General features: G+C 34.9%; 4 protein-coding genes, 1 long non-coding RNA gene and 2 pseudogenes across 7 annotated transcripts; 4 read left to right on the top strand and 3 right to left on the bottom strand.

Moving 5' to 3' along the window:
- The first annotated feature begins 9,298 nt into the window (after nt 1-9,298).
- LOC136990064 (uncharacterized) lies at nt 9,299-10,045 on the top strand. The gene has a single exon (XM_067288414.1). The coding sequence runs from the start codon at nt 9,299-9,301 to the stop codon at nt 10,043-10,045; it is 747 nt and encodes a 248-aa protein (XP_067144515.1).
- A 2,122-nt stretch (nt 10,046-12,167) lies between these two features.
- On the bottom strand, nt 12,168-12,887 carry LOC136990179 (protein FAM200A-like; annotated as a pseudogene).
- A 171-nt stretch (nt 12,888-13,058) lies between these two features.
- On the bottom strand, nt 13,059-13,891 carry LOC136990170 (protein FAM200C-like; annotated as a pseudogene).
- A 6,154-nt stretch (nt 13,892-20,045) lies between these two features.
- LOC136990000 (uncharacterized) lies at nt 20,046-27,886 on the top strand. Its single transcript, XR_010882992.1, has 3 exons — nt 20,046-20,160; nt 20,553-20,607; nt 27,062-27,886. It is a non-coding gene; the product is annotated as an uncharacterized lncRNA (long non-coding RNA).
- Nucleotides 27,887-51,006: 23,120 nt separating this feature from the next.
- Nucleotides 51,007-200,537, top strand: LOC136989914 (solute carrier family 12 member 6-like). Of its 3 annotated transcripts, none has more exons than XM_067288228.1 (25): nt 51,007-51,197; nt 54,342-54,424; nt 60,293-60,397; nt 60,479-60,625; nt 95,077-95,131; nt 109,356-109,486; nt 115,526-115,761; nt 116,746-116,972; nt 120,698-120,856; nt 127,404-127,502; nt 131,353-131,410; nt 137,037-137,155; nt 143,028-143,202; nt 146,432-146,530; nt 152,894-153,013; nt 157,958-158,151; nt 170,653-170,732; nt 183,110-183,198; nt 191,854-191,960; nt 196,476-196,682; nt 197,378-197,469; nt 197,949-198,056; nt 198,504-198,805; nt 198,880-199,013; nt 199,308-200,537. In XM_067288228.1, the coding sequence occupies exons 1-25, from the start codon at nt 51,107-51,109 to the stop codon at nt 199,397-199,399; spliced, it is 3,309 nt and encodes a 1,102-aa protein (XP_067144329.1). In that variant the 5' UTR covers nt 51,007-51,106; the 3' UTR covers nt 199,400-200,537. The 3 variants fall into 3 exon arrangements, with proteins under 3 accessions (XP_067144329.1, XP_067144321.1, XP_067144337.1); XM_067288220.1 differs by lacking the exon at nt 51,007-51,197 and adding an exon at nt 52,659-52,837; XM_067288236.1 differs by lacking the exons at nt 51,007-51,197; nt 54,342-54,424; nt 60,293-60,397; nt 60,479-60,625 and adding exons at nt 60,856-60,913; nt 94,618-94,782.
- Nucleotides 200,538-208,932: 8,395 nt separating this feature from the next.
- On the top strand, nt 208,933-213,264 carry LOC136989903 (G-protein coupled receptor dmsr-1-like). The gene is made up of 2 exons (XM_067288210.1): nt 208,933-209,070; nt 211,388-213,264. The coding sequence occupies exon 2, from the start codon at nt 211,537-211,539 to the stop codon at nt 212,692-212,694; it is 1,158 nt and encodes a 385-aa protein (XP_067144311.1). The 5' UTR covers nt 208,933-209,070; nt 211,388-211,536; the 3' UTR covers nt 212,695-213,264.
- Nucleotides 213,265-242,629: 29,365 nt separating this feature from the next.
- LOC136990056 (uncharacterized) lies at nt 242,630-243,451 on the bottom strand. The gene has a single exon (XM_067288402.1). It carries the CDS (start codon nt 243,449-243,451, stop codon nt 242,630-242,632), a length of 822 nt encoding a protein of 273 aa, XP_067144503.1.
- Nucleotides 243,452-265,864: the final 22,413 nt, after the last annotated feature.

Raw genomic sequence — 265,864 nt, 5'->3', positions numbered from 1 at the left:
GTACCAAATTTCAACTTTCAATTCCTAACCGTTTAGGCTCTTTGCTTATTATTATTATTATTATTATTATTATTATTATTATTATGTTGGGTTAAGTGAGAGATACTCGGTTAACACCGGTGGCTGTGTACTATGCCGGACCAAAGTCAAGGCATAGTAACCAAAACAGAAATTAAAGAAGTGTATCAGTGTGTGTGTCTGTATTCAGAAATTTTCTCACAATATGACATGTATTCAATATAGTGGCCTTCTGTAGTGTGATGTATATGTTTCTATTCAATTGTAATGTGCCCAGGCTTTTGTGTAGTGTGTGTGGTATGACACCTGTAGAGGAGAGAACAACAGATACAATAAGCACCCTATCCATCCTCCACAGATGCCTTATTTCCTGGGCAAGTTCTGTGTACTTGCTAATTTTTTCAGCACATGCGTTTTGTATATTGTGAGTGTTTGGAATGGATATGTCTATAATGTATGTGATTTTATTGTGTTTGTCAATGAATGTGATGTCTGGTCTGTTGTGGTGAATTGTTTTATCTGTGATTATGGCTCTGTCGTAGTACATTTTGTGCGTGTTGTTTTCCAATACTATCTGTGGAATGTATTTGTAGTATGGTTCGTGGATGTCTACTAATTTGTGTTTCTTTGCAAGCTCTTGGTGTATTATATTTGCTACTTGATTATGTCTGTGTAGATAATCTGTCTGTGCCAAGAGCTTGCAACCAGAGGTGATGTGTTGTATAGTTTCTGGCATGACATGACATTTTCTGCATGTGTCATTTGTGAATGTTGCATCTTTGAGTATGTGTTTTCTGTAGTTTTTAGTATTTATGACCTGATCCTGTATGGCGATCATGAATCCTTCCGTCTCCCCAAAGAGGCATCCCCGAGCTAACCAGCTGTTTGACGCAGTTTTGTCAACAAAATCCTGGGCCAGATCATAAGGATGCCTGCCATGGAGTGCCTTTCGAGCCCACGATTGCTTAATGGTGTCTGTGCTTTTTATATGTTGCGTTGTGTCCATATGATGTGAGTGTAAGTTTAATGGTGTGTTATTTGAGTCTGCTAGAGTTACTGCTTTATGTAATTGTGATGTTTCTTGTTTCTTGTAGAAAAACTCTCGCAGTGACTGTATTTGTTTGTAGTGAAGGTTAACTATGTCAATCAGGCCACGTCTGCCATCTTTACGTGGAACGGTTAATCTTTCTGTGGCGGATTTAGGATGATGTTGTTTATGCTTAGTAAGTGTAGTTCTTGTTTTCCTTTGGAGTTGCTCGAGATCTGTGTGAGTCCAATGTATAACTCCAAAAGAATATGTGAGTACTGAAATGACATATGTGTTTATTGCTTTAACTGTGTGTTTTGCATTTAACTGTGTTCTGAGAATAGCATTTAACCTACTTTGGTATTCTTTAATTAATCTTTGCTTTATTTGTGTATGTTCTGTTAGTTTGGCCTGTTGGAATCCTAAATACTTGTAGAACTTGCCCTCTTCCATGGATTCAATAACGTCTCCATTTCCGAGCGCAAAATCTTCTTTCTTCAGGATTCCTTTTTCTATGTGAACTGTTTTGCATTTATCTAGGCCAAATTCCATTTGTATGTCCTTGGTGTATGAATGTGTGATTTGTAGGAGTTAATGAAGATGTTTTTGTGTGGATGCATAAAGTTTTATGTCATCCATGTACATGAGATGTGACAGTGTAAACTGTGTTGTTTTTTCATGTCTGATATTGTAACCATATTGCGTGTTGTTTAACATGTTGGATAATGGGTTCAGGGCTAAGCAGAACCAGAGAAGACTCAAGGAATCTCCTTGAAAAATTCCTCGCCTAATAAAAATTTGCTTTGTTTGTATGGAAGTGTTACTAACCCTGAGATGTAGTGTTGTTCTCCAGTGCTGCATAGTGTTTCGAAAGAATGCAATGAGTGATGGATGTATTTTGTACATGTGTAGAATATGTAGCAGCCAACTGTGTGGAACGCTGTCGAATGCTTTTCTGTAGTCTATATATGCCATGTGTATGTTTCTGTGATGTTTGTGTGCTTGCCGTAGAATGACTGAATCTATGAGTAACTGTTCTTTGCATCCCTGTGATTTCTACGCAACCTTTTTGCTGTTCCGTTAGAATGTCGTGTTCTTCAATATGTTTGTATATTTTGTTTGCGATACAGGATGTCAATAATTTGTACAGTGTTGGAAGACATGTAATTGGTCTGTGTTGTGTGGGGTCTGTGGTATTGTTGTTTTTAGGTTTCATGTAGGTGATGCCCTGAGTAAGAAAATTTGGCATGACTTGTGGATTGATGATGGTGTGTGTTAGATGTTTAGCTAGTTCCTGGTGCAGTGATGTAAACTTTTTGTACCAGAAATTGTGAATGTTGTCTACACCAGGTGTCTTCCAGTTGTGTGTTCTGTTAACAGTGTATTGGAAATCATGTATGTTTATTTCAGCACAGGGCATAGTTGGTATGTTGTGCAAGTTTCTGTTCTCCTCCTCGATCCAGCCTGCATCAGCATTGTGCGTGACAGCACTGGACCAAAGAGAAGACCAATATGTTGTGAGTTCTTCTTCTGTTGGTGTGCCACTGTGCTGTGTATCAGTGTTTGCTTTGTTATTAATTTGTCTGTAAAAGAGTTTTTCATTGTTTGTAAATAATTTATTTTGTTGTTTTCGTAGTGTACATGTTTTGTATCGTTTGAGTCTACGTGCTTTGGCAGCAAGTTTTTGTTTTAGTGTATCAATGTATTCTGTAATGCGTGTGTTGTGATGTTCGTGTTTTGTGTGTGTTTTTATTTTCTTGAAAATGTTTTTGAGCTGTTTCCTTAATTTGGGTGTTATGTTGTTTTTAGTGTATTGTGTCAGCCTGCCTAATTGCTGTCTAATGTCATTTATTTGTATTTCTATTCTTCTCTGCCAGGCAGGCTTGTGATAGAATTGTGTTTTCTGTGTGTTTGTCTGTGATTGTATTTTCAGTCCATGGTGTGTCACTACTGTGACTGCCCCAGCGTAAACTAATGTATGAATGTCTGCGAGTGTAGAAATTGAATGAATGTAGTGTGGTAGTAAGTGAGTGTTTACGTAATTTAGTGTTTTTCCTACTTTTGAAAGTGTTGATTTTTGGAATTCGTGGTCGTTGTGTGGGATCTGTGCCTGTATATTTAGTGAGTGTTTCCTGAAATATAAGTGAGAGCGTATTAACTAAATCCATGTCTATGTTATCAGTGATGGATGAGGAAGTGTCTGTCGTATCATTAGTGGTACTTGTTGTATGTGTGTTATTATCAATGCTTGTTGCTGGATTATCCTGACAGGTTACATGATCTTCATTAATGTTAGATGTTTCTGTCTGTTGATGTATTTGATCAGCAACCTGTTGTTTGATAAGTTCAAGTGTTGTTTGTTGAATAAGGTTGTTGTGTATAATTGTTCTTTTTTGATCAACAATTCTTTGTTCAGTGACAGTGAGGTGAGGATATTGTTCTGTGAATCTATGGTGTAGTTGTTGTCTGTATGCTGTCATGTTTGTTTCGAGTTTTGTGATTGTGTAGTAAGTACGAATGATAAACTCGTTCATTTCTACTGTCCATTACATCCGTTGGCGTGGTTTTCCAGCCTTTGTGGTCTGTGGATGCATTGCCACAGAAACACCAAGGCTGGGTTGGTTCCTCACATCTGTTGAGGGCATTGCAGTAGCCATGCTTGGGCCGGTGCTGCTTTCGCCACCGGTAACCAAGGGAGACTGTGGACTATTTTTCGAACGTGAGCCTCTGCCTAACCCACGAACGCGGACCTTGTTAACCCGGGCGACGTCCGAGCCGGTATCACACTTTGATCTAGTTATCACCATAATAAATATCACCACAGAATGTGGGTGTGGTCACTCTTAGCTTCATTTCTCCCCATAGACCTTACTGGCATGGGTGTCCCTACCAAGAGCTTGTGCTCCAGCCTGCATTGCCTTACGGATCAGTAAAATTACTGGGCTCTCCCACCACGACCAGGTAGTGACCACGGGAGAGTTATCATCATCATCATCATCATCATCATCATCAACTCGTCTCGATTATATATAAAGATATGCCAAACAAATGATGTATTAAATCAGGCTACTTTGCAATTATTTTTAATTAATTTATAAATAATTTGTCACTAGAGGCAAGTATTAGGTACTATCTCTTATAATGATTAAATTTAATAAGAGAAGGTGCCTAATGCCTGCCTCTTGTGACAAATTATTTAGGTATTAAATTTAAAATAATTGTGGAGAAGTAACTTAACTTTATATGGCAGTTGTTTGGCCTATTACTTATGTTTTGCTTATTATAACAATATAAGAATTTAGTGTTGTTTTGCATAATTACTTATTTTTGAATTACAGTAGAGTCTCAATTATCTAAAGTATGGTGAATGAAGGGTACCCAAGTAAACAAAATCTTGGTAATACAGAATGATAAATTATTCAATAAACTGAATTTGGATGTTCATGTAAACAAAGACACACATTTGAAACCAGCAAAGATTAACTAAAAATAGTACTTTTACTAATGTTTTTGTCTGTTTGTAACAGATGTCTTCTGGTACAATACATACCAGGTGTATAAGCTTAAATCCGCTGTTTGCTAATAGATGGCGTTAGTAAGCGTATTAAGCTACCGTGGAGATGCCATATTTTTTTTTCGATGATTTTGACATTTGTCAACATTAACCAGTGCTCATCATCAGCGATTTCATACGACATCATACATTTTTCCTTTGGTAATCATGCCTAGTTTTGTGCCAGAAAAACAGCATATGTGGGAAGCTCTGCTTTTCTGCTTCAATTTGAAGAAATCGGCTGCTGAAGCTCATCGAATGTTTGTGGCGGCCTATGGCGACAGTGCTTTATTGGAAACCACGTGCAGAGATTGGTTTCGTCAGTTCAAAGACGACAATTTTGACCTGAGCGACAAGAAGCATGAAAATCGGCCCAGGAAGGTTGAAGACCATCAATTGCAGGCTCTTTTGGACGAGGACGATACCCAATCACAAAAAATGCTTGCCGAGCAACTGGGTGTTACTCAACCAGCCATTTCCATGCGTCTACGTGTCATGGGAAAGATTCAAAAGATCGGAAAATGAGTGCCGCACGAATTGAACGATAGGCAGATGGAGCGACGACGAAACACATGCGAAATCTTACTCGCCAGACAAAAAAGAAAGTCGTTTCTTCATCGGATTCTAACTGGCGACGAAAAATGGATATATTTCGAGAATCCAAAACGCAAGAAATCGTGGGTTGATCCAGGCAAACCATCAACATCTTCCCCAAGACCAAATCGCTTTGGACGGAAGACGATGCTGTGCATTTGGTGGGATCAGCAGGGTATCGTCTACTATGAGCTGTTGAAACCTGGTGAAACTGTCAATGCCCACCGCTACTACCAACAACCGATCAAATTGCACCATGCTCTGCGTGAAAAAAGGCCAGATAATCAGCAAAGACATAACAAGCTGATTTTCCTCCACGACAATGCACCATCGCACTCGTCAACATTGATCCGAAACTACTTGGAGACACTCGACTGGGAGGTGCTACCCCATCCCGCTTATTCACCAGACCTGGCCCCTTCTGACTATTACTTATTTTCGTCGATGGGCCACGCGCTCACTGAGCGCCACTTCAATTCTTACGAAAATGTCCAGAAATGGCTTGATGAGTGGTTTGCCTCGAAAGAAAAAGAATTTTTTTGGCATGGTATCTACACATTGCCCGAGAGATGGAAAAAATGTGTCGCTAGTCAGGGAAAGTACTTTGAATAAATTTGTTTTTGCTTGCTATGAATAAAACGTGTTTTTTTCTGACTAAAAAACAGCGGATTTAAGCTTATACACCTGGTATAATGCAGAACTAAACGAAATAAAAATATATAATGTATTGTATCTGAAAACATTAGTAAAAATACTATTTTTAGCTAATTTGTGCTGGTTTCAGGTGTGTGCTTTTGTTTACCTTAATTTGGATGTATTAATGTGTACATGTATTCTGTTTTTAGTTGGGTTAAACCTACTTTTTACAATAAAACAATTTTATTGACAAATATATAAATTAAAGCGAATATAAATCTATGAAATTACAATTAAAAGTTTTTTAATCTTCTAGAGCACTGTTTTGAGTACAGTGCATCACATGGCCAAGATTTGTAAAGCAAACTGTATTGTATTACATTCTCTTGTCTTTGCTGACAAGGTACTCTTCTGCAATTCTCCACAGATAATATGAACCTTGGGTGATTGGAACTCTACTATAATTGAATATGTTTAATTATTTTTTTGAAATTGAATGTATAATTTTTGTATTTATTTCTTTAACAGTTTAACACGTTGAATAATGCTCTTGCCCGATGCCCTCATTGCCAGAAAATTGTAAGCAAATATTTTTATTGTAATAATTAATCAAATCAATGCTATTAAGATTTCATATAATTACAAGTTACTCAAAATGGAAATTTAAAGAACTTTTTCTTTTTTACACTTTGTTGATGCTGAAGGTCTTTATTCTGTGCCTGTTGTGAGTATGGCCAGGCCCATGATAGGATGGTCATAATATATTTAAAAGAGAGACCACTTATAAAAAACATTACTGGGATCCTCCACCCACATTAAGTCCCTCTGGAGTGGCTGGCCAACTCCTTTGACACATCAGTTATCCAATTCAATTCAATTTTTTATTCACAGAAAGTAAAGTACATTCCTGGTACTGAATACCATAATTGGGGGATCTCAGTAACATTATATATGTTACTGGCCAAACCCAATTTCAGGCCAAACTAGTTTGTCCTACACGTGTCAGGATATACTACAGGGTGTGGCGCCAAAATATGGACAAAATTCAATTTCAAATTCCTGCCATTCTATACCATCGGTAGATGTCGTGTTTGGTGTTCAAATAGCTTGACATGTGTACTAAACCATTTTAATTGCGAAACAGTCACTATGTTGAAACAAAGTGCTGAGTATAACCGAAGAGCTGCGATTATCGAGTGTTCGCGCTGGGTGCTCGGCAACAGAAATTATTCGGTTCTTCGGATACCCGAGATCAACTGTTTATGATGTCATTGCAAAATACAATCAGTCAGAGAAGTCCAATGAAAGTTTTGCAACACCGGCAAGGAAAATTCACTTGAAGGAGCACATTGTCAGAACCCCTGAAATCATTCAACGGGCTCAGGAGCTGATTTTTGAGGATCCAGGTCAGTCGATCCAAAAATTGTTGTAGAATCATTGAGGAGGACCTCCGCTACAAGTCTTACACAATTAAAGTGAGACAGATGCTTTCTGAAGCTGCCAGGACAAAGCGAGTTGAACACTGTAACCTGCTTTTGTGTTCCTTAAAAAACAATGCTGCCAGACGACTCAGATTTTTTTCTGACTAGAAAATTTTTACTGTTGATGCGAAAATCAATCAAAGGAATGACCAATGGCTTGCTTGCCCACGACCCAGAAGATGTCCCCGTTATTGCAAAAACGAAATTTCCAGCGAATGTTCATGTGCTAGGTGTTGTCCAGTGAGGGTGATGTTATGCCACCGTATTTCTTTAACAAAGGGAAAATGTCACAAAAGAAGTTTATTTGCATGCTCTGTCAAATGTAGTGAAGCCATGGATGGAAAACTGTGTCATCTGGGAAGCCGTATGTTTTCCAGCAGGATGGTGCGCCCGCCCACACAAGTCATTTGGTGCAAAATTGGTTGTCGGACAACGTCAAAATGTTTCGGTCAAAAGAATTCTGGCCTCCCAACAGCCCAGATTTAAATCCTCTGGATTTCTACGTATGGAGTGTAGTTGAAAGGGTCGCAAACAAGACTAGACATGCAAACATCACATCGTTGAGAGCCGCTATTGATGTAGCATTCACCAATATCGACCGTGAGACATTAAAGCGCGCATGCGCACGATTCAGACCGAGAATAGAGGTGGTCATTCAATCAGGAGGGGGCTATATTGAATAAATGTATTCTGTATGATGTTGCAAACAATGTGATTAAAAAAATTTGTAAACCTTTTCGTTTTTTCAATGAAAAATATGTTTGAAAAAATGTGTAATTTGTCTGGATTTTGGCGCCGCACCCTGCGGTTTAGCCTAGGACAATCTAGTTTGGCCTGAATACTTTAGGCTTAACTAGTTTGACCTAGGCCGAACTGATTTATGTACTACAAATAGGTGCCAGTGTAAAAAAAAAATGATTTTGTGTAATTCAAAATGCCACCACAGTAAACCCTGTGGTTAAAGCGTACCTAGGTAAAACTTGTTGAAAAAGATTGACATGGGAAAAACTTTTTCCCATGTCAATCTTTAGACTCTTCGTCCCAAAAGAGTGCCACTCGCTAAAGTTCAGATTTTGTCTGGTGTGTCTAAGAAGGTCTATTAAATTAGTAAGAAATAAAAATTACGGGCTCCTGCATCGCCTCATTGACCTCGAAGATAAGATTTTTGAAGAAAATCCCGAAAAGTTATTAGATATTAACGAAGGTGTTGTTGGTCTTACGGATAATATCCATAAGAGTTTAAAAAAGAGCTATTTTAAGAAAATGAAATGGATTCTTAGTAAACAAAGCACGAGAAAGATTGGAAAGAACATTACTACATATGTTGTATGGAACCAGGTTCAAGTTCCGGAAAGAGTCAAGGAAGTACTGCGCAACGGCCCTGAACTTCGTTTCCGAGAACGCAGCGAGTTGGGAAACCTCCATCCAAGAGATCGAAAGAGGATTAGTTGGCTTAGATCCGATAGAGAAAGATTATCTACGTTGGAAAACGATTATTAAAAATCTGGAAAAGTGGAGAAGAGGAGGGAGTGAAGACAATGACATCCGTTACACTAAACGTTGGCTGAAAGTAAACAACTTGGTGGCTACAAGAGCGGATAAGAGTAAACAAATAGTTATCATGAAAAGGCAGACTTATAATAAAGCATTGGAAGAGTACCTCGAAGAGACGGAGTGTGTTAGGACCAACGATAAAGTAGTTGAGAATATAGATAGGAGGCTCAAGAAACTCTAAGGAAGTAAGCTCTCGACGATTTTACCGTTTATCAAGAAGTGCCGTAACCCCAGACCTGGGGTCCCAAACTATTTGTGTTTGCTAAAACGCATAAGGAAGGCAAGAGAATAAGGCCAATTGTGGAAAAATTTAAAGCCCCTACTTTTTTCTTAGAAAAAAGGTTGCACGGTTATCTTTCCTCCCTACTAGAAGGCAGTATATTGGTTGCAAAGGATCTTGCGGTAGTAGTTAAAGAGCTGCAAGACATAACTCTGATGGATGAGGAAGTGGGTACTATATTAGATTACGAGAGTATGTACCCATCCGTGAAAATTGAATCCTGTTTGGAAGCGCTAATGGAATCCTTATTTAAAGTAAATCCAGAGTTGTTACACCACAGGAACGATGTTTTGGAGATGGCTAACCTGGTATGCTGTGAATCCTTCTTTGGCTTCGAAGGCCATACTTACAAACAGAAGAGGGCAGTTCCTATGGGAAGCCCTATGTCGGGGTTTCTATGCGAATTAGTGGTTAAGAAAATTGAAGAAAAAGTTCTACACAGCTTCAGGAACAATATAGTTTACTACAAGAGATATGTTGACGATATCCTTATAATATGGAGAAGTAATCGAGGAATCAGTACCTTTATAGAAAGAATTAACGATAACGAAGACGGCCTACGTCTGAAACTGGAGCAGAAAAGTTCAGTAGAGATACACTTCTTGGACATCAATATCACTTTTAAGAGAGGGCATCTATCCACTAAAGTGTATACTAAACCGACGCACAGCCCACTCTACATCCCGCCACAGTCAAATGATCCATTTCATTATAAATTGGCAGCCTTTCATACCTTAGTCAGGAGGGCTTTTACTTATTGCGATAACGTTATGGACAGGGTTAACGAAATCGACAGGATCATGCGAATAGCTGAGAACTTGGGCTACAGAAGAAACGTAATTAATGGTATCGTGAGGAAGTTTGAAAAGAGCGACGCAAGAACCTCTAAACAAAAGAACTAGTGGATATACTAAGTTTACATTCAACAAAAATGTACGGGGCATTATGAAGGAGATAGCGGACATTAAAAAATCAACATTGATCTTAAAACGAGCCCCGAACCTCTACAAAATTCTGAGAACTGATAAAGAGGAGATTAAGAAAGAGGATAAAGCTGGGGTCTATAGGATCCCTTATGAAAACCAGCAATTAGGTCTAAAACAGGAGTATATAGGGGTTACAACGAGAAACCTAGGTGTAAGAATCAAAGAGCATAAATATGATGTAAGGAAAAGTTCTAACGCAACTGTTCTGGCCCAGATGGCCCAGGCGGAAGGATCCGTCGTTGGATGGGAAGAAGCGGAAATCGTCAAGCAAATATATTCTCCAACTTTAGCAAGGATGGCGGAAAAAATAGAAATATATAAGAGTAGACTCGACAACAGATGCATTAACGCCAGGGACGCTGAGGGATTACCGTCGGCTTGGAAGTTTGCAATTAAGAGACTTACAAATGGCTCATGATTTGCGATGTGTTTCGTATTTGGAGAACTTTAATATTTTATTATCTGTTAAATGATGTTAGCGTGTACTAATAACCTTGGTATTGTTTTATGTTTGTTAGTTTACATTTATGTATTTTTTGCGCTTTAATTCTAATTTTAATTAGTTGCTCCGTTGTCGGTTTTTTGAATTTAAATATTTTGTGTTCCATTCTTTGGAATTATTTTTGTTTTTGTTCGTCAGTTCGAACCTGAGGATGATCTATGGAATAGATCAAAAATGTTAGTTTTCTTAATTAAAATTCCCTCAGCAACTTATAAGGTGGTGGTTATTGGTGTATATATATTTTTGCTGAGTACGTTTATGTTCAATGTTATTTTTATTATTTCGTTTGAATTTTTGAAAATATTTTCAAAAGTTAATTACCTTTTAAAAGTGCATGGCTTAATAAAAAAATACAAACTGATAAGTACTGATTAGCTTATTTTTATTTTATAGTTTAGTACAAGTGTTGTGTCACTTCTAATCAATACTGTTTTTTATAATTAAGTAGACTATGTTTGAATAAATATTGTTTGTCTACTTGATTGCCTTTTAATTTTATTTTAACCATTAATAGATTTGAATAATAATTCTAAATCAATTCAGCCTAGGTCCAACTAGTTAAGCCTAAAGTATTTAGGCCAAACTAGATTGTCCTAGGCTAAACTAGTATATCCTGACATGCGTAGGACAAACTAGTTTGGCCTGAAATCGGGTTTGGCCGGTAACATATATATGGCTATAAGCTATGTAGATGGTTTCAAAACAGAGAAAATTCAAGATATGCACACAACAAAAATGTTTGCATAACAGGAATGCAATTAATAGTGACAATGGACGATACATTGAGGCAATGTGTTACACAATACTTAAATACATTATACGCGGATGCATGATACTGCACAGTACAGGATATACATAATGTGTAGAATATCCTGCACTGTGCAATATGATCATTTGCAGCACAAATGAATGGTAATAGGCCATTCTAGTCATCAGATAGCTTAAGATATACCACAGTTAACATTACAATGGTACAGTACATTATATACAAATCCAAAATGTCTATCAAATACATAGACAGAGCAACTTAACCTATATTGATATATATCAGTATTAATTATATATAAACATCTCAAAAACCCATTGTATTAATAATGATCCAACCATCAGCCAAATTAATCAGGCAGAAATTATGCTTTAAATATTAATTAGAAATTACAGGATTAGGATAACTAGGGGTAGATATTAGGCACCATCTCTTAATGAAAATAGTAACTGTAATTTAATTTAAATATAGAATATTCTGGAAGAAAAGAATCGGCCCAGAGTTTGAGTCAAACTTGCAACCTCTGCTTACTGTGCAGTGCACTGACAAGTTATGCCACCTGGATCTCCAAGCGATTCCTTCCTTCTAGACCAGGGGTCGCCAAACTTTTTTGATCGTCGACCCCCAACAACTTTCCGAAACCTCGCATTGACCCCCTTCGAAAAGTTTTATTACAAGTGCCAGTGTATGAGCAAAAAAAAAAGTGAGAAACGATCTTACCATGCATTTCCTTTAATTTTACATACTTTACATTTATTTGTAACTCACAATCAGTGAGACGGGTGAGCTTGATGTTCCTTTGCAAGATTAGCAATATTTGGGTCAAAATTTGTTAGCTTTAGTCTTAAATCGCCTCAAAGTTCCACATTTAACTTATTTCTCTGTTTGGTTAAGATGGAATTAACATGGCTAAAACCAGCTTCGACCATATATGAACTTGGAAATGCCAACATAAGAGGATTTACAATATCACAAAGTTTGGTGTATTTTTTTGTTATGTTTACATTCGTCCAGAAATTGCTTAAAGTTAAATTTTTATAAAGTGTTCTTGCTTCAAGGTCTGCTAATAATTCTATAAGTTCATCTTGCAGGTTGATGTCGACGTTTTCGATTTGAGCGGAAAATGGCACCATAATCCATTCTGGAATATCAATATTTTTTAAATCTGCAAAACGCACTTTAAAATCATTGCTCAATTTTTGAAGATGATTTGTATATATTTCCAAGTCTTCATCTATTATTTGCAATTGTCTTAGATTTGGAAAGTACTGAAAATCTTTACGTAACAATGAAGATTTAAACAAGTTTAATTTAACTTGAAAACCTAAAAGAATTGTCCGAGCTTGAATAATTGTCACATCTTTACCGTGGAGCCTTGTTTGAACATTATTAAATTTTACAAATAAGTCCGCTAAGTAAAAAATGTGGTTCTTATGTTTTTGCAGTTCATCACTTAGAACAGAATTTATTTTGTTAAGAAATTCTATCATAGAATCAAATAACTCAATGAGCCTTTGTAAACATGCACCTCTAGATAACCATCTGACTTTGGTGTGTAAAAGTAACTGGTTTGTTAATTCGTCATTTTTCTCACAAAGTTTGGAAAACAATTTTGATTTAAGAGGGTGGGCTCTAATTTGATTAATAGATTTAATACAAATCTATAAAGCGTTATGCAAATCTGGACTGAGATATTTTGCTCCAAGGTGGTTTCTATGCAACACACAGTGAACAGTATGTATTCCAGGGACTTTTTCTTTAAGAAAAGTTGCAAAACCTCAGTAACAGCCTACCATAGCAGGTGCGCCATCTGTGGCTACTGCTTAAATATTCTTCTAAATTCCGATATATTGTCAGACCTTTTCCATCACATTCAAGATATTTAGCAAATAAAAATTCATCATTGATTTGACATTTACTTTTACTAAAATATCTGACGTAAGCCATAAGAAGAGAAGAAACACCAAAAACAGACTCATCAAGTTGAATAGAAAATTTGCAATTTTTGAGCTCTGAAACTACTATATTTTCGACATTTTCGGCCATTTCGTCAATACGCTGTTTTACTGAATTCGCACTTAATGGTAAGCACTTTAAAACATCAACAGAGTCTTTTTTCATTACATTTTCAATGACATCTTTAATTGCAGGTACAACTATATCTTCTGCAGTTGTGTATGGTTTTCCCTTTTTTGCTATATTGAGCGAAATCTTGTATGAAGCGATTAAGCCTCCTTCAATATCATTTATAGAAGAAGCAGACGGCTTCATAAAACTTTTTATATTTGGTCGTGTTGCAAATTTTCTTTTAAGTGTTTTTAAAAAAATCAAGATCTTTATCCTTTTTATCAGAATGAACTCTCTCAAGATGGTCTTTCATTTTAGCTGGTTTCATTGCATCATTTATAAAAGTTTTCTCACAAAGAAGACACATAGGCATCGTTTCATTTGTTGGAGAAGGAATAAATCCAAACTTTAAATAATTCAATGAATATTGTCGACATTTTTTTTAAAAAAAACTGAGCTGCCATTGCAGAATTGGGGTTCTATAAATAATAAAAGAAATGAAGTTACATCGTATCAAGGTGAACAGAAGTAACTACAATTTTCTAACAGAGTTTAGCTTGCCACCGCTTCATCAATCCTAGCTTTTTTGGATATTAAATCTAATAAACGAGGCATTGCTGCTTTTAGATGTATACTTATTTTTTTCTTTTAACAAATAGATACACAACCAAAAACTGCAGCACGTAGTTTATTGGATCTAAAAAAAAAAAGGCTAGCCCGTTACCACCCTCGACCGAGGTGGGACTCAAAGCCCGTGCTGAAGTCTGACTCCAGAGAACAAAATTCGTTTTGAAAAGAAAAACGATTACTTAGCTTTCTATGCTAGTATTTTTATCAAATAAATTTAGCTTACCTTCTATAAACCTTTGTCTGTGACCTCTGCAAGTTTCGTAGTTATATTTGGTGTTCATACAAGTGATTCAGTACGGTCCAAATACCGTCCAAGTATGGTCCAGATACTCCAAACTATCTCGGTCCCTCGCTGGACTCTCTCGAACTTCTCTCCTCTATACAAACTTCGTTCGGAGCTCCTTTTGACACCCTTCATGTCTAGTCAAAAAGTATCTTATCTCTTGGCCGCTCTTCCCCAGGCCACACTACCTTCTATTGTCTTCCCCGATTCTTAGAACAGCTAATCCTACTCAAAGGCGATAACGGTCGTTAGAAAGTTTTACGAAAAGAGAGAACAAAGGGCTAATCCTACCCAAAGGTGATAACGGTCGTTGGAAAGTTTTACGAAAAGAGAGAACAAAGAAACAAAGAAAAGGCTAAGACTAACTAAAATTAATTTAGTTTCAATTTTTCCACCTACCCCAATCGACTTCTAGCTGCATCGACCCCCCCAATCGTCCCCTAGCCGCATCGACCCCCAATAATGTTACATCGACCCCTGGGGGTTGATATCGACCACTTTGGCGACCCCTGTTCTAGACACACAATTTAAACTTTAGATATTAGATATAACCATCCAAAAGTTACCCACGGCATCATCTAAGGATGTGTTCAATGCTCACTGGCCTACTTCAATATAGTGCTTAATATTTGTAGCATAATTTCTGCCTGATTAATTTGCGTGATGGATGATTAAGTATTAATTTTTATACTGTGTATATAAATACATATACACAGTATAAAAATATATATATATATATATATACACAGTAAAAGAAAACAGAAAAATTAATACTTAATTATCCAACTATCAGCCAAATTAATTAGATATTATTGGCCATTTTCTGTAAAGAATTGTGTAATGTGACTAGGAGGAGTGAACCATGTAAGGGTATAAAGATTCTTGATGTTTGGAAAAAAAAGTATGTCATTGTGGCTCTAGTTCAGGCTGCATGCCAGTTGCATCCCAAACGGCTTTACCAATAAAAGAGAAAGGTTTCTTGCTGTAACTGATGGGAATACTGCTACTGAGAGCTTTTTCCTTAGCCAGCACAAGTTCATTCCAAAGTTGCCTTGGTGGGCTCTGGTCCAGGAAAGGTAGAACCAGTTGCTGGTGTGCTGGAGAGTTCTATTTATTTTGACCATGGGGTGTGTGTTGCTGCTGTTGATCACATGAATTACATGAATTACAATTGTGCTGTCAATAATAATATGGATGTGGCTGTCCTTATAGTTGTTAGAGCTCCATGTGACTGCTTTAGTGATGGCCAGTAGCTCAGCTTATAGAATACTGCAGTCATTTCCCAGTTTTATATTGTGTTGAGTGCACCTTGTTGTTTGCAAAGGCTACAAAGCTGCATCCCATCTTTTCATTCACTTTAGTTTGATCAGTATAAGTACTGATAGCTGTCTCAGGAGGTGTGTTAGAGAGAAAAATCTTCTTGCCAGGGTTCTCAGTGTTAGCAAATGGAATACACAGCTCAATGTCAGTGGGATCAATATTGCCATCATTAATTGTGATAGGTCTGTTTTGTTTTATACACCATTTCTTGGCATAGATGATGATGTGAAAGATCACCTGTGGCTTCTGGGCAATTATCTGTATACTGCTGTATCTGTTTACTGGGCTTTGTGTTATAGGCCTTGGTAATGTACAGCAGGGTTTTATGTTGAGCTTTCAAGATTTTATACTTGTTATGCAAATTATTGACAACACGATTCCAATTACCAAAAACATTTGTAATTATTGGGATAAAAATCATATTAGATTGTGCTCATAGCACTGGATGATAATCCCTGACTGTTTTTTGCTATTTTGGCAAAAGATTGGAAGATAAGACTGGTGTGTTTAGTATATGGCTAATGTATGGTGTCCAGGAATGTTTATGCTCAAAATGACACCTAAGTGTTTTCACAACCAACTACAACAACAGGCCTAACCACAAATGCTGCTGTTTTGCAAGATGACTGACATTGGTGGCCTATGATTTGTGCTTAAGTAAACAATATTTACAAATATTATTAAATTTCCAGCTATTTTTTTATACACAATTTATTTTATTAAATTTAATTTTAACAAAAATAGAATTAAAATGAACTGATTATTAATCATTAAACATTAATAATTCATATTATCCTTAATAAACCATAAATAAATACCTTATAACAATCTTGAACATGCATAATACGAATAATAATGGGAATTCAGACATTCACTAATTTGTCTTGTAAAAACAAAGTAGCTATAAGCAATGATTTGTAATAATCCATATATATAACCCATTGAACACGTGTCTGTCCGTCCATGTAACGGTATGCCAAAAACGGGCACTAGAGGCGCCCCTATTGTGTGTCATATTTCAAACATTTAAATTAACAATATAAATTATTATTATTCATTTGGCCAATAATGATATAAATAATTTAGTATATTTGTAATAGGAATTTATTATTGTCACAGAATGCCTGTAATGTGCACTAGGGGGCGAATAACGAAAAAACGAATAAACAAATAGTTTTGAAAATTATATAGTGGACTTCTGGAAGGTAATATTTTAATAATAGAAATTCTCGGAAGATAATATTTTAGTAATAGAAACTTTTCATGACACCACCAAAGAAATACACCTCTAGGGAGGAACCTTTCATATATTAAGTGCATAAAATGTGCCTCATAGGAATTTGTAATGCTACTAGAATGCCCACTAGAGGGCATCCTGGGCTACTAGTAATAAAATAATACATTGAGCTAAAGCAAAAAGTATTTAGTATCATTATTTTATTTTATTATTCTAAATCTTTTTCTATTTAGAACACTAGGACCGAAACGAAAGATTAGTTAAACCATAAATTTTAATTATTACCATTAAACATATTGTGGAGATCGGGCCGTAAAAGGTTTATTACGTACTTTTCTAGGTAGAGTCCTGCCACCAGGTGTGTTTTGTCGGACACACCACCGTTTGAGATAAAAAAGATGATTAAGGCGCGAGGGTAAGAGTCACTCTGAAGTCCAGGAATGAGTCTCTCAGGAGGAAGAATGCAGAGTCAGATTTAACCAATTTAAGGACATTTATTAACATAAACGAAAGTTTAGAACAGAGTTATAAAAACCGATTTTTTTTGGAAATTTGCCTATTCTTTTCTATTCAACGAGGGGGGTACCTAATAGGGGGGTATTCCGCGACTCACAACATACCAGATAACAAGATGTCTTCTCTTGTGACGTTGACTTGACGGCCAAGACTGCGGAGGTTTCCGGTGTTCACTGCACTTCGTCTGGTTCTTGCTCGTTTTGAGTTGTCTTCTCTTAAGTCACTCTTTCTCGGGTTGGAACTGTATCCACAATTGCTGACTATTTCGCTGTTTCCTGCTAGCTGTCCTTCTAACGGGACCGTGTCCTCACTCTGACTGCCTTCTTTCTCGACTCTCGTTCTTCTGGCTGGTTTCTCTGCTGACTTCTCTGGCTGGTTTCTCTGACTGACTTTCTCTGGCTGGAGCTCTGCTTTTTAAACCTTTTCAGCCTAAGAAAGTTCATCATCAGGTGATGATTCATTGGCAGTGTTTTTCTTATGACGTTGAGCTTTCATAGAGTCATCTCTGAGTCTTCTTATTCTGTGATGATATCAAGCTTTCATAGTCATCTTTGAGTTGTCATGACTCATCTTTGCTCTTAGTCATTGTTTGTTGATTGTTCTGACTATCATAGAGTCATCTTTGAGTTGGTGTCTTCTTATCCTGTGATGACATCAGGCTTTCATAGTCATCTTTGAGTTGTCATGATTCATCTTTTCTCTGGCATGTTGTGATATTTTGAATGATAAACCGTTTTATTCTACTTACTTGATATAAAAAAGGGGGGGTCCCTAGATTGGTAGAATAGGAAGATTTCCTCTTACCATCTTCGGTTGTTATCCATGATACAATTAAGGTTCATGTGAATACATAATAAAAAGGATATAAAGTAAATAAACAAAAGTTACAAATAAGTTTACAATATATATATATATAGATGTTTTTGGAGGGCGGTGGTGGTCCTCACAATATTATATATAACTTACATAATTGAGAAATTTTTCCATATTTTATTTTATATCAGAACTTACTTCATAGAATATCAATTTTCAGCATAAAGTCCAAGTGACTTATTTTAATGTAGTGTATCCGATTTCTGCTTATTGAAACTCTTGGTTCTCAGCCTTGTTGCAAATTTGCACATAATTATTAATGAAAATATTGGAACATTAAGAAGATTAATCTCGAGAACAGAGTTAAGTAGATGAAATCTGAGACCAGATATGAAAATCTTAGGGGCAGGAGGGTCTGATTGACTATATATGAACTGGTGCAAACTGGAAGTCACATTATTTTCAATTTAAAAGTTTTCCAGTTAATAGATGATTGGCATGACTCTGTTGTTAAAGGAAAAGTATGATGTACAGTACAGGGGCAAGATACTACTGATTTGAGGTGGACAGCGCACATTTTAAAGGAAATAAATTAAAAATATGATTGTCACAATTCCAGGCTGCAATTTTTAATCTCAATAAATACTTTCTTGTTCTGTTTACTTCTTTCTTTAAATGAAACACACATTTATTCATTTAGGAAAGATCATATATTTTGTCTAATGACACATGTAATGGACCTTTCCTAGCTCCCATCTTTGGATTGTCTTTCTTGAGACGATTGAAGCATAAATGCATACATCCAGCATAAAGCTGGTTGCTCGAACGGTCATTTATTAGTATGATTTTCTCATCCCAATAATTGAAAATAGGTTCGACTATATTTAGTGTATGGTTATCGTTTTGTGTTCTTTCCACTAATTTATAACTTTTGTATTCAGAGTACCAGTTAAACTTTTACATTTTTATATTACAAGATGTTTTGCAGTAGATTCAAAATTTCAGTGTTCATAATTTAAGTTACATGAGATCGTGACTCCACTAGCATAAAAACCCTCATCGTAATTATTTTTAATCATGTGACCACAATATTTTATGCTGGAGGAGGCATAAAACAAATGCAAAGCCAGTTGAGCAGTGTTCGACTTTTGACGCAAATACATCCATAGAATGGTATCGTCAACCAATTAGAAGTCAGTGGTTATAATCAAACAAGCTGTGATGCTTTGTTTCCTTGTGTTCATTAGCCTGAAAATGAGGATAATGTTGAAAGTTCTTGCATGATTTTTGAGGAAATAAAGTGTAGTTTTTTTAACACCGAAAGACAGATTTTGTACTTTTATTTTATTACATTTGGCATAAAGTGTAATCTTATCTGTTTTTTATTCTATGGAAACTGCAAGATAATATTTTTTGCATTGATTAAAATTAGAACACATTGGCTTAGAGAAAGTCTACAGTTGAATTTTCTATTGTGTGCTTGTCTTAAATGAGTGAATCAATTAGTAAATGTTTGTATACAAAACACCACATTTTTTGAATTATATGTTTTTCATTAATAAATATTTTAAAATTTAATTTATAAAATACTTAGTTATTTTATCTTAAACCAACAACAATAATTACAGAAGTAAAATAATGTGTTTGTTTTAGATGAATGAACAGCAATGTAAATTTTTTTCAACATTTTATTTCATTTCAATATAAATGAATTAGTAGTAATTATTTAATAAATTTTACTATTGCATATTCTCATTTTATTCTTATGAATGTACAAAATTAAAAATAAAATGTTTTAAATTTTAGGTCCACAGTTGGTGTTAATTTTGCACGTTGCAGAGTTTTAATATTTGTTGCATTATCTTTAATATTTCTTGTTGTAGCAATTGTCGTTACGGTAAGTAAATTTTTATTACCTTATATCTATGTTATGGCAGTAATATTGTATAGTTTAATTTAGGAATCAAAACTGTTAAGATATTACACACTATTTGTTTTTCTAAATGCTAATTCTAAGGGAAATAAATACACCGACTATAACAATTAAGCATTAATTGTAATTGTTTTTTCGGATTGGTTTTCTGAATATTTACAAAGTTCCGACAAAGGTTGGTACATAAACTCTCGATAGAAAATTTACAGATAAAAAGAACAATTTTTTCTATAAATTATGGATTTTGTATTGGTAATTTCAAAAATTAAAAAGTTTTGAGTTAAATGTAAAATATTCTTAATTTAATTAGGACTTGTTGTGTTTAAAATTACAAAACAAAATAATTCTGTCTTTAGGTTACAACAAAATACGATGGAAAATACGCAGGAGCTTGGATCGCACTTTATGCAGGTAAATTTTATAAGCTATAGCTTTATTTTTTCATTTAAACTTGGTACAAAAACATGAATATTTAAATACTGCATAACGAATTAGGTATAATCGTGAAAATAGACCAAAATTCTATATATTGTCTATGTAAATAATAACTTGATGTGTCAGTACTGGCAAGTGTTGTGCAGTGTGCTACAATGGGAAAACTAACCCTGGAATGATGTGCTTTTTTTTTAAACTTTTTTTGCCCTATAGGCACTAAGAGGGCCTTTTTAAGCAAGCCCACATCGGGGTGGCCAGGTGGTGAGAGATGGAGGAGACTATCCGGTTAGACTACCCCCAATCCACCTGGCCCACAACAGAAGTGCAATGCTCACAAAACTTAAAGGATTTGACAGAACATGGTTAAGAGGTCTGAAGATCTATAGCTTTGCTATATGCCCCTTTGGGAAGGGGGCCCTGCAGTCCAAAAACTTAAGCATCACTCAGTTCTTGGTTGAGTGTGTACAAACTGTATGTAAGCATTAGAGGGTTGAACTTGAGAGCGAGGAAGGCAAGGAAGGATGGTCCCCATTGGGCTGTATCACTAGAGCTAGAGCCCGAGCACTTATTTTGGTTTGACTTTTATTGTCCAAGTCACTTCAGTGATTTCTGGGTTCCCCGATTTTCGTATGATTATAATACAGTCTCTTTGTACTCTGTAGTGCCATTTGGCAGGGCAGGGACAATTTACTCAGAGTTGTGATATGAGGAGACTACTCCCAAAAAATTCCTGGGGATTTTTTCAACCCATCCGGATTCAATCCTGGGTCCCCAGAGTGGTAGGCTGCCACCTTAACCACTCAGCCATCTGGCTGTCAAAGGAATGATGTGCATATATTTGGTTACCATAGAAAACAATGAGGACTTCCCTCTTGCAGAAACATCACATACCAGTATATGAAAAAGCTTCTTGCCTGTATTATTTAATTACATAGGGGAAACTTGCCTAATTCGTACCCCTTAAGGAAAAACCATTATATTATCGAAATTAATAAACACAAATATTTTTTATTGTAAGTAACTTTTATTTGAGAAATATTTTATTACTACCATAATCAAATTTAGCATAAATTTTATAAACTTCTGAGAAATAAACAATTTAAAAAAACACCAAAAAAGTACGATTTAGAACCATTCATCTTAAATCGTACTGATATATTCTTAAATCGTACTTTGAGATTCTATCATTGGTTTGCATCTTAAGAATCAAAATCTTAATCAATAATGTATTAATACGTGTGTAGATTCGGCTGATGGTCTTTGCCAATTCTTGGCAGTCATCGCAGTTGTAATCCGTTGCTTTTTATTGGTTCCTGCGCAAAGTTCATATACCTATATCTTACATCGTGTGCATTCGATCATACTTTCTTTTGCGTCGTCTTTGCATAATTTACAGAACCAACTGTTATTTTCATTTTTTTTCTTATTTCTTTTTTTATTCTCCTTTTGTGATAGTTTATTAATTTTACTTTTCTTTGCACCAAGATTCTTTGATACGTTTTTGTTCTTGAATTCTTCTATTTTATTCTCGAGCTCTTTTTTATAAGGACTTTCTATAAGAACAAGAACGCACTTATGTGTCGTATGTGCTGGCAGAAAGAGCGTGATTATTTCATAGTCCCTTGCAAGATAAATGGCATCAATGTTCTTCGTGTGCGTCGAATGACCGTCTAAGATGAGAAGAACTTGACTGTCTTGCGATGTTTGCAGTCTCAGACACTTTATAAAATGTTCAAGCCATTCGACAAATAATGTACTTAGAATCCATCCGATTTCTGAACAACTGTACAACGTATTCGGTGGCCCTCCACGCTTTAAGTCATCGGCCATTCTTTTACGTTTACATATGAGCATGGGTGGCACGAATTCTCCAGCAGCGTTCATACAGCAGATGCGTGTGGTGTTGATACCACATTCGCTACTAGTGACAGCTCAAACCTGGTGTTTCCCTTTTTGAGCCAAAATTTTAGAAAGCTTATAAACCGTCATTATATTTTTTAATTGCTGCTTCCATATTTTTTTTACTTCAAGAATTATATTTTCTTTGACATGTTGTTCTAAAATTAAAGACAATTTAGTTTTAATTTGTTTTGAACTTTTACGGTTATTTTTGAAATCAGTAACTTAGTAAAAAAAATAACAGTTTACGAATCGGTAATTATTGTGACATTCATCTAAAATGGTTTTCCTAAATCGTACCAGTACGTTTTAAGAACTTGCCTGGAGTACAAAATAGGCACAAGAGTCGAACAAGTTTTGCATTTGCCTCCAAAAAATTTGACAACAAATACTCATATATCGTCATATCAGGTGAAATCACAAAAATACACATTAATACATCACAGATAGTTAAAAAACTTATACACGATCCAATTTGAAGAACGTTCTTACGAAATGTGCAAAAATATTACAGAAAAAGTTGAAAAAACTTACCTTTTCAATATTTTTGTCGGAAGCAGCGTAACAGCATGTTGTCTGTCAGATGGTAATATGGCCGATTTGTTATTTACTTTTTTTGTCACTAAAGGCACTAATAGCTATTACCGGAGTCGAGATATAAGCGAAGTACGAATTAGGAGCAAGTATGAATTAAGCAAGTTTTCCCTAGTTCAGGGGTAGCCAACAGTTTTTACCCCCGGGCCGAATTGGCAAAAAAAATTTTTCACGGGTTGAATGAAATATTAAAATTAAATCATGTTAAATACAAATACGCTGACCTGTGCGGCAGGTCAGGTTTGTTTGAAGAGAAGTTCCTGACACGTGCAATGTCATTTTACAATGCAAAGAAACCTACAAGCAAAAACAAAAGAAGGGTCGACAGGCAGGCAGCGCTGTGTGTCACACATCAGCATAAACAGAGTGATGTGGTGGAATGGCAGATGAGTTTCAGTGAGTGTGAGGTCTTTCGTTCTTCAAATAATGTAAATTTATAACAGATGAATACAAAAGTTGTAAATCTCTACAATGGAATTTTTTTAAAATGAAGAAGTATTGCAAATCATTCATTCGACCAATTATTGGAAGTTAAGTAGCTAATATTGAAAAAATTAATCATGGGCCGCATAAACCCAATCATGCGATTCACACAAACCATATGGTCCCATAAACCATATGGTATGGTATGGTCCCATAAACCATATGGTTTGTGCGAGTCGCATGATTGGGTTTATGCAGCCCCTGCGGGTCGTATGTTGGCCACCCCTGACATAGTTACTTAGGACTATTGGAGTATTTATAAGTAGGAATTGGATTTTTATATTTTTGATGGTCAATGGTCAATCATTTTTTCACGTATTTTTTTACTTGATGGCCTTGCATTGAAAGTTCCAAATCTGCAATTACCATATTTACTCAAATATAAGATGATCTTGCATATAGGACGAGGTATGACTTTAAAGATTAAAATAAAGAAAATTAGATTTATTAATACAATTCTAATTTCATTTCATTTAATCACAAATAAAATATCAAATGCACATAAATGCACACATTGTCCCGCAAAAATTACTGGCATTTTAAACTTCAAGGAAAAATCTTGTAAAATCAATAACATAATTTGTTCATGTAAAGCTGGACAATCGGGAACCTTTTTGCCAATTCTTAACAGTCGAATTCACTCTTCCTTGATTACACTTATGAGTTTCTTCAAATTCTGATCCAAATAATCATCCATTTTCATGTCAGAATGAATTAAAACTTATTTCAGGCTCCCGTGTAATTTTGGAATTTCAATTTGGAATTCAATTCAAAAGCTTTGTTTTTCCTATTGCCATTCATCTTTACTCCTGACAATACACAAGAACGATTGACACAAACCAGGTAAAATACTTTTGTTTTTAAACACCAGAAGGTGAGAATCCAGTAAATAATGCAATTATCCCAGTTTAAAAAAATTATACAAAAATGAAAATAATCTTTCACTCGTGTGTATAGGACGATCTAGGTTTTGAAGCAGTGAAAAATGGATTAAAACCTCATTTTATATGTGAGTAAATATGGTATTTTGTTGATATGGTTATCTGGGGCAGAGTTATAAAAACCTAAAAATGCATATTTTGGTAATAAAGCCTAAAATGCATATTTGAGAATATTTTGGTATAAAAAAAAAAAAACCCTAAATTTGGCATACTTGCCAATTTCCTAAAAACTTCGCTAGCCAATCTCCTCTCTTCACTCCCCAGGAATTGTGCCCCCCTTTTTTAAACTGGTTCTCATTAGTTTGTTTCATGATTGAATGATTAACATCCTGTTGCTACCCATTGGACAGTTTAACAGAAAAATACCAGAAGATATTTAATCTTGGACTTTGTTGTCCAGGCCACACCTCTTCTTCCTAAAAATTATTTATACAGTGGGGCAGTGGGGTCACTTTCATTTTGTTAGTTTGCAAAAAGCAGCTATAGACCTGAGTCAGGTCTACATTATTGGATACAGATTGAAAATGCCGAAAGTATCATCATTGAAATTGTCTGTTTTGCAGCCTATTTTGCTGAATCTGGAGGGCCTGAAATATTTAGCATCGATGGGAAGGTTCTGCATTGTGATGCCTGCGATGCACATATTATTCTCAACAGAAAATCTCAAATTCAATAGCACATGCAAACGGCTAAACACAAGAACTACATGAAACTGCTGGAAAATGCCGAACGTAAGCGTAAATAATTATTTATATCACAATCGCAGAAAAACGTGATTGATTCTGTGTCAAATAATAACTTTTATTTTGAATTATGTGAGGCGATGTGTGAAGCAGGAATTCCATTTTCAAAACTATCATGCTCAACACTTAAATCATTCCTGGAGAAATACATGTGTAGGACAATTCCCGATGAAACAACGTTGACAAAGTCCTAAAGGGAAGACGTGTTTCCGACAAAGCTGAGAAAGTTACGAAATGAGCTTGAAAATGAACAAATCTACTTGGTGGTGGATGAGACCACAGATGAGCAACAAAATATGGTTACTGCCGTTCTAGTTGGAGCTCTTCGCGAAGACGAATATAAGGCCCTAAATTCTTGTATATGGAAATACTTGAAAAAGTAAACAATGATGAATTAATGATGTGATGAAGAATATGTAGTAAAAAAAGGAAATGCATATTTTGAGGTTTTTAGAGCATATGCACCTAAAATGCACTTTTTAGCACCGGTTCTTAATTATAAGTCTGTTCATTAGTCCTAAGTAACTATGTTTTTGTAATGGCATACTAAGTTTGCTCGGCTTGCTGGAGGGTTTTTGGGTCCTGTGATGACGTTTTCATATCGTTTTCATATGTGATGACGTTTTAATGTGGGAACGGGACCGGAACCGTTTGTGTTTAGAGAGAACCTACTTTAATCTCCCGATTTTTTGGAGAATTTTGCATTTCTCATGGAAGTTAACGTAACTGAATTTTTACAGAAAGTTTCGTGCGAAGGTGTTTTTCGTTTATACTGTACTTGTGAGCACTATGTTGGCTTCTTTACTCCTAGACTTATTACACCATCCCTGACGGTGTAATAAGTCTAGGAGTAAAGAAGCCAACATAGTGCTCACAAGTATATACCAAGGCTTGACAAGAAGCCTATTGTTGCGTTTTTCGTTTCAAAGAATGGTACGGGTCTATAGAAAACTTACACGAACGTCATCTGACGTGACCAAATCGTTTTCACTCCACCTTCTGGGCCATATTTGTGCCATATTTGTGCCGTGCTGTTCGTAGAGGTGTATATAGTTTGGCTTACGTCTGAACGTTTATGACGTGAAGATGGAAAAACATGCATTTTACTGTCCCGGCTAACAGAGGGAAACTATGCAACGTCGGACGGTTAGTTTTCTCATGGTAACTTTAGCATATGTTAGTGTGTTGCCCGACATCCAAACCCAATATAAAAATTCAGTAGTTCACATAATTCTTCGCTTTAAGTAGTTCGTTTACCTTCGTCTGGGTCCGACTATCGAAGCGGGTTTATGCCCATTGCCATTGTTATAATACGTGGTGTCGACGATCTCGTTGCCAATTGGGGTTTCCCTCTGTATAAATTTTATCGTTTCGCTTTCGCCGCGGCCACAATCGAAAATTTTCCGTCGGATCGTAGGGCAAGAGAGACATCGTTTTGTCATTCCGTTGTCCGTTTGACCGGCCTTACCGTTAGCACAGGACCTTACGTCACACAGTTTCGTCTTAGCCACGGTACGCGGGTCGTAGACCGTCCGTAATTTAGGGGCGGCCACAAATTAGAATTTGGTGGGTGAACTTAAGCGCCGCCGCGTAATTACAGTAGTCGTAAAAGAAGTATACAGTATTTACGCACTTCTTTCCGCCGGCTTTACCTTCCGTTGCGTCTTTAGTTCCTCCCCGATGTTTCGGCCCGAAACGTTACTGACGGCGCGGGCGCGGAAATAAAGAAATAGCATTCCGAGTGTAACTGAGGTCTTTTTGTCTCCTCAGCGTGCTACGTGGCTTTCGCCGTGTTCCTGGGACGAGCCGTCTACTACTACACCATCAGAGTCAGCACCGTCCTCAGCTACGGATAGAAGGAGAACCGCGGCGGGGGAGGAGAATCCCGCCGCATCCCCGCCTGGTATTTCCGGATCCGGCCCCCTCCCGTCTTTCCGCCGCCCGCGGGTCGGGCCGGGCGGTCTCCGGTTTCGGGTCCGTCCGGGCGGAGCGAGCGAGAGGCGGAAGGAAGGAGGACGTCAGCCGCTTCTCTGGTCGCCGACGGAAATCGTCGTCACCGCAGGAAAACAATAAATCGTTGGGCACTCCGTTAGTCCGGCGTCTGTGTCTTTTGGGCGGAGGGAGCCGGAAACCGAGATTTTCCGCGCAGGGCGACGGAAGAGTCGGGCAATTGTAACGGAGCGGCGGTGAGATCAGTCGTTCATAGGGGCGGTGCGCCGGAGCCTGTCGAAAGGCCCTTTTAAGAGTTCGGCCAAGTTAAGAAATGGTTTCTCCTACAGAGGCCTATTTGGCGCCTCCGGGTCGAAGGCACGGGACCCACCCTCTGCCATGGTTAAGACGGGTCTTTCCCGGTCTTGTTCCCGCCGAGGAGCGCGCCCGAGCGTCCAGAAGGCTTCCGCCCCTTTCTTAATATTCCACGGCCTGGGGGCGGAGTGGCGACCATCGGACGGTAAATCGGGCGCGCGCCCGCGGGAGTTCTGCGGCCTGGACGAACCGGAAGTTAGCGGGCGGCGGCCGGGTAAACTTTTCTTACCATTGTAACGAGGAAAATTGTTAATAAAGTAGAGTAATTAATAAAAGACGTTCCGGCCCGGCCGACGGCCTACTTTGATTTTCCGGGCGCCGTCGGTTGTCCGACCATCTTTCCGAAGAAAGATTATCTCTCCGCTTTATATCGACTACCGTTTAAAAAACTGCGCTTTCGGGTTTAAATTAAAGTCTTTTCTGAAGACGCGTCGTTGCCGGGGTCGTTCCGAAATTTCAGCGCCGATACGTCGAGGATAAATTTTCCGTCCAGAGCTCCTACCGAAGAAGGCCCGTGTCGGGCCTTCCGGAGTGGCGTGGCCACAGGTTACCGCGATTTTCTATCCACGTGACTGCAGTTTTTCTTTCGTACTGGCTTGTTCGTACCTTTCCGGGTAAAACTCGCTGTATTTCCGTACCCCGTCTCTGCGACTTAATTTGTCGGCGGCCCGGACCAAACTATTTCATATAGATAGTGATTTGTCCGTTGCCACAACGTCTAGAACCCGAGCCAGCATTAGTTGTAGATTATACCGCTGCGGCAAGCAGCGCTAATCGCTGCTCGATATTCTAGCGCTACTTGATGTGGTATTATCTGCTCGTAATTACAGATTACGCACGCTTTATTCGTAATTACTATTGGTTAAAAACGAAAATAAGTTAAATTTTTAGACACACCTTACTTATAGATGGACACTAAATAACGGACGCCGTCTGTAAACCTACCTTACGAAAACGAAAAGTCCTGCCTTCAATATCCCGAAAGAATTAATTACGTAATTATTCGTAATGTTATTAAAATTCTGTCTTTATTGTTGGAATTAAGCTTAAGGTACCGAGAAACCATAAACTTTTCTCTACTTATTCGTTCGACAAGAATCGTAGTACAGTGGTAACGAAAAAGAAACTTAAAACTGTTACCACAACGGCGTTCGTGTGGTGAAAATTCAAAGTTGGTGGTACGAAGGCGATTTGCCAGCCACTTTAAAGTGTAGGAAAATATTCGATATTCTAGCATTTACGATCTTTGTGGTGGCTTAGGTTAACAGCTTTTATTAATCATTCATTGTAAAATCAAGTGTTAAAAAAATTACACATACTCGATAAATACAAAGCAGACAAATACCTATATCGATTTTTATTAGTCGCTTAGATCACAAATGACGTTATAAATGTAAGAATATCGAACACATTTCTTACTCGGAAGTGGCTAGCAAATCGCCTTCGCAACTAAACCATCTTCGTCCACCCTTCCATTCGTAACAGTTTCAGTTTTCTTTTTCTTTACACCTGCCCACGTCGTTTTGGATGAATTAATAATGAATCTATGTACTGTACGAGTATTTACGTCACAATGCCGGGCCGCAATTTTTAATCATATTTTTAATTTATTTCATTTAAAACAGGCCTGGCCAACCCAAATTGTTTTGCGGGCCACTTTGATCACGCGTAACATTACAGTGGGCCACAATTTAGGCAAACATGCTTTTAAAAAAGTAAAACAAATACGAAATAAATAAGATTTTATTGTTATACCAAGAGTTCGTACTCATACTTGCGCATTATAATAATGACACGTTCAAATTTTCATTTATTTAATTGTTTTGGTATACACATAACGGGAAACAAAAGCTCTAATAGATATATAATATCGCTTAGAGGACCACACAATTTAACGTAACGGGCCGCGGGTTGGCCATGCCCGATTTAAAATATATGCCTTCAACCTCAAATTAGTACCGTAGTAAAATTACCCCTATACATCATACTTTTCCTTTTGACAAGAGAGTCGTGCCGGTCATGTATTTACCATGAAATCGGCATTAATGTTTGCTCGGGGTCTAGGTGTTTATTCTGTAGCCTTAGACCGGTCTAATAAGGCAGCAATGACCGCCACCGGCCATTTGTTTGGATTTCGCTGCCAGCACAATATTGGAGACTGCCGAGGATACCCATTCCTGCGTTTACCCATTTCGTTTTATACGGCCGGCTTTATTTAGCAGGAAGACATGGACGAAGATTTTGAATTAGATTTTCTCACGCCGAGGAGAGATTTTTCAGACGCCGAGAAAGAGCCGGTCTTTAAAATACACTTATTCCTTGTTAAAATCGTTCGATAAAAAAATACTATTTCCGAGTACGACTGATTTGTTTTGTCTTTTCCGTTAACTTGCGTAAGATTATTTATGTAGAATGTGTGTTATATCTGTTTTCCGCCGTTAAGACGACGGGCGATTCTACGTCGTCTCCCGACTGTCAAATCGTCCCTTACTGGCCGTCTAATTTGTTAAGCGGATTGTTTTGTTTGTATTTGGTCAAATGGAAGTACTTAGTTTTCCGCTACTCAATTTCGTTTAGTTCCTTACTTAATACGTTGTTTAGATTATCCCCAAGAATTCTGGTTTGCACTCGAGAACGAATCGTTACCGGTACACGATAACTGGGCAATAGTTACGTGGGAAACAGAAACTTAAAAAGTAAAGCGGTTCTTCGGAGGACTTTTATACCCTTTTGTTTTAATTTATATTGTATTTAATTTGATGTATTCAATATAATATTGCATTTAATTTGATGTATTTTAATTATGTGTGATTGCCGTCTTTTTATGTATATTTGTTAGTTTTGGGGTAGATATCGACTGCCCTTCGAGATTTTTCAATTTACTTGTAAGGGGCTGTGCATAAATTACGTCCGCATTTTTCTTCAAAGTTTTATTCCCTTCCCCATTGTCCGAGTTTCTATAATCCTCTCCCCTCTTCGGACATCCGACAAAACTCGAACCCCCTTAAAACCTTTATCACTTTACGAATGACACATACCATAAGAAGAAACGAAACATGCGAGAAATTTTGAAATCAATGTAATAAAAGGCATAAACTGTATAAAATTTAATGAAATAAACCGGACGTCCGCTGAATATCAACCCCTCCATCCTCTCCCCCTGTAATCCCCTCCCATCCTCTTCCCCCGTAATCCCCTCCCCTCTAGTGTGGACGGAATTTTCTTGAATCCCGGTTGCCTCTTTGTAGGGGCAATAATTAGGCTCTTGTTGGTAAAAATCAAGGAAATTCCATTCCTTCCACGCCGTAGATACGTCGAATTGTGTTTCTTACAATATTTTACCCTCCATTTTGTTTCCTTGATTTTAATCTTTCCTGAGGTGGATCGAGCATGAGGTTTGTCGGAATGTCGTTCATTTTGTGATTTTATTGTATTATAATGCAGAGGCTTTTCTTCTAAGAGAAGGGGGAGGATGTTTGATCATACTGGAAGTTATTGAGTAGGAGTCGAACGGAGTGTTCCGGAAGATGCCCCTACTGTTTTTGTTTTGTCGAGTTCCACATCACCCAACTACGTGCGTGCGCTTGTGTTTTAAATTGCAGCGCAGTATTCAGAGACTGGATACACTAAGGAGGGAGACGTTCTTAGTGTTTGCACTTTATAGCTCCATGTCCCTGTAAGGCGAGATATGGTATCTTGCGAGTTACCATCTTGTTCTTTCTGTGTGTGTGTTGCAGGCTTTTTTTTTATCTATAAATTTATAGCATTTGAAGCAGATCCCAAGTACTTTGGCATATATAAGTTTATATATATCAAAAAGCGGGGACCCAAAATGAAGTTTGGGAAGGTCCTTATTTTTGGTTTAAAAAATCTGGCAATAGAATTATCGATCGAACATGTAATATCGATTTAATAATTAAGACTAGCCATTTCGGAAGATGTTTTGCCGGTAGGAGTCGGTGGACCAAAGCGTCCAGTGCTTTGGAGATGGACAGAAACCAAGCTCATTTGTCTGGTTGCGTAATATTCGACCGTTTAAAGTGCATTAAAGCGTTCTGCCGTAGAGAATGCTGGTCTATAAGATTACGGACGATGGTGACTGACTTCGTTAATACGACCGGAGACGTTTTCGAAAGCGTTTGCCAGAACAGGAGAGAGACGTTACGGGACTACGGCGATATTCGTCATATTTAGATCCCTGGTCTTTACGTATCGGTAATAATAAATTACCATGGAGTCCGTCTGCAAAAATGTCACTTTGGAAAGACCTACTTGTCCGGTGCGACGAATATCTATAGTTAATTGTATATCCGGGCGGTGTTCCGTTGTAAAAGAGCGGGATGGTATTGCGAATTACTTGCCGGTGGCGACTTAGCTTCTTTCCCGTGTTTATTACGCGACTAGGTAACCGTTGAATTTTTTCCGGAATTTCAGTGGAGAATTTAGCCTATTTTCGAAAACAATTGGCTACGGTAATTTTTTCTCCGCTCGAATGCTCCTCCTTCATTTGGATAAAGTTTCGGTTACCGGGCCGTCGCCGACGTCATTCTTTCTGCTTTTACTAAGCGAAAGGTTTTTCTCTTTTATTAGGGAAAAAGTATATGTTTTCACAGAATTTTCCCCGAAAATGCTTTTCTGCCGGGTGTATTATTTTTGACGTATTCTATCTTTGGAAAACGTCTGTTGATAAATAACGGCAAAATTGTACGCGGGTAATCTTCGGGTCGTTCGACCGTCACCATTCGAGTATATAAATAGTTGCACGAGTAGACGAGATATTAGGTAAGAGGTGAATAGAAAAACTCTGTTTTACGCCTTGTTTCTATTATACCCGTAGACCAGACTTTTCCGGTCAGAGACCCACATCTACCAAAAAGCCAGGACAGTCGGGCTTTTCGCCACCCACCCTATTCCCTCTGGTTGTGGCGTGGTTCTCGTCGTTTTCGAGACAGTTACGGAAACTTTCTGGTGCAATAGAGCTGTTTTAATTGGCGATTTTTAAGTATACCTCTCGCCGGCATCGTTTTCTTTCGGACATACATTTTTTCTCGATAAATAAACAAACGTGGTTAACCGCGGAGTATCTGAAGCGGCAATTTTGTTTTTAGACACGACGTTTTATCTGACTGGCAAGCGATTGGCTGATTAAAGTTCTCCATGGCTTTTGGCTTTTGGTTGGGCGGATCAATTTCGCTAGGCGAATAAAAATCGCTTTTCTCGTTAGCTTTCGCTATTCGTTGGTTGTGAACTAACCTTTAGTCGGAAGCGGAGGAGAGAGAGAGAGAATCTTCGATATTTTCGATTGTAACGTTTTTGTATTGATTTTTTCCCCGGGTGTTTTTTAATTAAAGCGCTAATTCATCCGTCCCGACAAACTCTCCAGTAAAAATTCTAATGATTTTCATACGTTTGTATTTTGTAATTGCTGTTACATTAATTTGATTTCGTCGGGAAGTGGGAGACGGAAGGAGAAAAGGGCTCGACCGACGAAATACGTTGGCGTTGCTATCGTTTACTAAAGATAAACTTGGCCTTTTGTTTTGCCGGCCATTACGTATACCTGACCGGTGTCCGATTCCGCTTTCCGGGTGTTTATCAAACGACGTTTCCACGCCTCTCAAATCCGAAAAGTAAAACTTGGCCGGTGACGCCATTTTATATTTCACTATACACTCAGATTCTTTGAATACTTTGACACACACACCTTACGCTTCTGACAACCAATATTTATTGTCTTACAAAGGTTTTCAACCTGATCTACAGGCCATCGTCAGGTACTTTGAATTTTTCTGGAACGTTTTTGTATTGGTTCCAGGTTCGAACGATTGTGTGAAAAGAAATTCAAAATTTTCATATCCTTCGAGCCTGCGCAGTTAAATCTAAAGTTAAAATTTATAACGTTCCAGAACAGAGTCAGTTAAAGAATCATTTCGATTTGTATTCCTGAAGAAGGCCTTTTAAAAAGACCGAAAACGTTTGGAATTAGAATTAAAAGGCTGCATTTTAAAGGTTTTTTTTTTAACTCTTTCCGCCCTGTGGGCACTAAGAGGGCCTCTTTTAGAAGGCCCATTATGGGTTCGGCCAGGCCCACAATGGGGCGACCGGGTGGTGAGGGACGGGGCCAGACATATCCGAACGGACCACCACCCGAAAAATTCCTGGGGATTATTCGACCCGTTCGGATTCGATCCCGGGTCCCCCAGAGCGGTAGGCTGCCACCTTGACCGCTCGGCCATCCGGCCGTCGCATTTTAAAGGTTGATAGGTGTCGAGACAGAAATATTAATTAGTGCAGTTAAAGAAGAATGTATTTTCATATCCGTTCGAACAATTCGTTTAAATAACAAATCTATATATATATAATCGAGACGAGTTAATAATAATAATCAGTGCAGAGCCCAAACGGTTAGGAGTTGAAAGTTGAAATTTGGTACACAGGACGCACTCTAAGAAGGGATTTTTCGAAATTCCTTTTCACGGGGGAGAGGAACAGGATTAAGGCTTAACACTTCCATCAACAATGGAAGTGTTACGTAACAATGGAATTGTTAAGAGAAAGCGACATGCAAGATGCAGATGCAGTTTTTCGTTTTTTGTGGGAAATCGAACATATTTTTAGACCCATCTAAAAATTCTGTAGTTAGTCTGGAAACGGGGGACCCAATTCTTGCATTCTGTGAAAACGGGTAAGGTTGACTGTAACGTAACAGTCTTAATTTTCGCTAAAACGGTTAGGAGTTGAAAGTTGAAATTTGGTACACAGTTAGGGTACCAAATTTAAGTACCAAAGTGTTAAGTAACAATGTTAGTGTGAAGTAACAATGGAGTGTTAAGCAACAATGGAGAACAAGAGAAAGCGACGTGCAAGATTTACGGGCTCTGGAAAAAAAAGGAAAAAGAAAGAGTAATATGTTAGAACACATTCGATTTTCAAATTTAAACAGATTAGTTCGGTTTTTCTCGACTTTTCTTCTTTAGAACATTCGATGAAAATCGAACGATAAATCAGAACACGTCGTGAAAATCGAACAATATTAGAACATTCGATTTTCAAATTTGACCTTTCTTTAGAAATACTTAGTTCGTTGATGAAATTACTCTTTTTCTTGTGGGACTATAACGCAATAATCTCAATCTTCGCTATCGTTACTTTTGCCCGAGCAACGCCGGGCCTACCTGCTAGTATATATATAAAAATGTTAAATTGAACTAATTAAAATACACGTATTCAAGTAAAGTAAAATAAAATAAATAAAATACAAATATATCAACACAACATACTTAATTATATCGACCGAGTGCATATTATATATTATACTGAGTTGTTATTAATCATATATTTCGATGGTAAACTTGTGGCATCTTTGTGGTTCAAACATTTTTCAGTAAGACTGAATCTATATATTTCAAATTTTTCTATAGTCATTGCTAAAGATGGTGAGCGTACTGTATCTGTACAGTCCTAGCCTCATTCCATTCAACAACCGAGCCTTCTGTTTGTGGTAGGTACTCTGGATGGTGCCGTATTATAGTGTCCTTTATTTTTAACGTATACATGCTCTTTAAGGCTTTTGCTCAAATTCCTGGTGGTGATACCCATATATTCTTTGTTCATGTCTAATTGATCATTTTTATATGGTATCCTGTACACACCAGATTTTACCATCGGCATGGAAATATATGATCAGTAATAACCCAGTATAATATATAATACGCACTCGGTCGATATAATTAAATATATTGTGTTGATATATTTGTATTTTATTTATTTTATTTTACTTGAATACGTGTATTTTAATTAGTTCAATTTAACATCTGTACATATAATCGAGACGAGTTGATGATGATGATGACCGTTTGGGCTCTGCGCTGATTATTAAGAGTTGAAAGTTGAAATTTGATACACAGTTAGGGTACGTCACGAGAACGCACACTAAGAAGGGATTTTTCGAAATTCCTCCCCACGGGGAGAGGGACTGGATTAAGGCTTAACACTTCCATCAACAATGGAATTGTTAAGAGAAAGCGACGTGCAAGACGCAGGTGCAGTTTTTTTTCGTTTTTGTGGGAAATCGAACATTTTTAGACCCACCTAAAAATTCTCTAATTAGTCTGGAAACAAAGAGACCCAATTCTTGCATTTTGTGAAAACGGGTAAGGTAAATATTTTTAATCTTTGGTATCGTTACTTTTGCCCGAGCAACGCCGGGCCCACCCGCTAGTTTATATATATATTTGTTATTTAAACGAATTGTTCGAACGGATATGAAAATTTTGAATTTCTTTTCACGTAATCGTTCGAACCTGTAACCAATACAAAAACGTTCCAGAAAAATTCAAAGTACCTGACGATGGCCTGTAGATCAGGTTGAAAACCTTTGTAAGACAATAAATATTGGTTGTCAGAAGCGTAAGTCTGTCAAAGTAAAGTAAAAGCCAAGAAATTCCTATTTTGTCGGGGGGATTCGTTCGATATCTCGGGAGGGAATAACACGGAGACACTAAATTCGTCACGAAGGCCATTTAATTCCGTCGGTTAATCGTCTGGGAGTGGGAAAGTAAAGGGAGGTCACGCGTCGCTCCACATACGTCGGACTTAAAAACCGGTAGAATCGTCTTTAGCGTTTAGGACTTGAGTCAAAAGTCGTTTCTACACCGGAAATTAAACTTCTTGCCACTTTATAACGATAATAACTTTTTATAAGAAAACGTAACGGAGGGCGCCAGGCAATTTCCTTTATTACCATTAATATAAAAGTTACTTCTTACGTAAAATCTCTTAACGGCCGCCAAAGTAGGACAGGCGGTGGTCGGATTTTTGTTACATCCAAATGTCGTTAAGGAGCTGGATTTTCCGCACAAATCTATTAAAGATAAAATTTTTTCTGTTAAAATCCGAGTAATTCTTACGGAAACCACTACTATTTGGCGGTATTAAGGCCTTTAAAGCCTCGCACTGTTTTACGTCACCGTCCTTTCCCGTTAAACGAAAGGGAAAGCGAAGACGAAGAATTACGGTTGCGGAGGTTTGTTGTGGATTACGTTGGATGCGGAAGACAACGGTCGCTGGAGGGACGACGCCCGTCCGACGGGATTCCCACCTGAAAAAGAAAGGACGCCGTTGAAACCCAGTCCGAAGTCTGGCCCGGAGGAGCCCCACGACGCGGGTACTCACCTGGGCGCCCTGGTTGCTCTGGTGGGTGCGCTGGCGGCGGTCGGACAGGTACTTCCACAGGCGACTGTCGCCTCCGCCCGACACGTCGGGTTGGGCCGCGGCCCCGAAGGAGAAGGGCCGCGGTACGCCGCTCCGCGTCACCGCCTCCAGGTCCACTCGCGCCTCCCGGTAGTGCTGCTCCCTCCGGTTGCCCTCCGGCACCCTCTCGCCCGGACGGCGTTCAGGTACACGTCGCGGGCTCGACGGGCGTCGAACTGGACGTCGCCCGCTTCCAACTTGCGCAGGTGTTCCTCGGCCGCGGCCGCCACTCGTCGTCCCGCCCGCAGCATGGCTTCTGAGTTCCTCCGCCCGTCTCCCTCGTCCTTCGGCCGCGCCGGCGCGTGCGCTCGCAACCGAGGAAACTTCCACTCCTCCCCGGGGGTCGTTCCTGGAGAACGGACGGACGGTCACCCACCGGAGACCGGTTTGGCAACGTTCTTCCGGTAGGTCGGACCTCCCCGCCTCAAAGTGGAACGGTTCGAGACGATGAATTACGTAGACCGCCCGACGCCCGGCGATGGAACGGCCGAGTGCGCAGTTAGAGAAAGGTCGTTCCTCTTTCCCGCGTGACTCGAAGGCTGCCCGGATTGTACTGTACAATCTGGGAAAAACACCCGAGATTACTGCTAAATGTGCTTTATTCGGAACTCGTCTTTTCCTTATACCTCGACGTGGGGTGTTCGACGCATCTTCCTCGTTCACGGAGCTATTATACCGAAGCGGCAGCCCCCTCCACAATGAGTCGAGGCGGTGTATGCGCGCGCAGGACGGAAGTGGCCGTCTCCAGCGTGGAGGAAACGTGATAAAACCGGTTGCTTAATTAATGAAAGTTGTAATTCCACCGAGCATTTCTGCTGTTTATTTACGTGAAGTTCCCGATTAACTGGAAAGCTCAGCATAAGTATTACGCCCCTCCGCCTGCGTTAGAAAAGCTTTAAAATTAACAACGGGAAATAAATTTTGTACGGTAGTTAAAAAACGGAAACGGAAAAGTAATTCACCGGCCAGAAAATTAAATACTGCAAAAATTTAAAAAAAAAAGTGTTCGAAAAATATCCTGGATAAGGATAAAGGATATTTTTCTACGTGATATAGTTTGGCCCAACCACATCGGATCAAAAAATTTTTAATAGGCGGATATCGAGTTAACCTTAGCGTAAAAACTTCCGGGTTGGAAATCGGATAGAGCAACGACTTTCGTAACTTAATCGGCTGTTATGAGATTTTATTTAAATAAAAATAACTATTTATTAATCGTTATTAGATTGCGTGTGGCGCCATCTGTTACGAGACTTTATCACAAAATTCTTTTATTAACACAAAATGGCAAAACGCTTAATTTTGAGTATAGTGATGAGTTTATATATGTATACTAGCTGTTACCCGCGGCTTCGCTCGCGCGGAGTTTGCAAGCAAACCCTATTTACATTCAATATTTCAACAACCATATTAATTGTTGTTTAACACTTACCGCTGAGAATGATGAAAATTGCTGAGAAACAAACGAACTGTTTTTAATTTGACTTTTTGCTGCAAGTACCCACTTCGTTCTATAATCGAACCAATATGCAAAAAGAAATTCGAATTTAAAACGGTTCGAACATTTGGTTAAAAAATCGAAATATATAATAAAAATTTATAACAATGTCTGAAATGTTATCAATTTAATACCCGTAAGTACTCAATAAGACTAAAAGTAATTAAAAACAAAAAATCGCATCTAAAATAGTACAGTAGAAGCCGTTCTTCAGGTTGACTTAGGGTGCGACTATGCAGACGCGAATTTAGAGCGAGCGATTTAGCTTTCGCAAAGGAAAACCATGCACAAGCGAGAAATAACGCTGACGAGAGCGAATTTCTGGTTCTCGCACATCTGACAGGTTTTGATATTTATCGCGCCTCGCCTCTTCTCGTCACATATTCTCGCTCGCTCGCGTCTGCATAGTCGCACCCTTAATGCTCTCCCTCTCCCCCGCGGGCAATGTTCCCTCTAATTTTTATTATACCGATCGGAACATATACTTCTCTGAGCAAAAAATTTTTGCTGAACTTATATATATAAAATCTTATTTTTTTCCTATAAAACTTAAAATAATTAATTATAGAGATTAAAATTCATTTTAAAACATACTTCCATACAAAATAATATCTTTTGTCAATGATTGAATGTATTTAACCGAAATATACGTAGCAATAATCATGTTGCAGACAGAGTGAGAAATAACTAAACAACAATTCAAATCAGTGTGCATGCTCGCCTGCGGCGCAACAATTTGAGCGGTGCGCGGCCGCGCAGCTTAGAGGAAACATTGCCCGCGGGGGAATTTCGAAAAATCCCTTCTTAGTGTTTATTCTCATTGCGTATCCTACTAAGACGTAGTTAAATACAAAAATTCGCATCTAAAATAGTACAGTAGAAGCCCTTTTTCAGGTTAATGCTCTCCCTCTCCCCCCGCGGGGGGAATTTCGAAAAATCCCTTCTTAGTGTGCGTTTTCATGATGTACCCTAACTGTGTACCAAATTTCACCTCTAGGTTCTGGAACTTTTTAGAAAAAACTGGAACATTCTCATTGAAGCGTCACATTTTCGAAGTCAACCACTTTCAATCCCCATATCTCCCACAACCTTATAGCTATCGAGACGCAACCACCATAGTGCACGGTGGGAGACTTGCGGCTACTACCACACACAAACACCATTCATGTGGGATGTGTAGTTTTGGCTGCAGAGTGAAATATAGGCACAAACATGTCCATTTATATATATACAGTATATAACTATAAATAATAATGAGTAAAATTGTCATTAAATCCCATCGCTCTTGAGATATGACCCTTGACCTCTATTTCCCCATCTTGGCCTTTAACCACCAAATTTAATAGCGTCGATATTAAACGAAATAGACGCCGATACATACAAAATTTTTTTGCCGTTTTACTTTCCCGGCTGCTGTATTTACCTTTTTATAAAACTCCTCTCGACCTCGTGTTTTGCCATTTTTTTATAACAATTAAAAACAATTAATATAAGTTTTATATGATAAAATGTGGTAACAGATGGCGCCCCACGTTTTATTAATAGTACAGTAGAGCGTCGTTATCCTAAAACCGGTTATCCGAAAGAGTTCAGTCGGACTATATCATGCTGAATCGAACGTTTTTGATACTAGATTAACTTCTAAAGTATAATTTTTTTGTTTTTATATTTTTCAATATATTTATTTTGTTTGTACAAAATAAAGAAATAATTTTTAACGATACAATAGCCTCGATTATTATAAAAATTTTCGTCAGGCTTAAAATCGACGAAAATTCAGCACGAAGTGACATGCAACGGAGAAAAATTTCAACATTGGATAGGTTAATATATTTTTTCGTACATAATCGGTTATCCGAACAACCCCAGTCTCCAATTGATTCGGATAAACGACGCTCTACAGTATTAATGATGTATGAGAATTTATTTTAAAAAAACTTTTTACAACCGGGAAAGTTATACAACTCGTTACTGGTTTTTCTTTTATTTTTTTGGATTCAGATTGTTTCAAAACGTAGGATTTTTTTTGTTTTGTTGTAGTTACGTTCCGCGCATAATAATTTTCGTCCAGGTTGGCTAAGCAGAAATTGGAAAAGGTAAGATGGAAAGTTTTTCCAGATACCAGATATTCGGACAAAATACAGGAAATGCGACTGCGCGATATTTTAACCCGAATGTCTTTTTTAAAATCATTTACGTCGTTCTTTATCTTTGCTTTCTCTCTTTCAACGTCGCATTTAAAAGAAACACAAACTTTGTCTTCCCCTCACACTATGGCGGCACCATGTGGAGGAACTATGGTGGAGATTAAAGAATTCCCCACGGCGCGCCGCAGGAGAATTCTTTAATTTCGACGCCTCGATTATATGTATTTATTAACTTATAATACAAAATTATAAGAAGGTTTTTAGTTTTGCTGAAAAGACAATTTATGGCATAACCGACCTAAATGAAAAATGCATACGAGGCTTGTCGTAAGACGTAAGAATAAATAATTAAATTCCAGTCTCCGGTATAACCGTTTGGCGGAAAAATTCTAATTGCCGTCGACGAAAGGAAACTGTAAGGATAATCATCAGTTATTTAATGGCACAAAAGTGTCTTCGGGTTCCGCAGAGCAATACCCGGAATAGGGGCGTATATAGCTGCAATATAAATAATTCTTATCGAAAGCTCCCAAGTTTCTGGCACCGGTGGACAATCGACGGAAAGTGAAGAGTCCAGATTGTCCGTCATAACGAAGATTTAACTTAAATACTCGCCCAAAAAGAGTCTACACCTACAGTCACGACCTCATTTATTGCAAAAATATAAACAAGTACGGTATATTATAATGCATTTTAAAATTTCAAAACATATCTTTATAAAGCCTACAAGACTGAGTTTAAGTACTGTTTTACACGTATCGAATAATTTAAAGAACAATAAAAATTTCAGCCCGGCATTATGGCCGTGTCACAAGAAATAATTGCTCGTTGTGACTAGTTTTTTTCACTTTAGAGAAACATCTATAATGTCTTTTGCTATTTTTTTTTTAGTTTATTTTTTACAACAGACGCAAAATCTTCATATCGGTCAACATTCTGATGTTGACCGATAGGAAGATTTTGCGTCTGGTGCGTTTGGTGGATTCGTGTCGTTCCAGCCGGACAAAATTTCACGCATTTAAAAAAAAAACTTATTATCGAGTCTTTATAAAATAAACTGTGACGAAACCGTAGATCGCGCGCTACTTTCTTATCGGAAGCTATTTAAGTAAAATTACCACTAATGTATTGTAAAACCACTTATTTCTCCGGTGGGAGGCGGCGATTTTTCCAGCCCGCTAATTACCGATTCGTGGTCATTACGTCGATTTCTGCAAAAATATTTGGAATGTTTTTAGGAGGTGCCATGGCGGGTATAGGTATAAGTAAATCCACAGGAAAAACCTATTAATTAATTAACTACGCCGTATACTTGACAATTGCCAATGCCGCTCGCCTTTTTAGATATAAAAGAATTTGAAATAGTTTTCTTCGTCTGGTATTACAGACCTTGAAGGCTCTTAACCGCAGTCACAATCCTCTTAACTCGCAGTCACAGTCCTTCTCCTCATAGTGGAGATCTCGTGATGATGATGCCATTGTAGGTAACCTTATGACATGGTCTAGCCATCGATTCCCGTTAAAGGATGTATGGTTGTTTTCTTGTGGCTGTTTCGTAACCGTCCTGTTTTTTTATATAGTGGGGTTGTTACAACCCCCAACCCGGAGGACCAGGGTATCTCTCCGTCTGTTCTCTCTCCTTTCACATTTCCGGCATGGGAGGCCTTACCAGTAGCTACGCTACCGCCGGCATATCTCTCAGGGTCTTCGAGAAACGCAAGCCCCACCACCACGACAAGGTGGATACCAGTGTTGGAGGAAATAGAGTTGTTTACCTTTATCAAATCGTAAATATTATGTAAACAGGATAATAGAGAGCACGGCGGCCTTCCTCTCGGTCCTACATTCTTTAATTTATTTTCGAGGATTAATAGGTAGCTTTACAGAGATCAACCCATGCTAGTATGTCCCATGCGATCCGTCCAGTTCCTTAGTAACTAATCGCTGGAAGTATAACAATGCGTCGGTAGTGCAGAAATTCTTTGAAAAACTTGAAAAGATTATAAATTAAAATTTATGAGTGATATTCATTATTATTGATTACTTTATTATGGTTAACGTAATTGCCGAACCCGGTAAAAACTTTTGTCGGTAATCTTTGATAAACCTGGAAAGAATCCAAATCGGATGTGGGGAATTACGTACCGAGTGGTTCGTAATTTTCCACATCCGATTTGGATCCTTTATTCTGGTCGAGTGGTAAGACCAGATTACGGTTAATTCGTCTGGAAAGTTTCTAGTGTCCGTCCGCCATCCTCATAATTACGTCGTCGATATTTATATGTACGGCCGAAGGGGTCGATGCCCCGAAAAAAACGCGCTCTGGATCACTCTATATTAAAAAAATTAAGTAACATGCGGTTCTCTAATTGCGTATCTAATTGAACGTCCCTGAAATGTACGAAAGTAGAGCAATATAAAAAAAACATCAAAAAAGGGTTTTTTAAATGTATGGGTTTTATTGATTAGTGTCTGGTGTTTTCTTTATAAATTTGTCAAGAGACAATTGAATTGTACTCTTCTTTTTCTTTTCTTGATAAAGAGTTCTGTAACATGCCGTGTCTTTTTCTATTGCCCTTCCTCTACGAGATATACGCTCTCGATCGTATGGAGGTTATGAGACCTCGATTTCTTTTTGTCCTTATCAACACTGCTGTTTTTTTTGTTTTGTTTTTACTCATGTTTATGAATTAATAAGGATGAATATTTTTTACCAAACCAGAAAGGTACAGTACATAAAATGATAGCACACGTCCTAACATAAACTGATAGGCCGGATGGCCGAGCGGTCAAGGTGGCAGACTACCGCTCTGGGGGACCCGGGATCGAATCCGAACGGGTCGAGAAATCCCCAGGAATTTTTCGGGGGGTGGTCCGTTCGGATACGTCGGGCCCCGTCCCTCACCACCCGGTCGCCCCATTGTGGGCCTGGCCGAACCCATAATGGGCCTACTAAAAGAGGCCCTCTTATGAATTAATAAGGATGAATATTTTTTACCAAACCAGAAAGGTACAGTACATAAAATGATAGCACACGTCCTAACATAAACTGATAAGACTCGATTTATCCACACAAGCGCTAACTCAAGGCTGAACCTGTGACGCCGAACATAGACACGATTAATGTCGGAGAGGTAGGGAAACATTTTTTTAAAACTCCGCCCTGTGGGCACTAAGAGGGCCTCTTTAAGCGAGCCCGTTATGGGTACGTCCAGGCCCACAATGGGGCGGCCGGATGGTGAGAGACGGAAACCGACGTATCTGAACGGATCACCCCGGAAAATTGTTCTATATTAAAAAGCGCGAAACGTGGACCGGATGCCCTACTTTAATTTCCGTCGGAGATCGTAACTGGTGACGGATTAAGAATATTTTCCGGAGATGCGGAATTTACAAGGGTGAAGTACAGGCGAGAATCGTGGGTCAAATATTTAATTTCGATAATTAAAAAGCAAGAAAAAATGTTGGGCGGTTTAACTTTCTTTAGCTTTTGAATCTTTCTCGGAAAATAATCCGGCTACCGGTTGCCTTATTATTCCGGAAAAAAAATTTAAAATTGCGGTGGCGTTATCTGTTGTCATTTTTATTCTTAAAAACTTTTTATATTTTTAATCATCATAAAATGGCAAAAAACTTAATTTTGAGGGTTCGGACGTTAACATTGACGCTTTTGATCACGTGCGGGCCATCACAACCTATCAATACAGTATCCCCTAGTTATACTGCGCTTGTCGGGAGACAAAGAAAAAGCGCGATATATAACCGAGTACTGAAAATTCTGGGCTTTTACTAAACAGATTATACACACTATGGAATGCCTATTTGCTATTCTTTCATCAGCAAGTGTTTCTGATATAAAATAAACTTAGTTTTTCAATACTGAATTTTATTCGTGCTTATATCGTATTATTTGACCTTTATGTAAATATCGATTTCACCAACGCCCATTTAGCATGATTGTTTTTTAAATAATGACATTTAAATACAAATACTGTCGATATAAAAACAAAATATCATTTGCACAGTACTATATTTCATAATAAATCGTGTAATTTATATTGAAAAATATAAATTACACGAATTTTTAATATTCGTGTAATTTATATTTTTCAATAAAAGTTAGAAATATAGTAATTGATAGTTTAACCACCAAAATTTAATCACCTTAATACTCAAACCTACCCGCAAAATATCAGAAATTTTCGAAAAAAGACAGCTTCGAAGTGGGTGAATAAAATCGTGCCCTCATACACAAACATAAACTCGAGCATGCTAACATCCACATACATTGAAAAAAAATCCCCGAATTTCTTTGCATTTTTCAGCGTTTCGTGGAGCGGGTCCAGAGTTGTATCCCGGAACGTAGGCCGCGCGGATAGAAGCCATTTCATTTTACTCCGGTTCCACGCTGGTTCCCGAATAATGTATTACACGTAATTACCTGGAGTCTACCCTGCAAGCTTTTTGACGTCGTTTCCCAGAAAATAATATCGGTTACAGTTTTTCTGCTTTTTCTCTGTACGAGATTATTAATTAATAACTGCAAAACCGACGAACGAGAGCACAAACTTTATAGAACAATCATTCCGGCTAAAACGAAATACGTTAGAGAAATTCGGGTCCTAGTCTATATTTTAAATAGTTTGGAGGTGACGTTAAACATCATATAAAAATAGAGGGGTTTACATCGGGTTAGAAAGGACGTCGGTTTATATTACCGAAGGGTTAATTATCCGCTGGCCAAAACTATATTTTTAGGTGTGTAGACCTACGGAATCTCTTACCTACGGAATTTGCACGAAATATATGATAATCTTACTTTTATAAAGAAAATACAGTCGATATTATTTATTGCCACGAATTTTAAATCGTCAATTTAAAACAATACCAGACTTCCGGTCCGGTGCGGAAATCGGTATATAATAAATCGGGGTATCCGGCTCGTAAGCTCTCCTTATCCGATGTCGTTTGGGTAGCGTCCTGCCCCCGTACAGTACATGGTACTTCTCCCGATAACGACCGAGTGGTGCCGGTCGTCTGTCTAACTTCGTCCGGAGTAAGTAAAATTTCGAATTGAAATGACGTGACTTCCGGTTTAGACCAGAAGTTCGTATATAATTAACAGGGACTGCGGCCCGTAAGATTTACGTATTCGCTCTCCATTTTCATCTATCCAACTGAGATTAACGAAGGACAGAGAGACAGAGAAGAGAGACGTCCGCAAGTGGAAAATTGCAGCCCACTAAATATAAGTGGACCACCGCTAAACGATTCGTAAGTTTGTACGGTACGTAGAATAAGGATCGGTAATGTAGCGAAAACGTTTGTGCAGAGAATCGCCAGATTGTTATTAGAGGTAGCAGTTAGGACTTGTACCACCATCGGCGGAAAGAACCGCGGTACAAATAATATTAGAAGAATCGAAAGAAAAAAGTGCCTTTTCTGATAGAAACTTGGTGGCCGAAGATATTTCCCCGTAAGCATTAAGGACCGATCACCAGCGCTGCGGTAGAAGCAGTCCCGGATCCGGGAATCCAATCGATCCGTCGCATTCGCATCCGGCGACATTCCGGGCCTTTCTTCGGGGAGGAAAAAGGGAAAACGATCGGCATTAGGGCCGAGCGGAACCGAGCTCGTTCCTTTTTTGGCGGACGACGGCTTCCTTTTCTCAGGTGGAGCGTCCAACCGGGAGAGGAGGACGAGTAATAAGTGGGCGCGCGTAGCATAGCGACAGACGCGGTGCGCCCCCGTGCCGACATCCGACTGCAGCCAGACGGCGTAGGCCGGTGATTATCTATTGCTAAAGAAACACGTACAGTACCAAGCGATTGGAAGCGCTTCGAAAGGTACTGTACAGTACCTTTCGGCTTAAATATTATAAGAGACAAAACGCAGTGCGTATTAACAAGAGGAAAAATAATAGAACAGGGAGGAAAGGGGCTGCCGGCGCTCCTCTTAGCCTAGCGGCCATATAAAATTTAAACAATTTTTTTACGGACAAATTCTAAACGAAATAAAACGGGAGAAGATTAGCTGAAGCTTTTAACACACGGAAGAGATCGATTTAACGCCGACTCCGTTTAAAAATATAAAATAATCGATGGCGCGAGCACGGCCCGGGTCCCATCCGACAGTTACTGCAAGAAAAGGGAAAAAAGACGGGCGCTTAAAATACGCCCTTCTTTTCTCCCTTTCTGGAAAAAGCCCGCTCCCCGAATATTTTTCCTGGAAAAAGGGATCTTCTTTTTCGCGTAAAAAGAGTCCGGACGATTTTTCGAGGCCGAAGATTATCTTTTTCCTTTTCCTTCATTTTGACTTCTTCGTTTTATTCCCAAGAAAGGTTCTCGGTCCTCCCCGTCAAAATTTTACCCCCGCCTTTCTAATAATATCGTAAAACGAAGAGAAACGACGAAAGAAAGGCTGGAAGATTTCTTCTATTCCCTCTAATTATTGATCCTAAGTTTAAATCCGAATAAAAGGGTGACCGCTCCGGATTCGGGTCCGGCATAATTACTTGCCGCTATTAATCATCGGAAGGTAGAGCTAGGTACCGATAAGTGGATATCCACCCTCTACCGGTCGACGGACGTCTGGCACCGTCCCAATTTCTTCTTTCCGACCCGGACACCGCCGACTTCCTATCTATAATTCCTATCGATTACGTATAAAAATAAAAAGAGAGGAATAAAAAAACGAAACGAGGAAATTGCCATTTTCGAACGAAACGGAAACTTTTAATTAAATGAAATATTTTCGAAATACCGTCCGAGATTTCTGCTTCCATTTCCGATCTCGTTTTATTTTCTTACTAGGAATTTTTCTTTTCCCGGTCCCGGTTCTTCGGTTTTCCGTAGTTTAAATTTACGCATTGCTTATGAAAACTGTCTTTCCACCTGTGTTCTAACTCGCCACCCTACAACTCGGAACCTACTAAAAAAAAAACCTCCCGTTACTAAGAATACCTGTCTTAATTATCGAAAATCCCTTTCGATTCCAGCCCTGGCCAGCCACGTACAGTTTTCCGGGTTTTCTTGGGTCGGTAGTGCCTAAATTGAAACCAGTTTCCCCAAAAAAGACTACCCGGGAAGCATCTCTCTCGGTAGATCGCCCGTTTACGAATAAACTAAACCCTTTCCACTCGATATTCCAGAAAAACGGAATTGGCTTAACCTTGGCTATTCGCGTTACCGTTTGGTCGCGGGATGACGGATGCTACCCGTTTTGCCCGCTCGATAAATTTGCCTCTGTTCGTTTTTTAGATTCTCAACACTTACTACTTCATCTGAGGTACTCTTCCTAACAGAGCTACTTAGCTTCTACAATTATTAGAAAGATGGCCGAAACAAGGAAACGTAAAAAAGGTTAACTCTCCAAAATTAAAGAAAACAAATATTATCGATAGTGCCAGATCCCATTGGCTAAAAGAGATTAAAACACCAACCCAGATGATAAGAATCAATATTCGATTAGACGAGAAAAAATGTTATGAAAAACGGTAAAATTATTCCATTTACTTGTTAGCATTGTGAAGCAATAAAGAATAAAAAAATCGAGTTAGCATTGGAGAAGTTCTATACAGAAGCTATTGACATAGCCTATGTAATGCATTTGCGCGCAATTCTAGTAAACTCCGAGGTATTACAGAATCTTCTTTAGTTTATTAGACCCACTCGTGTGGGATCACTGCAACAGATCGATTTCTTCCACTTTTCCCTGTTCTTTGTCAAATTCTGATCAATTTCAAGATCCTCCGCGTTCTCAAGAGCACAATCAAACCATCGTCTTCTCGTTCTACCACTTTTCTCTCTTCCGGGGTTCCATCTTCATCACAAATTTTCCAACATAACCCGAAGGTTTCCTTTCCATATGTCCGAACCACCGTAAACTCGACTCTGATTTTCTCCACTTCCGATGTCCTCTCAGCATGCTATTCTTGATCCTGTGCCTTCTTATCACTCGGCATGTCTATCTCAACGTCTTCATCTCAACAACTTCAAACCTATTTACATTTTTCGTAGTCAAAGGCTTTCCATACCTTAAGGCAGATCTTACCACCGACTTGTAACAGTGGCGGATCCAGTTGTCGGCCCCAAGCGCAACCTGGTTTTGAGGGCTCCTTGTTTTAAGTACTAAGAAATGCTACAAAATCAATTTATAACTTAAAAAAACAATCCAGCAACGAGTTGTGTAACTTTCCCGGCAAAAAAGTTAAAATTGTGTTAACGCCATCTATTATGAGATTCTATTAAAATAAAAAATTATATTTATTATAAAATGGCAAAAAAGCTTCACTTTTAGAGTAGAGATGAGTTTTATTTTTAAAAAATATTATAAGTGCAAATAACAAGTAAATTCTTCACTAAGTCCGACCCCACTCACCGATGATACATCCTCTTCTATTTCCCATGCCTATGACTTTTAACCACCAAAATTTAATAGCACCAATGACCCTAATATACAAATCTTTTACTGCAAATTGACTTGATGAAAATGGTATCTATGCCTGAAGTTCGCAGAATGTACTTCTTTTTGAAGCTGGTTCGGAGACCCTAAGCGCGCGCTTCTTGCGCCTGTGTGATCCGCCACTGACTTGTAAACTTGTTCTTTCAATCTAATTGGAATAAATCCACTTAGATTGAATTACATAGAATACCTACCAGCCAGCCAGCTTGTACTTTATGTCTGACCTCCATCTCACTGTTCACGCTCTTGTCTATGAACTTGTCGAAATACTTGAATCCTTCTGTCTTAAACAATTTCTGATCTCTCGTCTTATCATGTTCATTATTATTTCCCTCCAAATATCATAAATTCGATTTTGATTGCGCCGAATCAGACCTCCATCTTCAAGTATTATCCTCTAACCTCTCTTCGGCTTCCTTCTTGGATTCGTCTGCTAGACCATGGCTTCGTCAATCGTACTCCTGTCAGTATATCACGTATCTATCATATCGGAAAAAGGTAGCGGGCTCAGTGCACAGCCTGAAGTTATCCTACAATAATGCGAAAGGCCACTATGCTTCTTGCTGTACTGTACAGTACATCCAACATTAGTTTTACAATTTTCATACATGTTCTCAAGTACTGTACCTCCACATATTTCTCGTGCACCAATTTCCTTCTAATATATCTTCAAAGTTCTCTAGGTCGAAAACCTCCAAATCAGTAAAAACAATTTATAGATCCTTCTTACCTTTGTTATATTTTTCCAATTTATAGATCCTTCTTACCTTTGTTATATAATTTATAGATCCTTTTTACCTTTGTTATATTTTTCCATTATATATTTTTCCATTATATATTTTTCCATTACACCCACTGTTCATTCACCCGGCCTAAAACAGAACTGATTAAAGTGCCCTCACGGATCCTTTTATCAATAATCTTTTCCCAGATTTTCATAGAATAGCGCATCAACTTAATGCCCCTGTAATTTAAGCGATCACGAATGTCATCTATCGTTTCATAAATTCGACCAAAGTGTTTTCTTTCCATTCATGTGGCATCTTCCCTCTCTCTAGAATGCTGCTAAGCAGGCCAGTAAGAAAATCTATTCCCACATCCCCAAGACTTCCGTACTTTGACAGATATATTATCTGACCCTCAACCCGGTTACCTGACTTCATCATCAGTATTGCTCTCGTCACTTCAACTCTACCGTTCAGGATTGGGCCCGATATTGGTGATTTATCTTATCTCGATTTTCTGAGGTTTTCCTCATTCATTAGCCGCTCAAAATACTGTCTCCACCTGTCCAAGATATCGCAATCCTTTCAGTGCGTAAACTACCATCTTCTGCCTTAATAGTTTTAACTTGGTATATATCTTTACTGTTTCTATCTCTGGTACAGTACCCATTCTGGTATCCTCAGACCATTTTCATCCCATCTTCTCTTAGCCTCCTTTGCTGCGAGCTACTATATCCCATCGTCCTACCATGACTCCTTGCCAGATTTAATCATTCCATTTATTGTACAAAGGATCTCATCTGCAGCATTCCTTATTTATTTTGCCATCCCGTATCACAATTGAAATCATCTTCACAGTTGATTCGGGAGTTGTCTTTATTTACTTTTCAATTGTGTAAAAGACCGCCTCAATTACGCGACGAAGGAAGTAGCCATGGCCACCGCCTTTCAATGGGTGCGGCGGTTGCGCGATGCAACAATTAACGGATTTTTATAATAACATTATTAACGTCTGTCGGACGGCGCCCACACTTAAGAAACGATTCAAATATTTTATCGATGGCAACGAGTTTTAACCAGTTTGGCCTACGTCTTCTTGAAAATTCTTCTACATCTGCCAAAATTTACGAAAATGTCCGTTTCCCTTTCGGCCACGGAAATTTCCTACAAGTAGGGACAAATCCCTAAACAGGCCAGGCCGCGTGGGGCTTTGGAAAATAGCCAAACGGCGGGATTTAGGAAAGAAATGGAGCCGAGAAGGAAGAGGAAAGCCACCATCTCTCCCGCGTAAAAGGAGGCGGAAATTTACCCGAACGGGAAAGGAAAGCGAAAGTGGAAGCGACTCGGCGTGGCCGTTTCTGGAAGTAGAGAGACGCGCGCGCCGGCGGGATCGATATCCGCCGAGACGGCGGCATCGACCGGCGACATGTCCAACAGATTTGCGGTGACCGAGAGCCAAGGCCCGGGGGCCGAATCGGAGGAGGGGTCCCGGCCCGCCTCCCCCAGACGGACATCAGGTGAGTGCCCGTCCGGCCCCGGCGGCCCGGTTTCCTCCGCCGTCTACCGCCTTCCCGACGGGGTAGCGGCGCCCGACTCGTGTTTCCGGACGGGGAGGCGAACGACCCCGGGATTTTTTCCTGGCGGAAGTCCGAGAGGGTTACCGAAAGTGACGCCGCGCCGACGGCGGAGACGAGGGAGTTTCGGTTTCGGGGAAACGCGCGCGCCGCCACGAGCTTCCGATTCCGGGAGGCCCGGGGACGCTTCCGGTTTCCCTCGCGGGCCGCAGTCCATCGGCGGGGTAAAGGAAGGCACGGAAGTGGCGGAAGAGTGGCTGGGTTGTCTTTCTGGAAGGCGACGAAGACGAAACGGAGCTCGGGATCGATCGGTCTCCGCCCGTCTATTTATAGCCGGGTGAAGATTTCGTCCGGAACCGACTTACGGCCCAACGCGTCTTTCCGTTCGATATTCGAATCGAATCGGAACGCCTATCGATCGGACGCGACGCGCATCGACGGGTTCTCCGCTTTCCGCCCTCCCCCCTCCCCGTCGGCGGTTCTTATCCGGAACGCCTCGAATCGAGTGCGAACGAATCCCCGAAGCCACGCCACGCGCCGACATCCCCCTTTCTCTGTTCTTCCAACGGCGCGGTTATTGATCGGTAGCTTTTTCCCGACTTTTTTATATCCTCGTCTTCCCCATCTCGCGCCGATCCTTACTTTTGGCACCCTCTTTCTGGTCCTTTACGAGATAACGCAGAAACTGCGGGCCGAGTAACGGACCGGTCCCCTGTTTGGATGGATTTTTCGGAGCGAGAGAAAGAGAAAAGGGGTTATGGGTAAGGAGAGAAAGGGTGCGGAGACGGTGTAAATGGACGGAAACCTTTATCCCCGAGACAGAAGGATTAAACGGAGACCTCAACTGGATATCTTTCAAATATATCAAATATCTTTCCGGCCTCTTCCTCCCCAATTCATCCTTCACTCGGGAAAAATAGAATTGGTAACAAGAGGCAGCGGCCGACAAATCGGTGGGTCGTATCGATTAAAGACCGATGGAGTGTTTACTACCAAGGACCGGACGACACCGGCAGACATTAAATGTGAAAGGGGCAACATCAGACCGGATTCTGACTCGCCTTTTCTCGGTCGCTTACTTTTAATCTCTCGTCCCACTCCACCGCTTGTTTTCCTCTCCTCTTCCTCCTCTCGTCTGCCGGAGGAAATTCCTCTCTTCCAGGTTCGTCCGCCGGGTGGCGCCTTTTCTTCCTTTCCCTCTCTCGGGGCCAGGCGGATCGTTATTTTCCGCTTCCGGTGGAAAGCCGGGAGGATGGGGATTCGGCGTCCTGAATCTGTAGGGAGCCCGACTCTCTCCACCCCCTCTTTTCGTCTCCCGACGCCGGCCGGCGCGGCGCGGCGAGGCGCCGCGGCCCGCCGCTAGGGGAGCCACCGGAGCGGCGCGGCCGCCGATCGATGGCGGAGCGGCCGCAGTCGACCGGGCCCAGGCGGAGCGAGCGGCCGCGTCATGGAGGGCTCCACCAAGTTCGAGGTGACCCAGACCACCACTCCCGACGGAGTCGAAGTGATTCTGCCTCCCACGCCCGTTTCACCCAAGTCGCCCTCCCCCGACAACGACCTGACCACTGACAGACTCATTCCAGGTGAGCGTCTCTCCCTCCTCCTCTTCCTCCTCCTCCTCCTCCTCCTCTTCTTTCTCCCGCTTCCTCCCGGACATCGGGCGGAACCTTCTTCTTCGGAATGCGTTCGGACGGGGCGTCCGGGATCGGGACGGCCGAACGGCCGATTCGACCGGGTCCTCCGCCTCCGACCGATCGATCAGCGGGATGCGCTCCCGCGGTCCCACTCCGCTCCGTGGACGCCGCGGCGGGAAGAGGGAGAGAGCGCGTAGTTTCCCTCTCTGATGGGGATTTCGTTCTTCTTCCCACCTTTCCGACGCTGGGCGCGCGGGTTCTCGGACCTCTATAGCGTTTTTCGGCGCAGGATGCGGGAGAATTCCTTCCCGGCGTTCCCGGATCTCGCCGAACGGCGAGTGGAGGAGGAGGAGGAGGAGGAGAGTCGGGTTGCCGGAAACCGCCGCTCTCTTTTTCTCTTCTCGGTTGCGCCGAAGGAAGATCGATCGACCACCTTCGATTTTCCGGGTGGCCGGAAGTGGCGCGCATCCGACGGACGCTTCCGCCCGTTTCGGCATCGACCGGAAACGGCTTCCTCCGCCCGCCCTTTCCGGACCCTTTCGGCAGGCCACCGGCCCGGGCGAAAACAACGCGTCCGTTCTCGCGATTTCTTCTCTGTCTTCTCGTATTTCCGGCGGAAGACATCCGACGGGAAGCCACCCGGCGGTGCCCATCTGCAACACGGACATTTTCCAAAATCGGGAAGAGCGGGAGGCAGGCTTTGAACGGGTTGGGAAAATTTCCGTTTTCGACCGAGCCCGGCGGATCGGCGGAGCGACGAGAGGCGGAAACTCCCCCGACGGGAGCCGGCTTAACGGTCATACCCGCCGAATTTTCGGAAGATCCCCGCGACGTTAGCAATTAAGGAAAGGGATGGAAAGTTGGAAATTCGTTTTCGGACAAGAAATTTGCGCCCTCCGGTCTCGGGCGTAGCTCAGCCTTAGGGAGAGTGACCCCATTTCCGTCGACCCGCTCTTCGAAAAGATAATTTTGCCTTTGATTTTCTGGAGTCGTTTTCGTTCGTCGACGGAAAAGCCACGCATGTTTTTTCCGTCCCTCCGAGACCGGGGGAGAAAGGAGAGGCGCGAAGTTACCGACGCGTCGTTCCTCAGAATCCACGCGCCGTCCTTTACCTCGCCCCGAGATCGGTCCCGCATTCGGGGACCGGAGAGAGAGACCCCGCAGCGTCGGTCGTCGACCGCCGCCGGCCCGTTACTTGCCTCCTCGGCCGTGGATTCCGAGAAATCGCTTCGGCCCGGACGACCGCGCCCGACCCGCCCGGTAATACTCTATCGATTGGCGGGAGGAGGCGCGCGGTGGGTGACGACGCCAGTTTTTAACCACTGTTTAGGAGGTGGAGCCACTCGCAAAAACCCGGTTAAGACGGAGGAAGGTCGGAATGTCACCTCTTTCTCGGGGCGCGAAGAAATCCGGGAAGCAGAAACTGACCAGGATTTTTCTTGTGGTTTTTCAGCGGCCGGACGTCAGTCGGACGAGCGCCCCATCATCGAGGACAAGGAGTTGTCGGCCTACGAGAAGAACCTCTACCTGTATCATGTGAGTGTCTCTCTTTTTCGTTTCCCCCGGCTCCCGTAAAGGAGCGCCGACCGTCCGTCTCCGGGAGCCGAAGGAGAAGCCGCCTTTTCCGGGTCGTTTTCCTAGCCGTATTTAAATTAGTTAGTTCGGACGTAACGTTTTGTCTTTCTCCAGCTTCGTTTGTCCGACTTTCGGTGCGCGCGTACTTTTTCTCACCCCGGGCGGGGGAAACAGCCCGTCGAATGGCTTTTCCGGCGGGGTCTGCCAGTCCGGGGAGGGGTGTTCTTCGTCTCCTCTTCCGGCGCCGCCCGAGAAAGGCGGGTGACGGCGAAAGGATTCCAAAGTCTCGGGGATTTACCGGATGGGGAGGAAGGGACCCAGAGGCCGGCGGAAGGAGGAGGCGAGGATGGAAAAAGATTTTAATGGGGGAAGGGAAAGAGATTAAATAGAGGAGCGCCATCCCCGTAACTCGTTCCCGTTAATTTCATTTTCCACTCGGAAAAAGTAGGCCGGGCGGAAATCCGACGGGTAATTATTTTCGTCTCGGATTCCCCTCGGAGAAGCCTGTCGCGCACCGGCCATCGATCGTTTTCGGTGGACGGAAGAACGGAATTTTTACCTCGGGATATTAAAATACAGTATTTTCGGGGCGCTTCCGAATTCGTTTCGCACCCTCCTCCCCTGCCTCTTCCTCGATGGCCAGGCTACAGCTTCCGGTGGGGGGAGGGCGGAGCCTATAGCGGCGTATTTTCGGGGAAGTATTGGCGGGAGTAGTGTAAGAGTTTGATATAAAAAAAAAGTAAATAATGGCACATAGTGTAATATAAGTATACACATTTAGGAATCAAACTGCGTACGTAAATAGAGACGAGGATTTAAATAAGATAACCGGGAGGGACGGAGGGCTTCTGCCACCCGGGTGGGACCGGTCGGTTAGGCGAGGCGTTATTTTATCGGATAAAGGGAACATTCGCTTTAGAGGAAGAGATCTTCGGTTTAAACACGGCAGTTAGAGATTTTCAGTGTAAATACTGTAAATTGTAAATACCCAGGTATTTTTGTCCGCGGGTAAAGGAAACGGCGAAAGGACGATAAAGAAACGGCAGCGCAATTCCCCCGAGTGTCCAAATGTTAAAAGTCGAGAGGCCGCCGTTTCTATGGTTTCCACCGGTGGATGATATCCGGGCAGAATCGACGGCTTCCCGCGTTCCGTCTGTCCTCCGCATCCTCTTCTCTTACCGTCGGACCCGTTCGTCTTCTCTCTCTTTTTATAATCTTCCGAAACCGTTTTTCTGCCATTTTAATCGTTTGGACTCCGTCCCTTTATTTCATTTTCCGTTCTTTGGCTTCTTTAATCTCTTTCGCCCGAATTAATCGACGGATAGGAGTCGGGTCCGGCCGGGAACTGCTTCGGACGGTGGGATGCCCCATCGGGAGAAGGCGGTGGCCCGACGGTCTTTACAAACGTTACGGTCCGGAGGACAAATATCCGGCCAGCCCCAGGATATTTTAAGCCGAAAACCCGTTCCCGGGCACCTTTATAATGCGTGCGCAGTTCCCAGTTCGAGGTACCACCGTACTACTTTACTGTATTTCCATGGGACGGACGGCGGCGCCACCTTCCTGGGTCTTGCGTAGATATTGCCGTCTCCGCACCACCTCCACCCATTTCTGTCTTTCGTGGCGCCGGCGCCAGCGGCTGGGCGGGAATTATAAAATTCCCACCCACAAATTTTATTACCGAGACGTCATTATTACAAAAATCACGATTTGTCCGTGCCGTTACTCTCCACCCCCCTTATGTTAGACTCGGGGAAATCTGTTATTACACGACAATTGTTATATCTGCATCCGTGCATTTCTCTCCTCTTTTCGTCGGGTGTCTCACTTGGTCTTTCTGGTCTTCGGTTTCTGTTTGCCGTCCGGTAAAGCCTTGGATTCTGCACTCATTTTCGGAATTAGACTTATGTCTTTGCTTTTTTGTCTCATCGGAGTTCTTCGGTGATAGACAGAACCTGTTTTGTCGCTCTCCATTAAACATAAATGCCGTTTTACTTTACGACAATCGATAAAGTGACGTGTTTAAAGACCTGTGACGAATAAGTAAAATAAGCCACATTTTTACCGTAAACGTTTAGCCTACTACGGTCCAAATTTCAAAATCAATTTAAACATTGGATATAAAAAACTTGTAGCGTTGTTTGTAGGTGGATAAGGAAATCGTAACAAAAATGTAGGCAAAAATCGACAAAATTTACTTATAACGTCGGGCTGCAATTTTTTAATCTTACTTTTTAAACTAAGCTTTCCGTCTTGCCCCCGTACATCATACTTCTCCCGATAGTAATCGAGCCGTGCCGGTCGTGTATCTATCTCCGTTCTGCAAATTAACGACGGCGAGAACGTACTGTACAGGTCAGCAATTTGAAAATTGCAGCTCTAAATATCGGCTGTTCGGTAGCTACGGGAGAATCCGAAAAGCCCGAAAATTATACGGAAAGTACGGGCCTGGCAAGTATGGTTTTCTGTATTTTTAATTTTCTTTGTGCTTAAGTTACGTTGATTAGGAAGAGGAGTGACGGTATCGACGGCACTAAGTCTAAAGTAATTTCAAATATCTCGTTGAAAAGACAATTGTTTTCTTAGGTAATGTGCAAAATTTCAATATTTTCTACGAGCATATAATCTTTTGTTTTATATGTTTTATTATGACAATGCAACACTCAGGCGATCTGCCTAAAGGGGATGCTTTCTGTGAGGTCTTTTTAAGGGTAATTGGCCCCTATTCGTGCGTTACAGACGTGGAGAAAACCCGGAAAACTACGTGGCCAACCCGTCCTGGTCAGGGCATATCCTTAGTTTCCTGCCGCCGTTTTAAACGGCGGCAGGAAACTAAGGAAAATTTACACTTTATCCGGGTGTCCGCCGTATAAAACGGCGGACACCCGGATAAAGTGTAAATTGTTGCGCATCTCTGACGGAATTGTCGTTTTACGGAATTAGTCGGTCGAAAAATTCCGTCTTTATTGGAAATAAAGTTAACTAATTCTTTCCAGCAAATGATTTTCCATTCGTCTTAACGTAGATTGCTCCATTTTTTACTTAATTACATCGAATTTTTACCTATGTTTTAGATTTGCCTTCTTTTATAATTTAGCCGTGTAAAACGGAGAGAACTACGGGCCGACTTTCATTAACTTTAAATTGATCCATTAATTTAATAAAGCCAATCACGAAATTTAAAAAAAAAAAAAAAAAAAAAAATTGAGAGTACAGGTAAGAGAAAAGAAAATTGGCCAATTAACCGATAACAAGCATTTTCAACGACGGGCGAAGAGGGGGCTTGAATTAACCCAGCCTTCGTCTTCTGCCGGAAATCGGCTAGGGAAATCTGGCCTCTGTCAGGTCCTAAAATGTTTGAATTTTGGGGCATTTTTTACAATACGAGAAACGATGCTTTCAGCCTCAAACACTTCGATCGTCCATTACAAAATCGATACATAAGTAATAATTTAAGCATTTCTAAGTCAATTGTTTTAAATAATCTTTCCATGTCGATTTTTTCCTTAAATCGGTACCGTAAATTTTCAATCGACGGGGGATAATAAATTCCGATAATTGGTCGGCTGCTCCCGGATTAATCCCGTGCCAATTATATTGTGCCTATTTCGGTCCTATTTAAATGCCAATAAACTTTACTTACCCGCCTAGTGTCTGTTACGGAGGGGTGTCGACCGCCTTCACGTCCACTCGTTCATATATAATTTTTTTTTTTCGTTCGATAATCGGTATGCACGTATCGTAGAAAAATCTACGCACAGTCGGATACCAGAATTAAACAATTTAAATTTAATAAAGTTCGCTTCCGTCCTTGGTTTTTCTGGCGGAGAATCCGGACGATAAAGGACTACCACTTTGTTTACCATAGAAGACGAAAAGGGCAGAGAAATGACGCGTAGTAACGCGCATTTGAATTCTCTCCGTCGTTGGCCTGTTTTGTTGTTGGACGTTTACGTGCAACGTATCCGGAGGAAGGTGCGGAGAGTCCGTGACAGACACGGATAACAATTAACTTTGAATGAACGAATACTTTAAGGATAATTGTCCGAGGCCGATAAATTTTATAAGACGTATGAGAAACCGGAGGCCACTCTCCTTTTCCCTAATTCGTAGTTAATTTTTAAATTTCGGCGCTTTAAATCTTACTGTCGTCACGCCCTTCTTTCCCGTTCCTTCCGTTCTTACGGAAGAAATGACCGATACGGCAGCTCTGTTCCCAGTCTTTCCATTTTCCTGGACACTTCCGAATGTTATTAGACTAATTAATGGTTTTACGGACCGGGTTTAAGGAAATCGTTAGGCCTGGACCTGGTTTACTAGGCTCCAGCTTAACCGGAACCTTAGGTTACCCTGCAGTAGAGTAGTGTAAATTACCGGCGCTTCTTTCCTTACGGATCGGCCGTTGTTAAAGACGGTGCCGCGAACATCGGCTGGAAAATCACCAATTAATTAATTAATTAATCTTCCGCTTATGTATTTTTTTTTAATTAATCATTTTAAGACGGCTCCGCGATGTTGGAGTTAATAAAGTGGCGATTCCCGGTAGGGTAAACATTGGTAAATTCGTGATAAAATTAATTATTCTTTAATTATCCGATATATATTTCGTAAATGGACATGTTAACTACACTATTAAAAGGACCGTACTCTCGAGATAACAGCCTGGCTTTTTGTCATTACGAATATATTAGTTTTCTAGTAGCCTACAGGTGGTTATTTCGTGATATAATGGGTAATTTCGTGATAATACATTGCTAATTTCGTGGCGGTTCTTTAACCTATATTTAACTGCAATTTGAAACAATTGTAGACCTATAAATTCTCATTGTCTTCATCTATCTATCCTTCCTTAATCTCGAGAACAGAATTTGATAGATGAAAGACAAGATCAGATATGGAAAGCTTCGAGGCAGAAAGCCCGGATTAACTGTATAATAATTTTCTGCCAAACCGGAAGATCACATTATTTGAATTCGAAATTTTTCATCTGAAAGGAGTTGAATAAACGACTCAATTGCTAACAGGAAAAGTATGATGTACAAGAGCAAGCCACTATTAATTTGAGGTGGAGAATATATATTTTAAATTAAATAAATTACAAATATGATTAAAAATTGCAACCTGGCATTGTGACTGTCACAATAAATAATTGCTCGTATATTGAACACTTTCCATCCTCGCGAGTCCCACCAGTGGCCAAGCGGTTTCAGTTTCCTGAACACTGGGAGTTCGGCCCTGGTTTCGCGTCTTGCCAGAACAGGCTGCAAGATGGAGTTTTCCGGATTTCCTCTACGTCTGTAACGTCTGAATACGGGTCAGTTACTATTAAAAGACCTTCCATTATTTCCCGTGTAACGACCATTATAAACGCATACAACGACAATTACGTCACACTTTAGCCTAGAAGCTCATGCCTACATGCCTAACTAGCCGATACTCAAACGAACAAAATTTTCAAATTTAATATATTCTACGCTATCTGCGAGCAAAATTTCAAATCTCATCTTACATTACTTATTTGATAATGTATCACGAAATTACCAATGTTTACCTTAAGCGCGGTCTTGCTCGCTCAACGTTATTTGTCCCTTCCCTCCTGGCTAACCGACCCCCGTCCTAGGCCTCACTCACCGGATAAAAAAGGCCTTCTTAGTGCCCGCCGGACGGAAAAGAAGAAGGCCCCAAAAGGTTACCTTAAGCGGATTTTGTATTGTGTAACTCCGGTTGTATTTTGTTTTTCGCCACGTTTTATTCGTTTACCGTGTAATAAACTATTTCGATAATTACTTACGAATTAGGTGATTAATTATTTCTAAATATTTCTTTTAGGAAGAAATGCCAGAGAGGCCCCGAGTGGCCTCGCTTTTGGGTTCTCTGGCCAACTACAACGTCGCCATTCCCAGCGTCACGGAAGAATCCAAACCGCCGCCGAAAGTATATTAATCGATTTACCATTAATCCCGTAGACATTAATCGATTGCTTTTTATGTATTAATACGGTTTTTCTAATTGTAGAAAGCAAATCTCGGTACCGTTGCTGGCGTTTATCTTCCTTGCATACAAAACATTTTCGGAGTTATATTCTTTATTCGATTGGTATGGATCGTTGGTACGGCAGGTACACCGGTGGCATTTGTCATTGTTTTATTATGCTGTTGTGTGGTAAGAAAAGAATTTTTATTATTATTTTTTAAAATTTTTGAATTAGAGAATTCACATTATTAAATAAGTGTTGCCTAAACCCCGATCTTAAAACGAAAGACGAACCTTAAATAAGTTATCGGTTAATTAAAGATTATTCCGATTGACAAAGTGTGAATTTTCTGATTGCTGTAATATTAATTATTTTGCAGATAAAACAGAAATACGGATGATATGATAATAATAAAAATATATGTATTAAAACAGAAACAAAATTACAAAGTAACCGTTTTGGATTGACGTCTTCAGGTAAGAACATACATAGCATGCGGAATGTACCAAATTAAAGAGAAATAAGTTGTAAACGAAACATATTTCTATATATAGTCGACACCAAATACGTTTTATACAAATATATATACACTCGATATTTTTTAAATCAAATTACAAGTTTAAAAATAGCACAGTTATTAGGTCGATATTATTGATCTCGGACGTGGCTTTTTCACATATGGAATTTATATTTATTAATAAAAAATTAAATTATTTATAAAGAATCACCTATAAAAATAGACATTAATATAGATGCCATCTTAATTAATGGTATGAACGATAAAAACATTTTATAAGTATTTAATTCGGATTTTTAAAATATACATTACAAGATATGCAATTTATCTATATCGCATGTTTTTAGTACTGGAATGTAGAAGTTTTGGAAATTGTTATCTGTTTGAATAAGATATGTAAGTTTACTGAACACGAAGTATGTCTAACCTCAAATATTGCGGATACAAATTAAATATATATGTTTGGAATCACAAAATTTACTGGCATGACTGTATCATGATTTGCAAATTATTGCATGTTGGCATGCTGGCACGACAATAATTTGGTCAAACTATCTGATAAATTTTTAAAACCTCAAAGTTTGTTCGTAATCAACAGATTCTTGTACCGGGTGATTGTAATCAAAGTACAGTTCGACGCTTTCTATGCAGATATTTAGCGGTTCAAACGCAACCGGATCTACTGAGATGACACTTTGGGTCGTGCGGAAGACATTTCCGTAAAAAAGAACAAATAAAAGTAGTAAAATACTGGCCACTACGCTACTGCAATCGACAAGCACTTTATTTGTACGAGGCATTTGTGCTATACAGAAACTTAGTGAAGCGGGAATACTGATAGACGCAATATTTATTCTGAAGATAGAATATAAAACCCGAGAGCGACAGAGGAGTTCAATGGGCAACGTTACAGTAATTGATTCTCTGCCGTACTTCTTACCTGTAGTGCCAAATTTGCAACGTGTCCTCGACAACAACATTTTTTAAAGTGTCTTCGTAACCGAAGACGACACGGATTAAGATTCGGATAACGAAGTGGCTGTGCGGAAAGAAACGCACGACTAATCGCTCTGTTTATGGGTGAAATGTTGCAGAAACTGCCGTACTCCGAGTGCGATACGTGAAGGATAAACATAACAGAATTCGCTCTAGACTAGGCGAGTGCAACGTCATATGCCGGAAAACACGGAGGTTTTTCCTGGCCAAAATACGACGGTTAAGGATATTCGTCGCTCATCGCGAACTTAAATGACCACCACGCATTCGCTTTCATTGTGGTAAGGAATGCCAATGCACGGATCGGTAGGGTTTGGCCGTCGGTGACAAGCGACTATCGGTTATGCCCAGTGGTGATATTCGAAATATTTAACAAGGGGTTCGCTAGCAGAAAATTTTTCCCTGACAATCATCGACAAACGAAATGGAAGTTTTAGCTAGAAATAAATACAATACCTTTTCTTGCGATATATCTAACAATCAGTGGCGTATTTGGAACGTAACGAGCCCTGGGTGAAGACCAGGTAACAATAGTATTTTAGTGCTGTCGTTTTTTTTTTTTTTTTTTTTTTTTTTTTAAGGCAGAGAAATTCTTTACCGCGAAATGGCACTCCTCGTTACAGACAGATGTCATCATCTCTCGAGATACATTATCCTTTTTTCCTCGCTGTCCATAGCCCGACACGTGTTCCACAGCCATCTTGTATTATCTCGCGCGCGTGGCATTCTGGGATCTCTCTTATGACTGGATCTAGTTTCAAGAACTCTCTTGAATCGATCGCGATTAAACCTCGTTTCGGTCGAGATTGAAACGGTCGAGAGAGATCGCACCAAGACATAGTCCCCGACCTCGCTCACAATCTAGATTGAAATGCTCGGTGAAAACGGGGTATAAGGCCCTAGTTTAGTAGTATTACAGAGTATAATACGTATATTTTAATATATTTAAAAAAAAAAAAACAAACCCACTGAGAAATGTTCCGTGTGTTTAACAAGGTTCGGGAAACTGAAAATTTTAACAACGGGTTCGGCCGAACCTGTGCGAACCCGCTGAATATCACCACTGGTTATGCCCAATATTGTACGGATAACAATGCGCCGACTTTCTGGGCACCTTGGTAAGATGCACCCAACTACCGTGACACTACTGATACCGTGCACGTGTCCTACTTTATTCTGCAACATTATTCATCGACTAGTCAACGACAACTGCGATAACGCAAAGGCCCGTGAAGCGATCAGTTTGCGCTTTCGATGGTGTCGAGGTTCTGGAGGATGGCTTTCCTCAAATCGAGTGATCGCTCTCCCAAGAGCTGGCGCAAACAAATGTCCTCGGCATTAATTCTTATAACTGCAAAATCTCCAAGTGAGGCCGCAGCGTTGCTGTTGTTTTCGTAACACAGTTTTACAAGAAATATGCGTTTCGGCAAGGCGATGGCCGTCGTAGCCGATAATGACGTTCGACAGTGGCGGTCACTTTATACTTAGAATTGGTCTCAGCACGTGTGATTAAACAAAGGAAAATGTTTTCTTTGCTTACAATGCCCACATTATCGTAGTAGTGAGTTTTGGTACGTAAACGTCTTCGGCATATCCCAAGTTATCACCGTACTAGATTTGATTTGGACCGCTACTATCTCTCTATGCAGTGTTACGTAGGGGTACTTTAATTTCAATTACCCGGAATATGTGACTTGGAAAAAAGTTAAAATAAAAATTGATACCAGAAATATATAAAACGATTTTTCAAAAATTAAAAATAGTTATTAGAAATAATGTATTGCTTCTATTTCTACAGTATGCGATACTGTTAGTTAGTTAGATCACACATATTCGAGTCTTGCATACTTGGGTTATTCGATTTGAAAGGAAAATTAATATATGGTACAATACCCCTATTTCGGGTGGCGGTACAATTGCTTACTTTCTCGTTAACAGTCGTACTTATTCTTTTCAGATATTTTAATTCTTGGCTTTCTGCCCCGTGGGTACCGAGAGGACCTTTTATCGTACCCATCGCGGATTCGGCCAGGTCCACACCTGGAAGACCGAGTAGTGAGTGACCAGCGCCGGATCCAATGGGTGCGAGGCCCGATTGAATTTTTTTTTTTTTTGCGGGGCCCCTCAAGCTTTAAATAACAAAATTAATTAACTGTTAATTTACATATTGAAATATGTTGTTTTATTTTTAATAATAATATACCTAGATATTTATTTTTGTAACATGTACTATTTTTAAATGTATAAATTTTGACGTGATGCGGGGCCCCTTCAAGCGCGGGGCCCGATTGGCACCAATCGCTCCAATCGCCTAAAATCCGGCCCTGTGAGGGACGGAGCCCGACATATTTGGAACAGACCACCAAGAAAAATTCCTGGGGTCAGTCTCACGGATTCGATTCCAGGCCCCCAGAGCGGTAGGACAAATTCTTATCCGACCCTGTCTGATAGTCTCATTACAGTTATTCTGTATTAAAACAAACGTAACATACGTTTTACGCAAGTAGTCATTATTTCGTCAGCAAGGGGTATGCAAATTATGCACAAAGCTATTTCGGTCGTCCGAAATTTAATGAATATTTTAATTCATAGTTAACGAAACCTTCGACTCGGCATCGCCGGTCCCCCGCACGAAAAACGATTATTTTAAATAATGAATTCAAGTATCGATGAATTAAAATTTAAATAATAAGGACAAGAAATATTTATATAGTTGAAGCGGAATCGATATTGGATACAACGACAAACTGATTTGGCAACGCGCCGATTATGCATGCTTCTGTTCTGGCTTATCTGTACAGTACCATACATAGCATAATTTACGCACTTATTTCAAACTGTCCGGTGTACTTCGACCTTACAATACTGAAATATGTTCTTTTTATCGTTAACAATGCATCTGAATTAATTCTATAGTAGTGAAACTATTTCTTAAATGGAGATACCGTTAGACCCACATTGGGTCTATTTTCTTAAATCCGTTTGGGGTGAGGATTTTTATTCGAGCACACGAGGATATTCGAATCTGTGGAGCTTCTTTTTCAAAGTTAGTTACCATACGTGTCTGTGCCAGTGACCCGAGGGGTCGTTCAACGTAAACCAAAAAAAATAATCCTAAAAAATGAGGCAGACGACAAGAAATGATTTATACAATTACAATTTAGAATAAGTCGTAGCTTAGAAAATGTTGTTATATTAAATACGGGCGTGGGTTTATTCAATACTACGAGTTTATTATTTTAAATGCGATTGGAATGCGGGATTATTCGAACTCGTGGGTCAAACTAATTGAGTGCGCACGGCATGTTTTGTCATCGATAAATCAAATACGTTGATTCTATAGATAAAAATTTCTTGATAAAATATTTATATATTTAATTACCCCTTATTTGTATTTGATTTGAAAATTATCAATACAAAAGAAATTCAGTTATTTTATTTATTTATTTATTTGCCAAATCGACTTACCGGAATCTCTAATTACAGGTCTGTTTAATATACAAAGAATATAAAACAATAATATATAAAAATTTAACATAATAAAACATAACAATTGAATACATACCTACAAATTGTTTGAATTCGATACATACAAAACATAAAAATTGATAAATGCAAGAACGTATTGAACTTGTAATAACAATTTTAACGTTAAATGTTAAATAACTTGACGTTTACAGCTAAACAAATCTAGTTGCCATCCAAAGTGATTATAGAGTGCTGCCAGTTTCCGAACAGATATATTATGAGCAATATTAATTAGATTTATACAAAGGAATTTTAAATCTAAAATAGTTCCTAGTAAACACAGCTTGCAAATGTAATTGTTCTAACAAAGCAGGACCTTCAATTTCAGATTGTAACAGAGACCTTATAAACCCCGCATACATTGGATATTACACAGTGTCATTAAGGGTGTAAATTACATTTCAGCCTGTTCTTGATATAATATAAATTTCCATCCACAATATCTCTCAATACGGTTATTAATAACACCGTTACGTATTTAATAATACGTTTTTATATGTTTTTATAACAATGTAGGTGATTTAAAATTTACGCAAGCTTTGTATACAATGCAACAGTATTACTACTAAAGATATTTGTTTTGAAAATTTTTAGATTATTTATTTTCTTTAGAAACTAGTTGGTAATGATTTTGAAATATTTCCTTCACTTGGATAAAGAAATTAAATGCCTCCTCGTTACAGAAAAACCGAGTATTCCTCGAAACATTTTATTTTCGTTCATCTTTTGTAAGGCAATTCGTTAAACGAAACTGTTTAAAGGTTCTTTTTCTCTAAAGGATCAATTTGATGATTATTAAAAAAATGTTCAATATGTTTTTGTTACGATCGTGCTTAAATTATATTCACAATTATTATTAGTTTTTCCATATCAATGTACAACACTACAAGGCAATTTTGCATCAGCATTTTCTGCCTTTCCCATATCAGCAGGGGGATGCAATCTTCTAACATCTTGTAAAACAACATGCTGCACACTCTACCATTTCTTAACTTCAGCAAAAATTATATTCAGATCTTGAAGTGAGTCACAAATTCACTTGATCTTTATCCATTTTTACCGGTAAAAATTCCAGAAAGAAAAATGGGTAGTTTTTCCATCTTCGAGACGTTTTTTACTAACTTAGAAAAAGTTAATATTGATGGTGATGGCTGACAAATGTTGTATGTTAATCATCTAATAGAATATGTGGAGTACAGGTTTTACTTCATAAACAATGTTCTGTTCTGTTTCTACGGTAGCTGAAAATATTTTCCTTGTTAAGTCTTTTCATCAAACAATCTTCGGTTTTCATTAAATTTAATTAAAGTTATCATCGATTTTCTGATCTATTTATATAACCAAATGCGCAGCAACCTATCGTTTTCTAGAAAAAAGATCGATAACTAGAAAATTTATAAATGATAAGAATAGATATTAGTATTTAGCAGTGTCAATGTTTCCAGCAGTGGGCGCGTTGCCTACTACGGCGCTTTTAATACGAACGAATAATCGAACAAATGACAATAATCCGTTTCTAATGAAACAAGCTATCATTGGCTTGCTTCTCTAATTGAAGGCTACTTTACTAGGCGATGCGCCTGTTGATAAAAAAGTTGTTACACTTGTAATTAATTTTAAAAATTACACTTTAAAAATTACTTTTTAAGAGAAATTACTATTTTATCTGTCTCTTTTTGCTCCGATTTCTATACATATTATTTATAATAATCGAAACTGCTAAATAAAAAATACATTTCTCAAAGTAGATTATGCACCATACCACTTTCTACAATAACTATCCGTTATTAATGTGTAAAATGAGCAAAAACGTAATGATTTCAACATACAAAAGTTCCAAAACAATCCGAATCTAGAAGGTATGTTGCGAAACTAACCAGAAACAATCTGTGGTGACCACAACATATATATAATAAATGCTAAGAGAACATTTTAATCAATTGGTATTCGGGTTCTGTGCCATAAAATTTTATAGCAACGAATTGAAATTCTGTTTCAATTCGTTGTGCGATACGTCCATATTAATCGAATAATTAGAGATATAGGCTATTAGACCCGGATCATAAAATTTCAGGAAGTTTTCGATGGTGATCTGTCTGTGATATTTCGGGTCGCTCCCTCGCCACCGAACTGCCCTCCGTTGTGGGCCTATTGGAACTGACGATGCGTGTGATTAAAAAGTCTATCTTAGTGCCCACAGGGCGGAAAGGGTTAAAAAACGAATTGGTTGACATTGAGAAATCTTTTTATTATATAAGAACATTGTAATTGAAAAACGTAATAACTTAGTACTGAAAGAATGCAGGTTGTGTTCTGCGTAGTTCCGCGACTCAATTGTGGAGTTCTCTAAAAGTATGATACTACGCTACTTCTCCGTATAAATGATAAGATTTTTTTGATGCATCCTGTATAAAACTATTTATTATGCAAAAATACAACAAATAGTAAATTAAAACAGTAAAGGATTGGTAGAATTTATGAGAAAATTGTCCTATTTAGGCCTCTATCGGTTCGATGGTTTTGTCCACTTGGTCACTGGTGGCAGCGCCGGATTAAGCCTCTAGCGGGCCCTAGACAAAATTTAAAATGGGGCCCCATATAAATAAGTTGCTTGTAAACAAATCTTAAATAATGTCACTTAAAATTTTTATTAATAATAGAGAGTACAAACACTAATACAATAATAATTGTACAACAAAAGAGTTTCTGGTACAATGAGAAATGTACAGTAAGACCCCGCTTAACGCGGGGGTATGCGTTCCTAGACGACAAAGCGCTAAGCGAAACAGCGTTAAACGAAACCATTTTATTATAGAGTAAATAGAAATAGGGTAACACGCGACAAAAAATAAGCAATTTTACTATAATTTTAAGTTATTTTTATATAAATTTTTCCATAAGTCCTGTAGTTTCATTGGTCGCTTTCTTTTTCTTTCCTTAAGCAAATGTCGGTAGCAGAAGATCGCATCAAGAATGCCTCGTTTTGCTTTGGCACTCCTATCAAAATCTGGATTATTTGCTACAATTTGATCAACGATTTCGGTTATCGTTACCAAACTTTTCCTAAGGAAATCTGTAGCAAGTTCTTTGGTTCTTCGTCTTCACAATCTCTATTTTCCAGTTCCACACGAATTCCTTGTTCTACCAGTTCTTGAAGATGTCGTTGGTAAGGCTCTTACCAGAAACCTGTAGTAACTCCCCAATATCCTGCTCGTCTACATATGTATCGATTAAGTTGACAATTTTGCCAACCTAATGATACAGCGATAGACTCTTCTCGATGAAAATTCTTGAATACCTCCAACTATAATTTCTCCCTCACTCCGATCATGCATTTATCAGTTAATTCTTGCCAAGAGAAGTCGGTATTTCCTATGGCATCTATGGTGTTTTTTTTTTTTTTTTTTTTTTAACTTTTTCCGTCCTGTGGGCACCAAGAGGGCCTCTTTTAGTAGGCCCATTATGGGTTCGGCCAGGCCCACAATGGGGCGACCGGGTGGTGAGGGACGGGGCCCGACATATCCGAACGGACCACCCCCCGAAAAATTCCTGGGGATTATTCGACTCGTTCGGATTCGATCCCGGGTCCCCCAGAGCGGTAGGCTGCCACCTTTACCGCTCGGCCATCCGGCCGTCGGCATCTATGATGTTATATTTTTTCCAAAATTGAACAAAACAAACATAGGTTTAAGGAAAGTACAGCGCTAAGACGAATTGCCACCTTTTGCTGATTGATTCGTGTTTCGGAATCGTATTATATATGAATCAATGAAATACCGCGTTAATTTGAATCAGCATAAATTTTGAGTGTTTTTTAGGCGTCAAGCAGACCGCGTTATATTGAATCAGCGATAAGCGGGGTCTTACTGTATATGATTTTAGCCGACAATCAGCTTTTCAAATATTTAAATTTTTCGTTTTTGGATTTTCATTTCAGAAAATTGATCAATCTAGCCGGTTGAGAGTGCCTGTTTCTTTAGTAAGCATTGTTAAATACTTTTTCCTGTCCTATTGAATTTCTTAAATAATTTTTAACTCGTTTTAAAACAGAGAAAGATTCTGCACTGAAGCCGGGCCCCTCCGAATTACGGGCCCTAGACATTTGTCTAATTTGTCTATTGGATAATCCGGCCCTGACTGGTGGATCCAAACTGGGGGATTGTGGAGGTTCATTTAATTGTTCATTCTCTTCTAGTGCTCCGTAATAGGTGTTCCTTTTCATTTTTGACTCCGTTTCGCGATACTAAGATCTTTTACACACCCATGGTGGGTTCGGTCAGGCTCCCAACGGAAGCGACCGAGTGGTGAGAGACCGGCTCGACGTATTTGGGAGGGACCACTTGTAAAAACTTTTAGGATTCGATCAGAGTGAGCCAGAACGGTGGGCCTGAATAGCCTCGGCCATCCTTAATATATGTTAACAATAAAAATTTATTTTTTAATTTGCTGTTTTTGAATTTGTGCTGCGTTTTTTGACTACAAAATCCGATTTATAATAAGGATATAATCAAATTATTTTGACATATTTTACGAATATGACATTTCATTAAAATAGACACGTAAATTTATACATTTCTGCAATTTATTAATTCTAAATAGATTTTATTGTACACTTAACGCGAAATATTTTAAATATGTTTGATAATCATTGACTACAGAATACATTCTTTATTTAAACTGTTAGGATTTTTCATATTTTGGTCTGAAGGAAAATAGATTGAAAATATTAAAGTTAAAAACTTTTAACTTCCTGACGTTAGTATTTTTCCCCGTGTTCTTCTCTCACCAGTGGCGGGCAATGGAATTGTAATGTCGATACTATCAAATGATATTGGTGTAGTCGACACGATCTACGAATTTTATGATGATGGAAAAATGTAATTTCAATTGGATTAGTTTCTATCTTTTTATTTCGTTTCAAGTTGCCAGTGCGCTATTTGTAGCGAGATTAATAGCAGCTTCTTTTCCTAGAGATGGTGCTGGCAACTCCACGTTACCAATGTACGAGCAAACCCTCGATTTTGGATATTTTTAACTACTGAGGATAATTTCGAAAATTTTAACATTAAATTTTAATATCTCAATACTCTGGCACTGTACGATAGTTGAATCTATTGATATTTCTTTTAGTCTTCGATCATTCGCACTCTCAACAAGCATGTTGGAATAATACATGCGCTTAGAAGTAGGAATGAATTATTACAGTAATTAGCTGCAACTGTCACGCGATTTTGACGTCACTGCTTGTTTTTCCCTCTAGATTCTAGAAGAAGCAAGTGATTGCATTATATAGTAGAGGTGGGAGGTCTAGTTCTGCTGCTGGAACTGGAACTGTTGGAACAGATCCGAGTGCGGAACTGTTCGGAAGGAACGGTTCCGATGGAACAGTTGGACTAGACCAGGGGTGGGGAATCTTTTTGTTCATGAAGGCCACATTAAAATTCATCGTCCCTTATAGAGGTCGCATTGAAATTTTTTTTGTCATTTTATCTCTAGGCTTAAGCCGCTAAGTAATTTGAAAGTTATGTAATAAAAGAAAGACAGTCTATATATGCGTGTGTGTATTATAAATTTATGTGTAATAACTATAGAAAAAAAAATAAAGATCTTAAAAAGTATATATAAACGTTTACATCACAGGCCGCAGAAGGCCGCAGGCTCCCCATCCCTGGACTAGACGGTTCCTCGGAATTATTACGTAAAGCCGGTATTGCTTAGTCTGTTGGACTAGACTGGTCCTGGTCGGTTTTATATAGGATATAAAATGTGTCTCTCTATTCTTTGTTTTTTGGTCGATCTGCTCCAAATTATTCTTGTTTAACTCGGAATCTGAGGAAAATATAGACTACCACGAAACCTGGATACTTTACCCCTCTCCTGATTTCATCCCCTCTTATTATCTCCTAAACCTTTTGTTCGATCCTTACCAAATTTTTCATATTTATTCTCTTGGACTCTGGGGAAAATATAGCATATCACGAAATCCGGACACCCCATTCTTTCTCTGATTTGATCTCTTACGATACTTAGCGATAAACATAACAATAGTAAGCTAAAATAACCAAATTTGTAATATGATTTTTATTTTAACGGGTTTAACCATTTTCTTGTTTGGACGGGCAATGCCGCACATATCTGTTGGTTACTAATAAAACAAATAATTACGAACTGTAATAAAAATATACATTTTAAAATTATTTTTGTAAATTTAAAATACAGTACTAATAAACGAATTTGATTATTTCTAAAAATCCGTGGAACATTATCATTAATTCAGTTCAAATCCTGATGAAGAATTCACTGTTCTGTGGAAAACCTCTATACAGAGTCGACAAAAATGGGCCGGCGAAATTAGTAGGAATTTTTTTTTGGGACTAAATCATAATATGATAATTAACAATCTTAATGATACATTGATCCTGGCTAAAAATAGTATAGAAAATGATTATGAACAAATTTACAAAGTACAGTACATAATAATTTTCATAGTTACAATATTCTAATTTCATAGATAAGTAACTTATATTTGGATTACATTAAATACATGTAATACGGTTTTTACGTTGGATGTCCATTATATATGAGTAATGCAATTATTGAGCGACTGGGTTGTCCCTTGGGTTGGTTCATTTTTGCGTCTTTAAGGGATGACAGAATTGTTTATGAATGCACATATAGTCCTTTCGGCTTCGCTTTGTCTTGAAAAGCTGTCGACTGCGTATGGTTAATTTAGTTATTATGGTTAATTATATCAGCATTATTATCTTTTACTAAATACTTATATTTATTAAAAATTCTTAATTACAAATTAATGAAAAAAAGAGACGCATCATATCAATTTCCCCTATAGCCAAGGCCGGATTTTAGGCGATTGGAGCGATTGGTGCCAATCGGGTCCCGCGCTTGAAGGGGCCCGCATCACGTCAAAATTTATATATTTAAAAATAGTACATGTTACAAAAATAAATATCTAGGTATATTATTATTGAAAATAAAACAACATATTTCAATATGTAAATTAACAGTTAATTAATTTTGTTATTTAAAGTTTGAGGGGCCCCGCAAAAAAAAAAAAAAAAATTCAATCGGGCCTCGCACCTATTGGATCCGGCGCTGCCTATAGCACACTAAAATGAACCAACCCAACAGCCAATTCTAGTTCCGTTATGGGCACGTTATTTTTTCTTATAACTAGTTTAAAATAGATATTCGTATGTCCCAATTTTCATTTGAGGTACAGTACGTAATATGTGTATAATTTATGCTGGCAGCCATCTTAACTTCTGTCTTCAGCGCTTGCGAGCCTCGCTGTACCTGCGCTACAACGGCTAACTTAAAGCGGAAATAACTTATCTTCTAACAAAGCGACTTTAAACCATTTTACTAGGAAACGCGCCCTATAAGTGCTTCTGCAGGAGAGGCATTGTCGTCAAAGTCATAATAACATCTTGAGCCAATTACCGTGATTATTCATTCCTACTTCTAAGCGCATGTGGGATAATAACCGGTTCATTTAATGTTCGTCCAACAATTTTTATGTATCAAACCCTTTTTAAAATGTTTTCCTATCGATTTCCTAGCAGAATTTACGCGTTCTTACAGATGGAACGAAGTTGGCACTATATCACTGTACTGTACAGTACATGTAATTACCTAAAAACTTAGTAACAGAAGCATTTTCTTATTTTCTTTTTATTATGACGTTTTATTTTTAATAATCGTTACTACCACAGAGATGTCACCGAGTGGTTATCGTGCCGGTACATTGACATTTAATTTACATTGACACAGCAGTGATAAGCTAAAATAAGCTGGCATACGTAAAATCGTGCTCTTCTATGCGAGGCAAATATTAAGATGTATCTCCGTATGTAATACTATTGTGATCACCAAGTATAGGAAATGGTTCATTTAAACTGCACGCGTACTGTACAAGAGGGCACCGTCGTCATTGGGTAGGACTTTCGTCGACAACTAACAGCAATCTGTACGTCACTGTCTGTTTTCCTTTGCAAAATCGTTTTGTGTGAAGAATTTTTGCGCCGCAGTTTTTTCAAAATGTCAAGTGTAATGGATCAAAGAACGTGCATTAAATTTTGTTTTTGCAACGGAATTACTGCTACAAAAACGTTGAAAATGTTGCAGAAAGCCTTTGGTGATGATAGTCGATCGAAAACGAAAGTTTTTCGAGTGATACAAGACGTTCCAGGAAGGTAGAGAACGAGTCGAAGACGAATCACGCTCTGGGGCCTTAGTCTCGAGTTTTTCGTGTTACAACTCCCAACGTGTTGAACGTATCACGTGGTACCATCTCATACACTGACGTCAATTCGGTAGTCTCGAGTTATAACTCCCGTGCTTTCCCATCTCACCATGTGAGTTGCTGCTCACGTTGAGTCGAGCATGTGAGATCGCTACACGAAAGTGAAAATGACTGACGAATATGCTGTTCTGATCGCAATCGAAGCATTGGAAAGAGCTGAAAGACGTTATATAAGAAGGCAAAGAATTTTTTGACCAATTATTTAATATAATTTATATTATTATTATTATTTTTAATAATACAGTAATATCAATTATTAAGAGTCTTCTCTGCATCCATTTAATGCTCACTGATCAAAACTTTATAGCAGTTTGTATAATTTTAAGTATTATAATCTTTTTATATTAATATCAACTTCGGACTATGAGATAGTCCAAAATGCATTTTGATTATTTCATATTAATTTTTTATCTAAGCGAGTTTTAATGTACACCCCCTTTTGTTTTATTAAATGTATAGTACTACATTGATACCTGAATATGTGCGCTTATTATCACTGGTGTGATAAGTTCTTATTATCTACTCCACATTAGTAAGTATTTAATTAATTTAATTAAATCAAGGGCTAAAACAATTCTTTGTAATAATTGAGCCGTTTATAGGATAAATCGAAAACTCCATTTGTAAATCCTTAATATAAATGTCATTATTTTCAAATTTTTCACGTAATTTATTTTATATATCGTTATATTAAAGCTATGTTTTAATATAACGACATATAAAAATATATTCTGCAATGTGTATTTAAATTGAAAGTTTAAAGGGAATTTTAAAAAATAATTTATATTATCAATTTTTATTCTTTTTGTTTTGTGGAGTTAATCGATTTGGCAAGTGAGCTGCTCAATTCACGTTGATTCGTTTACAACTTGTTACAGTTAAGTTGATTGGTCAAATCATTATAGTCGCAAACCCAGATGGATTGTAAATAATCCCATCGTGCTTAACGACACACGTAAACATGTGAATATGACCTACTTCCGCTCGCCTTTCAAGTTCACTCGAAGGATCTAACTCGAGACTACCGTTTAGGTGAGTCATAGTAACACGAATGAGTTCAATGACTTCAGTTCGAGTAAAACACGAAAAACTCTAGACTAAGGGCCCTGGTAGACCTTCCACTTGGACTGATGAACGACACGTCGCTCGAGTCTGAGATTTGGTGCTCAATGATTGTTGTCGAGCAATTTTAAAAGATCGTTTGAGCTGGCGGCACTTCGTTTCTCGAGTCTTCCCGAAAACGTTGAATTTTTTCCAAAAAGAACAACGTGTTCTGAGGAAATGCATTCTCCTGGTGAATCGTTCTTAAAACGCACTACTATGGGCGAGGAAACCTGCGTACACTATTGATAGTGAAACAACTGGACAATCGACCACTTTGAAGGGGACGAAATAAATTCTGATGAATAAATTCAAATCTTGCGTTTTATTGAACCATTGCCTATACTTTTTGATCACGGGTATGTATGTAATTTTGAATTTTCTTATCGTGCTTTAAGGATGCAATAGCCACCCCGTGTAACCGTGGTTTAATATGTTGTGTTTATATTTAATATTGTAATTATTAACACGGCCGAATGGCCGAGAGGTCGAAGTGACAACCTACCGCACTGGTGGACCCTTGATTGAATGCGGACAATTCGAAAAATCCTCAGGAATTTTTCGGGGGTGGTCCGTCCGGATATGTCGGGTCTCGTCTCCCTCACCACCCGGCCGCCCTATTGTGGACCTGGACGGATTCATGATAAGCTCGCTGAAAGAGGACCTCTTAGTGCTCACAGGGCTGAATTTAAAAAAAATATTGTAATTATAACGATTGCAATGTATGTGATTCCAAAACACATCTAATTAAAAATGATTCCTTTATAGACCTATTCATTGAAACCTTTATAATCCATGAAGGAACAATAATTCTCATTTAGGGCATTTATTAATTTGTCAAAGATGGCGGGTCTCGCACTTCATCGATAAATGAATGACCTGAAATGGCACGTTTGAAACAGAAACCTTAAGAGAAAGACAAATGATATAAGGCTGGTTATAAACTCCGTATCTGTAAGTGTTTGAAACACTGGTACTTTTGGCAGTAGTTATAAAATACCATAAAGCCATATCAGTATCGGTAAGGAACCAAACTTTTTTACAGTGTACGAGACAGACTGTTTGATGCATGCACACTCTTGATGTAAATCGGAGAAAATATCACCGTTTGTGTTGCTAGATCTACACTGTAATTATTTGTTTTTTATGACCAAAGTAACTTTTACTTTAATTTTATATTGTTCAAATGTCTGTTTATATGGGGCGCACTTGCCATCGACGTTGTCATCGTCGACACTATCCATCCTTCCGATTTTTATTAATAATATAAGTTCCTATCACTTCAAAACGAACTTGTTACCGGTGTTCCTTGCGAAAATCGTCTCAATACCGGTAACAGGTTCATTTTGAAGTGATAGTTATAGTACCCGGTGTTAGTAGTGAGTAGAGCAGTACTTTAATATAAGTTCCTGCAATAATTGCCAGTAATGCAATCATAGCAATATAAGTAGAGTCCGCATAAGTCGACACCCCAAGGGGAAGTGAAAATGTGTCGAGTTATCCGATATGATAACTAAAGCGAAGTTGAAAAAACCACAATACTGTACTACAATTAGGAAAATACAGTAGTGCAATGTACTGTACCTCTCTGACCATCTATCACTGGCACTAAAGTTGGTTTCTACTTCAAGAACCCCAGCAATTTCCATCGCGTTTTGTTTCAGTATCGGTCCCGAAACAGGAAAATTTGATGAACGAATTTGCTTTGGCCAATGTATATGAGAGCATCTTCGACATCTTTGTACGATTGACTTTCTCTGGCGTTTTCGAGACAGCCGCGACGAAAATCCAAGAAAAAGTTTCTTAATTTCCTCTTTTTTCTTCAAAATTCTCACCAATGTTGTTTTGGAAGGTTTTTTGTTTTGCAAATTCGGCTTTCTAAGTTTTCTTACATTCAAATTCAGAAACAAGTTCGTATTTTTCCTTCAGCAAGTGTTAGCTTTCGGACACTCATTTCTAACAGAAATGTGAAACAGGTGCTACAAATAACTCATGACATGAGAAAATGAAAAATCGGATTCTACTGTGATGTTGATATAGATTTTTCTTTTTGTTTATCTGTTATTATTTTATATATAAAAATACATAAAATGTACATAATAAAAAATACATTTTTATTATGTATATATTAATAAATAAGTCGACTCCCCTCCTGATAAAAGTGAGTTCACACCACACAGTGTGGTGTGAACTCACTTTTATCAGGAGGGAGTTGACTTATCAGACGTCTAAACAAGTGTGGGACAGCAAAAGTATGTCGATTTATCCAGTAGTGACGAGTTAAACGGTGTCGAGTAAACCAGAGTTTTTTAACATTAATGCCTATGTAAGTCGGCCAGAACCACAGAAAATTGACTACTTAACCGACGGTGTCGAGTTATACCTATGACGACTTATGCGGACTCAACTGTATTCTTGTTGTTCCATTTCCATTGTGTTTCTGATCTATCCAGGGGTTCTAGGCTAAAGTGACCAGATAGGTTGAAATGCGGGATGCTTCTGCGTTGTGGGAGCTAAAAATGGGCTGGACCTCCGACATACATATTTATAATAATAATAACTAATTTATTAATAAATAATTTAGTAGAAAAATATATAAATACACAAATGCATAAATAAACTTAAAAATAACTCTTTATAGAAAAAAATTGTTTTTTTTTTTCACAACTTGATGGCGCTGTGTGTATATCTGTCATGGTATACTAGAACGGCCACTAGGTGCGCCCCTAAATATTATTTAAATTAATAATAAATTCAGTATATTATTATTGAATTATTGATATGAATTTATTATTTATACCACGGAATGACACCGTTGCTGGTAGAACACCCGCTACGGGGCATCCCAGGCAACTAGTAGTAAAAGAAAACGACAACTTTGTGCTTTTGATAACTTGCGAACATGTTGAAAATGTTACATGACCAAATGCGGGACACTCTCCGGGACAGTGTTCAATGCGGGACTAACAACCCAAATCCAGGACAGTCCAGCACAGTCTGGGACGTCTGGTCACCTTAGTCTAGGTTCTAGTCTGCTATGTGAGTTGTCAACGTTTAGTGACGTCACAGTCGACTCAACTCACTTTCGTAAGTCGAACTCGAACATAACTAGTTTGCAAGTCTTCTCAGTGCAGGGACAGTTATGGTGTGGTTTAAAGAAAGCACGACATAAACGGAAAGTGTTCCATGTGGAGTTGTTTAGTAATATGACGGAGAAGCTAGTAATTTTGTTAAGTTATGGCAACACTACACTTGGGCGATCTGATTAAGGGGATGTTTTCCGGGAGATCTTTTTAAGAGTAACTGGCTCCTATTTAGGCATTACAGACATGGAGAAAACCTGGAACACTCCACGTCCTTGCCTATGACCGAACTTCGAGTGTTCTAGGAACAGAATAGCTTGGTCACTGCTGGGCCCATTTAAAAATAAATTTTACGATTATACATTATATGGTGCAAAACAAACCTTAAGTGGGCATAATCTAAAATTTACATCTTTTTATAGAATTTCAACATATCAAGCATTAACAAACATGTAACACAATCCTATGCATAAACTAGTTTTTCTAAAATTTTGCTAGCATCTGAAATCTAAAACTTTTAGTCCACCCCACGAGTGACGCAACCTCCTTGTTTAAGAAACGCTAAACCCTCTGTTCTATCCTCAAAAAAGTCTCTGTTCTAGACAACTCACTAGATGGAAATTACTAGAATCTTGCCCACGTATTGTTGAAACACTCCATTCACTTGAAATGGTCGTAAAACATGATGACCGTATTCTGTATGCATTAAGATAATGAATAAAACAAACTGGATCAAATACAATTTTGTTTGACAAAGGTAGGCAGCTCTAAGGTTCATTTTATTTTTAAACTAGCTACTCAATTTTATCATAACTTTTTTATGGATGAGAAAATTAAGGTTAAAAATATTTGTTATTAACCGAAAATTTGTTTTAACGGGTGTGGTTGTTTGGTTCAGTACTGTGTTTAATTAGTGCGATTTTGGTATATGTGATTGCATCGAGGAATGACTTGCTCACTCCTGTGATATTCTGTTATAGACAGGATTAAACAGAACATGCTCAGCAAATAATTAATTTACCACACTACACCATCAATGTTTCATTTCTCTTGTTAAGCCTGAGGATGGCCTATAGAGTAGGCCAAAAACATTAGTTTTTCAATAAAACTATCTCTGTAACACAAAAAGTGTAGTGTGATAAGTTACAGACAGGTTTGGCTGTATATGCATGCAAGATATGGAAAATGTTTGTGAAATCTTTCCACAAGCTAAATGTCTTCTGGCAGAGATACCTATGATGAATTCACAAAATAAATTATTGTGACGACATCACAAATGAAATTCTAAAACAGAGTGGTTAGCATGCCCTATATAATACCATTGCAATGTGATGACTGCAATTGGCAGGTCATGTGCTATGGATGCATGACTCAAAAATTCCTAAAGCTGTATTAATGAGGATCCCTTCAGATGGACACTGAAGAAATGGATGACCATGACATATCTGGTGACAAATGCTGCTGAAGCACTTACCAAACCTAAATATTATGTGGAAGTAAGCTGAAGATCTGGATTTACCAGTCACGTTACTTTCACTTCTTTTCAGAAATACAGGAGGAGGCCTAGCTGAAAAGACATAAACATCCTTGCTCCAAAATTTGTGAATACTCTCTAATGAGATGTATACCTACATACCAATAACCAGCAAAAATTGATATATTTCAAAGAAAGTAAATATTTTTCTCCATTTTAAATAGACATCTTCGGGTTAGAAGAAATAAAAATACATTAGAATCAGCTTGATACAATTCTACAATATAATTCTTCTAACCCGAATACGTCTGTTAAAAGGAGGAAACATTTGTTTTCTTTAAAATAAGGTCTATCCATTTTTGCTGGTTATTGGTGTTTAGGTGTACTTATTACTGCATTACACCAGTATTGTGGTAGTGTCAATGAGATGAACAATATAAAATATATAAGTACAGTATTACCTCTAAGGTTGAGTGACTTTCGAAATCTCGTTGCTAAGAACTTTTGTCTTCTCACGATCAGGATATGTCATTTGTACTGTGTGTTCATATACAGGGTGACACAAACAATCCATATACCCTGTTGTGAATTATCAGGTTGCTTTTTTTTTTAAAGAAGAATTTGGAATGTTTTTATTTTCATTTACATACCTATCAAAGGTGCCAAAATGATCTACTGTATGTAACCATATCCTATGAAGTTCATTGAGTACTGTATTCTTTCTCAGCAGAGCATTGGTAAAGACAGTGCTCAGTTTGAATATTTTGATTGAACAGCAGTTAAAAATCTGTGCCAAATAGGTTACTCCAGAAAAGGAAAATAATGAAAAATGAAAAATACTATGTAGCAGTAGTAAGAATCTGGGTTCATTCAGTATCAATTGTATATAATTATTGTGCCAACATTTTATCTTGCCTACATCTACAGTATGTTAATAAAAAATATATTGTAACATAAAATGTTTTATTATTTTCACAGCAGTATTAGTATTATTTTTCTCCATGCATCACACTTTTAAGATCATTTTGTGGTCAATGCAAGCATTTTCTGAAATGTTTAGATAAAATTGTCATATTTTCTTGAGTTTTAGCTAAATCTAAATTAAAAGATGCCATATTCCATTTAAAAAATTTGACTTTTGGTCTGGATAGATCATTTTTCGTTAGTACCAGAAGTTGAAAATATCATTATTTGATAGAGTGTACCTGATCCACTTATCAAAATTTTTAGGAATTTTGATCAAACTTCAATGCTTCCATTCCTTTTTTAAAGGGGATACAAGTATTCTGTGTTACCTTGTACTGTATATTTTATGATACCTTGTTAATACCCTGAGTTTATCATATGTGCATCCAGTAAAATCTAATCATTATGATTCTGTAGAAATGTTCTGTCTGTCTGATTATTAGAAAACTAACCAATGGAAGGTTTCACCAAATCTTAATAAATATCATAGTGCAGTGGCATCCAAAGTTTTTGATTGGTGGACCAAATAGTAAGTGGGTAATAAGTAAGTGGGCCATAAATATTTTGTATATTCCATGTGTACCAAAAGTAGATGTATTTCTGTTATTTATAAGTAATGTGTCAAATATGTTCACAGGACAGATTAACATGTGTTATGGATTGGATTTGGCACGGGCTATAGTTTGGGCATCATTGCCTTAGTGCAGAGAGCCCTGTCACCATGTGAACTGGGCCTAATATAGCTTAAGATTAAAGATAGAACTTTATAAATCTTCATTAGAACAGTGCTCATTGATGTAGCCTGCTATTCTGAACTTATTTAACACAACACAGTACTCATTTAAATGGACTGCTCTACTGTCTGGTGCATTGTTAACACGTTGACTGCCATCTACGAGATGACTCGTAGTTACCGTTTCTGCCTAGGACGCCACCTACGAGTTATATCGTAGTTTGTTTCCTTGCCATATTTGTGCAGCTACGATGTAATTCGTAGTATATCAGTGTAAATATGAATAGATAGCTTCAGGGGCAAGAACAAAAAATCAAGTTTGGCTTACATGAACAGAACATTTATTAATAAATGAACAGAAAATATAATCATAAAAAGTTTATTCAAAATCGAAAGCAAAACAATATTTTTATTGTTTGTGATAATTTTTAAAACAATCTTCTACGCAAAGGGCTGGCTTCTCAAGACAGATTGGACAGAAATAACGCGTTTCTCGGCGTTTTTTAGCTTTGGTACAAATTCGACATGGCTTTGTCAGATGTTGTTTTTTCTGAGTAGATGGGATACTCTGTAAATAGTGAAGCTTCTGCAATTTAATTTTTTTTGAAACTGGTTGAATCTCTTCTCCAATCAACGCTTTGACGAATGCTTCTCTAAACTTTATAAGTTTTATTTTAGAAGAAGTTGCTTTTTGAAAGAGTTTGTGCGCATTATGTATATATATTTCTATAATATGTAATGCAACCTTTTTGGGCCATCTAATAGTCTTTCTTAGAGCTGTGTAGTACGATAGCATTTGATCTGATCGTCAATGCCAGACATTCCATGATTATAATCTCGAATTATATTCGGTTTCATCGAACATTTTCCATTGCGATTGAACACCTCTACCATTTCAACAACGTGCATGTTTGAAATGGTAAGGACTTCTCGTTTGTCTTTCCATTTACATACAGTAACAGGACCATTTCGCTGCCAAATAAACTCCCCCATCCTCACCAAAAATTTTGTCAGATTCTGAATCACTTAGATTAGTGTAGTAATCAAGTTGTTTTTTAGTCAGTGGTCTTTTCTTATCCATTTTGGGATATTTATAATTTGATTATAAAAATAAATAAAAAATAACACTCTCAAAAAAGACGTAAATGTGATGTGCTCGCCTCTATATCCGATTTATTACTAATAAATTTAGACGCACATCTTCAATTGGCTGTAGCAAAGTGACAGGACGAATCGTGTCTGTGCACGAATTAACTCGTTTAGCGAAGAGCTTTCTGTTACATAAGCCAACTATGAGATAATTCGTAATACCTTTATTTTAAGAAAAACACATTCTATATGCTATTTGATTATTACTATATACTCTGATTAGAGTTTTTAATAATATAATATAATTAAATTAAGTTGGCGTTTTACAACAGAATCCTAAAAAGTCGCGTGGCAGTCAACGTGTTAATGGGAGTCCAACTAATGTAAAACATGGGAGAAAATGGGAATGTGAGAGAGTACTCTTTTAAGCAAATTGATCCCTTATTTGTGCTCCATTAAGTGAACTTGATTATATATGAATATATTTGGACAAACAGAGTGGTAGAACTAATGATGTGTTTTTAGTAGCAGAGCCCTTTGCTCTGTTTATTCTGGCTTCCAATATGGCAGGGATACAAAATCAGCAATGCAATGAAATCACCTTCCACCCAAAAAGCTATATATAAGATCAGTATTGTGTAAGTTATTGTTAGTAACATGTGTTATTGTATTAAGAATTTCATTACTTGCATTGTAATTTTAGCATAATTTAGTTTGATTCAGCCTGTATAAAAATTTACTTTGTCTAAAAAGATTCAATTACACCTATATAAGAAAAATTGTTTTATTGTATCAGTATCCTAAACAATAAATTTGTTTTCTTTACCAATGGAAGGATATTGAAGAGGCTTCTCCCCAATGTTGATAGCTGAGAAAATAGATTGATGCTTTTTTATGAATAAAATCAATTATGAATTTCTTTTGCCAAGAACTGGAGATTTTGAGGCTTAACAGCCATAGTGTTATGACAAGCCAAGTTAAGCGAGGAACAGACTCACTTAAAAAAAGTTTAACTAGTAAAGTTTAATGACCAATTGCCAAGCACCACAGATCACATTTGCAGCATTGGTGCTGATGCCCATACCACTTATAAAAAAGTATATTGGCATGTTGTAAAAAAGTAACAGTTAGCAAGTTCTTCTGGTTGTACTACCTGCTACAGGAATTACGCCTAAATATTTGCTTTTAAATTCTTCTGATTTTTCTGAGAAATAATGCATAACCAACCCCAGTGAGTTGCATGATGTAATATTGGTTATCTCATTTATAAGCAAGCTGTAAAGCAGGAGATGATCTAATATCTAACAACAAATGACATAGCTAGCCTATGTCAAAATTTGTTGTTAGACATTAGAATCATCTCCTGCTTTCAGTACATTTTCAAGTCTTTTTGCAATTGTTGAATCATTAAATATATTACATAAATGGAACTAAATGATTTATTAAAAGCATAGAGTTGTATACTACTATGTGGGTTGATATTTTTAACTCTGTCGACTTCACAGCTTCATCATGTATTGGTGAATTAAATGCTTCCTTTAGAATGCTACAATTGTAATAGTATTAATTCTTGCTAGATGTTTTTTGCTTCTTTTTTACTGCTTTGTTTTTACATAATTATTAAGTGTACAATGGTGAGTCATTACAACTTTCTTGTTTTTGCAGCATGGTTCCAGTTCATTATATTAGATATTCACAAGCCAATCTGAAATTGAAATTTTAATTCTGTATAATGAGCAATAACTCTACTGTTTTCTTGATACTCAGTACTTCATAAGATATAAAATTGGCCAATAAAATCTGCAGTTTTTGCTGATACATGGCAGTAGACTTGAAAAGCAACAAACTTCAGTTCAAATTTTGAAAGCTCATAATTATTTAAAATTGACATTTCAATATTCATTTTTTAATGAAAAAAGCATAGAGATTGGTTGTGTTTTGTGTGTTCACTATCAATTGAAAGATGGATAAGCAAAAGGAGAATTTTTGGCATATTTTGCCCTTTTATTTTAAAACAGGCAAAAATGCTGTGCAAACCTGTAAAAAGATGGGCTATACTATAGATTACCACCTATGGAATTTCGAGACTTTGAGTATATATTTGAACTTGGGACCGAGATGAGTTCAATGATAGCCTACTTTTGGACCAGAGACCAAAAATAAGAAAGTTATAATATTTACGATTTTTTGCCTTTCACAGTGCATTCCACACCATTTCAGATTTTTCTGCCACCTAGCAGTGACGGTCATCTCCCGGAGGGATAGGTTAGGTTTGTTGGACAAGCCGCGATAGTGGCGTGTAGTACTAGCCGACTACGAGGGTGTGTGAAAAGGACTTAACTCCAACTGCAGACGATCAGTGTGCTTGTGGATCAACATCTGCCCCTGTTGAAGGTATATATGGCTGACTTGCCGGACTGCCTGTTAAACATGCGATAGGTTTAGCGGAGAGAGCGATGTAACTCCTGATCATTGTGCGATTGCCTGAAAAAAGTACGATAACTTTCTTATTTTTCGTCTCTGATCCAAAAGTAAGATAGAGTTGAACTCATCTTGGTTCCCTCAGTTCAGAAATATACTCAGTCCCAAAATTCCATAGGTGGTAATCTATAGTATCCCCAAAAGATGTGTGTGGTATAAGGTGAAGATTCTTTGAAAGAAAATGTGTGTCGAAATAGTTTGCAAGATTTTATTCTGAAAATTTTTTTATCCAAGATATCATACTTGGGCTGGCCACAAGTTAGTGACATTAACAAAGCGAAGAAGCTAATTGACATTTGCATTACATGACATGCGAGATTGCAGGCATTCTCCAAATATCAAAATTGAGCATGGAAACTCATCTACATCAACTTGACTACATTAGCAGGCTTGATCTTTTGGTTCTGCACGAATTGACTGAAGCAAATTTCCAAGTACACATTTCCATAAGTGATTCACTAAGAAAATGTGAGGAAAGAGATCTATTTTTGAAATGGCTGAAATAGGTGATGAAAAAGGAATTTTGTACAACAATATTGAGTGCAAACAATCATGAGGGCTGCATAGTAAACCACCACAAACCACTTCAAAGACAGGGTTTCACACAAACACTCTCAAATTGATGGGACTGGAAAAGTGTTTTGTTCTAAGAGCTGCTTCTGAAGAACAGACCAATCAATTTTTTGGAGTTTTTGGAATTTTGCAAATTCAATTTTAGCAGCTAAACCTGAAGAAGGCTTTTTAAATAAGCCAGAAACATTCAATTCAATAAAATGTTTGCTGGAAAAGTATTTATGATGCTTGCTTGGTGAAACCAGAAGGGCATCATGTTCCATCACAACAATGCAAACATAGGAAAAATTATTGGAGCTGGACTGTGAAAGGTCTTGCCACATCTTCCATATTCATCAGATATTGCTCCCTATAATTACCACCTGTTTGCTCTCTTTAGAATTCCTTAAATGGACTACATTTTGTTTATGAGGAAGGGATCAAGAAACACTTAGAACAGTTTTTTTGCCAAGAAGGACAGGAAGTTAAACTGTTTCCTTATTTTACAATTGATAATTGGCAGGTGGTTAAAATAAGGAAACAGTCTAAGGAGTGGGAGATAAAATTACAAGAAAATGTGAAAAATAATTATAAAAGTCAAGAACAGGTTAAAAACACACACATGCAAGTCCCACAGAACATGAGAAGAGATATGAAAAGAAAAAATGGCAGAAGTCACTAGTATTGTTTAATGTAAAACTTTTAATAGTTTTAATAACGTTCACACAAAATGTGTGAGGGTTGAAAAATTGAGGAAATTTTAATGTCAAAGTTTTTTAAAAGGGTTTAGGCTAAATATTGTAAATTACATTAATTACGGGTTTTTAAAATAGAAGTATACTGTTTATGTAGTAGTGGGTAACTGTCAACAGTGAACCATAGTCTATAAATATAAAAAATGTTTAATGTAGATATGTAGTATTGAGTCTGGATATATTGTGTAAAACTCCGATAAGAAATCTAACTGAAGAGAGCAAAAAGTGCTGAAATGCATTTTAGATGTTGGAGTTGAATGCTGTATATTATATTTGATAGTTTTACAATAAAATAATGGTCTTAAGTCTGTGTGACAACCCCTAAAATAACTGGAATATACAGAAAATAACAGTAATTGAGAACTAATTAATAAAAATGGGGGATAAGAAGCTAGTCTGTAGACATAATATATTGTATGCCTGGCAGTTCTCTTATGTTAATCCACACTCAGCACTGACGTAACATATTACTGCTAACTGATAGCAGTTAGTCATCAATGTTATCTGGGTATAAACTAATTCTCTTGTATTTTAAATGATAATTTTTAAATTGTATGTGCCTTGCATTTTGTATATCATTATTATATATAATTATGTCTAGAATGTTTTCTCTCCTTTTTATAATATATCATTGTTCTTTATTTTATTCCAATTTTGGAACATTAAAGAAACCTGAAGATGATTTTAGTAGTAGATTGAAAATGTTTTTCTGAAAATTAAGTATTGTAAAGTTTTTTATTGATGATTTAAGGTATTTTGGTGTGTAATTATCATACAGAAAGAAAAAAAAGTATAAATGACATAATGTGTGTTACTTAATAAAGCTACTTGAATTAATGGCAACAATTTTGGTCAAAAAGCAAATTTCAGTTAGTAAACTGATTCCTCTGTTGTAGTGTAAAATAACTGCAGTAACAAACTGTAGGTTTTTACAGCAGTTACCTACAGGCTTTAGGAATTTCTATGTGGTTTCTTCTTTTCTCTATAAGAATTGACTAATTATCTTCTACCCGTAAACTTATTATAACTTTGGCTCATTTATCTAGATTTTTCATTTTCCAGAACATTGAAACTTTAGAAACTTTAGAAACAATATCCCAAAGATTCTCTTTTGATGGAATCATTTTTATTTTGAATTTTCATAGTTGTTAATTAGATTTATTTTGTATTTTTATTGTCATTTTAACTTCATTTATTATTTTTTGTGGTAGTTTCAATTTATAATTTTGAATTGATTTAAATTTGTAGATAATTAATATTGTAAGATTTAATGTAATTAATAATTAATGTAAGATTTAATTCAACATGTAAGAATACTAAGCTATGGCTCTAAATCCTCATCTAGACCTTACTGTAAGAGTCAGGAGTGAACAGATCTGGTCAGACTGAAAGAGAAATCCAATCATCTTAAGAAAAAACTACAGTTAATAATACCAAAAAAACCAAAGATTAATAATAACAACAATAGAGTTACAAAAAAAAACAGTAAAGTTAACAACAATGGGTTAATACTAATAATTAGTTAAGTTAAGAAAGGATTTATTAGTATAAAAAAGTTTGGAAGCCCAAAATTTTTAGTAATATGCCAAACAATTGCCACATTTAATTATGATAAAACCAAGGATGGTTATATCAAAATTAAATATGTCTGGAAGGGAAGATTGGATGGAGGCTCCAGGTAGCATAACTGGCAAACATCCACACAGTATATGGGAGTTGTGGGTTTGAGTCCTGCTCCAGGACAAATATTTTCCTCCAGAATATTGTAAATTGTTTAGTAAATATTAATTTAATTATAATTATTAAATTTAATAAGAGATGGTGCCTAACGCCCACCCCTAGTATGAAATTATTTAGAATTTAATTAAAAATAATAGTGGTAAATTTAATCCAGCAATTATTTGGCTTTATTAGTAAGTTATTAAGAAAAACAATCAACCACAGATTCAACAATTTTTTTCAAGCAAAGCTTGAACAAACAGCTAACAATGTAAAGGAAACTCCTTTTCATGAAAGACTGGAAAGGATGTGCATCTATGAATTCTCAAAACAACAAACACCAAATTGTATTAAAAAATGGACTTTGCCCTGAAAGTCCCTATTCAAATGGAAATTGTAAGGTTTACTTTTTATATGCAAGAGGCTACAACTCTAAACCATTGACTTAACCTCATTACTATTTCCTGATACTATAACCTGATAGTTATTGGTTATTAACAAATAAAGGCAACTCTATTATGGCAACACATGCTATTTTATTCATTCAATCAATACAAAACTATTAAAATTTAGATAGGAGGTGGTGTCTAATGTCTACCTCTAGTACCAAATTACTTAATTTCTAATTATTAATTGTAGCATAAATTAGCTTGATTAATTAAGGTTTTGGGATGTTTATATATGTATTAATCATCTGTTGTTAAGTCATAAAATATGCTTCTTAATAACTAAAATTTACAAATCAACTATGCTTCCTATAGCACATTACACTATCAAGTGTGTAAATAATTAAAGATGAAGTGGAATACATATTGGAATAATATCACATAAGATATGGAAGTTTCAGTTCATAAAAACCACCAAGCACTTTTTAGCACTATGCAGCAACTTTGTGGAAAGAAAAAACAAATAATTTGAGAATATTCATAAAGCAGATTTGTTAAGTTATCAGCAGAAAGATTATCTAGGTGGCAGGAATTCTTCTATCACCTTTACAATCATGATGAACCACTTGGCTTCCCTACCACATTTCCACCTTGTCATTTGTCAGTATGCTTAATACTATACATACCTTTTGATATAGAAGAGGGGGAAAAAAGGACCTTTACGTGATTCAAGACTGGAAAGGCTAATGGTCCAGATAGTACAACTGCTGATAATACATCTGACTTTATTACTGGTCATTAGCCTGAAAAATTACCACCATAATACTAGTGCTCAAAAGAGATAACTATCAAGATTATAACAACTATTGGAAAATCAATCTCCTGTCAACAATGGGAGAAATCTTCAATTAAATCATTCAAAAATGTACTCAATGTTGCAATGAAAAAGTTATCAGAGAGGAACAAGCAGGCTTTCATCCTAGTCACAGTTGTTTTGACCAGATTTCATGATTAGACAGTTGCTTGAGAGATGAATTCAGTATGGAAAATGAACTGTCATTGTGTTCATAAACTTCAAAGTAGCCTTTCATAATATCTTAAGACAGCCCTCTTTAAACTCTTGAACAATATACCACCAAAAATGATTCAACTTTTAATCATTACCTCTACTAACATCTGTAGCAGGGTGTGAGTTCAAAAAAGGATGATAAAAGACTTCATGGTTCACTCTTGTGTTTATCAAGGCTGCATAATATCATCATTGCTATTTAATCTAATATTGTTGATGTCGTCATGCTTAAAGTTGTTAAAAATCAACAAGGTGTAAAATTTAGTATATCTGACTTTATTACTGATCTCATGTTTGCAGATGATAATACCTTTTTTACAGAAACTGATGAACAAGCATCCATATGATTGCCCAGACTGCCTAGCCATATAGTATGCTCATAAACAAAAATAAAATTAAAGGCATGGTCACTGATTGCTTATCAACAACAGTTTACCTTAATGGGGATTTAACTGAACAGGTTAATGAATTCAAATACGTGGCTCAATATTGTAGGAAAAAAGACTGCTTTTGCAGTAAATTATCAGCAGTAGAATTAGCCAAGCAACAACAACTTTTAGCCATCTCATTTGGTGGCATATGGAAAAAGTGGAATACTTAGAACAAAGATGTACTGTACCTACATTGGGTTTGATTTTACCTGTATTACTATGGTTCCTGGACTATTCTCAAGTCAGACAAAAACAAACTAGAGGCTTTCCAGATGCAATGCCTGAGAATAATACTGGGAGTTACACTCCTAAATTATCTAATGAATGAGAACATTAGAAAGTGTCTAAATCAGCCTTCTATAACATCAATTATATGTCAGCACAGACTACAGTGGTTTAGTCATGTATGTAGAATGGATAAATCAAGTTTGTCAAAAGTTTGGTGTCCTTTGGATACCAAAACTAGCATATTGGAAGATACTACATGCTGTGCCTAAAAGGATGTGGCAAAAATGATCAAAACCAATCTATAATTTAAAAGAATAACTTTCAGCAAAGTAAAAACTTTCAATAAAGTTCTCCTTTGCAGTCAATTGCCTTGTCTATTATGGAAATGCACTGTACAAACTTATTGTAAACCCATGGCACCTGTAACAGTATATTGGCTCCAGCTAATTGGATACAAGAAGAAGAATAACACTATTGTAAATTATTGCAAAATAAAAACAAGTCATTGATATATATATATATATATGTTTCTATATAGTCAAGAAGTTTCTACAAGTCAAGAAGTTTGAACAAATCAAGAATATATGAATATATATATATATATATATATATATATATTCTTGATTTGTTCAGACAAGAAATTGAAGTTATGATAAAATCTAAAAATGAAAAAATTTGTAAAATAAGAAAGAGTAATAGATAAAATTAAATTAAATTTAAAAAAATTTAAGTTACTTAATATTTATCTTCAAACTAGAAATGGAATCATATAATGGACTTAAACAGAATATAGGGGTTAATGATGATAATAAAAAAGTAATTTTCTAGTTTAAAATTATGTAGGGAAGAGTAGGATAAATTGAGTTGATTTTGGGTTTATTATTATATAACAATGTAATTAATGAAGTTAGAGAGAGAAATTTTTATTGATTGTAAAGCTTATGCTTTAGACAAGATGTGGACTAGAAAAGTTTTTTCTGAATATCATGACCTTTGGTAAAAAATAAACATTATTATATAACGTATGTTTGATCAAGTAATCTCAAGCCTGGGGTAAATTGATCCATTCTTTGGAGTATGTTGCCCAACAATTAGACTGCCAGAATACAATGCTGCCAGAACTTGTTTTTTAAATCATGGTTTAAATGCTGATAAATCAGTTTTGAATAATGCTTAGATCTACAGGAACAGGAAAATTAAAGACTAGGCCTGACTCAGTGATATAGCCTAAGAAAAGAAGGGGAAGAGAGGGAGATAGTGGGTGGGGTAGATGGGGAGGGAAAGGTGGAAGGAAGAGGGATCAATGAACGTCTGCCAGGAACCGATTATTAATAAACAGATATTATATGACAATCTGTGTGAAGAAGTTATCACAAACAGAGGAAAGGATAACGTGTAAATATAATACAGGATGAGTAGATGCAATTACTGGTGTCACCAAGGAAACAAAGATGAGGTGGTGGCAAGGATGCTTAGCTGTACAATGGGATATGGAGGAAGCAATGTTTTGATTATGTGGTAGGATGTTTCTCAATTTCATTGTCTGCATTGAAAAGAAGAGAAATGCCTTCAAAAAATTCAGCTGCAGGATCTGCTTTTTTTCATGTATTGTACATAGTAATCACTATGTACATGTACAGTACTAGGGTTTCTCAAATGGGATCCCAGGATCCCATTTAAGACCCCCTAACCCAGGAAATTCTTCTCATCCCGGAAAATCCCACAAATTTCTTAAAAGTTCACATTTTTCTTTTTTGTGCTAAGATTGAGGAAATTTTGCAAATAGAAAGTATAATTAACTCATAAACTGTCAAAATATATTTGTATTTATTAATTTTAAGCCTGCTTATTATATTTTTAAATTTTTGCTTGTTATGACATCTCACAGATTGTCAATAACCAACATGTATTTATGGTAGGACTCTGAAAATTCTTTACTTGTCAGAACCTGTAATATCTTCAATAATTGTGCTGATGCTGTCTTAATTTTGAACCATGCCCAGAAGCTTCAATAACTGCATTATGCGAGGTTGTGCAAATTGGGCAAGGATAGAATCAAGTACGAAGTCTGTAAGTATGACGTTTTTCTTCATAAACTTGATTATTAAAGCCAACCAAACTGCCGAATTATCGGACTATAAGCTTGATACCGCTATTAAAGCAGCCAAGATAGACAAATCAAGAATACTTGAGAGCAAAAGAAGAACTGCAATGCATCTCGAAAACGAACTAGAAATCTTCGATGCTATGGCTGAAAAACATGTAACGTTTGTCTTCTCTTAAATGCATTAAAGACAATTCCACCCATATCAATTGAATTGGAAAGGGCATTTTCAGTAGTGGGACTTTTCATTATTAAAATAATAGCCAGATTGAGTGATTGGAGTATTGTCTGTCTTTGGTTTTCAAACTCTTATAAAAATTTACAATAATATTTTGTATTATGTTTTATTTAAAAAACGAAAATTACCTTTTAAGTTATAAGTTTGAACTATTCATTTTTTTCTTTAAATTTTCAACTCAATTCAAAGGCATGTTTTTTGTAAGCAGTTTCCAACAAACTTTAATAAATTTTTTCTATTTGTGAAAATTTCTATGTAATTCAAAGGTAATTTTAATATATATTTTACACAGCATTATTAATAATATGATTTTGGAGGTTGCGGAATGTATTAAATTATTTAAAAATGAAAAATAATTATATCATTCAATTTCAAGATGTTTTTTATATTTTAAAAATAATTAATTCTATCCCGGGATCCTGGGAAACAGTTCAGTTTAATTCCAGAATCCCGGGACAAGCAAAAGACTGGGAAATGAGAAACCCTATACAGTACATGAAAAAAACAGATTCTATTTTCCCCATTAATATGCATCACTTTTCCTATGTAGTACTGAAGCAAACCTGACTATAAAGAGAAAACTTGACTAGTACAAAATGATTTGATTTAATTGAATGATGTGATTAATACAATCATGTTACCAAACATATTTTGGTCTTCAAAGTCTCAGTTTATCATTTCCTTCTGATTCTATGATATCAGAATATGTTGGAAAGCTATCATCATTGCTGTCACTGCTGCTGTAAACAAATTTCTGCAATGTTCTTTTTCTGATTTTTTGACAGAAGTATAAAGTCTCAAAGTCTAACACCATGATATGTTTATCTTCTGTCAACATTATTCTCTGTATTTGTTCCACTAGTTGCTCTGAGCTTCTACACTATAAATGTATACTTCCATATGTTTGCGAAGGAATTTCTGTAGTTTTTTTCCTCTGTGTTGTAGGTGGGCCATGCATTTTTTGACTACCAGCCTGATTTTCTATCACTCTTATGTGCAAAACCCAAAATATGTGAATTTCTAGGATTAATTACTGACATGTCAAAGATAATATTTTTACAAGCTCGTCCATTGCACAGATATCAAAGTAGATTAAAGGAATTCAACTGTACAAATTGTTAAAATCCACAAATACTCTAAAAAATGATGAACCAATTGATTAATAAACATGCAGCTCTTGCAACAGTCAATCCCACACATATAGCAGCCAATCAGTAGATAACATCATTTTAAACCATAAATTACGAAAAAGGACTAGATGCTTTATACCGACAAATTGCCAGGAGGAGGAAGATTAAACTAATATACAAAAGGAATCCAGAAATATAGAACTTTCTTAGGAATGATAATCAGCAGTATGAATTCAAAGAAATCCAGAAATTAGGAGTATCATATACCAGCTAAGAACAGATTTAGTGTTAGTACAGAGTATGTGGGATATACATCTAGACTGCTAGGAACAAGATTAAAAGGACCTCAATACGACATTACAAAAAAAAATGTAACCACTGATTTATCAGCTTTTACCATAGGAGAGAGAGAGACAACACAATACAGAAGGATGTATTCAAAGTCATCAGGCAGATCCAGAATAAGAGTAATGAAGCATGCCGAGAGCCTAAAAATTTACTAAGTCACAATGAGGGAATGTATTAACAGAAAGATGCATAAAATTCCTAACTCAATAACCAAACAACCAGCAATACAAACACTCACTTAAAAAGCAAATGTTTTCATCTATTTTTAAATGATGTCTTCAGGCTGAAGTTCTAAAATGGAATTTCACAATTTTTGAATGTTTCAGATCTTCTAAGTTGCCACTGCTGATTAAAGGAGATGTGACTGCATACAAGTATATAATCCTATGGGAATTCCAAGATTTATGTTGGGTGAATATATATATTTTCCACAGATTTGGAACAGTGTTATCTTCCTTATAGTTGATGGCCTTTTATCTTAACAAATAAACTGTTGTGTCTTTAGGAAGGATGGAAATTTGTGATTGGAAAGAGCTACAACACAAGCAATGCATACAATGTAGTAGATTAGTGGATGAGCAGTGGAGCATGTTTAAGCTTAGTTGCACTGATTTAAATATTTTAATATATTTTACTAATTGTCTGTTTAGTTTGTAATTTAATGTGCTTTCAATTCCAAAATATCATTTATTCATGTATTTAAATAAATGGAATGTATGCATGTTGTTTGTTATTTTTTGTTTGTGAGAGTTTGAGGAAGAGTTATGAGTTATGAATTAACCTGAAAAAGTTTGTTATATGTAATGTTCAGTGCTGGAGTAAAGTAAATATTATGTATTTTTATGTTAATTGTTATTGAGCTCAGATTTATAAGAATGAAAATGTAACACAAAAAGTTTACTTACCACCTCCAAAAATAAACTTTTCAGCATAAAATGTGACACAGTGACTTCACCTTGGTAACCTGTTGCATCTGATGCCACACGTCTGACGGATGATTAGCCGCAGGATAATGACACACAGATCAACTTACCTGTGGCTGAACTTGTCCCGCTCTCCCCTACAATGCTCACGATAGAATCAAAATGTTTTGAGTAAGTTTTGAAAGTTAATAGAATTTAATATAAAATGAAATGATGAAGATTTAAACATTTACATTTTCAAGTTAATTTCCAACACTAAATTTTTTTTGATTTTATCAATGTTTATAAAATGTATAACTGCAGCATTTTTACAATGAAATAAATATAAATAAATTTTTTGATCTATCATTACGTTTCTGTTTTATCTGCATTTTCATCAAAATTATATAAATCATATTTATTATATATATTATATAATCTAATACTAATAGATTTTATTAAAACAGTATATTAATTTATCTACAGACTTTTACAACTTGTATCTCTCTGAGTGCCATAGCTACAAATGGTATCGTACCAGGTATGATTTGATATTTATTTTTCAAACAAACTAATCAATGTTTAGTAAATTAATATATAGTAAATAATTATTAAATTTTTCTTTTTAATACAATCAAGATAAAGTTATTTGAATTAATCAACCATGTTATCACTTTTAAAATCAGTTATTTATATATGCAACATTATTTGAGAGTTATATAATATTTTAAAAGATCTATTTTTTAAATTATGAGTTATTTTTCTAAAAACAACAAGTTTTCTGAAATTTATAAATATTTATAATATAAAATTTTATTTGGTTTTTATTGTATCATTTTGTCTTTTATACTAATTTAAATTAAAACAGGGTGTTATTCTGAAATCCAGTTTGATTTGGCTATAAAAATTAATGATTAAAGATATAAGTTTACCAAAGATTTTATATGAGAGGAAAACTCCAAAGTTTATTGAAAAATATCACCACATCTCTATGTGCACTCCAGCAGTCACAGTGAGAGGCCACTGGGACACCCTTGCTAAGGCCATCAGTTCTGCCTGGAACACGGATGCTTTCTCATTCAGTCTGACTGACTGACTATGCTTGAACTCCATCAAAATAGATGGAGTATGTGGCACCTACTAGGCTACTGTCTTTTGAACTGTTGTGTTGGTTCACCAATATCTGTCAAGTCTGATCCTATGGGCAGGATGAACACTTAATTTGTCTGACCAACATCTAAGTTTGACAACTGGGTATATCTGATTACAATGCTTAGCCTCTATACCCTCCATGTTGTCTTATAGAAGGCTTCCTCTTGGCTGACAACCAGAGACAATGGCAACAGCCTGGCCAGGACCAGGGCTGCTTCTATAGACTCAGTTTCTTACCTGCAAAGCAGTGGTCCTTCGAATAGTTAACAGTGTCCTGTTCTGTTTGACATTGGCGGATTCCTTCCACCAAATACTACAGGCATAGCAGATCATGCACTCCAGAGCCATCTTGTAGATAGATCAGATTGCTTCTCTGCTAAGGTCATAGTCCTGCTTAGCTAGTCTTGATAGTGCTGCTGTCTCAAGGTTTGTTCTGCTTGAACATTCTTCAGATGAAGCATCTAACATAAATTCTGATCAATGATGCCAAGGTACTTTAGCTTGTTCATCCTTTGGATGGGGTTGTTCCAGATTTGGTAAATTAGCTGACTTGCCAATACTCTGACTCGGGTCACCATCAGGGCTCTGATTTCTCAGGGTTGAAGCATGCAGCTCTCCCCAGCAAATGAGCTGTTTTATTGCTTCATTGCTGCAAATCTCCATTTGTTATTTACGTATGCCTGCAACTACTAGCAACAAGTTGTCTGTGTAGGCCTGCAGCTGGACATTGTCTGGCAAGACTAGTCTCAGCCTCATGTCTGCTGGAATGTTTCAAAGGAGAGGTCCTATGCATGACCCCTGGGGATCATGTATAGGACCCCCTCAAGGTTTGGCATAAGACTGGAGAGGGATAACCCCTCTCCAGTTTTCTGACAAACCTTGCACTTGCGGTCCTCTGGAAGCTCCTGACGAGTGAAAAGAGGGTCATTGGCAGGTTTGCCTTCTGCAGTTCACCCACTATAGATGGCCACCAGATGTTGTCAAATGTTTCCATGATGTCCATCAAGACAAAGAACATATGGAGACCCTGCTGGCAGTTTTGGTATATCAGGTTCACCATGTGATGTAATGCTCAGCAGGTTGACACATCTGGATGGAACCCGTATTGTTTTGGGTGTAAAAGCCTCATTGCTTTAGGTCAGTGGTTCTCAATCCGTGATGGAACACAGGTGCTCCGTGAAGCCACTTCAATTGTTTCGCGAAAAAACAAATATACAATTAAAAATTGTTGCAAAAGATAAATCAATACAATGTAAAATAATTTTTGTATGGGAATGTAATTAGCAAATGCCAATGTCATCATCTACTAGACTGAGTGTGCTTGATTTCAAAAAGATTTGCCATCTCTGCTTTAAAGCTGATGTATTGTAATTGCTCCACAGAAAAAAAATGTCAAACTTTAGTGTTTCTCAACTTCAAAAAGATTGAGAACCACTGCTTTAGGTGATAGAACACTCTGTCTGACAGGATTTTGTAACTTTCTCTGGAACTGGAAATAGGCTTATTGGTCTAAAATCTTTGGTTTGTTTTTTGGGTGCCCACTCATGAATTAACACAAGGCATACCTGCTTCCACTGCTCTGGAAAGTAACCCAGGAGTAGACACTTCTGATAAATGACATAGAGCAGGAGACCTATTCTGAGTTGTATCATTAAGCTAACGAATACGATAAAAACCAGTTTCTATTGGAACCACGTGATTCGCATTTAATCAATCGTGAACATGCTATTTTGAGCCGTACGTTTCGTTTCGGTGCCGATAGCCACATACAATAACTAAGTTTCTGTTATCAGTCACTCTGGAGCTGCTGTTAGGAACGTAACAAAAGTGAAAACAACATGGTGTCTTTTGGTGTAAGAATGATTTTACTTCACGAGCATTTGGAGAGAGTTAATAAACTATGTTGTTGTATTGCTTAAAAATAATTACCTTAATCGTTTATGAATATTGTATGAATATTGTAATTACCTTCTTGTTAAAATTGAAAGTAAGTAGCTATAGCATGAACATTATTTCTGAAATATGTTTCATTCACATATGTATAAATTAAAATGATAGTCATATATTTATATTCAAAGCTATCAGTTACTTTCCGCTATCTTTCTGGATCTTCTTGTGAGCTGACTCCATCTGAATTCAGATGGTCGGCTATTTCTTGCCACAATTTCTGGCGATCTTTTACGGTAAAGGGAGCATCTAACTTTCCTGACATTAATTTAGGGTTGTCTTCCATAAAATTAACGAGCATCTCGAACAGGCAACTTGTAGTTCACCGGCTTCGTTGTCCTTTCTTCGACATTTTAAAACAAAACTATTTCACTAGCGCTGATACACGATAATGCTAAAACAACGTGCTTCGCTTAGAAAATGGCGGGTTGAGATCACGTGACAAAAATACAATGTTAACTAAACTGTGATTGGTTAAAGCATAATAGCTGTTGATAGCATGGAACCCAGACGCATCTCGACTCTAATGAAACCCACTTAACGTGGAGCACAGAATAGTGATTTGTCTAAGGTTTGTTAACTGTCTTTTGCTAAGGAGACTTATCGAATGTCCCGTGTATCGCTCTCATTGAGTTATCAGAAGAGCTCAGAATAGGTCCCCAGGTCTGGCTGGTGTAGAACTTGTACCATTTCAGCCTTGAATCCCATTCAGACCAGGCACTTTCCCTTTCTTTAGGCTGCCAATGGTGCCAATTGTCTAAGTTTTTACCATTGCAGCAGTCATTGTCTTAAGAAATGGCAGCTCCATGTTTTTTTGAAGGCTGTCATTGTTCTTCAGTATCATCAGACTGCTCATCACTTGGGAAGAGCGATTGGAGAGCAGCACCTCTATAGTTTCATCCTGGAGGTTCCTGACTTGGGGCCATGTCATTTGATGGGTTCCAAGATTGTTTTTCTCTTTGGCTTTCCTCACCACCAGCTTATAGGGGATGTAGAATGTCTCCCTCTATAAGTTTTTGTTATATACATATCAGTTTTTATATACATATAAGTTTTTGTCATATACACATCAATATGATACTTTTCTTCCAATTTAATCTAAATTAATTAATTAAAATTATAATTATTAATTTTAATACGAGATGGTGCCTAACACACCACTCTAGTGCCAAATTCATTTCTAATTTATAATCATTATATCCAAATTTAGTCCAATCATTTACAGCAGTTGTAGATGTATATAAGTTTTCATCACTAATTTTTTCACAGAAACTGAGCCACAAAGTCTGTTTGGCATTGTTCAACTTGTACTTGTACTCAGCATTGGCCCTCTGGAACTCGTTTCCTAGTTGCCTGAAGGTCTTCATCACTGCAAACTGAAAGCATTGTCAGACTTCCTCGTGCACTTCCTCAGGACACTCAGTTCTATGCTGAACTTGGAAACTAACTGGTGGCTGGTAGAATGCTATTGAGTGAGCATGCAGAATCCTGCTGCTCTTATTACTTTGGTCAATTTGGCCACAGCCACCTCCAGATCCCCCGACACTCTTACCCTTAGCGACTGAAGTAACTAAATCAGCTGATTTTCAGCAAGGCATTTGCTAAATTTGTCCCAGTTTTTGGCAGTCAGCCTGTAGAAGCTACTTAGCCTGTATGGTGAGTTGCTCATCACCTTGTAAGCAATGAAGCTGTGGTCACTACAGCTTTTTCTGTTGACTGTTTCCCACTGTGAGGTAAGTCTCAGCATAACACTACTCACAATAGTGAGGTCAATCTAGCTTTTACCTTCAGGCGAAGAGATGGTAGCAATCTGAAATGGATCATTCAGGACATTCATACCCCAGTTCTTTATCGTTTCCTTCATAGTCTTCCCGGCTGGATTGTCTATTGAGGAGTCCCACAAGTGTTTGGCATTAAAATTATCTACCAAAATCACTCGATTGAGGCAAGACAACCCTTTCAAGTTTTTCTAGAAGGCTGCCAATGTTGAATGATAGAGGACAATAATTGGAGACTGCAATCCAAGTAAGGGAGGGTGACTGTAGAAATACAGTCACCATGAGTTGTAAAATGTGGATGGCATACAAATTGACGTTTCTCTGTATTATAATGACAACAGCACAACACTTGTTACCTTCTTCAGCAAATAATATGCTTCATTGTATTGATAGACCTCTACCTTTCCTTGTACTGAATATGGCTCCTGGAGCAGGATGATCTCAATTGTGAGTTGAGGCTCTGTGTCTCAGCTTGCAATTGTGCAATGATGGCTCAACACCTTTTGGCACTTAACGGCAGGATTCTGCAGCCATATCTTTCTTCCCTCTGTTTGTGTGTATTTGATTGATTGAATTCAGCGTAGTTCCCTTTTACTGACCATAATTGGTCTGGCCCTTAACTCTTTTGAGTTCTGACAGGTAGCAGTGACAGCTCACGCTGAATGTTGAGTGGCCAGCATTGAGCTGATGGCCAAACTTTTTTTTTGCCTTTGTACAGTTGATGGACCTAGGCATTGTCATCTTGCACTCCTTGTAGGAGTGGTCATTGGCCCACTTGTTACATTTTTGGGCTGTTGCCATACAGCCTTTTGTTACATAATTGTTACATAATTGAACTTGTAGCATTTGTAGCATCAGGTGCAAGCTATATGTTTCTTCACTCAGTTGCAGGTCACCCCATGTGCAGTTTCCCCTTTTGCAGGAGAGTGCAGAAGATTATCAGGAAGGCATGTAGAACCCAATTGATGAGGCCTCCCTTTCCCTTGAGCAAGCAGCTTGATGTTATTTTGCACACAGATGGCATCCGCAAGACCTTTGCACTTGATATCTGGTGAAACATCAAACAATATGATCTGTGGCCAGTGTTTCTGGGGCAGTTGGCAACTGACTGCCTCTCTTAATGCTGGTGGACCCTTGTCAATTCCTTTGTAAGTTCCATCATGTTCTGACTCTTCACCTCTATCAGCATTCTGTTATTGTGGATTTGAATGGTTTTGATCTTTGAATGGTTTTGATCTTGATGTCCAACTTCTTTAGGTTAATGTTCATTTTAAGCAGCTTTCGAGTTCAGTCACTGTTTATGTTGTCATACTTGGGGTACACCAGGAGTGTGTGCTCTGTGGACTGTACCTGCCTCACGGGTCTGGCAATGACTGTTGTGCTCCTCTTGGCTCTGTTTAGAGACCCCTGTAGCAGTGGTGATTGCATAGGTTCCACGACTTGCCACTGCTGTCTTGCCATTTGCTACAGGAGGCTTGGGTGGCTTCCATTCACTCTTTGCTTGCTGTGGCAATGTTGTATTTATCTGACTGAGCCAGAGTCTGATGAGTTGCTTCCTCTGGCCCCTTCAATTAATGATGCTTTCACATCACCTAGCTATCTGTTTCTTTCAGTCATCAGTTAAAGCAGCGTTTCTCAAAATGGGTGATAAGGCCCCCTTGTGGGCGGTGAGTAAATCTAGGGGGGCGCTGGAGGCAGGGGTACTGAACAGTGACCAAAGGCAAAAGTTTGGGTCACTGACAGCCGTTCCCTTTTCTCTGTTAAACTGATAAGAGGAAACATTGCGTTTAATGGTTTCCAGATGTTGAGAACAATGTATGGTATGGGGACAAAGTGTGAGATTCATAGAAAGGTTTTCCTAAGAATATTTCCAATCCTTTCTCACACAAGAGAAAATGGGTTAGGAGGCGTTGGGTATAACTTTATGGAACAAAGGGGGCGGTGGATCAAGAAAGTTTGAGAATCACTGAGTTAAAGGCTTTTGCTTATGCAGGGTTCAACTCCCTGATGACTGGTGCAGACTGCACCTTCAGCAGCCTGTCTCTTGATTGTGGCTATGATATTGGTATCGCATCTATTTTGTGTATCGGTCACACCTGACAGCTGCCTAACACATTCACTATTTTCCATTTATTGTCACCATATAATTAAAGAAAAGAAAGGGGATCAAGACAACTCTATCGCAACTATCCAGAATCCTTTTGAGAATTGAGAAGTATGCATTTAAGAGCTTCCCCACAAGTGGTTTCACTTGCTGCCGGAACAGTTATCATTTAAATGTCTGCCTACTCAAGGTCACCCTAGCCCAGCTGGTTACTTGGCTTGGACAATTCCTTTATCTTTACTAGGAAACCTATCTGCTTTCAGGGCTGATACAGTCTTTCAGCAAATAATAAATCTTTAAGCACTACCCCATTCTTGAGGCATAAGGAAGTTGGCCCTAAGCCAGGGAGTGGCTCTGCCCAATGCCTATCATGGTAGATATCAGTTAGCAGGATCCTGTAATCAACTATAGGATCTATCTCTTGGCCACCAGCAAGACTTTGGTTACAGGAGTATGACGCCTTGTCCCACTGGCTTCAGCATGCTGACCATGGCAACCATGGCCAGCCAGTCTTCCTTCTGGGAAACTGATTCTCATTTACCAGACAAAGGGAGCTTTATATGGTTTGTTCTACCATGGGTTTTGGGCAAGATTGACTGCATCTGTCTGCCTGTAATACATTCAGCCATCAACCTTGTGCCACCAAAGAGAACGGGAGAGTTTGTGAAGCATGTCTCAGGTTTCAGAGGGTAAGGATTGTCAGATCCATGGCCTCCAGTGTCTGTACTGATGAAGGTTTGAATCTGAAAGTTCCAGCATTCTCTGTGGCTAGTTAGGGATTTCACTCGCTAAAGCCTTTGACACAGCAATCATCTCGCTACAAGCAGATGCATTTACCATTGCATTTACCTGCCTTGGTAGAATGGATCCAAGTAGGAGACTTGGATCCATTCTACCAAGGCAGAAGGTTCTTACCACATTTCAGCAGCACCCCTGTTGAGTGACGGCTGCATCATAAACTCACAAGTGCCTTTGCTTTCATTGGAGGACTACCAGTTTTCACTGGACAAGCCCATACAACTATGCTCACTTATCCTATCTGAAGACAAGACCTCCCTGGAAAACCTGTTTGTATTAGTTACAGAATCTGTTCTCTGGGTCCCATTACAAGAACCCATAGTAACAGTGTCATCAAAAATAGTTTTTATGCTTCAGCTGTATCAGTCTCCCCTCTGTTTTGATGTGAGTTTGCATGGCACTAAGCCAAAATGCAGCTCTATTGCCATTCATCTGAACAGGGATAGGTTCTAGATTGGGGAGATATTCAAAACCCTGACAGAAGCTATAGATAGAGACACGGCACTTTGGACAAGTTTCACTAAGGCCTGATATACAGACCCAAGGTCCATGGTATTCTGACACCTCTGGAACCGTAAGCCTGAGTCTTAAGACTCCATCGATGGCTGAGGCCGAAGTGGGATCTTCAGATCCTCTAACTTGCCTGACTCTCACAGCTAGACCCTTCTGACATGCCAAGGCCAGTTTCCTACCTTGGGGGAATTTATCCATAAACAATACTCAATGCTATTCAAAGAATAATTAACTCATTTGTGTTGCGGCGTTACTAACAGTTATTTGAAATATTTCACATATAAACACAAGTACTTTCAACAACTTACGGTTGTCATCTTCAGGCGAAATCGAATACTGTGATTTTTGAACAAATTAGCTTTTTTAACAGACTATTTAAAGTACGTAAAGCACGTGCGTGGAATTCATTAAACATATTGAGACGTAATAAATATTATGGATGTAAAAACATGCTGTTATAACGTACTACTCCTAATATAAAATATAGATAGAGGTGCCGTATTAGTGGTGTACCTAACGGAGACAATTTATAATCTAGATTGTTTAAATAATGTTACCCATAATTGCGGAATTTCTAATGTTGGTGCATTGCATGGTGTTAAGGTGGCTATGTAAAGGCTCTCCCATATGAACACCTCTCTTCGATCATTACAAGGTTTAAGCATTTTTGTATGTCCCCAAAGTGGAAGATAATCTTGATTTAGTACTTTTTTAGCTAACTCTGTTGTTGGTCTATTGTTTCTGATATCTTCTTGGTGTTCGAGAATGCGGGCGTGTAGCATTCTTGGTTGCTCCTATGTAAGAAATTTCTTCCCCTGATAATGTGTGCTTTAGTAAGATTTCGTAAACTCCTGATTTCTCATTTAACGTGAGAAAATCTCTATCGTTGCACACAGGGCTGGTTCTAGGGTTTTGAGCGCCCCAGGCAAAACAAAATTTGGCGCCCTTTCATACAAGAATATACAAATTTACTGCAAATTAAAAAAAAAAGTAAAAAAAGGCAAAAAATCAAAATTACACAATAAAGAACTGTGTAAAAAAGTTATTTATTTAAAGCACGGCAAGTGTTGTTAATGCAAAGTTTACAGAAAGACAAAGTTATTTAACCATTAAGACGTATGACAGGCGCCAGTATCACTTTGACTATTCATAATTTTGTTGATATTTGTAATTTATAAATTTGATCTCGTCCATTTTTTGAGTAGATTGTTGTGATACGTGATACTGATTACAAATTATCTTTTCAAAATAAATAAAAATAAACTTTTTAGAGATTAAAAAGCATTTGTCTGCATCAATGTTGTGTGATAAAAGCCATAAAAAGTCTTAGGTTTCATTATTTTAATTAGTAAATTTTTGTTTTTGTCTATTAATCTTTTTTTTGAGTTATTATGAATTCTGACTATACAAATAGTTTTCTTTGAATAATTGAATATTATTTATATCTGTTGACAATAATAAAATAATTAGCGTTGTGACCTTTATTTGGTATTATTAAAGAAAAAACAATTTATTGCTTGCTAAAAAAATCGATGTCTCATGAAAAATGATCAATTTTAATTTATAAAATCTAAAAAAATAATGAATGTAAAAAAATATTTTATTTTTATATCGGCGCCCCTCAAAATTTGGTGCCCCGGGCAGTTACCCAGCTTGCCCGCCCCTTTATCCGGCGCTTGTTGCACAACATACATCTTAAAGTTGGTTGAGGGACTATGGGCAATAGAAAACCCTGTTTTTTAAATATACGTGCTATTTTTAGGGATAAATGGCCGAAAAACGGTATCGGAGGCTGTACTAGAGTGAGTTGTTCTTTGTTGCGGAGGAAGGATTTTGGAAATAATTTATTCTTGACCCGGTTAAGAAGATAAAGAAATCTGGAGGTAGAATACCCAGCATTACGTACTGCCTTGTTGATAAGTTGTAATTCTTTATCTATTAATGTTTGGGTGGATGGTAAGAGGAGCGCTCTCCGAATGAGAGAAGTAATGGCAGATTTTCTTAATGTTTCCAGTAATAAAAACTATTTAATAATAACGTTTTCGACTGTTTTAAACAGCCATCATCAGTCATCAGAAAACAGCCATTTAAAACAGTCGAAAACGTTATTATTAAATAGTGTTTATTACTGGAAACATTAAGGTTTTTGTTTTTTAATAGTTTATTTTTCCAGTAGCTGATTTACTTATTAAATGAGAAATCGGGAGTTTACGAAATCTTACTAAAGCACACATTATCAGGGGAAGAAATTTCTTACATAGGAGCAACCAAGAATGCTACACGCCCGCATTCTCGAACACCAAGAAGATATCAGAAACAATAGACCAACAACAGAGTTAGCTAAAAAAGTACTAAATCAAGATTATCTTCCACTTTGGGGACATACAAAAATGCTTAAACCTTGTAATGATCGAAGAGAGGTGTTCATATGGGAGAGCCTTTACATAGCCACCTTAACACCATGCAATGCACCAACATTAGAAATTCCGCAATTATGGGTAACATTATTTAAACAATCTAGATTATAAATTGTCTCCGTTAGGTACACCACTAATACGGCACCTCTATCTATATTTTATATTAGGAGTAGTACGTTATAACAGCATGTTTTTACATCCATAATATTTATTACGTCTCAATATGTTTAATGAATTCCACGCACGTGCTTTACGTACTTTAAATAGTCTGTTAAAAAAGCTAATTTGTTCAAAAATCACAGTATTCGATTTCGCCTGAAGATGACAACCGTAAGTTGTTGAAAGTACTTGCGTTTATATGTGAAATATTTCAAATAACTGTTAGTAACGCCGCAACACAAATGTGTTAATTATTCTTTACTTTACGTTGGCATGAAGTGTGTTAATACTATTTTACAATGCTATTCAGTGGTCCATTTGCAATGATGAAAACACCATACCAGGCATGCAGCCCCATGTCAAGTAGTTAATGGCATTTGTGCTGCCAGTTGTTGTACGTTCAGCCTGACTTCATGTAACCTACTGAGAGTGATTTGAGAGGACATAGATGCACCTGTTGATGGTGGCAGACAGCTTTGGATGTCATGTGGCAAATGGGTCTTGACTCCATGGGCCCATTTCTTCTTTGGCATGTTCACAGATATTCTTGTGCCCATTGCTGAATGGTACTCATATCATGCCCAACACATGTGGCAACTGCACACATTGTGCAGCTCTAGGATATGGTCTTGTTCCCCAGACGTTAACTGGTGTATTCCAATTGCTGTTTTTTTAAGGCATTTTCTATGCTTTTTTGAGAGTTTGGTTACTGCAAACTGTTGCTGACATTGTTTAATGTCAAAGCTGGCTGCTGGTCTTTATAGTCTAAAAGTGGGTACCACATGACCCAATGTGTATGCAAACTCATTTGCATATCTTTGTTACCTCTACCTGTCCTGCATATTGCATGTGGCTATGTGTGTTGCAATTTTACTTTTGAGAAGTGTATATAAAGCATTTCCTCCAGTCAGCAATGGTAATGTATCCCCTTGTCAGCAGCAGCAAGGTAAATTTTATGATCCATTTGAAAATTATGTGAGTCCATGTTGGAACACCAGCTTGATGATGATCTTTTATAAATGGATGAAAACATTTGCTTTTCAAGTGAGTGTTTGTTTTGCTGGTTTTTTAGTTATTGGTTTAGAAGTCTTATGGATATTAACCAGTAATCTGTTGTTGTCTTTTAAGTAATTGGTTTCCATCCATGACATGAGATAGAATGCAGTTTTTGATTAAACTGCATTATGAATTGTTAAAATCATAGAAGGAGAATAATTTATGTAATAATTTGTGTATTTTGTTAAGTTTTCACTTGTTTATATAGTTGATTTTGAAGTCACTTATCTTTATTTATTAAGATCTTTCAGATAGTTTACCATCTTCAGAGATGGTAAACTGTCTGAAAGATCTAAATAAATAAAGATAAGTGACTTCTAGAATCAATCTGTTTTACAAGTTTATTAATTCATTATAAACACCACTCTAATTCTGGTTCAAATAGTTCTTGTTCATATTTTACTAGATTTTAAATCATTGGTGATCTGATAGTGACTAGTCTAATATCAGGATAAGATATAGGTTGATTTGTAATGGCTCAAACCAGGAGTGATTAATCAGACAAGATTCATTTCCTTTAATTGCAAATAAATGAAGTTTCTTTTTAATGGCTTCCTTTTTAACTAATACTTCCATATATCATAATAATTTGCTTTGGGTCCAAGTTCTTATTATTATTATATTATCTTTATTTAATACTCTTGTGGATCAGTATTTCAGAAGTATACTCTTATTTAATATTGAGTATCTAGATTCAGTGTTATTTTAATGACAATTTCATTTCCGTTTATTTTAAGGTCAACTTAAATGGTGCTATTCATTTAAATTTTACTTTCTCAGCTGTCATATATACATAACAAGGGAAAGTATTGGAATTGTGTCAAATTTGACTCTTCAAGTGTTTTGCAAATCTCCACATTTTGAGACCTCCTGAATACAAAAAAGTAAAAAAAAAGACAAAAAATTCTGTGTGTTGGCATCTATTTTGTTTAATATCTCAGGATGTGGTAAAGATTAAGTAATGAAATTTGTCATGGTGCCTTTTATATGAGGGGCATTGATGCTGTTAAATTTTGATGGTTAAAGGTCAAGGGATTGAGGAGATAAAGGAGGTCGTGTGTATCTCTAGTATAGTCAGACTTAATGATGATTTTACTCTTTATTAACATTTATACTTTTTTTTTATAAAACTCATTCTACCCTTTTTGCTATTTTATAATAGTTAAAAAAAATAATAAGTTTTTTTAATAAAATATGATAATGGATGGCATAGCAAAATTTTAAATGTTACCAGGAAAGTTGAGCAACTCATTGCTGGTTTATTTATATATATCTGTAGTTTTATAGTATTATAGTTTTAAGAAGCCATATTCCAACTCAAATTACTGTTTTTTATTTAGGCAAATGCATTTTGGGCATTCTTTGTTCCTTATTCAGTTTTTTTTATTTATAATTCTTTTTAAAGTTTCATTTTGCATCACATTCATCATAATATTTGTTCTAATCTTTAAGTTTTCCTTTCTCTTTCTTTTCATATGAAATCTTTTTCCATGCATCATATTCAGTGTGACATTTACTTAACATTTAAACATTAAAAGGTAGTTTACAAAATTTTGTAAAATATAGATACCTTACAATTTTAAAGCGTTTTACTTGGTTTGTAGTGTTGTTTTTAGTAAGTTCTAATTTTATTGGATGCCATATTCAATACAAAAAAATTTATTAAATGTTAAGCATGTCAGCATGTTGTTTAGATAAGCATTTCTCAAACTTTTTGTCCTCACGTCCCAATATATTTGTTTGTAAAGGTTCTACCACTATTTACAATATAAGATTTTTAAAACACCTGGTAACCTGGAATTATATTATATAACAAAATCAAACTATACATTATTGATATAATTTTTATGTATGTTACATTGAGTATATATGCATTTTGGATCAACAAGAATGCCAATCCCTCTTCAGTAAAGGTACAATCTGTGACAAAATTTACACCAATATTTGAGACACTCCAATATCAATTACAGTATCAATCATTGGATTGTTACTCTGACTGATGTAAACTCTGTTATAGACAGTACCTTTACTGAAGAGGGATCAGGAAGAAGTCCAATCCGAAATGCATTTAAATAAAATATCTGGGAATAAAATCATCTGAGTAATTCTTGAACTTGGGTGAATGTTGGATTTGAAGGACATAACATTTTGGTTTATTCATTCAAAAAACCCTCTTTTAAGTGGTTATAAAAGTGGTTATAAAAGTGAATGATTATATCTGGCAAATATTGCTAGTTTTAGCTTTGTACTAATAGTTCTAAGAAAAAAAAATAATGATGAAAATAATAAAAATAAAGATCCAATGATGTACATTTATAAACTGCAATATAACTACTGTTAAAACAATCACTTTTTCTTATTGTCATCAATACTGTCTATTAATAGATAAAATTTTAAGTGTTCATACATTTTCCCAAAGCCCAGCATATTGGGATCAAATTCTTCAGTATTTTTAAATGTTGCCATTTTCAATCTATTCACATGTCCCTACTTCAATGCAGTACTTACAAAAAGTTTTAACTGTTGTCAAAATATTTCATCTTTATGAACTTAATATAATCAAAAAGGCCATATACTTTCTTCTTTATAGGTTTTATATGATACATATAATGTCTGTGACAAAAGATAGATGAGTGACACTTTAATTGACCATATTTATATTCTTCAAACAAAGTAAAAATGTCAAGTACATAACACTAATGTGGTGTAATATAATGTAATATTTCTATGCAATGTACTGTATGTACAGTACATCTCTAAGAGAACTAAGTAAATTAAAAATGTAAATATAATGTATATATACTAACATATCATTTTAAACATGTATTTTCTTTTTAACAGCGGGTGGATCATATTTTATGATTTCTCGTTCTCTTGGTCCTGAATTTGGCGGAGCAGTTGGAATTTTATTTTATTTGGCAACTACATTTGCTGGAGCTATGTACATTGTTGGAGCGGTAGAAATTTTTTTGGTGAGTTTTCCTCTTAAATTTGTTAATGTTATAAACAAAATGTTAAATAATAAAGATGTCATATTGAGCCTGTATATTGTGAAATGATAATAAATAAACTAATAAAAAAAAACGAAATGTGTAATATTGAAATAAATTGGAATTGGTAACATCTACAACAACTTGAAAATGGCTCTTAAATAAGCTGTATAATTAGTTTAGATAGTGCACTTTTTTAAATTGAAATTTTGAGCTTATCAAAAAAAAAAAAAAAAAAAACAAATGTGGATGCGTGATTAATGAATGATAGATATCGGTTACTTGCATTTGGTGATTTTAATCAGAGTTATAAATTATTATTTTTGTGCTAAGGTGTGTTGACAACACAATTTTATGTTCCTAGAATTTGTCAGAAACATAAAATGCTGTATATGTATAGGATTGGGGAGTTAGTTTCCCTGCAGAGAGAAGAGTAAGTTATCAATGGTCCTTTGTTGTTAGTTTGGCATGATCATGTAAGTGAATTGCTACAAATGACTTTTGTAAAGATATTCTACTGAAATTCTCCTGATGATAGGTTTTTATTGTTCAAGACTACTAGAGAAACGATAAATAATTTAAATTTCTGTGTTCCAATAAAGCAGAATTTAGTTCCATTAGAAAAATTGGAGTTTATTTGTTATGAATAAAATATTTATAGGAGCAATTCAAGAAAGAAAATACTGTTTTAAATGCTAGTATTTTGTATATTTTTATTTTTAAGAATCAGATGTGTATTTTACAATGGTCTTTTTGTATTAATAATTTTTACATATATATTTTCTTGAAGTATATATGTTATGTTTTTAACAAGTTTGTGTTATTTTCAATAGAAAATTTTTTTACTCTTTTGTTAACTTGGAAAGGACAGTTTATTAAAATACAAATGTAGTAATATAATATATATATATAAGGATGTTTGTTTGTTTGTTTGCTATATACTCTTAGGCCGTTTGACAATTGCTACAAAACTCAGCAGTTACATTCACATATGATTTTAACTTAGATAATGTCATACATCCCACCCCCCAAATATATATTTGATTTCTGTAAAACATTTAATTTCTATCTACATTCAATTTACTGATTTACACATAGCACCATCTATTGGCAAAAATTTAACAAAATAATAAACTAAATATAATTCTTATAAAAAAAATATAATTTTAAAAAATATATATTATATTCACTTAATTACTGCAACAATGATATAGTGCAAAATAGACACGATATATCATTACTGCAACAGGTAGCATATAGCACTTACCTGCGTGGAATAAACAGTGTTACTCTGTGAAAAGTCTATATTAACTATTTAAGTATTTAATTTCCTACATCTAACAAATGCCCTACAGTAGCTGAGTGCATAAAACAACCAAACACCAGTAATTACTTAGTAGGCCAACAGACTGGCCATGTGGAGTTTTTTGGATTTTCTTCACATTAGTAACACCTAAATATGTTCCAGCTTAGTCATCCCGGGATGCATTGCCTCGACAGATTGCTCACATGTCATGTTACCGCAAATAAACCAAACTAATTCTAATGAATGATTATTTATTTACTGTCACAATGCCAGGCTGCAACTTTTTGTCATATTTTCAATTTTTTTAGGGGTGGTCTTGCCCTTGTAAATCATACTTTTCATGTTACCAATAGAGTCATGTTGGTTATTATCTGTGTTCAGGGAACATTTTTGAATCAAAGTAATGCTACTTCTGTTCCAAACCAGAAGTTTTTATATAGTTAATCTGGACCTCCTGCCCTTAAACTTTCCATGTCTGGTCTCAACTTTCATCTAACTTCTTTCTCAAGGTTAAGGAAGGACAGGCAGAAGGGACAATAGTTGGAATTTATAATCTACAATTTTTTAAAATTTGGATATAACCTTACTCGGTTACTCATAGCACTGGCTTGGGGTCCACGGCCTAAGAACATCTCACTATGGCACTCAGCCAGCTAACGTTTTACCCAGTGAGGTGTGTATATATATAAAATATAATATAATATAATAATAAATAAAGCCTGATGAGTATATGTAGAAACAACCAACAATTGCCTGAATGATCAGGCTAGAATTTGGCTAATTAAATGATTAATATAAAGTAATTTGTCACTAGAGGGAGGTGTTAGGCATCATCTCTTAACTAAATTAATAATTATAATTTTAATAATTTATTAAATAATTTAGAACCTTCTGAAATAAAAGAACTGACCTGGGGTTCTATAACATTCAATGTTTCATGCAAAAATTTCTGTAACTGAAGGTGGCCTAAAACATTTAACTACCTAAAAGAACAGTGTGAATTTATAATCTTATAATAAATAAAATTGTACTTTAAGAAACTCATATAACAAATGTAATATCTAATTCATTTTAATAATATTTTTCAAATTATTTTAGAGTACCCATGTCAATGTATTAATCTGTGTCAATGTCAATCTGTCAATGTATTAATATGCAAATACAGTAGAGCCATCGTTTATCCGAATCAATTGGGGACTAGGGTTGTTCAGATAACTGATTTTTTGGGATAACTGATTATGTACGAAAAAATATATTAACCTATCTGATGTTGAAATTTTTCTCTGTTGCGTGTTGCTTCATGTTGAATCTTCATTGATTTTAAGCCTAACGAAAATTTTTATAATAATAATTGAGGCTATTGTATCATTAAAAGTTATTTCTTTATTTTGCACAAACAAGATAAATATTTTGAAAAATATAAAAACAAAAAATTGTACTTTAGAAGTTAACTTAGTATCGAAAATGTTTGATTCAGCATGACACAGTCCGACTGGAAAGGTTTCGGTTGACTGGCTTTCGGATAAACGACGCTCTACTGTATACACATCAATCAAAACCTGATATTAAGCAAATATACACCCATAACTGCCATAAATGATCAGGCTAAATTTGGATATAATGATTATAAATTAGAAGTGAATTTGGCACTAGAGGGAGGCGTTAGGCACCATCTTGTATTAAAGTTAATAATTATAATATTTAATTAATTAATTTACATTAAACTGGAAGAAAAGAATTGTCCTGAAGCTGGACTTGAACTTGCAACTCCTGCTTACTGTGCAGGTGCATTGCCAGTTACGCTACCTGGACCTTTGGTCCAATCTCCTCTTCCAGTATATATAAGTTTAATTAAGATATAACCATTGATGGTTATTATGATGCCGACTGGAGATGCAATCGTGCACTCGGCCAGAAACATCCACTTGAGGCACTCAGTCAGCCATTGCAATCCTGGCAAGGTATAGATATACAAATATACACATCAATTAAAATCCAATATTAAGCAAATATACACCCAGACAGCAGTTATGGGTGTATATTTCCTTCAATGTATCTTATTACCCTCTGTGAATCTAAAATGTTAGAACAATGAGAAAAAGTCCTTTTAATGGAAGTCTGAAATGCAGAAAGTTTAAATGTGTAATGCTGATTATATAATTTTATTTATATTAACAAGTTTATCTTTTAGGATAATGTTCAAATTTAAGAAATGTGCTACCTTATAATCAAGTTTTAGGGTGAGTCCAAACCTATTGCTGCTATCTGTCTGATAAATTCTGTAATATTAGGTATATGTTACCAGATAACCAATACACCATAAATGCATAAAGAAATATTTGTGGGAGAAATTCAGGATTGTTTTCTCTAGGGCCTATATGAACAACTCCCAAATCTGCAGAAAGGTTGCTTCTCATAGGAACATCCCTATTCTGTAGTTATGTCTGATTGTTGTACTTGAAAAAAAATAAATACACTCATTTTCATAAAAATTCACACACCAAGAAGAAGTTATTGTAACGCTGTGAAACTTTGCCTGCAGATAAGTCTCAAGCAGTTATGGAAATGATTAGTTATAGCATGATGGCTCATTGCATAATGCCAGCAAAGGGCATTAAAGTGCATCCCCCTTGACCTGTAAAAAAATGCACAAAGGTATCCTATCCTGTCTGTAGTTCAGCTGTTGCAGAGGGATGCTCTAGAGATGCCTTCACATCACAATTGAAGATCATATGAACAACTAATCGAGTTTGAGAGGAGAATCATTGGGTTGAGAGAAGCCACATGATCATATTGCTGAATATCTTGTCACCTAGACCATTCTGACAACACTATGAGGAGGTGTTGGAACCAGTTGGAATCATGAGAGAGAGAGAGATTGCACACAAGATGCCCAGGCTTGGGACACTATCACAGCCATTAATAAATGATTCTTTTGCTTTCATTTTGTATTGACTTATGTACAGGGTATATCACTGTTACACTCACACATGTACTACAGTTTCATTCAATTACAACAACTCCTACTTGGTGCACTAATTTCTATGGCAATGAGTGTATTATGCCATGTGTCCAAGTTCTAATATTTGTTGGTGGTAGAAGGCAGAATGCTTTATATTATCCAGTAAAACATCCAATTAGCAAAAGCAAAGATGTATTAAAATAAAAGAATAAAGGGATGCAAAGTCATGCTTGACTTTGCATCCCTTTATCCTTTTATTTTAATACATCTGCATCTCCCTGTTAAATATTCTTGGTCTGATAATGTGATAGTCACTAATCTCCTGTCAAATCACAGATCTGCAATGATTCATGAAATTCATATCCCCAATGACATGCAGATACAAAACTATGTAAGTCCTTCTGCGAAGTACCCTAAGAAACTTGTATAATAAATTATCTCTAGGAGATGGCATAATATTCAACATAAAGAAGGAGACAAGAACATCAAAGTTGTTGGGTAAAACAGAAGGTTAAGAAATATATGGTATAAAGCAGGGTTGTCCAACCTTTTTTCCTAATGGGCCAAATTAAAAATTTAGGTACGTTCAGCATACATTCAGGTACTACTGTATTATTGACAGTAAAAAAAAAAATTATACTCGCACAAAATAAAAATAAAATCAACATGATTTTTGACATTGCCTTCTTTTATAGTATTATCAAAATCTGCTTTTATGGTACTAGTTTTAATTCTAAGAATGTCAGTTAAATGGGAATCACTCGACCTATTTCTTTCAGCAGTTTCAATGTTTTTTATGCATGAAAAGAATTGTTCACAACAGTATGTTGTGCACAATTCACAATACTACCCCACATGCACAACAGTATGTTGTTCATGTGGGGTAGTATTGTATGTGCTAGAAAATAGCACCAGTTACGTCATTATGATATCAAAGTGTATCCAGTGAAACGAGAATAATTTTTATGACATACTTTACAAAAATAAATGAAAATGTACGTAACAAATTTAGGGTGCAGTGGGCTGCACCCTAAATTTGTTAGGTACATTTTCATTTATTTTTGTCGTGGGTTGGACATCCCTGGTATAAAGATTACTGATAGTGAGGAAGTTACCAGCTAAAGTAGGCTATTGCAGGAACCCCACAATGTGTTCCTTGTTTAAGAACCACATAAGATTCTAGCATTAGATGGGAGGTTTGCTTGAGAATTAGAGTGTATTGATGCCACAGGCAGATTTTTACATGAAAGATAAAATAAACACAAGCATTAAAAGCACTTGAGCAACTGAAAATTTTTAAATTTACAAGTAAGGGAAAATGCATTATCTATGAGGATGTGGAACAATTTCAACTGAATGGAAAACCTATTATAACTCTTAATAACCAGGCAAAACATTCCTTTATACATTCTAGCAAGCTAACATTGTTAACATTGAACATTTGAATTGATAAAAATTTTGGTTGTACCAAATGCCTTTTTAAATCTGTTCTTTTTTAAACATTCCATATCTGAATATGATCTTTGTGAGACTTGTGGCTTACTGAAGACTTATTAATTTAGGTTGAAAACATTTGTAAAGATTTGAGTAATATGATTTTGCTGGATAAGAGGGTGTTATATTCTTTAGACTGATATGTTTACTTTACCAGATTGATTTATATACAATCATTGTTAAATTAAAGTATTTTGCATGTTTGATTGAACTAAATATTTATGACTATTATTAAACTTTTTGTTGTTTTATATTTTAGATTTATTTGGCTCCATCATTATCATTATATGGGGATTTTAAAGAAGACCAAGAAATTATGTACCACAATTTTCGTACATATGGGACAATTCTTCTTGTTATAATTGGAATTATGGTTTTCATTGGAGTTGCTTTTGTCAGTAAATTAGCACCTGTTGCACTTTTTTGTGTAATAGTGTCCATTATTTGTGTATATATTGGTGTTTTTGTAAATACTTACGGAAGGGATAATTTGAGGTGAGTATAACAATTTTGAAACGTTAGATGAAAATAATAATTATTGATTTGAAAATGATAAGGTTTAATATGTAAGGTTTATTTTTAGTATTTTATAAAATAAAATATTTAATATCACATCCAATAATTGAAATTATGTTTTTTAGTTTGATAATTAGTTTAAATTTGATTTATTACAACAATGTTAATATCAGTTCAGTTATAGACAACTTGCATGTGATATATTGGAGTCCTGGATGTACATGTTGTCCATGTATGTTTTGCCCAGTTCCATATTTGTGATGTTTCCATTTTGTTTTTAACTTCACCTGATCCATGAGAGAGTAACCAAACTTTAAGTGGAAGAAAGTGTAAACTTTGAGTGGAATGAAGAGATATGGTGGAAATAAATTTTAAGAGAATAAAAGAAATTCAACAATTACAAAAATAATGACCACACAGCACTTATAAGGGATGCTATGCAATGGTCAATAAAACTATCACAAAATGTACGCTTTTAGTCAGTACAACATTACAACAGCGAAGTGTTATAGTTTGTTTTAATGTACATGCATGGTGGTTATAATTAAATTGACCCTGTTCAAACCTCTCTAGAGCCTGTTCTGCTTATCAGATTTTGATGAAACTTGGTATATATGTTATAGACCATTTCTGCAATATAAAAAATAGTTCAAAATTGACCACTAGGTGAAAATGTGGTGTCTAAAGGAGGATGAAAACAAAACTTAGAAACTTAAAATTAATTTTCTGAATAAATATTTTAATGTTTAAAAACATTACCAACAGCTTTAATTTTAATTCAGAAAACTAGAGTATACACCTACATCCATTTGATACCATTTAATTAATGATTATAGTGTAAAATAATCAGAACTTTCTGAATAATTAAATATTTATACTTTTTGTATTTATCTGATTAGTTTAATTTAAATTTCTTTTAAATTATATATGAATATATGTATTTTTTGTTTTGTTTTTCTCTAGATTTTGTGTTTTAGGAGATCGTATTCTTTCCAGTATATACTTGGGTGTTGAGTATGAATGCACCAAAGAAAAGAATATCAGCAACTCTTTATTTTATCTGTATTGTTCTAATGTGACAGCTGCAAATTCTACACAAAATATAGGTTATACATGTGATCCATATTTTGAAGAAAATGAAGTAAAATATGTTGATGCTTTACCTGGTCTTGCCAGTGGAGTTTTGATGGGTAAGTAAAATTTCAGAATTAAAATCAAAATCACAAAAAGTAGATTTAAACGTAATAGTTTATAATTTTTATTTTATTTGAAATATTTTAAAATTATCTTAGTTCTTCAGCAGCTGGTTTATGACAAGAGAGTAAAATCCATTCTATTATGTTGTTATTCTGTTAACCACATTTTTAAGCTAGATGGATTGAAAAATTTCTCTGATGAAATAAAAATTAAAGTCTTTTAAGGAGATTTCTTTGTGGGTTTTATTGATTAAATTTTTTTTTTTTTAACTTGTTGGCTGCCACTATATTCTTAGGTGCTCCCTAAGGCAGTTCTTGGTTAGGAATGTTATTGTATGTAACAGTCAATTTGTAACATTTATTCTTCATTCAAACTTTAACAAAAGTTTATTTTATGCCAAAATGTCTACACAATTTTACCTTGTAGTTGGTGTATAAAACAGGATTTTTCCCACAGGCTAAGGTAACTCAATCAACTCAGATAAAACCAAATATAAATAAAGCAAGCAATACACCTTTAACATAGGTAAGATTTTGGTGAGAGACAAACTGGCTTGAAAATATTTTTTTTTTTTTTTTTTTCAGTGTTATTCTCTGTTAAAGGTGTATTATTTACTTTATTAAATTAACTATACTAGCTTTTTAGCTAATTCAACTTTTTAAAGGCAAACATAATTACAGTTCATAATAATGGAATGCCTGTTGCAGATTGAGGACTTTCTTTCATTCACTGAGTCAAGCATGTGACATTTTCGTTCCTGTTTGTTCTAAACAGATCTGTTATTAGAAGTTAACTTCTTTGGATAACCAAATCTTATAAAAATAGATTCAAGCAATTTGATAATATTGTTTATATTTACTTTCCTCATTTTGGCCATCTGTAATAATTCACTAAAGCTACAACAAAAATTATTCTCACTTCCAGAAACCAGGCAAGTATATAAATAAAATAACAAACACACTAACTTTAAGTTTCTCCCAGTAGTACAATAAAAAAATTAACACAAACTTGAAAGCATGAACACAAGCAAATACTTTCAGTCTACTTCTAACACCTGTTTTCACGTTGTTGAAGTGTTTCAATATTCAAGAATGGAATGTTTGAAGAACCTTGTACCATATTTTCACAGATTGACTGGTATGCCACAGATAATCGGGGGAGACCAGCACGCCAGTTAAACCATGACTAAAAAATAAAATTAATCAGATATAACAAAACTAGTAGTTAAGTACAGTGGAACCTCGCTTAATGAGCATAATTTGTTCCAGAGTCGTATTCGTAATGCGAAGTACTCGTTAAGTGAAACAAGTTTTCTTGTAGAAATTAATGTAACATATGGTAATGCGTTCCACACCGGAAAAAATACTTAAATATTTTATGTATAATATTTATTCAAAGAAATTTATACAATAAACATTGTTAAATTAAGGAGTGTGAATCATCATCATCATCTTTTCTTCTAGCACAAAATGAACCAACCTGAAATGAGAATTCAATTTGCAGAATACAAAAAAAGTCATAGATAATATGTTTGATAAACACTCCAAACGATATGCCAAATTCTTGGGCTATGTAAAGGCTATAATTAAATAATAGAAGTTAATTAATTTGACCGGATATTCTCATATTAAATTTTAGAAATGTCTGAATTAAAAATTAACTGTTTATAATTATTAAATTTAATACGAGATGGAAGCATAACTGCCTACCTCTAGTCAAATTAATTAATTTCTATTATTTAATTATAGCCTTTACATAGCCTAAGAATTTGGCATATCATTTGGAATGTTAATTATATAATGGGCTTTGTTTGTTTGATGTTTATAAGTAATATGTGTGAACACAAGTTTGGAAAAATATGTGACCACAAGTGACACTAAGATGCTAGCAGAACGAGTGCTAAACATAGACTGATAGAGCATGCACACAATTCGGGACTCTCCCTCTCCTCGTCACTCATTATGCGAAACATCGTTTGTTAAGTGAGACAAATTTTTACAATTTGTTTTGCTCGTTATGCAAAATACTTATTGTGTGAGGTGCTCATTAGGCGAGGTTCCACTGTAAATGTTAAAACATTCTTCCTAGTACAATAAAATGATAACATTGTAATTTAGCTGATTGGAGAAAGTTTTCATTTACAAGTCAATAAAACAAGTAGTGACTTTTGATATTAGTTAGTAGTATAGTTAGTCAGTGCAGGCTGCACTGACAATCAACTCTGACCTTAAAAATAACACCTTCCTCTCAAATTTTGAACAAATTGGATGTTAATAGATGTAACTTGAGATAATTCACACTGAGTTTTTGAAATTTGATATGTTTATTTTTGCATTTTTGGATAAAATTACAATAAGATAGAAGAAAGCACTTTTGGCATTACATGAATATTTTGCATCATTAGAAAGAAGACAAACTGCAGAAATTAAATATGTAATCATAGTTTTTTATGCAATGCTGATAGTTTCACAGTTTTAGAATGAAAACGTGTTTGTTTTTTATGTGCCCTCTAGAGAGGTATTTCTAATCTCTCTTAAACCAGCATGCTGGTTTTTACCATATGGAAATATCTGATTTCATAGTCTCCCCAGATAGACCAAAATTCCAGACAATCCGTGAAAATACTGTATAAATTTGAATTCAAATTTTGACAAATGGGGTGTTTCTGTTAGACTAGGTGTTGCTTGTCAGAGATTAGTAAAAACTAGTTAGACTCACATAACTGGTTATATAACAAAGAAACAAAGAATACACAAAGATTAAACTGTCTTGATTCATGGAAGGTCAGTGCTGAAAAGAGGAGTGTGAAACGAGGTCATCATCCCCGAGTGGTCAACAGCACTACCAACCTTTTATTATGTAACATAAGAACATTTACAAAACATTGCGACACAATTTGTTGTACGTAACGATGTCGTATAACATTTGACAATAATTATATCGTTGATTCCAACAGTTTCCACTTGTAGCTGATATTACGTTTTTTATAATAATATGTTGAATAAGGCCTGCCATGCATGGGAATTTGTTTTTCTTTTTTAAAGCTGATATTCATTCTCTGCTTATTTGTTTAAAGATTTCTAGCACCTCCACTATCTTGAGATAACCTATTTTGTCTATTCTCGTAATCAATTTTGCTTGTTTGTAAGTTGGCTGTAAATTGAATTTTATCACTAGTATATATCAAAAGAGTGGTGAATTTTTTTTTATTTTCTATATTCAATTTGTGTTCTGTTTTGCATTTAAGTGATCTCTTGGTACAACCTATATATATTTGATACTTTTGGAATCTGTCATCCCTAATAAGTTTTTTATAAATTTCAGGAGCTTGTTGGTAATCAATGGTTATTGTCAGGCTAAAAGACCTTGCAGTGAGGTTTTTTTGCCTGATAATAACCATTCAACACAGATGAAAATGTTTGCTTTTATGTGGATTTTTGTAGTTTCTCATTGGATGTTTGCTTTTATGTGGATTTTTGTAGTTTCTCATTGGATGTTTGGTTTTATGTGTAGTGCTTATTAAAATTATCATTATGTTGTTCTCATTTTGTAATTTTTAATTGATTAATATGGAAGTATATCTGCTGCACCATCACATGTTATTTTAGCTCATTTTGTATTAATATTGCATAATGATATAAGAAATAATAAATTTTATATAAAATTTTTATATAATTAAATTAAAATTTTTGAATTTAATCATAAATTTTTTTTATAGATAACATTAATCCAAGCTTTAGAAGTAAAGGTGATATCATTTCTTTATCTGAAGTTCATGAAGAATCATCTCATACAGAAAAAACATATAATCAAGTTATTGTAGATATTACAACTTCATTTACAGTTCTTGTTGCCATTTTCTTTCCTTCTTGTACAGGTATGTGTATAAAATATAATGGAAATTATATATGGTATTATGGAAATTAAATTCCAATTTACAGAAATTGGAGTTACAAAATATATGAAACAGATAGCATTTATTATAAATATTTATTCTTAAAGATATATTTTATTCTTGATAGACGACAAAACTTATTGTTTATTTTTACAGATTTTAAAGTATTTGTACAAAAAGTTTATTTAATTTATATTCTGTTTTCAATGTTTCATTTATTTTATTTTAAATTTTAAAATTTTATGTCAATGAGCACCACACCATGACAATACATCTTTCAGATGTCCAAGAAAGAAAAAACAGAAATAAACAATAAATCCCATACATTTGTTTATATTACAATATATGTTGCATGAATTGCTAGTGACACAGTAATTATGATTGTACATTCTAAACCAATTAATAATCAGCTTTTTAAATTTCAATTTAATAGTTTTATAGTTGGTCAATTTCCTTGTTCTAGAATGAATGAATATTTCACACTTTAATAGTCATAAATATTATTAAATGTTGACCTATGAAATGTGTGTGATTCAGAAGTGTATAATCTGTTGTTTGGATGGCATGTAGTAACAACTGAGAACTGGGATAATATTAATATTAAAAACACTTACCAATCTGGATGGCAGTGCATTAGGATATTATTTCATATTTTTAATACAAGAGGAAGAAATTGTGCTGATATTCAATATTGTATAAATGATGTTACAAATAGATAACTTGCTTTGTAAACAATAATTTTATATTATAATACTTTTTTACTTTATTGTATAAAAGCACAACAGAAGTATATTCATCAATATTGAAACAGTTTCTATTAATTTTTTGTGTATTGTATTTTCTATCATAAAGTAATTACAGGTGTTTCCTCATATAATTATTTCATAAGAGATTTTTGGTTTCATAACTGTTTTATATAAATGCAAAATAATGTCTGAATTAATTTATTATACCAATGAATTTTGTTAGATTTGCAACGTTAATTGATATGTACTATACAATCCATCCTAAATGTTGATTAATATATAGATTTAAATATCTTATAATTTTCACTTTCTGTATTTCAATATTATCTGTAAATAAGTGGATATTTCTGATATCTTGCATAATATTTCCATTAGCAAATACAGTGTAATAAGTTTTATTGAAACTGATATCTTTATAGATAAATTGGTGATAGGTTTAAAGGTTTAAACTCAATTTTATTATTTTTTAATCTTTCTAAGTCATTCAGTTTGAAATCAATCTGACACTGGACTAAAGTAGACTCAAAAATGTTTATTTTTTAATTAAATGTATGGCGCTACAAATTAAATTTTTCTTCTTATTAAAATAAAGCTATTTTTAGCTGTTACATGTAAGTAATTTCTTTTAACTTATCATATAAATTTTGGGTAGGTTTTAAATAAAATATTTAAAATTTTGATCTTCTATATTAATAAATTACATAATTTGGTTATTTGACATACTCATCAAATATTTACTATATTCCCTGTCAAAAAGATAAAATCACAGTAGAATTCACTTCAAACTTTTATTCAAATGTTGTGAAAAAACTAGATATAGATAATGTTCTTAATGTAATGTACTGAAAAGCACTCATTTGGCTTTATTAACGTTAAAAAAAGATGAGCATTTATTTAGAGTGACATCGTCAGAGTGACATCGTCACAATGCCAGGCTGCAATTTTTAATCATCTTTTTTATTTATTTAGTTTAAAATAAATGCTTTCCACCTCAGATTAGTAGTATCTTGCCTTTGTACATTATAAATTTACATTTCCTGATAACAACAGAGTCATGTTGGTCATCTATGTAATTCTGTTCTTGGGAAAATTTTTGAATAAAAATCACAGGACTTGCAGTCTAGACCAGAAGTTTGTATATAGTTAATTGAGGTCTCCTGCCTCTAAGCTTTCCATATCTGGTCTCAACATTCATCTATCACCATTCTTAAGATTAAGGAAGGATAGACAGCAGACAACAGTGGGAATTTATAGGTCCACAATTTTTTAAAATTACAGTCCAGTTTAATTTTACAAAATTATCAGAAACAAGTTCCCAAACTGATAATTCTAATAGTTTCACTAAAATTATGAGTTTATTTTACAATTAACAAAGCATTATAACTATTTTACATCGTAATAATGAATATGTCCCCATTTTGAGTTGCAAGCTCAAAAACTTGTTCTGCCATTGAATTAAAAAAGAATTTTCATTTTTAATTGGTCAGTCTGTTTCCAAGCTTTCTGAATGGCTTCTTTCAACAGCTCAACATTGAGATACTGTCATCTTTCTGGACAAACGATCCTTGGAAAAATTGTCCATGCACTTTAAATGATCTTCATATCAGAAGAAGGTGCAGGCCACTCAAGAGCTTTGATGTATATACCTTGAACCATACCATAATTTGTTTGAATTGAGTAGTGGATTGCAGTAATGTTGCAATCCACCACTCAATGTTGAAATGTCAATTCCTTTCATTAATTTTTTCACCTTGGGGAAGTATATGATTGAAAAGAATTTGTTTAATATTGAGAATTTATTTTTGAAGAACAAAACACAATTTCAATATTTCCATCCTATCCAATTCCATTTCAGACTTAAAACAGATTTTCCACCCATTTGTCATTTTTATACAATTGTGATCATAAAGTTCCTCTGCAAAGAATGGGGAAATGGGAGGAGCTTCCAGGAGCAAGGTAATGACATCACAGTCAGACTGAATATTGAAAGAGTTAAAGCAAGTTATGATGTCATCACTCGGCCAAGCCACATGAATGTGGCTCACTGTAGAATGATCTTTTTAAGCAAATTGTAAAATAAGTATAACTATTGTGATCATTAAGGTTAATTATTTTTTATTGAAGAATATATTTCTACTCTTTTTTTCCACTGATGTCTTTTTAGCAAAGTTCAATCTAACTTGTTTGTGGCTAATTAATGGTAGTGGCTTCTGCTTCATTTTACGTTGTAAATGTGAAGCTTTATGGATCATTTTTTGGACAGTTTGATCATGATCTTCCACATCAAATTCTTTAGTGATTTGACAATATGCTTTTGAACTATTGCTTGCAATCTTCAAAATGTGCTGTTTATCTTTTGGAGTCTATACTTTCTTGCATACATATCTTATTGAATAAAATGCTTGTAATTGTCACAAGCTTTACAAGTTACAAATTACAAACAAAATGTGTTGAATAAAAAGTTTTGTAACAGATTACAAGCTATCAGTCATAAGCAATTTTGATTGCATAAAATTACTTATAATCAGTAACAAGTTACAATTACTTGTTATAAGCTACAAGTATTACACATTTTGTAGCTTGTAATTTTTATGCAACAGGGCCCAGGGCTTATTTCTATTTTGTGATTCTCTGAATCTTTTAGAAAATTTATTACCATGTGATGGCTTCTTTTCAGTCTATATACAGATTCCATTCTTGAGACATCTTGATCCTATGCTTTGATCTTAAACACTCAAGACAATTCATACATCTTTCCACTTTATAAAACTGTTTAACAAACGATATAAATGATTTAATTTCAGAGCAATTGTAATGTAGTTTATACATTAGAATGCAATACATTCCAGAAAAATTTAATATCTAAATCAGGTAAGACCCATTTAAAATCTAGGGGTGTGTGCTTTGAGTGGAACTATTATTTAGACAGGTTATTTTTGATTATTTTATAAAATTAAGCTTTTTCTTTTTAAATTAATAAAGCCAAAAATGTGCTTTTTAATGCATTACATTAAGAATGTTATCTAGTATGTTTGATAATATTTTCAAAATATTTGAATAAATATTTTTCAACTTTGAAGTGAATTCTACAATGAATCTCTCTTTGACAGGATGTGTATTTCTTGCGTAAAATTGTAAAATACACATAAATTTTCAAAGTATTTGTAAATATTATATATATAAAATTTTCATAAAACATTTACGAAAGTAATAGCAGGGAAAAAAAATCACTTCTTTGATTGTACATTTATTTAGTCAAGCAATTTGTCGAGATGTATCTTTAGTTTGGAATTTCACATACTTTTAAAAGTTTGTCTGTCCTGTATTTGTTGCGAACACTACATGTTTTATTCTTGTCAGATTTATGTGCAATATACGACAATTTATACACCAAATGTAGTAATTGAAATTCTTCATATTTACTATGATTCTCTAGTGTTTTATTCCAAGGAGGGTTGTTAAATATTTTTCTAGCCAAGTATAAATTGCAGCAGCTACCAGAGATGGAGAATAGTGCGAAAAGTCATAGTGGATGAAGGTCAACTCCATTAAGTATTCTGCTAGTATGCGTATCATGTCATCAGCATCACCCACTTTACAGAATCTCCTCAAGAAATTCAACAGATGAGGTCTTCTTAGAGAAAAGTCGAGCTGTTTCAACATAAGACATTCCATTTCCAAAATTTGTTCTTTTGAACAGATATTGTAAGTCACATGTACAAAATAACCAATTTGCGGCAGTCTTATTTCATCATATTTCGATGCAATGAACATTGCAGTTATACCTGTTAATCGAAGCTTATCTTCCTTAACTTCACATTCCTGAAGGAATCTGTCGATCACTGCCACAGTAAGATACAAAGTTTCTTGAAGTAGTTGAAGTGATACTTGAACCAAAACCAACCAATCAATCAGACTATTTCTCATTTTCCCTGTTATTTCAGTTTGTTTACTTAAATAGTCTATTCTGATTGGATACTTAGTCTCCAATTCTCTAAGATGTTCATAAATATCTGTGGCATAAATATTAACAAGTGGATCATTATCCTCTGCATTGTCATGTACAGTACATCATGTGGTAACATCAATGCAGAAAAATCTTTTGTCAATTTGCCAATTTCAGTAGAATTCTTTTCTGCCATAACTTCATTGTAAAGTTCTTTAAAAATTCTCCAGGCTTTGGTATCCTTTGAATCTTAATAGGTATTTTCTCTATAAAACCTGTTAACGTCTGTGCTTCAAACATGGCTGAAGACATGTGATCTAACCAACTTATCCTCTTGTATTTTTATCCTGACATCCATCCATCCAATTACCATCACCAAGTGATGAGAGGAAAATTGAAGGGACTGTCATCACCTTAAGTCAGCTCTCATTCTTTGGTCTTTAGGTTATAATCCTTCTTCATCTTAGTGAAACTTAGCCTTAGTTTTGTGGACAGTTTGTTTCTGTCCATCCATTCAAAAAATCCCATTACCTAGCAGCTGGAGAAGGACAACTGTCTCACATCTGTCATTGATAAACTGATGACTCCTTTGCTTAGGAATTTGAAGTAATTCATGTGTTTAAGAAGAAATGTTATTTAGATTCAATTCTTATTGCAAAAAATTACTTAATATAAGCAATAAAGTGGTTAAAGGTAAATTTGTTTAAATTAATTTCACTATTTTATATAAGGTTTTTAAATATATTGATTGAAATTTATCAATTAGATAGGGTAAAATGCTGGCGAAATTGTTGCAGTTCCACTTCCTTACCAGAAATTATGAAAGAATTTTCAAAATATTCTGGAGAGCAGATAAAATTATTACAAGATGATGAATGTGGTGTTGCTTGCTTATGCTTAGATAATCCTGACAAAAGAAATGCTCTTACAGGAAAAATGATGGTGCAATTGTCTGAATTTGTAACACAACTAGAAAACTGGAAAAATGGAAAAGCTATGATACTTTATAGCCAAGGAAATACTTTCTGTTCCGGAGCAAATTTAACAACAGTTAAAAATATTACAGATCCAGAAGGAGCGGCACACATGTCACATTTAATGCATAACACATTATACAGACTATCCATGCTTCCATTAATAACCGTTGCTTTAATACAAGGTAAAGCATTAGGAGGTGGAGCAGAGTTATCTTTAGCTTGTGATTTTTGCCTGTTAGTTCCTAGTGCAAGTGTACAATTTGTCCAGTTAAAAATGGGAACGATAACTGGTTTTGGAGGTGCAACGCAGCTCATTGGCTTACTGGGACATACTGCTGCATTAAAAGTTCCAAAAAATTAGATGCAGTCGAAGCTTTGAAGTTGAAGATGGCGGATGAAGTATTAAGTGAAAATGAAGATCTGTTAGAGCAAACTAAACATTGGTTAGATCCATACTTGCACGGTTCATCTGAAGTTATTCGGGCTATGAAAAAAGCCGTGTCCTATGCAGCTTGGAGTAATTCTGAAGATTCTTTTTCAAATGAAAGGTTATTTTCAACAGTTTGGGGTGGTCCAGCAAATCTTGAAGCTCTGAAAAAAAATATTAAACATTGATAAATATGTAATTAATTTTAAATTGTAAACAAAATCATGTAATACTATATTAATATTGTGAATTGCGAGTCAGAAAATATAAATCATTTGCTATTTTTATATAATATTAAGTAAATGGAGAAAATATGTTTAATTTAAAAAATATTTTACATAATCACCAAAATCTGTTGTGTGTTTACTAAACTTATGTTATAGGATATAAATGATAGGAAGATACAATATTAATTTCCTTTATGTATTTTAAGGAATAATGGCTGGATCCAATAGATCGGGTGATTTGGCTGATGCCCAGAAATCTATACCAGTTGGTACCCTTGCTGCTCAATTAACAACAAGTTTTGTCTGTATCCTTCTTTTTAAATGATACAATATTTAATTAATAGTTTTTAAATTATGAAATAAACTCATTTTACATTATTATTAATTTTAAATTTTAAAAATTTGTTTCTGTTTCAACAAGTTATTTATAAAAAAATTAAAACAATGGAATCAGTATATTTAATAAGGTAAAAAGATTTTTTAAATTTTGACCTTTTTAAAATATACAAAGCTTTAACACTTTACGAAAAAAGCAACCATGAGAAAGTATCAGAAATGATTGAGAAAGATACTTGTGGTTGCTCTTTTGAGAAGTTTTAAAGATTTTTAACCTTTTACTTTTTTTAAATATACAACTTTTTACTTTATACAATTACGAGTCTTTGTGAGATATTTTAAAGTAAAAAAGTTTTTTCAAATACTATGATAGAATTTAGAGAATTAGCTCACAGTAATTATCAACTTGAATGTCATTAACTGGTAAAAATGTATTTATTTATTATACAATACTTTGAAACATGAAAAGAAATGAAATATATTATCGTTATAGGACACAAAAATATCTTCTTCTTCATCTTCTTCTCTCTGGCCCTCATAGTCCTTGAAGGACCTTGGCCTCATCCAGGATTTTCACCCATTCCTCTCTATCTTGAGCCTTCCTTCTCAAATCAGCCTCCACATCCTCATCCCATCTTTTTCGTGGTCTCCCTCTCCACCTACTCCCCTCTGGTCTTTCTCTATACACTTGAGACACATTTCTCTCCGGGTCCATTCTTTCCAAATTCCCAATCCATTGAAATCTCCCTCTTTTGATTTCTGTCACAATATCAGAATTTTCATATAAATCTTCAAGTTCTTTATTACTTCTTATTCTCCACTCTCCTCTCTCTTGTACTGGTCCATATATTCTTCTCAAAATCTTCCTCTCAAATCGTCTCAACTGTTCTTTGTGTTTGCTTGTCAGTGTCCAAGCCTCGGAGCCATACATGATTACTGGTCTTATAATAGTTTTATATATTCTAATCTTACTGCATCTTGATATTTCTTTAGATGTTAGAATTTATCTTAAAGTATAATAGCTTCTATTTCCTGCTGTCACTCTTGCCTTAATTTCTTCATCAATTTCATTCTTTTCTGTTAGCTGAGTTTCTAAGTATTGAAATTTATTCACCTGTTCAAGTTTATGGTCCTTTATATGTAGAATTTGTCCACTTAACCCCTGGCAATCTTTTCTAATTAACTTCATATATTTTGTTTTTTCATCATTAACTGTTAGGCCTTTATCTATTGCTACTTCATCCATTATTTTAAAGGCCTCTTCGATTATCTCTTTAGATCTCCAATATAACTATATCATCCGCAAATGCTAAGCACTGTAAATGTTTCTTAAAAATCGTTCTTCCTGCATCTACATCCATTTCCTCATATACTTTTCTCATTATTACTTCTAATACTAAGTTAAATAAAACTGTAGAAAGTGCATCTCCCTGTTTGAGTCCTTTCTTTATTGTAAATGCTCTTGACATATATCCCTGGATCTTAACTCTGCCTTCCGTCTTCTCTAAAGTTAACTTTGTTATATTTATGTTTTTGAGGTATTCCAATTCCTGGAGACTCTCCCAAACTTTTTCTCTTCTAATACTATCAAAAGCTTTTTTAAAGTCGATAAAAAGTTGATGTATCTCAATATTATACTTGTAGCATTTCTCCATAATTAACCTTATTGTGGAGATTTGATCTATAGTTGATCTGTTATTATGAGAACTGCACTGATAATCTCCCACTATATATTCCATGTATACTGCTAACCTCTTTGCTAATATTTTTGAAAAAATTTTATAAACTACATTCAATAAAGTAATTCCTCTGTAGTTACTGCAATCTAGTTTGTCTTTTTGTGTATTGGGCATATTATTCCTCTATTCCAACCTTGTGGTATCTGTTCACTTTTCCAAATTTTCTTAACGAGTTTGCCTATCTCTAGTTCCAATTTCACACCACCTGCTTTTATCGTTTCTGATATTCCATCCTCCCCAGGAGCCTTGTTGTTTTTTAGAGTTGTTATCGCCCATCTCAATTCGATTGGTCTTGGATATTCACATCCCCCATTTTCATATTCTTCTCTTTCTTCCTCAGAATCTACCTCTGAGGCTTCTTCGTCTATTTTTGTTTCCATTTGACCCTCTATATACCGTATTTTACGGACTATAAGACACTATGGACTATAAGACGCACCTTAATTTTTAAGCAATTTTTAAAAAAAATACCTATAAGACTTTTACGGACTATAAGACGCACCTGAATTTTGGAAGCAATTTTTCGAAGAAAAAAGTGTGTCTTATAGTCCGTAAAATACGGTATTCTATTCCCTCGATTTAATAGTACTTCAAAATATTCAGCCCGTCTATCTAGAATTTCACTTTTCTCACCAATTAATTCTCCTCCTTTTCTTTTACAGAAACCAATTTTTGGTTGAAACCCTCTCTTCTCTTCTCTAACCTCCATATAGAATTTTCTTATTTCATTAGTTCTTCTATTTTCTTCCATTTCTTTTAGCTTTGCATTTAGCCATTCTCTCTTTTTCTTCCTACACAATTTAGATGCCAGCCTTCTCTTTTCTTTGAAGTCTTCAATATTATTTTCAGACTCATTTTAAATCATCTTTAACCTTGCATTTCTTCTTTCGTCTAATGCATCTCTACAATCCATATCAAACCAACTATTTCTCCTTCTTTTTCTACTACTTCCAAGTACTTCTGCTGCAGTTGCGATGACACTTGATCTTATATCTTCCCACCGTTCTTCAATGTTTCTTGGTCTCTGTCTCCTTTTGCCTTTATCAGGTTTTGTTCAAGCACCTGTTGATATTTAATTTTAATTTCTTTCTGCTTTAGAGATTCGACGTCATATCTTATAGCACTTTTTGCCCTTCCACTTCTTGGTTTGATTGATATTTTTTGTCTATAGTTTGCCCTCACCAAGTAGTGATCTGTACTACAATCTGCCCCTCTGTAAGATCTTGCATCTGTAATATCAGTAGCATGTCTTCTATCGATAACTATATGATCTATTTGGTTTACAGTATTACCATCCGGTGAAATCCATGTACCTAAATGTATTCTTTTATGAGGAAACACTGTTGTTGCAACCACCATATTATGTCCTGAAGCTAGGTCCACTACTCGTTTACCATTGTTATTACTATTTTCATGAATGCTATTTCTTCTGATGACTCCTTGATACACTTCTTCTCTTCCTACCTTAGCATTCCAATTCCCCAGTATAAAAATATCTTACAAACATAAAAAAGTTAATAATTGTCAGTGAAAATTGAAGAAGATAAGTCAAAGTTTATTTTTACTGCTGAAAGTTTGTTTCACTGCAAATACACTGCTGAGTGACTAATGGAAGGAAACTGGTCCACAAGCCATATTGCAGTCAATAGGTCAAATTGTATCTGGCCCACTGATTGAAAAGTTTAGGCACCACTGTGAAATTGTTAACAATATGTCAACACATTAGTCTGTAATATTGAAATATTTTTGAATATAAATCTAAATTATTATAAAATATGTAAATACAGTGTAATTATTTTTACATTTTATATATAAAATGTATAAACAGACATCTATTATAATAAAGTTTTAAACAAGAAAACATAAAAAAAGCTTTATAATAATAATTAAAGTTCTTGTGTTTTATCAAATTTTGTTTTCTTTTAAGTGTCAGTCCGGAATAACAAAAATAAAAATTGGAACAGTGATTTTTATATTCTAATTTGTGGTTTTGTGTTCTGTTTAAAACTTTATAACATTTATATCTATTGTTATCATTAATATATATTTAGATACTTTAGATTTTCCTAAATATCGATAGATCTGTCTGGTGTCCTGTTTTTCGGTGCCTCTTTTGACAATCTATTTCTTAGAGATAAGTATGTTCATTTTTAGTGATAATTGCAAATTATTATTATTATAATATAGAATAGAAATACAACATTTTGCAATACAGTTCTATAAGTTACAGAGGTTGCTCTGGAAAATTTAAAATATCACCACCATTTTGCCATTTGAGGCAGTCACCTTTTTTTCTTACCCATTGAGCTGGTCTTGCTATTTTATTTTGTTTATTTATAAATGTTGAATCCTGTGCTGCTACTCTGATAATGAGACAAACTTAGTCTCAAAAAAATGTTTTATCTTAAAACTAATTCAGAGCTGCCATTCAAAGATAACAAATACACTGAAATAACCTTAAAAAAGCTGCAAAAAAATCAATAACTAAAATGTTTTTGGATGTTTTTAACAACCTTCTTCCAGTAGAATATGTAATGGAATGCCACAACGGTAGTTTGGATAATAATAATCATTTTATTTATGTGCAATCACGTTTTGAACTTTTTGAATATTTTCAAACTTATATGTTTGTTTTACAATATGTTAACATTCAGATGGTAAAATTTGAATTTGTATTCTAGATTATTATCTAGAATACAAATTCAAACTACCATTAGACTTATCCAAACCAGACTTATCCAAACTACATTGTGGTGTTCCATTACATATTTCACTAGAAGAATGTCATTAAAAATTTCCAAAAACATTTTAGCTAATTAAATTTTTACATTAATATATGATTTAATTATGTTCAACTTCTATACTAGACTGGTTCTATATAAATGATAATTACATACCTTAAAAACCTTTAATCACCAGTAAAGAACTTTAATATACTTTTCAGACAGATGTTTTTCATCTGCTAGTAAGATCATCTTGAGGTCTCTCTAGCATTCCAATATTGAAATGTAAAAAAAAAAAAAAAAATAATGTATTACAAAAAGGAGAGGAAAAACTTAACTTATGTGTATATAAAATTATTGCACTATGCTTACAATTTAAAAATTATGATTTAAGATACAAGAGAAATAGCGTACACTCAAAATCGATTGGTAAGTAACAGCTGTCAATTAGCGGTAAATGTTATGTCAGTGTCAAGTATGGGTAATAAAGAGCAATGACCTATTACAAAAAGAAAAGAAAATTTTGTGAACATAATTATATATAAAATTATATAATAGTGCAAAGTATATACAATTTAAAAATTAACTTTTGAAGTACAAGATAATTAGTTGCATGGACTATCATAAAGGTATTTCTGGCATACAATATGTTCTTTTTTTCTTTAATGTTAATATATATTATTCTCATTTCAAATTTGAAAATTTCAAGAGCTTCAAGGGCTCTAATGTGCTCTGTTTGCTGGTTTTTTTGATGAGAGTAGCATTTTTGAGATTAGCATGTACAGTACATCATTATTGGAAGCATACATGACCAGGGCTGTGGTGTTTCCTGTTATCTATCTCATATCCATTGCAGAGTAATTTGTAAATTGTGGGATTACATTTGTACTCAAATTTGACCTTTCTGTTCTCAGTTATTTCTTTGTTTAAAGTATTCATATCTTTGTCATAGTTAAATATGATGCATTTAGGGTTATGAGTGTGAGTTTGGTTCTCTTTACTTGATCCAATGTCATTAGTGGTGGTACTTTCAATGTTCCTGTTTGTGCAGACATGGGTTAGACTAGACATTTTTTCTAACCATTAGTTGCTGCAATGTATTCTAAGCATTTAAGTATTTTAAGTTCTTTTAATATGTGAGCAAAATAGGTACTATGAGTAAATGCCCTACTTGTAAGGACTCTAAATACTGCTATTTTATAAATGAATGGGTTGCCTAGTTTGCTGGGATAAATAACAATGTGTGACGATTTGACATAGATATTAGTGTAGATGCAGCCATTGTTAAAATGAATGTTGAGATCTAGAAAATGACACACTATATCATTTACCTGGTCTAATTGGAGGGTGATTCTCATAAATATGCTGCAAGAATTTATTGATGTCACATTTAGTGTTCCAGATTATCAAGGTGTCATCAACATAACTTTTCTATGTGATCATCATTGGAAGGAACAATGGTAAAACTTTCTTTTTCATTAGGAGCATCACTATTTTGCAAAGGTCTTCAGAAAGATACTCCTTACTTTTGAATGTATTTGCTATTGTTAAACTGGAAGAATGAGGAGTAACACAACAAATGTGCAAGTTGTAAGATTTTCTGGTGATGTATAGGCCCACTGTATTTCTGTAATAACCAATCCCTAAGAACACAGATGTATGATTGTTGTTTGATACATAGATATAAAGATTCAAAGTCAAAAATGATTATGTGAGTGTTTTTAGTTAAATTGATCTGTTGCAATACCTCAACTAGTTCTATAGAGTTAGCCACCATGAATTTATATTTGTTTAAATACACTGTGAGAAAATTATATACATAGAATGTATATAATTTTCTAAAAGGCATAAAGGTGATCTTGATTTATCTACTACAGGTCTCAGGTTATTGCCAAGCTTATGAATCTTAACAAATTGAACTGTTTTGTAGTATCTGGTGATATGATCACAGCCCTATCCATATTTAATCTCTTTGAAGTCATATCTTTGTAAATTTAAAATGTTTGTAACTTGTCAATGTATCCTTCATCTATTGAATCACATTCTGCATCCTTGATGTTTTGGTTTAGAAGTGTCTTGTATGATGTGTGCTTATTCAACACTACAAATGTTTTACTTTTATCAGCTTTAATTTTATATATATTTAAGTTTTAAATTTTTCTCTCCTTTTTTTGTAGTACATTATTGTTTTTTTTTACATTCTAATTTTGGAACATTAAAGAGATTTGAAGATGATCTTATTAGAAGATTGAAAATGTTTGTCTAAAGATTAAGTATATTAAAGTTCTTTATTGGTGATTAAAGGTTATAAGAATTCAGATAATGAAATCAAATGATAATTACACATCTTAAAAGATGTGTAATTATCATTTGATTTCATTATCTGAATTCTTATATCGTCTTTTTTCAGATTGACTAGCATGCCACAATAACCAGAGAAGACCAGTAAACTAGAAACCCTGGACTTACCAGCATGTCAGTTAAACTGTGATCAAAAAATAAAATTAATCAGATCTAACAAAACTAGTTGTTAAATAAATATTAAACAATAATAAAATCCCCAGTATAATAAAATAACAACATTGTAATTTGACCAACTTAAAATCGGAAAGTTTTCCTTTACAGTGCAATAAAAAATTAGTGACTTGTTGACATTAGTTGTAGTAGTAGTTAGTCAATGTCTGTTGGACTGACAAATCATACTAATCTTAAAAATAACTATGGGAATCCAGTGGGTAAGAAAAGATTTTTCTTACTTGTTTGGCTCAGATCTGCCTGCAGGATTGTTAGGATGGGTTTTTAGTATGGTAAAAATTTGGATACAGGGAGTTCGTAGGAACTACCTGTGGGCTTCTTCCTGACACCAGCCTAATAGAGCATTAGGCATGCTAATTTGATAAATTAGTAAAATTTTTCGAGGGTGAGGGATCATGGACTTGTGATAAGACTTTGGCATGGAGTTGAGCTCAGTAATGAGACCATTTAAAATTAAGTGAAATAAAATATAATAAAAACAAAATAAAATAAAATACAGATTTACAAGAGATTCTAAATCCCTATCTATTAGCGTGAAAGAGAGAGTTTACATTAGTAAAACTTACTACCTCATTGGCTGATCGGGCTAGTAGTCTTCTCTTTTTGAAAGGGCTACGAAGAGTTTCGGCGACATTCGATGACAGACAAGGTCTGGGAGGAGGGTGTTGTTTGAAGCAGGAATGGTTCAGGTGGGAATTGAAGACAAATCTTCTTCTGAGAGACACGGGGTTTGAAGCACAAGGGAAATCTTGTAAAGTACTATTTTAGTTTACAACGATTATCGACTCTACCGTGTCGGAAACAACCGTTAACCTACCGGGTACTTTACTCGGATTCGCGTTAGCGTGCCAGGCCTGGACTTTAAGCGTGCACCGAATTAAATAAAGACAATATTTGTCAATAGAAAAAAACCAAGGATTTAATTAGTCGTTTAGCAATAACTATGTACAATATTTAGTAAAAAATCAAACAATAATTTATTCTAAGAAATTCAACAAAGTCAACCCGACAATTCTCGATTCAAATCTATGTCTAACTTAACTCTATTCCCCTTGGGAATCCGACAAAACCAAAAAGCTTAACTTATAACAATAATTCTTATAAACTAGAGATCCTAATCGTCACCTCAATATACTCGGAACCTATTTCCTCAACTCTCAAGACTTTCTCAGACTGTCAATCCAAATTCGAATCACTTCAAATCACCTTGGAACTATTCGAGATCCTATTGGACACCTCTCTATTACTGCTGCGAAGCTCACCAAGCTCGTTGCTATCCAGAATTCACCTCTCCGTCTTCACTTGAGACTCGGGATTTATAGTGTGAGGTGACGTCACAATTCTGAATGCGGTCACTCCCCTCATTTACATACTTAAATGCTAACAATAACGTGTTTCATCGTCTGGCAGCCCTTTTTCCGACAGTTTACTCACTAACCTTTTACATTATTTGTTTTTACAATTCTTTCCGGGACGTTATTACTTAAGGTTTAGCGAGTTTTATTTCGTGCTTGTGGGTTCTCCCCCCCTCTTCTTGGTGCGGACCTATTCTTTGCCGCTCGGGGAGCGCAAATGTGCGTGAGTCTTATGGCGCTTTTCTTTCGTCGGTGAGTTGGGTTTTATTTCTTCTCTTTTTAAATACTTAAGGTGAATGGTGAGGAAACCTTCGTCCTAACACAACATAAGCCCCAAACAAAAATAGAATAATAAGCAAAATAAAAGTAAAATAAAAATAACGCTCGGACTTGGTTCCTTACAATCTTTTGAGAACTCTGACCTTCTTATGGCATGTTCAGATTTCTGTTGACTTCCTCGAATGGCGGGAAAATCACCCCTTATATCCAAATTTCTAGCCAATCCCATCAGAGGATTTTCGTTTGTAAATGGGATGTACAGAGGGGTAGTTTTGCAGATGGCTGTCAAAGTTGGAGATAAGAGTGTGTGAAAGAGAAGTTGATTTCCCTTCTTTCGGTAAAAAGTGACACTGTGTCTTTCTTTTTTGTAAACAACTTGAAAAAAACTAGATATATTTCTCATGCTAAGTAACTACTAAAATTCTGAATCTCACATAACACCTTTTTCTCAAATTTCACACAAAGGGGATGTTAATGGGTGTAAGTTGAGATAATTGACATGGAGTTTTTGAAATTTGATATGTTTATTTTGCATTGTTAGAAAGAAGACAAAATGCAGAAATTAAATATGTAATCATAGTTTTTGATGCAATGCTGATAGTTTCACAGTTTTAGAATGAAAACTTGTTTGTTTTTTCATGTGCCCTCTATAGAGGGATTTATAATCTCTCTTAAACCAGCAAACTGATTTTTACCATATGGAAATATCTGATTTCATGGTCTCAGATAGACCAACATGCTGGACAATCTGTGAAAATATGGTATTGTTTTAATTTAAGTTTTATGCAGTACTCATTAATTTATGAAAATTTTATGGAATAATGAATTTAATTTTTAATCATTTAAGTTATTTAATTTTGAATTGATTTCAGGTTTGGGGAAAGTATAGGTGGAGGTTTAGCTGTTGCATATTTAGCTTGGCCTCATCCATTAGTTATTGTTTGTGGATCTCTCTTGTCAACCATTGGTGCTGGCATACAATCACTTACTGGTAAAGTATAAATTTGGTTTTATTAACAGATAAGCTTTACAGATGTACTGAATAATTAAATAATTAGTCAAATTTCACCTTTATCAACTCCAATTAATATTTCATAATTAAATACACAAGTTTCTGCTGAGATTTAAAACTAATACTACTGGCAAATTGAACAATTATCAAATATAGAAATCAATTTATGAGCATTTTTATGACAGCAAAACACACACACAACAAGACACAAGAAATAATTAACATCCTTACCAGGTGTATAAGCTTAAATCCGCTGTTTGCTAATAGATAACGTTAGTAAGCATATTAAGCTACCGTGGAGACGCCATATTTTTTTTTCGATGATTTTGACATTTGTCAACATTAATCAGTGCACATCATCAGCGATTTCATACGACATCATACATTTTTCCTTTGGTAATCATGCCTAGTTTTGTGCCAGAAAAACAGCATATGCGGGAAGCTCTGCTTTTCTGCTTCAATTTGAAGAAATCGGCTGCCTGAAGCTCATCGAATGCTTGTGGCGGCCTATGGTGACAGTGCTTTATCGGAAACCACGTGCAGAGATTGGTTTTGTCAGTTCAAAGACGGCAATTTTGACCTGAGCGACAAGAAGTGTGAAAATCAGCCCAGGAAGGTTGAAGACCATTAATTGCAGGCTCTTTTGGACGAGGACGATACCCAATCACAAAAAATGCTTGCCAAGCAACTGGGTGTTACTCAACCAGCCATTTCCATGCGTCTACGTGCCATGGAAAAGATTCAAAAGATCGGAAAATGGGTGCCGCATGAATTGAACGATAGGCAGATGGAGTGACGCCAAAACACATGCGAAATCTTACTCGCCAGACAAAAAAGAAAGTCGTTTCTTCATCGGATTCTAACTGGCGACGAAAAATGGATATATTTCGAGAATCCTAAACGCAAGAAATCGTGGGTTGATCCAGGCAAACCATCAACATCTTCCCCCAGACCAAATCGCTTTGGACGGAAGACGATGCTGTGCGTTTGATGGGATCAGCAGGGTATCGTCTACTATGAGCTGTTGAAACCTGGTGAAACTGTCAATGCCCACCGCTACTACCAACAACCGATCAAATTGCACCATGCTCTGTGTGAAAAAAGGCCAGATTATCAGCAAAGACACAACAAACTGATTTTCCTCCATGACAATGCACCATCACACTCGTCAACATTGGTCCGAAACTACTTGGAGACACTCGACTGGGAGGTGCTACCCCATCCCGCTTATTCACCAGACCTGGCCCCTTTTGACTATCACTTATTTTCGTCGATGGGTCACGCGCTCACTGAGCGCCACTTCGATTCTTACAAAAATGTCCAGTAATGGCTTGATGAGTGGTTTGCCTCGAAAGAAAAAGAATTTTTTTGGCATGGTATCCACACATTGCCCGAGAGATGGAAAAAATGTGTCGCTAGTCAGGGAAAGTACTTTGAATAAATTTGTTTTTGCTTGCTATGAAAACAGCGAATTTAAGATTATACACCTGGTACTTTAAATTCAGCAGATATTGTTAATCTAAACAAATATTTTCATTTACTTTCAGTAACCACTGTTAGGTAACATATTTTAGTACTAAGTTACAGAACAGCTTAAATGATTAGCTTTAGTTATTTCTTGAAGTTCTTTAATTATTGTATTTCTTAAATTATATAATTTGATAAACTAAAGACTTGTCAAACAGGGACATATTTTATGTTGGTAGACAACTTAAGTTCTTTAAATAGCCTTTATGCAGAATGCATTTTGGGTTTTAGACCCTGCTTCAGTTGTGGACTGTTTTGTAAGTTATAACTCTTGTTCTGAGTAAAGTCAAAAGGAAAATACAAATATTTAAAAAATATTCGTTATTTTAAAAATAATGTTTTTAACTGTTTAACATAATTCTGCAGAGGCATAGCCTACAATAGGTTGTCTCTGTGAGGAAAGACTGTTATTGTTTTCTGATGAATGGACATGGCAGAAGGAAGAATTGATTTCTTCAAAAATTTTTAATTTAAAAAAATATTTGATCATGAATCAAAATATTTACATACTTAAAAACTATGTTGAGATTAATGAAATATATACAGATGGAAATAAAATAATATACCGTATTTTACAGACTATAAGACGAACTTTTTTCTTCGAAAAATTGCCTCCAAAATTCAGGTGCGTCTTACAGTCTGTAGCGTCTTATAGGTACTTTTTTTTAAAAATTGTTTAAAAATTAAGGTGCGTCTTATAGTCCGTAAAATACGGTATTTTTTAAAAAAGGAGAGAACAAAATTATCTTCTTCTCAATAACCAGAAAAAATTACTAAGCACAATGAACAAAATATTTAACATCCAGTAATGAAAATTTTAATGTAAAAATTGACAAACATTTTTGATCTTAAACACGATCTGCATCAGGTCAATAACGATATTCCAAATTGGAATGCACACTATACAACTTTTTAAAAATTTTTTAAATAATTAGAACAAAAGCATAACAATGTAAAACGAAAATTATAAATATATTTTTTATAATGCATGAATGATAAGTATTGATATTTTTTAGAATTATAAAAATTAAAACAGATATAAATATAAGGCATAAAATATTACAAAATAATAATAATTAATTTATATCGGTATTTCCTGATTTTTGATAAAAGCATTGCCATGCATATAAGACACTTTTTCCATTTTTAAAGCTAATATAATTGCCAGTCAGGTCAGCCTTGTATATTTTTAAGGCCAGATATGGTTGCCTTCCAGAGCCCTGGTTTGAAAGAACTGTTTGATTAATGTGGCATCCTGGCAGTCAGCTTGCACGCCAATCTTGGTGGCATAAATTAACAGTATGGTGGTATGTTTTTTTATTTAAAATATTGTAACAGTGTTCTTGTAACTTTTTGTGTATGGAATGCTTAGTGGATCCAATGTGCAGTACACCATATCTCTTTGGAACCTATTATCTCTCACAGGAATAATGTACTGTACATCCCTGAGACCCTTGTGAGCTGGTATTACTTATCTGATCTAATTTAAGGGTTAGTCCATATGGGTTATCATTCATGCATTGTAAAAAAGCCTTTACCTCTGGTTCAGTTCTGCAAACAACAAACAGGTTGTATAGAACAACGTTCAGTATGAATTCAAGTATGAGTTTTTCTTCCAACAGATACATGACTAACTCACACAGGTCCCCTGAAAGGCTAACATCACATACTTACAGAAACCTTACAAAATATTTACATCACATACAAAAATGGGGAGTGTCCATATGCACTCCCCATTTTCTTTAAGTATGTGATATTATTACATTAGAATACAGAGGTATAACGCATTATGTGTGCAAGTCCTAAGACTTGTTTCTAGTGAGCAGATACATCAATTTTTCTTAGTAAAAGATCCTTGAGAGCACAGAAGCATGGTTGCAATTTTACTGAAGGATATAAAGAACAAAATCAAGCACCATAGTGTGTGCTCTATCTGTTAATTCTACCTGCTGTAAGATATTTATCAGATTGGTAGAATTCGTGATAACTTTTCAAATACTCCAATGCCAGGTTGTGTACAGCATTTTCTAATAGTTGCATAGGCAATCTTGCTTTATCTACAATGGCCTAAGGGAAGGCATTGGTTTGTGTTTTTTTGCAAAAGCAAATAATTTAGAGGTGTCTGGTGTGGTAGTACATTAATATTTTTATTTGTATATATCTAATATATATGTATATATTTCTATACTTTCTTCCTTCTTTGTTCTCGGTTCTTTTGTTTTTCAATTTCTAGAAACTTCTTAGTATGGGTGGTGTTGACGGCCGGATGGCCGAGCGGTCAAGGTGGCAGCCTACTGCTCTGGGGACCCGGGATCGAATCCGAACGGGTCGAATAATCCCCAGGAATTTTTCGGGGGGTGGTCCGTTCGGATATGTCGGGCCCCGTCCCTCACCACCCGGTCGCCCCATTGTGGGCCTGGCCGAACCCATAATGGGCTTACTAAAAGAGGCCCTCTTAGTGCCCACAGGGCGGAAAGAGTTAAAAAAAAAAAAAAGTATGGGTGGTGAGTCACCTACTTCGAACACAAAAGAAAGGTAGTAACCCTGAGGGCAAAAGTAAGAGCGGATAAGCCACTTTTAGCTGGGATGTCGAAAGAAGAAGACAGTGTAGTGTTCTCCAGACAGTTTTAGCCTCAGTTGGAGAGACGTTAGTTAAGCTAAGACTGAATATTTTGATCTCAGAACTTCTGGAAAGTTATAGGAAAGTTTTTGATTGAGTATATTTACGTCGTTTTTCCTCAACCATCACGAAAGAAATATTTCGGCCACCACCACCACAAGAGTGTCCACCAATTTTGGGTACCCTTCTTGTCTTATGCTATCGATATACTTGTCCTATTCTCTATCCTTTCCTTCTTCCCTTTTTTGTTAGCCTAAGTAGTTTTTAGTTCTTTAGATATAAGATTTCTTTGTACCGCGGTAGATTAAAATTGACCGTTTTTTTTTATTATTTTTATTTGCGCGGGAATAGCGTCAACCGTTCTGCTTGGGTCTAGTGTTAATTGTTCGTACAAGAACACGAACGGACCATGAGGAGTATCAGAATCCATAAGAATCCTGCTTATTGTAAAGGCCACAAGTGAAATAAAGAACGTTTTTATTGTACTACTTGTTATCTCTTTGTTAGATCACAAATCACCATATGCGTGCTATAACACTGGTGAGGAAACAACTGCCCTGTTCAACTTCTTGGTCAGGGATGTATGTGTAGAATGTGTAACCTGAGCTTGTAATTTGTCTACATAACTGTCATCAACAAGTTCACAGTCTGTATCCTTGATGTATTGATGCATGAGAGATCTGTAAGTATCTTCCTTTAATAGAATGAGGACTCTGCTTTTATCAGCTTTCAAAACAATGACATGTTTGCCAGCCAACCATTTCTTGGTTTTCTGGAAATTGTGCCAAAATGTACTATCTTAGGTCTCGTTATTCATGAGACAGATTTTTAAAGTGGCTTTCCATCTAATATAAAAATTTGTCAAAAAACTTTCTTTAGAAATTAAATTGGATATTACAATAGCTTTAACCAAATAAAAAAGAAGCACCTGTTATGCCTATTAATTTTCTGGGACATTTTACCTCTGGATTACCTTGTATGCACCATGACATATGGTCGGTCCTATGTATGCTCCTGGTTCTACCAAGCCACGTCCACAGCATGTAATGCCTAATATCAAAAAAATCATTGTTGGTATAAAAGATGCTCACAAAGAATACTATTAAATGGAAAGCCACTTTAAAAATCTAGGGCTAGGGCTAAAACAACTTTTGTCTCTGACTGAGCATACTTCCTGACAAAGAATGGCTTAGATATTTAGAACAATTAGAAATTCACAAAGAGGCAAGAAAAAATGCAACTATCAACTTTAGAGATGTAGATGCCTTCCTCCTGCATGGAAGTCAATCTATGGAGTTTAATCTTATAACACTCTTTCTCTTACATTACCCCTCTTTTAACTATTGGACTGCAATCATTTATTCCTAGTAATGTTTTGATTTGAACAGTTTGTTTTAACAGCTATGTTTAAACTGTGAAGGTCAGTTAACCTGATGATGCCCATTAAACATGGTTGAAAATGTTTGCTTTTTTTGTAATTTCTTCTTGCTGGATATTGGTTATATGTTTAGTGTTTATCAATGTATTTCCAGTTTTGAGTAGTAGAACTTACATGTAAATTGAATTAAATAAACTGTGTTGATTTTGATTTCATGTCATTTTACATTTGATATGTTTTTAATGAGAATAATTTCATTTTTATCACATAATTTTGGCAAGAAAAACAAAATATTTTTGAAAGGTTTTTTTTTATTGTCATCATAGGAGCTCCACGTTTACTTCATGCAATTGCCCAGGATCAGATCATACCTTTTCTCAATCCATTTGCTACTGTTTCTTCAAGAAATGAACCGGCACGAGCATTATTTGTAACGTTGAGTATTTGTGAAATTGGAATTTTAATTGGCAATTTAGATTATATTGCACCTATATTAACAATGTAAGTATATATTGATACTTTTGTCTTTTATCATTATTCTAATTACATGTATTGGGTTGTTCGGAAAGTAATTTCGTTTTTTTATTACTAGAGGAATTAGATGTATTTTTATCAGCCAATTTGATTTTAAACCACATTTTCATTATATAATTTGACAGCTGACATTTTAAAGCTTATTTGTAAAAAATTTTGTTTGATTCTGTACAATTGTTTTTTTTCGGTGACCCATCAAATATGGAAAATAGAAAGCATCATTTTCGGCATATTTTGCTTTTTTATAACTAAAAAATCAAAATGCTGTTCAAACAAGAAAAAACTTGTGGTACATGTTTGGGGATGTGTTGAGAGAAAGACAGTGCCAAAACTGGTTTAAACAATTGCATTCTGGCAATTTTAATATTGAAGATACACCACATTCTGGATGGTCATTTGAAGCCAATGAAAACAAAATAAAGGTAGTGATTGAAGCAATCTGCCATATAACAACACTGTGAAATCACTAAGAGATTAAATCTGTTAAAATGAACCATTTATTATTACTTAAAACGAATTGGTTTCACTTCAAAGCCAGATATATGGGTTCCACATGTTATTGAAGAGAGATGCTCTCTATGGTTGGATTTGAAAGAAATTTGTTTTTGAGCTTTTACCAGACAATTTCACAATTGATTCGAAAGTGTACTGCCATCGAGTAAACAAATTGAGTAATATCATCAAACAGAAAAGGCCAGAATTGATCAACAAACAAAGTGTAGTGTTTTACCATGATGATGCCAAATTTCACACAAGTTTGGTAACTCATCAGAAACTGTTATAGCTTAGATGGGATATGTTATCACACCAACCATATTCACCAGATCGGGCACACTCAGATTATTACTTGTTCCAGTCTATACAAATTTTTTTTAACTGTAAGACATTTACTTGAAATGACAATATCAAAAATCACTTGGATCAGTTTTTTGTAAACAACTATCAAAATTTTTATGAATGTGAAATCATGCTACTACCAGAAAGATTTCAACAGGTATTTGACCAAAATGGTCAATATATAATTCAATAAAATATTTATTTATTATAAGAATATTGTGTTTATTTTTCTATGGAAAAAACAAAATTACTTTCCAAACAACCCAATAATAGTCAAAATAATTAATCATACATACATTATTAATATTATATTCTTAGATTTGTTAGTTTTAAAGTTCTATCTATAAATAGTAAAATTAATTGAAATATCAGTTAATGCTCTTTAATCAATTAATTATCTTATTTTCATGTATATAACCAGTAGTGGCATGTAATTCATGATCATTTATACGTCACAGAAAATCACTAGAATGGAAATAAAACTTTTGCATAATTTAGCCTATCACATACCCTGCATGTCTGCAGCAGTTGCTGGAAGCACAGCTCTTACAAATATACAGTTTTAGAAAGTAGGATCTCAAACATTAAAATGTTATTTTACTATTACACTTTATTTTAGATAATAATTATAAAGTAAGTACATTGAAGAAATGGAAGAGTGTGAGTTTTACAAATATTTAAGATTCCGACAGGCCAAATTTACAGAACATTCACAGATAAAACAAAGGCTGACACTTGAATACCAGAACAGATTACATGCAGTATTAAAAACACACCTAAGGACAAAACATACTATTAAAGCTATTAATACCTATGTTGTCCCTGTACTCTCTTATTCTTTTGGAGTAATTTTGTCTTTAGTTCCCCTCTGACTCAGATTTGAGTTCTGCGGGGAGAGGAAACAAATGGTGGGAAAGGAAATATAGCCATCTCCAGTGGGAAAAATTCCAAAATTTGTATAAAGAACAAAGAAAATAATAAAATAATATGCCATAGTAACAAGTTAAAATTATTTTTTGTTTTGTCGATTAATTCGGATTCTCACAAAAAAATTAACAATGAAAATTTATGTGATTTTTGAATAAAAATACTTACTTTAGGAGAGTGATAAAAATTTGTATATCGATTTTTTACTGATACTGTTATAGTCACAAACTGAATTCCACGTGGGCGAAACCGTGGGCACAGCTAGTGTTTCAATAAATTTGCCTTTTTAAAAAATCTCTATGTGATTTTAATTCTAAGAAAAAGTATTCATACTACTTTTTCTTAAAAATTATTCTTTTTTAAAAAATTTTTAGAATTTGCATTTAAGGATGCTACATATACTTGAGTAGACTAAGTTTTAACTTTAAATATGTCATTTTTTATGACTGTTACTATATGTATTTAAATTAATCAGTCTTTCTTTTCAACATTATCTCACAATTGAAACAGTCAGAAAAAATTTAATTTGAATCAAATGATTGCTGGATTAATCACGGTAACCAAGATTTGTTATATCTAAATTAAATAGGTCTGATCCTCCATTTCCAGACAATGCATCCACATGGTAAGTGGCAGTTGCTGGTTTGAGTCCTGCTCCAGGCCAATTCGTTTCTTCCAGAACATTCTAAATTATTTAATAAGTATTAAATTTAATAAGAGATTGCATCTAATGCTTACCTAATGCTTATCTAGTACTAGATTACTCAGCATTTAATTGTTAATAGTAGGGGTAAAGTAGCCTGATTAATCTTGCAATTGTTTGGCTTATTATAAAATATCAGTCTTTGAGATATTTATTTAATTTTAAATTTGACAATATGTTTGTACAATTGCACTTTTCTTCTGATTTCTTTCAATACACAATAATTTTTATATGCCAATTGGTATTAAAAATTGGTATTAAGTGCTAAAGCAGTTAATTAAATCTATTTCAGTTTTTACTCAAATAAAAAATAAAATTAAAATAAAGTTTGTGCCAATAATATACAAGCTCCCAATTATCCTTAGTGCACAGATGTGCACAGGAAACATGAATAATCCAAAATAGCTCTCTAAACTATATGTTGAGTGGTTACTAGTAGTTACTACCCAGAATTTTTAAAACATTCTTAATTATTAAATGTTCTTACAAATTATATCATTTCATTTGTGCAAACAAATGACAATGCAAAATTACACTTGAAGATTATAGACAGGATATTACATTAATTCTTGTTTACAACAGAAATAATGATTATTAGGTTTGAATTTTGTCTTGTGAATGGAAATTCTTGTAATAATTAAGCTTTTTATGAAAATAGGAATTATATGCATTATTTTTGAGAAACTTTTTAAAATTTACAATTAAATTTTTTTAATTATTTAATTTTAGGTTTTTCCTGATGTGCTACATGTTTGTTAACCTTGCGTGTACTCTCCAGAGTTTATTACGTAGTCCTAGTTGGCGACCAAGATTTAAATTTTATCATTGGTAAATTCATTTAGTACATTCATTAATTTCATTGGTAATTTCATTTAGTAGTTAATTCATAAAAAACTTATTTACTTAATATAATAAGTTTTTTATCTGTTATTTGACTATTTGAAAATTAATATATATGAATACAGTAAATAAAAAAAATTCATTTTATTTTAGTAAATTGAGATTTTGCTGGATTTTAGTAGTTTTTATATGGTTATAATAGATCAATATATCTATTTTCTTTTATTCTTGAGAAAAGAATTGAAATTACATTAAATAAATGTCAGAGTACTTTTGCTTTTATTAATCATTTAAAGATTCATCTTTATATTGATATTTACTACTATCAATGAATACAAATGGTGCAGAAATCAAGGCAATATAATTGCTCACAAAGTAACCACATTAACAGGATTAAGTTGTTACGATCATTAAAATCAAGTAGCTATATCATTTCTTCTAAATTTTTATTTATTATTTTATTCATTATTATATCTGTTGTGGATGGTGATATATAAACATCAATTTCTTTAAAATTTTTGTTTATTTTGATGAAAGAAAACTGCTTGGAAGAAAGAGAGGTGGCATTAAAAGCTATTTGCATAATTTTGTGTGGAATAACAGCCAAAAGTAACAGTGACATGGACGTTTTTTTGTGATGCATTTGTAGGTAATAGCCCCAAGTGATTCACCTCACAATATGTCATGCAAGGTGAATACTTCATGTTTCAATATAGAATGCAGTTGTAAAACAAGAAGTGGTTGAAATGTATAGACGTTGCATAGTTATTCTACTTTACTATAAAAAAATAGCACTGAGCAATCTGGAGACAATAAGTACAGATATCAATCAACAATAGGGAAAATTAAAAGGATTAACACAAAATATGTATTGTGGTCTTATGCCTTGTTTATATTCTATTTTATTTTATTTTTTTTTTGTTTTTGTTTGCTGTGCTTACCATGTTAATTTATTTTGCTACTAGCTGGTGCTCAGGAAAAAATAACAACAGCAAAGATTAAGATTATTTCGTTCTTCCAAACCTTCTACTATATTATAGTATTTAATTTATATTTATAAAGGTTATCTACGTAAGAGTTTATCACACCAAGTGACCAATCTAACACATTTTAAAAATTCTTTAAATTGTGTACAGTAGAGGAATTCTTAAAATGTTAGATTGGTCACTCGGTGTGATAAATTCTTATGTAAAATAACCTATGTAGTTAATAAATCAAATACTATAATATAACAAACAATAAAACATTAACCATATAAAGAGTTTGGTTATTTCAGTTTACCATTGTCATATTTATTGCTACATTCAGATGGTACAAAATGGCACAATTTCATTGGTCGAGCAGACACCAATTGAAAATATGATATCTTAAGATATCATATTTCTTCTTAATGTTAACTCTAAAAAACTATATCATTCACAGCCAAAAAATCAAATGGTAATCTGCCAACCAATCAAGTTTTGCAAAAATACAAACCAAATATTTAAACTCTACACCCTTGAAAACCACTTAAAACATATTCTGTGCTCTCTGGTAACCTTATATTATGTAGTTTTCCTATTGCCACCATATTGCTGGTCTAATAGAAAGAAGAGAGTGATGCAGAAAGGGGTTGAAGTAATTCATTGTCTTCCTCCCAGAAGAGAGGACCTTCAATGACTACTAATTAATACTGGTCTATTATTAATATTTGAAAAGTTATCCTTGTTGGATAGGTTGTGATGGTCCTACAAGTGACAGAAGTTGCTAACCTTAACATCTGACAGACTTCATATGACTTGTTTGAATAAAATGAGCAATTATTTATTGCAACATTGTCACAATTTTTAATCTTATTTAGATTATTTGATACATATAAAACAGTACTTAGATTTAGTCTTGTAGGCTTTATAAAGTTATCTTTTGAAATTTAAAGACATTATAATTAGTACAGCAATGCCTTCCGATGTCATGGTGAATAAGTAAAGGTTATATTGTGTTGAACAGAAAGTTTTAATGTATTTTCAATAACTGGTTATCTGAAATAAATGTGTAATTTAATTATAAAAATTGTGAAATTTAACACATCGTTGTTGATGTGAGATATTGTCCTTTGTTTTAGAATGTTTAGTTTAAAATAAACCTTATTACATTAAAAGTAAATGTTAAGTGATATTGATTTACATTCATTTTAATGCACATGATCATACTCATACTCAAAGATAAAAGTTATAAGTACATGGATAGTTCATAAGATAGTCAATGAAATTTTCATAATTCATCTGAAATTGATAGAGTAAATTTGAAATTGATTTGCTCCTGCACATCATATATTCCTGTTAGCAACAGAGTCCTGTTGGTCATATCTAACTCCTTTCAGAAAAAATTTTTGAATTGAAATAACATGACTTCTGGTTTGCATCGGAAGTTTGTATATAGTTAACTGGGGCCTCCTGCCCCTAAGCTTTCTACATTTGGTCTTGATTTTCATGTAGCTAAATCTGTTCTCGAGATTAAGGAAGGATGGACAGATGGACTACACTGGAAATTTATAAGTCTACAATTGTAACCCAAAAATATTGTAAAAAGGCTAAAATAATTGCTTTTATGTGATAATAAAATGTTTAAATTTTGGCAACAGATTGTAGGAAGTATGTTCTTGTAAATATTGCATTTATAGAAAAATTATTGGGCTGCAATTTAAAGAAATTGTAGACCTGTATTCTGACTGTTGTCCTGTCTGCCTGTCCTTCCTTAATCTTGGGAAAGACCAGGGCAGAAGGTCCAGATTAACTATAGAAACTTCGGGTTTGGAACAGAAGTAGTGTTACTTTGATTCAAAAATTTCCCCTGAATGGAGTTAGATAATGACCAACATGACTCTATTGTTAACAGGAAAAGTATGATCTACATGGATAAGACCACCACTAAAAAACTTGAAAATGTTGTGATGAAAAGTTTCAGCCTGGCATTGTGACAATGTCACAATAACTAATAGCTTGTTAGAATTAGTTTGGTTTATTTGTGGCAATGTGATGTGAGTGATCTGCCAAGGTGATACAACCTGGGAAGACTTTTATGGGAAGCAGGAACCTATTTAGGCATTACTAATGTGAAGAAAACCAAGAAAACCTCATTGGCCATGCCCAAACCTATAGCTAAGTAACTATTGGAGTTCGGTGGTTTATCACTCAGTTACTGGAAGGTGTTTGTTAGAATTGAGAAAGTACCATTCAGAAATGGAAAAAACCTGAGTTGTTAGATGTAGAAAATTAAGTATTTATATACTTACTATAAACTTTTCACAGACTAACACTTTCGATTCCATGCAGGTAAGTGCTATATGCTACCTGTTGCAGTAATGGTATAGTGTGTCTATTTTACACTATATCATTGTTACAGTAATTAAGTAAATATAATATATATTTTTTAAAATTATATTCTTTTTTTAAAGAATTATATTATTTTTTGTAAGCATTTTATTGAAACATAGCAACACAAAACATAAGGCAGGCTTGCATGAGCAATATTGACAAAATATATTGACTTGCTTTGTTGAAGCATCTGTTTGTGGCTTCCTAAAGTCTTCTGAGCTATATGGTAGCATTCCTTTTATTGGCATCATGTCTTCCTTATAAGATCATCTTTCTTTTCCAAGGTTTAGATTTGGCTCTTCCTTGTAAGCATAATAGTGTTAGGTTAGGTGATTTCTCCAATCTGAGCTCATTGCTGTCTAGAAATTACATATTTTTAGACTTTTACTCTAGCAAGGAATATTGCACATGTATGTGATGAGCAATTCCAACTGCAGGCATAACAGCCTACCAACCCAAAGTTTCAGTAGGCTGATATGGGTTTATGATACCACTTAACTTCTTTTTGCAGAGGTGAAAAGTAAATACTCATCTGATTGATGTCTTGTTTCATGTTATTGTATGAATGAACATCTGTGGCTTCATTATGGCTTTTTTTGTATTCTTATTCTTCTTTTCTGTAATTCTAAAAGCTGGAACAGTTCAACAAACACACACAGACACTTTTACTTGCTGAAGTAACAAGTAAAAGTGTGTGTGTGTTTGCTTCTTTCCTGTATCAACCAGTTTGTCGTCATGTTCTCAATTCTTGAAAGCATTAGCATCTGTCTTTTATTCACCCATATATAACTTGATGATTTATCATTCCAAATGTTTCTTATTTTCATTTTGCACATACTTTAAAAAAATGTATTTAATTAATGTTCTAAAATTCTCTTGCATGTTGAATATGGTCTGTGTAAAATGTGTTCTCAAAAATATTGTGAAACAATTTTGTTATTTGTAAGTTACTTGATGAAGACATTTTTGTATATATGGAAAATGTTTGTATGTTTCTTAATAAAACTCTTAATTAACATCAAAGAACTGATAAGCTTTCATATTCATAAGTTATTGTGATGTATGTCGATATTTTACTGAAATGTTTCTCCCTTTTTCAGTTTTTTGGATTTTACTTCTGGGGGATTCCTTTCCTGTTGACTTGCAAAGTTTCACCATGTCTGGTTTTATTATCTGACAAATCATGAGCAAGATCAGCATTTATGTAAAGTTATCAGGGTACAGTATGAACCTTCATTCAACAAAACTAACAAAGTTTAATAATGCAGACTTTGTGTAAATGAGAAATGTTTTGTTGTTTTCAGCTTTTCCTATATAAACCTTTTCTATCTATTGTGAATGCACAATTTATATAATTTGATGCCATACTTGTGTGACTTTCCAGGAAGGTATTGATGAAGCAGGAGTCTTCCTCTCCAGGGAACCATTGATTTACCAATCACAGAATTGCCTTCAGGAATGAGTGCTTGACTGAATGTTGTGGTAGTGTGACACACTGTTGTGTTCAGTTGTAACCACAATGTTTGAACTGGCAGTTACCAAATTCTTGTAGTGTATTTTTAGACTTGAATAAAGCCTTTTGTTAAGGTAACATCTCTTTGTATTTGACAAAATGTTACCAGTTTTTCCAAAAATGGCTTGATTTTGCATAACCTATCATTGGTATCAATTGCTTCATTTTTGACAAAATGCCAGAATTTGAAGATAATTTTAAATTTCTCTCTGATAATGATTTTTATTGTATGAAAATATTTTGATAAATTTCATTTTTTGACAGTTCTATGCTTGGAAGTGAATTATTTCCCATAAAAATTTTTTCAAGAAATATTTATGCATCTCTTCTCTATTTATGCCTACCCAACTCTGGAGTCTTAATGTTGCCTTCAAATTTCTGGATGCCAAAAATTGTTGTAAAAACCTATTTGTCTTAAGAACAATCATATCAAGAATGTTGTGTCAAGAACAGTTGATATACATAAACTGAATCATTGGGATCAGCAACTGTGAGATATAGTGTCTGATAGCCAGAAAAATTAGGAAACTTTTGTGGTTTGATTGAAATAGATTTCCACATGCGCAAGGAGGAGGCATTAGCATCGTCAATATCATCACCTTCATCAGCAGATTTATCACTATCATTTTTAGTTGGATCACCATCAGTGTCTGAGATACTTTCTTTTCCTGAAGTGTCCAGAAGATACTCTTCTTTCGAGTAAGTCTCTGATAAGTTTTCCTATGAATTGACTTCATCTTCCAAATCAGATTTGTCCTCATTATTAAGTGCTTGCATTAGCTCATCACTCAAAAGCTTGGAATACTTTTGCAACATTCTGCATGATAAATAAAAAATTTGAATTAGCCTATACTTACACAGCAATTCTAAACAGTTCAAAATTGCTTTCTTACCTTCTTGTACTAATATGAGACTTAAATTTATGAGCAGGAAGTCAAATAACTTGAGTGGTTTCTTGTATACCATCTTCTGCTATCCTCCATGTAGTCAGAAATACCAGAAGTGACACATCATCCTCTGTCAAGTATAATTCACTGTGGCTTGATGTCCTCCACATAGTATGCAACACCATGATTCATAGGTCTACTCCAAAATGACTACATCAAGATATGGTAGGTAGCTCATAGTGCAGAAATGATGTCATTATCTCAAGCCATTCTTGAGGTATCACTTTCACCTCCCACAAGAGCTATACACTTGGGCAGTGCATGCCATACAGGACACCAGTTAAGAGTCATTCATCACTCATAAAATGGTTAATGTGTTAAAATATAAAATAAATATTTATCAGCTCATTTTTAAAAGAAAACATTAGTATTATTTTTCAAATCATTTTATATTTTATAGAAATGATCAATTATACTATTTTTTAAAAAGAATTAATAATTTTAAAAAATCTCTCTTGCTATAATGATTATAATAATAAAGTTAAATTTTAATATTATTATTATAATAAACTTAAATAAATTTATTTATTTATTGTAGGTCACTTTCTCTGATTGGGGCACTTTTATGTTTGGTTGTTATGTTTCTTAGCAGTTGGTATTATGCACTTTCATCTATGGGAATTGCTGGAATTATTTATAAGTACATTGAATATAGAGGGTAAGCATAAATTTACTTAGTAATTGTAACTACACAAATATATCTATAAATAAATATTTTCTTTATAGTATCACTATGCTTCTTGATTTATTCAAAGACTAAACATTGTAGGAATGTTTGAAAATGTCAACCTAAGTACTTTTCCAGCAGTGGATGATTTAATTGTAAATTATCTACTCCACTGCTGGAAAATTACTTAGGCTGACATTTATGAACATAGATATAAGTTGTAGTTGGATAATACCTTAAACTTAAAATATTCCAAATATTCCTATTTTGTTTGGTATGAATTATTTCTAAATATTTGGTAACATTTCAGAATTTTTGCTATTAATTATAAGGTTGATCAAAAAGTTTATTCATGTTAGACAAAATAATATTTTTTTTATTTTTAAAATTTAGTAACTTTATTAAATTATATATGCACCTTTTTTATTTTTCTATTCAAATTTTCTATTACTTCAACCCATCTGTTGGGTAGATCCATTCTATGTGCAGAGAATTTTGAGGATATTTTGTTGAAAAATGTCTCTGGGTCATTTCTCGCATTTCTATGTTATTGCAAACTATTATAGAAAGATTGAAATAAATGATAATATGAAGATGTGAGATTGGGAGAATATGGGGGTGGCATAAAACATCCCATTCAACTTCTAATAATTTTTTTCTTGATAATGTGACCAGTTTTCTTTGATGGTTGTTTTCAGATTATCAAGTTGGAAATAGTGTTTCTCTGTATTAATGGTTTGATTTTGAAGTAACAGTTCATATTATATAATTCTCTACTAGCCCTAACATATTTTCAGTATAATCTTTTTTTGGATGTGAACTGGTTTTGACTGCATTGCAGAGGGGTTGACTTCTTCCATTATCTTTTTTGCTGCATATTATTTTTCATTGCTAGTAATTAGTTTCCTCAGAAAAGGTTCCATCAAAAAAGGATACATTTTAACAGCAAATTACAGGCAGATATTCTGTCAGATTTCTCTTGCTGAATTGATGTGGTACCCAAATATCATAGCATATGTATCCTAAGTTGGGTGAATGGCCAACAACCCTGAGCAATAGATAACGCTTCTACAATTTCCCTGGTGATGTAATGTGGATTCTGTTCAATTAATGCAGTGATTGCATCACCATCAACAACTAAGGGTCTTCCAGATCATGGTGCATCTTTTAAAGTAAAATTTCCTGTATGGAACCTCTTAAACCACTTTTGACATGAATAGACATCACTACAGCTTCCAAATAAACAGTACAGTTTTTTTATGCAGTTGTAGAGTTTTTATTTTTACAGAAATAGAAAAGAATAAGATGACAAAAATGCAACTTAAGATCCTCCGTTTTTAAGTCCAAAAATTAAAAAGTTTTATTTATAATATATGTTACAGAATGTTACATCAAAACTGACAAAAACAATTGAATATAAATTGCCATTAACAATCACTACTAACAGCATCTTACATATAGAGTTAATCAGAAAGTATGTTTTTTATCAGTTAACCAGAAAAGTTTGCATGGTTTTCTAAGACACAATTAAAAGATCATAAAAACAAATCAGAGATATTTTATTCTTAAAATAAGCACCGTTACAATAACTTCTCCTAATGAGAAACATTTTTATAAATTCATGTCTTATAAAATTCTGTCTTTAGGAGCAAAATTCTCATTCAATGCCTTTTCAATTCTTGATTTTGAAATTGTTGGTTATGCATATGATTGTAAAGTGATAAGAAAAAATGAAAATCAGTTGGTGAGAGGTCTGGTGAATATGGTGGATGGGATAGAATTTTCCAAGAAAACCTATGGAGCTTTTCCTGAGTCACTCTTGAAGTGTGAAATTCTGTGCTACCTTGAAGAAACACAACACTCTCGCAATTAATTGGCTGGCTATTTTTGGAAAATTTTCTTTGCACAAATTGCAGCTGAGCACAGAAAACTTTCCCTGTTATTGTTTGGCTTTGAGAGCTAATAATGAACAATACCTGTTATATTCCATCAAACACAACAAAATCTTCTGTTGATGAAGTGCAGCTTTTGATATAGAAGATGCAGGTTTCTTTGATGATAGTCAATGATAAGATCACATAGTGTTGCAGTACATGATCTGTTTTCCATTGCATATCAGTAGTCTGTTCAAAAACAGCTTGCTCTTATGACAAGAAAGAAATTAAAAATTTCTAGGATTTGTTTTCTGCTGTGAGTTCATGTGGAATCCATTTGGCTAATTTATATACTTTTCCCAGTTGATGCAAGTGAAGTTGAATGGTTTCATCACTCAAACCAAATATTTTTGCAAACTGTCCATATGTTTGACTCAAATTTGGCTCAATAGCATTATTTAATTACTTCTCATATACTGTTGTATTCCAGTTATTTTAAGGGATATCACACAAAAAGACTTGAAACTCGTATATTATACTTGATAGTTTTATGATGAAATAAATCATTGAACTCTGACATCTAAAATGCATTTCAAACTTTTTGCTGTGCCCTTTTCAGTTAGATTTCTTATTGGAGTTTTACACAATACATCTAGACTCAGTACAACATTCTCATGACAACATCCCTAAAATCATACACTTATCAATATTTATATACAGTAGAGCATCGTTTATCCGAAAGCCAGTTAACCAAAATTTCGGTTAACCGAAAGCTTTCCAGTCGGACTGTGTCATGCTGAATTGAACGTTTTTGATACTAGATTAACTTCTAAAGTATAATTTTTTTGTTTTTATATTTTTCAATATATTTATTTTGTTTGTACAAAATAAAGAAATAATTTTTAACAATACAATAGCTTTGATTATTATTATTATAAAAATTTTCGTTTGGCTTAAAATTGACAAAAATTCAACACGAAGCGACATGCAATGGAGAAAAATTTCAGCATCGGATGGGTTAATATATTTGTTTGTGCATAATCGATTATCTGAAAAATCAGTTATCCGAACAACCCCAATCCCCAATTGATTCAGATCAAAGACGCTCTACTGTACTGTACTATGATTCACTATCGATAGTTACTCACTACTACACAAACAGTATACTTCTATTTTAAAAATTGTAATTAATATAATTTACAATACTTAGAAAGGTTTTAAAAAGGTTTACAAGGCAGTGTTAAATTTTAGCCTAAACCTCAAGTTTTTCTAAGTGCCATAAATTTGACTTGTGCCTGGTCTAGGTGGATGTAGACATCTGTTCCGACATAAGGGTAAACTGAACAAAGCAACCATGGTTTGCCACTATCTTATTGAAGTTAAGCACTCTTGGAGATGTATATGTAATGATCTTGTGGTGGTCCTGATGTATTATAGTCTCTTGTTATTCTGTCAACCATGACCAGTATGGAGCATATCCATGGAAGATTGCTTCTGTTGTGGATGTCCTTATTGTTCTTAAATAATGAATAAATTGTCAGATTCCTCTTGAATGCTGATGCTGTATTGTTTGTTCTAATGATTTCTCTATAATTGCTGATTAAATGTTTATTGTAAGTTATGTTTTCATATTGTTGGGCTGTTTCTCTGTGTGCATCTGGTACTCCTTGAAAGAATTTTTTCATTGCTGATGACACTATAATTTCAAAATTGAAGCAGTCTATTTAAAGTTTGTTTTATGTTTAAAGGACTATTGTAACCTGAAGATGGTGGCTAAGACCACAGAAAACATTTGTTCTTGTGTACTGTACATTCAAATATACTATTCATTCTCTGCTGGATTTTTGGGTATGTAGTGATTATGTATTTGTATCATCCAGTTTCAGTGGTTTTTTTTTAAACAAGAATCTACTGGATACCAGCTAAGATGAACAGCATGAGCATAGCCTACCTTGGCTATACTAGGAGGAACCTCACTCATAAATATGATGCACATAATAGAAGAAACAGCACAGCTCTAGCCTGCTTCACTAGCACTGAGGATATTGATACCATGGAATAAGGCAAAAATCATCAGAAATATCAGTTCTTCAACTCATAGGTATACAGAGGAAAAAATGAAAATATTTAAGCACAAGTTAGTGGCCGAATGTTTAAATGCAAAAGATCTGAATCTCTTACCAATATCTGAAAGTAGGTATTAAATAACATGTCCAGGACATGCACATCAATACAATTTTATACACACTGTTATGTATTTTGTTTTTTTATTTTTATTTATTTCATTACTTATATATATTTATTTGTTATTTATTAATTTTTATTGTAAAACTGCAGATAATATAACAAATATCATTATAATAGATGTTATTTTTGATGTAATTAAGTATTTGATTTTTTCAAATGCTTGTTTTCTTTTAAAGACTTAGAAATATAACATAGAAACATTAAATGTTCAATATTCTGATGATGGTCTATTAAGTAGATTGAAAACATTAGATTTATAATAAAATGTCATTGTTTTTGGTGTATTTTATTGTTTTGATATACAGTCGACTCCGCATAAGTCAACACTCGGATAACTCGTCACTCGTCGGTTACGTAGTCAGTTTTTTGTGGTCTCGGCTGACTTACATAGCCATTAATGTTATTAACCTTAAAAAACTCGGTTTACTCGACATCGTTTAACTCATCACCACTGGATAAATCAACATACTTTTTCTGTTTCACACTTTTTAGAATTCTGACAAGTTAAATGATGTCGAGTAAACCGAGTTTTTTAAGGTTAATAACATTATTGCCTATGTAAGTTGGCCAGGACCACAGAAAGCTGACTAACATGTCTATGATCTCTTTAATATTTCTCATCATTACTAATGCTATGTAATACCATCTTTGATGATAAAAATTAAGATTTTACTTGCAAAAAATACTACATAATTACATTTTGCCTTATATAAGTAATTTTTTAATGTTAATTTTTCAAAAATTATGTGCATGAAATATGTTATATTACTGTTAAATTTAAATTATTGATAATAAATTTGATGTCTGTTTTTAGAGCTGAAAAGGAATGGGGAGATGGAATAAGAGGTTTAGCATTATCAGCTGCACGTTACAGTTTACTCCGTCTAGAAGAAGGACCACCTCATACTAAAAACTACAGGCCACAAGTTCTTCTTTTGTGCAAACTTAATGATGAACTAATACCAAAATATCGCAAAGTGATTTCATTTGCATCGCAACTTAAAGCAGGTAATGAAATAAATATTTAGATTTTATAAATAACTGATTACTTTTATTGTAATTCAGCTTTTAAGTTTTGAAAGTTTATTTTCCAAGCAAATAAATACACTGACAAAAAAGCTCCACACCCAGATAGAATTGACTAATTACCTGTCTGAGACATGGATGTAAATTATTACAGTCAAGATCTGATTGCATGCTGTGTAATCAGCCAGAATTTCTACCCCATTATTTTATAAAAAAAGCTCACAGACTGTGTTCACAATTTTCAGAACACTTGTTGTTTGGTGGCCTTTGAACACCAAGCATGCCTGTACAATGTAGTCAAAGACATGCAGAAAGAACCCTGTTTCTTCCTGTACAATTGGCAGGCAACTATCTGAGGCAAAATTGCATGCATTGTTACTGCTATGCATTCTGCTATTAGCATCTCAATATTGTTGGCTTCATTTGCAGTGGTGCATGTGCTGCTGCAGTAGCATGGACTGCTATGAAGTATCAACATAGTCCATTTAGTAGGGCTGTGCTAAACCAAAATTTTGATATTGATATCAATATTGGGCTTGATACAGAGATTTCTTTAATATATCGATAATTGATAAATTTCAATAAATAGTGAAAAATATTGAATACAGAAAATTATCAATAATGCTGTGCCAGTAACTAATATATCAAACTTAAACTAAAATTTATTGATATCAATAGTCTACATGAATACTGAAACTGATAATTATTAACAAATACCAATAAAAGTCAGTATTTATCAGGTGACCAAAAAAGTTTGTGGTTTTTGAGGTTAAAATTAAAATGTATGTAAAAAGCGAATGAAGATATTTTATTCATTAGAGCACCATCACAATGTACAGTATTTTCCCAATGAGACACAAGTTTGTAAATACTGCTCTAAAAAAAGTCCTAATCTTTAGAAGTCAGGAAATCTTTCAACCCTGTTGTCAGTGCTGTTCAGTTTTAAAACTATCAATTGTGCATTTCATTGTCCAGTGCCAAAGAAAGGTGATGTCTGATGTTGATGGTGAATATGAAGGATGGGATAGAATTTCCCAATTGAGGCTATGGAGCTTGTCTCATGCATCATGTGCTGTGAAGTCACATATTGTCCAGAAGGAACACAATGCCTTGCAATTAACAAGTGTAGGTTGTTTTGGAACAGTGCATCTTGAACCATTGCAATTGTGCTGAGTAGACATTGCAGTGATTGTTTGGCCAAGAGAAAGAAGCTCATAATGAACAATTCCAGCTGTGGTTTATCAGGCACACAACAAAGTTTTCTATTGATGGATGTTGGGCTTTGGCATATGCAATTGAGATTCACTGGACAATAATCAATGATAGAAACATTTGATGTTGTCATATGTAACCCATTTTTCATCACACATCAACAACCAGTTCAAAATGGCTCATTATTGGGTTCTGAAAGCAGCGACAAGCAGATCATAAGCCTCTGAAGCTTGTTATTAGCACTCAGTTCATGTGTAACCCATTTGCTCAGCTTCCAGAATTTTCCCATGCTATGCAAATGCAAACAAATGGTTTATCACACATATTGAACTTTTTTGCAAACTCCTAGCATGCTTGTCTTGAATCTAACTCAATGGCCACTTTCAGTTCATCCTCATCAACAATGCTCAGTCTTCTCTTGCAAAGTGCATCTTCAAGAGCTTCATCATCCAATGAAAATTTTCTGAGCACTTTTGGGTCATATGTTTGCTCACTGTATTCTCTCCAAATGCTTTACTTATTTGTAGGCTGCTTGAATTGCATTAGTTCCTAGTTAAAACTTATAGAGTAAGCACCTTGAATAACTGCAGTCAGATTAACCATCTTTTCCTCACTTTTCATTGTTTCACGAACTGTTTTTTTCTTCTTATTGATGTTACCTGATAATATGACACATGCTATTGGGTATATTCCAATGCATGCATGTACAGTACCTGAAACGTTGCCCACATAATTTTCATTAGAATGATAACATAGAAAAACTGCACAAACTTTTTTGGTCACTTGATATAATGATCATCAACTTCTTTCATCATCATAATTTTTCCAGCTGTCAAAAAATTTGCACTAGTATGTTAAAAATTCTGGAGGAATTGTTGCAGTTCTCACAATTAGTGCTCTGTCAATAATTGATTTATCAATCAGTTATCAGCACAATACTAGTTTTTAAAAACAAATTCCAATTCTGTTTAGAAATGGATCATTGTGTAGGTTTGTGTAGGTGTAGGAGGGTGTTTAGGAATGGATCATTGTGTAGGTTTGTGTAGGTGTAGGAGGGTGTTTAGGAATGGATTATTGTTGAGCTGAAGTGTTTAAAAGTGGTCTTCCAACTTCAATTCTGTTTTTATTTTTGAGTGGCATGTAGCCTGCTTGCTGGTGTGGGGAGACATTTTGTACGATAGTTGGTCATCCCTAGTAGTGGTTCATGGGACATTGACAGGATAGCAGGACACAGGATTTCTAGACATATTAATGTGCTGCCTTTTGGCTAGACTACAAATATCCATTTTCCATCAAAATAATGCTCAGTTGAACACAGTTATAGTTTTCCAGGAATGTGTGGTGTCTAAGAAGTATCAAAAGTACTCCAGACAATAAGTTGGATAAAAATGTATGCATGAGGAGTTTACATAGACAACGCCTTGATTTTCAATTAACATAGTTTTAATAATAGACAAATACATCAGAACTTACACTATTTACTACTACACTCGCAACAGTTAATAGATCGCTTTACGAGGAGCCAATCACATGATCTAAATATTAATTAATTTACAATATAATTTACAGATGAAGGTCACTTGCTGAATCTCCTTAGTATGAGAACAATTTTTCCTTTTTTTGGGGGGTTCAAGACTCCACTCTCCAACAGTTTCGGCCATGTGGTTCACTGATGAGCTCAGAGAATGATAATATTAGTCTTATCCGGTCATACACCCCAAATACTCAGTCTATTGATAATGATAAATTATCATGACATATAACTTACTACGATCCAATACGCATCCAATTGCTTCTCGAGTGGTTTGCTACTGGTTGTCCAAACCATGTCCTTCTTTCTTCCTACTCTACTCCCCACTCCAAACAAGCCTCTGTACATCTGATCCAAGTCCCGGTTAGGAAAAGGATAGTTCATCTGCACGTAGGATGTCAGTTTATATATCCCACCATCATACTATGTCACGTGGTTATCATACAACTAGAGATTGCAATCCAGCAGTGTTTTGAATCCAGCTGGATTTTTGCTGGATTGAAATCATTCCAGCTGGATCCAGCGCGGATTCAGCGTGGATGTATTTCTGGTGCAATAAAGTGTTATCTATCTATCTATCCTGCAATTTATGTATTTTTTTAATGAAATAAAACATTTTTAAAAAAATACTTAAGAAGCTTTTATTATTTAGACTGGTCACTATAAATCAGTAAAACTTCTTACACTTTAGGTAGTAAACTTAACTTTGGTTCGGTTTAACACTTGAGATAGAGATAAATAACTTTAAATGTTTAGTTACATTATAATTATAACGTAATCTTTAAGTTAAATAATAGCAAAGGTAAATCTACTGATTAATTTATATTAATATATTATAATAATGTAAGGACAGATAATCAGTGGCTAAGTGGCTATCAGTCTTATCAGTTTTCATATATAGGCTCTACATATTAGTCTGTAGTTATTTATAGGTATGTAAAACTATGTACTGGAAGTAGAATAAGTTAAATAAACTACACCTTTATCAATTCAGCAAAATTTAATAAAATAATAACGTTTTCAATCGTTTTTAACGATCTTCCTCGGTTACAAAAAAAACAGAACATTAAATATAGAACATAAAATGTGTTCGGAATAAATATAAAAATTAATACGGACAAATGGACAAAATATAGATAAATAAACAAAATAAATAGCAGAAAAAATATATACAGGGTGTTTTTTTTTAAACTGACGGTACTGAGAAACATCTGTAGAGCAATCTAAAAGCTGGACTGTCGCCAAATTTGGGAGAGTGACTAAGGATGACATGGAAAATAGATTCCGCAAAGAAAAAAGTAGTACCTAAATTCGCCGGTAGAGGAGGATTTGGTGGTGCTGTAGTGAAAAAGCTACAGCACTTCACTGAAGAAAGGGTCATCAGTCGCTTTTTTCCACTTGCATGGCCGCCTTGCTCCCCGGATTTAACCCCATGTTATTTTTTCCTGTGGGGTTACTTAAAGTCCAAGGTCTATCTTGGTAGTGTCCCAAACTTGATGACTTTGAAGGACAACATTTCTCGAACTGTGATGAACATTTCTGCGCACATGTTACGTTCGGCCATAGAGAACACGGTGTTCAGGATGCAATGAGTTGTCCAGCAGGACGGTGATCACATGGAAGAAGGGAGGTTATTTGCTGATTAATTAAACTTTCATTATTACACTGACACCTGATTATTTATTCATGTGTTTGTTAATTGCAGCTGGATTTTATGCAGATTCTTAGCTGTTTTGCTACAACAGCGCCAAATCCACCCCACCGGCAAATTTGGGTACTACTTTTTTCTTTGCGGAATCTCTTTCTCATGTCGTCCTTAGTCACCCTCCCAAATTTGGCGACAGTCCGGCTGTTAGATTGCTCTACAGATGTCTCTGAGTACCGTCAGTTTAAAAAAAAACACCCTGTATATAAGATCCAACGAAACCAGCATTGTCCGTTAATAACATTAATTAATGTAAAAGGATCTCCACATGGTAGACAATGAGTCCGCATCTCTATGGTTTATACAACCAGTTATCATGTGCGCCTTGCAGATTTCCAATCTCTCAAGATGTTTGACCGTTTGCCTATTCGTCGTCGTTTTTATAATTGCCACTTGATCCCATTGGATGTTAACATCCTTCTGTCTGGAGTATGATGCCAGTGCAGTGTTGTCAAGGTTCTTACTGATTGTATATTTGTGCTCTTGAGCCTTTGTTTTAAACTGCGAAGAGCCCAGGAGGGGCTGTGGAAAACGTTTGCGTTGCACCCACATAAACAAGCTTGGAATTGAAACGTTGGTCGTGTAAAGGCACCGAATATATACTCGTTGTTGAATTCTGATTCTCTTTCTTTTTATCGTTTCTTAAAAGTTTGAAAACAGTGGGATTACGTCGGTATACAATACAAAAATTATCAGACCTGGCAGTACTGTACATCTATGTATCTTGTTTTAATAAAATGGGATGTAATTAAGCACTATTCTTTTTATATTTATTCCAAACACATTTTATGTTCTATAGTTAATGATGTATTTTTTTGTAACTGAGGAAGATCGTTAAAAGCGATTGAATACGTTATTATTTTATTAAATTTTGCTGGATTGATTAAGTAATTTAATTATTAGTGTTAGTAAAGTGGTGAGTAAGTAATTAGTAGCAGTCTAGTAGTTAGCAAAGCAGCAACACGACAACGTAGACTTTTGCGCAATTATTTAGAAAGTTAATTGAGTGTTTGCGGATCCGCAGCGCTGGATCCAGCACTTCGTGCTGGATCCAGCAGGCCGAAGAATGCGCTGGATCCAGCTGGATTGCTGGATGAGGGATCCAGCAATTGCAATCCCTACATACAATCAATCGTTGCACGGCTGATGACATTACCCCAAAAAAGTGGTTCTACCTGAACGAAAAATATTAACATTTCTACAATTACATTTTCAGACACAGGCTAATGAAACATATTACACAAAGGACATAAACATATACATAAGTCATATGAAAAAAAATTGTATATAGTGACACAGCACTTCAAATGTCTGTCACAGTGATGGCTGTAATAATAAAAATTAAAAAAAATCAATATATATTGAATAAATATATACTATATATACTATTAAATAAATTCTTCTAACCTTTTAACTGGTGTCGATCTATTTTTAGAATCGCAAACGTTTTCACAGCCCCTCCTGGGCTCTTCTTCAGGCTTCATCGGAATATATACGGTATCACTAGAAGACTACAGGTGCGATAGACAACTAACATACATTGGTTCCACAAAACGTGCGTTAAAAGTGAGGTTAAAGGAGCATGAGTCAGACATACAGCACGGTAGATACACTACGGCCCTGGCGATGTACACGTCGGAAGTGGAGATAACGGCAGACCTGCATGAGGCAAAAATCATTATACCCAGTTATAACCCACAGCAACTAAAATGGCTAGAAGCCATGGAGATATTTAAGGCAGGATTATGTAGTACGTGCGTTAATCATAAGGAGGAAATGGTCCTATCCAGTGCATGGCAGATTTTGCTAGAAAACAGCGTTTAAAGGGAGGAGCATGGAGCATGCGCAGTAAAATATCCAGCTGTTGCACATGATAATATTCCGAAAAGAAATTCAAATTGAATGTTTGTTCGAATGTTAACGGCCTATTCGATGAAGCCTGAAGAAGAGCCCAGGAGGGGCTGTGGAAAACGTTTGCGATTCTAAAAATAGATCGACACGGTTAAAAGATTAGAAGAATTTATTTAATTATTTCAAATTCCGGTGTGTAGAGAGATTATATATATATATATATATATACTATATAAATACTAAGTTAAATTATACGTATAAATAATTGCACAATACCTCATGCCAAATATCACATAAAAAGAAAGTAAAAAAGGGAAACATTAATAGATAATAATCTATTTAATTTAAATTTCATTCTTCATTCTTTTTGATTTAATAATTTATCTATAGCTTTATTATTAAAATTTTCTATGCTTATCATGGTTAAAGCAGTAGGTTGATTTTGTGCCATTGAATTTCTTTAAAAAGTTTTAATTCTTTTGAGAACTGAGGACGGGGTTGATATATGGAAATTCACCAGATATCAATCCCATTGAGAACTTCTGGGAACTGATGAAGAGGGAGATTTTCATGGACCTCATCACAATGGCTGTAATAATTTGATCATCCACTGTAAATTGCTCAAGAAGTGTAAGCCTGAGGAGCTTGGTTACAGGTTTCTTGTGGTTGATGGATGTTTTATGTTCCTCCATATATCTTTTAAGAATTCTAGTAGTGGCTTCCATGTTGCACTTTATTTGATTGTTTGACAGATGCCTTAAAGGAACTGTGTAAGTAGATGATCCCTATTGTTGGAAAGGATATGATGCAGTGAGGGATTGATAAACAGAACAGAAACTTCAGTAAATACTTTTCTGCAGGTGACACATGAGACTGGAACTGAGAAAGGGGAATGTACCACCTGATTTTGAATAAATTTAATATTACAGGTGGGTTATCCCACCTATAATAGGGCATGTTTTCTCCATGTAATAGGACATGATGATGGAGAAATTATCATTTAAGGCTGCTGTGGAGTTTGTTGAATTATATGCTTTACAAATGTGTGAACCAATAGCCAAACATTTAGGATGGAATAATTGAAAGGAGACAATAAAAGATTGCAATCCAAATCTCTAGTAGACATTGAAGCGGAGTGGAGTGGAGTATGTTATCAGCCCATTAAATAAATGGATGTAAGAAGGCAATGGTATTATCAGGTGCCTTAGTTTCAAAGGTGAACTTTTTTAGATGGAAAAATGTTATTTAAGACATGGAAGGCCAAAATTCCTCATGAAAGCCTTCTTGGGCCATTGTGATCAATATACTTCATGTATAGAAGGGTGTAAGATATGTGAGTGGGGACTTAAAGATGAAATACTCAATTTTCACATGATGATTTTGACTAAAAATGCAGTAGCAGTAATTCTAAGGGGATATGATACCATCATACTGCAGGTAAACTTTACAATTATTTTTGTTCATTAATAATGACATCTCCAATTTCCTTAATAAGCAGTATAAAGTTAATAGGAAACATCTGAAATAGAATAAATAACACAAATAATAGTTACCTTATATTTACAGGATGACTAATAAATATATGTAAACTAATTTAAAGTATTTAATATGATAATCTTATCATAATATGCATCAATTGCCACTGTCTATCAGAGGACAATAAAAACAAATTAGAGAGAAAAAAAAAAGCCTTTATTTATCAATATTCTCTTTTATGAATTATCAAAATGCATTTTGATAATTCATAAAAGCATTTTGGCTTTTTATCAAAATTAAGCCTTCATCAGTTCTAAAGTAATAAAATTATAACAAAACCAGAATTAAAATAATTTGTAATATTTTATTATTTTAGAACTGAAGAGGGCTTAATTTTGATAACTTATAAAAGAGAATATTGATAAATAAAGGCATTTTTTTTTATTGTTCTCTGATAGACAGTGGCAATTGAAGCATATTATGACAAGGTTTATATTAAATATAAGTAAACTAATTTAAAAAGAAAACACCTGATTAATAAGTAATATTTTAGCCAATAGCTAATATAGATTTTAACATGTCTAAGAGCTAGATCATGATAATCGGTAGGCTGACAGGAGACATCTTGTCCTGTCTAAACAGTGGAAAGAGAATCAAGCATTTGGTCAGCATCCTTGAGGACTGACTTAATAGCAGCCAAAATAGAAGGGACAGGTGTCACTGAATTTAAACCAATTGACCTATGAACATACTTTGGACTTTTTGAAAATAGGTCATGAACTCTGCACTCCATATTTCAATTTTTCTTCAGTGGAAGTACCTATATCTATTCAAGTTTTTTATAAACCTGTGACCTTTCAAGCCAGTTGAATTTCTTGGCTAGATAATTTCTTTCTTGGGCTTTGACCATAGCAACTAAATCTTAAAAATCAGGCATTCACGATAACATTTTCACTCTTATTGAATAGATGAACAAATGATAGATACAGATGAAGGTATGTACTGTACCTTTCAATATCTTCATCTGCATCTATTATTTTATCAATAAAAAATGAAAGTGAAATACAGTAGAACTCAGTTAAGAAGTTATCCCATGTAAACAGTTTAATTTTAAAAGTCCCAATTTTACCTTACATCTTTTATGAAGTTTTTCCATATAAAATTTTTTGCTTAAATAAACTAAATGCTTTGTCCACAACCAGAAAAATAATTTTAAAGCAATGGCTCTTATCTTCATATAAACCTATTCAGATTTTAAATTCAAGTATTTTAAATATAAACACCAACCAAAACCCGATGTATAGCAAATAGACATCCGCAACTGCCATAAATAATCGGGCTATAAAGTATTTTATAATAATAAATAATGATACATTCAGTTCTGATGATTGAGATAAACTCTATAACAAATAATCTTAAGCTTAAAAAATTTGTCTGTTGTTGTGCCATTCCCAAATTCTGTTGCCCAAGATAACTCTCTAGTTTTCCTATGATAGTGCTGGCCTTGTTTAGTACTTTATTAAGAGAAAAAGTTTTTGTTGAATGTTATGAGCAAACTTGTTTTTCAAAATCTTGCCATAATGTAAAAATAATTTCTGTTAATATCTATATTCTCTAATTTAGCCATATGACCCAATCTTTTTAATTACTATAAGAAGTTAACTCTTACAGAAATAGAAACTACTCCTCACTTTACGACAGAGTTCCGTTCCGATGACTGTCGTTAAGCGAATTGGTCAATAAGTGAGGAGCTTGTGTCGGGACTATAGGATCATTGTAAAATTATACAAATTATGCAACAAACTTCAAATTTATTCATAAAAAGACTATTATAGTACACTCTTAGCCTATTATAGTACTATAAGACTATTATAGTATGCTTAGTGCACATGTCACCATCCGCCACTGACCAACACTCAAGCTGAGAAAGGGGATTCCCCAAATTGCAGATCGAAACTCAATTGGTCGTAAGTGTGAGTGGTCATTAAGCAGATAGGTCGTAAAGTGAGGAGTACCTGTATATGCTTACAACAAATTAGATTGCTAAAATACACTGTTTATTTTTCATTGAAATTTAAACTTAATAACCTTTAGACTAATGTTCTATAAGTTATTAAAAAAGGTTTGGTCATTTAATAAGCCTAAAATGGTAATTATTACGAAGTTTCATAGTTTACCAGTGGGTAAAAATAAAAAGCAGTCTTTTAGAGTACTCCTTTACAGAATAGTGAAACAGTTGTGTATTATGATATTTAAGAATTTTGTGCTTAATAAGTAGAAAAGAAGGCATCACTAAATCTTTGGATCTGGACATTAACAAAATGATTTCAAAATTTTAAAATGAATATACTTTCAAATTTTTTTTCTTAAAAACTTTTTTATTTTAAGTTTCTGTAAAGCTGATACCATTTTTGATAATTTAAATAAACAATAAAATGCAGCCATTTAAGGGAACCAACTTCGTAATTATGAGAGAAATGTTTTTGGACCTTCTATTTGACCTAACTTTGGCTCAATAATATTCGAACATAGGATATACATGCTGTTCTTGGATGCTTCAAAAATTTAAAATTTACACCTGACATTAAATAATCTCACAATAAATGGACAAATAAATAACTATAAATAAATAAAATGAAATTAAATTTGCTATGAAAAAAGAAAAGCACATATGCCAATTTGTGTCAGTATAGTTAAAATGGGCATCGTAATGAGTTGGGTGAGGTTAAATATTAACTACTACATTGGTTAGATTAATCAGATAGTTTTATATCCTTATAATATTTTAGATGCAGTTATTTGTAACATTATTTTTGATGATAACCAGTGGCGTGTCGTGACATTTGATGATGGGGAAGCTGTGTTTCTGTAAGAAGCTCCAGGGGGCAATCAGTTAATTGTGCGTCAGTGATGGTCTAGGGTCCATTCGTACATGCATGGTGGCAGAAGAGACAAAGACGACAAGTATCTGACAAAACCGTTTATTTTAACATAAAATAAACATACACTATATACAAAATAGTTTGCTTTTGGACAATCAGCCGTTCAGACGTCCTGGGTATCGATGTGGTTCTTTGATCATCGATCGAAGGTGCCCCCAGAACAGTGGCGTTGACCAGTCTGTAAGGCATGGGGAGACTTCGTCCGTTGGCGTCGGGGACATGGTCTAAGTCCGAAGTGGTATGGGTTATAGGTTGACACAATAGACGAGAAATTGCTTTTTTTTGCACATTGACACATGGCATTTTGGTTATTTGGAACATTAACCGAGTGCATGGTGTCCTTGATTGTCAGGGATTATATCAATCTCCATTTTTTTTTTGTCCATTTTGATTGGTCGTTCTCCCTCAATCACGCTTCTTGAGTGGTTGGTCCCTCGTTACGTTTAGTAACGAGACTTACCTGGAGCATAAGAAAAGTCAAAATCGAAGATGAATTCGATCTTCCACTGATCATAGGACGACTTCCTTCCGCAATTTATGGTTTCTGCCTTGTAGTTTGATATAAACAATGGGTGTCCGACTACAAACGATTTTTTCCTATTTTTTTTTAAACTAATAAATTTTTCTCTAAATTAACCGTTTTTTTCGCATCTTTCATGACTGTTCAGACCTGTCCTGAACTTCACATTTCCATAAAAGTTTTAAACAAATACTGGAAATGACAAAAATAAACAATTTGTGTATTTTAGTTCTAAAATACAAATAATACATAATACAAATTGATATGATACACACAATAATAGAAAAACTTGTTTTTTTAATTTTTTATAAACTAACTCTATTCGGCGATTTTTTCCGCAAAGTCGTTAATTACTTTATCATAAAGTCGCTGGTCATTGATTCCATCAACATATTTGAAAGTTCTTTTTCTATCGAAAGCAACACTAGCGACAACAATCTTTCCTTCAACCGAGTGTTCCTGGCCAATGTATCAATTTGCTTCGTGGTCAAAAAACTGCGCTCAACAGACCCACTGGTAGATGGTACCATAAAAATCAATGCTATTAAATCATATAATTCTTTTAGTACGTTTTTGTTTGGATTGTCATTAATTATAATACTTGTTATGTCTAAGAGTTACTTGTCGATATAGTCCAGACATGAATATAAATATTACGATTTGCTACGTAATTTAGTTAAATCAAAAAATTCTCCATAAAATTTACTTAATTTAAAGAATTAAAACACGCTTGGAAAAATTGTTTTTCATAATATTAAAATTATTAACAGATAAAAGTGATAAAAATTCTAAAGATTTTATGTCTGAAAATCTGTCAATATAATTACAGTATAATTAAAAGAAAATTATAATTAAATATAACTTTGCAAAGAAACATACATAAAAATAATCATCCAATATGAATTTATATTTTAGAAAAAAGAAGGGAAGCGGCACTTCCACCACTTCCAATGACAGCACGCCACTGAGATAACTTCCTTATACAAAAACTGTTACAGTTAAACTCAGATAACTGATATAAGATTTTGTTTCTGATTATAGATCTGAAGATACAATTTAATTAAATTTTGACCTCTTATTTTACTGAATTCATATCAGACTTTAATATATCATAGCTTTGTTAGGAAAGAATTCTATTATTTCTGTTACATTTAGATTAGACAAGTAATTAGAACATATATATTATTAAAATTATTTTATTTGAAAGTTATTTACTAAAATTTATAAATAAGATTTTTATTTTCAGGTAAAGGACTTTGTCTCATAAGGTCAGTAATTGAAGGAGACTTTACTCAGAAATATAGTGAAGCCCAAGCTGCAAAACAGGTATTTTTAAGATGTAGTCACATTATTTTTGAATTCTTAAAACAATTTTTATTTGTACAACTTCATATTACATTTATAATTTAAATTTAATCAAAAATTATAATTTTGAAAGATTAAATCATAAAAAAATTGTTAAAAAAACAGAGTTATAATTTGATTAGTTATTTGACTTTATCTATTAAAACTGCATGTTTATAATTATTAATTGTCTTTGTTAGAACTAATCACCAAACCCCTTTCTTATTTTTCTAGCAATCAATTTAATAAAAAATTAGAAAAACAAATGTTATTGTTCCCTTTTAGGGATCTGCTTCAGGTTATTAAGCCATTCAAATAACAAAAAAAAAAAGCTTTTGTATTTTCTAAAATATAACAGTTTAAATTTTACATGACATTATTTAAAATCTCAAGATTTAATATCTATATATAGCTTGTATTAATATATACACCATAAATAGGTTCCAAAACCATTAAAATATGTTATCAATTAATATTATTTATTGTCATATGATTACTATGTTGGCCTTTTTTTATTGTTAGACTTATTACACCATCACTGGACACAAGGCAGCCTTAGAAAATCACTTTTATTTTTTCAAAAAGAATGCATTTTGGAAAAATAAAGTGATTTTCTAAGGCTGGTCTTGTGTCCGGTAATGGTGTAATAAGTCTAGCAATAAAGAAAGGCCAACATAGTGCTCACAAATGCATCATATAATTATAAATAGTAATAATCCTGATGTCCATTTTTTGTTAATACTGCCTTTTCCATTTGTCATTAATCTGAATACCGTAGGATTCCATTTGTATGTAATGTAGTATGCTTATATCTTTAGCCAGTTTTGTGTAATTCCTGTTCAGTCTGGGGTCAAAATCCAAGATTATGCATTTATGCTCTGAAGGTTTATGTTGTTCTTTGTTTAACTTGTTTTATATTACATGCTAAATCAGTAATGAGCTTTCTGCTGAAGCCATGTTCTACTGCAATATTTTTAATGTGCTCAATTTCATGCAATGCATTGTCTATGCAGGAACAATGGTATTGAATAGGAAGTCATGCCACGAGCAAAAGCATAGCTCCAGTCTAACTGGTGCAACATTGAGATGAACTCAAGTACCAAAATATGCTAGCCCACCAGTGGTCAAGTGGATGAAACCACTTGGTCGTGGGTTCATGCCTCACCAATGGGCTGGCTACATGGAGTTTTCTGGGTTTTCTTCTCATTTGTAACAGGCCAGATTTCCTATAAAAGAGGGAAACTGGCCCCTGTTTAGGTGTACGTAGGTCTCTATGGCTCCTGGAAGGCATTCCCACATTGGCAGATTGCTCATGTGTTGCATTGCCATAAATGAATAAAACTAAGCTGAAATATGCTCAGTACCAGTTGCCAAGCATAATAGAAATCAGGTTAACAGCTAAGTTGTCTATTGGTTGTATTGTCTTAGTTGTTATAGTAGGTTGTGTATCTTTTCTGTATTACAATCATTGATTTTGTTTTGTCTATTGTTGATCTTATTTTAAATAACATCATGTAGTATTCAAACTATTGTATTTAGAAAAAACAGACAAATGTTTTCTAGTGTTTTATTAAATTGACTGCTGAAAAAGTAAGAAAGGTGTTTGGTGATTAGTCATATGCTGTTCCATCTTTTGTGTGATATATTTAATTGCCTATGTTAGAAATTTAATAATTACTGAATTTGTATTAATTCGTTAAATTTTGATACGCTTGAACATGTCTGTCTATCTGGAGCAGGCTAGCAACAAGCAGTTTTTGCATAACATGGAAATGCAATGCTATCATCATCATCAAGACTTTAAATGAGACTCAATCAATAGATATGTTAACTCTTGGATTTGAATATATCCAAGATAGCTATTAACTACCACACTGTTTGGATTATTGAATAGTTTTATATTGTTATAACATTTGAACAATAAAATTATTTATTTATGTAGAAACTATTACTAGAAAGTAGAATGGTAATACTAGGTAGAAAAACCATTGATGTAAGATGACAATTACAATAAAATAATAGATCAGTTACAAAGCAATAATAGTAATAATATGAAAAACAGATAATACTATCAGAATATAAATATATAATACATTGTAAATTACTGAGAATTAACTTGAAAAGAACCAATCAAAATCAATTATTAATTTCTATTTTATTAGTATATTTTGTAATACTTACATAAGAATAAAGAACCATGTTAATAATTTTTCATGGATTGTCAGATAGTCTCTCCCAATAACAATATTGTGTTTCAAATGTAATTATTTGCAACATTATTTTTGATAAGCAGATATAAAACATATTTTTAAATATGTATTACTGAACAACTAATTGTAACCCTGCAGATAGTTAATCCAAAGAGTATTTTCTTCATTGCAATACTTAAGTTAGCCATTTCATAACTTCAAATATTTTTAACTTCATCTCTGATATCTGATAACTTTTTGAAATTTTTTACATTTTTATTTTAAATCAATTAATCAATCAATCAATCAGTCATTTATTTGATACTGCTTTTTGCTTTAACAAATGGGGTACAAGAAACTTTAAAGATCACATCATTACAAACATTGTGATAATTATCATTATCTAGGTACAGTTGTATATGAGTTGAATTTAGGAAACTATTCTAACATATTTACTGTATAAATATTTTTGTTAAGTAAGGTTACAGAACTTAAATTACAATCATATAAAGAATATTGAAATCAATTAACAAAAAAATTATTTTTTAAATGCTCAGTATATTCACAAGATACAAGCAAATGATTTTTAAAATTTTCAAAAACTAAAGATTACAAAAGGAACAATTGGAACAAGGTGTTTACATTACTTCTACATCCATTTAAAAAAAATAAAAGTATATTTGTTAAGCCACAGTTGTATTATGAAAAACTTATTCTTATAATTTAAATTTAAAAACAAATAACTTTGAGATGTCCATGGAAAAGCTAATGAATTTTCCAAAAAACTATACTTCTGCTCTATATAAAGACTATCTTGAGCCCAATATTTATTTCTGAAAGATTGTTGAAGTTTGACCAACAAAACTCTTTTATCAGAAAAATGAATATAATAAATAGATGAAAATCCCAAATTAGACAAAAAATGCTCTACTGAGGTATACCAAGTTATGAGCGAAGAATTTCTGCTTACTAATTTTAATTTGTTATAAACCAACTTCCTGAGATTGGACTCTAGCACAGTGGTTCTCAACCTTTCTGAGGCCACAGGACACCATTTATATACTTTTTATTACACAGAGCATTAACTTCAATAAATTCAAAAATTGATAAGCAATTCCATGTTTACTATTCTTAAGAATCAATGAAGCAATAAAGTAATAAACTATAATATATTGAATAAAATAGAAACATGGAATTATCTACAAATGTAACAATGGGAATAAGTTTGAATAAAAATTTTTAAAATCTTTCTTTCATGGAACACTCAAGGTAGGTTTGTAGAACACCTGTGTTCCGCAGAACTCTGCACTCAAAACTAGAACTATTTAAAATCAATGACACAAAAAACCTTACACACGCTGTTTCTAGCAATTAAACTAATAAGCACAAACATTTTCAGTCGTTTTGAAAGGCCTTCTTCAGGTGCACTGAGGTCAGTTGGAACGTCGATTAGCAAATACTTACATGACGTCATTGTTTATGAAGGTTTCTTCTTACAAGAGACGTTGTAGCTAAGAAGGTTTAAACGAAACTCACATTGGAAAAAATACTTTAAGAATAACCAAGCTGTGTGAAAGATTGTTGAAGATATGAGAATTGTTGAAAGTGGAAAAAGAAACTAGATAAATTTAGAAACTGCACGAAAAAGAACGAAACAGACATGGTGAAGGTGGATTGGCCTATTTAATTAAGGGGGTTATCGAGGAGTGACTGCCATGCAGGGGAGAGGGAGTCTGCATCTCTGCTGTTAATACAGTTTCCTTAGAGGGATTTTGTAAAGATTTCCATGGTTTCAATTGTTCTAAGGTTGCTATAATCAAGCATAGGAACAATAATCTTAGCATCTTCCCATTTGGCCATTATATTGGGTTCACTTGCAAACTGGGCTAGGGTGGAATTAAATTTTTTGTTGCACGTGTTGTACTTATGTTCAGCTATCCTTTTGGTAAGCGATCTGTTGGTTGAGCCTATGTAGGTTAATTTATTGCTTGGCTTAAACCTATTGTCCACAAGCAGAACAGAGTAAACTCCTGGTATTCTGGCTTTGCTGTATTTATCCTTGTTATTAGTCAGAAGTTTATAAATCATAGGGTTGCGTTTGTATGTGAAGCCAGCATTAACACAGCTTGGTTATTCTTAAAGTATTTTTTCCAATGTGAGTTTCGTTTAAACCTTCTTAGCTATGACGTCACGTAAGTATTTGCTAACCGACGTTCCAACCGACCTCAGTGCACCTGAAGAAGGCCTTTCAAAACAGCCGAAAACGTTTAGTTTAGTTTAATTGCTAGAAACAGTGTGTGTAAGGTTTTTTGTGTCATTGGTTCCGCAGAACATTGGTTAAGGACCACTGCTCTATCTGCTCTAGAATCTTTAACCAATAATGAAAAATAGCCATAGTTAAACTTATAGCCAATGTTGGGCTATCCAATTCAGTCTCAAAACAGGTCCAGACACCGAATGATTAAGATGAAAAATTGATCTAATGAATGTCAATTGAGTTTTCTCCAGTCTGTCAACAAGACATGGATCCCAAATAGGAAAGAACCCCAAACTTGATCATATCAAGGAATCAAACAGTCGAAAATATGACTTAACAGAAGATTGCTTCATTCTGATCATAAGCTTGCTAATTTAATAAAGCTTAAGTTTAAATTTCATAATTACTTTGTCTAAATGAAAAGATCTGTGGAGTAAAATAAATACCTAAATATTTATAGGATGACACCACTTCCAAATCAGAAATGAATAAATAGAATTTGTCATCCTTTCCCAGCCTACCCTCTCTTTGAAAAATCATTACCTTAGATTTAATCTCAATATATAATCTATTAGTCCCACAATATTCCTGTAAAAGGTTAAGTTTTTGCTGAAAACCAATAGGAGAATAAGAAAGTACTGCAATATTGTCTGCAAACAGAAGACAATTCAATTCAATCAACAATGGTAGTCATAATAATAGGTATATATGTATGAAAAAATTCAGATGATCATTGACAAATAAATAAAAAGAATGGGGCTAAGTGGTTTGCCTTGAGAATCTATATTAGAAATTACCTATTCTAAAATACAATGATTAGCTTCAATTTGATAAGCAGTGCTAGAAAACAATTGTCTTAGGCATCTATTCTTTTATTCATCTTCTATCTGAAAAAGCTTCAACCATAAAATATCATAGTCAATTGAGTCAAATGCTTTTGACAGATCAATAAATTTGACATAAAGTTTATTATGTTTTTTTAGACAAAACTACTTGCAAAACTCTGAGAAAAGAAAATAGATTATATCTCATGCCTCTATATTTGCTACAAAAGCCCTGACTAAAAGATATAGTATGAAAATGATCAAGCCAAAGCTTCAAACAATTAACCAATACATTCTTATCATCAAAAATATCATCTACATTTCTGTTATAGCAACAATGTGATATGAAAATACAAAATCAGTAAAGATCAAGCAAGTCAGCAATTAGAATTAGAATTTAATGAACCTTGACTAATGAGGAGAAAATTTTTCTGATTAAACTTATTAACAATATTGGATGATAATTTAAAGGATCTTGAATGACTGCCCTTCTTATAAATCATTTTAAAATAAATACTCTTCCAACTTTGAAGGGAAAGAAGAATTAACTCTAAAACTATTATAGAGACAACAAAACATTTAAAACATTATTCAGAAGAGATTTTATCATCTCAGCTTTAATAATATCCAAGCCAGGGACTTTATTATTTTTTGGAGAACACACAATAGACAGAAATTCATCAAAGGAAAAAGAATCATCTAATAGTAGATCCACATTATTATCAATGACATCAGAAAATACAGCAAGAAGAGGTCCATAAAAAAAAAAGCTTTCAAATAGTCTGACCATTCAGTGATAGGGATATTATATTATATACAGGTTTTTTAATTATAAATGTATGAACAAATTTCCAAAATTCATCAAATTTTTAATTTGAGACATCTGGAAATTAACTTTTAGTCCAAAACAAATTCTTCTTAGCCTTACAAAAATATTTAAATTTTTTTGTTTAATTTAGAATAAATAATGAACTGTTGTCTAGATCTTAATCTCCTAAAAGACTGTAAAGCCTGATTTTTACATTTCTTCAGTTGCAGACAGTCTGCATCAAACCAAAACTTCACAAAATTCCTTGAACAATCATATATTGCTATTTAATAAACATACCACTTTGAGCTGCAGATTCAAGAATCATATCAATGAAGGATGAATAGTAATACAAAGAATCCAAAAAGAATCTGCACATAAAATCTTCATGTCTCTTAACAACATTAGACAAATACTTATCCAAACTTGAAGGTTTCTATACACAGTGGCAAACTTCTGCAAGCGGGCTTTCAGCAGGAAGAAGGGAATTAATTCTGATCATCTCCCAGTTTTATTGTTTTTCAGTTTAAGTTTATTCAAAATTTTAAAGTCTATTAAATTATCAACTAATTTTTAGTTCATAATAATTATATCAATAACAGATACTTCAAAAGGGAAAATGAATGCAAAATTTGCTGGGAAATCAGTAACATGGCAACCATTTAGAAAAATCAAGCCAAAAGATTTAACAAAATTCAAATAATCCTTACCTCTGTAATTAAAAATCTTATCATTGGAGTTTCTAATATTATAAAAATTTAAATAGGACCAGTATATAGTGTATCTATTTCAGAAGCAATTCAAGCATTAGCATTACCAAGAATCAAAATATCATCACTATTCTTATATGCAAGTAATAATCTACCAAGATGCTCAATCAAAGATTCATTATTATTTATGGAAGAATAAACCAAAATAATCAAAAGTTTAGAACAATCAGTAAACAAAACTTTGTCAAATGTAAGTCTAGCAATAATAAAATTATTAGAAAGATAACAAGTTTCTAATTCACCAAGCTTCCAAGAGATTATCAACATCATGGCCTTCCAGGACCTTTGGATTTATATGCTAAAAATTCAATAAATCAGTATTGAGAAGCCAAAGATGAAAGAAAAGTTATCATCGAAAATATCATCTATATTTATGTTATAGCAACAACGTGATATGAAAATACAAAACCAATGAAAATCAAATCAGCAATTAGAATTAGAATTTAATGAACCTTGACTGTTCCAAGAGAAACTTTTAAATTAAAAGAATCTTCTGAGTAGGAAACATCAGATAAATTTCCTAGTTTTCCTCCACTTAACAATCTATCGGCTTCCTTGGTAGTAAAAATAGTTTGATCTTCATCAATCTGTTTTTCAATAAATCGAAAGTGAAATTGTCATTATTAAACAGTCAGCCCTCACAAACACAGATTTACTTTTTCCCTTAGTCTCTCTGTAAAAAGGAACAAGATTTTTCCTCAAAATTTTTGATATCCAATGTAAATCATCAAAAATTGTGACCCTGGAATACTTGTCTTTCTGTTGAATATTATGCAAATTCCTATAAATCAGTTTTTTAATCAGAAACAAGATCAAGTTCTACTAACTCCAAATTATTTTTTGAAATTTTATTAAAAGTTTTCATGGAAATAATATCACTGTTGGATCTTTTAATAGAAGACCAAATGTTGGAAGCTAAACTCAAAATTTCTGTTAATTACCTTGCAATTCCACAATAATGATATTTCACTTACATTCATTGAACGAATCCAATAAATTTAAAAAAATAAGAAGTTTCAAAAGTCGAAAGTACAGCTGAATTAGTTAGTTCTGCCACCTTCTACTCCACATTGACTATTGTCTCACGAAAGTCTTTATGCAAATTAACCAGCCTTTCAAATTTAGTAGCTAAGTCCTTGAGTTTTGTCAAGATGGCATCAAATTGCTCTTCTAAGAAAGAAACCAAATTTTGAGGTACAGTAGTAAATGAACCCAATAAAGAGAAAAAGATTCCAGCTGTGAGATTTCAGAGCTGGTTCACTAGGTAATCTTTGTCGTTTTCTAATTGAGGATACAGATGACTTTGAAGGAAGGGAAAGAGGAGTTGTATGGGACATTGGACCAGGATTAGATTCGATGCTTTCAATTAATTATAACATGCATATTAACAAATAAAAATTAAATAAATTAGTAAAACTGAAGTAAACATAAACATAAAAGATTAAACAAATCATATTCAAACCGTAAAATTCACTGTTAGAAAGTTTGTAAAAAAAGTCATTAGCACTAGTGTACATTACAAAGCTCCCCCATTTTTCATTTTATGTAATGCACAGATTCATTAAAATTATGGCTGTAATATAGATTACCACCTATGGAATTTTGGGTCTTTGAGTATATATTTGAACTCAGGACTGAGACGAGTTCAATGGTACCTACTTTTGGACCAGAGACAAAAAATAAGAAAGCCAACATACTTTTTAAGTTATCATACTTTTTAATGCTATCATGTAGACAGCACTGTAGTTGCTAGTATCGCCATCTTGCGATAAATGACATCGGACTACAGTCATCTCCTGGAGGGATAGGTTAGGTTTGTTGGACAAGCCGCGAAAGCGGCGCGTAGTACTAGCCAACCATGAGCGATAGCGAGTGTGTCGGTGGCTGAGGGGCTGTAGGCCCCGAGGTCGAGGAGCGCGAGGATGTGCAAAAAGGACTTAACTCCAACAGCAGACAATCAGTGTGCTTGTGGATCAACATCTGCCTCTGTTGAAGGTATATATGGCTGACTTGCTGGACTGCCTGTTAAACACGCAATAGGCTTAGCGGAGAGAGCGATGTGACTCCCAATCATCGTGCAATTTCTGAAAAAAAGTATAACTTTTTTATTTTTCATCTCCGGTCCAAAAGTGGGGTATTGTTGAACTTGTCTTGGTCCCCTCAGTTCAGATATATACTCAAAGTCCCAAAATTCCATAGGTGGTAATCTATACATCCCCAAAATTATCATGTACAGTAAATCAAAACTATAAAAATAGGAAGACAAGTCCTTAAAGTAAAACTATATATCAGATATTCATTTATAATAAAATTTTAAAAATAAAACTCGGTTGTAAATATAATAGTTTAAATCAATTAAAATCATCAATTAGATATTGATGCATTTCCTAGGAAAAATTATCAATCATATACTTATTTTACAAATTCTACTGGCACTTTTTCATTTTTAAAACTTTGCCTTATTTACTCGAATGTAAGACACTATCAAATCTAAGACGCACCTTAATTTCTACATGTTAACCCATGAATTTTTTTTTTGAAAAAAATACACAACCTGATAAATTTATTGCAAGTAAAGTAAGTTATACATTATTGTCTTTGGCAGTATCAAAGTTGGAAAAATGTTCACTTTCCAAATTGGGCTCTTCTGAATTGACTTTGAATTCGATACCCACATGTAATCATTCTCAATGCATTTGAAACATTGAAAATTCAACCTGTTTTTTGAAAGACCACTGCACAACTTTTACTGGGATTTTCATCCAAACACTTATGATGTTATTACAATATAATAGACCAACAAGACTGAATTCAATTGACCTCTTAACTCTCTTATCGGTTCAGACGAGAATTTTTCATGCTTGCTATTTTTAGCAATACCAGCCCTCCCAAGAATTTCTTGTACTTGATATCCTTGAAATGATTAACTTGCCATGCAAGGCCTGCTGCTAGGCATTACCAGACAAAAACAAAACCTGCTAATGAAAGGGTTAAATATTTTCTATTACAAATATAGATCTAATAAAAATCATTAAAATGACACAGTGACTAGTGAAAGAGAAATAAGATGCACAGCACTTAAGGTCAATAATTATGATGTTATGTGGTTCCCAAAGCGAGTGCTGCTGCCCCCTGTGAGTGGTGAGTAAATCTAGTAGGGACAAAAAGAAACAAGTGGGTGGCAGAGGGTGCTGGAGGCAAAATACTGAATAGTGACCATAGGCAAAAGTTGGGTCACTGACCTTTCCCTTTTCTCTTTTAAAATGGGTAAGAAGAAACACTGCATTTAATGATTTTCAGATGATTTTCAAATTACACATTCTGTTTTCAGATACTAAATCTGAAAAATGAGTCTTACATTTGAGTGAATACAGTAATTCTATATGTTTTTTTATACAATGCTAAATTTAACAAAGCATTTCATTAATATAAGCATTTGATTTTCTTGGAAAACAAGAATGATGTATATGAAAACTGAGTTATAGGTTTCTACATTATTCAATAATTGAAAACATTATATTAATATTATGCTTGTGCCCACTGGACATTCTTGTTATACTGAGAGAAGAGAAACACACCATTTCCAATTAAGATATATTTATTGTAATGTAATCTTGTATGCCACTATAATCAAGCATTTCAGGCAAATGTTCAATTGTAGTGGCATACAAGATTATGTTACAATAAATATACCTTAATTGGAAATGGTGTGTTTCTCTTCTCTCAGTATAACAAGAATGTCCAGTGGACACAAGCATAATATAAGTAATTAAGGACAAGAAGCACATATTAAACAATTGAAAACATTATTTACAATGAGATCATAGTTCTTTGACAAAAATTATCATAAAGAAAGATTAATCTCTAAATCTATATTGTTATTGGGTTGCAATTTTCAAAAATCCAGCAACAAGTTACTTAACTTTCCCAGCATGTGGTGCAATTTGTTATAATATTTTGTTTAAAAAAGCTTTTATATTTTTAATTCTTATAAAATGGCAAAAAACTTAATTTTGAGACTAAATAAGTTTTATTAAAAAAAACTTGTAAATGGTAATAATGAGTAAAATCATTATTAAGTCCAACCCTATTCAAGATATGACATACGACTCTCCTTTCTCTCTCCACTCTCTTGATCTATAAGCATGAAAATTTAATAGCATCAACCCCCTAATAAACAATCTTCTCTGCAAAATTTCAGAAATTTTCAACAAAAAGCATAGCATTATTAAGCTTCAAAGAGGGTGAACAAAATTGTGCCACACATGCACAGACACCCACACTCACTCACTAACATCCATACATACAGGAAAACTCCAGAATTTTTTTTTTTTTAATGTTTCAAGATTCTGAGTCCAAAACTGTAAAACTCTTGGGAGAGAGATAATTCTTTGACCAATTGCCATACCTTCCCTCTGTTATGCGGAGCTGTATCAGTAAAAATTGTATATTTACAAATTCCCACTGTCATTCCTTAATTCCTTGAGAACAGAGTTAGATGAAAGTCGAGACCTGATATAGAAAGTGTAGGGGCAGGAGGTGCCAATTAATTATATACAAATTCCCATTTTGGACCTGAAATCAAGTTATTTCAATTCAAAAATTTTCTCCCAAATGGCATTAGATAGATGATTGGACAACTCAATTGTAACAGGAAAGTATAATGTACAGGGGCAAGACTACTAAAATTGACTACTACTTATCACATTTCAAACTTTTTGGAATGTTTACTATCTATTGTATTGTTTTTTTATATTTTATTATTTCTAAATTATTAATTTGTTCATGCTTATTCATTTTTTATGTATAGTCTAAATGTTGTTATATAGGAGATTTTTTTATTTTTATGTTTTGAAGACAGTAAATCTAGTCCACAAGGACTTTGCTGATTAGTATTATAGAATTTATTCATTTATTTTCAAATCTAAATTGTACTTAATAAATCAGTTTATTGGCTGCAATTTTCAAATTGCAGACCTGTACATTTCCACTGTCTGTCTATCCTTTGTTAATCTAGAGAATGGAGTTAGATAGATGAAAATTGAGACCAGATACAGAAAGTTTAGGAACTGTAAACCCCGATTAACTGTGTACAAACTTCTGGTCTCAACTGGAAGTTACATGGTTGTTTTTAATTAAAAGATGATGAAAAATTGCAGCCCAGCATTGTGAGGATGCACAATAAATATCAATAATAGCTCATAATTAATTGGATTCAGAAATCAAATTAATGCTAACAGATTGGAGATATTGATTATTGTTATTGTAGTGCAGTATATCAAAAGTTTATCAAAATGATCAGATATCTAAATGTTTTAATAATGTATACAATGCATGATATATAATACTAGTAAAATTTTATATTCAAGGTTTTTATATGAAAATATATATTTTTGTGTATAGTCAAAAACCTAAATATTTATGTAAATTCCATACTCCATTTTAAAAATGTTTTTCTTTGTTAAATATTAAGATATGAACTATCCACATCCTTGTTTCAATTACTTTCAGACTCTGAAAAATGTGATGGTAGAAGAAAAAGTGAAAGGATTTGCTGATGTATTAGTTGCAAATAATGTATCTGAAGGATTATGCCACATGTATGTTGTTTTATTATTTATTATTCAATATGTTGTAAAATAATAATAATAATAATAAATAATTGTAAAAATTATGATATTTTGTACACAAATTTAAAATAGAGTTTTACATGCAATATGAAAAAATCAAAGCATCAATATACTAGTTTACTATTGAAAATGAATTAGTTGATTCACATTACATTATAGAATGAATTCAGTAAACAAAGATAAATATGTACAAACAAACATACTTATGAAATTGAAAACTTTGGTTTGTCCAATTTTCCCACATGCAACGTATTTATGTTCCTGTGTTCTATTTTTATAAGAATTATTTTTCTTAACAAATTCCGATAATGATGTAATCGACTCACAAAAGGTCTGAATTTGTTTTTCCATGTTGTTTAGGCAATCAATTTGTTCGAGTTCTCCTTTTTTTTTATCTGGTTCACATTCGTAATTCATAAAGACATGGTTATTCCCCTTTTGGCTGCACATCCTCACAACCTCCTCCTCTTCCTCAGCTATCTCTATACATTGATCAAGGGTGCTTGGTTTCCTCTGTAGAACTTGTCTACTAATTGATGCATTTAGTCCCTTTCCAAAACAATCTTTGACAGTATTATCACTTAAAGTGACCAAATTTAAATTACGAGCCACAGCACAAGCGAATAGAGTTTTAAATCTAATCGCATATTCACAAACCCACTCACTTCCCTTTTGTGTTATAGTTAACACCTGCTCAAATGAATCCGAGAACTCTTTCTGCCTATCAAAGCATCTGATTAATCCTTCTTTAACTCTAACAAAACTTGATTGTCCTTGTTTCTTTAAATCAAAGAATACGGATAAAGGCTCGCCTTTTAATCTCGCTTGTAAGACAGTTAATTTTACCTTTTCTTCCCATCTTGCTAGTTCAGCTACAGTTTCAATGGTCTGAAAGAATCTCTGAATGTTCAAGGTGTCCCCAGGGGAATTGGAGAAGCAAGGGATCATACCTATAAATCCCGTAACGATTGGTATCAACGTATCAACAGTGCCATTACTTGAAGTCGCACCTCCAGTTTCTTCCATTATTGTCCTAAAAGTGAAAGCCACAAAACAAAATTAAATTGACAGCATGAGGTAAAAATCACCTCAACACAATTCTAACAATTACATTGTAAACAGGAAAAGTATGATGTACAGTACAGTGACAAGACACTAATAAAATTGAGAGCATTGTAATGATGCTACAATAAATAATGGCTTTTTTATTTTTATCATTAAACAACATTTTAAGGCTAAATGTCATTAATGATCAAATACATTACATGCAAGTGAAAAAGTTTTAACCCGTTCTGCATTCTCTTCTGTTAAGTGTTTGATTTGATGGAGATGAAAACATTTCAAAAAACATTTAATCTGAAATAAATGGGTTGACTCTGTGAATTTCTGTAGCAATGGTTTGAATTTAATCTTGAAGGAGTCCATAACTTCAGAAAAAATACATTTTAAGTGTGCCTGAGCTAAAATGATATTATTATTATCTAATAATACAAATTTTCTATTTAAATGCACCCTATTATTATTTTATCAGTATTCAATAAAGTAGTCAGTAATATTTGAAAATAATTTATTCATACATGAAATCAAACATGAATATTTACAGCTAAAAAAGATAGATTCTTTTGACTTTGTTTTTGCTTACTTCAACAATGACAAGCTTGCTTAATAATTATGGAAAATTTTTGATTTCTGACAGCATGTTTGAGTCAGTAGATCTTTGTATAATGACGACAAAAACTCATTTCCCAATTTAATGAATTATGTATTTTCTGGGAAAATGAAACCAAGCTTTGTGATGTAAGTTTTAGGGTTTTGGCTTGAACATGAAAACACAGAATAGTGAGATGCTTCTAATGTTAATGAAATTTAAAGCAGTTTAAAACCCTCAGGTTTGAGAGAGGACATGTATATCCAATGTCATAACTGACAAAAATGTCAAAAAACCCACACATGCAACCAGCAGCCTACCAACACCAGCAACTGGTTTAAAACACAAACACGTGTAGCTGTACTATCTAAAATTATGATATTGGAAGGATTAAGTTTAGGCTAAAAGTCACAAAGTAATGCTTCAAAATATTTCCCATTCAGTTTTTCATATTATCTCGTATTTTTTTATTTAAGAATGCATGAGACACTTTCAATAAAATTGTGTTCATTTCCAGCATGCAAAGTCTTAAATAAAGACATTCTTTATTTCCTTTAGATATTTTTAATCCCATAAAAATGCCTTGAAAAAAGCATCTCATGCCAGAGTTACTGTTTTATTGTACCAAGCACAGTGTAAACATTGGCTGGCATTACACCATGTTTCGTCCAAGAAATATACTGTCCAGTTTTGTCTGCAAGATGATTTGGTTTTATAAATATTTATGCCACCATACAATAATATCTTGTTTGGTCAGTAGGAAATTTTCATTTACATTTTTATAAATAAATTCTATGTCATGCAAAAGACTATGCAATGTTGTTCATGATAATATTTGTAATTTATTGTCACCATTTACATCTATTAACAAGCAATTTAAGTTAGGATACTCCATACAAAAAAGATACTTATAAAGTTTCGTCCAAATTGCCATTCTAAAAAATCATCAAATATCTGGTTAAATGAAAACTAATTCCACTTCACTTTATTATCATTTTTGGTGATAATAAATTGCCTTTTCCTTACAATTCCTTCTTTAACCTGAAGATCATACTTGTTGAAATGCCAGTAATAGCTGATAGTTACAGCTATTACTGGCATTTCAACAGCTAGTTCAGCTAATTAGCTGATAGTTCAGCTGATAGTTACATTGACAATTTCACTGATTGATTTGTTTAGATGTGCATCTACTAATTTCCCATTAAACATTAAGCACAATTTTCTTTCCTTGAAAATGCAATTGCTTTAATTTACTTCTTGAAATATGAAAAAGATGCCATTTTTGCAAATGACTTTATGACAACAGAATAACTTCATTGGAAAATATTGATATTATGTTATTTTAAACAAAAATCAATGATAATTTTATTATTTTTTCACATTAGTAATGTAACTAAATAATTCTGAAAATATGATGCATTTAAATAACAATTAAAATTTTGAAAAACAAATTAATCTTTTAGAAAACTTTTTTTTTACAACGGATGAATATAACCTAAACATTATGTTTTATGGACATCAATATCAAGTAAAAGTGAGACCTACGAGCAATATGTGGACTGTTCAATATACAGTTTTCTAACTGTAGCAAAATTTTATCAATTACATCATCATCATTGTAATTCTTTAAGCAAGTCAGTTATAAAAATTATTGACATCATGTTAATTTTTTCATCATCATACTACTTTATGTAAAGTTTTACAAATTCAAAAGATTTTACTTTGTTTTCACAAATAATTTTTAATTATAAATATTCATTTATTTATAAAACTACTTATAATTTTGATAGTTTTGTCATATGTAATTCCAATAAACTAACACAATTATATAAATTAGCTAGTAATCTGGGAAGGGTTTAGATTGTTGTTGAGATTTAGCATAACAAAACTTGGTTGTTATTTATAGTTAAATTTAACTATAAATAAAAATTATTGTTACCTTGCAGACCATAAGTGTTTATAAAATTCATTCTTGTTTATCCAAATTTAAGTACAAATGCAATTTCGAATGACCTGGTTGGGACCTTATCAGCTTTGTAGACCTTGCCAACAGGAGTAAAAAAACCAAAGGAACTAATTTATATTTAACCTTTGCAGGATATATTCCCAAAATCTTCCAATCTAGAATATTGAAGACCCTCAAAAAAGGGGTAAATTTAAAAGTGAAAATTTACCTTAGTTCTCAAAACGGTTCAAAAAATCAACTGTTTTTCACTTTACTAGAGACAACTAAAAGCTCATAAAACACAAAAACAACATTGCACCAAGTATTTACAGGATGCAATTGGAAATGTGCCACATGCTGCATTAAGTCTACTGTCAAGGGCGTCGCCAGCCAATGGGCCAGAGGGGGGGGCAAGATGATATAAATTGATAGAGGATATGAATTGTATGTAGGTAAAATAAAAACGATTCATAAATTTTAAGAAGCTTAAGAAGATTATTTTAATTAAAACATAATCTTCTTGGGTTTTTGGTGAATTTTTCTACTACTTTATTATTAAAATCCTTTATGTTCTCATAGATGATCTTTCTATGGATACTCATCATTGCAAGACCATTGAGGCGACTTTCCACCATGGTACTTCTTAGCCAGTTTTTCATCCGTCTCAGACTGCTAAAGCAGTGATTCTCAAAGTGGGGGTCGCGAAAAATATTTGGGGGGTCGCTGAAAAATTGATGCCAGATCAATTTTTTCAAATATTTTATAAATTTACTATGGATTCATGTTTAGAAATACTGTAATAGAAATAAAAAATATATAAAATAATTTTTACTTAAATAAATTGCACATATAAATAATAAAAATAATATAAATATTTAAATACAAGCCTAACCCCTTCCCTCCGGGATGTTTTTTGACACATACTTATTCTTCGGGGGTCCTTTGAAATTTTTAAGTGCAGAAGGGGGGTCGCGGTCCAAAAAGATTGAGAAACACTGTGCTAAAGGATCGCTCTACAGTACATGTTTTTTTTTTTTTTTAACTCTTTCTGCCCTGTGGGTATTAAGAAGGCCTTTTTTAGTAGGCCCATTATGGGTTTGGCCAGGCCCATAATGGGGCGACCGGGTGGTGAGGGACGGGGCAAACTACAGTACACATTGTGCACGGTAGAGTAATCAAAATTTTTAGCGCTTTACTCGTTTCGGGAAAGAAAGTTTTCGTTTCTTTTAGAACATCCACAACGGCCAGGCCAGCTCAGTTACATTGGGTTTATCCTGCCACAATTGTTGCCACAGTTCAATTTCGTATTTTATGTTTGGTAAATCGTAATATTGAGAGAAAGTTTGGCAAGCTTTTGTGAGACTTTCCATGGACATGGTTTGCAATTGCGCTGGGTGTAATTTAGATAATGCGAATGATGGAGTATTTTCTTTTACAAATCGTCCTTTAAGAGAATTAATAATGTCCAGGTATGGTATTATTAAAGACCTTTTCCAGTATTCTGAAGGACTTCTTGCTGGATGGTTGCTTCGATAACTTTGTCTTCCAAAAATGTGCGGCACTGATGTCATGTCCTCCTCCAGTGAAAATTGAAAATTATCCTTAAAAACTCTGATGGTTTTATGTTTCTCACTCCACCTTGTTTCGCAGAGCGTGGAAATATTAGGTATTAACTTCCTCCTCAAAATTGATTCCCGAAAAAATGAAACAATGTCTTTCGTGGTTCCTATGGTGTTCTGAATTTCAGGCAGAGCATTGAGATCATTGATTACTAGATTTAGTTTGTTCAAAGAACAATGAAAGAACAAAGCTTTAGTGTATTTTTTGCGTAAGATTGCTTGTACACCACTTTCTTTTCCGGACATTGTCGAACAACCATCAAATCCTAATCCAACGCATTTTACTGGAATAAGTTCTTCTTTTGTCAAAAATTCATCAATGGTTTGTGCGATAGATTTCGCATCCAGACCTTTTAGCTCAACAAATCCAACAAACACTTCTTGGACTTTGTTGTTTTTCTCATGAAAATAACGCAGTCCAATAGATAACTTTATTATAGAAAAGATATGTCACTTTATGATTTAAAAAAATTATATTTATTACAAATGCATGGCATCGTTTTTACATTCAACATAAACACGCATAGGTGTGCGTTTCAGGTCGCATCGCGCGGGAATTATAAATCGGGCAATAAATGACTTAGCATTTAAATAATTTTTTTCGCATGTCTAGGGAGGGGCAACTGCCCCTCTGCCCCCCCTCTGGCGACGCCCTTGTCTACTGTGTGTTTAATAAACAGCCTGGTAAGATATTCTAACAATGTTCATCGGTAAAAATTGAAGAAATGTCCAATATTACAGCAGTCAGCCATTTAAGCTAAGTTTCACTGATTCAAGTTCAGCCATGTGAATTGATTTGCCAGTGTCACACTTTAAAGCTATCTTTACCGTGCCTTATGAATTTTAAGTACTGATGTAGGAACATTGATATTTAAAATACATGAGGTTAAAAAAAATACTGTACACTTACCTTTGAAAATGTCTTCCCATGTCTTTCACAATGTCTTCTGGCTACTTAGCAACACTTGGTCTCTTCTGGATGTTCAGTAGAGAATAGGGTGAAGCCATTGGCCCCAACTTTCTAGGATCGACGACAAAGGTGCTTAATATTGCTTGAAAAATCATTTAATCTACATTTTACATTTTCAAGTTTCCATTGGTTACATGCACTATACACAAACTGCACTCACTAGGTGGTGGTCATCCTCTCCCTGCTGTTCATCATCATTATCCTCATGCATGACAACATTGAAATAGGACTTATTGAATGACAGATAGTCAATAAGCATTCCAATCTTGAAGAATTGGAAGCACTTTTAACCGGAGCCTAGTTAGATAGCTGTGATGTTCTCGAGAAAATGCTTGAGTTATGCTGATGGTGTTAGTGCTTCTGGCACGAATCACGTTCTTTAGACATAGAATGTGATTCCTGTCTGAAGCACCTTCTATTAACTTGCTTACTCCTGCTCATTCATGACAACATCATGGACCATTTAGCCATTAAGTTTGATTCTGGATTTTTGAGCATGGGCTTTGAGATCATCAATGTCAACAAATCTGCACAGAAAAAAAAATTAGATTTTCAGTAATGCTTCTTTATTTGATTCTGTTAACACATTGCAGCTGTTCCTTACCTCCCTTGGCTCATTAACTATGGTGGCTTGGGTTTCTCAAAAGAAGGTTGTAAAGCCATATAACCTCGATATTGGGATGCACTGTTGGAAACTATAGTTGTTCCTGGAGCAATGTATCTAAGCATGTCCTGCCAAAGAACTTGTCTGTTCTTGTTCTCCACCTGAAAGAATACAAGAAAATACAATGCAAAACATCAAAAAATCCTTCAATTCTGTTCTACATATGACCACAATTGCACCAGGATTTGCAAATCATTGCATGCAGTGTGCTTGCACTTGTGCAACATACAAGAGTGTTTTCTTTGCCGAGCAGTATGTTGTCTAATGCTGCTGAGACATGCATTATGATATTACTCATGATTTCCATTCATCTTTCTCATAAAATTGCATGCATGATGTTTCTGATCATTGCATATTGGGTCAATTTATTATGTAGAACCAATAAAAATGCTCATTGAGAAACTTCGAAATTGATTGTACTCAGTCATCTGCCATTAAGATGTAATGCTGCACCAGTACCAACAAAGTTACCAGTATCCAATTCAAATACAAATCATTGCACACAGTGGCGATACAATTGGCCAATTACCAATCATCAGACAGAGATGATGCTCTTGCACTTACATCCATGAGATTGCCAATTGGTTGTGCTGTGGAGATCAGGGTTACCTGCAAGATCATCGCATGCAAGATTTTGTTCACAAATTACATAGTTGATATTATAGGAGCAAGAGGTCAAAAGTGTTCCATTCTGCTAAACATACAACAGTGGAAGCTAATTGAAAATTCAAAACAAAACAAACATTTACTTACATGCCAATACATCAGCTTATGTGTTTCCTGACAGTAAGCACCAAACATGGTTATTTGGGTGTCTGTCATTAAGCATCCCCAGTTGTATTTTTTTTTCTGGCAAAGGTTTCATTGATCTGAAAAGAAAAGTATTAAGTTTTGTATTAAGGCCTCTTTGGTGGGAAGGTACTTTTTAAATTCATAAGATGTCAAACAGATACCTGAGATATATATATATATATATATAAGGAATACCTGTGTGATTTTATATATATGTAGGACTTTCATTTTGTCTTGTCCAATAAAAACACTTAATTGCTTACTGAACTAACATTTAATTGCAAACTAGACATTACACTTAACAACGTAAACATTGAACATTAAATGTAAATCGTCTCATCTTAGTAAAGGAGAAAAAGTCCCGTCTGGACTCGTCTTCCATCTTTTTCCCGTCTTTTTTTTTTAATTGTCGTCTGGCTACTCTCTTCAAGTCTTGTCAGCAGATGGCACCTCATGGGATTCCGCTCTCCATATATATATATTACATACATACACTACACACACCACACACACACACACACCACACACACACCCGCGCGCGCGCGTATCCCTTGATTAATGCAGTTAATTAATCCCTCGATGCTATCATGTATATCAAAATTGTGTTAATCAAATACAGTGGTACCTCAGTACTTGACCAATCACAACCTGTTAGAACAAATTTTCGGTTAATAACAAATAGTTTTGTTTTAATTTTATCATCAGTAAGAAAGTTTTTTGTGATAAAAATAAGTAACTAATTTACAAATAAAATGAAACCTTAAAGCTCCCTTAGAGATTAAGGAAAGGGCAATCGAACAACAAAGGGGGACACATGCCCCAATGTACAGGCACCCCTGTTACAATTCAGGAATTGTGAACTGTATTATAAATGAAAGAAATTAATTATATTTATAATTTAAAAATTCTTTAATAATATATAAACTATGAGCATTTAGAGACTTTGTACATTATTTATGTTTTTTTTTTTTTTTGTCATTTATCTAGAGTTCAAACTGCTGGTCTTGGTGGTTTGAAACATAATACAGTTATTATTGGTTGGCCCTATGGATGGAGACAAACAGCTGATGAAAAGTCTTGGAAGGTTCTTTTAGGTATTTGATTAAATATTAATTTTTATGCTGATGTTTTCTGTATTTTATAAATGCAATTTAATATATAATGAAAATATTTATAGTTAAATTTCATTGAAACATTGTATTAGGCTTTATTACAAAAATTTCAAATTTCAATCAATAAACAAAAATTTACTAGTTTAATTACATTCAAATGTTTTAATATGTAATTTGATTTAATATGATAATAAATGCAAAGAAATTCAAAAATTTCTACAGATATCTTAGTTAACCTATCAGAAATTGTAAGAATATCAATTGATTTCTTAAATCAATAAACAGTTGAAGAGTTGAAAGATGATGCAAACAAAAATTTAATTGGATTTATTTCAAAGTCGCATGTAATAAGTCATGTGTTTTAAGCAGTTTAAAACACTTTAAAACCACAGAAAAAAAAAAAGCTAAAACTTTATATATTTTCTGTATTTTTTTTCAACTTTGGTACAAAGTAATTTTCAAACCTAATTTTGGCATCCTAAGTGACTATTTGGATTACTTGTACCTTTGCACAGCCCTATTGCTAATGCTCCACCATTTTGATCAGTGATGTAAAGTTTTCATATTAACTATTGAAAACAGTGTTGAAAACAGTTACTTTTCTGAGACTTTGAACGGATAGATAATTTAAATACATTTTTATCTGAGTTAATTATTAATTTTCCACAAATAATAACCCTTTCTCAATATATTAAACTGTTAGGTTTTGTTTAAGGCAGTGTCTCTCAACATTTTAAAGCCCAAGGACCAGTAAAATGCCTGAAAAAATTCTACAGATCACTGAATTATGTAAGCCTAATTTTTTTTAATTATCAACATTTGGGATAGACTGTGCCATTTTTAACATAATGAATCTAAAAGCAACTTTTAATTACATGCAGTATGGAAACGTAACTAATTAAATTGGAAGCAAATTATTAAAAGTGAATCTGTTCTGAACAGTTTCAATCTTTATTAAGTCTGCCTGTGCACCACCTCTCCCATAAGTCATTGGTCCACAGGTTGAGAAACACTGATATAAGTCATTTCTAAAAATGTAAAGTTGTAATAAATTGAAAAATTTTGAAAGATAAACAAGTCAGAGGAGAAAACAACAAGCAAATAGTAGTTTGAATCATCATTCAAATGATTGCAAAGAACACAAACAGATAATTGTGACTAGTATTTCAAGTTAAATATTGGGTTGTTCAGAAAGTAATTTCGTTTTTTCCATAGAAAAATAAACGCAATATTCTTATAATAGCAGTAGCAGTAGCACAAAGAGGATGAAGACCCAGGACTACTCATAGGTATTGCCTGGGTGTGAAAGGGGGATAGGAAAGATGAGAAGAGTTGAGGAAGGCGGGAGGTGAATAAAAAGTAAGATAGGATAGATGGTGAAGTAGGAAGACTCATCAGCGCCTGTATCGCATTTATTAACCAAACAAAAGATAATATACAAAATATATACAATAAATACATAAGTTACAAGTTGAAAAAAAAGATGACAAGGAAAAAACTAAATAAGGCGTAATGGGTGCATTAATACAGTAATAAACATACAAAGGGTCCAATAACAGTAGGACGAACTAGTTAAAGGTAGGGTCCAGTGTGCCGGTAGCACGGATGAATTTTTCTAGGGCTGCAAAAATATCCGGATCTTCCACGAGAGCTTGTGGTGGACAGGGCCAATTGAAGCATTTTTTTAGCGTTACTCTTTCCAGATTAATCCGGTGATTGTCATGTTTGGTGCAGTCAAAGATCAAGTGAGTGGCATTCTGTAAGGAGATGTCATCACAGTCACAATAGGGATGTTCCCTAAGTGCAAATCAATGTAGATATTGCCGGAAATTTCCATGATCTGTCAGGAGCTGTGTGTTATGGAAGTTGGCACAGAAGTTCTTGTTTTGAAGTCTGGACGAGATGTTTGGAAAGTATTGGTAGGTCGCTCTTCCGGAGTCTCCGTCTTCCCACTCGCGTTGCCACAACTGGATGGCGGTACTGTGAATCGTGGTTTTAATAGCGATGTCTGAGGCTTTCCAGTAGGTGAGGGTGGCAGAGGAAGCAGCAGCTTGCTTTACGAGGGAGTCCGCCAAAGAGTTCCCTTTCACCCCTGTATGGCCCCTGATCCATGAGAAGGCCACGCTGTTTTGTGAGCAGAGAATTTCTTCCCGAATAAGAAGAGAGAGAGAGCCAAGATTGTTGACTATTCTCCTGATAGCGACTTGGCTATCAGAACAGATCCTAATATGTCGATTCCTGATTTTAGAGTTGTTAACATATTTAAGAGCTTGCAGAATGGCGAACTGTTCAGCTTGAGTAAGTGTGCAGATACTGGCAAGACGATAGCTTGCCTGGTAAGAGAAATTGCTATTGTTGCATTCCTTAACCGCAAATGCTGATCCCACCTTGCTGTGGCTTTTAGATTCGTCGGTGAATATCTGTATGTAATAGTTGGGATTGTCATGAAAGTCTAGTATAGAAATATCACCCGCGATACTGGGATGGGGTTCTGAGACCTCGGGCTTACCATTTAGGTTAGATGTAAGGTGGGAAAGAAGGGGCTCGTTCAAGTTGGGAAAAAGCCCAATTTCCATAAATTTGTAAAGTTCACTGTCTTGTCCGTCGATTGTCCCTCCATTGAGCAGGTGCCACCGCCACATCTCCTCCTTCGCCCTAATGTGGAGGGGAAGGACTCCAGAAAGAACTTGGAGAGCAGCCGTCGGGGCAGTCCTATAAGCTCTGCACAACCTGAGAAGGGAAAGTCTTTGAGCTTTGTTTAATTTCTTTTTGGTGCGAACATTGTCGACCGCCTCTGCCCAGAAGGGGGCGCCAATATTTTATTGAATTATATATTGGCCATTTTGGTCAAATACCTGTTGTCATTGTTTCTGGTAGTAGCATGATTTCACATTCATAAAAATTTTGATAGTTGTTTACAAAAAACTGATCCAAGTGATTTTTGATATTGTCATTTCAAGTAAATGTCTTACAGTTAAAAAAAATTTGTATAGACCGGAACAAGTAGTAATCTGTGATGTGGATCTGAGTGTGCCCGATCTGGCGAATATGGTTGGTGTGATAACACATCCCATCTAAGCTATGATAGTTTCTGACAAGTTACCAAACTTGTGTGAAATTTGGCATCATCATGGTAAAACACTACACTTTGTTTGTTGATCAATTCTGGTCTTTTCTGTTTGATGATATTACTCAATTTGTTTACTCGATGGCAGTACACTTTCGAATCAATTGTGAAATTGTCTGGTAAAAGCTCAAAAACAAATTTCTTTCAAATCCAACCATAGAGAGCATCTCTCTTCAATAACATGTGGAACCCATATATCTGGCTTTGAAGTGAAACCAATTCGTTTTAAGTAATAATAAACGGTTCATTTTAACAGATTTAATTTCTTAGTGATTTCAAGTGTTGTTATACGGCAGATTGCTTCAATCACTACCTTTATTTTGTTTTCATTGGCTTCAAATGACCATCCAGAATGTGGTGTATCTTCAATATTAAAATTGCCAGAATGCAATTGTTTAAACCAGTTTTGGCACTGTCTTTCTCTCAACACATCCCCAAACATGTACCACAAGTTTTTTCTTGTTTGAACAGCATTTTGATTTTTTAGTTATAAAAAAGCAAAATATGCCAAAAATGATGCTTTCTATTTTCCATATTTGATGGGTCACCAAAAAAAAACAATTGTACAAATCAAACAAAATTTTTTACAAATAAGCTTTAAAACGTCAGCTGTCAAAGTATATAATGAAAATGTGGTTTAAAATCAAATTGGCTGATAAAAATACATCTAATTCCTCTAGTAATAAAAAAACGAAATTACTTTCCAAACAACCCAATAGTTATTAATAAATAACGAAAAAATTAATAAATGTTTAAATTCAAGCTAAAGGCTTGGGTTTGTAGATATTAGAAGAATTAGATAAAACACAAAATAAAGTAAATGAGGATAAGGTTGAAATTATTTTAAAACTACTAAATTTAATAACAGAAGAAAAATAATAAATTAAATTCTTATTTTACAGATTATTGAATTGTTTCCTAAGTTTGAATTATTATGTTATTTATTAAATTTATTTGAAAGTTTTATGTTAGCAAGAAATTTAATTAATAATTTATAAATAAGGAAAATATCATTTATAAATAAGGAAAATATCATATCTTTGAAACATTTTAAGTTCAGAAAGTAATGATCAATATCAGTATTTCATTTTGAATTATTTTTATATATTTGCTGTTAACTTAAAATTGTTCTATCTTTGTCTTCAGTCATTCTTTTAGAATGTAACAGTTTCAAATGAATTTCAAACCCATTTTGGAGAAGAAGTTATAAAATGCCTATTTTTCAAATAAATTTTAAGATTTTTAATAAAGAAATACTGATTGTTGTAAATGTTTGTTTACATAAATTTTATTTTTATATCAAAGACTTAAACATTCTCAAAATTTTATAAATAAAATGAATATTAACTTTACACAAATTATATTTTCAGATACCATAAGGGCAGTTATTGCTAGTAAAAATGCTCTCTTAGTGCCAAAAGGAATTAATCAGTTTCCTGATAATAATGAGAGGATGTCTGGAACTATTGATGCATGGTGGATCGTTCACGATGGTGGATTATTGATGCTAATTCCATTCTTACTTAAACAACATAAGACTTGGAAAAATTGTAAACTACGCATATTTACTGTTGCTCGTATCCTTCAATAATAAATTTTATTAAAAACTTTTGATTGGTACGTTTAGTTTTGAATTAAATTATTAATATTACTTATATCTTTTTAATCTTTAATAGTTTGTCTGATTAATTCAAGAACTTACTACTAGAATTTACTTATTTATGGTAATTTCATGCAAATAATATGCGATGGACATTGTCATTTCAACATATACCCAGCATAAAATTACCTGTGACTCTGGAGATGCCCAAGACATGGTCTGAAGTTTAGAAGTTACCATATCAAACATTAAAGTTTCTATTAGTAATTCATTACAGATGCATATAAACAACTTAGCCTGGAAATTTTATAATAATCAAATCATTAAATGCTAGATTATTTTATATTAATATACTATAGACAAAATAAATTTCCAAGTTTCTGAGCTATAATGTTACACTACACATACTATTTCAGGTAACCAAATTTTATGGCAGAAATAAACGTTTTCGTTCCTGTCTCAGAACATCTTCAGCTTAAAATATTCCGGCTTGTCATAAATCTGAGAGAGGTGCCCATCTTACATCTAGTGCCACGGAATCTTGGGCATTATCATTCCCCAACGAACCTACTCAAAAATATGTATTAGAAATTTCTCTATAATTCTAATTGCTATTATTTTAGCCATTTATATTTATTTTAGTGTGAATATTATTCTTAACAAGAACTGTAGAATTGGAAGATAATAGTATTCAAATGAAAAAGGATCTAACAACTTTCTTGTATCACCTTAGAATTGAAGCTGATGTGGAAATTGTAGAAATGGTATCTGTTAATCTTTATTCCTTTTCATTTAATAAAAATAAATTACTTACTACAGAAAATATACACTCCGATGCAGCATTTAATTAAGAAATTTCATAAGTAAATTGAATTTCAATATGTAATGGTTCAGACACCATTATATCCTAGGAATTATCATATCCACAGACTCTAAAAATACTAGTCAAACAATTGGAGTATGTGGATGTGATAATTCCTAGGAAACAACGGTATCTGAATCGGTTACATATTGAAATTTAAAACAAGAAATAGAAGCAGGATAGGCCTAAATCATAGTAAATCGAATCTTGGCATTCCCACAGGGCTGGCCAGAATTGTGGAAAATTAAACATTGTATTCGCACAATTTTACGAAAGAAAATTTATTGTAACAAATTTTACGAATTTAATGGAAATAACATTCCGTTTGCAATGGAAAATTTGCTAAGATATTCAGAATAATATAATTTTTTTTCCTCCTAGATCGATACAGATATTTCGGCATACACGTACGAAAGAACTTTGATGATGGAACAGAGGTCGCAGATGTTGAAACAGATTCGTCTTAATCGAAGAGGAACACTTACCATGGTAATTCTTAAGCATTTATAGCGAAAGAGCAGCGTACATTTACCATCTTATTAAAGTTGGAAATTTTCGAAGGCCGTAAAAAACTAAGGCGTGTGAAGGTCCCTTAGCAAGGTTGAGGCCGAAGTTTTAAACGCGAAAACGTATATGTCGGACATTCAGCGCCGCTTTCCTGTAAACCTAGAAGTTTGACAATAATGTTTGGAAAGTCAGTGGAATCATGCTCGACATTCCAAACGCCATCGTCAAACTTCTAGGCTTACAGGAAAGCGGCGCTGAACGTCCGACATACACGTTTTCGCGTTTAAAACTTCGGCCTCAACCTCGCTATTAAGGAATGGCCTTTTACTCCAACTTTTTATTTCGGCATTTATTTTATTTTAAAGAGACTTGTTTTCGGGACGGTGACTGCGAAAGAAGGAGGGTAAAGAGTTTTCTTTCTCCAAACAGACGATCGCGGACTCGGCGGTGGGCGGTTCGGCCACCAAAGTGCGATTCAACGAAGTGCCGGAAGAAGAGAAGGACTGCGAACTGATCGAAGTGGCGGCCGAGGAGGAGGCGGAGAAGAACCCCAGTCCCCGGAAGGAGGGATCGGCCGCCTCTTCCAAGCAACCCTCGCCCGACAGACAGGCCCCCGTCGGTCCCGAAGCCAACGGTTCCCCGGAGAAGGCAGAAAAGGTGGCGGCCGATGGTGCCCTGAAGGACAAGTCGGAAACCAACCGGGCTTTCGATGAGTTACTCAAACTTCAACCGTAAGTGCTCTTTCTCCTCTAATTAAATTCCTGGTCCATTTCCTCCTCTCTCAACTCGCCAAATGTCCTTTCAGAGACGAAGCCAACGTCCGTCGCATGCATGCCGCCGTCAAACTGAATGAGGTGATGGTTAGCAAGTCGCACGAGGCTCAGTTGGTGGTACTCAATCTTCCCGGCTTACCCAAGGCGGCCAAGACCGAAGAAAATTGTATCCTTCCGCGCAGATTTCTGGTCGGACGTTGGGGTGGGGACCGTTTACCGCGCTCCACACCGGAGAGATCCGTAGCAGAATCCCAAAAAATCTGAATTCCGCCGGAAATAACGGAATCCTCTCGTTTCCACCGTCGGACGCCGTTTAGCCTAATGAACATCGTTTATTAGGCTAGACGTTTCGCCCATGACAATAGCGCTAAGAAAGGGCCGGGGCAGCAGCGACCCCATCCGGAAGGGCGGGAAAGCAGCTGCCGAGGGGAATAAGAGCGTTTTCCTTGACACCGCCCAGACATGGAGTTCATCGAGGTGTTGACCGAAGGCCTGGATCGAGTGCTGATGGTGCGCGGCAGCGGACGAGAAGTGATGACCATCTACTCGTGAATCCTCCCGTCCGACCCCACGCGGCGGACGGAGGCGGCGGTCCCAGTTTCCCCCGGGATGCGGCGGTTCCCTTTTCGCCGCGCCGTCTGTCGGTCCGTTCCGCCAGCGCTGCCCGGCGGACGCTCCCCGTAGTGGTATTTTCCGAGCCGGCCGCGGCCGTTTAGTGGTCTTCCGCACCTCTTTTGCGCCGCGGCGGGCAAAGTAAGGTTTAGGACGGCCCAAAAATCTCGATGTGGTAGCTCTAGTTCCGCCGTCGACGACTCTTTTCTCTTCAGTCTTCGGTCTCTTCGTCGTGCTGGTGCCCGTATCTCTTCTTTCCGCCCCGCCTGTTAACCTCCGGCCCACGGTCCACCCCGGCGCCGCCCGGCGGCGGGACGGCCCGGCCGGACGCCAATCTCGGGATGAACCTTTGGCCGTGGCAATATAAATGTATATAACCCGAGGTTTAGCTCAAAAAGAGAATTATTATTATTATTATTGTAAAGGTTATCGATCGAGAGATTTATCGTCGTTGACAAAAACGTTGTTTCGTGGCCACGCGCGTTTAGCCGCAATCGTCAGTTTTCCAACGTCCCACCGATAAGTGAATATATATATATATATATAACATATACATATATACACTTATATGAATATTATATATATATATATATACATATATATATATTATATATACACGATGTTACGCAGCAGAGTTTTTATAGTAGCGGCCTTTGCGTCTGGACGGAAGCCGTGGGAGGTGAAACCGGTTTTCGGAAACGACGCGCCGCCGACCAGTCTGGACGCCTGTGATAAACACTCGGCTACTGCCAGATCCGAAACCGGTTTCGGGCGGAAGAATCCGCCGTCGGGTTTTACACCTTCCCGCGGGTTTCTCCTTTACCTTCGGCTTCCGGCCGGTCCCCGGTTCCCGCCTTCACCCTGCAGGGGAGGGGGCGGCCCCCGGGCACCGGCCGACCGGAAAGGAGTCTTGCGGCCGGGCTCTTTCCGCCCGTACGACCGTCGGAGGTTTGGTTCCCGCAGATTTTTCCATCACCTTTCTCGTGCGGTGTCCTTAGAATCGTTCATCCGCAGTTACTGTTAAAATTTAAAGATTTCGTTGTTAGTGTCGAATAAAAGTTTTAATGTTTTTGACAAACTCTCCTCTTCTTTCTCTGCCCGCCGGACTTTGCAGTTACGAAAATCTACGCGACCGGAAAAGACGGCAAAAGATTGGACTTTTCGGAACGGTCGATAGAAGGGAGCGAGACATTAGTATTATTATTATTTTTTTATAATAAAACGGTTCGTTTCGGTCGCGCCTTTTCCGTTCCAACGGTTGGCGAAAATCGTAGTTTATCTTCCGCTGTCGGGGGACGAACCCGTCCCTAAGTGAAATTTCGGAATTTTCTCGATAAATATAATCGCCTCCGCTCTTTCTTGCACGGTTTGGAAAAACCTGTAAGCGGTGCTTGCGTACAGTACCTCTGACTTCTTCGGACGATTCGGCTCCACCCCATAAATCCAGGTTTTTGTCTTTTGTGGATTTACGAAAAGCTTTCCGTAGTCTAAATCTCCAGATATTTGCAAAAAACACCGAATGGTCTAGGCGAAACACCTAATAATTAATTTATATCGTACTGGAAATACTACGATAAATTAAATGCCGGTAGCCGAATGGATAAGATTACCCCACACCGGTAGTGGGTGAAGGAGTTTTCTTTGCGTTAGTAACATCTAAATAGGGGGTAGTTTCCCTTACAAACTTCCTCGATTGTATTAATACAATGCATCTGTACGTCTAAAGAGTGCTAAGACGGATCTTCCATTTTCAGAGTCGTTATATATACTGGTCCTCGCGCTATGCTCTCAAGTACAGTTAATGTGTTGAAGTCGTTAGAGTCGCTCTACGGCGAGAAGTTGGTTTATCTATTTGGTTAGAAGGTAGTTTGCCCGTTTTCAAGCATTTTTGTAACTTTTTTCTACTGTTCTGTCAAAAAATCCTATTCATTATTACATTTTTCAATTTTATATCACATATAAAGAAAGAAAAAGTGTATTAGGTTTATAAAAAATATTAATAGGATGATGATTTTAAATTACAGATGAGGATGTAGATAAATCGAAAATAGATATATTTTCGATTTAATTTTTTCAGGTTTTAAATAGAGATCTGTTTAAAACTTATATTGCTGCATATTATGAATGAAAGTTTTGTACATAATGTTCTTGTATAACGTATCTATTCAATACATAGGTAATGGTTAAATAAGTAAATAAATTTGCATTTTACTGTTTTATTACATATGCATGGCAATATAATTAGGAAAGTCATAGCTTATCCTCTGATACATTTAAATAGCCACAGAAATTTATTCTGGATAAAGTTAAATTATTTAAAAAATAGTTTAGCACTACATAAAGTGTGCTATACAATTTTACTTGATTCAGTATAGTGAGAAATAGTATTTGGGATGAAATAGTTTTGTATTTTTGACATGAGAAATTACATTTCTTTTGACCCTTACATTGGTTCTACATACTTGGTAATTTATTTAATATTATAATCTGCACTATCAAAAGTAGAATATGAATGAATATTTATTCATCTACTGCTACACTTAATCCTTTATTTAAATAGGCCTAAAACATCACTAACAAGTTAATAATATCATCATTACTATCAATATCTAATAATAATGTCTGAACTCTTGCCATCCTACATTTACCTATTTTATTTGTCAACCTCTAATCATCATCCTCTAATTGCCTCTAAGTTATTGTGTGCCTATAAATATGTCTAAATAGTTGGAATTTCCTCTTTTTTTTCTAACAGCCCATATTTAAAATCCAAGAACTAAATATACTAACTTTTAATCCCTCTCTCTAAAAAGAATTCCGAATGTTTACAGCTGACTCTATGCTTCAGCCAAACTTACGCCTAGACACGATCGAAGCGCTCGAAGTGGCAGAAATATTTATTATGCCAGTGTCGTAGCATTAGAGCTATTGGCAGCGCAAGGATCAGTATATCTATCGACTCTGGTCTTTGCGGATAGGCCAGTGCCTAATTGGCTGGTATGGCGTGGATAATACGCTTTGAAATTTATCTCGGTTTCCCGGTCATGGGAATTCTTTTGCTAGTGTGAGCCGAAGACCGAGAATGGTTTTCACCATCTCCGTTATTCGACCAACAATCTTAACAGGAAAGTAAGTGCACATTTGGTAGCTCTTTCACGTTTTTAATACATTCCGTAATTTTTCGGTCTGTTAGGATTTTTGCGCATCTTAAAAACAAGAGAATTGTAGTCTATTATCGATAATTTTACTTTTGTGTATACATTTAAATTTAAAGTAACAACGCGATTAATCATTCGTGAAGGGTAACTGGCGATAGAATTTTATACACTACCTAAGAAAACAAGTGTCTTTCGAACGAGGCATTCAGACTTGCCATAGCGTATGGGGGTGGAGAAATCGATTCCCGAAAATCTACAACTCTGATTCCTGTATATATGATCAGTGACCTTTTCACTTGGCCGGAAGTTACTGCCGTGACCGTCGACCGGTAAATCAACCGACACTGATATTTTTGTACAGTACGTTTCCTTGGAGACATTAATACATTAAAAAAGTTTGTTTATTTTGTGTTAACTATACATTTTAAACTAAATAAACTTTAAGGCTTTTTAAATGTAAAATTCTAAGATACCCTTCGTCATGTCGTCTTTCCTACATAATGTACTGTACTGTAAATACTTAAATTCCGGCCATTAAGGATTACACAGCACTGCTGCACTATACTATAAAATTCTGTCTTATTGCAATCGATACGTATTTAAATAAATGCAAACAGACAAATCTACATTAGCGAGTCACATCTGTTGGATAAAAAGTTATTAAATTCGAAAAAATTTGTCGGACATTTTCGTCTGACAAATTTTTTTCTTTCAAATTATAAAATATAGCCAAATTGGTAAATTTTTTAGTCTTAATCGCAGTTATATATACTCTACGAAAAATCGAAATCATCTTAAAACTGGCCTGCAATAATAATCAAACTGGTGAAATAATGGCGGAAAAATAAAAAATCCTTTACGTCATTACCGAATGAGTTAGAATATACATAGAGTGACTGAAGGACGCTACGTTTGAAGAAAATCGAATACTATCCGCCATTTTCTTTTTAGTCAAGTGGTGTGACATTTGTGTGAAGGCAACGAGCTGGAATACTCTAACTCGTCGATAGTACCCGTAGTTGCCACCAACCGCTGTAACCATGGTCACAGTCATTTTGTGTAGTATATTCTAGCTCATCATTACTGCACGTAATCGAAAAACAACTTTGTCACAAATGTTATAAATCGAAAAAACTAGTCAATTCGGCCTGCTAATGAAAGCCAATCGATCAACGTCATGGGGTAGTTTTCAACGTACTGATATTCAACAATAGGGTTGGAACTGGTTCGATGATGTATCCCTGTGCTGTAAAATTGAAACGAATTTTTTTTTTTTTTTTTTCCACGTGCAGAATTTGATTACCATTGCACGCCAGGCTTCTAATGCTTCGATTTTTTGAAACAGTATATAATTAACTGCTTTATATAATTTCCTTTAGTCAATCATAAAAGCACGGTTTCCATTTTGGGATTTTCTTGTTAAATCGTTTTACTCTCGTTTCGAATTTAATTATTGGTGTGAAAATTGGCAGGAAACGTGGTTTTATGTACGGGACGTTTTCTCATGGCTACTTCGAAAAGACCTATAATAGATACGGAAAGATTTATCAAAATCATCCGAAAGTATCCATGTATCTACAAGAGGTATCCCGATTATAAGAATGGACGGCCATAGCAAAATTAGTTTTGAGTATTTTAGATTTTAAAAAATATTTGAAAAATTTCTATTTTTATTAAAATTCGTAACTGTCGTTATTAGTAACTAGCAGATGCGTCCGGCAAAGGTATGAAAAATTTGGCAACGAATATAGGAATTAATTCGAGGAGGCCAGGGCTACATTTTCTTCAGACTAACAAAGAATAACTATAAATTATTAAATAGAATAATTGCGAGTTTATACAACTCGCAATTATTTTATTTAATAATTTATTGGCACTATTGGCAAAAATTGGACAAAAAAGGACTATTGGCAAAAAATTTAACAAAATAATAAACTAAGTATAATTCTTATAAATAAATAAATATATATATATATATATATATATATATATATATATATATATATATATTTTAAAATTTATCTTCTATATTCACTTAATTATTAAGACAATGATATAGCACAAAATATACGCACCATATAATTACTGCGATAGGTAGCATATAGCCCTTGCCTGCGTGCAATCGAAAGTGTTACCCTGTGAAAAATCTATAAGTATTTAATTTTCCACATCTAACGACTCGGGTTTTTTCATTTCTGAACAGTACTTTCTTAATTCTAATAAGTGTCCTCCAGTAGCCGAGTGCATAAATGTTTGTTTGTTTGTTTTACTAAGTTGTGACAACGCGACACTTGGGCGATCTGCCTAGGGAGGGATGCCTTCAGGGAGGTCTTTTTAAGGGTAACTGGCCCGTATTCAGGCGTTAGACGTAGAGAAAACCCAGAAAACTTCAAGTGGCCAACCGTCCTGGCCAGACGAGAACCCACGACCGAACTCCCAGTGTTTAGGGAACGGAACAGTTTGACACCGAAGGGCCTCTGAGTGCAGAAAACCACCATTGATAGTTAGTCGTGGATTAGACGGCCGAATGGTCGAGCGGTTAAGGTGGCAGCCTACCACTCTGGGGGACCAGGGATCAATTCCACACGGTCGAAAAGTCCCCAGGAATTTTTCGGGGTGTGGTCTTCTGGATATGTCGGACCCCGTCCCTTACCACCCGGCCGAACCCTTAATAGACTTGCTAATGGAGGCCCTCTTAGTGCCTACAGGGCTGAAAGAGTTTAATTTTAAAAATATCATAAATAAAGTCATGGATTCAGGCATGGCAAACAAGCTGGTCACGTGGAGTATTTTGGGTTTTTTTCACCTAAATAGGGCCCAGCTTTCCAAAAGTCTTCCTGAGATGCATCCCCTGGCAGATCGCTCACGTGTCGCGTTGCAGTAACCAAATAAACCAAATTAATTTTTACAAGCGATTATTTATTGCGACATCGTCACAATGTTCTCAACTTTTTAGTGTTGGTTTTACCTCTGCTAATCATATTTTTCCTGTTAGCAATAGAGTCGTGCCGGTCATCTATCTAACTCCGTTCAGAAGAAAATTTTGAGTCGAAGTAACATGACCGCCTGTATACTAGTACTTTTTTTTTTTTTTATCAATTAACAGCACTTATTATACTGGAATTATGGATGCAGATATTTCGTCTTACAGATCAGAAATAATAATCAGGTGAACTAAATAAAAAATATTATCTCTGATCTGTAAGACTAAATATCTGCATCCATAATTCCAGTATATAGCTAGTGGAAGGAACGGCAAAACTAGATCGAGGCGCCTCTAGCGGCGATGCCGGGCAACAGAATCGGGGCTACAAAGGTGGCACCAGTGCTGTTCCACCTAGTACTTTTTTACTAATCTAGTACCTTTTTACTTGTTCCAGTACCAAGATACCCAACACCATTTTCCTAGTACCATTCATGAAATCCCACCTTTCCTTTCAATTTAGTACCTTTCAAAACATTCATTTTTATTCTATTTACTTTGGCAGTAAATAATATTTTTATTGCTTCTCCATTCAAGTGCAGCAGCTGAACGTATTTTTTTACAATTAAATTTAATAAAAACTACAAAATCGAGTTCTTACCGATTCCTGTGAAGCACTTTTATTAGCAAAGGAGATACTTAAAAGCAACAATGATAAAATGTAACACTTGGAAACAATCATCTGCTTCAACCATATAAAAACATTCTAGTGAGGGAGAATCTGATGATCGTACCAGTGATTTTTCAATGTGATAATTCTAAAGTTTAGTACTTCGTGTTCATTACTTTTGTTTCAACATTTTGTTCATTTGATTGTTGTTGAGGTTATCTTGCATGAATTTTGTATGTTACATAGAACACTATATACCGTATTTTACGGACTATAAGACGCACCTGAATTTTGGAGGCAATTTTTCGAAGAAAAAATGCGTCTTATAGTCCGTAAAATACGGTATATTTTAATAAATAGAAATTTGATAAATTATAAATTTATATATTATTTATAAGCATATACAGTGGTGCCTCGTATAACGTACGCTGCGAACAACGGACTTTCTGTTTGGCCGTTACGTAACTCGAGGAACGGACTGGCTGCAAACAACGGGCTTTCCGGCATAATTGGCGACTGCTCCATGGGTGCGTTCATTAATAGCGGTCGCTCTGTGTCTCCGCTACTACGGGAGTGCGCTGCTGTTTGTAGGCATTTAAGAACGACGGTGAAAGAAAGAAATATGGCGGCGCCCACACTATCGATAGTATCGTGATGGAAGAATCTATAATTCTAAAATATGAGCTTTAAAAGGCAAAAGAAGGGTTCCAATTGTAAAATTTAACCATAAAATGGATTATTTGTTGAAATAGCATTCAAAATAGCCTCGAAAAAAAATTCGTAAAAACCCTTACACCACCGCGTGCGCTAACTCGCGTTTTCACAATTTCTAAATTCTCATTTATAAAACCATATAATGGACCCGGAAACGAAACTATCTGAGCCATGGAGGACACCATGTTACTTTCCACTGTAAACTACTGCTACAAGCGGCCGTTTTTGCCGTTCGACGGCGCGCACTCCCACCGGAATTTAGGAACGCGTTCCGCAGGAATTTTTAAACGGATGTCGCTCGCGCAGAGTTACGCGGAGGAATAAAAGAACTCACCCCATGTTCATTTTTTAATGATACAGTACGGTTATTCTATGCTGCAGAACGAATTAGATGTTTTAACATGTATTTCTATGGAAAAATGCGTTTCGTATAACGGACGTTTCACTTAACGGACGTGCACCTGGAACGGATTAAGCACGTTATATGAGGCACCACTGTATTTAAATAATATATAATATATACATACATTCAGCAGTTTACGGTCAAAGTAATGCCTACATTAGTCAACACAGTTACTTCTCGATTTACGACGGGGCTCGGTTCCGTAACTTCGGACGTAAGTCGAGAAGTGACTGTACTTAACAACAAAACAGTTATCCATCGTACACAAGCACACGCGAAGGATGACTAACTGCGGAACAAAACTAAAGATGACGCAATCAATCGTAAGATATATGTGTATATGATATATATTTGACAGAAACTATAAAAAAAGTTAAAAAAGACACAGTCGTTCCGGAAAAATCTTCTGGACGATCACCATTTATTTTTATTCGTGTTCTAGAACAAACTTTTTAGATGACCAGACCTTCCTTTATAGGCTACTTAGCCATCTAATGTTAAAACGTTCCTTAAAAACAGAATTAGTCCAATTAAAATTTTAAAAAATTCTTAAAAATTGGAAATGGGATCTTACGACGTCTTTTGGTTTACATCCATGTCCTTTCGGGAGTTCGGGTCTTATATCCACTTAAAAAAGCGCTGGAAAATGCAGATTATACCTCGGCTTCCCTCTGGCGACGATTTTTCACATTTAAGTTTTGAAGTTCCGTCGGATGTCAAAATTTTTGTATAGGGCCGAATTAAATTACAAAATCTTTAATGACTATTTACAATAAAGTGCAGCTGTTTTTGACAATATACAGAACACTTAAAATGCATTTCGGTCTTAATACGTCCCTCTTCAGTTAGTGTACAGTACCTAAAATTATATAAATTAAAACCCACAGGTTTATACAAATTATAAAAATATACATTAAAGAGCTATTGTAAATACGCAATTAATCCAAATAAATAGTATATCGTCATTGGAAATATTGTCTATATATTCTTAATATCGCTAACATTTGATTAATTCCAATTTGTTGGCAGACAAATAATTTACAGACGATGAAATTTACCCACGAACTTTTCGTTCCAATCTCGCTAACACGTGTGGAAGAATGGCGGAGTCATGTGATCAGAAACGGCCACTAGGGGCTGTCTCGTGAAAACTAACGCTTGCTCCATCTAGTGGAATTCTCGAGAATTACTTTGTAAAGTGTCAGGCAGTGATTATCAAGTTATTTTAAATACTGTACAGTAATCAAATTTAATTAAGATTAATTAAATAAAATATAAATACCACTATCAATTTATTAGCACCACGTCTCCATGTCTACCCGCGACTACGTAAAGAAATTGGAAAAATGCTACAGCCAGAGTTGGGCTAAACTTTGGCGAAACTTTCTCACGCAGGCAGAAAGTCGATAGTTTCTTCCTCCCGGACGGAAACCTGTAGGCGAGCGCGCGCATTGCCAGAGGAAAGATCAATAAAGCGGAGACGAAAGAAAACCCGCCAAAAAGTAACCGATTTTAGGGCTAGGAGGAAAGTGAAAGCGGAAAAAATAAGTGGCGGGGAAGAAACCCTTTCGTAGAGAAAAGGGAAGAAGGAGAGATACGCCGGGAGGGGGAGCGGGCCGCCGCCGCCGTCGGTCGCCAGGTGGCTTCCGTTGGCGGCCGAGCTCAGAGCGCAACGGAGGCGGAAGGAGCCGGACGCGTCTTCCTGGGGCTCCGGACCGGTGCCCGGGTTATCCGTCAACAAAGGTGAGAGGGGGAGAAAGAAGGACCGGTATCCTCTCAAAGCCGGTTCCCGTCACTTAAGACGGGATGTCGGGGGCGCGATACCGAGCGGGTAGTAAAAGGGAGGGAGAAGCGCTCCGTCTCAATTTTGGTACGATTTTTCTGTCGTTCCGTAGTCTTTTAAAAAGGGGAGGACGCCTGGCCTCCCCTTCCCGCTCCGGGAGCGGAAAATTTCCGGACAAAACGACTTCCGACGGGGTTGGGAGTCCGAGTAAAAATAAAGGGAGATAAAGGGCTGGGTCGGAAGTATTGGTAAATTAACCTTTGCCCACGCTTCTAATCCCAAATAAACGAATGCATTTTCGCTATTTGTTTCGTTACTTATTGGGGGAGTGGGTGCTCGACGTCGGAGCCTTCCTCGTCTCTCTGTTTTAGATTTTCGCCTATCGATTTTCCGTAAGCGTAGGGGCAAAGTATGCCACGGTGGTGGGTGGAACAACCGATAAAATTGGTACGCACGTTTGTTCGCACGTTTATGGGAAACTCGAGTACGGGCGCCGTTTACTTACACCTACCCGTCTCCGCCCGTTCCGGATAAATGGCGCGCTTACCGGAAATAATATTCCCGCCCAGCCACCCGCACCGAAATCCGTCGTTTTCTCTGTCTTTCTTGTCTGAAATCCTTCTCTCCTACCGTATTTTAACATCATTGAAATTTTGCAAGTACAGTTTCCCTCCCCGGAAAAACATTCGCCTTTTAAAATACGACTAAAAACGGCATAGGGGAGGGAGGGAGGGAGAGAGTAAGGAAATACCACTCCCTAAGGATAGTGGGGAGGGAGGGGTAAGGAAAAAACCAGGGCAATTATAATTATTTTAGTAAAGAAACCGTTTCGTTTCTACCAGGGAAAGGGGCCTGGTTGGCCCGAATATCTAAGGGTAGTTTTAACGCGGGCCGTAGGAGAAACCGTACGCCATTCTGGGGGAAAAGCCCCGACCGGAAGGTTACCACGGAAGGTCGGAAAGTAAAAAAATCGATAGACAGTCCCGCCCTTTTCTTACGGCCAGGTCCACCCTTCCGGAAAAAAGCGGGACGACCGGCGGGTGACCGCCCGACTCTAAGTACGGAGTGGCCCACCCGTAACCCGGCAAACGACGTCCATCTGTTCCGGAAGGGAGCGGTAGATAATAAGCGTTGAAAGGAAAATGACTAGGAAAGGCCTTTTCCTCCCACCCAGAGAACCGGAAGAAAAGAAACTTTTTATCCGACAATCCCCGAACGGTTCCTTTCCCTATAAAATGACTGTTATTTTTACTAAAGTCGTTAACGCCTCTTTTTTTTTTTGTCAACAAAGATCGTAGACGTGTGACTGGTCGACTTAAAGGTCACCCTCGGCTCCTGTAATACATAAACTTCTTTCTATCCCAACATCCATTGTCCTTTTCGTTATAACTATTATTAGATGGGTCTTCCTCGGGATAATTTCGATATCCGCTGGAAGAGACGGACGGGATTTCCACCCCCTCCTCGTTAATTTGGCCGAATTTTAACAGTTGGATGGGAGTGACGACGGATCCCATCCGCTTCTCTCGGACCGTCGTCATCGATTTCCTATTAATAAAGGATAGGCCGAGATTTAGATTCCGGGGAACCGCCTCTTTTCTAACATTATCGCTAACGTCTTTCTAAACTGGAGGAAAATCGATGAACTCGAATAAGAACTCAATATTCTTAAAGCCCGGGATTTTTTAAGATTATTCCGTCGGATCCGGGACCGAATTAAACCGGCAGTTATTTATTGCAGCATGGTCACCGCGCTTTTGATTATGGTAGTGTCGCGCCCCTGTACATCATACTTTTCCTTTAAACAATAGAGTCATGCCAGTCGCTCATCTCACTTCGTACGCAAGGCAAAAAAAGGTTGGCAACCGCTGGTCTATCTAAATCCGTTCCCAAGGCTAAGGACGGACGGACGGACAGGCTGACACCAGTGGGAATTTATAGGTCTAACTTTCGTAAATTGCAGCACGACAACTGTAAGCCGGTGAATGGCACCGCCACCCAATCGTACTTGTAAGCCCGAGTGCCACTCCCTTTTTCGTTATCGATATTGTTTACCGTTTTCCCTTTTCCGGACAGAAAGACCCCGGAGTCTTTCTACTTCGTTTTTTATGCGCGTTATTACCCGAAATGACTTCAAACGGAGTGTCACCCAGTCGGAAAACGCCTTTAAATGTCAATATATTCGAACTGGTGACGATGGTGTGGCGCATCTTATCTTTTTCTTCGAATCTCTTGCATTTTTATGTAATGATTTACAATTGTGTTTTCTAATTACAGATTTCTAACGAACCTCGATCGCGGATCGTAACTCGGAAGGAATTTTTACATATTCAAAGTGCAATTAAAGGAAACTTATTCCGCCAGATATAATTCTATACGTTTTTAATAAATAAAATCCTTCTCCTCGAAGAGTATATCGCCCGAAGATGAACGATTCTCTAGCCGATTTCAGGCTGCGGTTCGACAACCGGACGGATTTCTGGAACGATCTGATGGTAAATTGGACGTTTCCTAACATCTCGACCTTCGTAGAATTTCGCATCCAAGAGGAACCTCTAAAACCATATTATGGAAAAGAATTGAGCGCCTTCAGAGAGAAGTACGTCTCGGTGCACGGCTACATCTCCGTCATCGTATGTCTGTTCGGCATCTTGGCCAACGTCCTCAACATCATCGTTCTGACCAGAAAGGACATGATCTCCCCCACCAACGCCATCTTGACCGGATTGGCGGTGGCAGACGTCTCCGTCATGATTTCTTACTTACCATTCGCCATTCACAATTACGTCAGAGTGGATCAGTCGAAAGAGGATAAGTTTTCGTACGGGTGGGCCGTCTTTACTCTGTTCCACGCCCACTTTACCGTGGTGTGCCACACCATCTCTATATGGTCGACCGTGGTCCTGGCTGTCTGGAGATTCCTCTCCGTCGGTTTTCCGGCCAACAACGTCGAGTGGTGTAACATGAGTCGAGCCAAACTGGCCATAGCTCTGACTTACCTGAACTGCGCGGTGTTTTGCCTTCCCGTTTATCTCACCTTCCAGATTCACGAAGTGAGAAAAAACGGGGAAGTTACTTATCAGGTCGGATTTAGCAGAATCGCCGAAAGGAGGCAAAAGTTACTCCAGAACGTCAATTTTTGGATCTTTAGTGTTCTGACCAAATTAATCCCTTGCGTTTTGTTAACGGGGCTTAGTTTTGGACTCATTCGAGTGTTATACGAGGCCGATACCAGAAAGCGAAGGTTAAAAAATCGCTCCGACGGCGATAAATCGTGTGATAGAACGACTCGCATGTTGTTAGCGGTCCTATTACTCTTTCTGGTGACGGAATTTCCCTCGGGAATTTTGGCCCTGTTGAGCGGTATTTTGGGCAACGACTTTTTTGCTAACGTCTATCAGAATTTCGGAGAAGTCATGGACTTTCTGGCTCTGATCAACAGCGCCATCAACTTCATTTTATACTGTTCCATGAGTCGTCAGTTTCGAGATACCTTCACCCAATTGTTCACTCCCAAGATAGTCACCAAGTGGGTGGCGGTTCCCTCGGAGCCCGCCACCACCTGCGAAACCACTTTTATGTGATTCGTCTCCCGTTTTAACACCCAATATAATATGCACATAACTCGTACTTTTATAACACTAAGCTCACCACATTTAACATCTTTAGTAATACTTTTCGGCACATGCACCAAGAAGATCGTCCGTGGGACAAAATTTTCGCCCACGCGCCATCCGACAATATTTAACCCCATTCGCGTATCACTTAAAACTTCTTCGGAATTTACTAATAACAAAATCAAAACGACAAGCCTTTTGTATACAAATATAAGAGGATCCGGGTAAAGTTTCAGGCTATAATTCGCAACTACAGGAATATTTTTATATAAAGAATTAATATTTTAAATCGGCAAGAAGAATTTTTCCACGCCATCGATTAATTTATCAATCTTGGGGCAAAACGTCACTCGTCTAACTTATGTGTTTTCGTGTCGTCGGATGGATCGAGTCGGTTCGAAAGCACGGTCCTTCCCTTTATCCGGGTGAAAGCCGTGATTGGGGCTCTTTCGAATCGACTTCCATCGAATTGTTGTAACCGAGCTTATAAACGTGTACGTTGTTACAGTAATAATAAAATTATTCTGGTTTGTTTAATACTTATTTTTCGAGTGACCACGCAACAAAGGGGTGCCCTGACCGGTACCTTCGACATTCCAGTTTCGATAATCAATAAGATCTGCGAGAAATTATCTTAAAGTAATGCTTTGCATAAATAATGAGCAATTTGGTAGAGCGGAATAAAATTTTTATCTCGTTACGGAACGAGTGCGACTCGACAGTTTTCGGGTGTTATTGGATTAGGAGGAGAAAGCCGTACGGACAGACAATATTATATTTCAAATTTCATCGGATTTTCCATTTGTAGAAGTGCCCGCTTTGTTTACTCCGCATTCTCTCCATCCGACTAAATTTATGACAAAGAAGATGCAGAAGAGCGAAAAATATGAATCATAATTTAGTTTAGTGTTTCTGGAGGTAACCAGAAGTAGAATAAGTATTAACAATTGCCTCACAAAATGGATATACCGCGTATTTCTTTCTGCTGGTCTGAAAAAGACTGGACGAACGGATACATTTTTCTATTGTGTAATTCCGGATAGCAACTGTGATAATGACTCATTGCCCAAGTGCCTTTTCTCCATTTACCAGTGTAAATAATGTTTTATTTTACTTCTATTTGAAACGTAAGTATATACTCGGGCATAAATCGCGCTTAGATTTAATATCGAGCGGGTTTATTATTCGAATTCCGTGTTTGTAGTCTCCGAAATTAGGCTTAAAATTCATTAAATATCACAAAAACAACGAAAGGCCGAAAATATTTCAATACTAAGATACAAAATTGTACATTTGTATATATTAGCGTTATATATATACGTGGTACGATCCAAAAGTTCGGGAAATGAAGTAATCTATGACAACAAAAGCATGTATTTGAAGTTGCAGCGTATGAAATGGATTCTACCAAACCACCTCTACGTGTTCAGGTTAATTTCACCCATGTCATGTGATTAAACCGCGAGCGCTGCTGTTTTTTTCCAGAGATAGTTACCTTTGTTCTGCGACGTAATCAAAGTGGAGTTTCAAGAACAACCTCCAACATTAAATTTTGTCAGCGTTTAGGTAAAACACCTACGGAGATTTTAAAATTGCTAAGAAAGGTGTACGGTGATTCTACGGTGAAAGGTCGCGGTGAAGTCGAAATGTTGGAGGTTGTTCTTGAAACTCCACTTTGATTACGTCGCAGAACAAAGGTAACTATCTCCGGAAAAAAACAGCAGCGCTCGCGGTTTAATCACATGACATGGGTGAAATTAACCTGAACACGTAGAGGTGGTTTGGTAGAATCCATTTCATACTCTGTAACTTCAAATACATGCTTTTGTTGTCATAGATTACTGCATTCCCCGAACTTTTGGATCGTACCACGTATTAGTATATATTGCTATTAAAAATATGTCCAAAGTATAGACCGTTACGTCTACTGCGATTTGTCTCTGTAACATATAAAAAATTCCGTATTTCTAGGGAACCGGAATAAAGAGAAACCAGACTGTTATTAACGGAAGAAGCAAACCTCTAAGTGTTGTGATCCTATGCCAAAGTTTCTTCCTTATATTTAATAAGTGAAATAAAAAAGTTAGCGAAGTTAAAATTCCAGTTCCCAAGTAAGTAGTTTCCTTAATTTTATCGAATGGTCGGATACATCGAAGTTCTTTTTAATAACACCAACATGAGCAGATAACGAGTAAAATCGTCATTAAGTCCGACCCCATTCGAGATACGATACACGACCCCCTTTACCTTCCCACCCCGTCTACCTTTAACCACCAAAATTTAATAGAATCGATCCCCATAATATACAAACCTCCTTGCAAAATTTCATAAATTTTGGACAAAAAGCACAGGAATTATTAAGCTTTCAAAGAGGGTGAATAAAATCGTGCTTCCCATACACATTGACATCCATACATACATAAAAAACCCCTAAAAACTAAGTGGAAATTTGAAGTATCGAATGTGTACTCGACACCTCTCGGTTTAATTGCGTGAACTTTTCGGTTTACTTTCCAAAAACCGGGTCTTATATAGTTAAATTTCAACAATTTTTCTTAGAAATTAAAAAAATGGAGTAGAAATGACCAGACTGTTGGGTTCTTTTCTGTTGGAGAGTTTCTTTCCGACGTTTATCAAAGAGAAACGCCAATGACTAGGAAAATGTAAGCCACCAAGCGAGGTAAAGAAAAGAAGACCGAAAACCGGGGGAGATATAGGGCGCCAGGCATTATTACGAATAAGACACTGGAAGAAGCACCGGTTTGATTTTATTCCAATCCGTTTAAAAGCCTAAAAGGCATATTTTTTGTTGTATTGGTTGAAAGTAGAAAAGCTTCATTTACGAAAATTGCCAAGTAAAATGCTCAAACGTGGCGAAGAATCGAAGGCGATACTTAGAGAAAGGGGGATGTGCTGCAAGAGATTTGTGTCGGAATAATAAAGAAAAAAGAAAGAATTACCGAGTCGAATGAGCCGACAAAGTCAGTTCTTAACAAAGTTTGTTTAAAAGTCTCGATGATCGGTCAAAGTCCCCCGTTTTAAGGAAAGAATGGGCAAGAAAGTGAACCAAAAGCGGCTTAAATAGAACTTTTAGAGTCGAGTAAACGTAAACTGCGGGCGTGCCAATTTTTCTAGCATTTGCGTACGAAGGAGGATGGCGGAATGAAAAACGTTTTAATAGGAGGACCGTAGGTTTTCAATACACTCTACCAAGTGGTTTTCCTTCGGTGATTGGCCTACCTGCCGCAATATTTCAGTTATTGATTAGTAATTCGCATTATTTATCTACCACAAGCATTGGTGTCAACCGGCTTATAAAATACGGTATGTGTATCGAACATCGATTCTACCCAAACCTATGCGGGGAAATAGCAGTTGTATCGAAGGAATTGACAACAAACAGACTACAGGAATACTTTCGCTATGGAAGTATTCCAATTAAATTATATTTATTTAATAAAAATTCAGACGATAATTAAAGCTAGGCCTCATTAAATATAAGTTTCTGCGTATTAAAAAGTTTAATTAATTTAGTTTAATTTAGACATTGAAAGAGACCAAAAATGTAAGAAATGCAAGGAGCCCTGGTATGCATAGTAACTTATATACATCGTTTACAAGAAAATGCTAATAAATAACATACAAACATACAAATTACAGCCTCCAAAATTACATTTTCTTTCTCCAATGGAAAACTTCCAGCTCTCTTTTTTTTCTGGCGGTCGTTTAATCTAAGAATAAAATATCTGGTGGAATCGGACATTTTATGCAACTGAATCAAAATTTATGATATTTGTTATTTCCAAGAAACAATTCTTGAAAATTCTTTAAAACTCATAATTCATTAGGAAATAATCTTTATGGTTTTCTTCGGAAAATCGATAGGGACGAAAAAATTGGCAACGAAAGACGATTTCACTTTTTCTCTCCAGGAGAAAAGAGACCGGATTTCTGGAAGAAAAATATTCCAATAACTCTTCTACATTTCTAGACTTTCTTCCTCTGGTTGATAGAAATAGAGAATTTGTTCCAGATATGCGGGTGAAACGGCATTTAGTTCGACGAACTAGCGAATTCGAATAGGTACAAGTGTCTATAAACAAATAATTTAACCTTTCTTTCATTTCGGAACCGTTATTGCTGTCGTCGACGTAGACATTTCATTTATTTATTATTTTTCTTACATATTCTTCTCGAAACCCTCTACAAGCCGATGAAGTTCTAATTTTCGTACATACCATGCATCGCGGAAAAACTCTACTTAATTCCGGGAGGATGAACGATTCGGTCGATTTAGCCGACAGAATCGAATGCTTTATTCCAAGACACGTTCCACTCGTTATATAATTCGAACCTGTCGATGCTTATGTGACACGCGCCAGTATTTCCTCACGCCTCTCGGAATCACCCAACGACAAAAATAAAGATATCAAAGGCAGAAATAATTCAAAGTTGTACGAGCCTTTCACAGGCTTGTGTTTCACAATTCCGATGGGAGCCAAAATAGCCACGAGACTGAAATTCTTTTCTTTATCCCATGGACCGGTGATGATCGCATTTATACCTTTAGCTGAATACCCGTAATGTCGGTGGGTGTGCAAATTTATTCCCGTTTTGTCCAAAAACGGTAATGTAGAATTTGGAACACTGGCTAACTTGGGTAACACACTCACTTATTATTCTTTGGTCGACACTCGAGACAGTTTCTTCAGTCTTTTCCGAGTGTTGTTTGCGCCTTTCGTATATATGCAAATCGAATTTTTACTTTTTCGTATACTGTATTGTGAATTTCCAATTTCTATTTGATGCCGTCGATTGTCAATGAATTCAGTAGCGTATCGAGGGGGGCAAGGGAGTGTTGGACTCGGACGCCACTCGCAGAGGGGTGCCCAAGTGGTCTCCAAGACAAACTATATGTGTTTCTGGAAGGGAGAGGGGGCGCCAATAAAGTGTCGTGCCCCAGGCGCCAGTTATGGTCGCTATGCCACTGAATGAATTGTCTCCCTCTACGATCTCATTCGGGGTGTAGCGCTCTGCTCCGTTGGTCCTTTTTCTGCCACGCGGTTTGAAGAAGTCGTCCTGGCCCATATTTTCCACTCATACCACGCTCCCTAAATTTTCGAATATATTATAAACGGTTTCTTTTACTTATACCCAACCTGGTGTCGATACTCCTGGGTAGATCTTCATTCTCGTGTGTCTTCTTTTAAGAACATGGGGAACCAAGTAATATCGCATTGTTCTTCGGTTTCATCTTATAAAAACGTACATAAATTTACAGGTAAAAACTATATAAACATTACCCTCGTATGTTATAGACCAGGCCTGGCCAACCCAAATTGTTTCGCAGGCCACTTTGATCACGCGTAACATTACGGTGGGCCACAATTTAAGCAAACATGTTTTAAAAAAGTAAAACAAATACAAAATTAATAAGATTTTATTGTTATACCAAGAGTTCGTACTCATACTTGCGCATTATAACAATGACACGTGCAACTTTTCATTTATTTGTTTTAGTATACACATAACGGGAAACAAAAGCTCTAATAGATATATAATATCGCTTAGCGGGCCACACAATTTAACGTGACGGGCCGCGGGTTGGCCAGGCCTATTATAGACTAATATACGATATGATACCAGATATGCTTCCAGATAAAAATCGGAACTTATTCTTGGAAATAAGCAAATCTTTAAAAACGTCACAATTAATTTCGAAAAAGAAAATGATAGAAACAAAATGGCGTTTATAGAAATTTTGTAAATTCGCAAATAGATTGATAAATAAATATCGAACGAAACAGCAAAAAATAAAAAGATTATTTATTCTTTTGGATTTTTGTACTCTTTAGACGATAGATCAACAAATACAATTTTAAAAATATAGACGGATAAACGAATAATTGAACAAATAACCGATCCCAGAACTAGAATAATCAAAGGTTTCATGGAAAAATTTCCTTAAAGGTAGATGAATTATGAGAAATGTCTCGAAAACACGAAAAGGATAAATAAAATTATTGTCTTTTTTCAGTTTAAAAGCAATCTCCTGGTTATAGTATTATGAAAAAATGTCAGATTTAATTATACCACAAAGTGTATTATGTATTACAACGTCAGTTCTACGTCCAACAACTAAAAATAAAATAAAGAAAACAAAATAAAGCAAAGCAATATTGATAAGATGAATAATAGAAACACTTCAACTTATCTCTAATAAAGCGACACCAAAATGAAAAAAAAAAAAGAATGAAACGAAAGTTTTCCGTATTATATCACCACCGATCGCCGGTCGTGTCGTTTCTGGCAAACAAATACCCAAACAATTAAAGTGTTTTTAAAAGTCAATATCGTTCGTGGTGGGTGTTTTTACCTTTCATCGTCTCTCGTTAGACCGATTGAGATTTGTATATTAGATGAATCGATGCTAATAAATGTTGATGGTTAATTTAACGGTGGAGGAGGTGGGAAGTAGAAAGGGATCATGTGTCGTATCTCGAGTGGGATCGGAATTAACGAACATTTTACTCGTTTTAGCCTTTACAATTTGTTATAAAACTTGTCTCGATCCACAAAATTAAACTTTTTGCCGTTTTATAATAATTAATAATAAAAAAAATCGTTTAAAATAAAATCTCGTAATAGATGACGTCACGCACAATTTTAAATTATTTTGCCGAAAAAGTTAGGCAACTCGTTGCTGCATCGTTTAGTTATATATATATATATATATATGACGAAAGATTAACTTATATCCGTGTATGCTCTTATATTACGCATTTAGTTTACATTGCAGCCCATCTACAATAATGTTGTAAATACAAAGAGTATATTTCGCCATTACGATTTCCAGCACAACCCGTATAAAATACACATAATTTCGATTCAACCTCTTCCTTTGGAGTTGCGACTTGTACAGTACATGATATCGCTTCGAAAGTAATGTTTTATAGTTTAAAAGAAACTTTAAATATTTATAAATTAAACCTTAATAGAAACTAATCGTAAATTATCTCAATTTAATAAAAAAAATTGAACCAAAAATTCGCGTGAAATTCGTCATTTTGGCGTGTGGTTCCGATCGTCCATTTGAAGCATTCTCGTGTCTAATGGCTTTAACAAGTCACAAACAACTGGCGACAAGTCTAACGAACAATTTTAAAACAATTATCTTTTCACCACATCAATGAATTACTCCGAGTTTAACGAGCCGAAGTCGAAACGCATAAAGAAGTAATTACGTTATAGCTCGTGTTAAAAATCTAGTAGAGAGTTGCGTAACATTTACGGCCAAAGAATTTAAAATTGTGTGTGACGCCATCTCTTACGAGATTTTATTTTAAAAGATTTGTCTATTACGAATTGTTATAAAACGGCAAAAAGTTTAATTTCGAGGATAGAGACGAGTTTTATAACAAATTGTAAATGATAAAAACAGTAAAATCTTCGTTAAGTCCGATCCCACTGGAGATAGAACACACGTACCGCTTCTAGCTCCTCACTCCTTCGACCGCTAACCACCAACATTTAATAGCAAAAATACGCCTAATATGCATCCTCCCTGCAAAATTTCAGAATATTTCGACAAAAGAAATGAGAGTTATTAAGCTTTAAGATTAATGAATAAAATGGTGCCGCCCCACAATCAAACTGACATCTTAATCCAACACCGTAATTATAAAACCAGGCGGAATTCGTCTTTGAATTTGACAACAAAGTATCCCATCTTTCTCCCGAATTTCAAAGATGATATCCAGAGTAATTTGGAACTATACGGTCTAACGGGTAACGAAATATCTAGGTGCTACTTTGGCAAGAAATTGCGCCGGTGACGTTCGATGCGCCGGCCAAGGCGCAAAGAAGTTTAGGTAAAATGGGAAGGAGAGAGTGTCGACCGATTTCCGGCCGTCCCTATCGATCCGGTCTGACACGGCCGGATTACCGATAAGCGCTTTCATCCCAGGGACTAAGAACTACCAGAAAATGGAGGCGGAACCGACAAAACGGCTTACTACATGCCAACCAAATACGAACGAACTTTACGAATGTAATCTCTTTATTACTCGCTCCTCTTACCGATTAGAAGGAACATCGAATTAATTTCCTACTCTAACCACCTTTATTAAACCTTCCTTTATCTGCCTGCCGGTACTAAAGATTCGTCTCCATTTCCTTTTTGTCCCTTATCTTCTCCTTGCTTCGTCCCGTTAAATCTAAGAGAATCTTGGTTAATAAACGCGTTATATTTAACAGAAAGTTATTATTGTGAACCCAGTCGTCCGGAAGTAATAAGACCGGGCGTTAAGTTAGGTAACTCGCTTTACCACCTAATGGAAATAAATGTTAAAATTGTCCAGCCGGTTTTATATACATCGCGTATTATTTATTACGTTTAATCTTTTTAACACCGAATTTTAGCTTTTTATTTTCTCGTTACTTAACAGAAAGTGAACCGCGCCTGTTAAATTAATAAAAGAATCGAAGGTTATTAAAAGGAGGTGAAGATTCGGAGAGATTAAAGACCAGACAAAAAGACAACGAGCGGACGAATGGAGACGTCGATTCACAAAGATAGAGATTTATTCAAAAAACCCCTTCTTTATCAATGGCTGTTTTGTATGCAGAGTTTCGTTTGTATTCTGTCAATTAATTGTTCCCACGAAGTTTATTTCTATTGCAGATTTCTAATTTAAAACTAGTGAAAGAAAATTTGCCATTCTCTCTCTTTTCTTCTTATATAAATCCGCCAATTTCTAATGGAATTCCGCTTTCTGTCTTATTGGCATCTGTTTCCTTACTTTCCGAAACTATTTTCATAACCCGGAGAATTGGTAGTGTTAATTACCATATTTAATTTCGTTTTTATAATTACGAAATCGAATGCCCAGAAAAATATAAAAAAATCCATTTAAAGTTCTCTATCGATTTCCCAGATTATAAATTTTTAAATAACCCGTTTCGTGCTACTACATTAAAATATAAATAAATAAAAGAGTAATTTATAACATAAAGCGGAAATAACGCGTACGTAATTAACAAAATTGGCAAAATTTTAAAAAAATCCTACGTATTACTGTAAAGTAGATATTTGCCGAACATCGTGGGCAAGTCGGAAATCGACCGGAAGACACTTCTAACTGTTGAATTCGGGTATTTATCTTCTCGGACCGATCCACTTCCGCTCCGGGTGAGGATCCAGATATCGACATTCCCACATTAAATTAAATTTTCTCCTTAAATACCACGATTTATTCACCTCAAAAATAAAAAAAAAAAAAAAAAGAAAAAGGCAATTGCGTAGAGGGGAAAAAAGTATAGAAATTCCCGTATTTCTTCCGGCCTTTTTTTGAACAAAAGCTAAATATTTTATCGAGATTTCCGTGGTAATTGAAACTACCGCGTGCTTCTAGTTTGCTAGAGAAACTAATCGGGAGGAAGTGGATGCCACGAGAAAAAAATACTTTTAATAATTGATGTTTATTCGTGTAATCCACTGGGAGAAAAAATAAGAAAGAATATCGACTTAATAAAGGAATTTATAATCCGGCGACAAAGCATACAAAGACGAAAAAACAACATCCCGGAACCTTATTAAAGAAAACGAATTTTCTTTAATTAATTATTTAAAAATAGCGTTTTTTTAAAGAATACGGAGCTAATTAACAGTTTGTTTCTTCTCCAGTTCATTTCGGGATCAAAGGCTTAAGAAGTCCTTCGTTTCGGTTAGCATTTTGCCGAATTTAGGACTCGGAATCTTATAAATAATTCATGGACACGAAATTAAATATTCCTCTTTACTATTTGTGTGTATTATTTATATATTACCGCGATAATAATCCAGACTCAATTCTTTATTCATTAAATTACACTTTAGATTCTCCACACGGTTACAATTGCACCTAATTAAATATCTCGATAGGTTTGACCACTCCTATCGAAAGTGGGCAGGAAAACGTTACCTTATCTATAATATATAATGAATTATTGCCGTTTTATTTATAGAAATGAATTTTTACTCGGTGAATCGTCGACCGTACGAAATATCAATTTTGGTGATAAAAAACGTGTTTAGACCACTCGAAAAGACTTTAAATAGAAATTTCTATTTATTTATACGAAAATATAACGTATAATCGAAACTCGCTGAGAAAAGGTGGAAAAAGTACTGTACATTAATCGATCGGTAAAGTAAGAAAGAACGGACTCCGCTCCCGAATGTTAAAGTGATTTTTAACACGGGAAAATAAAGAAAAACGTTATTTTTAGTCGGCGGTCGTCGACTCGAAAAATTCTCCAAATACTTTTCCTATCGGTCATTCCGTATTTCGCCGAAATCCGAGAAAAAGAGATGTGGCCTTCCATTCCTTCATGTTAACGAGTCTTCTTACCGGAAAGAGCGTCATCGTCCGTTTACGTCACCAGTTAACGGGCTAAACTAATTAACCTGCCCATTTGTCACCCGTTCTTCTTGCCGTAGATTTAAATTAGTTTGTGGTTTATTTGTGGAGTAATTAATAAGGGAATGCGGTGGGCCCGATCCACCGAATAGACGAAAACTGACGGATACGCTTCGTCGTTGTTATCAAATATAAATATTCCGAACGGCAGTTTTCGGGATATAAATTTTTATGATTTACCTTCGTGTACGTCAGACTATAAATCCCCTTTTTGGCCCACGCATCGGGCAGTCTGCTTATTCTAACAAAAGAAAACTTCTTTGGACCGGTTATTATTATTTTTGTTTGTTTTTTTTTCGAATTTCCAGTCGTGCGTATTACTTTTTTAATCGCAATCTTTCGATTTTCCACGAAATTCGGAACAAATTCTTCTCGAAATACGAGTAATCAATACTTGAAACACCGACGAGGACCGAGGTTGAACCGTTGTAAATTCTATTCTGGTGGCGCTCAGAGGTTATAATCGCTTTGTTTTCATTTATACCTATTTCTTTTTCTTTCGTCCGTTAATATAAACAGAGAATTGCATTGTAATTATACCGAAATAGTCTACTTACTTTCGAAGATTCCGTATTTTCTAAATGGTTTCGACAGATTCCGGTCCCCTCCCCATGGCAGGCCAAGAGAATTCCCGGGAGGTAGTTTTAAGTAAATCCACGTGTACCGGCGGTCTCGTGGATCGTGACAGGCGGTTAGCAGCATCTTCCGCCATTTTTATTTTTTTTTTCTAAATGTATTCCGTTCGTTTCGTTTAGTACGAATACCGAACTCTAGTTTCGTATTCGCATTCGAATCTCAAAACGCCAACGATTGAAGATAATCTCCAGAAGAAGGCGTGATTTTGTCGTTCTGGAGTTTTAGTAAAATAAATAAATAGCTAAATATTAGTGTTTGTGCCGTACGTGTTCCTTGTATATATATGTATTTAATTTATATTTATTGAATTTAAATATACAATTTGTGCGTTTTATGAACTGTGAAAACTCGATGGGACTTTTCCGATAATCCGGAAATTCCTTTGTTTTTGTGTTTTGGATGCATTGTGCGCTGAGCATTTAAAGTTTTGTGAACTCTAAATTCTGCAGTGAAATTACTGTATTTAACAGTAAATTAATTTACTGAAAATCTAACGTAATGTCACTATACGGCCCAGTTTTGCGGCTACAGAATCTACAGGCAACCTAGTGATTTCCAGTTAGATTGAGAGTTAAATCTCTGTGTATTATACTCTGTGATATGTACTGTACAGTACAATAGAACGGTATGCCATCTGGTTTTTTTTTAAAGAATTTCATTTGTGTCTTTGAAACTCGAGAAACGAGGACGATTTCTATAAGAATTGTATCGATCTGGATTAAGATTGTTTGAGAGAAAAGTCTATATTACACTCTTAGTAACTCGATATTTAGAATATATATAATTTCCAAATATAACGCTCATTTTCAAAGTTTGAATTATTTCTTTATACCAGTATCAAAATTATCATTTGTTCGACAGAACGATCTGAAAGACGGAAAAATGGTCGATTTGAAACTTTCCTCTTTTTCAATTTTAAATATAAACGGGAATTTAGCAATGGCAATTTATTTAGTATAATACTCCGAATTCGGACAACTTTTTTACACCGTCAAAAAACTCTTCAGATTTAGAAAATATATTCCATCTTCGGTATTACAGGAATTTTTTAACGGTAAAGAAAGAATTAAACCAATAAAAAAGAAGAATATCCATCGGATTTGCTGGTTGGTACTTTGCCTTATTGACAATGCAGACTTACACAAAACAGTTCTTCCATTACGAGATTCGAAGAGAGAAAAAAATCGGGTTTCCAGGATTTTCGGTCCGTCAAAATCAATAAATTTAAAGAGGAAGACAAAACCGATCTTTCAGTTGTTATTCCGGCAAACTTCGGGTGGACTTTTTACCGTATTCTGATATTCAAAAAGAACGAGATTGCTTTGGGATTTTTTCGAAAAGAAAAAGTATGTTTATTGTTTACTGTAAGATATTTTTAAAAATAAAAGTTTCGCCTCTTTCTTATAAAATTCTTTTTAAGCAAAGGTGTTTTTTACCACGAAGTAATTTGATTTCTTTTCGCAATAGGAAAAGTAAGAAGAGAACGATAGAACAGGTTCGACAACTCGGCTCTGAAAATGCTTCTGTGGCTCCAGACTCGACTCTTCCTCTAAACGGAATCTGAACCGATTATCCGGTAATCTATAGATTTATGTTTAACGAAATTGTTAACTATCAGATATCTACATCATAATGTACAGACATCTGGCAGTAAACTGGGTACTTTGGGTGTTTTAAGTTCAATCCGGTATTTGGCAAAAAATGTAGAGATAGGCTCCTTAAAAAGATTCATAATATAATTTACAGAATTGCTAAGTTTAAATAAAACATTTAAAAATTAAATGATTAGATGAAAGAATGAAAGAACATCGACAAACGCCAGGCCGAGAAAACGAAAATCTTGGCTAGTGTTTCCGTTTTTCTCCATAATTTTCATTTCTCGAGGAAAAATTACAAAACCAGAAAGCCAAATTTCTCGAAAATTTTAATTAATATATCAAATAATAAAATGCCGGATTGTTTACAGTTGAGGTAAATTTTATTTTTGTACTTACAGAGAGAGACGTAAAAACGAAAATAACTCGAAGCCAAAGTAAATGTCGTCGTTTAAAAGAAGTAAATCGAATTACTTTACTTTTCAATTTTACTCTATTTTCTTGTAAATCAGGATGTAGCCCACGAGTAAGTTAATTATTTTTTCTAAAGTAGTCAAAAATATATTTTGCCACCATATAGTAAAAGCACGGATATTCGTAGACGTAAAGCATTGATTTGCACCATAACGTATTACTGCATAACAAAAATAATAATAAATTAATGATTTATTTATTGACAACTTCCGTCCCCCAAAAATTAATTAACGCTAAATTTACTTTTAAACTAAATCACTTTTTTCTCGAAGATAGATTTTAAAAAACAGAGTGTAATGTTCGTGATTTTTTTGGAGGTTATAAATCGATTAAGGATGGAAAAATTCTTCGTTTTGTGTAGAAGTGAGTTTTACTACGACAAATGCGGTGTATTTTTCGTTTCGTATGTATCGAATTCTTTTGTTAACATATTTGCTATCGTCTAATTTAATTTTATATCGATTTTTCTGGTAAATTCACGTTTTACCTCGTTCGAAACAAATTATTAAATGAAGGGCGAACTTTCCGCAGCTTCTCCTCACAAAAAAACAAATAAATAAATGAATAAAACATTTGTGTAAATTGTGTGCATTGTGCAAAATACAGTGGGTGGCCAAATTATTATACTCAAACAAAAATTCGTCACTATCTGTGAAAGTGGTGGCTGTAATTAATTTATTATTGGAAGAAAGTTATTGTTTTTTAATTTACTGATTAGCCACTATATCTGGCAACCTATTCATTAGTGTGGTAACACATAAATGTTTTTTTTTCAAAATGGCGGCGGCTAGTTTCAGTGTCAGTGTCAGTGCATGTCAAAAATTTTACTGTGCTGGCTTGTGAGAAGTCTTCGAAAAAAATCTTGGCTTCAGTGTTATCGACTTATTCGGTAAGTATTGGATTTTTTACATTTAGGATTATTCTAATACTTGATCAATACATTGTGGTCATGTTTTAGTTAGTTAGTTTATTTTATTTTTTGGGTTGTCGACCGACCTAACCTAAAAATGTTTATTAACAAATATGGGGAAGTGTGCTGGCTTCACACCAAGGAAAAAACCACAGATTTTGACAATGTTATGGCGTTGTCAATATAATCAGCGTCAAATTGCTGATTTGTTTGATGTATCACAGTCCAGTGTGCGTAATATCAAGCAAAAACTGGATGCCGAAATACCGATCGAGGCGGATCGAGTCGCTAAATGCAGTTGAAAATGCATTGCAACACCTCGAACTGAGAGAGAAATACGTCACATTACACTTGAAAACCGCCGAAAGCTTCGGCTCATTATAAAAAAATTCTTAATTGAAAACAGAGTACAAATATCGGAGCGGACTCTCAGGCGAAGATTTGTAGAGATAGGATTGAAATGTTGTCGACCACTAAAACTCCAAAACTCACTCTGCCATGAAGGCCAAACGTCTGGCCTGGGCCAAAAAGCATCGACATTGGACATAGGAAGACTGGAGCAAGGTTTTTATAACCCTAATACAAGAATATACATGTTTAGAATATTTTTCTTTATAAATTTATACAAAACCAATTTCTTGCAGGTTTGTTTCTCGGACAAGTCGTCAATACAGATTCTTCAAGACAAAACCGACTTTGTTCTGCATGAAAAATTCAATGAAGACTACATTGTGGAATTAGTAAAGCATTCTGCTTCAGTGATGATATGATCTGTTATCAGCAGCAAAGGGACTGGAAGGCTGTATATTGTCCAAGGAACTGTGCGTCAGGATCAGTATAAGAAAGTTCTGGAGGAAAAACTGATCCCACAGACAGCAGAATGGTTCTCTAATAGGAATTTTATATTTATGCATGACTCTGCACCCTGTTATACAGCCAAATCTATCACAGAATACCTAAAAACAATCAGATTAACACCCTGGACTGACCGGGAAACTTGCCTGACTTAGAAAATGTGTGGGCCGTCTTGAAAACTGAAATTTCAAGGGATAAAATTATAACAAACAAAAGAGAACTTGATTGAGAATATCATTAGAGTACGGCACAACACTCCAAAACTCCATTAAGTAGCCATATCATGTATTGAAAGCATGCCACGCCGCGTTCAAGCCGTCATAGAAGCTAAGGGCGGAGTAACCAAATACTGAATAATATGTATTTCTCTTTTAGTACACTATTCAACCTATCTACACATGTTTAATTTTTATTCCTAAATACACTTACTAGTATTAAAACGATATAAAATAACTTTAGAAACCATATAACTATTGTATTTCATAACTTAAACTGACAAAATACAAAGAAATAGTTTTGAGTATAATAATTTGGCCACCCACTGTACAAAGTTCTTATGGCCGCACAGTAAATTTCTTATAAAGTATTGGAAAGTACACGATCGATCTCGTAAATATTGTAGGTTTAATTGTCTTTTTAAACATAAAAGTATTTTTTATTTCGTTCGTTGACAACTTCAAACTTTCGTGCGTCTAAAGAAACTTTTTTGTTCGACGTTTAATCTTGTTATCTATTTTTTTTAATGGTTTGGTTAAATTATAAAAATTCGTCAGCCAAATAAGTTTAAGATTATACCGTTTTCTCGCTGACAGATCCAGTAGATTTAAATTAATATAAGTAATGGTTTATTAATGATTATATACAGAAGAACTAGACTTATTAGAATTGAATAATAATAAGTTTTCGTCGTAAATTATTGAAGAAATGCTGCCTTAAAGATTTTTTGTCCCAAGGTGACATTTTATCGTTTGATAATGTACTCAACTTTCTTATTTCATATTAGTACATTAAGAAAAAAACATACTCTGCTTACATTTTAAAAACTTTTTGGGCTGAATTTGAAATAGACCTATAAATTCCCACTGTCGTCTGTCCGTCGGTCTGTCATTCCTTAATCTCGAGAAAGAAGTTAGATAAATGAAAGTCAAGACGAGATATGAAAAGTGTAAGAGGAGGCTCCGATTACCTGTATATAAACGTCCGATACAAACCAAAAATTTTTCCTTAAAAAGTATTATTAATTAATTAATAGATAGATGTCCGGCACGACTCTATTGCTAAAGGAAAAATATGATGTACAGTCGCTACGTACAGTAAAGAACTAATTTGAGATGCAGCCCGGTATTGTGACCAGGTCACAATAAATAATTGCTCGTTTTTTAACAAATGTTTTTAGGACATTAAACATTGCTTTTTCGAATTTTTTTAAATTAATTTTTATTATTATTTATTAATTAATTGTGAATATTTCTGCTGTATGAGATTTGTAATATAATAATAATTGTTTTAATAAATGATTACTTGTTTAGAAGACTACAGAATATTATTTTCTTCTTCTAGGTGATTTTTTTCCTTTATCAGGAACAACAGCCATACAAGATTGCTTGAATACATTGAATGAGAACAATTCAACTGAAATTTAGTAATTATTATAGCTTTTATAACTCAATATTTTGATACAAATAATGCTATTTGCTACATATACAGTCTTTAAGTGTGAACACGTTGCATTTTCTAAAGTAACAGTTTTAGTGAAATTGAAAAATACAGTATCAGGTTACTAATAAAGATTTCTTTTAAACATTTTATGTTGTTAGATGAAAACAAAAATCTAGTATATAAACTTATATAAACTGCTTAATATTTAACACTTATTTTAAATTGTTTGCAATATGCATCATTAAAGTGATTTTAATTAACCCTGTTTAAATTACAACATTAAAACATGGTCTTCAGATCAGTACTGGTTTATAGAGTGTTTGTAGTAAAGTTTTAGTTTTTTGACAGGTTGTATAACAATATTATGTAACTTAGTAAACAGAATAACAGATTTATTAAACAGATTAAATGTTTAAATACGTTGTTTGTGAACTGAAAACACACTTTAAAATTTAAAATAAAATACACTCATTGAAATTAAAACTTTCAGTCATTTAGATTATATTTCATAATAATCGAGTGTAGCGTAACACAGTACAAATTCCATATTCTAATGAATAATTATGTTGCTTAATAATCATTTTATTATAAAATAAACAATAAATGACAGGGTATTTCTATTTGTTAGTATTGTCTACTATTTAATAAATTTTATATAAACATGCTTATTTGAGTCTCTATAAAAATAATTAAGTTTAGTTTATATGCAGTACATAACTTCCTTCATTTAGGAACTTTCTTATAATCTCTTGTAAACACTTTTGAAGGTTTACTTTACATAATATATAAAGTTTGTGAGAATGGTTTTCTTCTCTCTTCATCTAATTTTAATCTATAAAGATGTATACTTTACGCTCCTATTTGCAGTTTGTATAATGCAAAAATGCAAGTAAATATAAAAACTTAAATATATTCTTATTTTAATAAATATCTCCAAATTTCTTCTTGCATTTCAAAACTAAATAAATTTACTATCGTACTGTATGAAACGAACCGTTGACATAGCTATTTATTTTGAAATCTATTTAGTTAAAGCTTTTAATTATACCCCTGAATGAAAAGATATTCTATTTAAAATTATAAAAAGAATTCTGTGGCTCGAATTCGAAGAAACGTGCAGTTTACAGCACTTAGACAGCGTGAAATCTATACAGTTACCTTGGAATTAACGACCTAATATGGCGGCTCCATTGGGAACATTGGTGTCTTGATCTTGTATTTATAAGACCTTGCTTCGAACGGAGCAGACAAACGATGTTAGGTTAAATAATGTTTGATAGTTTTAACGATAAAAGTAAATTAAAGTAGTTTTCCAAATTAATAAATTACGGACCTATAAATAAAGATAACACAGAATTATTTATATTTAATTTACGACTGCCGACAAATAATTTAATCTGGAGCGATAGCACTGAAAGCCAATTTTTTGTCGGACGAACGAAGCCCGATCGAGAGTTTATTAGGCGGACAAATCGATAGGATGTCGTCGACCAGAGTGAAACGACATCAGGCGGAGATTAAATACGGCCATAAAAATGTTGGGATCCAACGCCAGAGGGAGGCTTCGGACAAAAAAGGCCTTGTTCCCACACAAAGGTCAAGGCAGGCGTCGACAAACTGACATTTCAGTTTGTCGACGCCTGGAACCAAAATATGGCAACGTAATTGGTAGAGAGTTAATATGCGTAACAAAATAGATAAATTTAAGGGGGGAAATGTATTTGACATTGAGAGTGCACCCATACAAACTCTACGTTCGCTTCTACCACATTAAATATGCAACCGCATTTCGTAGATCTTATCAAATAAGTGACGAATACAGTTGTTAATAACAATTGCTTAGTTATTCTTTATTATGATAAAGTCGACGTTATCGATTTAGTTTACGGTAGTCATTTTTCCCCAACGATTTTTCTGGTTGACTCGGTAACGGCGTGCCGTATTCACAAAAATTCCTGTAACCAGTTGCTTAACTTTCCCGGCGACATTTAAAACTGTTTTTGTGGCGCCATCTGTTATGATTTTTCATTATTAACAACTTTTTATGTTTTTAATTACTCTGAAATGGCAAAAAAGCTTAATTTTCAGGGCAGTGACGTGTTTAATAAAAAAAATGTAAATGCTAATAACGAGTGTAATCGTCAGTAAGTACAACATACGACTACTGTTATCTCCCCACCCTCTCAACCTTTAACCACCAAAATTTATTGGCATCGATTTCCCTAATAAACCAACATCCCTGCAAAATTTCAGAAATTTTCAACAAAAAGCACAGGAGTTATTAAGCTACAAACAAGTTAAACAAAATCGTGCCCCATACACACAACATCCATACCTACAGGCAGTGGTGATATTCGGCGGGTTCGCACAGGTTCGGCCGAACCCGTTGTTAAAATTTTCAGTTTCCCGAACCTTGTTAAACACACGGAACATTTCTCAGTGGGTTTGTTTTTTTAAAAAAAATATATTAAAATATGCGTATTATACTATGTAATACTACTAAACTAGAGCCTTATACCCCGTTCGTACCGAGCATTTCAATCTAGATTGTGAGCAAGGTCAGGGAGTATGTCTTGGTGCGATCTCTCTCGACCGTTTCAATCGAGGTTTAATCGCGATCGATTCAAGAGAGTTCTTGAAAGTAGATCCAGTCATAAGAGAGATCCCAGAATGCCACGCGCGCGAGATAATACAAGATGGCTGTCGAACACGTGTCGGGCTATGGACAGCGAAAGAAAAAGTATAATGTATCTCGAGAGATGATGACACGTGTGTATTTCCAGAAGAGCCATTTTGCGGTAAAGATTACCCCTGCCTAAAAAATAAAAAAAAAAAGGTCGACAGCCCTAAAATATTAATCGTTACCTGCCCTTCACCCATGGCTCGTTACGTTCCAAGTACGCCACTGATTGTTAGATATACGGTTGAAGAAAAAGTATTGTATTTATTTCTATTCAAAACTTCCATTTCATTTGTCGGTGATTGTCAGAGAAAAATTTTCTGCTAGCGAACCCCTTGTTAAATATTTCGAATATCACCACTGCCTACAGGTAAAACTGTCCAATTTTTTTGCATTGACGTTTTGAGTTCAAAAATGGGCGGAATGCAAATATGAAAGGAGAAAAACGAACGATTTTAATCTACTTTTTAAAGTCGATGCATTATTTTATCTTTTTTCAAACTAATTTTGTAAAAATGAAGACTATCTATCGACAGTCGTAATAAATAGTTGGAAAAACTTAATCTTTTTTATTTAGATGAAGATAATAGTCTAAGTTTTTATCTAGATGCCAGATACTTTATCTCGTCTTAGAGAAGATAAAAAATATAATTTTTACTAATCGATATTAAATTGACAAAATAGGCCTAATACTTTCATTTCCTTTTAAGTCAAGTTTATTATATGGTCTGTGTGAAACTTATAGTGTTTATAACAAATTATTCTGTGTTATATTTTAACATAAGCCACATAATAGTTTGTTCCCAAGGTGATTTCGCTTTGTGATGACCATTTGAGAAGGGTGTTCAAGAAGGATGATAGACTATCATCTTGTGGGTTCTATGTGGCCTATTCTTTAAAGAGCTGGACGTTGACATTGAAAAATCTATTAGATCGATACGGTTTTGTGTCGATTAACTGTATAAAATAGCAACTCGACTTTTACTTTGTATTATATTTGCCTTTACTTTTGTATCGAAAATATGTCTGTTAATTTGTAACAAATTGCTAATGTAACCTCTGAAATGCCTTGCGGAGCGAAGGTCCTTCAATTCAAGGTGTTATGAAACAAAAAACAAATACAATTATCTCAGTTTCTAATAATTTCTCTCTCATATTTTATCTTCTCTTTCTGTTTTTATGTAGATTTTTACCAACATTAATAATAAATCAAGTACAAAAGTATTGATCCTATGGCTCTTCTCCAATTTTTGAAAAATGACCTGAAATTTCCTAAAAGCAGCATTTCTGTTATCTTTGTAATAATTATTTCCATCCTGAAAATTTTAATTTATAATTTTTCGCAAATATTTACCGGGCACGATATCATTTTGTTCATCATAAACGTTCGCAAGCTTTTAAAAGCATTTTTAATTAAGTAGAAGTTTCTACTCGTAAACAACGTTAAGTCACAAAATTACTAAAATTGTTTATTCTACGGCAGCGTTTTATTCGCCAAGGTTCCTTCACTCCATTTTTTTCAGGCGGAGATGATCTGTTCAAAGACGTCAAAATGTAGGAAATTGCTACCAATGTAAGTAAGAGTTATAAAGTCGTTAAAAAGTATAAAACTCCCCTAAAGTACTAAATAAAATTTTTCAAATTGTTTGCATCTTTTCGGTTTACAGGTGTAGTCAGTTGTTAAAGAAGAGTGGAAGCTTCTACCTAATTAAAACGGAGTTTGAAATAAAACAGACAATAGCGGACACACAAAAAGTGACGTCGAAAATAGATTACACAGTCAATACGAAGAAAAATATTTAGTTTGATTTTATTCTTCGATATAATCGAACGAATCTACGAAATATATTTGATGCCTGTTTGCATTTTCTAAAAGACACTTTCGTTCTCTATAAGCCAATTAAAGTGCGTGTAAATTCGAGCGGTCGATGAAGCAATTAGTAACGTAAATAAGCCGGATACGTTCGTTAAATAACAAATTCATTAAAATAATTCGTCGCTAAGTAAAAATCTTTTAATTTAATTTATTTACCGTGGAGAAATTTACAGGCATTCTTACGCCATTCGTCGGAGAATGCCCGACAGCATTCCACTGAAAACTTCTTTTGTCTGGCCAAGTTATTTCAGTTTATCTTTAATTACGCAGAGGAAAGCAACTAGGAGGGGCGCATAAACTATAAGAAATTAATTAAAAATTACACGTAAACTACAGAAAAACTATTAGTGGCTTAGCCGACAAAATTTGTTATAAATTAGAAAAAGATGCGACTTATAAAATCAAGGCAACTTACATGCTTCTATCAGGTCAAAAAGGAAAAAAATTAAACGTTTTGAAAAAAAACTACTTGACAATTAACTCGCAACGATTTCAGTTCAATCTTGTAGGTAATCGCTATCATTATCAATTATATCTCTCCATTATTGCTGTAAACTGTAAATCCCGCGAGCATAGAATAAAAAGACTTTTCATTTAATAAAAATATAAATACGACTTTTACAAAGAAATAACTTTGCATGTTGTCCTCCTTTTTCACCGTTCGCACCATCAGCAGTCCTTGTACAATTCACACAAATTTCGGAGACGACCTTCCTTTGTAGGCTGCTGCCTCCGCAAAAGAATGTAAAACAGGTAAAGCGTCCTCTGGTGCTAATGCCACAATCGTAAATTTACATTTTAAGTAAAAATCCAATATAGGTACGTGGCCGGCGCTATTTACATTTAATAAAAATATAAATGCGACTTTTACAAAGAAATAACTTTGCATGTTGTCCTCCTTTTTCACCGTTATTTCTTTTGTAAAAGTCGTACAGTAGAGCATCGATTATCCGACTCAATTGGAGATTGGGTTTGATCGGATAACTGAAAAGTCGGATAACCGAAAAGTATGAAAAAATACATTATTAGTATAGTGTATTAGGCCTGGTTTAAATACTAACCTCCCTTTCATGGTCGAGCCAGTGCTGCCAGCTAAAACATGCAAAAATTTAACAAAAATAATATTAAAGTAGCCAAGTCACAACCAAATATTGTAGCGCCACATCACTAGCGGACATTTGAATTTGCCGACTAGAATGCGGTCGGCTAATCGGGGGTAGGATAATCGATGCTCTACTGTATTTATATTTTTATTAAATGTAAATAGCGCCGGCCACGTACCTATATTGGATTTTTACTTGAAAAGACTTTTCTTTCTGGAAAATCCCGAGTGTTGTCATTGAACTATATATTGGAAATGTGGTTCTACAAGGCGCGAAACAGACGGTAATCAGTTGGCGCCAAACTGGCAGACCTCCCAGCCCAGACAGGCCAGGTTTTCCAAGATCATCTTTGCTATGTGCTGGCACGTTGTCGTGGTGGAATCAGATTTTGCCAATTTTTTTAATGTATGGGAACATTCAAGTTGCTGTGCTAATTCTCTGGTAGTCAACCGAGAATTATCCTCTGCCAATACGTCATCTGGTGGAATCGCTGCTTGGATGGGGTTCATCTTGAAGCGAGAAATCCCCATCCTTAAATTTCTTGAACTAATTGTAGTGGCTCTGCGTGTTGACTGTATCCTCGCCACATAAGATCGCCAGCCTTTGTTGCACTGTGCTACTTTTGAAATGATAGAGCAACAACACGCGAATGTGTTCTTTCGAAACTTTCACATCGTCAGACACTGTAGTCGTGTCTATCTCTAATAAACTATGTGATGAAACGCATGGTCTTGCACAGGTACAGGTGTGCGAAGAATTGACCAATCTTCCATTGTCTTCAACACCAGTTGAAGACAACATACATTGAGGTTTATGGGTTTCTGCTGTAGCTTTTCACTGTAAAAACTTTGATCAAATTTCATTTTCCTGGATGCTTTAAGTGAGAATTCTAAAGCAGTTTTAAATATAAACAAAACAGTAGCTAACAGTGACCTCCATAGTGAACTGTTCTCAGTCCATACCTACAATTTCCTGATGGAAACTCTGACTAATCTTGAAGAGCGAGGTCTAGAGAAACAAAAGCAACGAGATCTCTCAACGAAGTTAAGAACAACTCGGAAAGATTTGCAAAACAAGCTGCTGGCAAGCCCGAGCACACATCTTGATCACGTGAGCTCCCATACAAATTACTCATCAGATTTGCTTCTCGCATATATATCAGTAGAGGTGCATGTACTGTTGTAAACAAACTGATCCAAGATTACGCTGATGGCTCAAATCGTGTATACAAATGAAGTATAATGGTATGACGAATCTCTATCCACGTATAAAAACGTCATCTAGGATCAACTGGATCTCGATCAAACTAATGCAGGATCGTTTGGATCGGATAAAAAAGATTAAAGATGGCGGCCTCATCCGTCAAAATAACAGATTTGTTATTTAAAACACGAAATTTTTTATTTCGAGTTTTCAATTTAGATATATTTTTGTTTTAAATTTACTTATTTTTATTCAACGGATTCAATCCCTCGGAGTAAATATTTATTTTTGCCTTCATGAAATACAAAATATTCAATATTCTTTTCTTTATTAAATAATTATTTCTGTTTCCTTTCTGCTGTTATTTATTTCATTTCTAAAAGCATTGTTTTTGTTGTGCCATCTAAACACTGCCAGGACACGTGAAAAACTATTTTATAGACAACAAAGTGTTGTGAAAAACTCTATGTTTACAGAGCACTTTTTTCTACGATAAAGTGCCAGAAAAACGTTTATGAAGAAAAACGTTGTTTTGTTCGAATTAATAGACAATGGTTTTTGTAATGTTTACATCGATTTTATTATGCTTTTTCGTAAAGAAATAAAATCTTAACTTTATTTGGTGTTTGCGTTGATCCACTAATGGCAAAAGTCGATTTATCTAAATGGAGATACATCAGTATTTGCAAAGCTATTTATATCGGAAGGAATAAACACTTTAAAATGTTTGGTTAGGAATACAGTTAAAATATTTGCGGATTAAATTGAAACATTTGTTGTAACTTTCCTCCATCTTATTTCTATAAGAAACTTCGAAACTTCTATAAAGAACTTCGAAACTTCTCAAGGTTCTTCGAAGCAAGGACGATACAGAATAAATAACTTATATAGAATAAAAATGCGTGAACATTTTATCTAACAGTCATTTCAACTTTACAACTCAAACACAAGAGATTACTCGCCTCGTAGTCTCAAAAAGGTTTCTAACTTAGAAGAAAACTTAAACGACGGTATTTAGAAAAAATGAACATTGGTTAACTTTAATAAGTTAACTTTTACTTGGAATTGTTTAGATAATTACGTCGAAAGAGCCACTCCGTTAACCTACATTTAGTTTCAGGCAATTTATAATTGTTGTCGATTTTCCAGAAATCTTCTTATCTGGGGAATATTGAATAATTTACCTTACCAATCGAAATTAGTAACAAATGACAATTCTTGGAAGAGATTTATGAAGAAGCATCGATACGAAAATCGATGGAAATTGTCAAAAAGTGTCGATAAAACGATTTTTCCGAGAATTATTTTTACGTAACACATTGTTAGAATAATTTACGAGAGAATACTTTAACTAAGTTTAATAACAATTGGGGAATCGTGTGTCAAATAATGAGAAATGAAAGAGCCAAAATATAGAAAACCACCCGACAGTCTACAATACTGAATTTACACCAGGAGAATTAATTTTCGTCGTATTACGTAAAACGTAATGTTATCTCCAAAGGGCCTATAATGGGCTTTTGTTGAAATCGTAAAATTCGAGCACCTCATTTCTTTACCGAAATAAATAGATAAATGAGAATAGAAATAAAATAAATTTGCATTCGGCGCTACAAATATAACTTTGGCAATCCCTATTTGAGGAAATTTTAAAACTTCCTAGCGATAAGTCAATAATTCCAAGTTTTTTGGTCGTGTATAAAATAGGATGAAAGAAGAATTTATCCCCTTTTCAAACTAAATATAAACGTTGACGAATGAACAACTTTTGGAAGTACAATATCTTGTTTTCTCTTCGAAGGTCACTTAGATAAGGCGAATATTTTTAGTCTCGTCTCTATCCAATTCGACGCATTCCCTTTCAAAACTGTTATTGACGAATAGTTGGAAAATTTAAGTCGGTTATTTCTAGATCTTACTTCTTCTAGAAAATAGAAAAGTATCCCCGGAGATAGAAAAAATTCAACATAAAGTTCTGTATTGAATAATGGCAAAAAATCGTAATTTTCATTGAACTAACGAATTAAAGGTTCGGTATAATCGATTGAACCATCATTCACCGCTGGATTTTTTTTTATTTATTTATTACCGGTAACAAATCCTAACCGGTGGAGTATAAATTCTTCTACTTCGGCATCCGAGTGGTTCAAAAGTATACAGAAACACAGACACCTTCCCATCAACTAAGTTCATTTTTGATTTAATAAATATGAAAGTTACATTCAGCCTACGTTAGAAACACTTTCTGTAATTGTTTTACGGGAATCGTATTCCTTACAAAAAGGACGTCCGAACCAATTATTACAAGCGATAAATTAATATAGAACAAGTAAGAAGTAAAATAATAAACCGTACCTCGAAGTACGGCCGATACCATCCGAGGATAACGGAAGTTATTACGTATTAACAAGTGAGATATTAATCAAATAGATGATATACCCTGTGTAATAAATAGTAAATCTCTTGCGAAACAACTTACCTCTGTTTCCTTTCGTTTCTATTGGACTAACCAAACGAGTTTCGATTATGTTGAGGATTTAAGTAGTCGACGAAAGTGTCGAATTGGAATCCTGCCAGAATGGAACTCCTTCGAGGATTTGTTCACTTTGTGAAAAGGATTATGTCAAGTCAAACCGCAAAGCCAGAAGTGGCTTTTCCAAACAGGATTTACGAAGAGAGATTGATTTTTCCACAATTAATTTCCTAATAAATATTCATAAATTTACATTTTACTTAAAAGTAGTTTTACCTTTTACGACATAAATGTTTATATTTGATTGACGAAGAGGTGTAACGAAGCTTAATAAATCTCTATCGTTACTTTAAGTCTAACGTTTAGAACGAAACAGCATTAAAACGAGTAATATTTTTACTTTCTTGTAGAAAACAGACATCGTCATCATCATCAGAAAGGTTCTTTCATTTGTTATCGGTTAAAGAAGAGAAAAAAAGCTGGAAATTAAGCAAAAATTTCCATTCATTCTTAAGGAATTACGAGTCGAATACATCACAAAATAATATGGTATATCTTAGAAAGGAAAGTAGATTATCTGGAGAAAGTACAATGGTAATTACATTGGGTAATTATTACCGGAGAGGTTATTTTCTAAACGACATCGTTTAAGAGACATTGTTCGGGTTTTTCAGATCGTTACCAACCAAATTAATTACTAATTTAATGTTAGTCGATTACGACAAAATAAATTTCCAGTATTTTGCAGCGTTAGTTTCGTGTAAGAAAATTGCATTTCGAATAATAATAAACTCCCGCCGATGGATCTCAGCTTTAGCATAATAATTGTAAATCTTTTAGATTTAACGTTTGCTATCATGCATCGTCCTTTTATCTACGATGTTTTTTCTTTACGCATCTCATTGTATTGTTCCTTGGCTTATAATCATTATTTAAATGAAATTTCCAATACGATTTTCTCTTTAACATTTCTTTCCTAATGTTATTATGCTGTTTACCCCTATTTAAGCTTAAGATTGCAGAAAATAGGAACGACTTATCTAGAAATAGCGTACACTTTTTAAATTCAGAGAACAAATTTAGTAAAATGAGATAAAAATTTCAAAACTAGAAGAGGGTTTCCAAAAGCGAAGCTTCTGTCTTCCATGAAGTTTACACAATTGTGTTCGTTCTCAAATCCGTTCGGTAGATTTTGATTAAACTTTTCCATTTTCCATTAATTGCGATGTGGAATCTAAAAATGCAATAAAAAATTGGGGTTCCATGACTTCGTTTTCGAGATATAAGGTCGTTTCACCAGCACTCGCGACAAAGCGATATCGCTCCAATCGCGCGACTTTGTCGTGTGATGTTTCATGGTCGCTAACACGTCTTGTATGTGCTTATAGAATTAAATTGGTTTCGTGTTGCTCTTTATTCATTTTCACTAATTGTTCTGTCATTGCTCGACATTGATAGCCGAAAGAGTTTAATTTATGAATTTTATAGTGTTACTCACACGAATAAATTGAATTTAGATAGATTTAATGACGATTACCAAAGACGTAGTCAAAATACATTTATTTCTTCTTTTTCTGCTCTTCTAGTCTTCCTCATCATTAGTCTATTTGCCATTGCTGCTTCTTACCTCGTTCATTCGGAGATATCGGAATGAGAGATAAGAAAATATTTCTGTTTTTAATGAAAATATATACCAAAGAAAATTATGAATTGCCAGACAAATGGCATTTCTTACATTTCAAACAAATTTACTGGTTGAAATCTCTCGTAATATACATGTTGAGTGAATTAATAAAATTTTAGGGGAATCTGAGTGATCAACAATGGATACCGTTTAACACCAAACAGATATTTTCGGTTGCAATTTTTAACTTTGATTGTTGCGACCAAATACAATTACGATTAATTAAAAAAGCGGCATTGGCTTTGTTAATATTGTCCGTGGAGTTTTACGAAAACTGCCATACACAAATATAGTAAACTATTAAAATTTCGTGTATACTACGAAGAGAAGAGACAATTTACTTTTTCTTTCCTTTAATGTAATATGTGATCTTTAAGAAAAAGCATCTTTCCACTTCTTTTCTTTTTATCTCGAATGTGACTTTACTATTTTTTATGGACCAATAAATTTTTTAATAGCGTAGAGAGGCTTTCTCCAAATAAGCAATTTATTTAAGATCTCGAAAGGCTTCTTCTCCAGAAACTTTTGCCAGTCTTTTTTTAGATAGAAGCCACAACGAAGTAATGATTTTAATGAAATCGAAATACGCGCCGAATAAATAATTAATTGGTCAACAAGCCGTATAAAATATATATAAACTTTGCTCCGTAGCTTAATATTTTTGTCCATAACCATTCAGAGATATTCGTAAATCCTCCGACATTTCTTCGTTACTTTTAATCAGAGATTTAGAAACGAAATAACCGTTAACAAGGCAATTAAAATATATAATGGAGAAACGTCGACGATGATCGATGAGTGCACTTCCGGTTAATTAAAAAACAAACTGAAAAAATATATATTTACATTAAACGTGGCAATTAGTTTCCTTATGTACAATAATTACATTTTCTGTTTTTGTAATTACGTACAAAATACATCTTTTTTGGATTTAAGAAAAAGAAACTTACAAAAATATTCTATTAAAATTAATTATTCCAGATTCGATGGATCGTAATGCACAGTAGAAATATAAAAAATAAAATAAGGAAAAAACTAGAGAGGGAGAATTTCTCATCTACCAGTTTAAACTAATTCCGAACGTGTTAGATCGATGCCACTTTAAATAAATAATTTATATAGATTTACGGTTCAAATGTCAACTTAGGAGTGTAGGCCGTTATAAGTAAACATTTGTGTCAGTTCACATTTATTGTAGGTTCGACAGGCGACGTATCAGACCGTTTGACGTTTCGCACGAGCGTGCAACTGAATCGGTGCGACATCCGTTGTTCGGAACTGAAAACTAAGATGAAGAATTTCGACAGTTGTCGTCTCCGAAAGAAATCGATACTCGATTTCTTGTTTTTATGATTTCGGAAGAGTGATTTTTCCGGTCACTTCTCGGCCTCCTTCAAAGAGTAAGAAGAATCGTACAATTGTTAAACACGGACGACAACGTAGAGATGTGTGAGTAAGATAGGATCTGCAGCGACTAACGAATATATATCTTCGATTATAGTTACAAATCAATATTGTGAAATGTGAAATTTGCTTAACAATGGCAAATATGCAATTACTTTTAATTACTCGATCCAACGAATTATCAAGACGGAAATTTCTATCATCAGGTGTTCAGTCGCAACGTATTCGATTGGCTTTGGCATAATCGTTACAATGGGTACAACGCGAGGTAGCCTAATATTGTTTACGCCAGTATATCACTTGAAAATTGAGTTTACGGAACGGATGGAATCGTTCGTTAACTTACCGTAACACGAAAGTTACTTATTTGTTTATTACGGAAATGCCCGTATTTATTCGTACATCGTGTCGATAATTTGGAATTCCCCAAAGGCAGATAAGTTTGTATCGTGTTTAACCACATTTCACATGGTTATAATGTATCCGCTTACCGTGTAATTTCACAGATTTATTGATTTAAGCTTTAAGTTTCCTACTCGATTGTCTGAAGAAGATCGAATCTTTTATCTTCACGTAAGTACGCACAAATGTATATATTATTATTATTACGAGTAAAGATTAAGAGGGCTGTCTATCTTGTTGACTGACTTAGCCCTGAAAGAAATGAAAGGAAAGAAGAAGTAATACTGATAGATTAGATGGAAGATTAGGAAATGAAGGGAAAGGGGTCTGCAGAGTCGTCTTGCTTCGGCATACATTAACAGAACAACCTTTAGGAAAAAAAGAACAAAAATACAATTTAGGCTACTTTGCCTATATTGAGACTTACAATGTGAACAGTTGTAACATATATACAATATGTACAAGATGATCAGTTGTTTGTCGACAATTTAATCAATTTCTTCACTTGTAGTAGTTCTTCCATTGTCTTCTGGTGGATATTCTGACTGTTTCCTTGCAGACAGTTTTTTCGTTGCTTTTATAAATTTACAGAGGTTATCAAATAACATTTTATTTTGCACAAGTGCTGTGCGCTTTGGTGGCCAATTTGAGCCTGCCAAAACACATTGTCTCATAAAGTTTTCACGAGGATGTTCGTATTTGCTGCACTGGAATAAGTAATGTGTCACGTTGTCAACGCTGTCACTGTCTGTGTCGCACTTATCAGTATTTCTCTTTCCAAATTGAAAGAGATAGCCATTAAAATTACCGTGTCCTAGTAAACATTGAGTAATTTCGTGGGTAGGTTTAAGATGTCTACATGTTCTTCTGACGGCGATCGTCGGTATGAAGCTATACAAAGTTCTGCCTGTGTTCGAGTGTTCCCATTCTTCTTGCCATCTTTGATCTATTATTTCTTTAATTTTTTGCTTAACTACTTTGATTTGTATTCTACTATATGTTATTGGTAGGTTACTTTTTGCTGCTTTCTTAGCCAGCATGTCGGCAGTCTCGTTTCTTTCGTACCCTTTATGACCAGGAATCCAATGGAATTCGAGTATTTTGTTGCCGCCAATTCTATGAGCCAATTCAATTATTTCGTGTGCAAGTAAAGTTTTTCTAGTTTGGTTTTTAAGGGTATGAATAACTACCATGCTGTCGGTGTATATTATTGTAGGTCCCTTGTACCATTGGGATTTTTTGTTAATATGTTGTAAGGCTTTGAAAACACCCCAAAGCTTCGCTTGAGTGATTGTGCAATAATTCGCCATTTTAAGGCTAGCCTGATAAGTCTTAATGTTCTTTGGGTCAAAGATTACGATCCCACAACCAATCCTTCTCCCTCCTCGAACCGTCCGTAAATACTCTCCAGCAGTCTTTTCTGTTGGCATCTTTGTTGTCCATGTTTGTTTTGTATTTGACATCTTGTGCTGGATGTTCATCCATCACAAATGTATATACAGTCGTACTGTACCTCGTACTTCTAATGTCTCTAACTTTGAACATTCTACAGTACGAACGCAAACTATAGAGAAATTCGAACGGTGTTTCTACATTCGAACGGTACAGGCAGTGCTAAACCGTGTATTTCCAATTATTATTTTTGAATTTTTATTTTACCATCGAGTTTTCTTCTTCTCTATAAGTTACGAGAAAGAAACTTTCTTTCTAAAAATATTATTTCTATAAAATTGATGCAATGTTAGCAATTGTTTTCGGAAGCGAAAAATGGATAACTTAAGAAAGATTTTTTTCTTTTCTTTTATATTTATTTCTTCTTGAAGAAAGGAAGAAAATAGAAATTACGTCGTTGAAAAACTCATCACGTTTAAAATATTCGAAGAATTTCCGGTAATCGATATTATATTTCCAAGTTGATGTTCCATTATTGACTTTATTTTCCGTCCTTTCGATGTTTTTTATAAAAATAAACGAGTCGTTAATGGAAATTCGGATTTCTTAATATCCGAATTTCCTTACTTTTTTATAAGTTCTTATTTGCGAATTTTTCCTTGGAAAATACTTGCAAAAACTCTTCTAAAAACTCTTACTTTTCGAAAGTTTATAATTCGGCAAAAAACGAAACGTTCACGTATTCAATTCGAATTCATTTCCTCTGTATAATTGCAAACTTTTCGGCCGTTTGTCAATGTTAAAAGCATGGACATAAAGCACTTTTCGGGTAAAACACGGAATTATTAAAGTAATTTCGACGATTAAACCGTAAATCGTACTCGTAACAATATTTTGTTTGCTCTTAAAAAATTTAATAATAATTAAAGTAGACTTAAGCATTATTCACCAGTCTCTTATTCGTGCAGTTGGTATCCAATTCCTCTTTTATAACAGAGAAGTGCTGACCGATTCGGCGCATATATTATATACCAAAATTTAATGAAGGAAACTTTCTGATCTTAAGAGGCTACGAATTCTCGAAAATTCTCCTAATTATTGAGTAAGTTGGCGAAGTACTGTATGTGTATAAAGTTTGGACTTAGTAAAGAGCTCTTGCCTGGTTATTCTCATTAGTAATATCGTAAATAGGAAGTAATTAATTGCCAGTTTATTACGCGAAAGTATAGCATTTTCTCGTTAGTTATACGTTATTTATAAAGTGTCCTTTGTGACAAATTCTCTTAGTAGATTTGTTGCTTTATAATCTAAATTATCCTTTCGGCCGACAAGAAGGATTAATTAACGTATCTAGTCTATAGTTTGCCTTATTAAGTGCAAAATTTTGTCGGTATTCATTAGAGGTGAAATGGGTCCGCAACTATATTAATGCGTATAAAATGTCGTAAATAAGCCGGTCGGAAGAGTAAACAAAAATGATTAATAGCATTGGTTCGACGTTACGAAAACGAAGTGTTTATTTTCTAGCTGGAATATTAATAACGAAAACTACAATCCCGGCGAAATTAATAAGGCCGTCGCTTTTATCTCTGACGGATTCGATAAGTCATTTTGCCAAAAGAGATGCTTCGAAATGAATAATGAATACCTCATAGAGAGCTTAAATAACACTCACTTTATCATATATATAATAATAATCGTCATAGTTTTAATATCGGATTTTCCTGTGATGAAATAATCTTCTAGGCCAGTGTTTCTCAAACTTTTTGGATCGCGACCCCCCTTCTGCACTTAAAAATTTTAAAGGACCCCAAAGAATAAGTATGTGTCGAAAAACATCGGAGGAGGGGGTTAGGCTCGTATTTAAATATTTATATTATTTTTATTATTTATATGTGCAATTTATTTAAGTAAAATTATTTTATATATTTTTTATTTCTATTATTTCTAAACATGAATCCATAGTAAATTTATAAAATTTTTGAAAAAATTGATCTGGCATCAATTTTTCAGCGACCCCCAAATATTTTTCACGACCCCCACTTTGAGAATCACTGTTCTAGGCGACCATTCGTAGATGGTCTTAGAGTAGAATTTCGTGTTTAGACAAGCGCAAAAAATACGTCTTTGCGTATAGTCTTTTCAAATTAGGACAAAGACAAACGAACTATAAAATCTATCAATTCGTTTGTAAATAGGCACTGTTCTGAAATACTTCAATTGAAGTTTTAACAATTGGAGGAAGAATTTATACTTTACTCGAATACCGTTTAATATCATTTGGATGGATTGCCACTCACCGGTCGAAAGAGTATAGTGCGAGTGTGACAAAATAATTAAAATCCATATCCACATTTTTTACGCTTTTTCTAATAAATATCATGGGAAAGAAGTGACTGATACCGGTTACCATGTTAGTTCTGTATATAGAAGATGGAGCTTCGTCCAAGACGAACTAAATTGGGCAGTAAGTTAGTTTGCGAGGAAAGCGGAGAAGTTAATCGGATCGGACATCGTCTTAACGGTGTCTATCCGGTGAATAACCAATGAAGACGTAATCGGTCTTCTCCTAATATCCAGTGCGATTTATGTATGAGCGACGGTTACCGTCTCTCGCTGTTGGGACATTTTCGCATCTTCGAGCTTTCTGAAATCTATACGCTGTAATAATCGTACGGAGCAGAAACGTTGCCTACAATTTAAAGTTTGATATTTGGCTCGGCATCAAAAAACAAAGTTCTGTTTATTTAAGCACGAGAAAAAGTCTAAGAAAACGATTTAAAAAATTGGAACTAAAGAGGACGAAACAACTTCTATATGTGATCACAATAAAAGTGTGCATCAAAAGGTTTTTTTTTTCTTTGCATGTTTCAAATGTCACACGAATCACACGAGATAATCAAATTTTTACATCATTTTCATTTCGAAATATCAGATATTTATAGGTTTAAGCAGTATCTATAATAGTGGAACGTGTAATAAGGAATAGGCTTACTCGTGCCGAGGTTATCATTTGTGGTGTTTTGCTTTTAGATTATCTCCCGAAAGTTGTCTAAATTTTCTACTCCGGAAACGGTCTTCTCCTGGAATCGATCCTCCAGAAGCCAATTCAGTTTCGTCCTTACCAGATAAGCCCGCAAACGAGCAATTTGTTTTTAAGAACGAATCGTATACCGTAAATGCTAGAAACGTGACAATCGATAGTTGGATTACTATTATTTCTCAGTTGTTAGAACAAAGTAATCAACGTAATTCCACTGTCATCAGATATGGCGCGCCGCATCCCGAAACTCGGTCGTTCGCGAAGATTTATCAAACATTTCCTCTAAATGCTTCGTCGTGTTAGTATTCAGTTTGCCGTAATAAAACTAGCACCCGTCTCGTGGCTGTGGGCAAACTGTCGTGAGCATCTTTACCACGATAAGCCCGTATGCGAAGACTTGCGAGCAATGGCGTGGATTGTTTCGTCGCAAGTGACTACTTACAGAATTAATCGAGAAACTAAATATTCCAATATATCAATATATTGATAGGTACACGATGAAAATACTGAGAAACAATCTTCTGGATTCAAAATTCGATGACAAAAGCGAGATCGAGTACGTTGTCAACGGTTTGTGTAACGAATAGTTAATGATGTCATTGCGTGGCAAGGAGTTTGAATCGACGGAAGCCGCTATCCGTGTACAGTACAGGTAAGTTTGAATAATACAAAGAAAAGCACAAATTACCTCCTCACAGTTAACAAGGAAGTGAAAAATAAAGTTCGAACGATAAGTCTAGCTGAAACTATCGCTAACATAGCCGATTACATTCGTCTAGACATTCGGATATCTATTCTAAAGGCTACAGTTAGTGCTACCGTGGTTTAAAAAGCACCATTTTCTGTTTTACAACATACAGATTGGCAATAGGAATATAATCCGAAACTATCCCGAGGATCAAACTACTGTCAAAAGATCGAAAGATGTAGACAGTCATCAATAACAGCGCGATGTTTCTTCTGAAAAACTGATCCGAGAAGGGGAGAGATTCAAATGACGCGACCCATTAGTCGAAAATTTTTATTGAACTAGAAGACAATTTTTAAATGATACTTCTAACTTGTAAGATGAAGTCGTGCAAGTGCCATCGAAAATAACACATGGAGACTAGTAGCAGATTCGTCTGCCTATTTCAGTGTGATGGATTTAAAGTTCTCTTTCCAAATTGATCTGCATTAGTCAGAAGACTATGAAAAAAAACCACTATTATAAAAGAGACGGTTTGTATGAATTCAAGCGAATGCATTTGGGTTTAACTGGTGCAAAGAATGGTGAATGAGACATTTAACAATATGAAACGTTCGTTTTAACTGAGAATAATTTTTTATTTTTAGTGGTTATTGAATATACCGATCCCATTGATTTTAATTATTGAATTTAAATATGAAACGCAGCGTTGTGTTTCAAGGACGATATTACTCACGGTGCAAAACACATTTCTGAATTTTTGAACTACTTGGAAAAAGCTTTACATCGTGTTGTCGAACGGGGTTTCCGAGTATCACTCCCGAAATAAAACTCTTTTGTGAGCAGAATTCATTTCTTGGCTATATCGTTGATAAGCGTGGAAGGAAACTGATCCTGCACGCATCAAAGTAATTAACACCTAGTCTACCACTTCCAAAATTCACACGAATAGAACGATTTCCAAATTAGAGAAAATCAAAAACTTTTTATACTGCATTTCCTCATCACCGACTTTTGAAGAAATATGTTCCTTTTGTATAGCTGACCGAACGTCAACGAGAAGAGTAGAGCAACTACAAATGAAATTAACTAATTTACAATCTTAAAGCATGTTAGGCAAAATTGTGAAAAATGCTGAGCGTTGTCGCCTTGTATCGGATAATAGGAGCCTTTCTTACCCAAAGGCAAGAAGGTCGAGAAAATGTTATAGTTTGAAAGTGGTACGTACTGTACTGTACGTTAGTGAGAGAAACCTCGATCTCGGTATAGTAACGAACTGGTGACTCTAAAGCTCTGTCACATTGGATTGGGTCACATGGTTTCAATAATATACGGTAGAGTAATCCGTCGCTATTGGTGGAATGTTCGAAACTACATCCAAGGATGACATTTATGTGTGAAAAATCGCAAAACACAAGCGGAAGGCTACGTTATTTAAATGATCTATTTGTTATGTTACTTAAATTAAAATTATTTATAGTCTCGTAATACTCTTTATAAAACTGATTATGTGTTGCCAATAAAAAAAGATAAATAAATAAATAAAGGGGTTGAATAAATAAATAATAAACCAATATGAGGAATATTTTGTAAATTTTATTGTGAAAGTTGTAAATAATTACAGTTCTCGATTAACGTCTAATGATTTTCATGTATTAAAAAGACCGAGGAAAACCTCTGCTACGGTTTTCTGAGAATAAAGATGTCATCAAAGAAGTCGAATCAAGTGGGTATAAGTTCTTTTCAGTTTACAATAATAAAGTAAAGTAGGCGGCATCCTGACAAAATATTACTCTCCAGATAAATCTCATTCTCTTTTTGTAGCTGGAGTTTTGTTAGACGTACTGAGATTTATATTGCTAATTACCATATTTAATATGATAAAATGAAAACAGGCAAATCGTTCTACCAGCTTCTTCCGCAATTCGCAAAGTATTCGACGGCTTCATGTTGGAAAATTTTTCAACTTTCAAGCTGGAAAACTCGTGGCTTTCACCTTATTCCTTACAAACTGTATGAAATTTTATTTAAGATACCGTAAGGTTTATTAATTTAACGACTTGTTTCCAACAGTTACGCGTTTTCTCGAAATACTTTTGAAATATTCATGACATCATAATATTATGGCAAACGTTATATAAACTCCCTGCAGGTAGACTATATTGAACTGTAAATAATACGGGCGAAAAGTCGAGCATATCAATTTTCTTTCATAAATCTGTACACTCGGCGGTGTCCATTGTAACTGGTTATTAATTCGGTCAAATAGTTTAATATTAAAAATTCTGGCTTTACTTGTATAATATATCTGAAAGAATAACGCACTGGAATAAGAAAGATAAGAAATTTGACACAATGTACAAATGTATAAATATTTAATAACACGGACATTACCTTAAGTAAATGTAGATTTTATAATTAATATGCACTATGAAATTGTCCTTTTCTTCGTGACAATAGTAAATTACACAAATCTCGACGAAATGTAATATTAAATAATTGCATCCAATGGAAAAAATGTTATTTTTCATTCCGAACCGTGTTCGAAATTGTGTTAAATTTATTTAAGGTAATTTAGATTTGTTTGTGACCTGATTGTAATCTGCATCGTGACTATTTTTAATCTTCGTGACCCAAGTGACTGTAATCCGAAAGGTAAGAGTTAAAACTTCTATTTACACTTAAACTGATTTTTGAAAATATTTTGGTTAGTGTTGCGACGTAGTATATGACATTTCAGATAATAATTTCCATGTTGTTGGCGTTTGTTCTAATTGTCTATTTCGCTTTTGTGAACAGTTTTTACAACTTAATAATCGCGAAAACTTTTCTTTAGTTATTGCGTGTCAGTCGGTAAGATAGTCTTTGGAATAAGTTTTAATAACCGGATAGGATCCCGAGAAAAATGATTTATTTTGGACACAAATCGTAATTCCAAACAGAAGTAAAAACGGTGTACGCCATTAAAGTAATGGGTCGATGCTTACTTAACTGATGGCCAACAACTGATAACAGTCGTTATCTTCTAATGCTGATGAATGACGATTTACGAGTGAGATTTACTGAGGTAGGCTGAGAAATGTCTCAATGTATATAAATTTGACAACTTTGTTTTCTTTACATAAGATACATTTGTCAAACTCTGATAATTTTCAATCTTTGAGTTTTCGGTTTCTAATTTTTTTCGATCATTAAATTATATGATTAAAGTTAAATACGTTTAAAAAATGTATTAATAATTAACTGAATCGAATTAAGAGTTTTACAGTTCGTCCAACCCGATCGGAAGTAATTTTAAGGCAAAATTTAATCTATATTTTACAGAATTGTTGGCAAAATATTAGACCAGGCTTTCGTCAATAAACTGAATTAAAGTCTAAATTTAATTTTCAAAATGTGTGCAATTTGACTAACCAAATTTAATTAACGCGATTTTAATTATCTCGTCTTTATAAAATTTATTATGCTTCAAAACGTTCATTTAAAGTCGACAGTTTGGAAAAATTAGGAAATATTTTATTTGGATAACAAAATTTTTTAAATTCTCGACTCTGCAGAAAAATGTTGGCAAAAGGTTTCGATTCGAATCGTATTCTGGGTGGAAGAACAATCGAAAATATGAGTCGAGATGACTTTCTCCAGGAATTATCACGTGTTGTTTACTTGAAAAATTATAGTTCTTATAGTTTAATAATACTAGAATAGAGATGGTAAAAGCTCTCTTGTATTTATATAATGTTAATATTTCGATGGCAGAATCTTCACACGTCCAAGATCTTTGCAGGTAGGAAATGTGCAGATAGCAACGGTTAATAAACACGGTGATGTGGATCTACGTACAGTACGTCATTGTTTATTTATTCGTCTGCGACTTATGTTAAGCCAATATCACTTCGTCTTCACTTTCCTTAGACAATATTATTTCAGCTATCAGTTTGTCTACCTTTCGGCTATTATCGATTTTGTTCGTTGTTTTTCATCTCGTAACTCACTTTGTACGTAAGAGATTTTACACAAAACAATTTCTATAAACGTGAAAAATGTTAAGATGAAAATAGTTTTATATTTTCTGGAAATTTATCTCTAATATTGATCGTTTCTTTTCTTTATACGTAGAAAAGTAAATATGTAATAGGCAGTTCTATTCGATGGATTGCCTAAAATAAAATTCCAGTGTCATATTTTTTATTCTGTTTTGAAGTAATTTAACTGTAATGCAATTTCCTCGTTGAACTATTTTATACATTTAATTTATTATCCGAATTTGTATTTGACGGGCATGCAAAAAATTTGAATATAATAAAAACGGTTGAAAGAAAAAATTTAAATTATTTACAAATTGTTGGAGGAGAAAGAAAGAAGATTTGGAGAAGAAAAATCGGAAATGTTATTCCCAACGACAGAAATGAGATTTCGTATTTTTCTTGTTTAAAAAGACAGATTTTTACGAGACAAATAAAGAGTGATTTCGTGAGAAACAAGAAAGAATTTCTGTTTTTTTCCTTCTCATTTGAATAGGGGGAAAATAAAACAAGAAAAAAAACACAAACAAAACTAGAGATGAAAGAGCGCATCCAATAATGACAAGTTGTAAAAAATGGTTAATTCCGGCCGTCTTTTGTGGCATTCCTAATGATAATGTTTAATCTAATTTCAAAGTTTTCCTAAAGATGTAATTTATTTTGTTAGTTATTATTTGACAGCGAATACGTGTAATGTCAGTTGACTGGTCTCTGACGTGTCGATGATTTCTTCCAGATACTTTTAACCCCGTCGTTTAATTTTTATTCATGAGAAGAATCGGTAATGTTCTTAAGAGTCACGCATCGACAAAACTTTCGACATTTTCTATATAAATGCAAAAGAAAAAAAAAATTAGTTACGTTTAACACGAGAAGTGAAGTTGTAAACAAGGAAATTTCCTCTCTTAATTATAGAGAGTTACGATATAGATAACAAGAAAATAAGCTAGAGAGGTCTTTTTTAACAATCTGATTGGTTTGCAATTAGAGGAACAAAGAAAATCGACCAATTTCCTGCATAAACGAGCATATTTCTCTGCCGACTGGGATTTACTCGATCTATTCATATTAATGGGGAAGCGATGTACTGCACCTTACGGAAAGAAAAATGACCACCCGCGAGACAAGTCCAGTTTATCGAAGTCAAATTAAGAAAACTTAATTAACTGACGGGGAAGTCCTTCCATATCGATTTAAAAGTAAGTATTTAACTGTGCTTACGTTACGGTCCTCTTAATTGATATTTCATATAAATGGAAGAAATTATATCGAGTGAGTATTACTAATAAGGCCTTACTAAAAGCATTTTTATGTTATCCCCTTTCGTATCCGGTATATCTTCTATAATTATCTAATTGAATTTAACAATTAATTATTTAAATGCCCGCAAACAATAAAACTTTGTACGCTGCTTGTAAAACACAAACGTGCGTAGAAATTTTTAGAATTTTCGAGTTTTTATAACATTAATTTTTAATTGTTTAAAGTGTACAAGTTGCCAATGATGTCTTCGGAATAAATTACGGAGTTGGAAATACTTTCCGACGTTATCAATTTTTTATTTTCTAAAAAATACGGGTTTTAAGATTCGTAAATATTTAAAGAATGCGTTGGGGAAAATAAGTATTTGGCATCCGAGTTTGCAGCTTAATTGTTTCTGATGTCTTTTATTGTATTCGGTAATGGCGCTCGGCCTTAACAAAATTTGTCATTTCGGTTTTATAAATTCCTTTGAAATATTTTCCAGTCGAATATTTATTCTTCGTTCCTTTTTGTATCGAGAGAATTCAATTATTTTAATTCTCCGTTCATTGTTTACGTGGTGTGAGGTGGCCAGACTGATTCACTATTCGTAACAATATTTTTAAATAATTGCAATTTGTTTCGCTTAATTAAAACTTAATTAAACATTAAATTAGTCTTTCTCTTAGCATTTATTAAGAAATCAAAATTAAACTAAAGAGAAAATTAAATTTAAGACTTTACTCAAAGGGTGGAAGTTTGGTGAACTTCCACCCTTTGAGTAAAGTCCATCACTGAATAAATCTATATCTGTAGTAAATTGACAGTAATTCGAGTGTTCCGTATTCGTATTATTGAATATTGTCAGGGATTTCAGTTACGAGTCTTTCTTCCACAATAGTCACATTGAATATAGACTTTACAAATCTAGTCTCAAACAGCAAACCCGCCAGACATTGCCTTTGGTAATAAGTCAAAAAAGAAAATTGAGAAAATGGAATATTACTGCACACAAAAAGAATTCATACCAAATTATTCTGAGAAACAAATCATTGTGACATTCGAAAGAATCTATGTTTAATAAATTAAGTTAAAAGAGGCAAAAATAATCTGACGTAAATTCTTGTTTGTTTACGTAAAGGCATTCCAGATGTCTTCTGTCTCTCGGATTTACAATTCTTCCGTGGCATTCCCGTGTGACGTCTTTCTCTTTTCGATTTTACTTTCTTCCAATCTCTTTGCTTTACTAGCGGTGTTTACGATTTCTTTTATGAATAGTTTTCAAAATTGAAAGAGACTGGGAATATCATTCGCAGGCCCTTTCTCCTACGTAGAAGTAAGATTTCAATATTGCTTCCGAGGATGTTTTGCTCTACGCGAAAGATATCTATAACCGAATGGGAATATACAAAAGTCTATGGTGAGAGTTTCGGTCGAATGAAAACGCATAAACGTATAACACGTACGCGTCAGTTTAAATAACTTGCATTTTGTAACACCTACACCGAGATACTTTGTCTCGGTAATCACTATTTGACAAATTACCTCTTCTTTCCATCGAGGAAGAAATTTATCGACTGATCGGAAGTCATCCAGGTTATTCAGCCCACACGGGAGAGTAGGAACCTCTCTTTTTACCAGTAAAATATTCCCACCACTGTCGATAAATCACGAATAAGAACAGGGTTTCTATCAAGAAAATCGATAAGAGTGATGTCTTCTCCTCGCGCTTTCCTTCCTACCTCTAGCTAACGAGTAACGACATGTAGAGGATGCTGGCAAATAGAAATGAGACAAACAACCGAAGCAAGAAAGAAGTTAGAAAACTTTCAATAAATATTCATGATTACGAAGCGTGTTTTCCCTAAAACAAATGCTCGTGTTAGAAACATCTGTTTGTTTCGCCTCTCGCCATCAAGTTTTTATACCAGTTTATTTTTCTATTCTCGGAGGATCGGAGATTCTTCGAATTTTTCCTTTAACGATTAAAAAATTCGAAATTTTTTGAATATTTTTGTAAATTTTCGGCTCTTCCTCTATAAATCGGCGACTAGAGGAAACTAATTCAGAAAGAGAGAGTTTGGAAGAAGAGAGGTAGAAAAATAACCGGCTCGGGTTTCTCTAATCCTAGACGAAAAAAAAATTATCGCCACAAAATTCCGAAATTAAATTAGTTTAGAAACCGGATATTGGAATCCGGAAATTATTCTTTTTCGGAAAACTTTTTTGCTAACAACCACGTCATTCTTTTGAGATTTGCATCAAGAATATAACTAAAAAATATTTTAAAAAATAATATAAACGAGTAAAAACAATACTGTCTTATTCTTGTATTTTGAGACATTAATTTATAAACTTTATGACTTTTATTGTTTTATACCTTATAAAGATATAAAAATCTCTACCATAGTTTTAATTTTCATGTAATTTTCAGTCGGAATAAATCAAAAAAACTATTAAAAAATATCTGATAGAAATTGGAAATTACCGCAAAAATTTTTTGTTTCTTACAATAACCGACGACGTTTGTTTCGAGCAAAAGATAAGATTTCGATATACAAAGGATAATTACGTTTTCTTTCTTCTTATCGGTCGGACGGATAAAGACAGAAATTTTCGGTAGAACGAATAAAAATGAAAGAAATGATCGTTTCTGTTTTATCAGAAATGACAAAATAGAATTTAGTCGAAAGAGTGTAAATGAAATTTTCGATCGTAGATATTATTATTATTTTTTTTTTATTAAATTTTCATGGCGACAAATGCGTAATCGTTAGACAAAAAATAAACAACAAATGAGTATTGGAAGCGGTGGAAATGATCAATTGTAATTAATCGAAATTATCGATGAACGAATGTTGAATAATTTACCGGGAATATGTAAGAGAAAATGAGAGAAAACTGCAGTGCTTGTAAAATAGGATAACCAATACAAAAATGGACTTAAACAGATTTATTATTTAAAAAAGTACGACCCGACGAATGCGAAATTTATAAAATCCGTTTGTTATTCGAAGGCACAAGAACGTGTTAATTCAAAATCTGGCAAATATGAATTAAAAACAACCTCGTTTCATATATGGGGAAAAACGTGAAGGTAAACTTGTCAATCTGATGTGAAGGAATATGTTAAATCAATCCAGATCCATATGATAGGCAAGAAATTGCTAACTTGGTTTAACGTTTTCTTCGTAGTCTCAAAAGTCACACACTAGTTCACTAGCGAACCATCAAACTTTACTTAATGTAAAACCACCAACGGGTTTACACGACATCAGATTTAAGTTTCTCGAAAATGTGTGGCTGGTATAATGAAAATTACAGTTTGTCATTCGGTCCACAAAGAAACCACGCGTGTGCTGTTTGTGACAGCAACAAGGTAAATTATATATACAACTTGGCATTTGTAAAACAAGACAAAAACAGACAAATGCTAGTACAGATGATAAAGGCGATCTATATTACATTCGACTTTCGGAAAACACAAACATTGCCCGAATTCTCTAACAATATTTCTTTCTATTTAAGTCGAAAAAGAAAACTAACATAATATAACAGGCAATGAGAATAATATTAAAAGAAGTAAGAAAGTAATGGATAGAGACAGAAATTCATCACTTTCCTGTATACCTTAAAACGTACTACTTTCCCAGAGGAAAATGAAGAAATCAGAAATTTAATCACTGCTTAATGCAGAGGATATACTATATATATATGATATGTTTCAAACTGTAATTTGATTAATTAACTATCCAAATTTTCAGTAACATCGACTTCAAAACTAAAATTTGCTAGATACCACAAAGAAATCATCATTATCTTTGGAGGTTCATCATTGTTTGAAAGTTACTATTGTAGGAATTTGCAAAATTTTAAGCATTTACTAGTGAAATGAGTAATTTCCGGTTACATGACACCAGAAATCTGTGTCATGTCACTTTAGCTTTTACTTGAAAGACAAGTAAACGTTCTACCTTTTATTCTAATAAAACTAAAATCTTTTGCTTTTAGTTGTAAGCGAAGTAAAAGCTAGATTTCAATAGTACAACTGGCCCGTAATTTTCAAGTATAATCTCATGCTTAACTTTAATCATACGTCAGCTACTCAGATGGCAGACAATTCATCGAGTGAAAAATTTGACGGCCGTAATTAAGAAGAAGAATGCCGAACAGAACATTTCATTCAAACTGCAGTACAATAGATTCGAGTTGATAAGTTTCGTATGTACTGTACTGTACGTTTTTATTCGCGTAATAACAAATATTGATTTACAAGAAAAGAGTTTTATAATCAGTTTAATATACTAGTATTACATTATTCAAAAGTGAAATAGTGATAATACAGTAAATCATATGTTTATAAAACAGAAACTAACAAAAATACCAATGTAGAAAATTGGGATTTTGATAAATCATTCAATTCTCGTAGTTTAGAATGTTCACGCTTTTAACAAATTAGTGTATTACTTGTGAATACTGTAATATCTTTTGACGAATGTTAAGATTCCACACAATAAAGTAGGATATTCTCTTTAAAAACGGCAGCTTAAAATCTAGATATTAATAAATATGATATGTAAATAAATTCTCTTTTCAGACAGCTTTTTTTATTAGATTTACGATTGAAGTAGAATCTATTTGTATATAAACAACGAACACTACTAACAAATTCGTCTTCGTATTTAAATTATTCGAAAAGAATAAGTTTTTCTTTGCAATAAATATAAATATACTCTGATTTGCCAATGCAAAGACTCAAACAAGGGGAAACTTTCCTAATAATCTACAAATTATTATTTAGACATATTTTAATGAACAGCCTACGTAAAAAAAATTTATACTTATCCAATCAAAATTTTCGAAACAAAATAATTTGTAACAATATTTGTAACGTAAACAAATATTGTTTTCATATCTCACGCAATAATATAATATTCATTCGATTATAATACGTTAATCATAATGACTCATTTAGAGTATTGGATTATTATAATATTCCTAGTCAATTTCCATATTCTTGTACGCCTAAGCTCTGATGTAATAATATGCAAACCACGATTATAATTAGATTTATTTATACACTAATGTTGGTCCGCGAATATCTATTTATAACTTAATTACCAAGATCCACCGCTTTGATTTTAAAGCAATATAATTATGAATCCGTAAAAATATTCTGGTGTTAACATTAGTCTCAATTTCTATTGATGATATCGTTTGTCGATATGGCATCAAGAAATGGCATGAACAATAGAAACAAATGCTATAATACAACCCAAACAGGTATTTAAATATATATAAACTCGTATTCTCTCCAACCTGCTCAACATGTCCATGACATTTAAAGTTACAAGACGATCAAATTTTGTCGGGTGCGTAACAGTAATTATAATTCACGAATGCCATTGAATCTACTTGTAATGGAAGTAGATTTTACTTTTATATAGATTATGTATACACAACCAACGTAAAGATCTTCGTGTTTAATTTTTCGAGAAGAATAATCGTAAACGCTTTCGAGTTGTATTGTACGGGATGAGTAAATTTCATAGTTGTGTAAAGATAATAATTCTTTTACTATTGTATAAAGTGTTTGGAAAATGACGTGGGAATATCTGCCAATGTCTTAAATACTCTGTCAATAATTGCAATTTGTCTATTTGTTTCCAAACAGGACTGTTTGTGTTAGGGATAACATCTCGAGTCAAGTATATCCGAAAAATACACTAACTCCATCGAGTGTTTTATTCGGGAGACAAAGTCAACTGGCTGAAAATTCGATTGTAAATGCTCGCCGTGTTCGTTAAATAGCCTATGGTTTGTCAGAATGAAAGCTGAATAATATACTTTGTCTCCAATTAAAATGAGACTATAGACTAATTCTCATTGCACCTATTTGTTGAACTATTTAACTGCTCGTATTATTGGTATAAGCCGCATGAATAGCCAATGGAGGAAAGGCAAAAGAAAGTAAAAATTTTGATCGAAAGTAAACTACCATTGCTTTTTATTTCCTTTGTTATATTTTCTGAAAAACTTATTTAAATTAATTAGTACATTATCTATCATATTTCGTTATTCCTTGATTATGGAGGTTTCTATTTTCTTTGACAAGTTTTACGGTGTCTCCTCTCTAATCGCCATATTTTCGGAGACAACCCAAACGGCTCTCATTCGTTGTAGGATTAGTTGCGTACGTGTCTCGTTGTTGACGTTTTCCGAATATTGTTGTACTCTTGGCTGCTGGACTGCAGTACTCTTCCTGCACGCTGAAAATAGACTGTGGCTATATTATTTGGCATGAGAATTTTCTATCTGCCAACACCTGTTGCTATGGCAACGTTGAGCAGGACAAATACGTATAGTGTGAAGCAGCCTCAAGACATGATATAGAATAAATTCGATTCGAGGTATAAAAAGTACAGTACCCGTCGAGTAAGATGTAATTTTCCATTCGAAATTTTGCGTTTTTTCTGAGGAGTTTGCAACTGGTTGGCACCGGATGTTGTACCTCTGTTGAAATCGATCTCGTTTATTCTGTAACGGAAGGAGTGATACGAACTAGGGAAGGCCTTATCCCGAAACTATTCAAAAAGCTCGCTAAAATCCACATCGGATACAAACCGCAATCTCTCACGATTATAGAAAAACGTTTTGTGCACTTTTCAAATTTCATAAGTGTGCCAAAGTGAAGTGTTTCTTAAACTGTATTCCGTGGAATTCCAGAGTTAAGAACGAATAGCCTCTAGACCGGGGATGTGAACCTTTTTCAGTTCGAGTACCATATGACAAGCATACTTATCTTTTAAAATATTTATATTAAAGTTTTTATTTAAAGAAATGAAACAAATATGCTTTAAATGTAAAAAATCTGGTTGGAAAAAGGATGATCAGGTGATAAACCGAAAGAATGATTGAAAAAGAAAGGTGATAAACCGAAATCGCATGCTACACGTGTGCCAAAAATTCACTACCCCTGCTCCAGATGTTCCAGAATATGTATATGAAATAATTTAGAATTTAACAAATATTTATAAAAATAATAATTAAATAAAAAATACATAATGTTTTTTCATTAATAAAATGACATTCCTAGAGATCTTTGTATTCGTTACTAAAAGGAACAATTTAATCACTACGGGCTCCTAAACTTCTTCCGGGTTCGAGGAGAAATTCCCAGCTCTGTAACCGCTGGAGACTAGCGACACTAAAAATGTTGAAGTCATCAAATAAGTCATAAGAAGACACGAAGCAAAACGTCCATCTGTTGCGAAGACCAAGGAATGCAGAAAAAAACGAAAGGAAGAAGTGAATGTAAAAGGAGAAAATGAAAAAAAGCGACGACCTTTTTAAAAAGACATGCAAATTTGTTTTTAAAGATAGATAGGGTAAATGAGGGTGAGATGGTGAGAAAAAATTCTGGAAGCTGTGATTGTAAAAATCAATTTTATTTAAAAAAAGAAACAAAAAGCTGATTGAACTGGTGTCTTCTTATCATACCAAATATCATAATAACCAGCAAAATAATAGTGTTTTCCGAAAAAAAATTCGAAAAAAAATTCGAAAAAAAATATATATATATGATTTTCTGCTAATTTACTATTTCACCCTTAGAGGAGTGGATTAGTTAGTGAGCAGTATATTTATAAGCCCTCTACCAGTCTACTCTGTTATTTTTCACCGATTACAAGTTAGACTCATTATTCAGGCTTCTGAAGCATTATGACATATACACGAAACGAAGGAAGTCCACCACTCTTAAGATTTTTTAAGCTAAACATAAGCTTATGTAAAACGTTCTGCAAGTCATTTATCCTACTTATAATAAACTTTAACCATTATCATTTTCTGGTATTTTGTTTGATCAACAAAAGTATATAATACGTATTTTACATATTCGAAACGAAATTTCGTATTAGTCGTTTCTGGTACCAAGATTTTGCCCACATCATACATAAAATCCTTTATTACTCTCGAGAGAAAGCGAATATCGTACTTTTATATTTTTAAATGCCACACATTTTGTTAGAAGCATATAATTTTTCATTAAAACTGTCTTTAAATTTTTGTATTTATTTGAAAGAACTTCTGGCGGTAAAATATTAAACGAGAATATTAAGAACTCAACTAACGATATACTACTAACAGATCCTTTTCAGAAAATATTCATTAATTCGGTTCCTCGACACGCTATCCATCACCCGGGATTTAGAAGAAAACGTGCTCGAAAAAGTGGTTAATCACAAACGGGCATCACCTAATAATCATCTAAATCGAATTCTTTGCCTACCATTTATCTTTATTTGTAATCCATCATCTTTCTAACCTCTCGACACGGCAACTTCCGTAATCGTTATTCGTTTTGTTTCTTTGTTTTCCTTCCCCGTATTGTCAGGAGACAATTTCGGAATTCTCCACCACAGAAATGCCTTATAAAGTAACACCGAAAGGGAGGGAGATAGACAGAACATCGATGGCCTTCTTTCCCCGAGTTATTCCACGTATCAAAATAGAGTGATGTGGATTAATCACCGAGTTTTAATTTCGAGAAAGTTTGGATGTAAGATAACTTTACACGTAATTTGTATTATTATCTATAAAGTCAATTATTAACGCATTGGTATCGCATTCGGGTGACAACGAACGAAGAAAAAAGATATACGTCGTCCGAGGATAGTCTATTATTATAAGAATTGTCTCTAGGATTTCTCGACAGTAACGGGGTTTTCATTTATCACGCAGAAAGTGGAAATTCCTGAAATAAATTCGAATTTTTTTATATTTATGCGGATATTCCATAACGTTTGAATTTAATCAGTGATAACTTATGCGTTAAAATTGGAGTGTCGACGGTAACTGGCCTCACTTTAACGTTAAAATAATCCGTTTTTCCATATTAACAATTAACAATCGATTGCTTTTCTGCCATAACAAACCTCCTTACGGGCGTGGAAAATACTTCCGGTAGATATTTATTAATTAAAATAATGTATTGTAACTGACACTTAAGCCGTTCCTTTATTACCGGAGGGGTAAGAAGGCAAACTGGATTTGATAAACGTCACTGTTATCGATAGAAGAGGAACGGTGTTTGTTAGAATATGTTGGTAGATCGTAAGGGAACTTTATTATTTTAAGATTGGTGGGAAATGCGAGGTGCACAAAACATTTCTTCCTTAAAGTGCGGTCGCTTTCGACTAATAGGCGATAAAGTCGAAGTCAAGTGTTCATAAAGATGCCCGAGGTTAGCGATTCTTCCGACTGGTCCGTGCTGTTTAGTGGCTCGTTAATACAAACACAAAACCACAATTGCGTTGGCTATTCCGTCTTTTATTGCGGTGGCGGCGAGAGATTTTACGAGGCCCGAAAATGGTGGTTCGTTCGACCCCACCATCGAAAATCAACACTCGCTTCTTTACGAGACGGAGGAAAATACCGAAACGGTTTCGTCCATCGTCTTAACAACCCACTTAAACGACGCCAATGGCTTTTTTTTTCGTTTATAGAAGCCCAAGATCCACTGGAACGACGAGGGCGAGTCAAGAGAATGATGGAGGTAATCTAATCCTCTCTATCTTATCCGACTAAGTTTGTTAACTAGAAAATTGTGTACCCAATTTAAATTCGGTTGCAACTTTTTAAACTGAAATTCACTACGATACCGTTTATAAAACTAAAATCGCACGAGTAGTAAACGACGATTTCTGTAGTTAAAAGATAGTTTTACCGACGGTTTTACCAGAATCGATAGATCAGAAGGACTTTCACTTAAATTACGAGAGTATTAAGAATTCCAACATAAAGATTCGTTTTTACAGAGAATTTTAATAATACATTTTCATCTCCGTGACGTTTTGGTGGAAGTTTGTTTTATTTCGTGTCTCTCCGTCACCACCGCCGAATCGATCGAGCCGACTCTTATAATATCATAAATATTCCATCGAATCAACAGCGCAGCATAGAAAATCCTAGGCAGTTCCAAATGTAGCTCTTAATGCTCCACTCGCATCTCTCTCTCTCTCGTCGTATCGATTCCGTTCCCATAGAGAAGCGCGCCGGCTTCCAATAAAATTATTAGTCTATCGGAACTAAACGAATGGAAATCTCGCGCATAAATCTAAATATTCTCATCGGAATTCCAAGAAAATCGGGATATATCTAACGCGGCAGAATAATAAATGTTGATTTAAGAATTTAAAGGAAGCATCTCACGTCACCAGCCTGACACAACACATCCGAACAGACGATTTTTTTTTTCATCGATCGAAATATCTTGTATAAAGATATTTACAAAATTTTATAAAAATTCGTTTAACATAAGTATCAGAAAAACATTTTTGAAAGCTAAATATCGAGCAAACGAAGGAGGAATATCAATCAAGATGGAGTTCTTTAGTGCAGGCTATAATAGAAGGATCACGCGGATGGAACGATTCCGTTTTGCACCTTAGAGGAATGCCAAAATATCTTCCTCTCTTTCAGAAGTTTCCGGACCAATACATCGAATAAAAAGGCATAATCAACAGAAATTGTTAGAAAAGAAATCTTCCAAGTTCTCGAAGTGGAGAAAGTAGAAAGACGACGGATCCTTGTGCCAGAAATAAATTAAAACGTTTCCGAATTGACAATTTCACACCTAATATTATTCAACGTAGTACTTTGATTGCTTACCACTTTCTCTTTTGGTTCCTGTATAAGTTTCGTAGCAAATTTGTGCTTAATTCCAAAGAATATACAACATTATTCGACCTGTTTACCAGACACGTTGAATAAAATTCCAAATATTTAACAACAGAAACTTCTCGGATTGACGACTGGCGAGTTTGCTCCTCGTATAATTAATACAAGTAAAAATAAATATTCAAATGCGTTTATAAATATCGCCAGTAAATTCGATTAAATGCTTTAAAGTGCAAAATATATGAACAGAATTTGGTTGATAAATTTATTTGAAAAACGATTATAAATTGATTAGTCGATTCCACGGAATTCTCGCTTGACAATTAAAGAATAAAATTCGTTATTAAATGTTAAGTTAACAGTTTTCGTCTCTTTTCTGTTTTCAAGTTTTTCAATTACTTTTCCAGATTCGCCCAGTCAACGCTTTTCTCTCCTTTATACGACGTAAATTGAAAAGACTCGAATTGTCCCGTAATGAAAGATGGCTCGAAAGGAATGTAACTTCCTTTTGAATCATGGTTAGCACCCTAAAACCGGACACTTTCCCACCATGTCTCTCTCCTGTGGCCAAATTAATGACCATTTGTGGGTATAATACTCGCATCCAATCTCAATATTTTAGGGATTTAAAGTTTGATCGAAGTATATAGAAAAGCCAAGTATTCGTTTTCTTTCCTTGAACACGCGCTTATCAAATATGTAGAATATATATATACACCTATAATATACAAATGCCTATATATTTGTAATTATTTATTCGCCTTTTACCTTATAAACAAAGGTATAATAATCGCGTAATGTAAACGTCATTCGGCAATTATAAACGATGTGGAGAGTAATTATAGACATTACTTTAAATTTATTATTATCAAATATATTATTAATTAACTAAAAACATTATAAATTTAGAAAATGCATTTCCAGACATTTAAGCAGAATGTAGTCTAAGAATTGAAAAAATTTCAAGTGTAGTCAGAAGTAGACTTTCATTAGACTTTGAATGTCTGGATAAAGTCTGATTAAATTGAGGAGAAGGATAAGCATTCTTTTCTTTAATCTATCGAAAAGAATATCTTTTAATTTATAATGTAATATACTTCTTTTTTTGATAATTACGACCGTAAGACCTTTTATAGATTCGAAGGAGAAAACGTGACGGGTTGGAAAATCGTCGACGAATTTTAGCTTTTTCTAAAGGAAATAAAAGAAGTTCATCAAAAGATATAGAGAAAAATGAAAGACGTTCATCGAAGATGTAGCAATTCGATACGTTATTGTATCCGAAATTCCTTTTAACGACTCTATATCTTTGGATACAGTGACTTTTATTTCTTTTTATATTTTTCGTTCGATTTCTTTTAGTTTTGTAATGTACTATACGTAGTATAATGCAGAAGAATACATTTAATACGCATTATCTGGTCAAAGTACGGTGACATCTTTCTCCAGCATGAACCGATACGTAGGATTTCGACATTTTTTCCAGTCTTTCCTTCGCGGCAACGACGGCCCGTAGTTGTTTTCAAAAACGTTGCACCTGTTCTAGTAAGTGAATGGCGATGGCGCTACCCTCATCACGAAGAACAATGGTTGAGTTTAGACCATTCTGTCTGATTTTTTCACTGCCTTCCAATTCGTCCTTATGCTTTTCCATGGGATTAAGTTCGGAACAGGAGAGCTCTTCGGACGACCAATTCATCGAACCATTTCTGTAGCGCGCTTTGTGGGAAGAGTATTGTCGTACTACAACGAGTAACGTGTCTTCGCGAACAATTAGAAGCAGAGAATTATGTAAAATGTTTTCGCAGTCTTCTGCTTTAACTATTAAAGCGATTATTAATTAAACGGAATAAGAATAGTACTAAAAAATGTTTAGTTATTCCATCATTAATGCATCTCTACAAAATAAGATTCAGTTTCTTATTTTATACTATTCTTTAAAATATAATACGAACGTATAAAATAAGTATACATTGTAATACGGCAAAATCAACTTTTTAATATTTAATACCGGAAAGGGAAACGATTTTCTTCCGATTTCTGCTCGTTCGTTAATCTTCTATATGGATGAGTATTAAACTATAGACTGACACATTACAAATCAAATTCTTTAAATACCTCGCTGGTAATATGACCTGTTAAAGTTTCGACTGTTGCGAATAATATATTATTCAGGAATAGATAAAATAATTGAATAAAAAGACGTTATAAACGTTAATTCTCTTCGCTCGTACTCTTCCAATTATTGACTTTATCAAAGAAAAGAAATCAAAAATACATATTTCCATTTACGTTTTTTAAATAAATCGATTCCTTATTTAAATGATAAATTAGGTAATAAATAATTCAATTTTCTGAATAAATTTTCATTCAATTTAAACGGATTAAAATCGATGTCTTGTCTTATTTTAACCGTTCGTAATTTTTATTTCGTGCGGATTTAACAAATTAAAAAATCTAAGAATAATTTTTGATGAAAATCAAATTATTTTTAAAATTTTCTTCCGTTTGTTCTTTTATTCAACGACCATTAATTCAACTTACGTTGCATTAACGAGAAACACACGTTGTAGTACATACAGCGTTGTATACTAAGTAGAAACTCTTGTTAGCTCAATAATTAGTCATTGAGAATTCATATCTAGCGGAGATCTCT

The sequence above is a fragment of the Centruroides vittatus genome, unplaced genomic scaffold, assembly GCF_030686945.1.
Source record: "Centruroides vittatus isolate TY-2023 unplaced genomic scaffold, ASM3068694v2 contig_1309, whole genome shotgun sequence".
NCBI classification, from domain to species: Eukaryota; Metazoa; Arthropoda; class Arachnida; order Scorpiones; family Buthidae; genus Centruroides; species Centruroides vittatus.
The sequence above is the reverse complement of the archived record's forward strand: the minus strand, read 5'-3'. Positions and strand labels throughout refer to the sequence as shown.

Coding starts and splice junctions, on each gene's coding strand:
- LOC136990064 (XM_067288414.1), top strand. CDS start 9,299: ATGGATGAGGAAGTGGGTACTATATTAGATTACGAGAGTATGTACCCA.
- LOC136990056 (XM_067288402.1), bottom strand. CDS start 243,451: ATGGCGAATTATTGCACAATCACTCAAGCGAAGCTTTGGGGTGTTTTC.
- LOC136989914 (XM_067288220.1), top strand. CDS start 52,702: ATGGAGGGCTCCACCAAGTTCGAGGTGACCCAGACCACCACTCCCGAC. Junction 127,503..131,352: donor ATTAACAACAAGTTTTGTCT/GTATCCTTCTTT, acceptor AAATATCGATAG/ATCTGTCTGGTGTCCTGTTT. Junction 198,057..198,503: donor GAAGAGGAACACTTACCATG/GTAATTCTTAAG, acceptor TTCTCCAAACAG/ACGATCGCGGACTCGGCGGT.
- LOC136989903 (XM_067288210.1), top strand. CDS start 211,537: ATGAACGATTCTCTAGCCGATTTCAGGCTGCGGTTCGACAACCGGACG.